The sequence below is a fragment of the Trachypithecus francoisi genome, unplaced genomic scaffold (assembly GCF_009764315.1).
Source record: "Trachypithecus francoisi isolate TF-2019V2 unplaced genomic scaffold, Tfra_2.0 Lachesis_group15, whole genome shotgun sequence".
NCBI classification, from domain to species: domain Eukaryota; kingdom Metazoa; phylum Chordata; class Mammalia; order Primates; family Cercopithecidae; genus Trachypithecus; species Trachypithecus francoisi.
This window is the reverse complement of record NW_022681460.1, coordinates 104,996,651-105,285,008: the sequence shown is the minus strand read 5'-3', so window position 1 is coordinate 105,285,008 and position 288,358 is coordinate 104,996,651. Positions and strand designations below refer to the sequence as shown.

General features: G+C 41.5%; 1 protein-coding gene across 1 annotated transcript; it reads right to left on the bottom strand.

Annotated features, from left to right (window-relative positions):
* Positions 1 to 51,874: 51,874 nt before the first annotated feature.
* Positions 51,875 to 230,216, bottom strand: LOC117097668 (glutamate receptor ionotropic, NMDA 2A). Its single transcript, XM_033235778.1, has 12 exons — positions 229,630 to 230,216; positions 180,927 to 181,041; positions 139,951 to 140,156; positions 131,322 to 131,490; positions 131,030 to 131,183; positions 124,501 to 124,626; positions 119,870 to 120,099; positions 112,710 to 112,870; positions 88,878 to 89,065; positions 60,664 to 60,902; positions 52,813 to 53,989; positions 51,875 to 52,469 (listed from the first exon to the last, which is right to left on the bottom strand). Exons 1-12 carry the CDS (start codon positions 230,163 to 230,165, stop codon positions 52,396 to 52,398), a joined length of 3,375 nt encoding a protein of 1,124 aa, XP_033091669.1. The 5' UTR covers positions 230,166 to 230,216; the 3' UTR covers positions 51,875 to 52,395.
* Between the last annotated feature and the right edge of the window lie 58,142 nt (positions 230,217 to 288,358).

Below are 288,358 nucleotides of genomic sequence, written 5' to 3'. Positions count from 1 at the left end.
CCAACAGTGTAAAAGTGTTCCTCTTTCTCCACATCCTCTCCAACACCTGTTGTTTCCTGACTTTTGAATGACTGCCATTCTAACTGGTGTGTGATGGTATCTCATTGTGGTTTTGATTTGCATTTCTCTGATGGCGAGTGATGATGAGCATTTTTTCATGTGTCTGTTGGCTGTATGAATGTCTTCTTTTGAGAAATGTCTGTTCATATCCTTTGCCCACTTTTGGATGGGGTGGGTTGTTTGTTTCTTGTAAATTTGTTTGAGTTCTTTGTAGACTCTGGATATTAGCCCTTTGTCAGATGAGTAGATTGCAAAAATTTTCTCCCATTCTGTAGGTTGCCTGTTCACTCTGATGGTAGTTTCTTTTGCTAAAGTGCAGAAGCTCTTTAGTTTAATTAGATCCCATTTGTCAATTTTGGCCTTTGCTGCCGTTGCTTTTGGTGTTTTAGACATGAAGTCCTCGCCCATGCCTATGTCCTGAATGGTACTACCTAGGTTTTCTTCTAGGGTTTTTATGGTATTAGGTCTAACATTTAAGTCTCTAATCCATCTTGAATTAATCTTCGTATACGGAGTAAGGAAAGGATCCAGTTCAGCTTTCTACTTATGGCTGGCCAATTTTCCCAGCACCATTTATTAAATAGGGAATCCTTTCCCCATTTCTTGTTTCTCTCAGGTTTGTCAAAGATCAGATGGCTGTAGATGTGTGGTATTATTTCTGAGGACTCTGTTCTGTTCCATTGGTCTATATCTCTGTTTTGGTACCAGTACCATGCTGTTTTGGTACTGTAGCCTTGTAGTATAGTTTGAAGTCAGGTAGCGTGATGCCTCCAGCTTTGTTCTTTTGACTTAGGATTCTCTTGGCAATGCGGGCTCTTTTTGATTCCATATGAACTTTAAAGCCGTTTTTTCCAATTCTGTGAAGAAACTCATTGGTAGCTTGATGGGGATGGCATTGAATCTATAAATAACCTTGGGCAGTATGGCCATTTTCACGATATTGATTCTTCCTATCCATGAGCATGGTATGTTCTTCCATTTGTTTGTGTCCTCTTTGATTTCACTGAGCAGTGGTTTGTAGTTCTCCTTGAAGAAGTCCTTGACATCCCATGTAAGTTCGATTCCTAGGTATTTTATTCTCTTTGAAGCAATTGTGAATGGAAGTTCATTCATGATTTGGCTGTCTGTTTGTCTGTGACTGGTGTATAAGAATGCTTGTGATTTTTGCACATTAATTTTGTATCCTGAGACTTTGCTGAAGTTGCTTATCAGCTTAAGGAGATTTTGGGCTGAGACAATGGGGTTTTCTAAATATACAATCATGTCGTCTGCAAACAGGGACAGTTTGACTTCTTCTTTTCCTAACTGGATACCCTTGATTTCTTTCTCTTGCCTGATTGCCCTAGCCAGAACTTCCAACACTATGTTGAATAGGAGTGGTGAGAGAGGGCATCCCTGTCTTGTGCCAGTTTTCAAAGGGCATTTTTCCAGGTTTGCCTCTTGAGTATGATATTGGCTGTGGTTTTGTAATAAATAGCTCTTATGATTTTGAGGTACGTTCCATCAATAACGAATTCATTGAGCGTTTTTAGCATGAAGGGCTGTTGCATTTTGTCAAAAGCCTTTTCTGCATCTATTGAGATAATCATGTGGTTCTTGTCTTTGGTTCTGTTTATATGCTGGATTACGTTTATTGATTTGTGAATGTTGAACCAGCCTTGCATCCCAGGGATGAAGCCCACTTGATCATGGTGGATAAGCTTTTTGATGTGCTGCTGAATCCGGTTTGCCAGTATTTTATTGAGGATTTTTGCATGGATGTTCATCAGGGATATTGGTCTAAAATTCTCTTTTTTTGTTGTGTCTCTGCCAGGCTTTGGTATCAGGATGATGTTGGCCTCATAAAATGAGTTAGGGAGGATTCCTCTTTTTCAATTGATTGGAATAGTTTCAGAAGGAATGGTACCAGCTCCTCCTTGTACCTGTGGTAGAATTCAGCTGTGAATCCATCTGGTTCTGGACTTTTTTTGGTTGGTAGGCTATTAATTATTGCCTCAATTTCAGAGCCTGCTATTGGTCTATTCAGGGATTCAACTCCTTCCTGGTTTAGTCTTGGAAGAGTGTAAGTGTCCAGGAAATTATCCATTTCTTCTAGATTTTCTAGTTGATTTGTGTAGAGGTGTTTATAGTACTCTCTGATGGTAGTTTGTATTTCTGTGGGGTCGGTGGTGATATCCCCTTTATCATTTTTTATTGCGTCTATTTGATTCTTCTCTCTTTTCTTCTTTATTAGTCTTGCTAGTGGTCTGTCAATTTTGTTGATCTTTTCAAAAAACCTGGATTTATTGATTTTTTGGAGGGTTTTTTGTGTCTCTATCTCCTTCAGTTCTGCTCTGAGTTATTTCTTGCCTTCTGCTAGCTTTTGATTGTGTTTGCTCTTGCTTCTCCAGTTCTTTTAATTGTGATGTCAGAGTGTCAATTTTAGATCTTTCCAGTTTCCTCTTGTGGGCATTTAGTGCTATAAAGTTCCCTCTACACACTGCTTTAAATGTGTCCCAGAGATTCTGGTATGTTGTATCTTTGTTCTGATTGGTTTCAAAGAACATCTTTATTTCTGCCTTCATTTCGTTATGTACCCAGTAGTCATTCAGGAGCAGGTTGTTCAGTTTCCATGTAGTTGAGCGGTTTTGATTGAGTTTCTTAGTCCTGAGTTTCTAGTTTGATTGCACTGTGGTCTGAGAGACAGTTTGTTATAACTTCTGTTCTTTTACATTTGCTGAGCAGTGCTTTAGTTCCAATTATGTGGTCAATTTTGGAATAAGTGCGATGTGGTGCTGAGAAGAATGTATATTCTGTTGATTTGGGGTGGAGAGTTCTATAGATGTCTATTAGGTCCGCTTGGTGCAGAGATGAGTTCAATTCCTGGATATCCTTGTTGACTTTCTGCCTCGTTGATCTGTCTAATGTTGACAGTGGAGTGTTGAAGTCTCCCATTATTATTGTATGGCAGTCTAAGTCTCTTTGTAAGTCTCTAAGGACTTGCTTTATGAATCTGGGTGCTCCTGTATTGGGTGCATATATATTTAGGAGAGTTAGCTCTTCCTGTTGAATTGATCCCTTTACCATTATGTAATGGCCTTGTCTCTTTTGATCTTTGATGGTTTAAAGTCTGTTTTATCAGAGACTAGGATTGCAACCCCTGCTTTTTTTTGTTCTCCATTTGCTTGGTAGATCTTCCTCCATCCTTTATTTTGAGCCTATGTATGTCTCTGCATGTGAGATGGGTCTCCTGAATATAGCAGACTGATGGGTCTTGACTCTTGATCCAGTTTGCCAGTCTGTGTCTTTTAATTGGAGCATTTAGTCCATTTACATTTAAGGTTAATATTGTAATGTGTGAACTTGATCCTGCCATTATGATCCTAACTGGTTATTTTGCTCGTTAGTTGATGCAGTTTCTTCCTAGCCTCAATGGTCTTTACATTTTGGCATGTTTTTGGAATGGCTGGTACCGGTTGTTCCTTTCCATGTTTAGGGTTTCCTTCAGGGTCTCTTGTAAGGCAGGCCTGGTGGTGACAAAATCTCTAAGCATTTGCTTATCTGTAAAGGATTTATTTCTCCTTCACTGATGAAACTTAGTTTGGCTGGATGAAAATTCTGGGTTTAAAATTCTTTTCTTTAAGAATGTTGAATATTGGCCCCCGTCTCTCTGGCTTGTAGAGTTTCTGCCAAGAGGTCTGCTGTTAGTCTGATGGGCTTCCCTTTGTGGGTAACCCGACCTTTCTCTCTGGCTGCCCTTAAGATTCTTTCCTTCATTTCAACTTTGGTGAATCTGGCAATTATGTGTCTAGAAGTTGCTCTTCTCGAGGATTATCTTTGCGGTGTTCTCTGTATTTCCTGAATTAGAATGTTGGCCTGCCCTACTAGGTTGGGGAAGTTCTCCTGGATGATATCCTGAAGAGTGTTTTCCAACTTGGTTCCATTTTCCCCTCACTTTCAGGCACCCCAATCAGACGTAGATTGGGTCTTTTTACATAATCCCATACTTCTTGCAGGCTTTGTTCATTCTCTTTTCTTCTTTTTCTTTTGGTTTCTCTTCTCGCTTCATTTTCATTTGATCCTCAATCGCTGATACTCTTTCTTCCAGTTGATCGAGTTGTTACTGAAGCTTGTGCATTTGTCACATATTTCTCATGTCATGGTTTTCATTTTTATTATTTCATTTATGACCTTCTCTGCATTAATTATTCTAGCTATCAATTCTTCCACTCCTTTTTCAAGATTTTTAGTTTCTTTGCACTGGGTACGTAATTCCTCCTTTAGCTCTGAGAAGTTTGATGGACTGAAGCCTTCTTCTCTCATCTCGTCGAAGTCATTCACTCATCAGCTTTGATCCAATGCTGGCGATGAGCTGCGCTCCTTTGCAGGGGGAGATGCGCTCTTATTTTTTGAATTTCCAGCTTTTCTGCCCTGCTTCTTCCCCATCTTTGTGGTTTTATCTGCCTCTGGTCTTTGATGATGGTGACGTACTGATGAGGTTTTGGTATAGGTATTCTTCCTGTTTGATAGTTTTCCTTCTCATAGTCAGGACCCTCAGCTGTAGGTCTGTTGGAGATTGCTTCAGGTCCACTGCAGACCCTGTTTACCTGGGTATCAGCAGCAGAGGTTGCAGAAGATAGAATATTGCTGAACAGCGAGTGTACCTGTCTGATTCTTACTTTGGAAGCTTCCTCTCAGGGGTGTACTCCACCCTGTGAGGTGTGGGGTGTCAGACTGCCCCTAGTGGGGGATGTCTCCCAGTTAAGCTACTCAGGGGTCAGGGACCCACATGAGCAGGCAGTCTGTCCCTTCTCAGATCTCAGCCTCCGTGTTGGGAGATCCACTGCTCTCTTCAACGCTGTCAGACAGAGTCGTTCGCGTCTGCACAGGCCTCTGCTGCTTCCCCTGTTGTTTCTCTTTCTTGGGTTTTTAGAGCAAGGACGGATTTTTAAATTTTATCTTAAGTCACTGCATTTTATTTCTTTATTTTTTATTGATGCAAGTGTATGGGGGTACATGAGAAAATTCATTACGTGTATATAATGTGCAGTGATCGAGTCAGGGTATTCAGGGCATTCATCACCTAAGTACAATACTCTTCGGCTAAGCATCGTCATCCTATTCTGCTACCAAACCTTGGATTTATTCCTTTTACCTCACTGTATGCTTGTGCCCTTTTTTAAACATTTATTTTAAGTTCAACGGTACAGGGGCTGGTTTGTTACACAGGTAAATATGTGTCATGTGGGTTTGTATTACGGATTATTTCATTACCCAGGTATTAAGTCTTGCACTTGTTAGTTATTTTTCCTGATCCTCTCCCTCTTCCCATGTTCCACCATCTACACAGGCCCCAAAGTGTGTTGTTCCCCTCTACGTGTCCATGTGTTCTCATCATTTAGCTCCCACTATAAGCAAGAACATGCAGTAGTTTGTTTCCTGTGCCTGCGTTTGTTTGCTAAGGAAAATGGCCTCCAGCTCCATCCATGTCCCTGCAGAGGACATGATCTTGTACGTTTTTATGGCTGCATAGTATTCCATGGTGTTAAAAACTCAATAAACTAGGTATTAAAGGAACACACCTCAAAATAATAAGAGCCATATATGATACACCCACAGCGAACATCATATTGAATGGGCAAAAGCTGGAAGCATTCCCTTGAAAACTGGCATAAGACAAGGATGCCCTCTCTTACCACTCCTATTAAATTATAGTATTGGAAGTTCTGGCCGGGGCAATCAGGCAAGAGAAAGAAATAAAGGGCATCCAAATAGGAAGAGAGGAAGTCAAACTATCCCTGTTTGCAGACAACATGATTACATATCTAGAAAACCCCCAGAGTCTCAGCCCAAAAGTTTCTTAAGCTGAGTAAGGATTTTTGACATAATCTGTCAAATCATCAACCAGTACAAGGCAAGGGGTTACAGGATCTCACAGTGGCCCTTCAATTCTGTGGGATGAAGAAGATGGAGAGAGTCAGAGAGGTGGGCAGACCCCAAACCACAAAAAGGGTGATGTGCTTGCCTAAAGACATCTTAATTTTATCCTGAAAGCTTTAAAGAGAACGTCATGGTAGCTGACATGGGTCAGATGAAGTCAGCCAAAAGGCAGGGAGACTTTAAAGTTCCAGGAGCTGAATCAAGGTGACAGGGAGGATGGGGGTGAAGAAAGGGCTAGTACGGGTATGGAAGGGTGCTGGCTGTCTCTCTGAGGTCAGTCTCTCCAACCCACTCACCTTCATGGCTCGGTTCTGAGCCTGCAGTTCATATTGCTTGCTAGTGGTCCTTGGCTGAACCCCAAGAAGTTCACCTTGCTAATGTTTTTTGGTTCTTGTTTTGTTTGTTTGTTTGAGATGGGGTCTTGCTCTGTCACCCAATTGAGGTGCAGTGGAACGATCACGGCTCACTGAAACCTCTTGGGCTCAAGCAATCTTCCCATCTCAACCTCCCCAGTAGCTGGGACTACAGGCATACATCACCATGGCCAGCTAATTTGTGTATTTTTTGTAGAGAAACGATCTCACTATGTTGCCCAGGCTGGTCTCAAACTCTTGGGTTCAAGCAATGCACCTGCTTCAGTCTCTCAAAGTGCTGGGATTATAGGCATGAGCCACCTTGCCCTGCCAACACCTCTCTAATATTATCCTGTGACCTAGGCCCTATCGGTACTAATACAGCTCTACTAACTATTCCGTTCCTCAAAGCACCAAGTTTGTTTCTGCCTCACGGCCTTTGCACATGCTGCTATCTCTGCCTAGAATGCACTTCTACTTCACTCTTCCTCTGCAAATGCTGCCTCATCCTTCAAGGCTCAGTGTATATTGCACGTTTAAAGCAAGTATTCCTGCCCCTACCCCCCCAGCCAAATTAGAGCCTCCCTCTTGTTTTTCTTTTTTTTTTGAGACGGAGTCTCGCTCTGTTGCCCAGGCTGGAGTGCAGTGGCTGGATCTCGGCTCACTGCAAGCTCCACCTCCCGGGTTTACGCCATTCTCCTGCCTCAGCCTCCCAAGTAGCTGGGACCACAGGCGCCCACCACCTTGCCCAGCTAGTTTTTTTGTATTTTTTTAGTAGAGATGGGGTTTCACCATGTTAGCCAGGATGATCTCGATCTGACCTCGTGATCCGCCTGTCTCGGCCTCCCAAAGTGCTGGGATTACTGGCTTGAGCCACCGTGCCCGGCCTCTTGTTTTTCTTAATAGCACATTTGGCAATTTAAAATGAAATAATTCACCCTATGTTTAACAACAGTCCTTGCGCTGGACTCCACAGGGCAGGGGCTGTGTCTGTTTTGGTCCACACTGAATTGCTAGCATTTATCTCAGTGCTTGGCATGGAGTTTGTGTCCAATAAATATTTGTATGAACACTTGAGACCACATATAAGAAATGTCCTCAAAGGATCTCTGGAGTATTAGAACAACTCTATTAGAAAGAAACCCTATTTAGTGAACTTTTGGGTTCCCCAAGACCTTGGTTCAAATTCCAGCCCTACCCCTGAGTGGCTGTGGGGCTCCAGGAATGTTACCTAAGCTATGAACCTCGGGTTTCTCATGCAAATATTTGCTTTATTTATACAGCTTTCCTGAGATTCAAATAAAAACACAGTATATATCCATCTCTAGTATAGTCCCTGACAACTGTTAAGAACTTGGTAGAGGTAAGTTCTCTTCCCAGCCACAAAGCAAAAGCTGTAGTTGCATGGGAGATGGCTTCAACCTATGTAATTGTATTACTCTATTCTTGCATTGCTATAAGAAACTATCTGAAACTGGGTAATTTATGAAGACAAGAGGTTTAACTGACTTACAGTTAACATGGCTGGGGAGGCCTCAGGAAACTTACAATCGTGGTGAAAGGTGAAGGGGAAGCAGACCCATCTTCACATGGTGGAGCAGGAGTGAGAGCAAAGGGGAACGTGCTACACACTTTTAGACAACTAGATCTCGTGAGAACTCACTATCACAAGAACAGCAAGGGGAAGTCCACCCCCATGATTCAATAACCCCCCACCCTTCTCCAACATTGAGGATTACAATTTGACATGAGATTTGTGTGGAGACACAGAGCCAAACTGTATGAGCAATATTGTCCTTGAAGCTTGGAGCCTGTCTGTCTTGGTTTGAAACCCAAATCTGCCACTCACTATCTGAAGGGTGTCAAGAAATTTACTCAGCTTCTCTGAGCCTCAGTTTCCTCAAACACAAAATGTAGATGTTCATGGACCCTCATAAAGCTACTATCGAATGCAGTACATGTATTTATATACCAAGCACTTGAAGCATCTGACACATGACAAATGCTATGTAAGTTTCAGTGATGATTATTAATATGCTTAGAACAATGGCTGGTATATTATAAGTATGTACTCATGTTATCTATGATTGATCAAATTTGCTTGAATCTATTCAATGGGATTCATATGCAATGAGAAGTGTCAGGATGAGGGGGGTCTCTGGCCGCTGGTGTTTGGAATCCTGACAATTCAGCACCCCAGCAGGTGCTGGCAGGGTGCTGTTGCTTTAAGAAGATATCAAAGATGCTTTTCCTTTAAAACCGAAAAACTAGGGAGAACTGGGGCTTGGGATTCAGATTTATACCTTTTACTTGATGTGAGATGTTCTAATCTTGCAAATTGTAAGCACATCTCCTCTTTGTAACATAATTTCACAGATATATTAAGAGTGCTTATCTGGGAGGGTTTTTGTTTGTGAGTCTGTTTTAAGCATTTGAAAATATTTAAGAGTTTGAGGCAGGGTAGCAAAGAACCCTTATTTTCCTTGTGGTATCTTACAGCACAGTATCCCTCTGAGAAATAAAAATGTGAACAGTTTGGTGGCCGATAACAGGGGCAGGGCACCTCAATCTGGCTGGAACTGTTTTCCAGCTTCTAACTAGTAAATTAGCACATGCTCAGACTGCCTGAGACATAATTCTCTTTAATGACTGGTTTCCTTTGCACCTCAGAGCAGCGTGAAGAGAAAAATTGAAAGTGCCAAAGACCACTGACTGCAGTTTGCTGGGTTCTGACTTCTCAGACATGAGAGATTGTACAGGGGTAAAGAGAACTAGGGCTAGGAAAGCCCCTTATCCATGTTACAGAGTGGAAGCTGCAGCCTGGGGATGCCACCAGGCCACATAGTAGGTAAAGCAGCCCAGGCTGGGATTTGCACCCAGGACACTGTGGCCTCTGGGTCCAGGGGTCTTTTCTCTGGGTCTAGGAGTCTTCGTTTATTTAAGAACCATTGTCCAACAGCTCAGGCTTACCTTGGCACACATATGTCAACTGCATGTTCCTCCTTAGACACATTTTTCCTACCCAGAAATAATACAGAAGCAGGGAAGACTTAAGATGAGAAAGCCAAGGTTCTTCCCCAATCACTGAAGGATGTAGAAACTACAGATAGAGGGTTAGGTAATTGACACGAAACCAAACAATTAATGACTAAGGAAAAAAGTCATACACATAAACACATACTTATTCCCAATAGCCAGGGCCTTACACGGCCCATACCCCTGATCATCTCCTGTCTAACCTCATTATCTTGCCTCTACCCCCTTGCTCAGTCTGGCCTTCTTGCGGTTCCTCAGTCACCCCAGCATGCTCCAGTCTCTGGGTCTTTCCCTGCCTGTTCCCTCTACCCAGAATGCTCTCCCTGCAAATATTCCCATAGTTCACTCCCTCACGTTCTTCCTGTCTTTGTTCTGTTGTCTTCTTGGCAAGGTCTTCCATGACTACCCAACTTAAAACTGACACCCAGTCAGTCCCAAGCACACCCACCCCAGACCTTCCAATCCCCCTCTCCCCACTCTGCTTTTTCTTCTTCATTTCACTTACTGCCTTTCATGTAAATACTACATAATTTACTTACTATGCTTATTATATATTATCTGCCTCCTCCCACTAGAATGTAAACTGCACCAGGGCAGGAGTCCTTTTGTTCATTGATGTACCCTGAGAACTCAGGCCATATCCAGTACAAGTAAGATCTCAATAAATATTGGGATGAATGAATGCGGTAGTTTGTTTTACTTCCCCTTTGCCAGGCAATGGGACATCTATCTTTACATATGCTAGTGAGGGCGGGAGTCATGTCTGTTTGTGTTCACCATGGTACCTCCAGTACCCTGGAGCATTGTGTAGCAAATGTTTGCTAACTGACCTAGCTGGTTGACAATCACTGGCCTAAGCCCCTCACGGAAATTCCATTTCTTTTGTTAAAGTGATTGATCTGATAACTTAAGCATGCACATAAATCTGGCCAATGGGCCCTGGAGCTAAGTCAGCTGGGAGTGGACTCTGAGAAAGCTCTTTTCCATTGAGAAAAAGAACATAAGACATTTGCATTCTCTTCTCTTCTCTGACCCTGAGTGTCACGGCCTCTGTGTGATGCCTGGACCTCAAGCAGCAACCTTGAGGCCATGGGGTAAGAAGGAACCCTGTCTGAGGATGGTAGATCAGAAATAGAGAAAGATAACACCCTTATCATCGTGCTTCTTAAGTTTTCAGCCCTGACCTGGAACCATCCTATCTTTGAACGTCATATTATGTGAGATAACAAAAGCGTTTGCTTTTTTAAAATTCACTGTTTTTCTATTACCTACACAGAAACACAAGTAACATAGCAATCATATATATGGCAAGCAGTAACAAGACAAATAACTAATTACAGTAAATTTTAAAAATTGTATTGTCCAAATGATGCCATATCTTTGGATGATAAAATACTGGCCAGACTTCTTCTGCAGGACTTCCAGTAAGACGTGGATAAAAGTTGCAGAAGAAGTGATATATGCAGTGTAGTCTCTCTGCAGTCACCCAAGGAAGGTCTGGCCCATAGTCTACAAGGACAGTGCCCTCCTTGGGGTGGCAACAGCATCTCTGTCTATGCCTGTTTTCTATCTGGAAGAAAAACTTTCCAACAGTATTTCCAGCTTACTTAGCCTCCTGGCTTATTAGTCAGGTTTATGTCACATGCTCAAATCATGGTATCAATCATTTGACCAAAAAAATAAGAGTTTTCATTACTGGATTAGATCAATGGTTCTCAATCCTGGCAGCACAATAGAATTACGAGGTGAGGCTTATAAACCACGGTAGTGCCTGACGCCGCCATCACAAACCAGTTGAATCCAGACATTCGGAAGTGGGGCCTGGCCATTGGTATGTTTTCCAAAGTTCTACTGGAAGCCCACAAATGGATAAGTTAGTCAAGATTCTTATGACTTCATAACCAGAACTGAGGATCTTAAATTACACGGCCTCTCAGAAGAGGTTGATCAAAATTGGGATTCCTCTAGAAAGCAGGAAGACATGGCTAGTTGTTAGATAGGCAACTGATACAGTCGATTTTATAGATCAGGAAATTAAGGTTCAAGTAGTCAAAGGAACTTGCAGAAGGTCACATTGATTATTTCTGAGCAGGAATGGATGCTATCCTGGGCTGTCTGACTCTGGAGACTATGGCCTTTATACCTCTTCTATATCATGTTTTCCCTGTTGTCAGGAGAACTTTCCTTGTCCTATATCTTGTGGCCTTGATTCTGAAAACTTCTCATTTTGGAAGGTCAAGCAATTTCTCAAGTTATGAACCTGACTTTGTGATGCCCTAGATGGCACTTTATAGTCAATCACTTATTTAACAACTCTTCATTGAATATTGAACATCTACAATGGGGAAGAAATTGCTCAGGTCATTGGGGATCTTATTATTTTGGTCATTAGGACAGGGAAAGCCTTGAGCTCATGAAGCTTTATATTTTATCAAAAAGACACCAAAAAATGAACAGATATCTGAAATAATTTCAGATGGTGATAAATGCCGTGGATAAAATAAAACAGAATAATGTGATGGAGATAAACTGAAGCTGAGATGCCAATATATAGAGAGTAATCTAGGAAGTTTGCTTTGGGGCAGGGACACTGCAACTGAGACTTGTATGGCTAGATGGCAGCAAAACTTTCCAGGACATGGGAGCAGCCTTCCTGATTCAAGATGAACTTGGTGTGTTTGAGGAACAGGCAGGAGGCCTGGTGCCTGGAGTTAAAAAGTGATGGGTAAGAAATGGCATCAGAGGTGGGAACTTACTGTCCTAGAATTTGTAGTGAGCTGAGTGATGTTCCCACCATGATATATGTTGACTCAGAACCTGTGAATGTGACCTTATTTGGAAAAGGGTCTTTGCAGAGGATCTCAGGATGAGCTCATTCTGGATTAGACTCCAAATCCAATCGCACGTGTCTTATTATAGGAAAAGAAAAACAGACAAGACACACAAGGGAGAAGATGATATGAAGATGGAGGCGGGGATCGAAATGATGCAGCTACAAAACAAGGAACACCAAGAATTGACAGCAGGCAGCAGAAGCCAGGAGAGATGCGTGAAACAGATTCTTTGAATCCTCCAGAAGGAATCAACCCTGGTGACAACTTGATTTTGGATTTCTGGTTTCCCAGGACTATTAGAAAATAAATTTCCATTGTTTTAGGTCATTATATTTGCTGTAATTTATTACAGGAGCCTCAGGAAACTAATACAGATGTCAAGACTCAGAGTCCTCCATGGTTCTGCTCCAAACTGGTGTTACATGTCAGCACACCATCCCACTCCTGAGGAACAAGGGCAGGCTCTTACAAACTTGTTCCCTCCTGAGAACATCTGCTTCTCCATTCTGAATGTTCTAGGAAATGTACAAGAGACCATCATTTTGTTGTAAGTCAATTCATTTGAATTTGTACCACTTGAAAAAATTATATCTGTATGTTTGAAAATTCAGTTCAATTGTTGAGCAAGCCTTGGCAGCCATCCTTGCACCAAGCTTAAATTATCTCTCTGGTATTATCAAGACTCAACATTAGCACTAATTGTGCTGGGTCCAACTCTAATGGCTTCAAATAATTATTAGCAATTGCTTATTATCTCTTTTGAAAACCCTAAATACACACCTATTTTTTAAGATGCTGGCTCACTGAGACTGGAAAGAATGCAGACTTCCATTCTTGGGACTGATGTGAGTCACATCAGACATGACTCCCACCCTCACTAGCATATGTAAAGATAGATGTCCCATTGCCTTAGCAAAGGGGAAGGACATTGTGCAGGAAAATAAGTGTGTGGGTTGGTGGGTGCCAGTTTGAAATATTGACTGTGTTTCTTGATTGATCGGCTAAGCCCAGCTGGAATATCAAGCCTCAGTTTTCGGATGTGAGACCCAAAATAAAATGTTTCACTTTGTTCTCTAAGCCACTTACTTGTCCCTTAGGGTTGTTTTTCCCCCATTTCTCAGACCCCTACTATCCATACCTTAAAACGTTTCTCCTCTGTTGCATTCAGAAGAACCAGAAGCCTCTCGTCTTGCAGAGAGCCCTTGCCTCTCCAGAGTAAGTGTCTCCTTTCCTCCCTAAATAGCTAGGCTATACTAGAAGTCATCACTCATATTTTGCATAATTTCCACCCATTATTTATCAATGCGTCTATTCATGCTTCCACGAATCCATGCATTCATCCATCTATGCATCCATGCATGTGGGCATGCTTCCAAGAATCCATGCATCCACCCACACATCCATGCATGTAGCCATGCATCTATCTATTCATCCATGCATGTGGCAATGCATCAATGACTCCATGAATCATCTATGCATACATGCATGTAGCCATGCATTCATAAATCCGTGAATCCATCTATACACCCATGCATGTAGCCATGCATCTATCTATTCATCCATGCATGTGGCAATGCATCACCGAATCCATGAATCATCTACGCATACATACATGTAGCCATGCATCCATAAATCCACGAATCCATCTATACACCCATGCATGTAGCCATGCATCCATAAATCCATGAATCCACCTATACACCCATGCATGTAGCCATGCATGCATCCATCAATTCTTTCTTCTCTGTTATTCCTTTTTCAAATAATCCTCCTTTACATTTCCATTTTATTTCCTTCCAAGACTTCTACTACATCTAGCTTCGAAAGCTCTTAACCGGTGACTATCATTCTGTTTATTTATCATCCCCTGATGATGTCAGAGAAACCTTTTTGAGCCAATATTCTGGGTATCTTTACTTTTATTTTTAGCCATCACAGTGATCAACCCATCCACTGAGTTTTTATTTTGGAGTTTGACTAGAAGTTATGATTACAGTTTCCTTGTAAGCTTTACTTGTTTCTCAAGATCCCCACCATAGGAACTATTTTTGGATGAGGTGACGGTAGCTGCTCTCTGTAGGTTACCAGTGCAGATGACTAGCCCACAGGGGTGAACCTGTGTTGGGTGATGCTAACATGCTGAGGTGCTAGCCATTCCACTCACACTCATTACAACTGGCCATGTCCCCTCATGGACAGTTCTACCCTAAAGATACCCTACAGCTTCCAGAAGGTATTCCTGCTTCTTTGCCCTGCAATAGCAACCAGGATGGGTAATTGCCTCTATAGCATGTCAGGAGGAGGAAAGAGCTTAATGAGGACTCTCTCCACCAGCACCATCCATGTCCGTGAGCACTAGCACACTTCTCTTTCAGGCCACCCTTTACCCTACACCAATACTTAACTACATTTTGTTTTTCTATAGGTCTTTTGCATATTGGAGTTTGGGATCTAGAGGTGCTCTGACATTTTTTGTCTTCTTCATGTCTCCCCTGGCACCTGCAATATAGCAAGAGAGCCACCAGCTGTTGTAAGTTCACCACTTACCCATCTGTTCACAATTTGCCCAAGGAAGACCATTCATTTAGACATCGGTGGGAAACTCACAACCTAAGGGCCTCATCCACTCACTCATTCTCTTTAATACTAAGCTAGTTCACCATTTACTCACCTTCTTTCATCACTGACTTTTTCTGAAACATAAAAGCAACACACCTCAAATTTACAGCCTTTCAGCAGATAACATTTCTTAGCTAAATTTTTAACGGCATTGCTTTATTTTTACTGTTATTTTGATGGGGAATATCTTCTACCTATGACATCTGCTACTATAAAAAGTGGTAACAATTTTCCTTTTATAGTAGTATATGAAGTTTAATTTTGAAATGAAAAAATAAGAAAGACAGTAAGTAATAATGACAGAGGAAACACATGCAAAAATCACGAACTGTTATGTGAATGACTGAATTTGAGAAGTATGACTTTAGCTTTTTAAATCCTCATAACACTCCTTTCAGGTGGAGACTAATGTTCTTGTTTATAAGATGAACCAGTTGTAGTGAGGCTGAGAAACTGGCCCAAGCTACACACCTGCTTTTCAGTGTCAGGCCTTAAAGCAAGGTCAGAATGACCCCAGATTACGAACTCAACTTCCTCTCCAACTGTTCTGCCTCTTGAGCTTCCATATGCATAAATGTGTAGATGGATGGATGCATGGATGCATGTCTACATGCATGGATGGACAAATGGAAGAATTTGGGAGTTAGCCAGTTCTTGTCCTAAGTGATCAATCATAAATCTAAACTCTTAAATATAAGCAGGAAGAGAACTAGTGTTCAGGGCATTTTTGTGTGTCATATGCTATTATTATCTCTGCCATGGTCACATTTGTAGCCCCATTTAATCCTCTCAATAATCCTAGGGAGGCACTGACCTGTGTGTTCCATTTCACAGAAAAGGAAACTAAAGTCAGAGAAGACAAGTAACTTTCCCAAGGCCACATAGTAAATGAGTGACCAGAATTGAACCCGGGTCTGTCCCCAAAGCTTAAGGTAGTTCAGCCTCATCATACTGCTCTCCAAAAAAAGATAACTGATCACCCAACAAGTTTTATCATATCTGGCTTTATCCCATCTTTATAAGACAGGGCAGTGTCAAAAAAATGTTTTATAAAAAGTTTCCATCAAAACATACTTAAAAAGTTACAAGGAGCTTAAAGGCTTCAGCTACAGTTTCCAGAAAAGTGAGCTTCCAGCTGCAGTGACTAGAGCTAAGTGATGAACTCTCAGTCTCCTCATGTGTCAACGGGATGGGACTATGGACTGAACTGTGTTTCTCCAAAATGTGTAGGTTGAGGCCCTAGCCCCCAGTGTGGCTCTACTTGGACACAGAACAGTAGGAAGTCATTAAGGTTCAATGAGGCCATATAAGTGAGGCCCTGATCTGATAGGGTTAGTGTCTTTATAAGAAGAGACAACATAGAGCTTTCTCTCCCTCTCTTTCTCTCCTCTCCCTCCCCAAAGGCCATGTGAGGATAAAGCAGCTGTGTGCAAACCAGGAACAGAGATGCCCAGAAGCCAAATCCTGCTGGACCTTGATCTTGGACTTGCCAGCTTTCAGAGCAGTGACAAAATAAATTTCCATTGTTTATATGCTACTCAGTTGATGACATTTTGTTATGGCAGCCCAAGCGGACTAATACAGAATGTCAGATGTGATCAGATTAAAGCTCTATGTAAATGGGCAATAGCATAAGGAATATTATTTATCTGAGGGGCTTTGGGCCCAGGTGAAGCTGGGGATGTAAAATATGTGACTCTATAGGCAGTAAAAAATGAGAACCCAGAACAATCCCAGCAGGACACCCGTGGGTGTAAAGTGGGCTCCTCAGCATTGGAGATCATTTCTAGACAAGGCTCATGGTTGCCTCCTGCTTTGCTTTTTCTCTTCCCAAAGTGGAAATCGCCTTATTTGCTTTTTTTCTGATTATAAAAATAACACATACTCTCTATAAAAATAAGCCAGCAATTTTAAAAGGTAGAAAGAAGGACGTAAAAGCTGACATAGCCCCTCTGCTCGGCATGACTATCTGTACTGTGAAAATGTCACAGCCCACCCTTCCAGACCTAAATTTTTTGTTCATTTCCGTACATACATATATACATAGAGATTGCATATGTGCTTTAAAATAAAAATCAGATTATATTATATCTGCAATTTCAAAACTTGCAATTTACAGTTGGGAAAAACCACCAGTGTAACAAAAATTATCTCTAAATCCAGCCTGCCCGGTTTAAATCCTAGTTCTGCCACTTATTAACTGGATAGCCTTGAGTTCTCTAGACTCAAATTCCTTTTCCAAAAAAATTGATAATAGTAACTCTTATTTCCCATGGTTGTTTTAAAAATTAAATAATCTGATAGGTGAAAAATGTTTAGGACTATGCCTGGCATATAGTACATGCCACTGTAAGAATCTACAGCCATGCACAATGGCTCATGCCTGTAATCCCAGCACTTTGGGAGGCTGAGGCAGATGGATCATAAGATAAGGAGTTCGAGACCAGCCTGGTCAATACGGTGAAACCCTGTCTCTACTAAAAATACAAAAACTAGCCGGGTGTGGTGGTGGGCGCCTGTAGTCCCAGCTACACGGGAGGCTGAGGCAGAATTGCTTGAACCCAGGAGGCAGAGGTTGCAGTGAGCCAAAATCATGCCACTGCATTCTAGCCTGGGGGACAGAGTGAGTCTCTCTCTCAAAAAAAAAAATAATAATAATAAAAAGAAAGAATACACACACACCACACATAGTCAGTCCACTGCTTCAGACAGTAAGTGTTCATTTGGTTCCCACGTCTGCAGCTTGACTGGGCAATTCTGCTCATGTGGGACAGACTTGACTGATCCCTACTGGACATGGACACGCATCTGTGGTCAACTGGCTGGTTGGCCAAGGCTGGCTGACATAGGATGCCTCACTCACATGCCTGGTGGTGGCTGGTTGTTGGCTCGATGGTGGGCGGTGGTGATGATGAGTCCCAAGTCACTCATCATTCAGCAAGCTATCCTGGATTTGTCCAAGAACAACAGCAGAAGCACATAAGACTTCTTGAGACCTTAGCTCAGAACAGGCACATGCTGTTAACCCTGCTCCATGTTATTGACTACATAAAGCAAATCATAAGGCCAGCCCACATTCAAGGGGTGAGACCCAGAATCTGCCTCGATTAGAGAAGCTTCACGGTCACATTGGAAAGGTGTGGATATAGGAAGTGATAAATACTTGGGGACATTTTAAAAATCAATGTAGTATACACATGCTACAGATAAGGGAACTGAGGCTCAAAGAGGCCCAAGGCTCTGGAATTCTAATCCAAGGTGGCTGAGCCCAGAGTTCAAGCTCTAGAATGCCACATCAGACCAACAAGGGTAACAACTTCCCCTTTACCAGACCCCCGGGGCTAGGATCATCTTTGCCTCACTGGTAGAGAGCACACAGAGAAAGCTACTAACTTTTTCTTCCTCTGAATCACTCAGAGTCTGCAAAATATCCTATTCTCTCTTCCTCCTCCTCCTTTTCTTCTTCCCTGGGTTCAATTAGCCACAGCCAGAGCTTCCAGAGTAGAGACATCAGTAGCCTCCAAGCAAACAGCAAAGCATCAATTTATCATTCCTTCCTTTCCAGGTATTTTCTTCTGACTAAGGAGAGGAGTACCTCCCCATACAATGTGAATCTCATATTCCCTCTCATCCTCTTTCTCCAATTCTAAGAGGTTGAAGTCCCATTCTTGTGAGAGATGTACTTCCTGGTCACACTCAGAGTCAGTCCACAGGGAGACAGGGTGGCGGCTGATAGGGTGCGGAACTGAACATACACTCCCTGTTGCTGCTGACTGAGTTCTTTCTCTTCGCATCTGTGTGAAAGGGAATCAGGAAAGAGGCTTAGGTTTGGAGGAGGAGGAGGAGCAAAAGGAGGAGGAGAAAGAGGAAGACGACGAGGTGGAAAAGGAGGAGGAGAAGGAGAAAGAGGAAGAGAAGGAGGAGGAGGAAGGAGGAGAAGGAGGAAGAGAAGGAGGGGAAAAAGGAAGAGGAGGAGAAGGAAGAAGAGAATGAGGAGAAGGGAGAAGAGAAGGAGGAGAAGGGAGAAGAGAAGGAGGAAAAGATGGAGAAAGAGGAAGAGGAGGAGGAGGAAAAGGAGGGTAAGGAGGAAGAGGAGGAGGACAAGGAGAAAGAGGAAGAGAAGAGGAAGAGAAGAAGAAGGGAGAACAGGAGGAGGAGAAGGAAGAGGAGGAGGATATGGAGGAAGAAGAGAAGGAGGAGGACAAAGAGGAGGGAGAAGAGGAGGAGTAAAAGGAATAGGAAGAAGGAGAAGAGGAGGAGAAAGAGAAAGAGGAGGAGGAGGATGACTACTTAACAAAAGAACCAAACTGGATCTTAAGATCTAGGGCATAAAGAGATGCTGTGGTTTCTGCTTACCTAGATGGAAGTCTTGTACTGAGTTCCAGGACTCCGGCTTTTCTTTCGGAATCACTCCTATCACACATTCTATCTTTTGTCCACACTGAGTACTGGAATCTATCCATCTATGTCTGAAACCAAATATTACTGGATTACTTAGGTAAATGAGCCAATACAGTGCCTCGTTTTCTTTCTTTCTCTCTTTCTCTCTCTCTCCCCCTGTGCAAGTTTAAGTTGGATTTCCATCAGTTGAATCCAGCACTCCTACCTAATACAAAAATTCATTCATAGCTCTATCATTCTTTCCTGATCATCCACAATCAGAACTCCTTCTTTCTTTTTATTATTATTGTTATACTTTAAGTACTAGGGTACATGTGCACAACGTGCAGGTTTGTTACATATGTATACATGTGCCATGTTGGTGTGCTGCACCCCTAACTCGTCATTTACATTAGGTATATCTCCTAATGCTATCCCTCCCCACTCCCCTGACCCCACAACAGGCCCTCGTGTGTGATGTTCCTCACCCTGCGTCTAAGTGTTCTCTTTGTTCAATTCCCACCTGTGAGTAAGAACATGCAATGTTTGGTTTTCTGTCCTCGCGACAGTCTGTTCAGAATGAGGGTTTCCAGCTTCATCCATGTCCCTACAAAGGACATGAACTCTTCCTTTTTGATGGCTGCGTAGTATTCCATGGTGTATATGTGCCACATTTTCTTAATCCAGTCTATCATTGATGGACATTTGGGTTGGTTCAAAGTCTTTACTATTGTGAATGGTGCTGCAATAAACACACGTTTACATGTGTCTTTATAGCAGCATGATTTATAATCCTTTGGGTATATACCCAGTAATGGGATGGCTGGGTCCAATGGTATTTCTAGTTCTAGATCCTTGAGGAATTGCCACACTGTCTTCACACAATGGTTGAACTAGTTTACAGTTCCACCAACAGTGTAAAAGTGTTCCTATTTCTCCACATCCTCTCCAGAACCTATTGTTTCCAGACTTTTTAATAATCACCATTCTAACTGGTGTGAGATGGTATCTCATTGTGGTTTTGATTTGTTAAAACCATAAAAACCCTAGAAGAAAACCTAGGCAATACCACTCAGGACATAGGCATGGGCAAGGACTTCATGACTAAAACACCAAAAGCAATGGCAACAAAAGCCAAAACTGACAAATGGGGTATAATTAAGCTAAAGAGCTTCTGCACAGCAAAAGAAACTACCATCAGAGTGAACAGACAATCTACAGAATGGGAGAAAATTTTTACAGTCTACCCATCTGACAAAGGGCTAATATCCAGAATCTACAAAGAACTTAAACAGATTTACAAGAAAAAATCAAACAACCCCATTAAAAAGTGGGCAAAGGATATGAACAGACACTTCTCAAAAGAAGACATTTATGCAACCAACACACACATGAAAAAATGCTCATCAACACTGGCCATCAGAGAAATACAAATCAGAACTCCTTCTTTCTTCCCCAACTACTAAATAAAATTTCCATGCATATTAGTGAATGCAGAATCTAGTGGTAAGAATGGGGGCATGGCATAAGGAAATTGCTACCTGCTCTCGCTCTATGTCTGAGCAGCCGACAGCATCCTACTTCACACACGCACACACACACACACACACACACTCCACACACGCACCTACACATCCTTGAAGTCAAGGTAAGATGAGCTTGGGTGAGCAGTTTCACATTCCATGGAAGTCTAGAGCCCTTCCCAAGTTTTCAGGTTATTAGCTAGGGGACAGGCGGAAAGGAAGTAGCTATGATTTCAAAGTCACCACTGACTTCAGGATCATGATTTTCTCAGGCTGCCCCTGTTTCAGCTTACACTGCAGCAGTGGGAAATTCAGGCCCTTCTCACATACAAAGTCACACACACACATCACACACACACACACGCACACAAAGATACAAAGCACTTATGAATTTAATAAAATTGAATGAATACAAAGACAACTTAAAACGACTTAAAAATGACTTTAAGTAACACGCATCCTTTTTTCCCATTGTATTAATAATCTCCCAAGAAAATTTCCACTGCCCATGGCCTCACATGAACTTGGCAACTCCTCACTCCCCTCCTTTTCATCTCTTTATCCCTCCCTCCCAGGGGTTCTGTACTCATTTCTCTCATTCTTCTACCCAAGGAGTGACTTTCCTCCTCTCTCCCCCACCTCCATCTCTCTCTGAACTACACCAATTTCCCCAGCCTCACCTTCTACAACAATTGCCTCTCCAATGTATTACTTAAGACGCTAAAAGAAAATCAAGTCCAGATTTTAAAATAATATTTTTACCTTAGTATGTCTGTGTAGAAAAATATCAGCTAGGAAATGCCCCCAGCATATTAGCAGTGGCTGGTGGGATTACAGGTAATTTTTCTTTTTTTCTTCAAATAACGATATTTCTAACTAACCTCCAGTAGAAAATATATTACATCTTTGTATAAGAACCCCAGAAGGGAAATGAAGGAGAGTAAAACTTTTGATAGTAAACCCACACAATAAGACTCACTGCTTATTCTTAGATTTGCAGAATTTGAGCTTTTTCTGATAACATATGGGCCCCGGAAGTGACATCTAAGCCATCTGATTCCAGCCTCTCCTTCTGGCAGGACTGAAAGGACACTTTTTTCTACTAAACTAATACTCAGTGATCAGAGAGGCTTAGCAACTTCTCCAAGGTCACCCAGCTGGAAAGAGGTAAAGCCTAGATTCAGAGTCCACAATGTCTGACTCTAAAGACAACAGTCTTTTTATTTTTATTTTTTTAATCATTGCTGGAGATTCAGGCATCCCAGGTTGTGGAGGCGAAACCTATGGAGGCTGAAAAACACTTGGCTAGGTATCACTTGTGGTTTTTCACAATGCTCCCTAACCTCAGTGGTAACTTTTCAGGTAGTGAAATACGTTGCTTCACAATTCACATGCTACGCATCAAGCATGCCTGAGAAAATAGGACTGGAATTCCCGACCACCTCCAGGAATATTTCACCTGTGTGAAATGACGCTGTGAGTGTCCTCAGAACAATTATTTCTATAAAATGATGTAACCGAAACATGGCCTTTTAAAAAGGAATGTGATCAGGCTCAATTTGGATACAGTTATTTGAGACACTGAATCATCCAACTTTTATTAGACCCAGGAGATGGTCGCCATGGTTTTCTGTCTGGGAGTTTATGATCAAGCTTTGGGTTTTTTTCCTCATTCTGAAGCAAAAAAAAGGGGGGGGGGGACAATCTATAAACAATGTGTCTCCATCCGTGTGAATTATGTGTCACATCTAGAAGAGAGAAATCAGTCATGTGCACAGTGGACCCCACACCGGGGAAGGCAGATTCCCCCTCCTCAACTTTCCCTGCAGGTGTCTGGCTCCATTTTATCTTGGAAGGCAATTAACTAAGAATCAAAGCCCAAAGTGACAAGACCCTAATAATAACCATTGGAAAGATAAGGTATTGTGCAGTGGCTAAGAACTTGAATCAGAATGTCTGAATTTATATTTATGTTCATTTTATCATTAATTTAGCAGACACTTCGTATACACCTACTGTGTACCAGGCACGGTTTTGGATGATGCTGGGAATATAGCAGTCACTAAGCTGGGGTCCTTGCTTTTTTTTTTTTTGAGATGGGGTTTTGCTCTTGTTGTCCAGGCTGGAGTGCAATGGTGCCGTCCCGGCTCACTGCAACCTCCACCTCCCGGGTTCAAGTGATTCTCCTGCCTCAGCCTCCCGAGTAGCTGGGATTACAGGCATGCACCACCACACCCAGTTAATTTTGTATTTTTAGTAGAAACGGGGTTTCTCCATGTTGGTCAGGCTGGTCTGGAACTCCCAACCTCAGGTGGTCTGCCCGCCTTGGCCTCCCAAAGTTGTTGGGATTACAGGCGTGAGCCACCGCGTCCGACGGGGTCCCTGCTTTTATAATGTTTCTGGTCGAGTTGACAAAGAAATGCAAAAAGAAGCAAGGACCTAATAGATGGCAGTGAGTGCTGTAGGGGTGACAGAGGGGCTGGAGGCTGCTTTTGTTGGGGTCGGGGGGAGGGTCAGGGAAGTTCCCTCTTTGGAGGTGACTTTGAAGCTAAAACCTGAATGTAGAGAATGAACCAGTCATGGCAATTCGTAGGATGTGAATTTCTGGCAGACACTGTCATTTACTCGTTGTGGCCTTGGGAAATGTCTGAACCTCTCTCGGTTCAGACTCTTGGAAACTGATACTTCCTTCCTATCCGTGGGATGAGCAACGATGCTTTCAATAACCCCAAAGACTTCCTTAGCCACCCCTTGCACTCAATTCCAATTTGCTATTTTTTTTAAAAAAGGCTAAGGAACTTTCTGCAGGTGATGCTGTCACACCTGAGATGGGATGTGTCAGAAGGTCAAGGTAGAAAACTCTAAACCAGTGTTAATTCTCAATGCACACTGAAATCACCCAGGCAGCCTTAAAAACCTGTGACGCCCGGGTCCCGCTTCCAAGGACTCAGATGTGATTGGGCCAAGCACAGGTATTCTTTTAAGTTCCTCAGAAGATTCTATTGTGCAGCAAGATTTGAGAACCAGTGTCCTAAAAAATTTGTACCCAGGAAGCACTCAGCTAGGGCCACAGGGATCAAGGCACAGACAATAAACTGGGAGATAAGGAGTTACTCTCTTCGGTAAACAGGTCAAATACTTTAAAGCTGAACCAGACCAGGACCAACACCCCAGAGCATTAGTTATCATTTTCTCCTCTGAACTCTACCTTAAGAGGTAGCAAAGGACAAAACAGTGTATCCCTTGGTCAGAATGCAGAGAGAAAGCCTATAACCCTGCTCTGTTTTCTGCTTGCCTTGTGGCCTTGGAAGAGGTTCACATTGCAGAACCTCTCGGGGCCTCAGTATACGCAAAAGACAGATAGTAAAACTTGCTGCATGAAGGTATTAGTCTCTCTCTTGCTCTCTCTCTCTCTCATATATATATACACACACACATATATACATACATATATATTATTGTTATATAAAATATATTTAAATTTATATATTTGTATTCATGTTTTATAATATGACTTTATATTTATTACACATGCTATATCATATTCACTATACATTGTATCCGTGTATTACCTACCTTTAGTAAAGTGCCTGTCTTACACACGGTAAGTACTCAAATAATGATTAGTAGTTTTTAAAAGATGCAGCACTAATTGTGAAGTACCCGCCTGTCCAGTCGCTATTGTGGGTGCTCTTGGATATCATTTCACTTCATGCTCCCCATTGTCCTGGAGCTGGGTGTGATCTCCATTTTACAGATGAAAAAACTGAGGCTTTGGGAGGTTAACTGACTGCCACGACCACCTAACTGGTAAAAGATGAACGTGGAGATTGGACTTGGGTATGACTTTCTACTCCACCATGGAGCCTCTCAAAGATTCAACTTGAAATACGCAAACGGAAACGTCTTCCAGAGACTCACCAGGGCTCTATGGACGGGGCAGTGCCCACAGTTAAAGACACTTTTGTTGCCTTACTGGATGCAGTTTCTTGTGCTTTTTAAAGTTTCCAATGAAAAAGGACAAAGCCAGAGGATGTTCCTCATTAAACTCCGCCCCCATCCCCACCAGTGCAGTCCGTCTGCTGTAAACTGATTTAAATACAGAACCTAGTCCTGGCTAGTGAAAGAGGAAATGCACAAGATTAGGGAAAATGTCTGTATTCGTTCGTTCTCACACTGCTATACGGAATTACCTGTGACTAGGTCATTCATGAAGACAAGAGATTTACGTGACTTACAGTTTCACAAGCTTAACAGGAATTATGACTTACAGGCCTCAGGAAACTTACAATCATGACAGAAGGCGAAGGAGAAGCAAGCACGTCTTATCATGGCCGAGCAGGAGAGAGAACGCGAAGGCGACAGCGCTACGCGCTTTCGAACAACCAGATCTCGTGAGAACTCACTCACTGTCACGAGAACGGTCGGGGGAAAGTCCGCCCACGTGATCCAATCGCCTCCTACCGGGCCCTCCCCTGACACATGGAGGTGACAATTCCAGGTGACAACTATATCAACATCTATATTTCATGTTCCTCAGAATCATTTGTGAGCGCCTTCAACAAGCTTTTTTTTTTCCCTTTTGACACGGAGTCTCTCTCTGTCGCCCAGGCTGGAGTGCAGTGGTGCGATCTCGGCTCACTGTAAGCTCCGCCTCCCGGGTTCACGCCATTTTCCTGCCTCAGCCTCCCGAGTAGCTGGGACTACAGGCGCCAGCCACCGCGCCCGGCTGTTTTTTTCTATTTTTAGTAGAGACGGGGTTTCACCGTGGTAGCCAGGATGGTCTCCATCTCCTGACCTCGTGATCCGCCCGCCTCGGCCTCCCAAAGTGCTGAGATTGCAGGCGTGAGCCACCGAGCCCGGCCTCAATAAGCTTTTTAACTCTTCCTTCAAGAAGTTTTTAATAGGAGATTCCATTCAGTATATATAGAAAGGGCCCGGAAATCTTCATTTTAACAGGCACCCCAGATGGTTTGATGCCCATGTTGACGAACGCAGCCCTAAGGGAAATACCAAGCCCCACTCTAAAGTGTATGCATCTTTCACTGCTTCTATAGACATGTACTGGACACCTATTCTATGCCAGGAGATTGAGTAATAGAATGCATCCCATACCCTTGCCATGCCAGGATTCTGTTTGTTTTGTTTGCCTTTAGTGCATGGGTATAAGGCCACAGTGGACTAATTTACCTTGGGTAAGTTACTTAATTTGTTGAGAAATCCTATTGCTCGTCCTCTACTTGCTTGGCACTGCACTGCACAGCACGCTGGTTATGCAGGGGTGGAGACGAGAGACATGGCTTTGCCCTTGAGCAGCATGCATTGAAGTGGAAGAGAGACAGAGCAAGTGCACACAGAATCCACGTGATAACTTAAGAAAGTAAATTGCAGTCATGAAGCGGTGAGTGAACGGGAGTGGGGGTGGCCGGACAGGCTTCATTGGCTTGTCTGCACAGTGAGTCATAACAAACAGTACCTTCATCATCGCTTTTAGTGAGAATTACACTAAGCAATGGACCAAGGGCTGAATTCTGTGCTTGGCCCCTAATACATGCTCAATGACAGTTAGTGCCCCAGGCTCTGTCTGGTGAGAGCTTATTTTGACAGCACTCAGTAAGTTTGGGGCCAAATGAAATTTTTGCCCTGGCTGTGTAGCACATCTTGTTTACATTGCCATATCTCATTGGAAAGTGGACACAGTTCAAAAAACCCCAATTCAGCTGACTTCTTCCAATATATTAATTTTCCTTTCCCCATAGGATGTCTTAGTTGTGTTCGAAGAGCAGGGATAGAAATTCCATATTATTTTCAGGTGATAGAAGTTGACAGGGCTATTTATTCACCACTTTGCATTCAAAGAGGCAATCATTGCCATTGTTATATAATCACCATCACCCCGAGTGTTTTCCAGCATGTTCACTAGAGCAGAAATCTTTTGCACAGCTGTGTACCTGCACTATGAACCAGGATATACATTGAACACTGTTGTGTTTTCCCTTTACACTTTCTTCTTTTCCTTCCTAGAGCTTATCATGTTCCATCCACCCCAGGGCCTTTGCACAGGCTTTTTTCACCATCCAACATGATCTGCCCTGACCCTCTTCATCTGGTTAACTCCTGCTCAGCCTTTATTTCATCATAGATGACTCTCTCAATCTCCTAGTCTGGATCAGACTATTACTATTCTGTCCCATAACTGTGTTCTTTCCTTCAGAAGCCTTACCATCTTTTGCAATCATATGCTGAGTAGTGTGATTGTTTGGCTCTTCTCTGTTAGACTGGGAGATCCATGTGGGCAGGGACAGTGGCTGCTGTCACTCACTATCACTTCCCAAACTTTGGGTGGTGTTTGACTCATAGAAGATGCATAATAAATATCAATGAAGGGAAGAAAGGAAGGGAGGGAAAGAGGAAGGGAGGAAGGAAGGAGGGATAAACAAAAGGAAGGAGGAAAGAAGAGAGGGAGCAGGCTCATGATTCACTGAAATGAAAGCCCTGGGCATTTAAAAATAAGATTCCTCCCTCTTGTTCTTTCACCAGGAATTGTCCTTCAGGTCTTTGCGTCCTGAGATCATTAAACCCGGGATGATGCAAAATGACATCATTTATCTTTAACTGGCTCAACTGGCATCCAGGATTTGGGCACCAGATGAACAGAGAACAGTTTTGTTGTTGTTAGTCAGACATTTTTGGTTGACTGTGCCTCAGGGTCAAGCAGTTTGCCCGTGGGATGCTCTGACCCTCTGTCTCTAGGCAGTTAGCCTATTATTAGAGCACTTACCATATCGTGTAGTAATTGTCTATTTGTTTGTAAGTCTCCCCAACTAGATTTTAAGCACTCTGAGCACAAAGACGTTCATTCAGGGGAAATTTAGCTCCATATTCATCATTTCTATGCAGTAAAGGACTGGGAACTAGATGGCTCTTTCTAAGGCTTGTCAGGGAGCACATTTGTAAAAATAGCAACAATCTCAGAGAAAGAGCTTCAGATAAAGAGGTCAAAATTGTTTAGTAAATAGAGGAGTGGCACTCCCTGGAAGCTCCCATTATCAAAAAGCTGAGAGATTATTTGAAACATTCCATTTGTTTTCACTAGCACAGGAGAGATGAACAAAGCAGAGAACACTGGTAATGTGCACATTCACTTAAGCTGCAACTTACTCAATGAAGGGTAGAAGGAAAAGAGTGAGAACTATATTAGATCAAGCATCTATTGTGCACCCAGCATCAGGCAGGCAGCATGGTGGGAATGCAACATGGTGCCATAAATAAGGGCGTTGGTTCTGAAGTTAGGATGACTTGGGTTCAAGTTCTGGTCCTGTAACTTCTTAGCTCTGTGACCCTAGAAAAGTTGCTCAACTGGTCTATTTTTTAGTTTTCGTATAAACAGAGGAAAATATGCTTACTTCACTGAGTCTTAAGGAAGAGTAATTAATGACTACTCAATGAGCAAAAAGGAATCAATGATTAAAACAGATAACATACAGAGAATTCTTTCCGTTCTATATAGCTCAGTTGGCTTGAGAGGGTCTCTTTGAGAAGCTGACATTTACTTTGAGATCTGGAGAATGAATAGGAGTCAGTGGAGAAAGCAAAAGATGAATCTTAGAAGATTAAATACAGGTTGAATGACTATCACAACATAGAGAAGATTGATATATTCAGAGAGCTGAAGAATGGCCAGAGTGCCTGGCGTGCAGTGAAGAAGAGGGGTACCTAATTCAAGAAGAGCTTAAATCACATTGTACCTTAAAGGTCATTTGAGGAAGTTGGATTTTATTCTAGGGGCTGAGTAAGAAATAGGAAAAGGAAATAAGAAACAGGAAAGAGGAAGGCAATCATTGCAGTGGTGATGGTAGAAATAGAATGCAGTGGGTTGAGAGCGATAGGCAGGATGGAGCTATGGGTTGGGAATGTGTGAGGCCAAGGGAGGAGAAGGTGATCAGAATGACTCCCTGCTCTCCTAGCTCTGGGCTAGGAAGATGGTGGCACCAACCTCTGCAATGGGGAAGGCTGCAAGATGAATAAATGGATGTTGGGACGAGATCAGGATTTTAGTTTTAGGAGTGTTAAGTCTAAGATTGCTGTTAGATATCCAAGTGGAAATGTCAAGTAGGCAAATGAAAATTACAAGTCTGAATCTCACAAGGGAGGTCTAGATCAGAGATATATATTTTCGAGTTGTCAGCCTACAGATTGTATTGAATGCCATGAGACTGAGTGGGGATCTAGAATAAAGGGAGAAAGAATACATTAAGAAAAAGAGATTGAGTCTTATGTGCTCTGTAATTCAACACCTCTCCCCCAACACATATACACACACGGATACGCAATATGGACAATGAGCTGGAGAATACAGCTATTTGAATTCTGCCTCAGCCCTTGACAACCTTTGTAACTTTAACAAGTTACCTCACCTCTCCAAGTGCTGCTTCTATTATCATAAGATAAGAGAATGTTATAGCCCAAGGTTTTATGAGGATTAAAAATGATACGTGTTAATGTGCCAATCACATCATAAGGTCACTGCAAATGAGAGCACGCTTCAGGGCTAGTTTCGCTCCTAGGCCCCTCCCTGGTCCCTCAGTCCGTGTCCTGTCTCTACAGTTCCTTGATTCTTACCACATTCTTTCCTAATCTCATTCCAAACTCCCAGCAGCAAAAGGAAGATCATTGATAACTCTCTGTGGAGTTTCTTTGATTTCAGATATTCCTCCCCTTTCCTGCCTCCAAGTAATATCTGGCTCATCTAAGCAATCTCCAAACTTCTCATGTGGAAAGAAAAAATAGACTATTTGGGATGAGCCACTTTCTAAGCTGCATGCTAATAAGTGGTGCTCTTATTGTTATTATATTTGCTTTCAAATCAGCAAGAATTCTGATTAGATCGTGTAGATGGGGACAATATTAGCCAGTGGCATGGAGAAAATAAAAGCTATTCTTAGAAAATCTCTCTCTTGATTAGTCCCTGGTGCCTATTGGATAGTTGTTGATGTCAGTAGATAATCTTCAGATGATGTCAGTGGGTGTTTTGGGGAAGCTGTAGGAGAGAGAATGAGAATGAATGTGTTTGCGAAGAGTAGCGTATTATGCAAGCATCTCTCATGTGGGCCATTCTCAAAGTCAGCATCTTTCAACCAGTACTTCCAACCCATGACCTGCACCAGACACATCTTAAATACTGTGCGTGAGGCAGAGTGGAAGATGAGTTGAAAGCTCGGGTTCTGGGTCTGAGGTAGGTTGGACAGGATGGTCACAGGCTCCCTTAAAGGAGAACGCACTTGCTAAATAAAGGAAGAGAACAAACCACCCCACAGTGTACAAACCACATCCCAGGCTCATGGTTAGGACACCCTGCAGCAAGGAGGTAGAAGAGCAGGAGAGAGAATCTCCAAATTTGTGCAAATGCAGAAACCCATGATTAGTGTCCTTGGGCTGATTTATGGACATGAAAATATTTAAAAGCACACCCCTGGGTAGAGATTTAAGATGCTAATGAGACACGTAATGTATGTACTAGCATGTACAACCACAGAGCATGCACTGACAGAAAACCACCCATAACATGCTTCCTGACAACAACCCTTCCCATCCCCTTAGGAGTAAATTGAAAGCCTCCCATAAAGACAGTTACCTTAGTGTGAGTCAGAGCTGTCTTGCCTTTGAGCAGCCCACTCTGATCAGCTGTCAGAGTGTACTTTCACTTTGCAATTAACTTTCTTGCATACTTTGACTTTGGACTCACGCTCAAATTATTTTGTGCAGCAAAGTCAAGAACCTAGTCTGGTCCAGGAGCAACAGGTCTACACAGCTTGGGTTCAAACATGGTCTCTCCCTTTCCTGCATGGAGATATTTAATCACTCTAGGCTTACCTGTCTTTTTCTATCGCATGGAGGAAATAGTACTACCTGCCTTAGAGCTTTGTTGTGAGGATTAAATGCGATGGCCCATGTAAAAGATTGAGGAGTTTCGTTGAAACGTGGTGATTGTCCCATAAATGTCAGTAGCCTTTATCTTAATTCACACGACAGCCCTCTAAGGCAGGTGATAATATCACCTCTTCCTCTCTCTCCTCTTTCCCAGCATACTCAAACTGAGGCTCAAAGAGCTTAAAGGACTAATCTGAAGACCCAAACATAGCAAGTGGCTGACCTGGGATTTGAGACTAAGCCTTCCCTACTCGAAGCCAGTGTTTTATCTGCTACATCCATAACCTTGAACAAGTGCCAGAAAATTAATGACCGAGCCATCATGAAGACTTGGAACTGACTGAATGACAGTATTGTAGATATGGGCGTATGGATGAATGGATATGCCAAAGAACCATGATTAACCCGAAGTTGTGCCTGCTGCATTCGGCAGCTTGCATTTACACCTTTAGTGAATACTCCTGGTATTGCCATGACATGGCCCAGACACTGAAGTGAGCAAAAGTGGTAAGACACAACACAAGTCTTTGCCCTCATGAAGCTTACAATTTAGTGGAAGGGACTGAGATAATCCAAATAATGAGCAAATAAATGTACAATGAAAAAATCTAAGGTCCTTGTTAAAAATATATATTAATTTCATTTTTCATTTTTAATTAATTAATTTTTAATTAATTAATTTTAGAGACTCTGTCACCCAGGCTGAAGTGCAGTGGTGTGATCACAGCTCACTGCAGCCTCAACCTCCCCAGCTCAAGCAATCCTCTTGCCTCAGTCTACTGAGAAGCTGGGACTACAGAGATACACTACCATGCCTGGCTAATTTTTTATTTTTAGAGATGAAGTTATGCTGTGTTTCCCAGGCTGGTCTCAAACTCCTGGCCTCAAATAAACCTTCTGCCTCAGCCTCCCCAAATGCTGGGATTATAGGTGTGAGCCACCATGCCCAGCATAAATTTTATTTTATATACGCACCACATATATATAATAGGGACACACACAAACACACCCCTTGAGTCACTAGTCTAGTAAGAGGGTTCAGGGAAGGCTCTCCTAAGTAATTATAATTATTATTATGTAATAATATTATATTATCCTCATAGCAGGTCTGTTATTGCTGCTATTATGCCCATTTTAGAGACAAAGAAACTGAGACGCACAAAGGTTAAGTGTTTTATTTGCCCACGGTCACACAGTTAGCAAATGGCAGAGCTGGGCCAGGAAGCTGGCTGACGAGCCGACACTCCTAATCAAGCTGAGGTCTGAAGGATGTACAGGTGTTCACGAGACAAAGGGCAGGGATAGCATTGCTGCAGGCAGAAGGACAGCAGACACAGATTCCCTCTTGCAGCAGGAAGCACAGAGAGCACTTGGGACCCAATACTGCTGCGTGGAGCTGGAGTTCAGGGAGACAGGGAAAGTGAGGTTAGAGGAGGTACTGAAAGAAAGGCAGAGGTGGACTGTGAAGAGCCCGTGGGCCCTTCACTGGATCAATCATCCCGTGAGCTGTTCACCGAAACTAAGATTCATTCGAAGAGAAGGAAATAGGGAGATCAACAGTTTGTGATCTAAAATGACTTAATAGATGGTAGTTTAACTGGATTAAGTATAAATTCCTGCAATTGGGTCCCAAATGCCCACTCTCCAAAAACATGATAGGGGTGTTACTTCTAATTATAGCATATAGGGGAGAAAGGCTTTGGGGTCTGAATCAGCTGGAAATGCAGTGTGTCTCATCTGCATGGCATGGCCACCAAAAAATGCTTATCTCAGACTGTCTCCCCAGGAGGAGGGAACACATATCATCGTTGTCTCTGAGATTATCAGAAGATGCCTAGAGTGTGACATATGCAATCCTGTGTGTCATACATTCAAAACTTTTACAGAACCCACTCAGTCTCAGTGGTGTTCAGGATGCTGATGAGGAAACATTTAGCATCAAGAGCTTATTTTGTACTAGGCTTTGGCTAGGCTCTTCACACTCACAGCTTTTCCATTTTTCTCTTGGCTTTATAACATGTCAACTCTGATGAGGGGACAGCAGCTCAAATGGTTAAGTGACTTGTTGAAGGTGGTGCAGGAAACAAAAGGGGCATTTCAACTTGGGTTGGCCTGACTCAAAGATTATGCTTTTTCCAGTCTACTACATAGTCTCTCTCAAGACAAAATAGAAAGAGCAGATAAAATGGAAGGATAGTTAGCCTTGAAAGGGAAGACTTGGTGAAACTTGATATTTATCTTCTGGTTCTTGCCTCAGTTTCCTCATCTGTAAAATGGGGGTAATAATAGTACCTACCTCATAGGATTGCTCTAGGGATGAGCAATGTAATTCAGGTAAAGGATTCCGTACTTTTTCTGCAAATAGCCCTTCAGAAAGTTAACTTTTATTTCCATTATTATTATTTCACTTGATGATGATTTTGTTGATGAAAGGGAAGTGAAGTTATTCTAGGTGAGTCCAGAAGATATAATAAAGGCAAATGGCCAGTTTTAGAGAAGTTAATTTCATCTTAATGGAGTTAGGAGAGTCTTTCAAAGACGTATAAATGATCCGTGTTTGAAAGGAACAACCCCCTGTAGAAGGAAGAGCCTCAGGAACTGGTGAGCTCCCAGTCACAGGAGTTTCCCAAATCCAGGCTAGACAACCACTTGTAGAAATATAATAGGAAGGAGGCAGAGAGCTCAGGCCTGTAATTCCAGCACTTTGGGAGGCTGAGGCAGGCGGTGGATCACAAGGTCAGGAGTTCAAGATCAACCTGACCAACATGGTGAAACCCTGTCTCTACTAAAAATACAAAAAGTAGCTGGATGTGGTGGCGTGTGCCTGTAATCCCAGCTACTTGGGAGGCTGAGGCAGAAGAATCGCTTGAACCCAGGAGGCAGAGGTTGCAGTGAGCTGAGATCGCACCACTCCATTCCGGTCTGGGTAACAAAGTGAGACTCTGTTTTGTTTTGTTTTTTGAGACGGAGTCTTGCTCGGTTGCCAAGGCTGGAGTGCACTGGCACAATCTCGGCTTACTGCAACCTCCGCCTCCAGGTTCAAGCAATTCTCTACCTCAGCTTCCCCAGTAGCTGGGATTACAGGGGCCTCCCATCATCATGCCTGGCTAATTTTTATATTTTTAGTAGAGATGGGGTTTCACCATCTTGGCCAGGCTGGTCTTGCACTCCTGACCATGTGATCCACCTGCCTCAGCCTCCCAAAATGCTGGGATTAAAGGCATGAGCCACCGCGCCTGGCTGACTGTCTTTTCATTCTATCTCTTGTTGCACCTCCCTCTTCCTCGGCTCTTGTTTGCATTAGAGGCTCCAAGCAATCATAAGTAATAGGACCCCTGAGTACATACAATGTCACCAGCTCCTGGGATCCCAGTCCCAGAATAGTGACTGGGACTTCTTGTTGACTTTGGAAGAAATGGAAGAGGAGGAGGCTGCTCTTTAGAGGGCAGGCCTGCCTGCAGTACTGCTGAGTTAAGAAGGGCAAGGCTGCTGTTTTTTCCTCAGGCAAGAAGAGAGACAGAGAGAAACGCAAGAGAAAGAAAACTTCTGAGACACTGTAGCATGTCAGTGGGAGGTGGAGAATGGAAGAGAGTTGGACACTTCTTTAAGGGAAAGTAAAGAATTTCAAATAGAAAGTCACAGCATAGTCTGTTCCTGGCTTCTGCCAGCCTGTACGCTGTATGGAAGTTTTCATAAAGCCAGAGTGCAGAAGGTTTTGCACATATGTCCTCAGAACTTTTAGCACCTTGGAGATTCCAGGAGTAAAAAATATGTGCTTCTTTTCTAACTGCTGTCTAAGAGATTGGTAACGAAGGTTTTGCACATACCTCTCTGGAAACTTCAGAACCCACAAAAGCACAGAATTGGAACCTGTGGCCACTTTTCCATCTACTTGAGAGAGAGGCCTGACCTATGACCTCTAATTTATGGAAAATTCTCACCTTTGTGAAAAGACACGGTCCCTAGGATTTCCAGGCACTGGAAGTTGCCCGGAAGGTAACTTCCAGGAAGTAAGTTGTTGTTTCTGTGGACATAACCTGAACACAACTACTACGTTTCGGAACTAAAAAAAATTACAAAAGGAATTATCCTTTGTACTGTATAGTTAATAATCCCTCTGTACAACCTCATGAAGCAGTCAGAAGTGGGGTAAATATCCTCATTTTACAGACATGCATGAGAAGAATTGGAGAAGTCGAGTGACTGGACTAAAGTCACACAGCTAGGATGTGGAGAAGAACCCAGGATTCCTGGCTCTTGTTTCTGCTACTTGTTTATTTTAAAATATGTATTGAGACCTTACAGTATACAAGGGATTAGGGACTCAGGACAGTTTCTGCCTGCACTCTATTGGAATCTAGGTAACAGTGAACATGGCAGTAAAGGTACAAGATGATGGATATAGAGTCCAACTGACATGCGCTCACTTCCCAACCTCAGCTTCACAATGACCACCTGATCCTATTGCCTTAAGGATGTCATTTCGACTCTCCAAGCTTTGATTTCCTCATATGTAACATGGCCGGGCATGGTGGCTCATGCCTGTAATCCCAGCACTTTGGGAGACTGAAGCAGGAGGATCACTTGAGCCCAGGTGTCCAAGATCGGCCTGGGCAATACAGTGAGACCCCGTCTCTACAAGAAACAAGAAAGTAGTCGAGTGCAGTGGCACATGCCTGTAGTCTCAGCTACTCAGGAGGCTGAGGCAGAAGCAGTGCTTAAGCCCAGAGGTTTGAGGCTGCAGTGAACTGTGATTGTGCCACTGCTACCTGGACAACAGAAAGTCCTGGTTTTATTTTTACTCAAAAAAGAAAATAAAATGGGAGTTATAATCCTTGCTGCAAAGGAGTGCTCCAAGGATTTTAAGGGTTCTTTTTAAGGTGGATTAGTTTAATGAACTTTGACAAATTTTGTCAGAACTCTAAGAAAAAAGATAAATGACCCCAAAAACTCTATTACCAGCAGAAGACTACAGGATCTTGCAAGATAAAACTTTCTTTGGCTTTATCCTCGGAATTACTGCAAATTTGACTGGGAAATGAAAGCTTTTCCTTCTCACAGGACCAGAACTGTCTGTTAATTAAATTTGCTCGGCTGTACAGCCATTTGCCTTTAGACAGCAGAATCTTGGGGGACAAAAAAATAATCAAGCCATCCTACATAGCCACATCACTGGCAGAAGTACATGTCCCAAGTCCCAAGTATAAATCACCTCCCAATTAGGAAATAATTATGGCCCCAAATGGGGCTACATGGGTGTTAAGGCATCCCACAAATTGCTGATTAGTTTCATAGTAGCAATAGTATTTAGTGCCACTTCAGTTAATAGCAAAATGTGTTGAAAACAGCCCATCTTCAGCTGCTCCAAAGAAAAAGCTGAGGTTAAGGAGAAGCTCAGAGGACAGGGAATGACACAAGAAAAAAGAAAAGCCTTTGTCCATTTCCTTGAAGGAAGTACTGTGCTGTAAAGAGTTCAAGGGCTGGGCACAGTGGCTCATGCCTATAATCCTAGCACTTTGGGAGGCTGAGGTGGGTGGATTACCTGAGGTCAGAAGTTTGAGACCAGCCTGGCCAACATGGAGAAACCCCCTTCTCTACCACAAACACAAAAATTAGCTGGGTGTGGTGGTGCACGCCTGTAGTCTCAACTACTCGGGAGGTTGAGGTATGAGAATTGCTTGAACCCAGGAAGCGGAGGTTGCAGTGAGCCAGATCGTGCGACTGCACTCTAGTCTGGGTGACAGAGCTAGACTCCATCTCAAAAAAAAAAAGTTTAGGGGGTGGTTTGGGGTATGGAGTCAGACCATCTGGGTTGAGGCCTCCTTTCTCTGCCGCATATCAATTCAGTGATCTGGGCTGGGTCACTTTTATCTCTGAGTCTCAATTTCCTTATCTGTTACATGGAAGTATATAAAAATTGCGATATAACCTGCCTCACAGGGCTCCTTTCTACAGCAACATAGAACAGCACACAAATAGTTGCCATTGTGCTCTTCTGATCTTCATACCTTATAGATTACTTATTTTGGGATCAAATAAGTGTTTTCTTGTGCATGATGACATTTGCTTCATGATATAATTGATCTGTTGGCCCTGTGGTAGACACACAGGTTGTAGTTTGAAGTGCATTGAATCAGGAAAGAGTCTTGAACCTGAGCTTTTGTTTGGTTGGAAGGATTTAATATTATGATGTTTGTGAACCTGGCTTAGACTGGTACATAGTAAGTATTCAAGAAATGTTGATTTTCTTTGCCCATCTCAGCACCTGGTGCCAGATTCAACCATGAAGTCTTGATTGCTAAGATCTGAGTGAGCTAGAATGACATATACCCTTTCTCCCAGCCTCAGTTTCCTCATCTATAGTGAGAAGGGATGAGAGGGGACAGAATTCATTACAGTCTGGGCCAGGCAGAAAAATAAGAAAGGGGGTTCCTGGATACCATGTGTCTTCTCATTATTTCATAACCCTTATAAAACCATCCATTTCTGTGAGAGTCTGAGGCTCCTAAACCTAGAAAGATTTTGAGACCTATGCCTGAGGCACCGTCTACCTTACTCTCTTTAAGGACCACAAACCCTGATTCTTAGGGACCCCCACCTGATTGTTACTCACTTGAGCTCTATCTTCATGATCTTCCAACAAATCAGCATTTCTGGAAGTTACAACTCTGCCCCAGACAAACTTTCCTAGATCAAATCTTCCCATGGGTGAAAGCTATTTGCCACACAATGCAAATGACAATCTATCCCATTCCTGCCTTTACCATGAACACAAGGGCAATGCCCCACTAGAAACTCTCCTCAAGGGTCTTCTCCACTCCATCAGGTTAGGTCAGACTTAGAGAAGGGTCTACTGGGACCTTCAGGGAAGACGGTCTGCCTTGTTGAGGCAGAAGGAAGGCAGTGACTTCTTCACATTAGAGCAGTCGCCATTTCTTCCCAGAAGGCTGTGGGACATGGCAGCCATTTGGGGGCTCCTGAAGAGGAAATCCCCAGCCTTACCCGACTGTGAGGAGGCTGCAATGTAGCCCAGGCCCCAAGAAGAAGAGTCTCTATGCGAAGCCACCATCGTCTTAAAGATTCAGAAGTGACTACTAGACCGTAATCTCCCAAAGAATGGGGCTTTGTACAGAGTAAGTGCACGGTACGTGTGTGGATTTTGACAGAATGAGAGACTTGCTTTTTCCCCTAGTTGCACTGCCTCTCAGAAAACAGAGTGAGTTTTGGTTGCTAGAGCCAGGTATTGCAGTCTTATATGTGACTTTCTGAACTCTGTTACTATTTCAGTGGGGTCCCCATGAACCCTTCTGTATATGTCCTGGGTTCATAGGGGTTGGTATATAAGGCATCCTTCATAAACTGCCCTTTGAATATCCTTGGGAAGGTTAAAGAGATTAGGGGAAAAATGGAGGAGATGTGAAGGATATTTTCAACCCCTCATTGAGAACATACTTTTAGTTATATTTAGTTTTAATTCTGAAGGAAAAAGTGTGCCTTGCCATATGAGAAGTGCCCAAGAGCAAGGTGGGATGAGCTAGGAGGCTAGGAACTACTTGTCCTAATCAATGGCATTCTATTCACCCACCCTTCATGCATTCCTGCTTTCATCTATTTAGCCACATATCCATCTAGTCATGTACTTACCCTTTCCCTCTGTCTGTCCACTCATTCATCCAACCAATTTCTCATCCATCAACTATTACTTATTGATCCATTCATTCATTTGTTCATGCAACATTTACTGGATACCCACCATGTATCAGACACTGCTGGTGCTTGAACAGTGAATGAGATACATCAAGTCACTATTCTTATTCAGTGAAGATGTACAATGAACAAATATACACAAATATATGATAAAATTACAGATAGTGTTAAGTGCTATAAGGACAAAGTATGCTATGGGAATAGAGAGTGATGGGGGAGATTCTATTTAAGATAGTGCCAGATTGGGCACAGTGACTCATACCTGTAATCTCAGCACTTTGGGAGACAGGAGGATCACCTGAGCTCAGGAGTTCGAGACCAGCCTGGGCAACATAGCGAGGCCTCGTCTCTACTAAAATTTAAAAAAAAAAAAGGGTGTGGTGATGCATGCCTGTAGTCCCAGCTACTCAGGAGGCTGAAGTGGGAGGATAGCTTGAGCCCGGGGGTTTGAAGCTGTAGTGAGCTCTGATCATGCCACCGCACTCCAGCCTGGGTGATAGAGTGAGACCCTGTATCAAAAAAAAAAAAAAAAAGTGTAGTCAGACAGTGCCTTCCTGAGATGACATTTAAACAGACCTTTAGGTATAATAAAGGAGGAAAGCACAGAAATATCTAGGGGTAGAGTTACAGGGAGAGGCAGTTGCAGGTACCAAGACCCTGAATTACCTCTGTTTGAAGTGAGAGAAGTTCGGTGTGGCTAGATCTTAATGAGTGTGGTGCAGAACAGTAGTAGACAAGATGGAAGATGAGGCAGACCAATTGGCACCCTGAGGTCATAGGGAAGAATTTGGATTTTATTCTGATTGTGATGGAAAGATACTAAAGGCCTGAGAGCAGATGAATCATATCATCTAATTGATATTTTTAAAAGATTGCCCTGTCTTCTGTCTGGAGAATGGATAAGAAGGAAGCCAGGGGAGAGGCTGGCAGATGGGTTAGAAAGCTGTTGCAGTAGTATAAATCAGAGATGATGGACTGGAGTGACTGGGAAGGAGTGATGAGAAATAGATGGGTCTTGAATGTATTTTAAAGGTCATGAAGGCCAGACTCGGTGCCTCATTCCTGTAATCCCAGCACTTTGGGAGGCCAAGGCAGGTGGATCACTTGGGGTCAGGAGTTTGAGACCAGCCTGAACATGGTGAAACCCTGTCTCTACTAAAAATACAAAAAATTAGCCCAGTATGGTGGTGCATGCCTGTAATCCCAGCTACTCGGGAGGCTGAGACAGGAGAATTGCTTGAACCTGGGACGTGGAGGTTGCAGTGAGCCAAGATCATGCCATTGCACTCCAGCGTGGGTGGCAGAGTGAGACTTTATCTCATAAATAAATAAATAAAATAAAGGTCATAAAGACACATGATTGGATGTGAAGGGGAATAGAGGAGGGAAGAATCACTATATAGACATTTGGCTTGAGATATCAGGTCAATAGCCATGCAGTTTTCCAAAATGAGGAACAATGGCAGAGGACCAGATTTCTGTTGGGAGGATGAGCTGTTCATAGTACTTTTCAAGATATGTTAGGTCTTGGATGTCTTTAAGATCTCTCAATGGAAATATGGATGGGAGTATAGAGCTTATGGAGAAAGTTGAATCCGAATATAAAAATGTGGGAGTAATCAGTGGCATTTAAAGTCACAGGACTGAGTAAAATAAGCTAGGTAGAAGAGTACCATAAGCTGAGAACTGACTCCAAGGCCCTCCATCTACCCACCACCACCAGCCATCCACTCTTTCATCTAGCTATCCTTCTACTCATCCAAAAATGCTTAGTATCACGTGATATACTGGGTGCTAGGATTTAAAGGTGAACAATTTTATGGCCCCTGTTTTGGAAAAGCTCACATTCTAAGGAAAAGTAGCACACCTAAAAATGTAGTAAAGCTTGATGCATTATATTATAGAGATGTGTACATGGGGCTATGGATGGTGGAGAAATCAACTGTCAACTACGCTTCTGGAGGAAGCTTGGAAAGACTAAGAAGAGGCTTATCTTTAAAATAGAACATAAAAAAGAATTAAGCATTGATAAGGAGACCAGCATTCCAGGAAGAAAGAACAGCGCCAGCAAAAACATGGAAGCATGAGAGCTCATGGTGTCCTTGGGGAAGGGCAAAAATATATTTGATTCAGATACAGCATAAGATGCATGGTAGAAAGGGGTACGGCAGGGGTTGGAATGGCTTTGTGCACTATGGCAAGGTATTGGGCTTTCCCTGTGGGCCATGGGGGACCAAGCTGAAGGTTTTAAGTTAAGGAGAGGTGGACATGGAATACTATGCAGCCATCAAAAAGGATGAGTTTGCGTCCTTTGTAGGGACATGGATGCAGCTGGAAACCATCATTCTTAGCAAACTATCACAAGAAGAGAAAACCAAACACCGCATGTTCTCACTCATAGGTGGGAACTGAACAATGAGATCACTTGGACTCGGGAAGGGGAACATCACACACTGGGGCCTATCATGGGGAGGGGGGAGGAGGGAGGGATTGCATTGGGGAGTTATACATGATATAAACGTCATGCACATGTACCCTAGAACTTAAAGTATAATAAAAAAATAAAAATAAAAAAAAAAAATAAAATAAAAAAAAAAAAAGGAGAGGTGGAACTAACATTGTCAGATTTGGGTTGTAGAAATGTCACTTGATCGGAAGATGGGGGTTGTCAAACCAAATTCAAATCTGGGTTTAGTAAAGAGAGACTTTATTCAAAAGGATTATTGCACAGGGAGAAAGGGATTCTTGCAATACAGGAAGAGGGCCTATTGCAATCGGGAGAATGCTCTGAGAATAGATTTGCAAGCATCTCAGGGTTAGACAAAAGGGTTTTTCTTTTACAGGGAGGAGTAAACAAAGCTAGAAAGAACAGGGTACAGGAAAGTGAGATGAACAGGAGAGGCACAATTGGTCAGAAGGTGGATAGATAGGGAATTTAAGACTTGCCTATTCCCAGGAGGAGCTCTTAGGGAGAGGTTTTAGGCTGGCTCGGGCTGAGGTTTGGCCAGAGTTCAAGGACCTGGAGAAGGAGGGAAGCTTAACCATTTGATTAACAAGCATTTTGTTCCAACTGATCAGTAGGGATCAACATTTCAGTTAGTCATTTATGAGGCAAAGAATAGACATTGGGAGGGCGTGTGTCTGGCCTTGGTATGGGTAAACAAGTGGGAGCATCTGTGAGTCTTACCTAAGTCATATAGATAAGACTCCTGTTCTTGCCACTCCTGTTCATCTCACTTTCCTATACCTTGTTCTTTCTAGCTTTATTTGCTTCTCCCTGTAAAAGAAAAACCCTTTCGCCTAACCCTGAGATGCTTGCAGACTTACTGTCAGAGAATTCTCCCTATTGCAATAGTTCCCCTCCCCATATTGCAAGAATCCCCTTTTCCCTCTTGCCATAAGGGTGCTTCTTGGTAAAAGTCAACATTATCAGGGTCAAGGCTACACGCACAGGAACTGCACAGGAAGACAAGATCTAAATGGGACAGTGGCTAAGCTTTTGGTTGAAATCCTGAAGCCAAGCCAAGAATTGTCCTGAATTCCGTGCCTCCCTCTACCCTCTCCCCTTGCCAAAGTAGGGAACTCAAGTTATTTCCCCTTTGTACAAACGTTAAGCCTGGCTGAAACATTAGCAATTGACATGGTTGGGGTATTTGTCCCCTCGAAATCTCATGCTGAAATGTGATCACCACGAGTTGGAGGTGGGGCCTAGTGAGATATGTTTGGGTCATCGGGACGGATCCCTCATGAATGGCTTGGTGTCCACCCTCTGGTAATGAGAAAGTTGTCTATTAGTTCATGAGAGAGCTGGTTGTCTAAAGGAGCCTGGCATTTCTCTCTTTCTCTCTCTCACCATGTGACACACTGGCTCCTCTTCCCTTCCGTCATGACTAAAAGTTTCCCGAGGCCTCACCAGGAGACAAGCAGATGTGGGTACCATGCTTGTACAGCCTGCAGAACAATGAGATAAATAAACCTCTTTTCTTTATAAATTATCCAGCCTCAGGTGTTCCTTTATAGCAATGCAAAAGACTAACACAGTGATGCTTACAACGGTAGCAACAATGACAACAACAAAGACTACAACTCAATTTCTCATTTTCATATCAATTGGCAGAAATTATCTTTATTAGAAAAATGAAATTTTCCTGTATTTACATTTTTACACCATATGACCGGGCACTTCTGTTGCCTCAGGAGTTATGTACATATCAGTTTGCACACACATGTCAATCCCCATTCCTTAAAACAGTTGATAACACATTGAACAAAATTAAAAGACATACTACAAGAAGACAACCATAGTATATACTTCCTCTATCATAGAAAGGTGTTAAGCAAACATGTAATTTTGTAGCTATGCTTGGAAATATTTAATACAGTTATTAGCACTTCCTCATGCAGTGGATTAAAACATGACAGATATAAACTGCTGCAGTTGATCAGTGAACATTAATTCCCAAATGAAGACCATTGCATAGAGCACACAGCTTGCTTTGAGTTCCACCATACAAGAGATCAAGTCAGTTCTGATGTGGGTTTTGGATTCTGTTTGAATGTAGCTGTGAATAGAAACCCTGTGCATATGGAGTTCAATCGTAACCATATTGGATTAAAAATGGACTCAGACATAAACCTGGATAGCTGCTTAATTCAATAACTTTCTTGCAGGCAATGACCAGCTTTTGTATTATGCAACGAGTCTTATTATTAATACATGAGTGAAAACTGAATCATTTATCCTCTTTTTCTGTCTGAGAAGGCCATTATTTATAATTTTTATGATCTAATTCTTATTCAAGCCACCAAGAAACTCACCTTATTCTTTCTGACCATTCAGCTTGAAATATATATGCTCTACATAAACACATACATATAAACATTCTGGGGTAATATAAACTATGGTGAATTCTGCCAATTAATTCAGCAGGTTTATGCTTTTAAATTTGTTTTGGCAGGGGAATGAACAAGATTAAGATTCATAGTTAAAAAACAACTGGTAAAGAAATCTTTGGGGACCCTCAGGTTTGGAAGGCATCTGAGCCACATCTAACTATGCCATTGCTGTGTCAAGCAGTTTTCTGCATTTTCTATGAAAATGTTATTCTTGAACTTATATCTTAAGTAGGCAATTAGCATCCCTTCCCAGTGAAAAATTTGGGGAACATGAATGTTAAAAGTTCCACTTTCATCTTTTCATATTCATCAAAATTTTCCAAAAAGATCACCTGGATTTGGCTCAAATTAGAGGGCTTAATCTTTTGTTTTTAAACTGAAACATTTCTATAAGTGGTCATGACCCCAGAGCTGTGTCTACAAACTTAATAAAGACTTTAAAACATTTTAAAAATATTTAAAAAGTCAGTACTGTTCATTCACTTTAATTAGCTTGACTGAGAATGGAAGTAATTCAATAAGTCTTAGATGGCTAATGTAGAAACTTCGATTGAATCCAAAAGGCTATGATTGCTTTTCATGGAAAAAAAATGACAATGTTTTTGTATTTCTGGACCTTCGCTCTTTGCTCAGTTATCAATAGTCTTTGATTTGAGCCCTTTAAAACTTGAAACAGCAAAATGTCACATCAGTGGGAGGCATTTAAAATGCTAAAGACAAACTCATGTTTGCTGGAGAACAATTAACCTTCTTAATTTCAAAGGCAGCTGTGGTATTGGCTACGTTATGTTAATATCCTATTGAGGGTTCATCTTAAATCTTTCCCAAAGGTATAAAAGAGAATTAACTGGAAGAGGTCATGACCCAGGGCTAATGAAGAATGTTCTAGGACTGCAAAAATGCAAACTCATTGTTTCACTGACACAGTAAGTAAGAGAGAATTATGAGTGATAATCTCAGTTTTGTCTTCCGTGTTTCTGCAGACTGCTGACACCTTATCTGAGGAAGTTAACCTGAGGAATGACTTCATTTTAAGCAATTTAGTTTTGGTTCCCTGGAGAGTTGCATGCTTTGAAATACAACCCCCAGAGAAGAAATGCTATTGGTCAAATTGTTCTTTGGAGTGCTCCATTTCTACATAGTTCAACATTTCAAGGAGAACATTGTCATGCACTTGTAGACCCAACAACAGGATCTCCAAATAACAAATAGTAATCTTTCTGTCTTAAAAAGCTTTTTACTGCCAGCTTGAAAGATGAAACAGCTGAGAAATTTTTTCTCAGAGACTAGCACTTAACTTGCATTAAGTTAGCTAACCCTCCAGAGAATTCATGGAGACTCCCAGAAAGACATTCCTTCAAATCCCCCCTAGTGTCCTCATCCATCAAATGGGCCTAATGCACCCCTCACCTCCCAGTAAACGTAAATGCCAGGAAAGAAATGTGGCTTAGAACATGGAGAGGGGGGAATGCAGGAAAGGCAGTGTGTGCTCAGCGGCATGCCTGCAGAGTACGTTAAATACTAGGCCATTCTGGGTACCTATAAAGCCCGGTGGAAGCATTCCAATTCAACACTCTTCAGTGGGACAGAATAACCATCACTATCCTAAAGCTAAGTGAGCAGCGAATTATCTCTAAGACAATTTGGAAAAGAAAAAAAAAAAAAGAACAGATCAAGAAGGAAAACAACAACTTTTTAATAGCTGGTCCTCAAACATTCTGACTACCAAATCTCTCCATCATTCATGCAGAAACTCTATGTCCTATTCCCTGTCCCACCTCTGAAACTCATTCCGTCTGCCTGGCAAAGATAACCAAACATAGAGATGAAATAAGAGGAACAGTCAACTTGCAAATAATATCACCTCTTTGAACATGGGTCACAATATTTAGGAGGACTTTAATGGAGGGCCACATGGCTGTGTGTGCATACCCACACACATGAGCATGTACTATGTACATATGTTTAATGGAATTAGCCCTGATGTTGAGTGATAAAAAGATGAGACACTAGGAAAGAGATATTTAAGATTAGGCACATGCTAAGTAGAGAAAATAACTCCCCAGGAATTTTTTTAAAATGCTGAGTGCAAGCATATGAAAGGGAGACACAAACAGTGTTCAAGTCTCAGAAGGAACTATGAACAGAGGTGAGATCCCCAGAAGTTCTCAATACACCCACATCAGGCAATGAGGGGTAAGACCCTAACAAACTTCCCTGTCACAAAGGCTGATACTCAAGGGTATAAGCTCAGGAACCTCAAAAGAGCAGACCTCTCTTTCTGACTTCTATTCTGATCTCCCTGAAGGAGACCAGGCACTTTGAGAATATGGCTAACATTAGGGATTTACTAATTCTAGTTACTGATGAGGCTGAGAAAAACCTGAGCCTCAGTTTCCTTATCTGTGAAATGGGAGCAATCATGTTTTTATCTTAAGGTTATTTTGAGGATCACTTTCTAGGGTATGCCTAGAATATTGCCTACACTCAATTTAGATATATTTTGATATTCTCAAATTCAGGTGCAGATCCATGGCAAGTACTTGCGGTAAGCAGAAAATATAACATCCCAAGAATGCACAGAATGGGATGGACAGAGTGATAAAAGCTCCCCCTCCACCTCGCCATCCTTCCTGAAATACACCTATATTCCTTTCCCCATCTCTTTGCCCCATTTTCTCTCTAGGGAACCTGATGCTTTCTCTTTTGTCAGCCACAACAGTAGGCACTTGGAACTCGATAAAGAATTCTCCCTCCACCCTTCCCTGATACCTTCATACCCTGGTCTATCAAAAGGGTTCTTCAAACGTGAAAAACAAAACCAAACAAAAAAGCTTTAGGGAAATGCTTCATCTTTTTACATCATGGTCTATTTTCTAATCCTTTGGGGAATTTTTTCAAACTTTCCTTGAGGCACATGTCGTAACACAAGGCTGGGAGGAGGCAAGATTTGGCAAGGATTGGAGAACTGGCTGGAACCAGACCCAAGCCTTCCTGTGCAAAATTGTAGGAGTGTGAGTGTGTTCACCTGGTTAGCAGCTCCTGGGTCTCCTAAGCACATTATTGGAAGATTAAAATAAATCAAGTGCATTTCCAAGAGCACTAACTCTATTCTCCAGAGTTACTTAAAGGTTTAGGGAGGGACTTAAAAAAAAAAAAAAGTATGCTCATAGAATCAGATTTTTTTTTCCTGGCTACAACTTTAGTTGTCATTTCTAATTTTTGCTGTTTAGTCTCTGTTTGCATTTCACGGGTCCTTGGTTATCATTTGGATTAGAGAACTGAACTTCTAAACCATAAGCTACTTATGGGAAGAGACTATATTTTGTTTATTTTGCATCCCCTCCCCCACAATCCCAAACTGGCTTTCAAAGTAAAGTGGACATTCAGTGAAATCCTACTAGCTGGTCAATGTGCTTGGTTCTTCCTCAGTGCGTGGTACATAGAACTCAATTATTTCAATGGTTACTACCAGCCTTTTATCTTCAGTTTGAGGTTTTAAACAATATTCCTGTTGATTCTTCCTAAGGAGACGGTCTCTGAAAAAAGTTTTCTCTCTTCTAGGAACTTTAAGACAGGGATTGTGAGGGAGTTTAAAGGAAAACAAAATTCAAAGAAGCGTGGGAGCATGGGTAGGTCTTTCTAGGGCAAAAGGTGGAAAAAAAAGAAAAAAAGAAAAAAAAAAAAAAAAAGCCAGGACAGCTTTATGGGGATCTCTGGCTCTTATTCCAGAAGTAGTCAGGAGTGTCCCCTAGAAAGAAACCTAGAAATAAGTCAGCCCGGTCAGAGAACCGAGCCAGAAATTGAACCATGTCTTGGATCTAATCCTCGCTCTGATACTCTAACTTGATGATCTTAAACAGGCAACTGCCCATTTGTAAACTTCATTTTCTCATCTCTCCTCCCCTTCTCCTAACTTTTGGTGTGGTTCTACAAACTCTCTTTTTCTAAGACCCTTCTGGGCAGGCACTTCTAGCTAATACTATACTGAAAGCACTGCTGGGCACAGAAAGAGTGCAGGTGAGGAAAGAGGATAAAGTATTTAAATAGGAAATCTATGCCCTTTGACATGTTTAAGGAAATTCACACACAAGTCCATATCGGCATTGTCTTCAGAAGCAAATGCGAGCAGAATAGATTCTATACCCCTCATCCCAGAGTTTTGTTTTTTAAAGAAGGGGCCAAGAACACCAACACCCAAATTCTACTTAGGCTCTGTCATCCTCCCTATAACTGAGATTAAAAAAATACAGTGCCCTCTCTACAGAAATATCCTCCCATAAAAATAACCAGAATGGGTTTTCCATGTGTTAATACCATCATAACCATTTAATTTTTAACATAAACTTTACAATATGTACAATTTTATTTGGATAATACACTTATGTGTGAATGGTAGAAATCAAGCATGTATATTATATACATGTGTACACAAGCAGTTGTATTCACAGGATAAGTGCATTTGATCATCTCTGATCCGTATCAAGTGGCACGCTGACCCCATCTGATACAATTAGGTATGAACACAGTACAATGTGTAGGGATTGAATGGGAAACAGTAACTGCATATTGGGAGAACTTTTCAAGTATAGACCCCACATCACTTTCAACCCTGTTCACCAAAAAGAGATGGGGTATCTGGAAAGGTCTAATTGTGTCTCCAGTGAAAATAAACAGTACTTTTGGAAGGAAAATTGCCTTTACATAGAACCCTTCACTCATTAAATATCAACCAACACATTTAGCTTCCACCTACTCGAACTTCTTTTTCTTTGAGTCCAATTATGTCTACTATAGCCGTGGTTAATACAAACAGGCTCCATTTCAGAAACAACGCATGTTCCCTTTTCAAGGATTCATGCACGACAGTTATGCACAAAGAAACAGTACAGGAATGTGCATGATGTTAACGAATATATCCAGCTCCTCTGTAAGGTATTTTAGATTTCTCAAATTAGTGTTTATTTAGGTCTTAAACCGCAAGGGATTTCAGTACTACAAGGTACTTATTTATATGACAACTGATTATTAAAGCTGCACTTTTTAGGTTTAAAGGAGATAAATTTTTAATCACCATTTAATTAACATCAACATTTTTTTTTCTTTTTCATTAGCAATTCTATTTGCAAATAATTCAGGGCATTTGTCATTTCCTGAGAAGGATGCAGAATATTAAATACACATCAGTGGTCGACATATCAAATAGAATAAACAATGTGTGACTACATGACAGCCGTGGATCTTTTGACTAATTAACTGGTTTGGCTAGAGTCCCATTTAAGTGAAACTATTTCATTTGTAAACAAGGTGTAATTTTCTTTTTCTTCTCCCCAGAAAATAAGCGTGAAATGATTTGACAGATTTTGCCGCAATGGGTGAATTTTAATGCTTTCACTAGAAAAGCTAAATACGAAGACTTTCTGGCACCCTGCGAATCAGGGAAGAGAAAATCAAGAGTAATCTGTGGATGCCCAGTCATGGTGCTGGGCAGACAGATAAATAATGCACAGAGATTTGCAGAAGACGTAACAGTAATGTGTGGTGAGATTGTAATCCTGCATGTCTCCCTGGCAGAAAGATAGACCTATAAGGACTTGCCAGCTCAGAGCATTGAAACCATAACTGGCCTAAGAACCTGCAGAGGTAAGGATGATGAAACTCATCTTCTAGAAGCAGAAAGGTTTCTCAAGTACAGTTCATGCTCTAGAAAACTCTCTTACCCAGAGTATTTTAAATTGGTTGCATGTGCGTGCTATTACCCTTGGACAGAGACCCAACCATCTGCATTCAAGTGTACCTATCTGAGGACCTGTTGGGTCCTTCTCAAGTGGGAAAAACCAATTAGAATTAACAAAATATCATTATGGATGCCAGTTCTGACTTAAGCCAGCTGAAACTCAGGCATTTGTGTTCAGAGACTTGGGCTCCTTGCCATCCACAAATCTAAGACCTCAGAGCTGGGATATGTTACAGGAATCTTCTGTGATGGATCTATAGTCTAGGGCTTCCTATTTAATTCTTGTTACTTCTCATACTGTGGTTTCCATTCACCACTGGACGTTACATTCCCAATATTCTTTTTGCAAAAACTGAACTTAGATGACCTTTGAATAACTCTACATCTTTTCCTTAGAAATTGACCATCTGATCAGTAGTTGATTTTTTTTTTCTTTTTTTCTTTTTTTGCTTGGGATCATCACATTGAAGAGTCAATGAATTCGTAGAGAAGGGAAACCATAAACTTTGTGTAGCATAAAATTTCTGATTATTTATTTAAAGAAAACACTTTGGGTAGTAAAAAGAATATAGATTTTTTTCGTAACATTACTGTTGATTATTCCAAAGGCCACATTTTCAGTTTCTTTATCCAGAGATGTATGTATGGGGTTAATAGCAGAAATAATGCTGCTATTAGGGGAAGGCTTTTTGACCGAATAAGTCAGTCCAACTATAACTCTCAGTCTCCCTGGAGGTCTCTGTGGCATTTGGCAGCCCTCTGGGTTTAGGGGACACCAGAGGAAGACAGAAAGCCTCTTCGGCTTGACAACAAATCACTCTTCTGTGTTCTGGAGAGATTTTTTAATTCATTCATGTCAAAACATCCCAGAATTGTGAGGAAATGGAGGTGATCCTTGCTGGGGTGGATAAAGGTTTGGAATACAGTGGAAGGGCAGAAGGTAGAAAGGGCTAAAAGGCTACACAGTCATGGAAATTCAGATTTAGGATCAGAAGTTGGGATGACTATTCCAGGCCCTTCGATCCAGGCTTCTCCATGGCTGGGTCTTGGGACAGCAGAGATAGAGCATCCGGGAAATAAAATGTCATTTTCAAGCATATGCATCCCCAAGACCTAGTCAGCCCCCTTCTGCCTTTCAAAATGAAAGGAAGCTCCTCTCACCCACTGCTTCCCTCTGTTCTCTATACCACTGACCCGGAAATTTATTGCAACCACTTTTCATCATTATAGGAACACTGCAGGTCAGGCGTACTTTCCCCAAGATGGAGCTATTCCATGCATCCTTGAGCTTTAAGATAATCATTCCTGGCACTTGCCCACATGCAAGAAAATAATACTTACAAAAGAGAATGCACACCATGAGGAGAAGAAACGGGATAATTTTTCAACCTGCCACTTTCTCCCTTTCTTCAAGAACGTAAAGCAGAATGCAGGAGGAAACCAGGAAATGGTCAGGCGAGTCTACATTAGCTTAGTGTTTCCGTAGCATGGCTCGAAACAGAGTGAGGTCTTCTGCAAACACTGATGGCTAGTTATCCCAAATACATCAAAAATACTCATGTACATGAAATACACTAATTAACAAAGTAGAACTATATAAAAGGTTTAGTTAATACTATTTGCTGGTTTTATGGTATTTAATTTTTGAACTAGAAAATCCTGATCTGATAAAGTGTCATAACATAGCAACTATCTTGTCAGGGGCACTTTTTTTTTTTTTTTTTTTGGTGGCAGGCACTGTGCTAACAGGCTCCCCATGCATAAGTATTCCCCTCTCTGTCTCTAACTTTTAAAAAATGGGTATCATTTCATGTCATATATGCTCAGGTTTGAGTAGAATAAGAATGGGATAATGCAGGTGATTCAGAAATGACAAATGCTATGAGGAATTTTTCCTACATCTCTGTTGGTGCTATGAAGTGGTTTGCCACCAACAGAGAGAATAACTCGGGAGAAATCACTTATCTCACTAAAGTCTATATCCACAGTTTGGAGGATACTCAGGGTAGATCCAAGAGTGTTTCATGTTTTGAAGGCTTTTCATTTGAGGAGGTTGGGAAGTGAGTGTCCAACAGAATTTCTGTATGTGAAGGAAGATAAACCTAAAACCATGCTAGCTTTCGGCAGACAGATGGCATTGTATTTCTTACAGATCACAGTACACATACGGCTGTTGGTGCATGTCACCACATTCATGACTCTGGGACGAGCAATACACAGCTAATTGGACACCACCATGGCTGTTTGGAAACGGAACGAGTTATGGTTACTCTGGGAGGGAAGGGGCAACAGATACTATACAACCCTGAGTCATCACCAGAAGGGAGGAAATGCAAACTTACGTACATAGGCGTCTTCGGGATAAACTACAATGGCCACTGTGTCACAGACAGAAGATCCACACTTAGATCTCGGAGACATAAATGTGTTAGTTTATGCAGCTCTGAACAAGACCATCGAAGCCGAGGGTGAGAGAAACACACATCAACATCCAAAGAGACTCCTGTAGCTCTCTCCACCTGAGGGTCCCTCGGGCCTTTGGCTCCAGATGTGTCTTGGAAATGAACTATAATGAAGGTAGCATAGTCACCATGAACACACTGATTTGCTATTCTTTGGGGGAGCCTGGAGTTCTTGGGGTGAGCCTGGGCTGTGATGGAAGGCATAACGAGAAAGCTGAAACTGTTACGAGCCACACTTCCTAATCTCTTGCACATGTCAATCTCACTACAGTGCAGGTGCATTCTTAACTGTTTTTATTTTCTCTGTGTCAGGTTTACATGCATACCATATTGCTTATTCTGAATTAGAGAAACCATTAGGCATTTCTGATGAGAAAGTTACATGGTGGACTGACCTTAATGGAATTTGGAATATAGGAAATGATAACATCACCACTGGCATCCAATGCATCATTATTGCCATCATACCCAGTAGGCATGTCCCGGAGACTTGCCCTTATGTAGTTAGTTATTTTTGGTTAAGGACTCACCATGCTTAGCACATACCTCACAAGATTCCTTGAGTGGAAGATTATGGCATGAAGCCATGTGCAAAAGAGCCAACAAAAAACAAAAAATACCTCCCTACATCTTCTTCCTCTTAGCAGGGCACTATTGGACGTCCAACATTTACCCTCCAGAACGTTGGCCATTACGTATGTTTTCCTATAGATAAAACATTAATGGAAGATTTTTACACATCAGATTCGATACTAGGCATTTTCTTGTACACGCGTCTATTGCTGCAGGAATTTAAAACCCTGGGGGTAGAGTACATATTATTCTTATTTGCAGCATAAGGCATAACATGCTCCGAAATATACACATCATTGTGGCCCCGACTGTCCCTGGAACAGTACGATGCCGTTGACCTCAAGGACGACCGAAGATAGCTGTCATTCACCGCCTGGGATGGCAACGAGTGTTTGTAAGGGTCCGAGGGGCATCTCCCAATAACCAAGCGTTGGTCATCCCTGTGGGAGTGGAGGAAAGGGTTATCGGAGGTGTGGTCTGGCAAGAGAGACTTGCTCCTCTTGCTGTCCTCCAGACCTTGGGGGAAAAGGGAGCTTTTGTTCCCCGAGAGTTTGCTTGAGGGGACACTAAACAGGCTGCCGTAAAAATTTCCCTCCAGAAGCCGTTCCCTGTCCTTGAGGCTTATGCTCCGGGAGGGCCTGCTAAGGTCTAGCTCCCTAGGTTTGTCGACAATGTTATCGTAGGAATGCTGACGGCTAATCCTTAGCTTGTTCTTTTGTAATTGAAGGGCATTGTTCTGTGCCCAGTCCTGCTGGTAGACCTGCTCCCGGGTGGCTGGGTTACCTGTCTCCTGAAGCATCTGGTCTTCATCGATGTCATAGAGGTTCCCCATCCGCAGGCAGGCATCGCACTTGAAGGGGGACCTCATGGTGAAGTGGCCTGAATAGGTGGGCAGGTTGGAAAGGCAGCTTCTGCAGTGCGTGGAGTTCTGCCGGTATCGCTCGCTGGTCTCGCTGTGTGGGGAACCCTTGTCTTTCAAGGTGAAGTGCTTGGAGTAGAGTTTATACTGCTCGTTGTCGGGAGCCCCCTCTTCATTATGCAAGGGCTTCCGGTTCATTGGCAGCGTGGAGTCCCCCTTGCGGAAGTTTTCACTGTGATCCTGGTAGGGGTCTGGGAAGTCCACGTTCTCAGGCAGGGTCACATTTTCAACAAACTGGGGTGGATCTAAGTGGAAACCAGGCTCCTTCTCACCATCAATAGTGTAGATCTTGTCTCTGGGGGAGCTTGATTTGGTTTTCAGGTAGGTGCGCTCGACCTCGCTACAGTCCTTGGGGTATTTAGAGGCCACTGACCTTTTAAAGTTGTCCTTGGTTTTGTGGTTCTTACTGTTGTCAGGTTCCCTGTGGCACGTGGCCCGATTTGACGTTTCTGAAATGTCAGAATGGGCCATCTCTTCTGGAAGATACCTAGGGCTCTTTAGGGAGTGGGTCCTATTCTCCGCTGTTCCCTCATCCCTCTGGGAGACTGGATTCTGGGATAGTGAATCCTGGCGTATGGAATCCATGGATTTCTTCCAAAGTTGCCGGGGTCTAGAGTTCACTTTGGATTCTGTGCTCACGGCCACCTCCACCGTGTTAGGGTTGGACTCATTGAGAGTAAGAGGATGTTGTCCCTGGAATACGTAGTTATTGAGGTTATCCTTGTGCCGGTTGGCCACAAATGTCTGGAGTTCGTTCATGTTGTCTCCAAAAATGCTCTCTTTCCCCTGAAAGGATCTGTTGTCCGAGTACATCATATTCCCCTTATCTGAAACCATGTCCATGATGAGGGAACCTCTTTGGATGAAGTCAGCAGCTCTTTTGGGTGAGTCCATTCTTGAGGAGTTCATGTTGGACATGTTGGAAATGTTTTTGGCTGACCGGAGGAGTTTTAACATGTTGCTCTGGGATCCCGTCAGATTGAAGTCTGGAGACTTCTTCTTTTCTTCAATGTGCACTCCATGAATGCAGCTGTAGATGCCCTGTAGGGGAGTAACATAAAGCACCATCAGCAGCAGCAGCAGTGAACATGAAACCACTTTGCACTTGAACTTTACCTGCAAAGGTGAGATTTGTACTTCTTGCAGGAGCCCTGGAGAAACAGCGAAATTTGGTCTGAATCCTGATAATGTCTCTTAAAGGTTTGAGACAAGTTGCAAAGCATAGGGTTTACCTTATTGTTCTGGCTCAAGATTAGCTGACACCTTTGCAAAAAGTCACACATGGAGTTTGAGAAAAGGTATCAACCGATGCTCATACAACTGTCAATGCCTCGGTGTCTCCAAAGTGGCATATAAGGACAGATAACTGAGCCTCCCAGCACCCGGGTCACCAATCCAAGCTTTTATTAAAGTTTCCCAGCATGATCTTTGACGTTTAGGCACCAGAGAGTTAACTACTGACAAACACACTCAGCATGAAAGGATCATCCATTGTTAACTCTTTTCTGGAATTACCCCTACTGTTATGCGAAAGCTAACAACCAAATAATGTGTCCTAAGTGGCTAATCAGAAAATCTCTTCTCCATGCACACATTGATTCATGTAAAGGAAGGCATGAAATTCATGTGAGACTCATCATACTCTTTTTGTGGGGATAGATATGGAAGCCTGGATAGAAGGAGTTGCAGTCTTACCATCATGTGGGGCTGTGAGCCTATCAGTGAAGCCATTGTAGTGAAAAGTAGAGCCCAAGGGATAGAGAAAGACATGGTTTGAACCCCAGGAGCCACTCCCTTGAACTTTTTTACTTAATCCACTCAATCTATTCCTTGTATGTTTGTTTGTGTGTGAGTCTATTCAACGTAGCTAGAACTGGGTTTTAGTTACTAGTCATACTGAAGAGTTCTGCTGACACAGTGACACCATCTTTAAATCCATCCAGGGAACTGAATGACTTAGGGGCTCCTGGGCAGTCCAGATACAAGCACCTCCATCTATATGTCTCCTCATTTTCTACTCTTCCTTCCTTTTAGAAAACAATTGTTTACGTTCACTTAAAAGTAGCTGTTTAACTGTTATCAAGGGAAGAGCCCTTGATTCATATCACAGTAACAGGCAAAAGGACATCTGGAACATTTTCATCTGTGGCCTCCCCTGCTTCTCCCTACTCGTACCCCAGATTTCAGCAGCCATACCTACAGGAAACAGATCAAGACTGCAGGATTTGACCTGGTCTTCCCAAGGCTGACAGGGAGCCAAACTACGAAGGGGTTTGTAGGGCAGAATTGGCCGTTGCTGCTGACTTTGGCATAAACTACAGGAAAGTTTCTGTGATTAACTGTGGACTCTGATGATGGTGGCTCCATCGGTCCCCCATGGTGGGGACGAGCTCACCCTGCAGGGATGCTCACGGAACTGTGACAGCCTCAACTCATTTGTACTGCTACATTTTTCTTGTAGTAGACAGTCTTTCCACTCCAGCCTTCAAGGAACCGTAAACACAAAAGCCTACAGTTACAAGTTTGAGCTGCTCTTTCTCTGATCCTCTCCATCCCAGGCTTCATGGTTGGTGAAGGCCCCCTGAGGCCCAGGGCACTGGCATTACACCCTTTCCTGCCTTCCTGCAAACTTATCTGTGATTTTCTTCTATATATAATGTGTGGTTGGCTGTTTGTCCTGCCACAAAATAACATCTGCCCCTGCCCTCATTGCTTCCAGAGCTGCTGGAGCATCCAGACTGTGGATGTGGAAATCTTACAAATGAGTCATGTATTTCACATAGTACAGAGTTGCTTAATCTTTTATGTTAACCTATGTTTTTCTCACCTAACCTTGTAACATAATAATCTTATACTCTGACCCAGAGGGATTCTCCCACTATGGTTGAAAATTAGTGTGACTCTATTTGTCAGAATCAGCCTAGGTCTGTGCCTTTTCTTCCTGTTAGTATCATGAAAACAGAAGTTTTTAAGATTTTTTTCCCCCTAAATTTGTACTTTGATTCCAACACACTCCTTTCTGCCACCTGGAGATTCTAAGAACTGCCCTCTACCCCTCCACCCTCAGAGCAACATGCTCCTGACTGCCAAGATGTGCTGGCTGTCTTTCTGTTTGGAGGAGGCCCACAGAAGTGATCAGGGAGATGAGTTATGTTGCAGGAGATGGGAGGATGGCTGTTGATGGCTCTCTCTCATCCCTGGTTTTCCTGGGACACACGCAACATGGCTAAGGCAGTTCCCAGGTGTTGATCCGCCTGGTGAGACCATGGAAAAAGTCAAAGGGGTGGACCCAGTCTCTACGCCAGATTGCTTGTTTGTTTAGAGATGGGGTCTCACCCTGCTGCCCAGGCTGGACTACAGTGGGACAGTCATGGCTCACTGCAATATCAAACTCCTGGGCTCAAGCAATCCTCCTGCCTCAATGCCCTGAGCAGCCAGGGCTACAGGCACGAACCATCATGCCTAGCTAATTTTTTATTTTTTGTAGAGATGGGGTCTTGCTATATTGCCCATGCTGGTGTACCCCAGGTTTTGGCAACAGCATTCTCCAACTGATTTGACCCATCTTCTGGAAGGGCTGTTGAGAAGAAGGAATGCATATTACAGAATAACACGAAGAGCTAGAAGCCTGGAATCCACTAGATGTGAGTCCTGGCTCCATTATGGATTAGCTCTGTGACCTTGCATAAGCCACGTCTATTTGAGCTTCAGTTACTGCATCTAAAAAATGGGAATTATGCCCTCCTAAGGTGGGTACTAGGGCAACATAAAATAATGCAAACAAAGCCCCTAACACCATAGGTGGTCAGTACATGTGAGCTGGACAAGCTGTCCAGTCATCTCTGACCTTCCCTTCTTTACCATCACCTTGTCCTTTTCCCAGGAGCTTCAGCATGCAGTACCCATATGGTTGAAGCTGAAGGAAATACATGCCACTCTCTACTGCTTAAGATTTGCTCTCGGTAGCCACTCTGACTTTCTGCTTAGACAGGCAGACCAAACCCTACCTTGGGAACCAAGTCAATCCCTGGGCTAGAGTTTCTTTCTTAGTTGCAACAGCTCTGTCTTTAGTTTCTCTTTATTATTTATAGATCCCAGCTACATTTTATGGGTTGTGGAAATAAGATGCCCTCTTGGTCCCACAGTGGGCTCAGAGTCAGGTAAAACCAGTGTTGATGACTCAAGGTGTTGTTCCAGGAAATTTCTGTGCTCTCCTGAAGGGCACCTGACCTCTCAGAATATTATCCGTGGGGCAATGTCCTCCTCAGTCCCTTTGAGCCTGGACCCCATCCCTGAAGCATCTGATTTCCATTGGTCCCAGTTGTGAGTTAGCATGAGGTTTTGTCCGTTCTGCTCCAAGCTTCCCTCATCAGGTCTTGCTGGAAAGGCTGCCCGTTTTCATTCCCCTCATTTTTGGCCTTGCTGTGTCTCTCGTGCCTCACGGAGGCAGCTTTTTTTGCTGATGACAATGAATTATTTTATTCTACATGGGAGGGAAAGCATTTTGGAGATAAAACAAAAGTTAAGAGCATCCCACAGGCAGGAGGATGCATTTCAGTACGTCGTAAAAGCCAAGGGCCACCGCCCTGGGAGAAGCTTGGTTCCAATGTTAAACAAACGCCTTTTTGGAGTGCTGGACTTCTCCCTCTGCAGTGCCAGGCATGCACGTATCTCTAGTGTGTACTTGCACTGCACTGTGCAGAGGCTCCCCTGGGGATGTTGAGCCTGTAAGGAGGGCTATGTAAGTCTGCTGCATGGTAATAGCTCTACATCTATTGATGTTCAACTTGCTGCAAGGAGAATAACTGGTAATAGAGAGATCCAGTTTCTGTGCAGAACCAAACCTGCCTTGGGGAGGGAGCAAATTTCAGAGCATCCAGGATCAGTGTCTTTAAGAAGAAAAAAAAAAAAACTTAAATTCTGGAGTAGACTAAAGCCTGCAACCCAACCCTGCATAAACAGACTAGTTCCCTCTTTCACATCTTTTTCTAGTGTGATAGATGAAGTGAGATGTTTCCTGTTGCTTTAAGGAAACATAAAGTAAAACCATAAAGGTAACCTTTGGGGCCTCAATTTCAGGATGGGTCTGGTCATGTCAACCTCAGAGGGCATTGTGAGGATTAGGAGAAACAAGTCCTCATCCACACATGAGGCATAATTCATTCTGTATCTCGCGCTTGTGGAAAGTAGCTTCTTTGCCTGGGAATTCCCCACCGCAGATTTTGTTAAAGAAAATGATTGTGTGTACATAATGAATTCACTTTTGTTTCCATGTGTGTTCTCCGTGCTGTGTAGGCCAACATGTAATATGACATATGTGAATGTCCACAGAAGACAAGCTTCAGTGGTGGCAGTAGCCCTTGACTGAAAGGAAGGTCATTTTTCTTTTTTCTTTCTTTCTTTTTTTTTTTTAAGAAACGTAGAGTTTTGCTGTGCACCACATCGGGGCTGAGCCTATTTTGAGTACCCCTAATTAATGAGAGAGGCAGGAGAGTATCACTCAGGATGACATCTTCCTATTTAGACACAGCAGGCTGCACTTACTTGAAAAGACAAATATTATCTGGGGAGAAGGAGGGTCCCCACAAGTAGGGCTCCCTGAAACCGCTGAAGCAATGATGGTGTCTGAGAGTTCCCAAGGGAGCACAGAAGTTCCCATAAAAGCACACTGCTCTTGGCCAGGTGCATTGGCTCATGCTTGTAATCCCAGCACTTTGGGTGGCCAAGGTGGGCAGATCACAAGGTCAGGAGTTCAAGACCAGCCTGGCCAATATGGTGAAACCCCGTCTCTACTAAAAATACAAACATTCGCCAGGTGTGGCGGGTGCCTGTAATCCCAGCTACTCGGGAGGCTGAGGCAGGAGAACTGCTTGAACCCAGGAGGTGGAGGCTGCAGTGAGCCGAGATCGCGCCACTGCACTCTAGCCTGGGCAACAGAGGGAGGCTCCATTTAAAAAATTAATACATTAATTAAACAAAATAATAAATAAAAGCACATTGCTCCCTGTAAAATTTGGGGTTCTTCTCCCCTAGGGATGGAATGGCCAAAGTGCAAATTCCAGCTGATCAAGGAACTCCACCAACAATGCCTGCCCTGTGCTGCCCAGTTTGCCTTCCATTCCATCCTTTGGAAAGGAAGATATGGACTTACTTCATTTCTTAAAATGTTGATAAATCAACTTGGCTTCCTTAGTGGTGTTTTAGATAGAGGAAATGCTCTTCCAAAAACAAGCAAGATTTAGAAGTAAACGCAACAGTGTGCATTTGTTTGGTGATAATCCCAGAATCATTTGGATATGAAACGCCTTTGGTAAATGGCTGGGAGAATTAGCTTAAAGTTGGCATAAGACCTAGCTCTATGCACGTACGTTGTTATTTTTAGGCAATCCATGTGTTTAGATGCCATCAAGCTAATGAGGAAATATGTATTTGCACAGAACCCGAGTTTGGAGTGCAACTGAATGAAGAAAATAAATCTTCCTCGCTCAACTAATGTGTACCTTCCAAATCTCCACAGTTCTTGAAACTAGCAAATGCTAAGAATATACAAATTTATTTTGAAGCAATTATTTGGCTTCCTCAGTAAACAATAGCATATAAAATTAGATGTTATTTATTTTTATTATACTTTAAGTTCTAGGGCACATGTGCACAACGTACAGGTTTGTTACATATGTATACATGTGCTGTGTTGGTTTGCTGCAATTAGATGTTTCTAACCAAAAAGTTTTCACCATTTTTTAAATGCTAATCAATGAAGTTCTTCCAAGGCAAAAACAAAACAAAACAAAACAAAACAAAAAACAAAGTGGGCAAATAAGAGAGATGAGTGGATGAACTGATGGATGCATAGATGGCTGAAATTAATGAATGGATATATAGATAAGAAGGCAGATAGATACGTATTCTGTGCTGTTGTTTATGTTGACTTGAAGGTATACTTTGTTTTCTGCTTGATATGTGTGCATTTTCTTCTGTTACTTTACATCTGTGTTTCGTTTCATGTGCTGTTGCATTCCACATGCTCTTTGTGTTTTGTTAGACGTGGATACATATTGCACAGCATTGCAAGTAGATTTTGTTTTGTTGTGCATGTCCTGTTACAATGCATACACAAATTGTAACATCTTGCATAGCAGCATTAGTAGTGTTATACAACATACCTGAGCACTAGTGATGGAAGCCACAGGCTGGCTGTGTCTGGCCCAGTGTTTTTAATTTTTTTTTTAATGGAATTAGTTACTAATATTTAAAAATGGAAAGGTTTCTAGCAAAATCAGATGACATTTTCTCTTTTTAAAAAACTAGAAGACCTGGTAATATTGACCCTACTTTCCCATAAGACAATACTCAGCAGGAGTTGAGGATGGCTGCCCGCTACTGGTAAGGCAAACATTATGCGATTGGCCACAGTCCTCAGTATTCCCTATCGTTCTCTCACTTTGATACTGAGGTTTAGCTGCCGTCTCACGTCATTTGTGCTATTTTTTCTCATGTCCCGCCTGCTGCACCCACTCCCATTTCCCTTCTGCCTTCCATAGTCATCTAGGTTTGCAACTCCTGGCTTATGAATGCACAAAATCTGGATGCTCTTTTGACAAGCCCAAAAAGGGCTGGTAAGGGGAGGAAGTGCAGACCCCACTGAGATGTCAAGAACCCACGCGTTTTTCTAAACCTGCTTGTGGTGCAAGGAAGCAGCCCCCGGGGGTACTGACCCTGCTGATGGAGAAGAGCAACCCAGGCCGGTCGGAGCACACGCCCGTGAAACAGAAGCGCAGCTTCCAGTAGAAGAGGTGCTCCCAGATGAAGGTGATGAGGCTAAGGGCCATGGCCGCGGCCAGCATGTAGAACACGCCCGCCATGTTGTCAATGTCCAGCTGGCTGCTCATCACCTCGTTCTTCTCATTGTGGCAGATCCCTGTGAGCCACAGGGTCTCCAGCTCCTCCATCTCACCTAGACAGGACACAACATTCACAGGCAGTGAGGACCAGAACATGCACTTTGGGGCAGACGCTTCTGGGTTTGGAACAGACGATGTTCAACTCACAGCTATGTAACCACAAGGCAAGTTTCTGGGTTTGCTGTTCTCCATTTGGTCACTTTTTGAGTGAAGATAATAGTGATTACAAAGCCTACCTAATATTGTTGCAGTGATGAAATTTATATATTAAAATAGAGAACATATATATATATATAGCAAACAGAGTACAGCAAGGTTATTCTCTATTAATACATATTTATATATTATATACATACATAATATATATAACTTAGCACAGTTCCTGGTTTTGGTTTTGGTTTTTGGAGTTTTGTCTCTTTATTTTGGTCATTATTATGTTTTTCTGACCTTGCTTTCTCCTACCCCTGCCCCCAACACTCACCCAAGCTTTGAACAAGACATGGGAATAAAAGCGCAGAATGTGACAATAGAAAGACTTCATTGCAATTCTGACTTCATCATCTGCCAGCTGCATGGCCTCAGAGCTACAGTTATCCTGTCTGTGAAATAGGCATAATAATAGAACACACTTCCTCTATAGAGTTGCCATGAGGATCAAATGACATGAGAATGTGTAAAATCCCTAAAGAACCCAGATCATAGTAAGTTTCATAAGTAGTATGTTTGCTACTATTTATTGTTGTGAAGAAAATGCCTACCACAGTGCCTGACCTATGGCAATCCTCAAATATATTTCTTTTTTTTTTCTGTTTAGAACATTCAGGATTACTTAGAAAAGTCACACATGAGCAGTATACTTAGAGCACAAAACTTTACTTGAAATGAGACATCCAGCTGGCTCTGAATGGACCCTTGCAAACTAAAGTATCCCCACCCCCTAACTTCAGTAGGCAATTAAATAATCAGGTGGTTTTTCCAATGGGGGAAGAAAACAGTAGGCATGCTTAGAATTATTCTCTCTCTTTTATGTGCATTTTATCCAGTTGCCATTTAGGAGAAAATCCTCTGATCTAAACATCTACCAATCATATACTAACTGTCTAGCAATTCACTAAACTATGGTACTTAGACTATAATTCAGCCTTTAAAAATGATCTTTCAAGGACAGTAAAAATCAAGGAAGACGCATATGTTAAATGAAAAGTATATTTTATATGTATATGTATATACATGATGTCTAAGATGTAATGGGGACATGCTGAGAAAAATTAAGGAAATACTCTGTTTATGTCAATTCTTTTTGAAGAAGTCAATCATAATGATTAATTTAATATTGGTCTTTAAGTTATGTGAAATTAGCATGTATTGTTTTTGGTTTGTTCTCATTCTTGAACGATGTGGCTGAATATAAAAATCAAAGTTGACAATTATTTTTACGTGACCTTTTGAGGATGTTAAATTTTCTTCTGATCTGGATGGCAGTTGTTGAAAAGTTGGCTAATCATCTTATTGTCTTCTTTTTTTTTTTTTTTTTCTTTTTTTTTTGAGGCGGAGTCTCGCTCTGTCGCCTGGACTGGAGTGCAGTGGCCGGATCTCAGCTCACTGCAAGCTCCGCCTTCCGGGTTTACGCCATTCTCCTGCCTCAGCCTCCCGAGGAGCTGGGACTACAGGCGCCCGCCACCTCCCCCGGCTAGTTTTTGTATTTTTTTTAGTAGAGACGGGGTTTCACCGTGTTAGCCAGGATGGTCTCGATCTCCTGACCTCGTGATCCGCCCGTCTCGGCCTCTAATCATCTTATTGTCGTTACTTTCTATGTAATCTATATTTTCTCTCCAGTTGCTTTTGAGAATTTCACTTTGTCTTTGGTGTGAAGTCTAGGTGTGGTTTGTTTTATTGTTTCAGCTCTGGACTTAGTATGATTTTTCAATTTGAATATTTACAAGTTTAGTTCTGGCAAAAATTCACCTACTGTGGCTTTGAACATTACTTCTCCCCATCATATCTTTTTAAAAAAGTTAATAGATTTTATTTTTGAGTGATTTTATAGTTACAGAAAAACTGAACAGAAAGTACAGAGAGTTCCCATATACTACCTCTCCCCGTTCCCTTCAGTTTTCCCTATTAATATCTTGCATTAGTGTGGTACAGTTTTTACAATTCGTTTGGGTAAATACCTAGGAGCATTATTGCTAGAATATGCAGTAAGTATGTGTTTCAGCTTTGTAGGAAACTGTCAAACTGTCTTCCAAAGTGGCTGTACTATTTTGCACTCCCATCAACAATGAATGAGAGAGCTCCTGTTGCTCCAAGTCCTCACCATCCTTATCGTTGTCAGTGTTCGTGTTAGTATTTGGGGTTTTAGCCACTCTCATAGGGATGTAGTGCTAGCTCATTGTTTCAATTTGCAATTCCCTAATGGCATCTAATAGTCCCATCTTTTTTTTTTTTTCCTGAAAACTTTAAAATACTGTAGACTTTTTCCTTCTCTCCTCTAGGTTACTTACCTTGTTTTAATATTTGCATTCTTTTTTCTCTCTGTGCTGCATTTGGGTGATTTCCAATAGATATATTTTCACATTAATTTATTCTTTTGTTAGTAATGTTTAGGTTTATGTTTTAATTTTATTTTAATTGTGATACTCATTTGGTTTTTTTACAGTTCTGCCTGTTCTTTTTGTCATAATATCCCACCCTTTTATGATTTTCAAAACTTTTATATATTTAATAGTTTTAAACCTCTAGTCTTTCAGATGACTCCCCCACCCCCACCTTAGTTCTTGGCATTCCATCCCTCTGTTTGCTGCGTGTTCTGACTCTCATGATGGGTTACTTCCTTGTGACATCTGTAACTTTTGACCATGAGCTAATCTTCTGCCAAATTATTTTCCCTTTTAGCCCCATGGGACTCCCAAGAACACTAGGCTATAGAAACATCCCTACAGAGAGTTTCTGGGTTTGCTTCTGCCACGGTTCCATGGTTCCAGGAATTTTCAATGGATGAGTTTTGTATGGAAAAATTTTTACTTTGATTATTACACCATTTAAGTAGCATGCATTTCAACTCACATGCTCATTTGGGCTTTACTTTCTTACCGAGAGCTTCCAACAGATGGTAAATCTCGTTGCATTTTCTTCACTTTGATGGACAGAGATTTTCCTAGTTTTCTTTTTACAGACTAAGTGACTCATGAAAGGTCTCGAATGTATTAACCAGAAAAAAGCATACATGCTAATGAGGTTTTTTACAAAATAGGAAATCCATCCCCTTCCAAGTTTCTCACACACAAAAATGGGTACTGGTCAATCAGTCGTGTAGGTAAACGGATGAGAAGAGCATATCTTGATTCAATTCCTTTTCTTCCAACAGCCCCCCATGCTTCCACACAATCACAAAGGTCATGGGAGACTTTGAAATAATACCTCACAGTCCACCAACACTATCTCAAACTCATCCAGATTTCTCTGCCCACCATGTACCTCAGACCTGCATGACTGCTTCCTCTTCTCACAAAAACACCAATGCCATTCCTTTCAAAATACAATGTGCTGTTGACTTCCCCCTCCCTTTGGAGGCATTTTGTCTTGTTTTGTTGAGATGGGGTCTCACTCCAGTTACCCAGGCTGGAGTGCAGTGGTGCGATCATAACTCCTTACCGCAGCAACTTCCTGGGCTCAGGTGATCCTCCCACCTTAGCCTCCGAAGTAGTTGGGACGACAGGCACACACCACCATGCTGTGCTAAGTTTTTATATTTTTAGTGAGATGAGGTTTCACCATCTTGCCCAGGCTGATCTCAAACTCCTGGGCTCAAGCAATCCACCTGGCTCAGCCCCCAAAGTGCTAGGATTACAAGCGTGAGCCACTGTGCTCAGACCCTTTGGAGTCTGTGAAGACACAAAAATGGGTCTTCTTGCTATAACTCATCAGATTCCCAGAACATCTTCGTTTCAGTGTTACCCCAAAGAAAGCCAGGTTTGTAAGCCTGTAAGGAGGGAAGTTTCCTTTCAGGATGTAAATAAAAAGATTTCCTTCTGCCCTTTGCCTAAACAATACCTCTTTTTAGAGGAAGTCAACCTGGTAAAGCAGACTCCAATTTCAAAAAAAAAGAGCAAATGCACATTTCTCATTACCAATTACAGCCTGTTCCAATCATTTTCAAATCAATCATTTCCTGCCTCGTGGCCCTCTTTGACTAGTGTACTGAACTGTAGTTCAAATACTTTCTTATTTCATTTTTAATTTACTCAAGTATATTGTAATCTCCTGGAGGGAGATCAGGGACCAAGTTTTATGGTTTTGATATTTTTCGTGGCCTGCAGCACGTAGTGAGCATTGAATCCATATTTTGTTTCTGTTTCTTTTCTTATATCCCCAGGCTTAAATTGGGCAGCATTGCAGAAGTGTTCAAATCTGTTTAGTGAGTTATTCCGCCATATAAATAGACGGAATACAAAGCAAAGGGGAACTTGCAGTGGGCTTGAGAGTAAAAGGCTGGGAAATGTGCATCCTTTAGGTAGGGTGAAGCGTCAAATGTCATTTTTCCAAGGAGTAGCTCTATGATCTTCATTCTGCTGTCAGTTTCTCCTATTAAAAAGGCTGTGATCTTTGTCAGTGTGATCTTGTGAACCAGAGCTGGTAAATGGGACAATTAAATCTCTTTCCTGAGGCAGACACATTCTTGCTGGGAAGACACAAGCTAAATGCTCTCCTGGGAACATACGGAGCCTGGGAAGTTTTGGGGTTGCAGTCAAACCACACTGCCTGTGTCTCCCCACCGGAGAGGACTGGTCCCCACGTAATGCTCAAAGCCCTCTCCTTTTGTGTTTCCACCTCCTCCAATGACAGTAAGCTCATGCACATTTGCAGAACTTCTTTGTGCCCGTGGGAACTTGCACCTGTTCTTTCTGTATCTGTTTTCAGGGGAGATGTTTCCAGCCACAAGTATCTCTGACAACCACTTAGTTCTGCACCATCCTGAGGAAAGCTATAAGTTCAGTAGAAGGAGCAAGGTGTCAAGGTCACTCTTTTCCTAATGCTTGCAACATTAAAACACAGAGTAATAGAGTTTCAGGTGTCAACCGTCAGAGAGATGCAGAATCTAAAAGGGAACAGGCAAGAATAATTGAGGCAGTGTTGTGTGTGTCTCCAGCTTGCTTCCATTGGCTGCTTGGGTGAGTCTGTAAGAAGGCTGGTTAGACAAAAAGTACAGACAGGATGCAGACAGTGCAGGAATTTATCCCATTACCCATCCACCTACTGGCAAGGAGGAAGCCAGGAGTTTTATATTTGTAAAAAGGAATGAAAGAAAATTCAACTAGATACTGTCCAGCAAATTACAAGAAAGAATGTTTCAGGTAGAAAACACTAGAATGAGGTATAAAAGAAAGCACCTTTCCCTGAAGATTTTGGGAAGCACATCCAATCATCCAGTAAGGTCTAGATAGTAACATGGAGGTATACTACAGTCAATATCTGGGTCAGACGGCCTGCATTAGACTCTTGCCTTCCACATGTACTGGCTCTTTGATCATGGTCCAGCCACTCTACTTAATCTATCCAACTACTCATCCATTCATGTATCTATTTTTCTATTTAACAAAATTATATAAAATAGACTGTCCTTCAGGTACTATACTAGAGTTTTAAAAAATTAACTCATGTAACCTTAATGTGACTGGTCTATTTTACAGACGAGGGCATGCAGGTGCACAGAGGTTAGAATTTGCCAAATCACTCTAAGCTTCAGTTTTAATATCTGGAAAATGGGAGTACAACAGTATTTATCTTACAGGAGTTTTGTTAGAATTAAATGATGTTGCATACACACAGTGCCTGGCATACACTAATTACAAAATAAGTATTTCTGGAGATATTATTATTGTCTAAAATCAGGGAAGCTGGCGGGTGGGATGGACCACATAATGCTCTCTGTGCCCTTCTAACTCTCTCTATGATTCCAAGAATGCAAGTCTGGGGAGCAGGTTCAGCTCCCCATGGAGACTCTGTTATATCCAAAATGAGAGAAATCATTTCTCTATTTGCCCTGACTCATTCTCAGCACTTCCAGAAGAACTGCAGTTTTCGGGAACAGACTTCATAGCAAGCAATGTGACTAGCCTTCAAACTTCCCAAGTACTTCTCCCCTGAGGTCAGTGTGAAAAATCCATTTTGAACCTGTACCCGTTAGGCTTTGTCCAAAATTTGCTGAAACGTATCTTCTAAAATCAGCTTCCACAGGCACACATCTACATATTTTTTTTTCTTGGTTTCTTGCCAAAGCACCTGACCCAAGGCAGTGATGGTATGAAAAGAGAGAGCATGGGGTTCTGAGAAGCTGAGGTCGATGTTCTATTTCATGTCTGGTCAAGGAAGCTGCTGCTTTTTGGTTTTCTGAGGACTTCATTTGTTTTTTCTTTACTCATTCATTCATTCACTGAAAAGAGAATATTTCTAAAGCACTTAACATGTGGCAAGCATCTTTGTATTTTCATATAGAGATGAATTACAGACAGTCTTTGGCCTCTAAGAGCTCATTTCTGTGAGAGAGAGTCATGAAACCAGTAGTTATGGCAAAATGAGATGATTGGATTTACACAGGGCTGGAGGCAGGAAGAAACAGGGAGTGTTGAGATCAGAGAGCAGTTCAGGATTTCTGGGAAAGAAGAAGGGATCAAAGGAGGAGCCTGAGGATTAGAAGCCAGAAAGCTAAGAACTCAATTTTCATGCTAAGAAGTCTGGGGTACCCAGGGAACAGTAAGGCCGTCAGATGTACATCTGTAGTGAACACCCAACTGTCTTCTTAGTGGACCCAAGATTCTTCAGTTGTTGCTCGTGTTTCTCCAGTCATGGTCCCCGATTGGAAATCCAGTGTCTCCTCACATACAATAGAAGGGAAGCTGTGATGAATGTGCAATGTCTCATTCAAACTGCAAATGTGTACAATGGTGCTATCATGTGGAGGAAGGCCACCAGTCAACTCTATCTGGGTGACACAGTCACTATTAGAGTCCTGTCCTGATTTCAGAGTCAGATAGAAGATGCCGCTTAAGCTTTCCTGTTCCGTCCGACGTTATGTAGTGACTGGGAGAAACCCACTTGGAAGAAACTGCTTGCAAGGATTCATTGTAAACTGTCACCAATATCATCATCACCCATTACAGTCTACGCTGGATATACCAGCTGCATGGTATTGTGCTGAAAACTTGGCAATAGCTATCTCTGGCATATAGTTCAGAAGTCTCCACCTCCAGGAAGTCTTCCCTGAATGAACAGGAATGTAAATACGAGGCCATGGTTTCCTCTACCACAACATCCTGGATTTTTTTTTTTTTTATATAGAATTTGTCACACTGGAATGTAATTGTCACTGGCAGGTGGGTTTATTCAGGGCAGGAATTTTGTCTTATTGTCCTTGTACCCCTAATCTGTGGCACTGGTCTTGGCACATATGGTTCATAACATTGCACCAACTGTGGATAACACAAGGCTCAAGTCTCCTTGATTAGTTTGTGATCCACAGATCTGAGGATCAATCAGAGCTCAAGAAAGGAAGAAATTTGAGAAGCCCCAGGCAAAGGGGTGAGGCATAGATTCTGAAACCCAGAAATCAAGGCTGGCTCTTGGGCGAGTATGTTCCAATCAAAGATCCTAGCAATAGGGCCTGGTGGTTTCCCGCAGGGAATAGACTTCCATCTATAGCTGAAAGACGTCAGAAGGTTGTTGCTGCTGATCTCATTAGGGTTTGCTGTGAACACCGAGAGGCTAACTGACCCCATTTCCATCCTGTTTCATGTGTTGCCCAGGGGTTGGGTGCTTTGGGCTTCTCAGAAGCCTGATTGGAATTGGAAATGGCAAAGGAACAACTTTTTTATGGGAAATCTAGGGCACAGATTCATTGGCAGGCTCGTGTTCTCAATGACAACAGACTCGGTCATTGTGAGTTCTGAATGGTGGTCCTGCAATTGAGGATGGCATGGGGGGACACATAATTAGGGCCAAATCCTCTCCTTACCCAGTTGTCCTGTAGATGAAAGGAAGTTGCATATCAGATTTGGGGATGTGGTCTGTGGTCTTGGAGCCGAGTAAGATCAGTTAGACCATCTGAGCTTCAACCTTGAGGGCCTAGCTTCATTAATTCCACCGTCTTGACTCAGAGCCATGTGAGGCAAGTCCACCCTCCCAGATGCAGCAATGAGCAACTCATTCCTTTCTCTCTTCCCCATGGTGACCCAACACCCATTTTTTTTAAAGACAAATTTAAAAACTCTCAAAAGGACAAAACAAAGACCCAATAAATCTGACAAACAAGAAAAAAAAAATGAGCTAGAGAAAAATAAGACCCAAGTAACCTTGGGTTCAGAAATAATATTCTGGAGCCTATAACCTCTGTTCTCATGATCTCAGAGGGTCACTGAACTATTTGCTGAAGCGAAAAAATACTTTTGATGGTGGTGGTGATAGGAAATAGTACAAGATTCTGGACACAAATAGATTGAATTTGGGAGATAAATATTCCTTATTTAAATGTCAGAATATTCCATTTCTGTATAATGCTGAGAAGTCACAAAACCAAAATAAAAATAGGGCTAGGCTTAAATGTATCCAGTTAGAGGCAGGGACAGGCTGTCTTTGGCATAAATGTTTCACCACCACCTTCCAACTGAGGTTTCTGCTCCATGGATGAAACTTGAGTATTGTCAAGTTCATTGCTACTTGTCACATTGCAGGATTTCACAGGCCATGTGATTAGCTGCACAAGTTGGATGGAGTTGGGGGATTTTATGCACACAGGTTCCCAACCATAAAATCCCCCAACTCCGGCCGGGTGCAGTGGCTCACGCCTATAATCCCAGCACTTTGGGAGGCCGAGGCAGGCGGATCACCGGAGGTCAGGAGTTCAAGACCAGCCTGGCCAACATGGTGAAACCCTGCCTTTACTAAAAATACAAAAAATTAGCTGGGCGTGGTGGTGAGTGCCTGTAATTCCAGCTACTCAGGAGGCTGAGGCAGGAGAATTGCTTGAACCTGGGAGGTGGAGGTTGCGGTGAGCCGAGATCGCACCATTGCACTCGAGCCTGGACAATAAGAGTGAAACTCTGTCTCAAAAAAATAAAAACAAAAACCAAAAAACCCAACTACACCTTGTGCAGCTTCCCAACCAGTGTCTCTTTCAGAAGAAAAATTAAAAAGAGCATTGAACAATAGAGGATTGGACAACTCTATCAAACATCAAACAATACACATGGTCACAATTTTCCATTACTGGATGAAGTTGGAGAGATATAATTCTTTGAAGTAGGATGGCAGAAATCTTGTAGGAATCCAGGAAATCTTATTATATACCAAGCTCTTCTGGAATCTGCTTAACCAATTTGCCTCACACAAATAGAGATGGTGAAGCTGACATGGCTTAAAAGGCACATGCATTTGTGAGCACAAATGAATTCATAGTGACTTTTTGCCATTGCATACTTTCTCAATCAAGAGTCCTCAAAACCTGATGACTTATGTGAAGGATATGAGGACTTTTTAATATCACAAAAGGGTTCTTGTGTTTTAAACATATATAGATTTAAGAAAAAAAAAGATAGCAATAACTTCGGATCCCGTGTTGTTTTGACAGCCCCTAGCTAAACTGGGGTTCCAGTACTACAACAGCTAACAACCCTGCCCTAATGGTCAATAACAGGAGGTAAATCTGGGTGTTTACATGTGCCTTTCTCAGGATGCTTCTTTTACCTCATAGACAGTCTCATGCCTAGTTTTCTTATCCATGACCAGGGGATCTCTCCCAGGAGGAACTTGTTTATAACTGAGGATGCTCTTGCAGCTCTTGTCTGACCTATGTTCAGTTTATGTCTGCCTGATCATCACTCTGGCACTGGAAGCCCAACCCTGTAGTCTCCCCAAGGGAAAACCCAGTCTGCAGCAGTTCCTAGTTCTTCAGATGAAAGATGCAAATTCAATACACCACAATATATAAAATAAGCCCAAAGATGTATTACTTGCACATCCTGGGCAGGGAAGGTGCAATGAATCAAGAGGACAGTTTTCTGCTCCTGCGTCACACAAGGCAAGAATGAAGAGTCAACCCGAGAAAGAGAGAATGTGGCAACTAGTAGTACAAGAAAGGAAATAGGGTGCGGGTCACTTTAAGTTTGCAGGCAAATGCCTGAATGATCCGTTTAAAGGAAGTAGTGGGAAAGCATGGAGCTTGGTCTCCCAGCTGGGGGAGCTGCCTCTGAGTTCTTATCTCTGGCCAGGGGCTTGAGCCATTTGGGGTGTGATGCTTCCCTTGTAACGCCAAGGCAACCTGTGCTGTGTTGCTCAGTTCTACACGCCAAGAAATAGCTCCTTCCTTTCAGCAAGTAAAATGATCTCACTGCTTTTCAGGTTCTTTTTTATTGAAGTGTTGTCAACAAGTTCTCTGAAGCTGTAAAATCCAGAAGCAAAATGGATCACTTCCATTTGATCACTATTCCTCATTGCTTAGTATGCACAAGGAGCTTAATGGGCACCGGAGACTTGGTTGTGGAATGAAAAGAGAAGGAGAGAGTAGAAAGGAAAGAAAAGAAGACAGGGAAGAGGAGGAGGAGAAAGAAGAAGGGGAATGGAGAAGGACAGAAAGTGAGAAATAAATCTTATTACAGAAAAGACCCCATATCAGCTGTCAGAACCATCTGTAACTAAAGCAGAAGGAAGACTCTGTTTTTCTTTCCATAGAGGGTCATAGGGGTGGTGTGCAGGGCTGGGGTATGACTTAGGAGAGCTCTCAGCTCTCCCTTTGATGACATCTTCCCCCTCCCCAGGTATGGAGGTGCTCCTCTCACCTCCTCTTCCTTATCCCAAGTCTAAGGCACCAGATGGGGTGAGATCGTGGCCAAGGATGAGCGGAAGAGCACATGGGGGTGGGAGAAAAGCTAGATATCAATTCTAACTCAGGAAAGTAGGTGGGGCAGACTCCACAGTCCTCTGCCCCCATTGTACTGATGCTAAATCGGAGATCAGGCTACATGAACCAAGGTCACAAAATAAGGCAATGTGGATGTTGGGGAAAGAATCTGGATCTCTAAATGATTGGTTATGATCATACAGCAACAGCAGCCAACCACACAGCCACTGATGAAGACACCTAGAGTTCAGTTGCATAAGCCAGCTTTACCTCTCACAGAAGGTAGAAAAGGAGCACTTGGAAATTGGAGAAGTTACATACGTTGCTGGCGGGAATGTAAATTGGTTTACGTCTTCGGAACACTGGTTCAAAGTATCTACTAAAGCTAAGTAGACACGCTCTATTACCCTCAATTTCATTCCTAGGCATATTTCCAAAACAATAAGTTCCTTTGTGCACAAAAAAGGTTTAAAAATATCCAAAGCAGACAAAAACTAAGTGATATATGCCCCATCAACAGCAAAACGGATAAATTTGTACGATAAAATACCACCCAGCAATAAAAAAAAATGAGCTGTGATTACATGTAGTAATATGTATTAATGTCATAAGAGACATCAATGAATACATGTTGTATGATTCCACCATTTATTTGAGGGTCAAAAGAAGGCAAAAAACACCCCATGGTCACGGAGAACAGAATGTTGATTAGTTGTAGGGGGAGTACTGGCTGGTAGGGGCCACAAGGAAGCTTTCTAGGATACTGCTCACATTTTATAGCTCAATCTGGGTGGCAGTTGCACAGCTGTATACAAATTAACTGGACATTGGGATTTGTGTAATATAATGAATGTATGTCATAGTTTATAGAAGGTAACAAATAGAAAAAAACGGTGAGTGGCATAGTACAGGTATAAGTATTCTTTAACTTTGGGGGTTAAGTGAGGTAATAAGGAAAGTTGACGAAAACAGACTTTCCAAACCAGAGAGAAAAATAAATTTTTTTTTAAAGTGTGAAACTTCTTTACAAAAAGAGAAAATTTCTTTAAGGATAAGGGGATATGAGTCATGTTTAGTTAAATTCTTCCAATTGTTGGAATTGTTTCAAAAGAACATGTCACTTTTATTGTTTAAGCCCGAGGTCAGTATTTTTTTTTTTTTTAATGTAAAGGGCCAATTAGTAAATATTTTCAGCACTACAGGCCATACGGTCTGTATCACAACTACTCAACTCTGCCTTTGTAGCACAAAAACAGCCATAGACAATACATAATACAGGAATGAGTGTGGTTGTGTTCCAATAAAACTTTATTTATAAAAAACACACAATGGGTCATAGTTTGCAGAATTCTGATTTAACCAATCAAAACATGAAACTTGAAATAACTTTTTATATTTATATACAAGAGATAGCATGTTGTACCTTCTAAAATAGCAAAAAGAACTGTAAGGCCTAATGCTGCTAGATCGTGGTAACATTGGTATATTGATCCACTATCACTAGTACTTTAGAGGGAACAAAATTTTTTTTTCTTTGAGACAGGGTCTTGTTCTGTCACCCATGCTAGAGTGCAGTGGAAGGAACACTGCTCTCTGCAGCCTCAACCTCCCAGGCTCAAGGGATCCTCCCACCTCAGCCTCCAAAGTAGCTGAGACCACAGTTGCATGCCACTATGCCTAGATAATGTTTTTATTTTTTGTAGAGATGGGGTCTCACCATGTTGCCCAGGCTGATCTTGAACTCCTGGGCTCAAGGAATCCCTCTACCTTGGCCTCCTAAAGTGCTGGGATTACAGATACGAGTCACTGCATCCAGGGAAAACAAACCTTTTAGGCATCAATATGACGCTATATATCAAGACTCCCAGAGATCTTTAGAACTATTAACCCTTTAAATTTGACATCTAAGAGTTTGTTGCAAATAGTTCAAAAAAAAAAAAGAAATAGGCATGAAGATATTTCTTCCATCATTATCTCTACTAGCAAAATACCAAAATGTTTAGCATTTGGAAAATAATGTAATGGTTTCTGGTTTAATAAAGATGATACTTCACGCAAAAAATCAAAATAATTGTGAAAGCAGATAATGTAGTTATATAAGAATGCTTAAAATGTAATAATAAGTGATAAATCATGGAATATAAAAGTGTATATAACCAATAATTATAATTATTTAAAGAAACGTGTCTGCAAGCAACAGGGATCAAGAGATAATATCTAAATTAAAAACAACTATGTTAAAGTTATAGGTTGGGGTGATTATATGTACATTCAGTCCTTTCTGTACTTGTGAATTCAAATGATCATGGATTGAAAATATTTTGGGGAAAAAATGGTGTCTGCACTAAACATATACAGACTTTTTTTTTGTCATTGTTTCCTAAACCATATGGTGTAACAACTATTTAGATAGCATTTATATTGCATTAGGTATTATAAGTACACTAGAGATGATTTAAAGAAGAAAAGATGTGCATGGATTATGTTCAAATGCTACACCATTTTATATGAGGAACTTGATCATCCGCAGATTTTGGTGTCTGTAGGAGGTCCTCAAACCAATCCTTCACCATACTGAGGGACCACTGTATATATAATACATTGCGTTTCCAAATGAAAGCGTTTAAAAAATATAGACTGAGAGGGATTTCGGGCCACTCTTTATCCATCCCATAAATCTTGCACGAGCCTACGTGACATCAATGTCTGACTTACCAACAGGCCATTCATTATGTCTTCTTTCTACTTTGATGGTTCTCTTGACATTTGACTTTCCCTGGTTTGAGCAATTCACTGCTTGTCAGGCATGGGCCTGGCATGCTGACCTTGTACTCATCCTGGTGTTGGACTGATAACAGACACTAAGATTCTGAATCTCAACAGGCCTGTTAGGGAAATCACTGCAAATTTACGCAGATAAAATCCCCTGGAGTTTTAACACTGACGAAGAGTCAATGGCTCTCCAGGATATTTATGGATTTTATCTGTTTCTTAAGTAAGTACTGTTCCATTATTATTCCAAATACGTCTCTAGTTAAAATTAGGAGGGAAATAAACAAGTCTAATTTTTATGGTACCATCTGGTCACAGGCCAATGGAGAAGCAGTTAAGTCCTTTATTGCTAATCTATGCTTAGAACTGACATTTTTCTTCTTTGAAAACGTTGCATTTCTGAATAAATTGTTTGCCCTAGACAGTTTTTAGGTCACAGGAGAATAAAAGTGACTTAGTTGTTGGGGCATCAAAGTGGTTATTAATGATCACCCCCTTCTGACATCTATATCAGTGTATTATTCTTGTGTCTACATGACGTGTACGTGCATGCCAAAGTCATCCATGCACATGGGAGCAATAATGAAATCCATATAAAAAATTAGACTCGATCAATGGTCTTTAGCCGCACTTTCCCCATGGTTTCACATGAGACCCTGTCTACATGTATAAGGAATCAGGAGAGCCATTGTGTCCAAATCTAGTTCCAGATCCGATTTAATTGATAGAAGTGCTGGCTCAGTCTTTGCCCAAATGTGGGGTTTTTAGCTTTGCCTGCTTTATTTTTAACACTGTTATTATAGTCAATAAATGAAAATGAAATCTTTGGAAGCAATAAAGGCTTTCATGTCTATTTCGATCCTTCCTGAATGAGGAAGCTTAACATTAAAGCTTATCTGACTATGTCTTCCATTCATAGCCTACCCTCATATCTCCTATGTTCTTTATTGTGGTTGGCATGTAGACTGATGCTTAGAAGTGCCAAACCATTTATGCCTCTAGTGTTCACAATCACCAAGGTCTCTGTGTAAACTTAATTAGAAACCCTGAGAGAAAAAGAATGAATAAAACACAGGGCAAAGATTCAATATCACGGACCCCAACTGAGTGATTGGACGGACACTGATATTTGTACTCAGCGTCTGTCAATCAGACGATAAAATGTTTCTAAATGGTAAATATTGTTAAAGAGTGATTCTTAAACCTTATGGATGGAGCTGAAGACTATTATTCTTAGTAAATTAACAAAGGAACAGAAAACCAAATACCCCATGTTCCCACTTTCAAGTGGAAACTAAAGAATGAGAACACATGGATATATAGAAGGGAGCTACACACACTGGGGCCTAATGGAGTTTGGAGGATAGGAGGAGGGAGAGGATCAGGAAAAACAAATAATGGGTACTAGGCTTAATACCTGGGTGATGAAATAATCTGTACAACAAACCCCCATGACACAAGTTTACCTATATAGCAAACCTGCACATGTACCCATGAACTTCCAGTTTTTTAAAAAGAATTATATGGGGCCGGGCGCGGTGGTTCAAGCCCGTAATCCCACCACTTTGGGAGGCCGAGACGGGTGGATCACGAGGTCAGGAGTTCGAGACCATCCTGGCTAACACGCTGAAACCCCGTCTCTACTAAAAATACAAAAAACTAGCCAGGCAAGGTGGCAGGCGCCTGTAGTCCCAGCTACTCTGGAGCCTGAGGCAGGAGAATGGCGTAAAACCCGGGAGGCGGAGCTTGCAGTGAGCTGAGATCCGGCCACTGCACTCCAGCCCGGGCGAAAGAGCAAGACTCCGTCTCAAAAAAAAAAAAAAAAAAAAAAAAAAGCATTATATGACTGGGCACGGTGGCTCACACCTGTAATCCTAGCACTTTGGGAAGCCGAGGCAGGCAGATCACCTGAGGTCAGGAGTTCAAGACCAGCCTGGCCAATATGGTGAAACCCTTTGTCCACTAAAAATACAAAAATTAGCTGGGCGTGGTGGTGGGTGCCTGTAATTCCAGCTACTCAGGAGGCTGAGGCAGGAGAATCGCTTGAACCCAGGAAGCGGAGGTTGCAGTAAGCTGAGATCACACCACTGCATTCCAGCCTGGGCAACAAGAGCAAAACTCTGTCTAAAAAAATAAATATATATATATATATGCGCGTGCGCGCAAAGGGAGCAAATGCCTGCTTTAAGAATTTTCACTTACAAGTTATAAAATATTATAAAATTATGTACATGGAGATTCAATTTAGATCACTAGATAAAAAGTATTAAGTTTCAATAAAAAAAAAAACCCTTAATGTGCATTACAATCATCCAGCAAGGATGTAGAAATACCCCACAGGAGGTGAAAGTTAGGTGTGTGCATTTTCATTTGGCTTGCCAAGTGATTCTATTGGATGCAAAAATGTCAAAAGCATCTCCACATGCAAGGGCAACAGAGCAGCAGTGTTTAATCATGTTTATATCCCACCACCTGGAGTTTCAAATCTGCTCAGTTGTTCTTTGTTGAATCAACGACTAGAGGGGAGAATGAATGAACGAATAAATGGGTGAGTAAATGGGAAGGGGGTTGTCAATGGCACCCAGTTCTTCCGAACTTGATTAGAAAGTTAGTAATTTACAGACTAGCCTAGCTCATGCCCAACTGTGATTTCTGCCTTTGAAGTCTCAATTTGATTAAAACACGTTTAGCAAGGAACAATAACTTTCCGAAATTCTGGAGATTATGCAGCTCCAAGAAGCTCTGTGGGGAACAAGCAATTCCAGCAACCAAGACAGGTCTTTGTGAACCTGGAGAGTCTGCTTTGCAAGCCTGTATCGAGGCCAAACATCTGACTTCTCTTAATTACATTCTGTCCTTGTTTCATTCCTTCTCATCTCTTGCTTCTGGGTCCTTAGTTTTCCCCAAACTGGCAGGGTTGAATGATCTCAAAAATTAGGCTGGGCCTGCTCCCATGGTGCTGGGGCCTGAGGCATGGACGAGTCCCCTTCACCATGGAACAACGGAAAAAAAGTGTAGGGCACTTTCTCTCCCACCCTAAACTTCTGTTGCCAAGCGATTTTGCCCAGTACCATCCGCAGGGGAATGATGCTGTTTCATTAGTAAAAGAGGAAGGAGCACTGACTCTGGGGTGTGACCTACCTGTGTTTAAATCACAGCCTTGCCCCTTTCCAGATGAGAAAACCTGTCTTCCAAGATGTCTATGAGGGTTTATAGCAGCTAAAGAAGTAATATCACATAAAGGTTAAAGCAAAGATCCTGGCGCCCTCCTGCGTAGGTACCAGTTGTACCAATCTCAGGTCTCCCACTTAGCTGGATAATCCTGGACACCTTACTTAACTGACCTGTGACTCAGTTTCCTCATATGTAAATAGAAATGAATAATCATAACTCCATGCCATTTAGTCATTGTGAGAAGCAAATGAAATTAATATAAGGACCAAACTCCGACCATTTTCTTCTCTTGCCCAAAGTCCTATCTAAGGGGCCCGAAGAGTCACACCCTACAAACCACCAAGTCTCATCAGAGGAGTTTTATACCATGCTATGTAACATGGCTTAGTTTCCAACTTGACACTGGCAGAACATCACATGACAGATAAAGAAGGAAGTCAAAACATTTTACCCCCAAATATGTTTCTGTGCCATATTTTTAAATGGCCTGCAAAGCCATCCTTGTTGGGGAAAATTGCATCTATATATATTCTCTATTAACATAACAAGATCTTTCCCCACTCCAGGCCCTCCCGATCTTGAAGAGACTGAGAGGCCAGGATCTTTTAGAGGTCTGAACAGAAAACACTGAGGCTTCACGCACCTGAGAACCGTAGTCTCCACAACCCCTTCTCTTAACCCAGAAACTCCTTTCTCTTGATTCCAGGCCTTTCTATAATAATTTAACTCTTTCAACCAATTGCAAATCAGAAAATCTTTGGACTTTGACTCTACCTTTTACTTGTGCCCCACTCCCCCACCCCACACCACGTTACCCTGCCCTATCAGACTGCACCAATGCACACCTCACATGTACTGATTGATGTCTTTTGTCTCCCTAAAACGTGTAAAACCAGGCTGTAGCCCGACCACCTTGGGCACATGTTCTTGTTCTCAGGACCTCCTGGGGGGCTGTGTCATGGGTCATGGCCCTCACATTCGGCTCAGAATAGATCTCTTCGAATATTTTACAGAGTTTGACTCTTTTTGTGGATAAATACATAAAGGAATGAGATGATTTTTGTGACATGTAGTTATCCTTCTCATAAGTGTTACTTATTATGATAAATATCTATAACAATCATGGTAGCTGTTGAACTACTTCCATGTGGAGAAATGGAAAACTGTCCCATCCTCTTAAAGGAGGTTTTCAAATGCTCTGCAATTCCTCTCCTGTCCATTTTTATTTTGCATGTATCTCTTTAATTGGGCTGAGGCTGCTGGTTGTAATGGGTGTTGCTGAGTCATCTGAGGACACAGGGACCTATGTCAGGAAGAACTGCTGGCAGGGAAGCCATCAAAAGACAGATTAGACATCTCCGAGGCAGGAGTGAGTCACCCGGTGGTCTGTGCTTTGTACTAACACACCGGAGCCGAGGAGAAGCAGGGACGGCTCTGAGACATCTTCAGTTTCATCTGCAACGTGGCTAATTCTCAGTTTAATAAAACCAGCTTGCTCTGTGGATGCACAGGCTAAACACTGCCTAAACTACCACTTAGCAAACATCTCTTACCTCTCCCACTCCTTCTTTCTTTGCCTCTCTCTCCCTTTACTCCTTTTTTTTTTTTTTTTTTTTTTTTGCTATCTCTTCCTTTCTCCCCTCTTTCCTTGTTATTTTCTTTTTTTCTTTTCTTTTCTTTTTTTTGAGACAGAGTCTCATTCTGTTGCCCAGGCTAGAGTGCAGTGACACCATCTCAGCTCACTGCAACCTCCGCCTCCTGGGTTCAAGTGATTCTCCTGCCTCAGCCTCCTGAGTAGCTGGGACTACAGGCACCCACCACCACATCTGGCTAATTTTTGTATTTTTTAGTAGAGACGGGGTTTCACCGTATTGAAAAGGCTGGTCTTGAACTCCTGATTCACCTGCCTCAGCCTCCCAAAGTGCTGGGATTACAGGCGTGAGCCACTGCGCCCGGCCTTCTCTGCCTTTCTTATCTCTCTCCAGACAGTCTAGACTAGATGCCATCAAACTTGTTCTGTAAAGGGCCAGATAATAATCATTTTGGCCTTTGCAGGCCTTACAGTTTCTATTGCAATGACTGGGCTTTACATGCGATTGGGTTTCAATAAAACTTTATTTTCAAAACCAGGCAGTAAGTGGGATTTGGGTCATGGGTTTTGATAAATGCTAAAGGAAATACTCTTTCTCTTAGTCACCCTCTTCCTCATAAACCAGCAGAATAAAGCACAGATTTCAGCCTCATGGTCCTAATTTCTGGGTCTCTGAAGTTCCTGGCCACTCTCTCCCAGGTTCTTGATTAAAGATACTGAATCCCATATTGCAGAACCCTCCCTAGATCTGGTGGACATGAAAGAATCATGACTTCTAACTTATGTTGCTGACTACTATGTGGGAACACCTGAATTCCTGTCTGAGGTTAGAGAATTTGGAAAACAAACCTTGGTTGATAAGATATATAAAACACACACACACACACACACACACACACAAATAAATTAAGGAGGACGCTTTTGAGTGTTTAAATTCTTAGGACTGCAGTAGCAAGTTTAGCAAAGAACACAGGAGGACCTCGATCCAGTTTGGCAAAGGGTCTGGCTCAGACAACTGTGCAATTATCACCTCTGGTTTTTGGGGTTTTAGAATTCTCTATTCATGCTAATGACATAATGACATTGCAATGAACAAAACCACATCAGTGAAGTACAGCAAAAATCAAGGGTGGAGCAACACAGTTTTATTTCACAAGCTTCTCCTTTGGGAAGGGATTAGAGCTAGAGTTTGGAAGAGGTTTGCATGGAAGAAAGGGAGAAGCTGTGAACAGGGCTGGTTTGTCAAAGAAGAAATAAACCAAGGGTGTGTGCCCGGGAACATTATGGACATGAAACTTGCCTACTGTTCCCCCATTAGTATGCAGTCTTGCCTGAAATAAACAAAGCATGTGCTTTGGAGTCCACACTGTCTCTCGTATCTCTTGCCTCTATTGTGCTGAAGGGAAGGAGGGGGTCCTGGGAGACAGCAAGGCTCATTCTACTGGAAGCTTTATGATTTGGATAGGGCTGCTGACCAATATGCCTGGAGATACCCCAACTGTCCTCTATGACCCTTACTCCTACTGCAGAAGTCAAGTCTTTCCCAAAGAAACAGAACAAAGGATCATCACTAGTTTTGTGTTCCCTTTATTTTGTTTCTAATATATAATTTGTCTAGGAGGCAGAGAACCTGGGTTTGAGCCTCAACTCTGCACTGCTTCGCTGTGCATCCTTAGGTGAGGTCGTATCCCCTCTCTGGCTTTGGGTTTCCCTATTACTGGACTAAGTAGCAATTTATGATCCAATACAGTTGTAAAAGCCAGGGAATATATAATTCTGTTGGTTATATACATCATATTGCATATATTACACATATGCATAGATATGCCTGATACGCATATTGCATATATTGCATTAAAGAGCTTAATACAGGGATATTTGACTATTATAATATACAAATAAGACAATGGAGGAATTTGCCTCTATCTTGTAGTTAATACAGCGGTAAGATGCTTGGAAAGACTATCAAAAGTTTGGCAGTAATTCAGTGATTACCTCCTTGCATCTCTCTAGAGGTATCTAGTGTCCTTTCTAAAGAAAATATGGTCCCTTTCATTAGAGAAGATATTAAATCGATGACATAAGTCTTGCAAAAGTATATCTGCAGTATTTTCTACTTCATTCATTCATTTTTTCATTCATTAAACAAGTTTTGTTTATGTACCCTCTGTATGCCAAGCTCCACTGAGTCCTGCAGTAAGGGAACAGCAACAAGGATGGATACGGATAGTGTATGCCCTCAAGGAACCTACAATGCAGTGCACTCAAGTGGCCAGGCGACATGGAGAGGTCAACAATGGCATCTAATGTGTGCCAGGCACAGGGCTAGCTTCTTTATGTTTATTTTCATACTTAATTCTTAAAGAATTCTGATTTTAAAATGAGAAAACTGAGACTCTAAGAAATTAATTTGCCCCAGGTCACACCCCTAGGAAACTGCAGAACCTTCATCTTACTTATTTCACCTCTCTTGCTTTGCTAAATGCCACAAACATGGAGATAACGGAGTTCACAGGCAGGGTATCCAGGTTAGAAGTCTTTATGGGAGTCTTCACAGAGGAGCGCAGAGGCTGAAGGATGGATGAGATGTCAAATCAGGAAATGGGGTTAGGAAAAGAAGGAAGGAGGAATTCCATTTTTATAGGGTGTTGCATGCAGCAATCCACACTTATCTAAAAAAAAATTTCAAATGGTGAAATTTTGGATGCTGTAGAAAGTTAAATGGGAAAAATATTCAGGGGTAAGGGGCATTCAAGGATTTCCCCAATCCACACTGCCATACCATTCCTAAGCCAGCCCCAAGAAGACTGGCTGTGAAGGCCTCTCAGGCATATGCCATCCTCAGAATGCACGCATGTGTGGTCATCACTGCCTGAGCTGTGGGACTGTCCAGCTCTACTCTAGACTCGGATGTCAGCCCAAAGATATTAAGCTGGGAAGCTGATCAAGGGCAGTGTTGAGGATATTAGCAACCCATCCAGTGGCCCAGAGCAATTTATGAGAATTCTAATTAGATACAAGGACTTCTGTAACCACACAAACACTCTCTACTCTGCCTGCCAGCATGGGGTCCCCTGCCGTCAAAAGCTATCTTGTATGCTTCAGTGGAAGAGCGACCAACAAAAAAAGGACCCAGGATGCCAACACTGACCCACTCAGAGGGAGAAAGTGAGCTTCTCCATTGACTTCCCTGCCAAGGCTCCCCGACTCCAAGATCTGTGAGCATCATTATGCTGAACGATGATTTTAAAGCTCTAGAGTCCACTGAAGCAAGGCTCCTCATTAACATGAGAGCAGGGTTTTTGGTCCTCTCCAATCCGAATTATTGCTGGCAAAAGTTACAGCACAAAAGGAACAGAGGGAACCTGATGAACTAAAATTGTGTGTGTGTGTGTGTGTGTGTGTGTGTGTATCTGTATCTTTCAAATATTTAACATATGATTATATGTCCAAATATGATATAACTAGGGTCACTCACTAGTTTTAAAACTTGGAGAGTCCGGGCAAAATTGGTTGAATTTGTCACTCTATTCATGTAATTATTTTTGGAGACAAGGTCTCACTCTGTCACCCAGGCTGGAGTGCAGTGGCATGATCATGGCTTACCGCAGCCTCAGACTCCTGAGCTCAAGCAATCCTCCTGCCTCAGTCTCCTGAGTAGGTGGGCCTACAAGCATGTACCACCATGCTCAGCTAATTTTTAAAATTTTTTTGTAGAGATGGGTTTTTGCTATGTTGCCTGGGCTGATCTTGAACCCCTGGATTCACGCAATCCTCCCACCTCAGACTCCTGAGTAGTTAAGATTATAGGCACGAGCCACTGCACCTAGCCTAATATAGTATCAATGCAAGAGATATATGTGCCATATCTTTCAAATATTTCACATATACTATATACATAATCTATTATATACACCTAAATATGATATAGGTGCAATTTAATAGACCATATACATAATTTTAAAAATATATAATATATACATTTAATTTTATGTGTTATATGAACTCAGACTAGATGTCAGGGACGAGTAATGTATACTGGAGTTTAAAAATAAATCCACAACCATTAAAACTGAGCGAAATACAAAGAAGATTAAACGCTTCTCAATGCTAAAAAGTATTACTTATAGCTAAGCTGACCCGGCCGCCTGCAACCCAGGTTTCTCCTTGCAGCTTGGTTTAGTGGAAAAATTATCAGAATTGGACTCAGATGAACTAGAGCCAATTGTTACCTCTACAAAAGTCTGAACAGGGTGTTGTCCATTGGCTGGTAGCATCAGCATCACCTGGGAGCTTGTTAGAAATGCTGGGTCTCAGGCTCCACCCTAGACCCACTGAAACAGAGTCTTGTAGGAAGATCCCCAGGTGATTCTTGCTCATAGTAAAGCTAAAGAAGCTCTGCTGCAGTTCACTTGACCCACTGGAGCCTCATTGTCGTGCTTTGTGCAATGGAGATACTAAGACTTACACCAGAATATTATATAAAGGCTTACTAGGATATTATATGTGATGTGCTTGGCATAGTGCTGAACCACAGATGAGAGGCCCCAAAACAATTTTTTTCCTTCCTTTTTCTCAGCACCATTTGTGTCTGAAGAATAAAATTAGGCATTCTTCTTCTTCTCAGTATCTTTTTTTCTGGTCCGTAGATATCAGAAGGGTTTGACCTTCATGGTCTTTCTTCCGCTTCTTCAAATCCCAGAATCATTTTTTTGAAAATCACAAAATGCATGAGATAGATGGGACCTATGGGATCCTCTGTTCACCTTTACTTCAAAGCCAGGAATGCCATTCTTTAAGTCCAAGGCTCACCCAGTCTTCAGGTTCTCACTCAAGGGTCACCTTTTAGGGATCAAGCAGAATCGAGGTACTCAATAAAGAGTTGCTGGGTGCTGGATGAATAAATGGCAGAGGCTTCTATGAACCCTAGCCCATTCTATTCTTTGTCTAAATCTTGCCACACTTGTTTTCTTTATGAATCATTCTGTCCTTTATTCTTATATTTAAAGATACTAGTTATGTCTCGTATTTCTCCTTGACCACTCTCTTAGCTACCCAACACACCTAAGAAGAATATATATGTATATATATATACATACATAGGAATATATACCACATATATAACACATGTATGTATATATGTATTTATGTCTACATATGTGTATATATACACATGTGATATAAATTTATATATGTGAATTACTAGACACGTTTCAATTTTGGGATTAGATTTTTTGCATTTATACATTTGTCAACCTACTGGACTGTAAGTTCATTGAGGGTAAGAAGAAAAAGACCATGACAACCCCTTCTTGGAACATCAGTGCCTACGAAGGCATCTGTTTCTCAGTAAATGTTGGGTATTGATGCTGATCAATGCTGAATAATGCCAATGAGCACTGCTACTCCAGGACTGAGAGTCAAAGATGCCATGGTGCACTCTATCATTTTAGAAAGATCACAGACAATTAGATGGGAAAAGGAAGGCCACATCTTGCTAGGATCTTGTGTATGCTTCCAGGCAGATAAGCAGTCTTTTTCCTAGGGAAATGCATGGCAGGCTTCACGTAAGAGGTTCCCTCAATAACCAAACACTCCATTCAAAGGTTATATTTACACAGCTCATTAGGAAAATTTTTTATACTTTTGACACTCATTAGACTCATAATCGTCCACTGAAGCTACTGTATAACAAGAGATAAACACTCCATTCTTGATGAATAATTAGGTACTGCTCAGCACTGTGCTCTTTACACGTCTAATTTTAGAGCATAATTAATCCTGCTGAAGCTGCATACGATAAGTGAAATATTTATGCAGCTGTGTTAATTCATGTATTTACTCCTAGAGAGACATTCAGAATTGGTCATGGCTTTCCGGGAAGATCATCTAGAGACACCCACTGGAGCAATGGCATTTCCTCTCCCAAGTCTTTGCCTCCAGATGGCCTCAAGAGATGAAGCTGAAAAGACACACTTCCCAAACCCAACAGTCTGACCAGGAAGGCAATGAGCCAGAACAGAAAATATCTATGAGAACCTAGATGTTCTGTAAGTACATGAACAAATCCCTGGCCCATCTGGATGCTTTTATTGTTTATTTTTTATTTGATGCAAAGAAGACCTTTTCTGTTTAGCACCACAAACATTGTTTCTATGTTACTAACTTGACTATATTATTGCCAGTGCAACACTAAAGAAGTTGTTTGATACTAGAGTTGTGCACAGGTAACTATGGTGATGATGAGAAGGAGAAGGATGAAGAGGAGGAGGAGGGTGGTGGTGACGGCCATGATGATGGTGGTGATGATGGTGGTAATGAGGATGATGGCATTGGTCATGATGATGATGATGATGATGATGATAATGACTGATGGTGATGATTATGGTGATGGTGGTGATGATGATGATAATGATAATAATGATATCAGAGGTGTGTGAACCAGAACAACTCTATCTTAAATAGGAGCCGGGTAAAATGAGGCTGAGACCCACTGGGCTGCATTCCCAAATGGCTTAAGGCATTCCAAGTCACAAGATGAGATAGAAGGTGGTTGCAGTAAAGAAGCCGGCCAAAACCCACCAAAACCAAGCTGGCCATGAGAGGGATCTCCAGTCATCCCCACTGCTACACTCCCACTAGCGCCATGACAGTTTACAAATGCCATGGCAACATCAGGAAGTTACCCTATATGGTCTAAAAAAGGGACACATGAATAATCCACCCCTTGTTTAGCATGTCATCAAGAAATAACCATAAAAATGGGCAACCAGCAGCCCTTGGGTCTGCTCTGTCTATGGAGTAGCCATTCTTTTATTCCTTCATTTTCTTAATAAACTTGCTTTGACTTTACTCCATGGACTCGCCCTGAATTCTTTCTTGCATGAGATCCAAGAACCCTCTCTTGAGGTCTGCCTCAGCACCCCTTTTCTGTAACAACGATGGTGATGGCTAACATTTATTGAACCACTTGTATGTTACAGGGTCTATGCTAAGCTATGCACTTGACATGTATTCTCCCATTTCATCTTCACACCAATCTTATTAGGTAACTATTTCTGTACCCTTTCACAGATGAATAAACTGAGACCAAAAAAGATCACTTCTTTCACAGAAGTATTTGTAAATGCAACAGATTTAGTTCAGATGTGCACTAAATTACTGCTTCCTAAAGGATTTACACATCTCAAGAGTTGAATTAGTCATCTTTGATAGATATCTTAGAGAATTAAATGTAACAACAGTCTTCCCTAATTGGTCCCCTTCCAGAGTAAGGTCCCTGAAGTAGAAGCTTTGCCCCTTACTAGCTAGGGGATTTGCCCTCTGAAATTGAATTTCCTCCTCTGTGAAGTGGGAATAAGCAACATTTAACCTCATAAGGTTACGAGGATTACATTGAGGAACATATGTAATGCATCCAGTATGATGACTGACATATCCAAGTCCCTAAATATGTTAGCTGTTTTATAATAGATGGTTCGAGAGTGATACCAACGGTGGGTGGGGCTAGAGTTAGAACTCACTTATTTGACAAATACCTATCACATTTAAAAGTTTCCTGCCAAATGAAATACATCTTAATATCAACCATTCATCTATACACGTATTTATTCATTCAACCCTTTATTGACCAATTACCTATGATGTTCAGTGTTTTGTTTTAATGCTAGAAACAAGACTCCCGTTTGCTGAGTAGTTCACCCCCTGTAAGGGTGTTTATCCACCCCCGTGACAGGCAAAACATTTGGCCCCAATTCTTCAGTGTACTCTCAGTGTCCACACTTTTGCCATAAAACTTCAAAATCTGTCACATGAAAGGTAAGAGTATACCCACAATCCCTTGACCAGGAACGTGGACACCTGACTTGCTTCGGACAGAAGGATATTAGCAGACATGAACATGACCAAGCAGCGGCTTGAAATGTGCTTGTGCAGCGAGGCATTCCTTTCTGTGCTTCTGCCATAGCCAGGAAAAGAGTCTCCCCAGGTAGCTGCTACCCTTTCAGCCTGAGACACAGCATAAACACGTGTGGAGCAGAGACCACACCGCTGATTCAGGGCTTGTGGCAGGAAGCAGAGGCACTATCCCCACCCCAGGCAGAGCTTTTCCACTCAACCTGCGCTACCATGAGGAAAATAAATGCTTATTGTTGTACGCCTCTAATATCTCACAGCAAAAAGCTGACCAACACAGCCACAAATCATTATTACACAACAGAGAACATGGCCAGTGATCTGAGGAAGGTACAAATGCCCTAAGGGGAATTCAAAGACTCAGATGTTCTTATTTGGGAGTTAAATATAAAACACCTTTCGCATGCTTGATGGCACTGTGAGAATCTAGGATTTAATTCTGTGAATAGAAAGCAGATAAGAAGCCAGAAGTAATTGTGCACTTCATTGAAATTCACACCAACCCTACGCACTAGCTAACCTCTGCCTATTTTGATATTGCATTTCACCGTAGTGGTAACTAGATTTTTCTCTCCCACTTCTAGCCCAGCACAGCACATTCAGTAACCATCTCTGAATATAGTCTCCACCTATTAGAATGGGGCTTCTGCCCTCTGGCCTGAGCCTTTCTATCCCCCTCATACTGAGCTCATTTTTGGTGTTAACCTGCTATCTGAGCTGATTTTGCTTTTTCCATTTCCTCAGTGTTATTAATGAAAAGGAAACCAACCTGCCATTCCAAGCCATGGCCAGTCTCTAGAGGCCATGCCAGGAAACTCTGGGCTACAGTGAGATTACCAGCGATGAAGTAGAAAGGGCAGACAGGAGGAAATTCTTCTGGTGACACAACTGGCCCAAGTGGCTGTATAGTTCTATAAATGCCACAGTCTCATTAGGCTGTAACAGAGATGGAATTTCCTTCATTCCTCCATGGGATAAGAAGATGAGTTGCCATGTTGGTGCAACCTGACCCCACCCTGAGTCATGCCTGGTGAGTCTAGGAAAGAGTCTTTGACCTCAAAGTGCATCAGGAATCCTTTCTCTGGAATGAAATTGGGACTGATTACAGCCTAGTTATGTAATTTTGTACAGCAGGGTCTCTCAACCACAGCCTACCAACATGTGCGGTTGGATAATTCTGTGTTTTTTGATGTAGGGGGCTGTCCTGAACCCTGTAAGGTATTTCCCTGCATCTTCTAGCCCTGGCCTCTACCCATGAGATCAGCAAGCAGACTCCCAGCCGTGATCACTGAATGTGTCTCCAGGCACTGCCACATGTCACCTAGGGGACAAAATTGCCCTTTACCCTCTGAGAACCACTGCCCTAGAGATAAAGCCTATGAATTCCCACTTAAGGCGCCAGCACTGCCCTGTCGCCTGCCTTTTTCTAAACCTATTTAACTCTTTCCTAAATCCCCCGAGAGAGACTGTATCCTTAGAATACTTTTATTTGTTAAATTTAGTTATCTAGAATTGCTTTCCATTATAAGCAATCTAAAGAACCACGGTTTCATGTGACAGGAACTCAGTAAATATTTTTAGGGAGCAAACTCATCATGCAAAGATCTACTGGGAAGCCCAGGAACAAACAGAGCGAGTGCGAGGGTCTCAAGTCCCCCTAAAGAAAGGGGTCACCTGGGGTCTTACCATCACCCACAAACTGAAGCAAGGCCAGGTCGATCTGCCTCTTCCAAGGAGAGCCTTTCTGAAGGGCAATTCCATAACCGGTGGTGGCAAAGATGTACCCACTCCCGATGGTCACCAGCTTGCAGCCTTCATCCCTCCCGGCCTTGTAATTCAAGACGGCGGCATCGTAGATGAAAGCATCCAACTTCCTGAAATGACAAGAAGCCAGGGGGTCAGAGGGATGGCCAGGTACCACCTCGGGGTCTGGCTCCTGAGGCCTGACCCTGAAAGCATCACACACTTTCTTTCATGCTGGTGATGATGACTCATGGCCTCTTCATCCCCTCGTCATAAAAGGATCTATTTTTAATGAGGAGATAAAAGCCAGAACCTTTTCTCTCCAACTTACAAGAGGCAGCTAAATAAAGACATGAAGGATCCATATACCCAAGTGAGTAAACAGTCGAGTTTGCTGGTTTGCTAAGTGTTTGTCCTGAACACTCCCAACAGTGGAGAACACTGGCCTATTTAGAAAGGTTTGCATCAGAACAAAATAAACCACTAAGTGGCAGAAGAATTTGGTGGTAGTGTGAAGGGGAAAGGAACCAAATAGGAATAATATTTTTTCCTCCCAAGAGAAATACGTGTGCTGCTTATTTATCATACAGAAATTATTGCAGAATGTTTAAAAATCCAAATAATATAGAAAAGTATTAAAAATCATTAAAATTAAAACTACCTGTAATTCTATAACTCAAATGCAACCTTTGTTGTTAGTGAACAGCCTTCCAAATTTTTAATGAGTATGCACAAACACGCATACACAGAGATTGGCCAACTTTTTTCTGTAAAGACAAGATAATAAATAGTTGAGGCTTTGTAAGCCATACAGTCTCTGTTGCAGCTATTAAACTCTGCTGTTCTGGGGTGTTATGGGCTGCACTGTGTCCACCCCTAACATTCATACAGGAGTAGGATGAACCCCTAATCCACTGTGGCTGGCATCCTTATAAAAAGGAGAAATCTGAACACAGACATGCATACAGAGAGAACACCATATGAAGATCGGAGTTACGCTGCTGCAAGCCAAGAACTACCAGAAGCCAGGAGAGAGGCCTGGAACAAATCCCTCCCTGGAGCCTTCGGTGGAAGCGTGGTCCTGCACGTGCCCTGATCTTGGACATCTAGCCTCCAGAGCTGCGAGACAGTCATTTCTGTTGTTTAAGCCACTCAGGTTGCATTCCTTTGTTATGGCTGCCCCTGGAAACCAAGACATGGCGCCAAAGCAGCCATAGAGAATGCGTAAACAAACGAACTTTGCTCTGTTCCAATAAAATGTTATTTAGGAAAACAGATGGGTCTATGGGCTGTAGTTTGCCAACCCTTGTTTTAATCCTGAAAATGTTATTATGCCACACAAACTATTTCACAAATTGCTTTTTTCTCTCATTCCATAGTGAATATATTTCCACATCAATAAACATAGCACTTTTAAATTTTTTGATATACTTATTTTTATTGAGGTATAATGTATGTGCAATAAAATGCTTGATGAATTTTTACATATGTATATATCCTCGAAATCACCATGCAGTTCAAAATGTGGAATGTTATCATTTCCTTAGAAATCCTATGCATGCCCCAGAAACAAAGCATCAGGTAATCTCTCCAAGGGCACAATTGTGCCTAAATATTATTATTATTATTATTCAGATGGAGTCTCACTCCGTTGCCCAGGCTGGAGTGCAATGGTACAATCTCAGCTCACAGCAACCTCCACCTCCCGGATTCAAGAGATTCTCGTGCCTCAGCCTCCCAAATAACTGGGATTACAGGTGCCCGCTACCACTCCCAGCTAATTTTTATAGTTTTAGTAGAGACAGGGTTTCACCATGTTGGTCAGGCCGGCCTTGAACTCCTGGCCTCAAGTGATCCACCCACCTTGGCTTCCCAAAGTGCTGGGATTACAGGCCCTAATTATGGTTAGATCCCTATCAGTGGCCTGGATATTGTTTCCAAATGTTAAAGTTATTTAACGAGGCTGAAATGATCACTGTGGAATGCAGGGATGAATGTCTCAACTCTAAAATGGGTAAGAAAACTAAAGTGGAGATGACTCAATTTCATGACACTTTCTCAACCTTATTGCCTTTCTTTCTTTAACAAGAAAACATAAAACAGTGAAGCAAAAAAATAAAAATGAAAATGGCAAAGAGAGGATGTGAAATACTGCATCTTTTCGGAGACAGCTGCCGAAGGACTCCCTATGGGAACAAAACTATTTGGCAGGTTTACAGCCATGTTCTTCATTTTACTTTTTTTGTTTCTATAATGGTTTGAGGTGGCGCAAAACTGTAGGACTTGTCTCATCCATAGAAACACTCTGAAGCTTTGATCTCAAAGTGGGGGAATCAGAGACTTGGTATTAAGCTCTGAGAGTATTTAAAGGGAATCAGATCAAGCAGTAGCAGAAGAGAACTGGGCACTGATTGGCAACAGTGATGGTAACCTAGAACTGTCATTTGTAACCTAGAGCAACCTAGAGCTTGTCTTGATGACAGCAAGTCAAGAGGAACAGCCAGCAATAGTGAGACCTATAGAAATACGGGATGGAGAGTTACACAAGGTCAAAAGTAACTCTTGTATCGTGGGAGTAAGGTGTGTAACAAGAACACTGGAGTAGTAGGTAAAAGGGACCTGAGTTCTAGTCTAGGCTAGGATGATGGTGCAACCTAAGCAAAGTCACTTTCTCCTTTTGGATTTCTGGTTTCTCCTCTGTGAGAGGAGGTGGTCATTGTGGTCTTGCTGAGACACTTGTTCACCTGTGGCATTCTAAGATTCTGTGAGCCAATAGTCATCTTCTGTGGCTATCCATAGGGAAATCGAAACTCTAGATAACACATGTATCCTGAAGACTTAGGGCCATGGAAGGTGTTGGTCTCTTGAAAAAGCTGAGATAGTTGCAACATCAATACTTCCCATATCAAAGTTGCCATGGAGATACAGAACCTTGGTTTTATTTAGACTTTCTAAGTCCCACCCAACACTCATCTCTCCCTTCCTCAAAAAGTAAACATAAACACACAGATGTACACATAGGCACATTCAAACATTAAGGCCCTCTGTTGGAATTCATGGCGTGAAACCTTCTCCCATCCTGCTAAGCCACTGAGCACTGAGGCGCTGCTGGGTTGGAAATCTAAACATGTACCTAGCAACCACATGAGAGTTGTCCAGAAGCAGTTTAAGTTGGTATTTTATGGACAGGCATAGACATCTGCAAATCAGTACCATATTTCATGACAGGTCTTTTTGAGCTGAGCAATAAACAGACATATGAGTACAAGGAAATAAGAAAGTTTTCTTTGGGAACAAACTTTGTAAAAGCACAATGCTGAAAAGTCAGAGGCAGGACAGCTGCAAAAGATGTGGTTGACTCTGACCAATGCAATTACACATTGGCATGACTGGGGTGGGCTGGTAGTCATGCTCTCAGAGGGGTCTGGCCATAGAGGGGCACAAATGGGCCAGCCCTCCATGGCTTGACTGTCATCTTAGGGCCATGTCAGAACCAAAGTAATGACAACACAGAAAGGAAACCGTAAGGCCACACGAACTGGTTTCTAGACTCTAGAAAGCTGGGACCTACACACAAAGGCTACAGATAGCTGCATGTTTAAAAACATTCTGGGGCATACACAGTCCCCTTTAAGGGAGATGGTCATTGTCTGAGACACCATCTCACACCAGTCAGAATGGGCTATTATGAAAAACTCAAAAAATAACAGATGCTAGCAAGGTTATGAAGAAAGAGAAATGATTATACACTGCTGATGGGAGTGTAGATGAGTGAAACCATTGTGGAAAGCAGCGTGGTGATTCCTCAAAGACCTATACTGGGTACATACCCAAAGGAATGTAAATCATTCTATTATAAAGACACATGCACACATATGTTCACTGCAGCACTATTCACAATAGCAAAGACACAGCATCAACCTAAATGTCCACCAGTGATAGACTGGATAAAGAAAATGTGGTACATATACACCATGGAATACTATGCAGCCATAAAAAGAACAAGATCATGTCCTTTGCACAGACATGAATGGAGCTGCAGACCATTATCCTGAGCAAACTGATGCAGGAACAAACTATGAATTAAAATAATAGCCAATGGAATCACTAATAATCGCTTTGAAAAAAAGAGATGGCCATTGTCTGCAAGGTGTTTTATAAAATACTTAGCATTTTACAGACATCATCCCACTGAGGCCTCACAACTATCCAGTAGCAAGATATTATTATTATTATTGCTATTATTTTCCCATTCTGTCTATGAGCAGAAAAGTTTTGGAGAGGCTAAGGCAGCCTGGGGCTCCTGGTGATATGTCCAGACTTTATATTATAAAACCCTCTAGGACAACACTGTCCAATAGAACTTTCTGCAATGCTGGAAATGCTCTGACACGGTCTACTATGAATATTGAGCACTTGAAATATGGTTAGTGCAATTGAGTTGTACATTTCATTTAATTTCATTAATTTACATTTTAATGTAGGGGAGCCCACGTGCCTATGGACTATTGCAGTGGACGGCACAGCCCTAGATGTTCCGTGGCAAGCAAGGAGAAGGCTTAGGGAGCAGGACTCTGGGTCTCCCTTCCTGCTCTGACCCCAAAAGTCTACTTTTGATCTGTTTTCTATCGGAAAAAATAGTTGTTCCTGTTGTTAGAAAAAAAAATCCCCTAAATCTCTGAGATTTGTCATCAGGCACTTTGGGCAAAGCACCTGTATTTCTGAGGCTCAGTTTTCTCTACGAAAAATGGGCCCAACTTGCTGGGCACGGTGGCTCACACCTGTAGTCCCAGCACTTTGGGAGGCCGAGGTGGGTGGATCACCTGAGGTTGGGAGTTTGAGACCAGCCTGACCAACATGGAGAAACCACGTCTCTACTAAAAATACAAAAAAATATCTGGGTGAGGTGGCACGTGCCTGTAATCCCAGCTACTCGGGAGGCTGAGGCAGGAGAATCACTTGAACCTGGGAGGCAGAGGTTCCACTGAGCCGAGATTGTGCCATTGTACTCCAGCCTGGGCAACAAGAGCAAAACTCCATCTCAAAAAAAAAGAAAAAAAAAAAAAAGGAAAGAAAAATAGAGCCAACATTATTTGTCCTTAAAGGGGTATTGGACATAAAGTGATATAAGTAAAGTATGTGTGCGATGCTCAGAACATAACATGCTCAAAACACAAAAATGCATTCGATCAAATTCAGATTTTATGGCAAAGGGGCTCACCAATTTTATGGATCCTATAGGAGAAATCCAGTTCTGCATACTTTATATGCATTTTTTTTATTTGGTCCTTCTCCTTGTGCAGGGATGGGCATACTACTGCTTTCCCTATTGTCAGATGGAGAAACTGAGGCACTGAGCATTAAAGTGACTCAGCACCACCACCCAGCCCGTATGTGTCAAAAGTGGCATTGGAACCTATGCAGTCTGACACCAAAGGCAACTGACATACCCACTGTGACCAAGCCAAGTTATCCATAAGACTTGTGGAGTAAGTGGAGGCAACTCTATTACTTAGGAAATTCAGATTGGGGATTTTAGCTATAAATAAGCCAAATGTTTTGAAAGAAGAGGCAAGGATGGGGCCAGAGCAGCCAGAGTTTCAATAGTTGTGGTGGGTTGTTCCACTTCATCTGTCTCGTTCCCAACAGCCACACAGTCATCTAAGGGGCTGGAGTTACCTTCATAGAAAACTCTTGCCCCTAACATAGTCTACTGCAGTCCATCGGAAGACATTTAGGTGTGGGTGGCCATAGCTTCTTGTTGAAGATGGAGGGTAAGAAAGAGAAAAAAGCCCACCTGAAACGGAAGCCCGCCATATTTCAAGTGCTTAGTTTCCATAGTAGACAGTGTCACAATATTGGTCCAATGTGAACCAACAGCATTTAGAGGGGTTGAGCTGCGACTGCTGGATGCAGAGTGACTTGTTAGGCTGCAGCCTGGTATTGGCAGCACTGGCTTGGAACACCACTGAGGGGCTGGTTCCTTAGAACCAAGAGCAGCCAACTGAAAGTCCAATTAAGAACACACAGCTAAGGGAACCCAGTTACTCTTCTCTGCTTGGTGCATGTTCTCTTCCTTTTTTCAAAAGGAAATTGTCTTTGTGCCACATTCTCAGTTCCTACCAGGTACCAGGGTTGTGTTTCTCCCACTGAGTAGGAGGAAGTTCAGAGGTCAGGTCTGAGAACTGTGGGATGTTGCCCATGATGAGGACAGAGATCCCATCTGACACACTGGGGTCTATGGCACCTTTCTGCCTCCATTCCCTATAGAAGATGTTGTAGAGGAGTGATCACTCTTCTCCAATGTCTGTGACAGACCAAAGACACCTTGGCTTTCCATCATGAGGGCTAGAGCAGTGCTGGAACCCAAATGAATTCCACGCTATGCTGGCTGCATGACAGGCTCACCCCCTGCCAGGCGTCTTAGTGGCTGTGCGGGTACCATTACCTTCTCCATCACCGGCAGTTCCTCAAGGAGCACAGATGATTAGAAATGACAGTAATTCAGAATGAGAGGGGGAAATAAGACCTCCTCTCTGTAAATTAGCAAAGAAGCAAGGTAAGGAGGGATGTCACCTGTGCCCCATGCTACTTTAACCTAGTGGTTTCCTGCCAGATTTATCGACAGCTCTCAAGAGCTGCTACAGCTTTCACAAGTGTGTAGATCTGACCCCATTCCTTTAGTCAGTGGGTCTCTCTTATACCTGCACAATGGCCTTGAAAGTCCAATCCTAGCCCCAAGACTGTTTGTTGGCAAATCTAATTGTCCCTACACCGGGGAGGACCATACTCCACAGTCGAAGCATGGACACGTTAGGGATGGGAATTTGTATTGTCAAGCGACTTGACATTTCCTAATCAAAAGTTTCCGGTTTTAGCTCATCATCTTCTTATGCATGTTTGCAGATGTTCTCTGGGGGTCTCAGCACATTTAAAGGCTAATTATATAGTTAAAGTTAATTATTCATTCATTAACATTCAAGAAGCCTTTAACAAGACACTGCTTGTCTTGATGAATTAATGAAACCAGCGTGTGCGTGTGTATGTGTGTGTGTGTGTGTGTGTGTGTGTGTGTATGTTACTGAAAATTAAAACATCTCTTTGATGATAACTGAATGTATTTTTTTCAGATCAACCCAAACACTTGCCAGGAAGAGAAACACATTAACACGTGAGGTCAGTTGGCATGTATGGGCAACTGTGGAACAGGGAACACAATTCAGATTTACTTTCACCAGCTCCATGAGTGAAGCCTGGTCATGGGACCTCCCTGAGCTTCAGTTTTCTCATCTGCAAGATGGGAAGTACCTTATTACAGGACTGGCTATTGGATGGATTAAAATGGAAGTGAAGGAGTTTTGTTTGTAATTGCAGATGCTGGTGGGATTTAGGAGATTGTCTGGCAATGGTGGTATCACTATGCAGAGAAGCAGTGGAGGTGTGGAACACCACCAGGTACCCATCGAGGAAGGGCATTCATGATCCCCAGAAATGGTACCACTGGGGCATGACAACCTTTGAAATTGTTTACTTGGGCAAGAGACACTCAACCTATACAGAGACTATCTGCCATCAGCACAGGATGGTCTAAAACTGGCTTTGGGAAAATGGCCTAGAATCACATTTTGATTCTGGGTTTGTGAATACAAACTCTAAAGTCAAAGTTATACCAACATTGATGAATTTTCACAAAGGAAGCATTTTTCAAAGCAAACTCCATTAAGCTAATTTAATTCCTTGATTGATGTCTTGCATAGCATAGTTAAATCGTTTCCAATTTTTTTGGAAACATTTTTACTGGGGTCAATTCTTTTGTGTTTAAATTTTATAAATATTTGCTTCATCAATCAGCATTTGGACCACAACAAATTTTACTAATTTATAACTTCTGCCATTTTGAGTTTGCTTTTGTGGTTATTATTTCCACTAAGTCCAATTCTCCTGGGTCAAAATTGTACAGAGAACCAAAATTAGCTAAGAAGATTTGAGTCATCTATGGATTTTTAGTCAATACCAAATTTCACCCTATGTGCTTTCAGCTCTTGTCAGTTTACTTTGTGTGGGTTATTTCTACCAATAATATTCACTGTGAATTGGGCAAAAAAGATGGATGGTTAATAGTTATTTTTTTAGCTGAGAATAAATCCTGAGGGATTTTATAAGACAGAGGTGGTAAGAAGCAGAGAGGAGAGGATAGAAGAGAGGAAGAGAACTAGGCAGGAGGAAGAGATCCAGATGGAAGGAGGTACCAAGCAAAACAGGAAGACAGAGACAGAAAGAGAGAAAGAAGAAAAGACAAGAAAGAGAAAGTGAGAAAGAGAAACAGAGAAGGAGAAAGAGATAGTAGTGAGGTACAGACAGGGAGAGAATAAAAAGTGAGATATATTAGTTGCAAGAAACTAAGAGAAAAAAGGAGGGAAAGAAACAAAGAGAAAGAGGATAGAAGAAGGTGATGAGGAGGAAGTGAGAACGACAGTGATATAGTTTGGCTGTGTCCCCACCCAAATCTCATCTTGAATTGTAGCTTTCATAATTCCCACCTGTTGTGGGAGGGACCTGGTGGGTGATAAGTGAATCATGGGGGCAGTTTCCCCCATACGGTTCTCATGGGAGAGAATAAGTCTCATGAGATATGATTGTTTTAGAAGAGTTTTCCCCCCTTACTTGGTTCTCATTCTCTCTTGCCTGCCACCATGTAAGACGTGCCTTTCACCTTCCACCATGATTGTGAGGCCTCCCTAGCCACATGGAACTGTGAGTCCATTAAACCTCTTTTTCCTTATAAATTACCCAGTCTCGGGTATGTCTTTATCAGCAGTGTGAAAATGGGCTAATAGAGAGAGAGAGAGAGGGAGAGAGAGGGAGAGAGAGGGAGAGGGGGAGAAAGAAAGAGGGAGGGTGGGGACAGAGAGAGACAGACAGAGAGAGAGAGACAGAAAGAATACCCAGGAGATGGAATGTACCCACTTTGTCTATTGACTGCTAATTTCAAAGAGAGGGAAGGACCGAAATGGTTGAGCAAATCCATCTAGCTGTAAGTACTTTGTTTCCGTTAAATTTAATGTTGGACCCAAACTGACTATGCCCAAGGAGTTGACAGAGTATGTAATCCAGTCTCTTCATTTTTCAGATGAGGACTCTGAGTCCCAGTGATCTCTGCTCAGTGTTTCCAGACCGGCCTGTCACTCACCAAAGCAGTGCACCTTCAGGACACCACTGCCGGGCTCCTCCAGTGCAAGGCCTCAGCTGGGACACAGGGTCAGAGAACTGGCTCTGCACACTTTGTGGAAAGTTGGGCAAGTCTAAATATTTCTGTAAGCCTTGATTTCCCCATCTGACAGGAAGGAAAACATAATCTGTCTCCTATGTTGGTGCACCGGTTGAATGAAGTCACAGTCATAAATTTGGTGAATTGCAAAGCACTATGCAATACTGTATTTTCTTCACCACAACTCACGCTCTGACATCGGCACAGTATTTGTTCTTTCTGGAATGTTACTCTTTATGGAGCTTCTTAGAGTGGACTTTTCAAGGGTTGGGATCAGAGCTAATCACTCTGCTGCCGATTTCATGAAGCATAGCATTTTTATAATATTAGAACGATGGCTCAAAAAGGTTTTCTTTGTTCAGACTTTTCTTGAACATTTACTATGTGCTGGACTCTTTGCCTGAATATCTCATTTAATCTTTGCAATGCGCTTCTAAGTGAAGGCAGCACAATTAGTATAATTTTATAAGAGCGGAAAACTGGAGTTTAAGATGTTAATTAATTTGTCCAAGGTCCCAACACTGGATGTTACTGGAGTGAGAATTCGAATCCAGGATGCTTAGCCTTTAAGTACCCCAACATTCTGTTAGTAGTGATGATACCGCAGAACTTGTCACACAGGAGGACTGAAAGACAGGGACTCTCAGGGGCCAGAAAACATGAGAGTGAAAGAGAGATTATGGAAAACATCGAGATTTGTGAAAATGCTATTATGTGTTAGATAGAGTGCAGAGTACTTTCCATAAGTCAACTTAGTTATTTCTCAGAGGAATTCCAGGAAATGGGATTGTACACATGTGGGAATCAGGTTCAGGGAAGTTATTTAATTCGCCAAAGGTCACACAGCTGGTATTAGAGACAGAATGTTAAAGTAGGCATTTCTTACTCCAAAATCCACTCAGAAAATATAAAAATAAGCAAATCAAATAAATTGACTATATAACTTTGAAGGCTTCCAAAAAATATAAATACTTACACCAAGAAATTCTATGTCCTGGTTTCATTCCTAGAAAACCACTTGTAGAGGTACACAGAGGAATCCCCAATGATCCTTAACACAGTCATATGACTGACAGCCCTCATCCCATCCCCCCCAAAAAAATCTAGTAAGAAGAAAATGCTTTAAAAAACCTCTGATGCATGCATATCATAGAATTCTTTCCAGCAGTCAAAGAGAATGAAGGCAAAAAATGGAAAGCTCTCCAAAATATATCGTTCACTGAAAACCAAACTGTGACATACTGCATAGAGTTTGATAGCATTCCACAGAATAAAATTGTATTTTTATGTGCAGACATATTAATATGTACAAATGGAGACTGGGCACGGTGGCTCATCCCTGTAATCCCAGCACTTTGGGAGGCCGAAGTGGGTGGACTACTAAAGGTCAGGAGTTTGAGATCAGCCTGGGCAACATGGTGAAACCCCATCTCTATTAAAAATACAAAAATCAACTGGGCATCATGGCGCACCCCTGTAGTCCCAGCTACTCAGGAGGCTGAGGCAGGAGAATCACTTGAACCTGGAAGGCGGACGTTGCATTGAGCCAAGATCGCACCATTGCACTCCAGCCTGGGCAACAGAGCAAGACTCCGTCATACAAAAACAAAAACACATACAAATGCATATAATAAAAGTCTGGGAGAAATGGAACGTACATCAAACAGACAACAGTTTGGCATTGAGACGCCAAGCCAAAGGAATGATTCCTTATCCGTATTTTCATTTTTTTTTTTTTTTTACAATGAGGATATATTTTTAAATGAGAAGCAATATAGCAAAATGGTTAAGGGCATAACTCCTAGAGCCAGTTCAAATCCCAGCTCTGAAGCTTACCAGCACTGTGCCTGCGTCAAGACTTAACCTGTCTATATAGTGGAGATGCCGAGCATGCCAACCTCACGGAGAAGCTGTGAAGATTAAACGAAGAGTTACAGGTAATGCACTCATAAAAGCTCCTGGAGCCAGGTGCGGTGGCTCATGCTGGTAATCCCAACACTTTGGGAGGCTGATGAGGGTGGATCCCCTGAGGTTGGGAATTTGAGACCAGTCTGGCCAAGATGGTGAAACCCCATCTCTACTAAAAATACAAAAATTAGCTGGGTATGGTGGCGCACACCTGTAATCTCAGCTACTCTGGAGGCTGAGGCAGGAGAATTGCTTGATCCTGGGAGGTGGAGGTTGCAGTGGGCCAAGATCGTGCTGTTGCACTCCACCCTGGGTGAAGGAGCCAGACGCTGTCTCAAAAAGAAAAATACCTCCTGGTGTGGAGTGATGGCTACCTAAACAACCGAGACCAGGAGGCAGGGGATAGGGATGGTACAGGAAATCGGCCAGCACAATTACCACATGATGGTGAGAGTTCACAAGCAAGAATCCACTTTGCATACCTCTCTGCCGTGCATCCCTGTGGAATACAACAGCACTCCTCACAGCATACCCAGATAAAGTACTGGACAGCATCGCCTCTTCCCCTGGTCCCCAAGACAACTGAGGACAGCCTCCTCTGGCAGTGCTGATGTCAGACACCTATCAGGAGGTGATGATGGGAAAACCACACTACAGCCTAGGTGAGTATACCTCCAAATTCATGTCCACCTGGGACGTCAGAGTATGCCCTTACTTGAAAATCATGTCTTTGCATATATAATTATTTAGCGATCTTGAGATAAAGTCATCCTGGATTTAGGGTGGGTCCTAACTCCAACGGCTGGAGTCCTTAGAAGAGGAGACATACCGACGGAAGAAGGTTACCTGCTGATGGAGGCAGAGATTGGAGTGATGCAGCCACAAGCCAAGAGATACCTGGAGGCACCAGAAACTGGAGGAGGCAAGGAATGACCCTCACTTAGAGGGAGCAAGGTCCTGCTGACACCTTGATTCTGGACTTCTGGCCCCCAGAACTGAGATAATAAAATTCTGTTGTTGCAACCCACCACGCTTGTGGTCATTTGTTATAGCCACTCTAGGAAACTACTTCACTGGGGACACCTGAAGGTGCAGTACCTGAGTTCCTATCACTCCTCCACCTGCATTTCTCTACAGGAGAAAGGAGGCAGAGCTTGCTTTGGGAGACGCAGCTGTCTGGGTTTGGCCCCGGGCACTTTCCATGGGGTATAAAGAGTGTCTTCTAACCTGTGCTAGAGGCTTTCGGTGGCCTGAGTGAGCCCAGTGCCAGGAAAACTCACTTCTCCCTGCAGCAAGAGAACACACAGGGCTGATACATTAACACCATGACCTTTTTAGCACCTGGGTCAGTGGAAATGTGTTTATAATTTTACGGTGGCGTGAAAGGAAGCTGAGCTATTCCAAATCTGCGATGCTTCATGGGCAAGAGCAACTTCCCAGCTCCTAACCCCACGACCTTGTAACAGATAGGTACAACCCTTGCCAAGCTGTTCCCTTCTCAGGACAAGCAGAGGGTTAGCACAACATCACGGGTCAGAAAAGATGTTGGGTCTTCAACTGAATGCTGCCACTACTACTTACTAGATGTTAACCTGGCTTCTGCCTGAACTTCAGTGTCCTCCTCTATAAATGGAGAAAATGACTGTCTGGCAGAGTTGAATCAGGAGGAAATGAGATCACATGTTTGAAGTTCCCATGTGAGTTCAGCAAGCAATAGCAAGAGGTGGGCCAGGTGTGTGGTGGCTCACACCTGTAATTCCAGCACTTTGGGAGGCCGAGGCAGGCGGATCACCTGAGGTCAGGAGTTTGACACCAGCCTGGTACAACGTGGCAAAACCCTGTCTCTGCTAAAAGTGCAAAAATTAGGCAGGCCTGGTGGCGCACATCTGTGGTCCCAGTATTTGGGATGCTGAGGTACAAGAATCACTGGAACTCGGCAGGCGGAGGTTGCAGTGAGCTGAGATCTCGTGACTGCTCTCCAGCCCAGGTGAAACTCTGTCTCAAACAGACAAACAAAAACAAACAAGAGGTGATCCCTAAGGATATAGAACCTACCAGGGAGTTCCTGCTTCTTCACAGTTCTTCCCCAGAAGGAATTTTCTGACCATGTGCTTCCTGTGGCTTGGCTGGAATAGAAGAAATTCATTTCCTCCACCCTCTAGCTCCATGCATTCATTTATTTTCCTCATCTCAATGGAAGAAGAAACATTACCCCTTTTGAAACAGTAGTAAAGATTTTAAAGAAAAAAAAGAGATCTTTTGAAGTAAAAATATGAACAAAATTGGTACTAGGTTTTGTATAATGGTGGGCAATTAGAAACGGCCTTAATTGTGAAATATTATGAGAACAGTCATATTTTTTGTTTACATTGGGACTCAAAGCATAGGCTCTGCGGTAAGATTGATCCCAGACACGCTGCTTAATCTCTCAATGCCTGTTTCCTCAAAGGTGGATGAAAATCATGACAGTCACCGTCATATAGGGTTGTCGTGCTGTTTAAGTTAGATAATGGAGGCAAAGCATTTAAAACAGTACCTGGCACTTAGGTAAGCTCCCAATAAATGGTACCTGTTGGTTAGAAATACCTCACGTGAGCCAGGCACGGTAACTCACGCCTGCAATCCCAGCACTTTGGGAGGCCAAGGTGGGAGGATCACCTGAGGCCAGGAGTTCAAGATCAGCCTGGCCAACATGGTGAAACCCCATCTCTCCTAAAAATACAAAAATTAACTGGGTGTAGTGGTGCACCCCTGTAATCCCACTACTTGGGAGGCTGTGGCATGAGAATCACTTAAACCTGGGAGATGGAGATTGCACTGAGCTGAGATAGTATCACTGCACTCCAGCCTGGGCAACAGAGCAAGACTCTGTCTCAAACAAAAACGGAAAAGAAAGAAAGAAAAAAGAAATAAACAAACAATAAAATAAAAACAAACAATTAAAAAAAAAAAACAAAGAATTGCTTTGTGTCCAAAGCAATTCAGGTAGCTCATATTCACTGTAATAGAATAAGGTTTACACGTACGGATAAAGCAATTGGAGTTAAGTAAATTCAGAAGTGGAATAGTAGCTCGGCCTTACGGAAAGTCAGTAAACAGATACTCAGGCCACAGGCTCCACAATTATGAAAAAAGAATCATGCATTAAGCTCTGAATTGTGCGGTAGTCCAAGCAAAAAGAAAACTGTAAGTTGTTACAAGAATTCTGTTGTCCACAAGATCAAAGCATGCCTCAAACAGAACAAAGCAATGCTCTTCATTGTACAGAAGTGTGAGGATGCCACAGGACGACATTCTCCACAAGCTGTCCTGTAATAACCATATCAGCAACCTTTTCAAAAATAACTATTTCTTGTAGTACCTTTCAGCGCTAGTTAAGGCATGATGAAAACACAAAGCAGTAAAAGCTAAATTAATTAATATTCCTCTAGCTCAATGAAACTATCACCTAGTCCTTAAATGTGGAAACTAAACAACAGAACTGTCCACTTTGATTGCGAAAAGCAAAACAAATTTGCATATGCACTGATTCAACTTGTATGAACTGTATACATGTGTCGACAATACAAGAATGAAATGCAGGTAAAACTACAGAATTATAGTCAGGAGAAACTTTTTTCTAGCTATTGCAAGTAATACTGTGTTGCTGAAAATTTGTTAAGTGTAAAAGAATGTAAAGTCCATCATCCCAATCACCTAGCAGCATCTCTGATAACATTTTGATATATTTCTTTTTAGTCTGTCTTTTTACCTTTTTTCCATCTCTGAGTTTAAAGAATTATGATCTCACTTTATTTAACTCCCCCTCAACAATTTTTTCTACTTTAAAAACGGTTTTATTGGTGGCCTTGAAAATCCTTTAATGTTGTTTTAATAGAGCTTACCAGGAAATAATTCCAAGTACCAAAAAAAAAAAAAAAAAAAAAAAAAAAAGATGTCTGTGTTTATTTTAGTTTTTATTCGGGAAAATACTTCTTTTTTTTTTTTTTTTTTTTTTTTTTTGAGACGGAGTCTCGCTCTGCCGCCCAGGCTGGAGTGCAGTGGCCGGATCTCGGCTCACTGCAAGCTCCGCCTCCCGGGTTCACGCCATTCTCCTGCCTCAGCCTCCCGAGTAGCTGGGACTACAGGCGCCCGCCACGTCGCCCGGGTAGTTTGGGAAAAAACTTCTTAACTCTATGATGTGGAAGCAATTTTTTTGAGCTTTGTTTGCAGTGTGGGGGTAGATCTCAGAAACCAGGTCATTGTTGATCTGATTTTCTCTGGAGATGATGCTATCCCATTTAGAACAGCTCACTGAACCCTGATGTCTACTGTCGCTTTCGAATTCAGCAGCTGGAAATGAACCATTTGTGTTTGATTCTGTTTGGCTGATAAAATACAGCAAATAAAATCCACTCAAATGGCATCTTTGAAAAAATTTGCTCTGCTGAGCAACTGAACTTCAGTGAAGATCCTTATACTCTTCTGGTTCACCTTTGCCTTGGGAATGCCAATATCCCAGAACCAGTTTCTTTTGAGGACAGAAATAATGCTGTGATTTCATCAATTCTCAGATCATCAATTAATATGATATGTACTCTATCATGTATGCACATATGTAATATCTAACTTTAGTTTTCAGTTCTCCCCTGAACCATAATCCCACATTTCCAACTGCTTAGGTGGCATTTCCAAGTGGGGAAGTAAGCCTAACTTCCATACTTACTAATTCTGCAATGTAGTTACTTAGCTAAATAGCCTATTGGGTAATTAGGTTAACAGTCTTGAGCTTCAGATTCTTCATCTCTTAAAAGGAATATTAATGGTATCCAGATCGTAGGGGTGTTGTGAGGATTAATTGGGATTAGGCATGTGAAGTGCTCAGGGCTGCAGCTCACTAATTGTAAGGTCGCATTAAGTGCAAAGATGCCTGGAGATATGATGATGGTGTCCCAAAGGCACTTCCAACTTAATATGCCTAAACCTAAACTCACATTTTGCCACATCTCCACCCATCCTGCAACCTCCTCCTGAAATATCCTTCCTCTTCCTTGTCCTGTTTAGTCACTACAGAACTCCATCTCTCAACAGTCAACTAGCCAACCTCTCAAAGACATGGACTACCTACATCTGAATCACTAGAAGCGATAATAAAAATGGACATTCCTGGCCAGGTGCGGTGGCTCACGCCTGTAGTTCCAGCAATTTGGGAGGCCAAGGCAGGTGGATCACCTGAGATTGGGAGTTTGAGTCCAGCCTGACAAACATGGAGAAACCCTGTCTCTACTAAAAAAATACAAAATTTTTTTATATTTTTGGGAGGACAAGGCATGGTGGTGCATGCCTGTAATCCCAGCTACTCGGGAAGGCTGAGGCAGGAGAATCGCTTGAACCCGGAAGGCAAGGGTTGCGGTGAGCCGAGATCGTGCCATTGCACTCCAGCCTGGGCAACAAGAGTGAAACTCCATTTCAAAAAAAAAAAAAAGGTACATTCCTAAATCCCACAGGCTTTGCAAACCTGTGCTCTAGGATAGGAGTTCAATGCTTATTTGTTTTTCAACGCAAAACTTTCTATGAAGACATTTCAAACATGTGCAGGGAGATAGGACTACACTGTTCTTTTGTTTTTACAGACAAGTCACTGAGGACAACAGAAGCCCTTTTAGAAAAATATTTATTGGTCAAAACACAATACTCCCTAATATTTTTTTAAATGTGCATCAAAAGACACTATCAGTGTAATAGCTACAACATAAAAAGGTAACCCACAGAATAGGAAAAAATATTTGCAAATTGTGTATCTGATAAGGGATTGATATCCAGAATATATACAGAACTCCTAAAACCTAAGAACAACAACAACCACAGCAACAACAAAAAGAAAACCCAAACAACCCAAATGTAAAATGGCCAAAAGACATGCATATCCACTTCTCAAAAGAAGAAATACAATTGGCCAATAAGCAGGTAAAAAGTGCTCAATACCACTAATCATTACAGAAATGCAAATCAAAACTGCAGTGAGATACCACCTCATACCCAGTAGGATGGCTACTACTAGAAAAACAAAACAAGTATTGGTGAGGATGTGGAGAACTTGGAACCCTTGTGCCCTGTTGGTGGGAATGCAAATGGGACTGCGGAAAACAGTATGGTTGTTTCTCAATAATTAAAAATAGAATTGACATATGATCCAATTATGTCACTTCTGCATATATGCCCAAAAAAAACCAAAGTCTCAAAAATATATTCACACATCTATGTTCACAGAAGCATGATTCAAAACAGTCAAAATGCTGAGACAACTCAAGTGTCCACTGAAAGATGAATGGATGAGCAAAATGTGGTACCTGAATACAATGGAATAAATATTCCTTAAAAAAGAATACAATTTTGACACATGCTAAAACATGGATAGATATTATGCTAAGGGAAATAAGCTAGTCACAAAAAGACAAATACTGTATGATTCCACTTAGATGAGGTATTTAGAGTAGTCAAAATCATAAAGACGAAATGTAGAATGGTGGTTGCCAGGGGCTGGGGAAAAGGCGGATGAAGGGTTTTTGTTTAGTGGGTAGAGAGTTGCAGTTTTACAAACGAGCTTCGGAGACACATGGTGGTAATGGCTGTATCACGTGATGAATGCATTTAATACCACTGAACCATACACTTAAAAATGTGAAGATGGCAAATTTTATGCTATGTATATTTTATCACAATAAGGAGAAAAGACAATCCCGTCTTCCAATTCTTCTAACATGTAAAACGAAACCAGCAGAGACCTGCCTGTTTTTCAACACTGTAGTGCTGAGAATGAAATCACACAGGGGACTGGGGATCCTGACAGCTGAAAACTGAGGCTTCTATTCTAAGGAAATTGGACTTTTCCATAAATGTATACACTCAGAATTGTACATGAAAATCAATTAAAATAAAAACACAAACTATCCCACTGTGTCTTGAAATATTAGGCTCTTTGGAGTTCTAGGGACGTTGTTTAATTTAAATCTGGCATAAGTGCGACGCTTGCAGTTTTGCCCCCATGCCAAAACGGCTTGGAGGACATCAGCTTCTGATGACTGAGCATGTGTAAATCTAAATCTGTCTCCACTCATTTCAGCTTCAGCTCCCTCTTCTAGGGCGGACGTTCTTAAAATTTGATTAGGGCATATCAGAGTCACCTGAAGAGCTTGTTAAACCACGCAGATCTTCAGACCCCTCCTTACAGAGATTCTGATTCAGCTGGCTCAGTGGGGCTCAGCAAGCTACATTTTTATTAGCACCTATTCTGATTCAGACTCAGGCTACCTTGAGAAGCATTCGTCTAGAATCCTGGGGTCACTGACGCTCATCCACCTTTGGTTCACCGGAGTCCCACAAGGCACAACAGATCTGTGCCTGAAAAATCCCATCTCTGTTGATGTTTACACGTCAAACTCTCTTTTCTGATTTGTCTGGTAATTTATCTCCATTTACTATGAATTTCAATAAACAGTAAAACTTAGCTTTCAAGTTTTTCTCTGCCTATGCCTTTCTTCAAAAAATTATGGATTCCAAAGGCAAGCATTTGGTCTGTCTACTCTGTATATGCCTATCCCAATAAAACATGTTTCTTGAACTCCTTTAAAAGAGTTCTCAGCTCTGTTGCACAATGAATAGTGTGTTGGACTTCTGAAACAGTAGTTCTCAAATATTTATGTGTCTCAAAATCACGTCGTGTGGCGTGGTTGGAGGAATGATGCTTATTATAAAGAAGATTCACAGGCTCCATAGCTAGAGAGAAAGCCTTGTGCTGGGTCCAGGAATCTGCATTTTGACAGGTAATCATGTGATTCAGGTACAGCTGGTCCATTGGCCAGGCTTGGAGGCACCCAATTTGGGGGCATGATTCTAAATCCTTTCTGCAAAACTGACAGTTGTTTGTATGTGTGGTTTATCTGAGTTTTCTTAAGTGTTTGACACAAATAAAAGAATCTCAGAACTAGTTCCGAGATCAAAGAATTCAACCGTTTCACTTCTTAGATGGGGAAACTAGAAAGTGACTTGGAGAGGTGACATGACTCGTCCCAGGACACAGCTAGCTAATGCTTGAGCCCAGACTCAAACCCAGCTGGGACTGTCATTTGACCATAATCCAAAGCCCGTCTGGTGTTCAAGACTCTCCCAGAAAATTACAACCCATAATTTCACTGACCCTGGTGTGCATGCACGTGGCTTTGCTAGGCAGCAGATGTTACTGAAACGTGTGGGTGGAGCAGTGAGACCCAGCAGCTGAGCCACGTGCTCTGGATGTTCTAAGTCAAGGCCTGCTGGATTCTAGGGTGTTGGGGGAATGTTCTAAAGCTGAGCAATTCAGGAGCAGATGAGGTTACCTTCCTCAACTTTCCAGAGGGATGGAATCTTCTACAGATGCTGGATGTGGTGAAGGACGAGAATGACTTTTTTTTTAAAAGGCTCGGTGGTAGGTACATGAAGATTTCATTGTATTATTATTATTCCTTAAAGAGCAATATATTTCATAATGAAAAATTTAAAAAGGAAACAAGAGATGTGAAAAGGAAGGAAAAGCCCTATGAGTGTGGTGACGTGGACACTTGAAAGACCGCAGTCTTGTGGTGGGGTGTTGAGGAGACACAACCAACACAAAGTTGATCAGATCTTGGTGTAGTTCTGTGGTGGTAATTCTCATATTTTGGTTTTCATAATCATCTGAGGAGTTGAAGTCGTGTCTCATACCATCCACCAAGAAAAATTCCAAATACTAACAAACGCAACCAAAATAGAAAACACAAGATAATTATCTTGTAATACCAGAATGATGAAAGACTTTTGAATTACGTCTCACAATTCAAAAGCCATAAGAAAATGGGTGATGTATTTCACTACAAAAAAGATAAAATCTGCATGGAAAAAAAAAAGCATCATGAGCAAGTTCAAAAGACAACAAAAGAAATAGGGAAAATATTTGTAACCACATCACAAAAGGCTCATCTGTCCAATATACAAATGAATAAGAAAAAGACCAACAAACCAACAGAAATATTAATAAAAGTAAAAAGAATTGATGATGGCTTGTAAGTATATAAATATGGCCAAAATTTACCGAAAATAAGTGCAAATTTATATCTCAGAATACTTTTTACCTATTATCTTAGCAAAATTTTGAAAGATTAATTACACATTATATTGCCAAAACTTTGGAGAAATCAGCTCTCTCATGCACTGATGGGTAAGTACAAATTTCTTTTGGAGGGAGATTTGGCGATATCTGTCAAAATTGCAACTATGACCCACTCTTTCAAGAAATTTATTCTACATTGAATGTGACGCAATCCAAAGATATTCACTGCAGCTTTGTTTGCAATAGCAAAAGACTGGAAACAACCTAAATGTCCAACAGTAGAAGCCTGACCAAATAAAATATGGTATATTTGCATAATGAAAGATGATGACTCTATAAAAATAACTTGATGGCTCTTTATGCATTAATATAGAAAGATTCAGAAGAACATATTGGAGGGATACACAGAGCAAATGTGGTTACCATGGAAGGGTACAAGATGAGGAATAGTGTGGAGGGAAAACTTTTCACTGTTTTTCTTTTTCTGTACCTTTTTATTTTTGAAGTATATAAATATCTTATCTATTCAAAATTTAATTTAGGCCGGGTATAGTGACTCACTCCTGTAATCCCAGCACTTTGAGAGGCTGAGGCAGGAGAATGGCTTGAGCCTTCTGAATTTGAAATCAACCTGGGTAACACGACAAAACCTCGTCTCTACACAAAACACAACAATTAGCCAGGTGTGGTGGGACACGCCTATAGTCACAGCTACTCAGGAGGCTGAGGAGCGATGATCACCTGAGCCCACGGAAGTCCAGGCTGCAGTAAGCTATGATTACACTGCTGTACTCCAACCTGGGTGTCAGAGTGAGACCCTGTCTGAAAAAACAACAAACAAACAAACAAACAAACAAACAAAAAACCCAATTACTTAAATAATTAATCAAGGAGCCTGTTAAACATGTATGTGGTTTCCCCAAATATTAACTCTAATGAAATTAAATCTCCAGGAATGAGAACTACTATGCTCTCATCCCTAAGGGTATATTGAGTTATTTCTTTAAAAATGACTTGTGGCTGGGTGCAGTGGCTCATGCCTGTAATCCCAGCACTTTGGAAGGCCGAAGCAGGAGGATCACCTGAGCTCAGAAGTTAAAAATGTGCCTGTTCAACATGGTGAGACCCCATCTCTACAAAAACACAAAAATTAGCTGGGCGTGTTGGTGTGCGCCTGTAATCCCAGCTACTCAGGAGGCTGAGGCAGGAGAATTGCTTGAACCTGGAGGTGGAGGTTGCAGTGGGGCGAGACTGCGCCATTGCACTCCAGCATGAGCAACAAGAGTGAAACTCCAGCTCCAAAAAAAAAAAAAAAAAAAAAAAAAAAAAATACTTGTACTCCTTCAGCTCTAGTTTCTGAGTTTAAAGTAACAATGCAAAGCATCCCCCACATAGGAGATTGAGTATAGAGTGAATCTGCCATCTGCCCAAGTTTTCTAAGATGGATGTTACAATTATTATATGGCTTCCAGAAAACAATTTGTACAATTTATGGTCACGAATGGTTTCCATTTTTCTCTTTTTTTTTTTTCGCTATTATATTTAAAAAAAGATTGAAAAAGAAAGAAAACAACGCATTTTGTACTCTGGTTAATAAATAGAGGGAGAGAAAGTCAGCTAGGCATCAGCCATTGTCTCCAACCATTATCATCTGCATTTGCGCTCATGGTCTGTCCAAAACAACAGTATATGTTGATTAAAAGACTTCGATGGAAACAAACAAACAAAAATCCCAACCCCATGGCTAAACTGTAAAGTCATTAACAACGGATCTTTTCCGGTATCTATGAAAGTGGAAGACACAAATATTCTATGGCTCAGCAGCTGCAGTCTTCGGTGTATACCAAGAGAAATTCACTCATTCATTAATGAAAGAAGCGTTATTCATAGTAGCCCCAAAACGGGACATTACCCAAATGTCCACCAAGATTAGGAGAGAGACATCCATGTGTGGTGTGTTCCAACAATGAGAATGAAAGCACTGAAATTACATGCAACAATCTTGCAAACACAATGTTGAGCCAAAGAAGACAAAAAAGAAAAGAGTGTGGCTTTATTTCTATGTTAAAATAGCAGGCACCAAGAATCTACAGCTTTAGAAGTGCAGGAGGCGGGTGGAAGATATTGACTGAAAGAGGGTGTGGGGTGGGGTTCCAGGGATTGATGACCTGGATGATCGGTTTGTACAAAGCCATAATGCAGCATATTTAATATTTGTGAATTTTCTGCATTTTTGTTACACTTCAAAAGTTTAAAGAAATCATTCCAAGCCAGAATGAGCACTGGGGGAATGAGTTTTTCAGAAATCATAGACTCGGCTTCTAAATAAATGCTCTCCCAGCCCCTGCTGAGATGCCAAAGAGATTCCAAAGGCACAGACTGAAAGCGCAGAATGCTCACAGCCAAAATGACCAGGATTTCTATGCAGAAATCTGGGCTTTGATGCCTCAGAGGGGCCTCTGTCTCCCCCTACCAGACACAAAGCCAGCAGCAAGGCCTTCACAATGGGCTTGCACAATAGCCGGAGAGGAGGTTATTTATGAAGCTGCAAGGAGAATACACCTACAGTCACGTTTCCATGCAGGAATCTGTGACAACTGAAATGCCCCATATGAGCTAATTTTCTGGATAATCAAAATCCCCTCATTAAACAACTCTGTTATTGAAAATAAAATCATTTTTATTGAATTTAATCCTTTCTAAAATGGATTTCATGCATTCCCGACTTTTCGGAAGAGTCCACGGAATAGAATTTAATCTTTACAATAAATAACAACACTCACATCTAGATACTGTCTATTTCCCATCCAAAATGCTTTCCATCAGATTTTCTCTCTTAGGTCCTATTATTATTCCCATCTTAGGTATGAGGCTACGAAGTATGAGAAACTCTCTCTCCGAAGTCTAAACTCCTAACCCCTGAGCTATCTTTTCTTTACAGCTTCAGCTATGGAGTCTGTGTTACACTCCACAATGCCAACAGACAGACAGGAATGCTAGCTGTAACTTGAATGATTTGAGTTCTCATTGCTTTTCTCCCATCTTTCCTTTCTCTTTCATCAACATTATACAGTTAGTTTTTTCATAAAGCTCCTACTAGCAAGCTACTGCTCACCACTCCCAGAAAACCTCCTACCTAAAATCAGATAAAAATCTTTGTTTTCACTACTTTCAACTCTCAGCCTTCTTGGATCTTTCTATTTGGTTAAAATATCCTATGGAGGTGGACAAACTTCTTGATCAGTCTAAGAAACCCCTCTGTTTCTGTGCATTTCAAAGCATCCTGGATTTGCTTTTTTTTAACCCAACTCAGAAGGAAACCTGGGAAGCTCATTAGATTAACAAAAGCAGCCCTCAACTGGGGCCCATCTGGACCACAGTCACTCTCCAGAAATACAACAATGGGAGCAGATAAGAACTGAGGCATGCCAAGAGTCAGTTTCTCCAAGGTTTATCACCCGCAGACATGTGTAGAAAAGGAAACTGCCATCCTTACCCCGTTTTCAGGCTGACCAAGGCATCCTCTACTCCCTTCTGATTAAATTTGGTCATGTACTGATGCATGTAGGGATAGTTATTCCGAATGTTTCTCTCCGTGCTTCCATTAGGCACTGTCCCAAATCGAAAAGGTGGGGAATAGTCATGAGGCCTCTGAAACTGGAGAGGGAACGAGAAAGGAAGAGAGAGAGCAGGAAAAGAAGGGAGGAGGGGGAGGAGAGAACAAATAAGAAATCACTGATCATTTCGTCTGGTGTTAGGAGTTAAACACATGCATTAGGGCAGGATGACAATAAAATGTTACTTTTTGGTCTTTCTTTCTACTTAATCACATCTTCAGTCGGTCTGTGAGCTCCAGGAGGGTGGACCCAGCATCTGTTTTCTTCTGTACTATTGCTCAGGTCCTAGCACACGACCTGGCTGGGTGCTCCATAGATACTTGTTGAGTTGAACTTTTCAGTGCCATTATAGAGACTAGCACAGTGTTAGGCACACAGTCAGTGCTTAGAAATGCTGAATGAGCTGAACTTAAGGTGATACCTTAGTCCAGCCCATTTATCCGCTTCATGATGAAATTTTCTGTGATCTCCACCAATCACTCCCTTCTCTAAATTTCATTTATAATTACCTTCACCTCACCCAGAAAATGACTATATATTACCACTCATTCATTCTCCACTTACTCAGTCATTCATTCACTCCTGCAGGCACTATTTATCTAGTGCCTAACATTCCGCAGGCATAATTGCCAGTGCATGGCAGGTTCCATGAATACTTGTTGAGCCAGAGTCTCTGTTGATCTTTAGCTTTCAGGGATGGCCAGCACTCGGCTCTCAAGCCCCCCATAAAGGCCTGTAGTCCATGCATCACCAGTCTTCCCTGATGGACTGGATGATTCTGTCTGTCTACCACTTCAATGTTTCAGGTGACTCAATGAGAGTCGAAGTCAAGAAAACTGGATCTGAGTTCCAGAAATACAGCTAAACACTAGAGATGGCACCGGGCTGTGGTTATAAGTGGGAGCTTGAACTGGCTGGTTGGAAAATCAGATTCTATCACATACAAGCTGCAGAACCCTAGATAACACATTCACTTCATGCTGCCTCCATTTCTTTTCCATCTGTAGAGTGGGGGGCCACCAGGAAGATCTCAATATACGTTTGTCAAGTAACTGGAATAGTGCCTGGACCACAGGAAGCATTCAAAAATAAATTTATGATTACCTTTTGTTATTGTCATTATGAGTGAAAAAGGAACCTGAACCTCACTTTTCTATGAAATATTGAATTCTGGAACTAGAAAGTAATAACAACAATGACTAACAGTTTTTGGGAACCTCGTCGGGTCCGGCACTATGCCAAGAACTTTACAAACATCAGGTCATTTAATCCTTACAAAACCATGCCAGGTAGTTAATCTTAGAGGTTCCTTCTTGCAGATGAGAAAACTGAGGCTCAGAGAGGTTGTGTGACCGATTTAAGATTATGTAACTACCAAGCAGTGGCCCAGAATTCAAACCTGGATGCGTCTGACCGCAGGCGGAGGTCTTAACTCTATCGTTCCTCAGAGATCATTGCTAGTGACTCTCTCCTCATCTAGACATAAAGATTTAAAGACCCCAGGAGGGGAAGAACACCCAGAAAATCAGTGTCAGAACCAGGACCACAATGCAGCAGTCAGTCTCTCTAACTTCCAGACCAGTGTCTCTTCCATGGAACCAAGAACTGCCAGGGTAAGCATCCAGATTTACCCAACAGTCAGACCAGCTAGAAACATTATTCTTTTTTCCAGATTCACACCTCATTTCACCGTTAATTAAAATTTTCAGTTGAAAATCGTTTTCCCTAAATTAGGCATGCCGCTACCTAATAAGCAGTCATAACTGGATTTGGGAGAAGTGGCCATTCATTGGACAAATGAGATCCTCCTGCCAGGGCGTGCCTTGCCCTGGGAGTATGTGCGTCCATGTGTGCATGTGTGTGTAGGTGAACAGGAAAATGCTTTTGGCAGTCACTCTGCCAAACAGTGCCTTAACTCATCACCAAAAGCTTAAAAGGCCAAGTCTAGGCTCATCGTCATGGCAGCCGCCTGCTTGGGAGGAGAGAGGAAATAGTGCTGTTCATAAATCTCGTTGTAGCAGCCGTTCCCAATCTCCAGAGACATCCGGAGATGGCCTATTTGACTAAATGCCTTCCACTTCACTCCCCATCTGTTGCAGAGGAGCTGCATAGGTCTTTAAAAATTCACTTTCTTCCCTGCCTCTGGGTTGCGCAGTGAGAGAGACAGATATTCAGTCTCTGTGATGGTTTCCGCGCTTCTCTGGCCTGGATAGTACCATCACCCACACAAAATTCAGCCTGACACCAAGCTCCAGAAATCTTTTCCACTAGACTAAAGACTGTCAAACTTTTTAAAGCATGACTCACAATACGTTTCCCATCACCACTCCATACACACGCACAAAATTTCACAGAACTCATTCTTTCTGTGATATACTCTGAGGTTATCCATTATGTTCTATTTTTTAAAAAATGTCTGCAATCCTTAGACTAATTTCATGGCTCACTAAAGAGTCATGACCTACAGCATGAAAAACAGTGAGGGGGCAAGGATGGCTCAACTCTTAAGTCCCAGGGTCAACATCCAGGACACACTCCATGCTTCCTATGAGAATGATTCCTAGCAAGACTTTCTCCCAGAGAGTTCCACGTGCAAGCAGAAAGAAACCAATATGGGCTTTAGCAAAGGAAGAGGAAGGACAGAGGTCTCCATCGTCAGCAAGACCACAGAACAATGTAATCACAATATCCGGGGTCAAGAGGAACTCCCCTGGCTTCTCTGCAGGGTTCCCTTGCTGTGTAGGTTAACTGGTTTCACCTGGCTTTGGACTTAGAGGAGACAAGTTCAGGTTCTCATCTGCTGCTTAGAAACTGCACCATTTGGAGCAACCATTTAAGCTCCTGAGCCTCAATTTCTCTATCTGTAAATTGGAGATTGCTTTTGCAACAAATCTTAAAGTGCCTGAAAGAACACCTGGCATCCTCTAATGCTTGGGATAGATCACCTGTTGTTACCCACGCATCATTTCAGCCAAACAATGAAGCCAGGCTCCTCACAGTTTGGAGAACAGAGGATTATTTTCTAATTTTTTTTCCATCCAATATGGAGGCATGTCTGAAGGTCATCCGAGTGACTAAAACATGGCAAGCATTTGATGATGGAGGAGGTAGAGAGGCAACACTTGGAGATAAAATTTCCAGAAAAATGCAGCAATTAACCAAGACATTTTTTCTTTTTTTTATGAACCAAAAGCTACACATTTATTAAAAATATCTATCTGTCTTCTGTGCCTGTAAATAAGGGACATCTGGCAACTGGAGCCCCTATTTCTAGTACAGTCTTCTGTTGGTGAAGTCCCACGTGCTTCTTGATGTGAGCAGCAAGCAGGTGTGTCCTTGAGCAGAGAGAGGATGAGCTGGGAGGAGGCCTGGCTGCCTGGACTGGGGCCACTTAGTAGCAGCAGCACAGTGCCCAGAGACAGCACGGCTCCTTGAGAACACATTCCTGGGCTCATCCACTGAGAGAAGTTCCCTCAATTCCCTCCATTGGTTGTCACAAAAGACCAACTCAGTGCAATAACATTTCAGGCCCCAGAAGCCAAGAATGGTTCGAGTCAGGCGATGAAGATGATGGAAGGAGTAGGAGGAGAAGGGAGGCAAAGAGAAAGGAGAGGGGGAGGAATGAGAGGGGGTAGTGGAAAGGAGGAGGGTAGAAGAAGGAAATAACACATTACAGGATCGTCTACCGTGTGCCAGGCATGGTGTGAGGATTATTTCTAATCCTCCTATCAACCTTGCCAGAAAGGAGATAATGTCTTCTCTTTTACAGGAAATTAAGCCTAGGGGGATATTGACATACAGAAGGCCAATCATATGGCAAGGCCAGGATTTGAACCCAGGTCCATTTGACCCCAAACATGATGTTACTCTTTCCACAACATAAATCTGCCTCCCAGAGATGGATTTCCTCTATCAGAGTGATTCCCAACATTTTGGAAAGCATCCCTATCAACATTGCAATTTTCTCTTAATAATTCCTAGGGAAGCATCTTACCCATGATTTCACCTATTTATAATTTAAGTCCCAGCTCATCTGAGCACACCATGGGCTCTAATATGATTCTTCACAGCAAGGACTAATGGCTTAAAAGCATTGTAAACCTGAGTTGTTACACAGGTATTCATGATAAACAAAAAACAAAAAACCAACCACAGTGTACAATAAATTGATTCCATATAGATTTTTTATTTTGCAGACTTTCTTGGTGTATTTTCTATTAATCTTCTGGGAGCATTTAGCTTATTTACTCCAGGAATTTTGCTGTTTATCTCATTGTATCAAACGTTTAATTAAAAGAGCTATCAACTTGCCTCTAATACTTTGAGAGCATGGAAACTGAGCTGTGTCTCTTGAGGATATGGTGTCTGTTACCGGGTGTTTCCAAGTCAGTGAAGGCCAGTCAAATTATTAGTGGTTTTAATTAGTTTTCCCACAAGTGGTCATATTATTTAGACCCAAAACTATGTAGTAAGGATTTTCCCCATCTTGCCTTTGAAAATAGCAACAAAAAGCAAAATATGCTGCCAATCACTTTCTTGAAAAATCCTCTCTTCCAGGACATGGCTTCCCGCTGCTTCCACTATACCTCCAATCACTTCTAGGAATTGCACTTTTGATCCCATAAGGTGACGGAGTTGCATAATAGCACTTTGCGTCTGCAGAGGGATTAATATGCTACAAGGCACATTTACATATGTGACTTTCTTTCATCCTCACTGCAACTGTGACTCCCAAATGTATAGAGCAGACAAAGCAGGCACCGTGAGGCAACACGGCTTTAAAAGCATTATATGGCTGGCGAGTGGCAGAGAGGAAACAGGCAGAGAGGAAACGCAACTTTTCTGACTCTAAACGCAGTGCGTTATCTGCTGCCTCTGAGATACCACCCGCTTTAAGCGGGGATCTTACAGTAGCTGACCCCAAGTGAAGGATTTGGGGGTGAGCATGATTTACTAGTGAAGGGTTCCAGGAGAAGTCAGCAGGGGAGCAGGATAGTTAGGAAAGACTGGAGAACGGGGAGAAACCGAAGGTCTGATTTAAGGTCAAGTCTCCATCTTAGTCCAGTTCTGCAGGGAGTTCCAGAGGGTGTGATTCATACCTTAAAGTTTCTCCTGCTTCAAAGCGAGGGAGCAGCTGGGCCTTTGTATTCTCACACCGATTAGTCTTTGGTTACAGGTGACCACAAAGACTGAGGGAACTTAAATTGCCAGGCATTTACCATTCCAGTGCCCCAAGGCAAAAGTCGGCTGAGGATCCCTGAAGTGAGGCTTTGTCAGCAAAGCATGGAAAGGTAGGGCTGGGCACACAGGGCTGCAAAAGGGATCCCGGGAGATCCAGGTGGGGTATGCACAGTGTCCAGTATACCATTCACCCAGCAAGTATTCATTCACCCAGCAAGAATGTCCTGAGCACCTCCTGAGTACAAAACAACTCTGTCAAACTACATTCCTGAGATTCTCTTCCCCCAGACAATTTTAGTCTCATCAGCTGTATCTACTTTATAATACTTATTTCTGCCCCAAATTTCCAAATTTGTTTCTTCCCTGATGTTTACTTGTGTACTGTTTATTTTTTCCTACTAGAATGTACGTTTCTTGGGAACCTGAGCTCATTCTGCCAAGTTTATTACAGTGCCAAGAAAGAGTTCCCTGAGGAGGTCATGTCTTCCCTAAGGCCTGAAATTCCAGGAGGAGCCAACCATGAGAAGATTGGGGAAGAACATTCTAGGTAGAGGGCATAAGAGGCACAAGGACACTGAGCTGAAAATCAACTTAGTGACAGGGATGGAGCAAGAGGAAGGCAATGTGGGCGCAGGCGAGATAACACAGGGCTTTGTGTGCCATGGTCAGTAGAGCGACCCTTACTCAAGCCTCAATCAGACAGCATCAGAGAGAGGCGAGCCACTCTCATGCCTCTGTGGAAATGATTCCATCTTCAACCCCAACCCCTCATCAGCTCTCTTGACAAGATTCTTTCAATCACAGTGTGTACCATGGATAAGCTGTAAAAGCTTTCCATGGATTGATTTTTCTATTCAGCAGTTTGTTGATGAATGCCAAAAGGATATATGTAGACTTATGTCAACCAGATATGTTAGTGAGGTTTTATAATGAGAGACAAATTATCCCCCCACACACAGAACAGAAAATCTTTGCGGTGCTGCAATCTCAACACTTGCTGAGCTTAGCAAGTCAGGATGTTTCCCGAACTAAAGTCTCAATAGCAAGTCAGGATGTTTCCTGAACTAAAGTTTCAATAGGAGGATGCACCCAGTTTACCTCTTTTCTTCCTCAATGTGCATTTCTGAATAGCTACTCAAACCCTGCAACCCTTGTTACATTTCATTTCAGTGGAGAATGAGAGAGCAGGTGTTTTTACTCCTGTCTTACTGCTGTGGGAAGTATAGCCCCATGAGGGAAGATTAGCGATATATCTGAGTAGAAGGAACCAGTGGGAAATTAAAAATAAAAAAAAAAACCTCTCTGCTCCTTTTGTGTGCCTTGAAGACATTTCAGGTGAGTCAGAAGCGCTGACGCTGAGACTGATTTGGCTGTATGGAAAAGAGGAGCTGTCAGACAACTTTATCTCTGGGTAGGGCTTAGAGATGACTTTTTTTCATGTCATAGATGAGGTACTCACAGCCTACAGTGCTCCTTCACCCCAATTTCTTCTCATCCAGGCAAATGGGCCTTTCTCAACATCACACTTTCGAAAGGATGAATTTTAACCTAAGCACTTGAGTCACAGGCCATTCACAAGCATCATCAGAAAGATCATATAAACAGGAAACATGACCACTCGGGGAAGCCATGCTTCCAAATTAGATCTGGAATCTTTTAGCTCTAGGAAAGCTAAGCTTAAGGTTGTGTTTCAAAAACTATAAGAAAGATGCCAATTTGAGTTAAAGGGAAAAAAACCTTCTGGTTTTTGTGTATTACAGTTGATGGATCTCAATGAGAGGCACCAGGATCTCTTCCTCCTGAAAGGAGAGCAGTTAAGACCAACCCTCAGATAGAGATGAAAGCAAGGTGGCCTTACCTTTTTGTCACTGAGGCCAGTCACTTGGTCCACAAATTCCTCCTGGATCATGAAAGCAGCCAGATTGGCTGTGTAGCTGGCCAGGAATATAACAGCAAAGAAGGCCCATACGGATACCATGATCTTGCTGGTGGTCCCTTTAGGATTCTGCACAGGCACGGAGTTATTGAACACCAGGCCCCAAAGAAGCCATATAGCTTTTCCAATTGTAAAAGAAGGCCCATGGGGTGCTGCAGATGACAAAAAGGACATTCTCAGCATTTTCTGAAAAAAACATCTATTTGTATGTGTATGAGAACCATGCAGCAGCCACCAGCAACACTGAAGGTTGCCGGAAGATGGAATTATATCATAGCTGTGTCCTGTGATTGCCCTAGAACCACAATAACTTATTTTTTCTTTAAAAATTAGCATTCTTCTCACATTTCTATCCAACTGGATTTTTGCCACATTTCTTTAAAAAAAGAAAGGAAACGAAAATGCTTATGCAAAATGGGGGTTTGAATAAGAAGTAGTGTTATGACCTGTTTTAAATTTGGATTTGATTCCCATGTGAGGAAACCAACCTTCTTAATAAGCATAAAGAGAGCCTGACAAAAATGTGTGCATGAGGACTGCTTCCAAATTTATCGGACGTGCTATCGTATAGGAACCATGCAATTTAGCAGGACTGATGTTTGGTATTCTAATCCGATTGTCCCTAGCAATTGCTCCTGTTCAAACTCAGATGTAAAGTGTGCACAACATAAGAATTAAACCAAACTAAAACCCTCTCCAAATGGAGGCATTAAGGAATGGAACAATAGATCTTAATTCTTCCAACACTTCACAGATGGAAGACATTTCATTGCAGGGGCATCGAAAATGAACACTGATGTCATATCACAGCACTTTTTCCAGTATATCCTCGTAATAGCTATGCAGCCCTTTTAAGATTCTTAAATGTTCCTTGCAACAGACTTAACTAAAGAGACAGAACAACATGCCAAAATTCATGGAGATGGGGCATATGCAGGCTGCAAAACACACATATTAGGGTTTTCAAGTCTTTGTTTTGCATGAGGAAAAAAAATCAATTTATGCCCTCATTTCATAGGGAAGAAGGTTTTCCTTTAACAGGAGGTTAACTTTTGTGTCATTTAAGTAAATGAAGGTATGAAAAAATGATCTACTCAGATGTCACCTGGCAATGCAAGCAGAGTGGGCAATAAATAAAGTGGCAGAAGCAAATTCACATTAATGGAAGTTACAAAGTGCTGGGCAGGAAGCCTAGGAAAAGCAAGCTCTCTGCACGTTGGAGGCCAAACCCAGGCTACAGCAGTACTTATAATATCCACGACACAACTCATTAAAGAGAAGGTAGTTAATTCTCATATTCTCAATCTCTCCTCTTTCTATTTGGCTAGTTTTATGATCTTCTGGGCTTATTCTCAAGAGGCAGGAAATTTCTTGGGGGAAACTTAGAGTTAATCCGGTCAACTTTATGAACTGCTTAATTTTTTTAGGGATGCACGTTGATCAGAAATGACAGCTACTTGGGAATCAGATGTAGGCAGTTCAGATAGATCGGTCCAAGACTTCTAGGAATTCTTGATTCATGAATACTATTACTGGGCCATATAACTTTTCCCATAAAGTGCAGTGAAATGTAACAGAAAACCATTTTGTACAAAAAAACAAGAAACTGTCATTTCCCAAGAGCTGCCACAGCAGATGAGCTGGGAACAGAGCCTGGAGGGAATGGAAGGGCTGAGGAGTTTGCACAACTGATGCCGTCCTTTACAATAGTCTTTCGGGCATGCTTCAGTCAAAGGAGAACGTATTGCACAGGATGGGCTGTGGGTCGTTTTCACCTTCCAAAGTGCAACTCAGATTTACCTGCTTATCTGTATTTTCATTGTTCTTGACCAGTTCCAAGTCACTGCAATCCTTTCTCTTGGAAAAAGTGACACTTTCTTAACTGTCCTCCCCGTCCCTGCTTCCAACTGTCGTCCCCACACACTATCTGGATAGAGTAGCCCCAGTGGCTTTTTTTGCTCTGTACATGTATGTCACCTCTCTCCCCACCTTTTTTTTTTTTTCTTTTTTTTTTGAGATGGAGACTTGCTCTGTCACTCAGGCTGCAGTGCAGTGGCACAATCTCGGCTCACTGCAGCCTCCACTTCCCGGGTTCAAGGGATTCTCCTGTGTCAGCCTCCCGAGCAGCTGGGACTACAGGAGCATACCACCACGCCCAGCTAATTTTTGTATTTTTAGTAGAGATGTGGTTTTGCCATATTGGCCAGGCTGGTCTCGAACTTCTTACCTCAAGTGATCTGCCCACCTCAGCCTCCCAAAGTGCTGGGATTCCAGGCATGAGCTACTGTGCCTGGCCTCCTCCATTGTATTTTGAAGAAAGTCTGACATGCTTACCATGGTCAATTGCCTATCTCTCTGATTTCGTCTTATACTACTGTCTCCCTCATTCACTGATATCTTTTTATTTTATTTTTTAAGAGAGACAGGGTCTTGCTCTGCTGAGTAGGCTAGAGTGCAGTGGTGTGATCATAGCTCACTGCAACCTCAATCTTCTGAGCTCAAGTAATTCTCCTACTTCTGCCTTCTGAGTAGCTGGGACTACAGGCACATATCATCATGCCTGGCTTACTTATTGATTCATTGATTGATTGTAGAAATGAGGTCTTGCTATGTTAGCCAGGCTGGTCTCAAACTCCTGACCTCAGGCAATCCTCCTGCCTTGGCCTCAAAAAGCCTTGAGATAACAAGCATGAGCCTCGGCCTTTTGCTGTTTCTTGAACATCTCAAGATTAATTTCAGCCTTTCTGCTTGCTGTTCCTTTTACATGAAATGATTGTAACCGTTTTTCACAGATACAATCGTATGTCACCCTTCAGGTCCTAGTTCAATGAACATCCTTTCCCACTGACCATCTTATCTAACGTAGTGTCTGCACCCCATCACTATCATGTTACTATGTTTTCTTCTTCTTCTTCTTGGTATTTATTATAATCTGTGATTATTAATTTGTGTGCCTACATGTTATTTTCACAACTAAATTCTAAACTCCCTGAAAGAAAATCTCTATTTGATTTACCACATTATCTCTGGCAGCAGTATAGTGCCTCCTGGCACATAGTACCCATTTGATAAATATTCATCAGATAAATGTGTAAATTCACAACAGCACAAGCCCTGATTATGCAAATGTAAAGGACTACTGTATCACAGTAAAGTCACTCACAGAAACGTCTCAGATTCCACCCTGTTGGAAATCTTCTTAGTGGTTAAGTTACCCTTTAAATGAAGGCTTGCACTCTCCCATTAAACACAGCAACATTATTTATAGCATTGTTTAGTATTTGGTTGATTGAAGATGGTTTATGTGGTAATCACCACTCTTCAATGGTGAGGAAGAAGTCGAAAGATTTCAATAAAACCAGGTTCCTAATAGATTCCCATGCCCTGTTGACTGTTTCCAACATTAAAACATCCAAGTAAAAAGAATATGTATCAATCACATTAAAGTGCTCTGCTTCTGGGGGGATATGAGACTTCAAGTTCCATCCTCTACCATATCAAGTCGTTTTTTGGGAAAGAGATTTCGTCCTGACAGTTTTCTGATAACACCCACTTAGAAGGTAGTGCCCATTGAGGAAAGCCCACTCAAAATGACATAATGTGTATGACATAAACCCTGGCAAGAGTGGGATCCTTTTAATGAGTTATAGCCAACGAACGCCTCCCAATTTTATTTCCTATCTACTGATTGTCCCTTTATCAACTACAGTGCACTAAGATCAATGCACTTGGTCTTAGCACACTTAATTTCCTCTTGGCACCACCGAGAGGAAAATATAACTCTAGGGGGAAAGATATCACTTCATAGTTATATTTATTGTCAAACTAATGTAAATTGATTCGGTAGTTTGAGGAATGCTCTTAAACTAGATTTTATAAAGTCATTTTCTTTGCATAGACTGAAGTTGAAACCCATGACAATTTTAGCATTTCTTTTGACATGCATCTTTTAAATTAATTGCCAGAAAAGCTTCTTCAAATCTGCTTTCCCAACAAATTGAACATCAGTGGTTTCCACCTAACAACTATCGACTTCAGGTGATAACAAGATTAAAATATTTCATTCTGTTTTATCCTTCAGTCGAAGGACATAAACCATACTTTTCTGGCATTACAAGTAATATCAGTGACCAAACAGCATTCATACAATGGTACACCAATGCAGTATATTCTTTTGTGTGTGTGTGTGATGGAGTCTAGCTCTGTCACTCAGGCTGGAGTGCAGTGGCACAATCTCAACTCACTGCAACCTCTGCCTCCTGGTTTCAAGCGATTCTCCTGCCTCAGTCTCCCGAGTAGCTAGTATTACAGGTGTGTGCCACCATGCCCAGCAAATTTTTGTATTTTTAGTAGAGATGGGTTTCATCATATTGGTCAGGCTGGTTCTGAACTTCTGACCTCGTGATCCACCCACCTCGGCCTCCCAAAGTGCTGGGATTACAGGCGTCAGCCACCACGCCTGGTCTAGAGTAATGTATTCTAAACCTGAAATGTTCATTAAAGGTAAATGAAATTGCATCAACATTGAATCATGCTCATGAAGGTATCCTTACCTTTCCCTTTGGCTAAGTTTCTGTTGTATCCAACAGGGCTGAAGTATTCAAAGACAAAAACAGCTATGGCAGAAACAATGAGCAGCATCACAAACATCATCACCCAGACAGAGGCGCTGAATGGTTCTGCAAATAAACAGATGGAGGAATGGAAAAGTGGTCAATTATCTCTTCCTCACTTCCAGCAGGAAGCGTAGACATCCATTTGCAGGCTCACCAAAAATATTTTCTCTATTTGAATCCGATCCTTCAAAAGAAGCTAATCATTTTTTAATTTTATTTTTATTTTTTAGATGTAGTTTCACTCACTGTGTCACACAGGCTGGAGTGCAGTGGCACAATTTCAGCTCGCTGCAACCTCTACCCCCAAATTCAAGCAATTCTCCTGCCTCAGCCTTCCGAGTAGCTGGGACTACAGGCATATGCCACCACACCTGGCTAATTTTTGTATTTTTAGTTGAGATGGGGTTTTGCCATGTTGCCCAGGCTGGTCTTGAACTCCTGATCTCAGGTGATCCGCCCACCTCGGCCTCCCAAAGTGCTGGGATTATAGGCATGAGCCACTGCTCCTGGCCAGCCAGTCATTTTTTATTCATCAATTTAAATCATTTTTTATTCTACAAAATATTTGAGGTATAAGATTGCATATAATATAATAAAAATAGACAAGAGCATAGGACATTTTACAAATTAGGTCAAAGATAATCAGAAGAAAAAAGAGTGATAAGAAAGAGGGAGCAAGTTAGAATGCAGATAGACTGACCATAGGTTCCTTTGCAATTATAGAACCATCCAGGGGGCTAAAGCTAGGAAGAAAAAAAGAAGACTAGGCCCTAATAGTTAACCATAGGCGCCTGCAAATTGTTGTGGTTTTTATTTTTATTTTTGTTTTTATTTTTTCATGCTAGAAAGATGATATGCAGGGAATTCTGAAAATAAAGGGGAGAATTATAACCTGTTGGAAAAGAATCATAAAATCATGGCTGACAGAAATATTGGAAAGTTATAATCTACCACACTCTCCATTTCGCCTTCTGCCTCAGACAGATGAGATTGCTATGCTTTATTAATCTTGTTGATGTTGGTAGCAGCCTTAAATGCAATTGAAAGTCAATTGAGAATATTATCTTCACATGATAATTCAATAAAAAAAGCATCACTTAAAGGGTAGAGGCAATAAAATAGTAGATGGATAGATGGTTATTTCCACTAAAAGTAGTTTTCATCACCTCATTTGCATGTAACTTAAGCAGTAGGTGGATGCGTCAGAAGGGCAGGCCAAGTCATAAGGCTCTAAGTCTTATAACACTCTAGAAAGGTAAGAAATATTATGTAAAATAAGATTTCTATTCAACTTTATTGAGGATATGAAAATTAGCTGACTGAAGCCATTTTATTTATGGTATAGATTTGCTACAAAATCAAGAGAAAATAAATTTTTAAAATGAATACATTTCCATCTGAATGTATCATGGGGAAGAAACTGCCTATAGACACCAATGAACTTAAAACCCTTTTCCTCATAAGCAAATATTTTCTGAGGGTTAAAATAAGTCCGATAATACCTCTTGAATAGTAAACATATTATTTAAAATTGTTTTCCGAATGAAGCTACTTATAATAATAAAGAACTAGGTTGATAGCAGGCCACTTTCTTATTAGAGTATGACTACTTAACACGGTTAGAAGTCATCACAAAATCCAATTTAATGAGCTTAATGTATAACAAGAAACTAATATGTCTGAACTTAACTTTGGCTATATTGGATCATTTAAAAGCTGTAAGGAATGCTTTCTAATGCAGTTTGATAGTGCAAATATATTAAAAAGCAACAGGCAACACAACTTAAGTAACACAAGATGTGCTCCAAGAAATCAATGAGACTGCAAATGAAATTTATTTTAAATTTAGCTTGAGTAATAAACAATATTATGTCCCTAAAATAACAGCACTTTAATACTGAGTTGTATCCAAAAAGGAAATTAGATAAATAAATGATTAGGAGATTTAAAAGTACTTAATATTCAAGAATAGAGATAAAATAATTCTCCGAGTTGCATAGTGTGTCTTATCGGAGGAAGATCATTGTGACGAGTAAATGGGTATATACATGAAAGTGTTTGTTCGTGTGTGAGGCACACAATACACGACAATATATTGAGTGGAATAGTTGTTTGATTCCAGGATTAAAGCCAGAAATACTGGGGCAACAATACGCTGTCCATGGTTCTGAAAAGGGCATGATGGTTTTTGAAAAAGCACATTTATTAATCTGGTAACTTCTATTTCTCTGCAGGCTGTGAAAACATTATTTTTAAACATTAGAAGGGACCATAACTGAATTATCCTATGTGCATGCAAGAAACTGTAAACCTGCAGTGAACTTTTTTTGGCAGGTGCATACGTGTCACTAACACACCAGTCAGAAAATCAGGCGGAAACTGATGAAGCAACTGATCCCAGATGTCTCGCCACTTGGAACTGACCACATCTGTTCCTTAACTTATAAGCACAGCACAGATATGCTGCAGTACTATGGTTTTAGTAAAGTAAGTATGTATGACTGCCCCGAAATGTTGCTATTCAAAGATACCACACACGTGAATGCATGCGTGCAGACACACGCCCCAAAACAAAGAAAAACATTTAGAACATCGTTAAAGCCATGCCTACAGTGTCTAAGGAGTGACCCAGAAATAGTTTAAATAACTCTCTATTACATCCTCTAATGGCTTAAAACAGATTCAGCATTTGTCCATGAAGGAACTGCAATCGAGGAGATACCAGGTCAGCGTTTCTTTGGATCAAAGAATCCAACTTGTTTGGAAAGTCTTCAGAATTAGCTAGATAGAAATATTACAGGAGATGCCATCTCTGTCCTTGAAGAGCCACTGGTTACATTTTTACACAAAAAGCTTAGAGGCATTACCTGCAAGTGCTTCTGATGTGAGCTAATGGAGTTTGGGGAGGAGAGAGAATAGGAAATAATGAAAAGCAATACAATCAGATTTTGAATGTTTTGGCTCTTTCAGATGACTGAGCCAGTGAATGGAAAAATGTAGCTTAGCATGGTTCATTATGACTTTCAAAATCTGTAGATAATGACCGTAAATAAGGGGGTGCACAGTCAATCAAATAAGGATGTAATTTAGTGACTAGGAAAAATATTAAGCCTACTGTGTAAAAACAGCTTTGAAAATAGTTTCCTCTGGTTACAATTTATTTTACTTTACAAAATGCAGCAGGAAAAGTGTGGGGAAAGAGAGGTTTTGCTAAATTTAGCAAAATACTTGACTTTTTTATGGAAATGTTTTACAAATGCAAGTAAGATAAAAATCTAGAGAAACTGGGTTGAGGCCAGATTCAATATTAGCGACCCATTTTCATGACACAAGCCAATTGATATTTTTTTCTCTCTGACTGAATTGGAAAAAGAATTCTCTCTAGCTCACTAAAGAAATACAATATTTTTTTTTCTAAAAAAAGAAACAATTTCTTTCCATTTTGATCAATGAACTCACTTCCTCTAACCCTTTCTTAACCTCCAGGGCAAAGGATTCCTGCCAAAGAGTCTGAAAGGGAACGAGGGGAAACATGACTAGGAGTGACTAAAGAGTCCACCTAAATTCTTAGGTGGACTTAGCGAATGTCCACCTAAGAATTATTAACATTCTGCATGTGTTGTCAGTATCAGCTGGTTGCATTGTTCCTGGCATAGTGAGGCTCTCTTATTAAGATATGAGTATCTGAATCCATGTCAGACAGAGGGACAAAAGGAACATAATGAGGTATTTGTCAGGGTCCACATTACTCCAACAAAGGTTACAAAAATTGAAGCAACTAGTACACAATCAAATCCAGAGAGTGGCAAGGATTTTAACAGCTTAAATGGATTATCGAAAATGAAAACAGTAAATCCATAGAGCTCTGAATGTAAGGCAGTGTCCAAAATCCTGTTAGTCAATATTTCACTGAAGATAATGAAACACAGAAGTTTCACTGGATGCTAACATTACATATAAATGAAGACAGTGGAAGAATAAGACAATGTGCTTGGAGTTGGTGTCCATAATTTGGTTTGAGTTTACAATTTGCTTTAAGAGATAAAGTTATTTTTGTCTCTGGAAAAATATAAGAAAGTTAGTTGACCTTAATATAACTGTTTTCCCAGGGTGGAGATTTCTCAAAGAACTAAAAGTAGATCTACCATTTGATCCAGCAATGTCACTACTGGGTATCTACCCAAAGGAAAAGAAGTCATTATATCAAAAAGACACTTGCATACATATGTTTATCAGAGCACAACTCACAATTGCAAAGATATGGAATCAACCTATGTGTCCATCAGCTGATGACTGCATAAAGAAAATGTGGCACATATACATTGTGGAATACTATTCAGCCATAAAAAAGCATGATGCAATGTCTTTTGCAGCAACTTGAATGAAACTGGAGGCCATCATCCTAAATATTTGCTAGTCATCTAAATAAATGACTGTTGTTCTTTGTGAGATGGAGGATGGGTATGTAGATGCTGAATAAAGGTTTATGGGCTGATTTAAATTAACTGTGGACCGACAGGTTTATTTTTAAAATGTTTTCAAGACTCTAAGCAATATAGCTATTAATTTACATTCTACAGAGTCAAGACCAGTATCTATTTATGTGATCTTATTTTTTTAGCAGCTTTTTCTAAGTTTGAGATAAATGAAAGATGTGAACTAGGGGATGGGTTTTTCAGGAATGGAAAATCTAATACTCCATGTTCTCATTTCTAAATGAAAGCTAAGCTATGGGTATGAAAAAGCACACAAATGGTATAATGGACACTGGAGACTCAAAAAGGGAGAGGATGGGAGGGAGATGAGTGATGAAAAATTACTTACAATGTACACTATTTAGGTGACAGGTACACTAAATGCCCAGACCTCACCACTATATAATTCGTCCATATAACCTAAAACCACTTGTACCCCTGAGCTACTGAAATTTTTAAAAAATTAAATATATAATATTTTGCCCCTCTCAGTTTTCCTCCAGAGATTCAGGTTTGTCTTAACCTTCCCTAATTTGGGACAACCCCACTTATATGGAAGTGCCAAGGGGGAATTAGTGATCTGAATTTCATGATATTCAACAAGATAGTTATGGTCAAAAGTCATTTATGATAACCAAACAGTTAATACAACACTTTCCTTTAAAGACAAAAATAATGCTTTACTATGTTCCATGAAGTTTCAACTACTCTAGCCAGGCTACCCAATACAGTCCGACTGCTAGAGAAAAGCAGATGATAGAAAATATAGCTCTTTCTTGATTTAAAAAAAAAAAAACTTTTATGTGAAAACATAAATTTATGAAACGGTTAAAAAAATCAAAAGAATGTCCTTCTTTACAAACTATTTGGCTTAATGGGTAGTCACAATTAAAATATGATTTGATTAATTTTAAATCAGCATATACTTTTCAGACTACTTCTGTTAGCAGAATACTGGCATAAATCATTGTACAGTCATCATTATTTTCACTCTTACATCGAGCAAATAAATGACTGCCGTTCTTTGTGGGATGGAGGATGGATATGTAGATGCTGAATAAAGGTTTATGAGCTGGTTTAAATTAACTGTGGACAGACAGGTTTATTTTTTAAATGTTTTCAAGATTCTAAGCAATATATCTATTAATTTACATTCTACAGAGTCACGACCAGTATCTGAATATGTGATCATATTTTTTTCAGCAGCTTTTTCCAAGTTTAAGACAAATGAATGATGTGAACTGGGGATGGAGGGGAGTGAATTAGGATGTATTAGTCTACTCTCATGCTGCTATAAAGAACTACCTGAGAATCACTTGAGGTCAGGAGTTTGAGATCAGTCTGGCCAACATGGTGAAACCCCATCTCTACACAAAAATTAGCCAGGCATGGTGGTGGGCACCTGTAATCCCAGCTACTGGGGAGGTTGAGGTGGGAGAATCGCTTGAAGCCAGGAGGCAGAGGCTGCAGTAAGCTGAGATCACACCACTGCACTCAAGTCTGGGCAACAGAGCTAGACTCCATCTAAAAAAAAACTGTCTGAGATTGGGTAATTTATAAAGGAAAGGGGTTTAATTGACTCACAGTTCCACATGGCTGGGGAGTCCCCAGCAAACTAACAATCATGGCAAAAGAGGAAGCAGGCACGTCTTACATGGTGGCATGTGAGAGAAGTGAAGCGAAGGGGGAAAAGCCCCTTATTAAGCCATCAGATCTCATGAGAACTCACTCACTATCACAAGAACAGAATGAGAGAAACGTTCCCCATGATCCTGTCACCTCCCATCAGGTCTCTCCCCCAACAGCTGGGGATTACAATTCTAGATGAGATTTGGGTAGGGACACAAAGCCTAACCCTCTCATAGGATAATTCAAATGCTGCCATGGCCAAACGGAACTGAACAAGTTCCTTTCCGGTACCATCCTCTGAGCAAACAAGATTTCCTACAATTCCTTATAGGAAAGCAATAGTCATTATGAAATTCACACACCTAGAAAAGCAGAAGGTGAGACGGTGCCATTACTTCTTGAAACCATGACACTGATTCCCGTTTCCACAAAGGGCACAGAGAAGTCCACCACTTCAGAACGTTCCTCATTGATGGTGAGAGAACCAACCGCCATGACTGCCCGTTGATAGACCACCTGGACGCAAGGCAAAAAAAAAAAAAAAGAAAAAGAAAAGAAGAAGAAGAACAGTACCTTTACTTTTCCTGCCAACATTCCTGAGGACTGCAGGCACTTTGTCTGAATAAGAGTCCAGGGGATGAAAAGATAACTTACTTCACCGATCATTCCATTCCACACATTGTTAACTTTCTTGCCGTGCTTCCCATTGGTCACCAGGTAGAGGTCGTAAGTAAACTTCACAGTTCTGGAAAGCTTCTTCAGAATATCAATGCAGAACCCCTTGCAGCATTTCTTCACATTCATCCCCTCATTGGTTGAATTGCTGTAAAGAAAAATCCCAGGACCACAGAATGTTAGCACTGGAAGGTTTGTTCACAATCATTAGCTGTACTCTTCTCCTGTTTTTCAGATGAGTAAACTGAAGTTTAAAAAGGGGAAGTGGCTTTCCCAAGGACCCACAGTGAGTATATGACAGCAAAAGCAGAAAGTGTCCTTAATTATAGCAGTTATCATGACAAGAGCTAACACATACTGAGTAATTACTATTTGCTAGGCACTATCCTAAAGGCTTTATACTAATTGTTGAATTAATCTCCATGACATTTTCTGAATTAGGTGATATTTGTATACCCATTAAACAGGTAAAAATTACCAACTCTTAAATTTTTAAGAGTTTATAACATATACGATTTTAGATTAGAGTTTAGTCATCCGATCTAAACTAAGTCATAAAAACTTATTAGAGAATGGAAGAGAGGAGGATGTGAAATTCTCAGAGAAAGCAGGGTTTTGCTTCATTTTATAATTACAGAGGCTTGAAACCAAAGGGGAGAAGTGAAGGTACCCAGAGAACACCTCAACCAAGAATCAGGAGATCAGGGTTCTATTCCATGCCTGAGTTTGTGGACCGAACTTCTCTTGATAGAGCCAAATGTTACATGAGGGCTCATTAATAATGTCTTCCCTATCTACATATGCGACACGTAGTATAAAAGGAAACACCTCTAAAAACAAAGTCCTTGATCAGGTAAAAGCCCTGTTAAAATTTAAGCTATCTTAAAGGCTTAAATACTCTACCAAGGCTATACTTATTGTTTTGAACCAGCCACCTTGCTGTATTCACCCGAACAAGACATATTCAAAGGACACCCTTGCAAACCAGAAAAATACCTTCAAAAAGAAAGGAGGCTGGGTATGGTGGCTTACGCCTATAATCCCAGCACTTTGGGAGGCCGAGGCGGGTGGATCACCTGAGGTCAGGAGTTCAAGACCAGCCTGGCTGACATGGCGAAACCCTGTCTCTACTAAAAATATAAAAATTAGCCAGGCATGGTGGCAGGCGCTTGTAGTTCCAGATACTCAGGAGGCTGAGGCATGAGAATGACTTGAACCCACGAGGCGGAGGCTGCAGTGAGCCAAGATCATGCCATTGCACTCAAGCCTGGGTGACAAGAGTGAGAAAGAAAGAAAAGAAAAGAGAAAAGAAAGAAAGAAAGAAAGAAAAGAAAGAAAGAAAGAAGAAAGAAAAGAAAAGAAAGAAGAAAGGAAGGAAGGAAGGAAGGAAGGAAGGAAGGAAGAAGGAAAGAAAAGAAAGAAGGAAGGAAAGAAAAGAAAGAGAGAGAGATAGAAAGAAGGAAAGAAAGAGAAAAGAAGAAAGGAAGGAAGGAGGAAGAAAGGAAGGAAGGAGGGAGGGAGGGAGGGAGGAAGGAAGGAAGGAAGGAAGGAAAAGGAAGGAAGGAAGGAAGGATAGAGAGAAAAGAAAGGAAATACCGGTCTATCCAACTGATAGCAAAAAGTACTTACACAACTCACATAAGATCAAGGCCTTTCTGGGCAATATGCTAGATTAATGGACATCTCATTAACTCAACCCTGTCTTTGAGTCATGCATTTCATGAATATGTTCTCTGTTTGAATATCCCAGTTTTGGCACATCCACACACTGGAGTGTTACCTAAGCACTAAAGTGATGTCTATGGAAATCCAACATCATCACAGGAAAATTCTTATGTTTCCATGTCATATGAAAGAAGTAGGTTACACAGTAGTACAAACAGAATAATCACAGCTATATAAAAGCAGATGAGCTTATGAAATAACTGTATGGAAAAACAACGAAATATGAAGCATAGGACAGGCACGGTGGCTCTTTCCTGTAATCTTAGCACTTTGGGAAGCCAAGTTGGGGGGATCCCCTGAGGTTGGGAGTTTGAGACCAGCCTGGCCAACATGGAGAAACTGTATTTTTACTAAAAATACAAAAATGAGCTGGGCATGGTGGCATGCACCTGTAATCCCAGCTATGTAGGAGGCATAAAAATAGCTTCAACCTGGGAGGTAGAGGTTGTAGTGAGCCAAGATCACACCACTGCACTCCAGCCTAGGTGACGGAGTGAGACTCTATCGAAAGAAAGGAAAGGAAAGGAGAGGGGAGAGGAGAGGAGGAAAGGGGAGGGGAGGGAAGGGAAGAAAGTAAAGAGAGAGAGAGAGAGAAAGAAGAAAAGAAAAAAAGGAAAAGAAAGGAAGAAAAGAAAGAAAGGGAGAGAAAGAGGGAGACAGAAAAAGAAGGAGGGAGGAAGGCAGGGAGGGAGGGAGAGAAGGAACGAAGGAAGGAAGGAAGGAAGGAAAGAAGGAAGGAAGGAAAGAAAAGAGAAAAAGGAAAAGAAAGAAGGAAAGAAAGAGAGAGAGAGAAAGAGGGAGGGAGGGAAAAGAAGGAAGGGAGGAAAAAAGAAAGAAAAAGAAAGAGAAAGAGAGAGAAAGGAAGGAAGGAAGAAGCAAGCATAGCTATTTTGGAATGGTGAAAAACATGTTTTCTTTTTTATATTTTTAGGGTTTTTCCCCCAAATTATCTAGTAAGTACATACTACTTATGTAATTGACAACACACACACATCAAACAACATTGATTTATATGATATGCATCATCTCTATATCCATGAAGGTAGGCAGACTTGACAGAAGAATTTTTTTAAGAGACACACTCTTGCTCTGTTGCCCAGACTGGGTTGCAGTGATGCGATCATGGCTCACTGCAGCCTGGACCTCCTGGCCTCGTGATACTCCCCCTTTGGCCTTTCAAAGTGCTGGGATTACAGGTGTGAGCCACCATACTCAAGTGGGAAAACATAATTTTGAGTAACAGAAGTGGGTTGTAAATGACACCTGCTTATCAATGCTTTCCTTTATCTCAGGATCAAAGACCGCCTGTTTTGAATCACTCTCTTCACCATTGCACCCCACCCCTACATCCTGTCAGTGACTTGTACTCAACCACTCTGTTTCTGTCAGCCCAGGCCACCATAGAGACTTTACTCTCTTGCCTAGAGGCTGGATGACCTGCTGTGATCCAGCATCCTTAGCTTGGGGGTAGTAGGAGGCCACATCTGTGTATATTTACATGTGATGATTAGTGACCTCAACACTGTACAGTCATGGGGTATGTGCCAGCTCCATCTCCACCAAGTACCCAGAATGGAGGGGGTTGGCCTAGAGTTCAAACTGCCACAAATATGATAGAAATGTGTCCTAATTACGCTAAAGTTGATGGAATGTCCAGATACTACTTCCTTCTCGGTATACATGGCTCTGAAAAACGTGTCAAAATCGAATTCTCTCTTTTTCTTTCTGGTCGCTGTTGGCCATGCACTGATACTCTTTTCCCACCTCTGTTCATTTTTATCACCTTCATTCTATGTTCCTTCCCTTCTTCCCCTGTCAGAGGCTCTTCCTTCACCTGGTCAAGATTTCTGGGAGATTAGACAGAAGTTTTAGATACTCCAGGTTTAAGATTAAGGGTCACGGGCATATAGTGGCATTCTTTGGTCTCCCTGGAAACCTCAGCCAGTTTATGAGTTATCTCACCCATATCCCTGAACACCAGGTGTATTTCTAAATACAAATGATCATTCATGCATTTTCACCCAACAAGCACCCACTAAGTGTCTACTGTGCACAAGACATGGAACTGGGCCCTGGGGACACAGGATGAAAAAGGCACGCAGCAAATTCAATAGTTGAATTTATCACAGTAATTATGGAATTGCAGACCAGCTTGTAATTGGGAACGTCTGTTGGTTCCTATTACAGCCCTTGTGTGGGCGTGCAGGGGATGTGACTTAACTACACAGACTGAGAAATGGTCCCCATGTGATCTCTCTCAGTGCTCCACCACCACCCAAGAGAGGGAATGACTCATAAAAACAAATATGGGGAAAGGGATCCAATAAATTGTCCAGTTTACCAGCTCTACAATTTCCCAGTATAGCCAGTGGATACGAGCACAGCCATGCGAGACAGAGCTGTGTCCAGGTCCTGGGTTGGCTCCTGTCCACCATGGAGACTCAGACAAATCTCATCCAGCACTTAAAAATAAATTTCCTTCTTCCCACCAACGATTTGACAGTTTGGGAGCTTAATTGACAGTATGGCCATTTCTCGCTACACATCAGGCCAAATGATTTTTCCAATTTTCTCTGCATGTCTTTATCACCCAACTAACAGAGCAGAGAGAAAGATTTCTCAGCTCATTTCTTGTTACCTGGTATTCTTAGAAGATCCCACCATTTATCGAAAGTGAGAAACAAAAAGGTTTCATACAATCATGTTGTCTAACAGGAATCCTTTTTGCAACTGATCAGCCTGTCTCAAAGACGTTCCCTGTAGGAAATGCAATTGATCTAATCTTCTTTAATGTTGGGATTAGTGGATCCTAGCAATTCTCTATTGCTCTCACATGAGTCAAAGACTTTCATTTCATCTAGACACACAGTAAACTCCTCATATCCCCAAGTGGAAGAAGGAAAGCTGCAAGCTACTGTCTCCTCACAGAAACCAAAAACATGAATTTGAACCTGTTAAGCTGTTGCTAGTCTTCAGTAGAAAAGTCAATTCTTTTAAAGACAGCAATTTATTTTGATTTCTCTTCTTCATATAAATGTGACTCAGTACTTGGGGATCTACTTGTTTTCAGCTCCAGGGCTTTGGATTTTAAAGATTCTAAACTCCTATTATTGATTCTGGAACACAAGGGGCCTCATTTGATTGCCCTATTGAAACACAGAGGGTATTGTTATCATAGAGGAGGTGTCCCACTGAGGTTAGACTCTGCTTTGTGCCAGCCACTTTGCTTTCTTCATCGGGCCAAGTTCTGCTCAAAGAACACCCACCCAAATTAGAACATCCTCTGACAACGTTCCCACATCATCTCCTCTGTCCTCCTTGTAATTCATCACTCTCTAGCATTGCACTGGGTTTCCTTCTGTTTCCCAAACTCCCAAGCTCCTTTCCTCCCCTTTGCACCTGCCATTGTCTCTACCTAGAAGGCTTCCCCCAGATCTTCACATGTCTGGCTCCTTCTCATCCTGTATATATCAACTTAAACCTTACCTGTGTGAGCTAAAGTAACCCCACATACCCTGATTTCCTCTCTTCTCACACCACTCTCTTTCTATTCATTACAAGGTTTATTACAACATGGGGTTGCCCACTTCTTCCTGGTTGAATTGTTTTCTAACCACATATGTTCCATGATGGAAAGGTCCTAGGCTTTTGCTCTTCCTGTTCATCATTGTATCCCCTGTGCCCAGCAATGTGCCTAACATGTAAACTGTGCTTAATGCACATTCATTCAATCTGTATTATAACAATGTCGCTGTTATTTCACTGTAAAGGAATTCAGCAAAAATCATTAAAACATTCATGACCCCAAAACATGGTCTGTTTCACACAATTATGAATCATGATGAATCATGAATCATGAATCATGGGATGTACACTTGCCCTTCCTTGGTGGCCCCCACCTCTTCCTCATCTCCAGGAGAGTGGAGGCTGGGGGACTGCATATCAAAAAAAAAGCTTCATCCCAGGGAGCCACAGTGGGGACACTGGAGAAAGGAAAGGCCTTTTTAGGAGGGGCATATTTATTTATTCCATGATGTATTCAGGATTTCAACTTCAAAGAGGCTGACATTTGTGACCTCACTGATAAAACTTTCTCCAAACCAAAATAGGCCTTCATAGTACATTTAGCAATTACATATTATATCTTTAAAACCCTGATCTAAAGGACTGAGATCTAGGGACTTGCACCTTGTGTGATAATGGCTGAGACTGGAGTTTGAAACGAGGAAGTAAAAATATCTCTTCCTAGTCATGAAACAAACATTGGTGTGTCATGCTGTGCCCTTGTAACTGAGTGTGCAAATATTAGTCACATTCCCTATATGTAGGTGGCTCAGAAGCCAGGGAGAAGACAGATACACTATACACTGTACAGACAGGTGATGAGGGTAGAGAGAGACAGACTCGGGTACTGTGGAAGTAGGAAGAGCTAACCCAGCTTGGGATGCAGGAGCTACACTTAAAGGATGAGTAAGAAGTAGGTAAAAGAAACAGATCAGAAAAGACTCAGAAAAAAAAGTTTCCATCCAACAGCAGGCCTTTTTCTTCTGTGAGTCACCTATGAGGTGGTGTTTTTGCTTATGTTTGAATTAGGAAATACCAGGATCAGGGCCTCGGAGTTGGCCATGGAGGTTTCTGTGTCCCCAGAGGGTTTGTAGATTAAGGGGGACCTCATAATAGACAATGCTAGCTCTTTCTTCGATCATAACAAAAGGAGAAATGACACAGATGCAGTGCCTGCTAGCTGTTGCTGAGCTGAGAAGTGGCCAGAAGTTCCATTTGCACCTGGATTGTATCAGAAAGTAACATGCAAGGTGTGTGTTCACTCCCAAATAGAGAGATGTTTTTAACGTTTTTGAGAAGCATGAATCTGGGATCTATAAAGGAGATGGAAGGAAGAAGAATGTGCGGGCGAAAGCGAAGGGACAGCCAGAAAAGTGGAAATGAGATAATTATTTTTAAAAAGACTAAAGGAAACTGGACACAGTGGTTCACATCTGTAATCCCAGTGACTCAGGAGGCCAAGGCACGAGGATCACTTAAGGTCAGGAGCTTGAGACCAGCCTTAGTAACACAGCAAGACTCCTGTCTCTAAAAAAAATTAATTAAAAAATGATTCAGACTTGGTGGCACAGGCCTGTAGTCTCAGTTATTCAGGAGGCTGGGGTGAGAGGATCACTTGAGCCTAGGAGTTCAAGAATGCAGTGAGCCGTGATCACACTACTGCACTCCGTCCTGCGGGACAGAGCAAGATCCTGTCATTATATATAAAAAAAAAAGTTTCACATATTTTTGACATACAAAAATATATAATGTTTTATACATTTTCAACATAAAAAATGTTTTATATATTTTAACATATAAAAATATGTTTTATACATTTTAACATATAAAAATATGTTTTATACATTTTAATATATAAAAATATGTTTTATACATTTTAATATATAAAAATATGTTTTATACATTTTTAACATACAAAAATATGTTTCATACATTTTTAACATAAAAATGTTTTATATATTTTAACATAAAAATGTTTTATATTTTAACATAAAAATATTTTATATATTTTAACATATAAACTATGTATTTTACATATAAACTATGTATTTTATATATAAAATATATTGGTTTCCGTATTTTTAATATATGAAAATATGTTTTATATTTTAACATATAAACTATGTATTTTACATATAAACTATGTATTTTATATATAAAATAGTTTATATATAAAATAAATAAAATAATATAAATAAAATAGTTTATATATAAAATACATAATTTATATATAAAAATATAAAAATGTTTTATATATTTCAAAATATAAAAATGTATAATGTTTTATATATTTCTATTTTCATTTCTTTATTTTTGAGTCAGAGTCTTGCTCTGTCTCCTAGGCTGGAGTGTAGTGGCTCGATCTCAACTTATCGCAACCTCCACCTCCCAGATTCAAGTGATTCTCATGCTTCAGCTTCCTGAGTAGCTGGGATCACAGGTGCCTACCACCATACCTGGCTAGTCAGGGTTTGGTCATGTTGCCTAGGCTGGCTTCAACTCCTGACCTCAAGTAATCTGCCCAAGGCCTCCCAAAGTGCTGAGATTATAGATGTGCATCACTGTGTCCAGCCATATATATTTTTAATATATAAAAAATACAATGTACTATATCTTTTAATGTATAAAATATGTTTTACATATATTTGAAGTAAAAAAAGTTATATTTTAAATATATAAAAATGTTTTATATATTTTAATACATAAAATATGTTTTATATTTTAATACATAAAAATATGTTTTATATTTTAATACATAAAAATACATGATGTTTTATATATTTTAAATATATAAAATATATAATTTCATATATTTAATATATAAACATGTTTTCTATTTTAATACATAAAAAATGTTTTCTATAATAAAAATATATTTTTGAATATGTTTGTTCAAAAATAAATAAATGAATACATTAAATGAAACTAGAAATACTGAAGGGGAGGATCGATTCAACATAAAGGTTAAAAACATGTCTGTGGAGTCAGTTGGACCACTGTTTGAGTCCTACCTCTTCCATTTTCTAGCTAGATGGCTTTGAACACGTTTCATAATTTTCCCATAAGTTGGTTTTATCATATTTACAACGGGCAAAACTACCCACCTCATATTGCTGGTGGAATTAAATGAATGCAAGTTTGGCACATCTCCAGGAATTTATCTAAGTCTTTTTAAAATTGATTATTGTATTATACCTACTATAATGGAGTGTATTTTCTATGACATTTTATGATTCAAGTACAGATATTGTTACTATCGATGATCCAAGCTAGTTCAAAAGGTTGGGCACATTCAGGCGACAGCATCCCTGCCACTCACTTGATTTTGACGAACTTCCGACACGGCACAGTGTTCCTCACACACGTCTCGGTCAGGGGGTCTATGTCTTCCACGATGACGAAAGGGGCCTCCTCCAGGGTGACGATGCTGAGATGGTTGTCATCCGGCTCACAGTCGGAGAAGGACTTGTACCTGGGCCACACGGCGTGCCTCAGGCTTAGCGTCTGGTTCTCCCACTTGCCCACCTGCAGCACAAACACAAAGACACAGCTGTGCTTTCTTCCGCCGCTGATTTCTGGAGAGGCAAATCCTTTCCCTGCCAGAGACATCCATCCGTCTCAAGGGTCTTTCTGCCACATACCTCAAAATATGCATCTACTTCTGTGCTAAGACAAACGGGCATAAAGACCAAACAGAATATGAGGCAGTTCTCCATTCCAGCCCCACTCATCCTCAGAGGAATCAAACTGCATCTCGGGAGGTGGTACCCAGGCACTGATACCTTTAGAGCCCGGCAGGTGGTTGTAACGTTCTGCCAGAGTTCAGGACCACGGATGGCAAGGAAACAGCACAGACTTTTAGAATCAGAGAGGTCTGGGTTTGATTCTCCAACTGTACCACTTACTAGCTGTACAACTCTAGGCAAGCTCTTAATCCTAAGATCTTCTGTTTTCTCATCTGTATAACAAACACGACTCCCCCTACTTCTTAAGGATGCCATGGGAATCCAATCTGGCAATGCATGAAAGGCAAAAAAAGCACAGTGCTTGGCACATCATAGGGATGCCATATTGTTTTTAAGAATAAAGAAAAGAAAGTGAAAAGGAGAAAGAAATAAAAAAGGTACTAAGATGAAGGAAAAGAGAAAAAGGGAGAGGAAGATGAAGCTGGAGAGTGAAAAGAAGAGGAGGGGGACTGAAATAACACACGGGAGAGATGGCGCAGGTGGGGAAATTAAAAGCATCATTTTGACCCCAGATACGGTTCTATTTAAGTTGCAAATTAAGGTGAACTTTTATTAATCCTGCACAGAGGGGAGACTGTTACTGCTTAGCGTACATCAAGACCTGTCAAAATAGAATCGATTGTATTCCCTCAGAGCAGCAGTCGGCATCTTAGTGCAATCAAATTGAAGGCTGTATATTTTGAACCTTAATTTTATTTGACAGCTTATTGGCACTATTCACATACATGCCGGGAGGAAGCTGCCCCCGCGCTGCTCTTTCTCCCTTCTCCTCCTGCTCCCACACGCGATTGCTTGACACCACAGGTCACCGCTTTATGTGTAATACCAGCCTCGAGGAAAACACCTCGTCTGAAAAGCTAAGTGCCAAATCCAGGCTTGTCTGTGTCGACATGACCCACTCACCTCTCCTCCTGTAACGTTTAAGTGTCACCAGAAATGAATCTCAACCCCTTAAAGAGAATTCAAACACGCCGGACACCAGGAGAGGTGACAGGGTGGGAGGAGAGAAGAGAATCAGTGCTCTCTAAGATTACCTCATCATACGGGCTGGAAAATGTTTGCTGGCTGTGAAGAAGCATTTCCTGTGGCTAATTACAAAATTGTCCAGCATTGCTGATACATTTCTTTGTAAGATAGGATGGCGAGTACAGCAATTTGGTTAAACACATACACATTGTTCCTTTATTCATGCTATGATGTGTAACAGGCTGGGGAGAATGTTAAACCCATCAAATTCTTCATTCATTCGACATAGATTTATTGAAGACCTACTATGTCCCAGTGCCAGCCTGGGAATAGTGATGGCTAAAACAGAATGGCTTTTGCCTTCTTGGAACTGTCAGTCAGTTGTACGACATAGATCAAACCAAAAATACTAAAATATGCAAATAGACAAAGAAATATACAAGTTTTCCCTTTTGGAATATATTATATCAATCCCTTTTCTTTCCATTTGCCTTGGAAGTCTCAAACACAACCTTCAAGAGAGGTTGGAGAGTTCAGTGGGTAAGAGAATGGCTTTTGAAGTCGAACAGAACTAGGTGTAAATCCTGGCTTCATCCACTAGCTGAGTAGCCTTGGGAAAGTCATTCAACCTCTCTGAGCTTTACTTTCTCCCTTTGTAAAATGAAAAGAGCAACAGGGTATGACCTTAAGGACTGCAGTAAGGTTTGAATGAGCCAAAAAGTACCAAAAATACAGAGCATAGAACCTGACATGGCATGTAACACACATGGTGGCTATTATTTTACTATTGCTATTGTCGTTAGCATTTAAGATATAGCTGAACTATCACCTTATCTGTAAAATCATTCCTGCTTCCTTAGTAATATAGAACTTTGCACATACCTCCACCATAGCATTTTAATATTATAATTTTAATGACATAACTTTTTAGCACTTCTGTATAGTCAGGAAATGTGCCAATATCACCACTTAGTTTAATTCCTACAAATTCTACATGGTAAGCATTATTATTCCAACTTCATAGCTCAGGAAACTGAAATACAGAGAGGTTATGTGACTTGCACAAACTCACACAACAAGTAAGTGGTGGAACCAGAGTTATATCATGGGGCTTCTTTCTGAACCCAAAGGTGCTTTCTCACTATGTACATAGTGCTTCTGTGAATTGAGCTGCAGGAACCACGTTATAGCTCCAACACTCTTCCTTCCTTGCAGACATGTTTCCTAAAGTCCCAAGACAATGTAAATTAAGGCAAAGACTAGCAGAATCTTTGGTGATGTCATTGACCACATCACAACCCCCACACCATGGGAGTCATGCAAATGTTTCAGTCTAACGTTGACTCAAGGAAAGGTGAAAAGGTTTATGAGCGCCAAGAGTGCAATAACTTCCTAAATCTTCTACAAGTTCTACTCCCCATTCCTGACACATCCAAGTAAAGTACCCATGGGCCAGCCAAGGAGGTTGAAGGTGAGTGGTAGGTGGAGAGAACTTGATCAGGAGCTGAAACTGCTGTGTCAATGTTGCCTTAGATTCTAAGAGCTCTTATCTTCTTCTCTGATCTGATAGGCTCCTCAGCACCCCACTGCAAACACCAAAAATCTCAACTACTAAATTGTATATACCAGATAAAGGAGAACAGACATTCTTCACTTTCCCTGCCCGTATGCCTATTTACAAGGGACTATAACTGAGTCCAGTGTTTGTAGACAGGTTTAGCAGAGTCATTCATTCCATAAATATGTGTTGAGTGGTTACTAGGTTCCAAGCACTGAGCTAGACACTGAGAATACTGTAACTTAAGTGACAAAATGTTTGCTTGCATGAAATTTTTGTGCTAATTGAGAAGACACATGAGTCAAATGATTACACAAAAACATATGTTCATATAAACTGGGAGGAAGAAATGAAACACGGGTCTAAGAAAGCATATAGGAGAAAAGATATCAGAGACATCTTCCCTGAGGAGGTGACACTTAAGCTGAAACTGGAAATTCAGGATGAATTGGACCATGGCAGTTGTGGGAAGGAATTGTGGAGGAGCAGAGAAAGAAAGAGCACTTCAGATAGGTGGAGACCAGAAGATGCAAAGCCTTGTAGGCTGTATTAAGAAGTTGGGATTTGCCTTAAGGGTTTGCTATAGACTGAATGTTTGTGTTCCTCCAAAATTCACAGGGTGAAATCCTAACCCCTAATGTGGTGGTGTTAGGAGGAGGGGTCTCTGGGAGGTGATTAGGTCATGAAGGTAGAGCCCTCATGAATGGTATTAGTGCTTTTATGAAGGCCCCAGAGAGACCATGTGAGGATGCAACAAGACTACTGCTATCTATGAACCAGGACGCAGCTCTCACCAGACGCTAAATCTGCCGGCACCTTGATTTGGACTTCCCAGTCTCCAGAAGCATGAGAAACAAGTTTCTGTGGGTTATGAGCCACTCAGTCTATGGTATTCTGTTATAGCAACCCAAATGGACTAAGAGTCAATCTAGTTCAATGGTCAGAATGGAAAAAGATTTATAGAAGTTACCATGGATATATGTCCATATATAACCTGCCTGAAAGTGGAAGCTTCTTTGCCTACTCCAATTTTTTTTATTATGGAAATGTTTAAATGTATACAAGAGTAAAATCATATAATGAACCTCCATATTCCCAATATCCAGCTTCAATAATTAGTACTCAAGACCAATCTTGTTTCATTTATACTCCCACTCACTCCTTCCATATTACAGCAAAGAAACCCACACCATATAATTTACTCATAAATCCTTGATTTGATTTAAATATCTAAACCTCATTTGCTTCACAATGTTATACCTCAATAATCTACAACAATCTATGTGTTTATGTATATGTTTTACTTATGAGACGATGATTTCCCAGCCTAGCAGGAATTTTACATGCATAATGATTGGTTTCTATGTCCACAGCTTCTAACTCAGGGCGTGCCACATGGAGGGACTTAATGCGTAGTTTTTGGTGGAGTGAATAAACACACAGCCTGTATTTTTTAAATGTGTATGACTCAGAAAATGTTAGAATGATTAATGTGTCCATATGTGCCTCAGCTTTGGAATCCTGTACCGTAGGCAAAATATGGAAGTATCAAGGACCTGTATTCTCTCCCCTGCTCTTACTGCAACTTCAGCCCCCCAGACCTAGAGCCATTGAGGGCAGCTGTCTGAATAGCCTCTGAGTATTAAATTTCCCCAGAGAAAGCAAATATCATCATCCTAACACCATTTAAAAAGGGACTCCAGTCACTCTGATGTATTCAGGGAGAAAGTAACAACCAATGGGTTAAATCCTGAAGACCTCAGTTTCAATTGTCATATTGTCTCTGCTTGTCTCCATTTCACAGTGGCATGGAGTATGTATGCTCCAAGTGCCTTTTTTAGAAGTTATATCCAAAACGGAAGAACCCTGTGCACTCTGAAGATGGCAGCCAACAATTTCTCTGCTCCCACCTTGGAACGGATGGTGACTCTTTTGCTATTCTCTAAACTAGACCTTTTTCCTGTTCCCAATCCCCTCCATAAAAGTGAACACCACAGTCAGCTGAGTCTGTAACTTTAGATCAGCAGTCCTGACCCACATAAGCTATTCTGAAGAGTGAGCCAGGGTTGCACATTTCCTCCAGCAGTGCTTCCAGGAGTAAGGTTTCAATCCATTTCCTCCAACAGTGCTTCCAGGAGTAAGGTTTCAATGCATCAGAGCAAGTGAAATCATACAGTCATTGTCAATCACGTGCTCCTATTTTTGGAGCTTGGAGGGAAAATGAAGTTCCAGGACACCTTGCCAAACTTCTGGTTAGATTTATACACAACCAGGATAGGCAAGCACAGTTGTGTGTGTGTGTGTTGTAAACAAGTACATGTATATGCACATATGGATCCCATTGACTTTTCAGGAATCAACTTCATTGCTACAGAACCCCTCTCTTCTCTCCTTTACGTGGCAGAGGATAAGAGGGTTCAGAATAATTAATACCACAGGCTTAGAGATCAGACAGATGAACAGGTTCAAACCTTGTCATTGCTTTAGCCATGTGACCTTGAACAAGCCACATAATGCTTTTGAACCTCAGTTCACTCGATCAGCAAATAAAAACCACACTTCCATTTCATATGCTGTTGTGAGGCTTACTTGTAATATAATGACAACAAACATCTCTGAAGCGCAGCTCCTGGCACACAGGAAGTTCTCCATACGTGGCAGTATTATCATTAATTCAATATTTGTTAAACTTATCTTCAGGAAAATGAGCTTCCATAGCAGAAGAACTAAGTGACAAAAGAGATCTGAGTTTCTTCTATGGCATTCCCTTGACTTTTGACCTCACTGATTGTATCTCATTCTCCTCACTGTAACAGAAATGAGGGGAGTGGGTTTGAATTAGATAATCTCTAAAGTCTTTCAGGTCTAGCACTCTATGTAAAATGCAAGGATAAGCTGCCCTCCCAAATCCTTCCTGATTTGAGATCAGGGTAATGAGTACATAATTAGAAGAGGGGCAAAGGTAACACTCCTCGCTTGATGTTTAATTCTGTATGGCAACCATATATTAGGGCAGTCTTGCACCCAGGGTGAAAGGACAGCAGAAAACAGCCAAATGGCAAGCTATCTCTACAAAAAAGTGGCAGGATGGTTCTGAGAACCAGTTAGAAGACTGAGGAAAGAGAAACATGGTCAACAGAGCCCTCTTGGAAAACAAACAAACAAACAAACAAACAAAAACAGTGGTACTCAAATCTGAGCTTTTCTCAAAGTTGGCTCTTCCTCATTCTCTGAAGAAGGGCATGAGTTCAAATCCTGACTTGTCCATTCCTAGCTGGGGCACAGTGGACAATAATGACAAAAGTCCTTTGTTAACATTGATTAGGGCTTTACTATGTGTTTCCAGGAGCACTGCTAAGGGTTTTTCATTCATTATATGACTCAATCCTCAAGGCAACTGTATGATTGCATGACGAGGAAACTGGGACTTAAAAATATTATGTTTCTTGCTCAGGTCAGATCATAAGGGTCACAGTAAGAATTTAAACTCATTCAGTGAAAACCTCTAGAGCGCTGCTTAATAACTACCTCCCTTTTTGAAATTTAGTTTCTTCATCTTTTAAAGGTTACAACAAGGTCACAGAGTTGTTATAAAGATTACATGAGATGATAAAAATAAGTCTTTCTGTTTCAACTATTCTGAAAGCTTTAATAATTGCTGTAATCCTAAAAGTAGACCCATGAATAAAATGCTACTTTTATTATCTCCATTTCATAGATGAGGAAACTGAGGCCTGGGGTTTAAGCAATTGTCCAATTCATATGCTTTGAGAGTGGTAGAACCAGGATTAGAACCCAGGACTCATTTTTAAGTCAGTGAAGAAATGCAACTAGAATTTTCTGCTGAACAAAAAAAAAAGACTAACTTTACAATGCAGAAATGTGACAGATACCATGATTTCAGCCCGATGGTCAAAGCCAATGTTGACAATGATAAACCATAGCATGGTGGTCTACCTGTGTGGTCTTATAACCTCAGTGTAATTATAAGAAAACTATCAGAAAAATTCCAGTGTAGGGGTATTCTAGAAGATATCTGACCAGTACTCCTCCCAATTGTCAAGGTCATTGAAAAACAAGAAGGTCTAAGAAAGCATACTAGACAAGAGCAGCCTAAGACAATATTACGATTACATGTCATATAGGATCCTGGATCCACTATCACGATGGAACAGAAAAAGAAGATTAGATGAAAACTAAGGAAATCTGATTAAAGCATGGGTTTCAGTTAACAGTAATACATGAATTGACTCATTGTGATAAACATACCATACTGTCAGGTGTTAATGATCAGAGAAACTAGGCATTAGGTATGTGAGAAGTCACTTGACTATCTTTGCAAGTTTTCCGTATATATAAAACTAGTCTAACCTAAAAAGTTTATTCAAAAACTGTTTTTGAATTCAAAATGGAGAGTTTTTAAAAAACAGCAAATATGTTCTCAGACACAGAGTAGCAAATTTGCCAGGAGTTTAAACTTTGGAGCCGGCTACTCTGGCTTCAAATCCCAGCTGTACCACCTGTGAGCTGTGCCACTTGGGCAAACTGCTTAATATCTATTTGCCTCAGTTTCATCATCTGAAAAGTGGGATGATATTAATAGCATAATTCACAGGATTGCTGAAAGAACTAAATTAGTGAATGTATGTAAAGCCCACAGAGAAATGCCCAACACTATGTGCTATGTATCACTATTTTGTCATTGTTTAAATCAATGGAGAAACAATTTTAGAGTGGAATTTAGATTATTTCGTATTTTAACTTCGTAAGAGCTGTTCTTGATAGTAACTTTAGTTTACTTTAGACACAGTTTTTACCATGTCAGTAGTTTTAGCCATAAATCACACTTTTCTCCACATTTCCCCCAAGGGTTCCGCAATAGCCTTATGCTATTTTGCCTATTCGTCATTCATTTATCAGATTTTTGGTTACAGCATATTGATTTTCCCTTGGAGAGATGCTGCCCCAATTTCACGAATAGGCATGTGTCCTTTATTTGGCAAATCAGTACACTGATTGGCTCAGGAATGTGCATGTGACCTAAGCTAAGCCAATGAGAGTTTTGCCTGGGACTTTTGCTGGAACTATTAGAACAGTGCAGTCATGAGAGAACAACTTATCAGAAAATGAATACTAAGCTAAGAAATTGAGAGAAGATAGCAATAAAGTGGGGATGGCATTGCTTGAGTTCATATAATAACAGTAAAAATTGACATTCACTAGGCACTTATTATGTATCAGGCACCATTCTTAGCGCTATCTGAATTCTAGTAAACTCCCTATACAGAAGAGGAAGTTAGGAAATACTTTTTATCTCTATTATGAATTTTTTTGGTACTTAAAAACAGTTCTCAATTCAACAAAATAGGTTGTATGGGAGGAGAAAAAAAAATCTTTACCTTTAAAATAAACTGAATTTTGGTGATAAGTCTTTGAGTGTTTTCAGAAATATACTGACGTTGTGAAGTCAAAAAATATTGACCTCTGATGGAGAAAAGTGATTTTGCTAAAAGAAATATAGAAAGGGTAGATTAACTTTGTAATGATTTTTTATTCTTATTAATAAAATTTAAATACAGTGCTTTTAGGAAGCTAATTGCTCTTCAGCTCCTAGAAAGAGTTTTTTTTAAAGGACAGTGATTACTTATCAAAATGTTCAGCCAATATGTTCTCAGAGCAGAGATAATTTCATCTCCAGAAATTGTATGTCTCAAGTTAATATACACCTCTTATGTCCGGATAAATTCAGAGGGATGTTGCCGAGGCTGAAAAAGGCTGGAAGAAATTAGGTTAATAGATGTGCGTGGCTCTTTCAAAGAGATCTGAGCATTTGATCTTATTTGATCTATTTATGAAATGCTTACAAGAGACAATTAAAATAACCTCATCACAGGTCTCCTGGTCTCTGAAGCCACCCCCTAAAAACAAATATCTAAACACCAAAATCATAGATCTACTCTGTGCTCAAGGCCCTCCATGTCTCATGCTGCCCACGAAACCAAACCCAGACTGCCCTGTAAAGTAAAAACTCCTCTATAATAGAGGTCCAATCAACCTCACTATTCTCTATTTCTCACTTTCTCTCTCATTCTCTCACACACACATCATCACACTAAAACACACACACATCTGCCTTTGCACACACACTTATACCTACACATATTCACAATTAAACATGGAAAAATTCATAATAGAGATAAAAAGTATTTCCCTCACTTCCTCTTGTGTATAGGGAGTTTATTCGAATTAAAATAGCACGAAATATGGTGCATACATAAGCGTCTGATACATAAGTGTCCAGTGAATGTCAATTTTTACTATTATAAGAACTCAAGCAATACCATCACCACATCTACACATGTATGTATACATATTCCTATACATCTATACATAAACCTCTACATAAAAGCACACTTATATACAGGTACACTCATGCCTACCTACACTCACATTATACACATATACACTCACACCCATACGTACAACTACAAATACATACCTAACACAAACACATACACTCAAACCTTTACGTACATACACACACACACACACAGAATATGAAGCTACAATGATGCACACACTTTTCACAAAACACACCCTGAACGACACCCACTTTCCTGCCTATGCCTACACTATTTCTTCTGCCTGGAATTCTTCTCCTTATTATCTCCCCTTACTGAAATCCTACCCACTCTTTTCAGGCCTAGCTCAAATGCCAATACTCCCATGGAACCTAATTCTCCATCTGGAATTCATTTTCACATTTTCGTTGCCTTTAGAACACACTTTCCCCTCACTTGTGTATTCATAAGCCCACATGCCTTCAGTGCTTTCCATTGTGCAGGGCACTGCTGGAAGCCCTGGGGCTACAGTGGTGAACAGTCCTCAGAGAGGACTATCCTATCCCTAGAGTTTCCAGTCTGGATGGAGATGTCAAAGCTCAATAGCAAAGAAGTGAGAAAAATGCTATGCCGGCAGCAAGCACAGGATGCTGTTGAAGAATACAGCTTCCTAATCTGGAAGGGAATCAAAAAAATGCTTCTAACAGGAAGTGGCTTCCAAATATGAAACAGGCCAGTCGTGGTGGCTCATGCCTGTAATCCCAGCACTTTGGGAAGCGGAGGGCAGCGGATCCCTCGAGGTCAGGAGTCCCATCTGTACTAAAAATACAAAAATTAGCCAGGCGTGGGTCTGTAATCCCAGCTACTTGGGAGGCTGGGACATGAGAATCACTTGAACCCAGGAGGCAGAGGTTGCAGTGAGCCAAGATTGCACCACTGCACTCCAGCCTGGATGACAGAGCAAGAGTCTCTCAAAAAAAAAAAAAGGACCAAGGGAATTAGTGGGTTGCCTATTATGGGGTTTTATCTTTATCCTATGGGCAAGTGAGATATGTAAGGGATGGGGATGAGGATTTGTTGAAGACCTGTTGAAATCATTCCCCAAATCAGAAGTGGATTAAACACTTCTTCTCAATGTAGTGCAGAGACAGCGTTTCTAGCTAGAAGATTCAGAAGGCAGAGTGACGAGCTGGGAGGTGGCTGCAGGAATCTGGATGACACAGATAACCATCACCATGGTGGTCAGGCTGGTGTGAACTCAAAGTGTAGAATCAACAGAACTGAGATGGGCTGTAGGGGTGGGGAATAAGGGCCCAGTTGGCCTTGAATCATGGTTCTGTAGAGTGTCAAGGCTGGCCAGTCTTCCTCAACCATGTGATCCATGTTCGATATAGTATAGTGCTCACCCACAATGCAGTTCAAGAAATATCCGCTGAAATGAATTCTATTCTGACTGTAGCATATCATCGATTTTTACTTCGAATTCAGAGTTTAAAAAGGGAAGTTGCCTGTTTACTCATCTTCTCTCCTTGGAGACAGACAATAGGAATTGCAAAATTAAAAATCAGAGAGGAGATTTATTAAAACCAACAACAGAAGCAGAGTTCAGGTTGCCTGTGCTGTAGTCTGGCTGGGCCCAGTTAATTCATTGGGTGGTTTCAAAACCATGGGGAAACAGGCTTTAAAACAAACACTTCAAGCTTGCAAACCTTCAGAGTACATTTCACCCCAGAAAATAAGCAGTGATTTACTCCCAAGCTGGAGAAAACATGAGTAATTAACTCTTCAGGAAGATGACGTTAAGGAGGAAGAACAAAGCAAACAGGAGACCAATTTCTCCCCACCTGAAATATAAAGTCTGCCAAAGGACATGAGATAAATGGCCGTGAAGGAAATTTAAAATGATTTACTGTCCATATTTAGCATAAGTAACAACATCGATTAGCATCACTTCCATGCCTCTGCATGCACATCTGACACACAAACAAACTGATCGTAGGTTAAGACGTAAGTAATTTTCTGTCTTGGGTTGCTGCTTGAAACCAAAAGCAGATCTAAATGTAATTGATCCAGAAACAACAATAAAGATACTGGAGCCACTACTGTGGCTTGATATTAGGTTGACATATGCTGTATCTGGAGGACTTTGCAGTTGAGTTCAGTGATTTTTTTAAAATCAATACCTGATCTAAAGAGTATCCATGAAAACTAGTCTGCTGAAATCAACCGTCACTTTGGGACCCAATTTTTCCCTGTGTGGTATGCACAAACAAGTTTCTATGAAGAAATTGCTAAAGAGCAGGTGTGGGTCAAACCTGCTCTGTCTTCACTGCCATGAGCCTTGGATGGCTACTGGCAGAGTGAAACCAAGAACTGCTTTTCAGATACTGAGGTAAACTGCCTGTTTCCTCTGAATGCACTGTTTTAAATGCAACGATTGGAGGTGGTGGGATTATGAAGCTTTGGCATGAATAAGAACCTTTCCTGGAAGCGGATTGAGAATGCAACCTCCCAGATCTCTGGAGTGTTGGAATCAGTAGATCTGGGATAAGGTATGGGATCCTGACTTTTCAACCAGCGTTCTAGGTCATTCTGCTCTGAGTGGTCTAAGGACCCCATTTTAAGGAGCACAAGGAGGAGAAGACCTAGGACTAACAAACAGGATTAAATACAGCATAAGAACAAGATAGAAATCTTTCTTCTTGGGTTACTTATGTAACCAGTGGCAATTGCCAACAGATCTAAATGAGTTTAATCAGCTATTAGAGCCTTAATTAAATTCCTCTCAGTTGAAATTTCAGAATTGCCTAATTGTTACACAGCTCGCATTGGAGCAGTAGATTTTTTTTCCTCCCATAACTGCTCTCAAGATAATCTAGTATCTTTATGGATAACAGCATCAACCGTCTTAGAACCCAGTACTGATCTGGTAATTCACAGAAACGTGTTTTGATTGTTATTTCCATGAACAACCCGCATCTCTGCTTCCATTCTACTCTTGAGGCTCAGCCAACAAGGGAAGAGCTGAATGCTTGTTCAACCTCAAATTTAAAAGCGGAAAAATCTTTGGAACAAAGAGCCATCATTTTCTTCAGGAGTTCATGTATAATCTTCAGTCCTCCAGAGTTTCTTTGTTGCCAGATCCCTGGGGATAGATAGGAGTCCTATTTCTTTGGATTACTTTTAATTCTTTGTGTGCTCTTAAAAGTGATGGGTTCTTGTAATTAGCTAAAAAGTTAATAGTGTTTTCTCTCTCTCTCTTGGTTCTACCTTGGAGTAATATAATGCCAGAGACTTGAAAAATCAGCAAAAATAAAAAAGGAGCTCTTTCATAATCGTAGATTAATTTTTTGAACTTGCTCTTGGGAGTCCTTCATTGTGCAAGTTCCGTATCAGTCCGTCTTCCATAGGCTGCAATGATAATTATTAAATAATTAACAAGTATAATTGTTGGCATTTACTGAGGTACTGTGATTACCCCAATGGGCATTTTCTATTTTACCCTCATAATCCTATGATAAAAATGCCATTATTAGCCTCATTTTATAAATTGGGAAACAGGGAAGGTAAGTGACTTGCGCAAGATCAAACAGCGAGTGAGAAGACCTGGAATTTGAGCTTGGACTTCAGGGCAAGAGCTGTTACCACTGCCTGATATTTCCAAGGCTGCCATTCTATTTGCTTTGGGAAATACTAAGGCAAACATGAGCAGTTTGCTTTCTTGAGGGAATATTTCATGGATCAGTTGGGAAGAGAGCATTAATAATTAGCACCATGCAGCACAGTGATGTCCTGAGAACCGGAGAAGCCGGGTTCTGGCCCCAATACACACAATCTTCCACTTTGGGAAGGGGCAACATTTTCTTTCCATACGGAGCACAGGAGGTGGGGAGAAAGCAGCCAGAGGTGGTCTTGCAGTTTGCTTTTATGCATGACAGTTTTACTTCCTCCATTTGCCCATGAATTGACTCTTCTGAGGACCTTGAATTCCACCACAGAAAATGCCTCTAACAGCAGAGTTGCAGTGAGCCCTACTTTGCAGGCTTGATGCTGAATTTCACCGCTACTAACACGGACATCCAAAAAGCAATTAGAATAGCACATCAGGGAGAGAAAATCAACTGTTCAAATGTGAACCGTGTGACAATTAGGTAATCTGGGGGTTTCAACTAAGAGGAATGTCATTAAGGCTCTAGCAGCTGATTGGACTTCTTCCTTGCCTCTGTGGTCATCTCCATCCATTACATAAGCAGCCTTAGAAGGGAGGATTTCATCTTCCTTCTGTATCATATTATATTTGAGATATTGTTGGCCAAGACAACACAATTCTGTTTCTATATCTGCATCTGTTATTATCAAAACCCAAACATAAACTTGGTTGGACTTCTTAAGAGGATGTTTCTTGGAGGAGAAAACTAGAATGCATATAGGTCTGCAAAAAAAGTTTAGGAGGAGATGTGAAGGCAACTGGGACAATCACAGAAACAGGAATTGGGACTGGGGAAGGTTAAACACATAACATTGCATGAGAACTTGACCTGAGGCCAATCCTTTATTACAATAACAGTGATAACTATTATTATTTTTTAACACCTGCATAAAGACAATTTAGAAATATGATAAAGGTTTTTGTTTGACCTTCTAATGTACTTTTTCTGGGTAAATTTCAAAGATCAGCATAGCATCCAATTGTAAAATAAATGAAATGCCATTTGCAATCTGGCAGAGTAAAGAGCTCTTTTGGGGAGTATTTACCTGAATGATATTAAGCAACTCTTGTTCCCTCAGCAAACTTGCCAATAAGAGTTAGAAAGTGGCCAAGAGAGTTAGACTCTGATCCTGGGCTGACAGCTGAGACAGCCTTTTATTTATTGGGATAATCAATTCATTCTTACCAGCCTGAAAATTATGACTGAACATGACTATAGATACAACTTCTCTTACTCTATAGCAAGTTTTTTTTTTTTAATGAAAACCTTGAAAAGTGGCAAAAATTTGGAGCTGAGTGTGTAACAGTTTATAAAAGGAGATAGGTTCCAGGTAATTAAACTGCAGGCTAAGGAAGCACGAGGCTTCAATGCATCAAACCTGACTTGAAGGATCTAACAAGTCAAAAGCTGATGGATTTCCTCACTCAGCATTATGTAAAAAGCCAATTCCATTTGGATCTCAGCCCTGAACATTCAAAGTTAACCTCATTGACTGTGTCTGCAGAGTTTTTGCAATAAGGTTACAGAATCTGGAGGTATCAATCAGTGGAACAGCATTTCACCCCCCATGCCGATGAAAAATTATTGGGTTGTGAGAGTTGAAATGTCTGGAACTTGGTGGCAGGTCTCTGATGGGCATTTGTTCTTCTGTATCTGGGGCAAAATAATAAATTTAAGTTTTTGAGATGGACATTTCCCTTCTTCCAAATGAAAGGGGTTGGTGCCTGAGGCCCTGCTAGTTATTACAAGGATGCTAACCAAAGCCCTTGTGCATGGGTGAAATCCATCGTTATGATGAAATGCACACTGATGAGAATTTCAATTTCCCTTAGATGAGATGGTATTTTGACAATCATTTTTCTTTGCTCATCTCTGGCCCAAAACTACACTGCTCCAGGCTTGTCTGGGATCTAAAGTATTCCAACAAGAGGATCATTTGAAATACTAAAGCCAACAGAAGATTCAATAGTGAGAAAACAGTAATAAGCTTAATGACAGCTTTGCCCGGTTAAAAACGTGATTATTCTAAGGCAGTGGGGGAAGAGGAGGTTTCCCTTGGGATGGGACAGATAAGACTTGCTATTTTTGAAAACTAAGCCTAAGTGACCTATTACTGTCAATCCAATTTCGCCCAAACCAATTATCCCCATCTCAGACAGTAATCAACAATTTGAGAGCCCTATGGAGCCACTGGGAGAAATGAGAATCATGGTGACCAGGCAGCCTCTCAGCATTGCTTTTCCCACTGAATTATTAATATACTGCCAAACACAGCAGTTTAAAATAACCATATATTTGGAGTTCGAAGACCCAAGTTCAAGTTCAACTCTGATACTTATGAGCTATGTCACATCAAAACCTTTCGAGCTCACACAAATTGTAGCCAAAAGCAGAATCTCAAGATTCCTGATTACTACAAGTGTTACAACCAATAAACAGCACTATTCTGTAGGTTTTCAGTTTCTTAGGGTTGGATCACATGCATTCATCTGGTTCATTCATTCATGGAGTGCCTACTATGTGCCATAAACTGTTCTCACACTGGTGACACAGCAGTGAATAGACTCTAAACCTGGGGTCAGCATACCACAGCCCAAGGGCAAGCTGTTTCTGCACAGCCCACCAGCTAAGAATGGGTTTTCCATTTTTAAATTGTTGAAAAAAATGAAAAGAGTAATATTTGGTGACACAATTATAAAATTACATAAGATTTGAATATGAGTATCCATAAATAAAGTTTGATTGGAACACAGCCATGCTTATTTCTGTACATAGCCTCAACACTTGCCTTTGCACTAAAAAAGGAGAGTTGAGTGCTTGCCATAGAAAGAGTATGGCCCACAAAGCCTAAAATATTTACTAGCCAGCCCTTTATATAGTTAGTGGTTATGCCAACCCCTGCTCTAAGTCCTTATCTGTAAAGGATCCACCCACCAGTGACGAAGATAAAATACAATGCCCCCTGAATTAATTGTACAAGAAAACAGAAAATGCTAAGAGGCAAAGGGGGAAAGGTGCAAGAAATGCAGAGAGCTTCAGATGTGAGAGGCAGATCTGACGATGGAAGGAAGAAATCACGAAGGAGTGCAATGGAGGGGAGTTCTGCAGTTTGCAAAGGACCTGAAAAGTCAGAGTGGAAAGAAGGGACGTGTAGGATCAGAGAACAGCACGTGCAAAAGCTTAGAAGCTGAGTTTAAGTGACGTGTTTGTGAACTAGGAAGTTGTCCAAACAGGAAGAAACACAAATATATAAAGGAGAAAAGAGGGAAAGAGGAATAAAGGGATACCATGGGACAAGATTGAAGAAGCCCTTGGATATTGGGCTACAATCCCTTTGTGCACCAAACTGGAATTTGGTTGCATTTAAGTTCAAATTGGAAATTGGCCTTGGGAATCCCTCTGACTCAACACCTGGGGATAATATTGATGATTTTATCCACATGTGGCTAGGACTTAGCATTCTTCACATATTTTGAAATTGTCCTATTTGCAAGTAATTGATGTCATGTCCTTCATAAACACATCCATACTTGTCAGAGCATTTGGATAAAACTGAAGGCCAGTTTTTTTGACCATCTCTCCACTGACTACCTCCAGTCCACTGTAGCCACCCATTCCTATGGGTGAAATTTCACTTAGAACTGCTTGACTTGAGTGACTCTAAATTTAGAACCTCCAGTCCACTGTAGCCACCCATTCCCATGAAGGAAATTCACTTAGACTCGCTTGACTCAAAAGACTCTAAATACAGCTCTCATTCAACTATTCTTATGTCTCCTCTCCAGCATCATCCCTGGTCTCTATCTTCTCTCAGTTGGTCTATTCATTCATGCCTTCACTTCTTCCCCATTCCAACTTAGATCTCTTTATCGTAACATCAACAGATTTCTTGTCATACCCACAATTTTCCTGCCCCCACTCTGTCTTCCTATCACACCCACCTGATACCACCATCCCCAACTCTGAGTTGATCCCACCACTTCCACACCTGTAAAGCAGCAAGTACAGGTGGAGAATATCATATAACCACATAGATTAATGTCATTTCAAATTTAAGGACTCCCTCTCTGGCTAAAAATCTTTCTCTTTTTCCTAATTGCATCTCTCCCATTCCCTAGAAACTATTTCAAACCTTCACACCTGCCCACAAGACTGCAAAGCTGCCAGCTCCAGCCCCACTCCCAGCTGATGAATCTGCCTCTTATTTTCAGACTCTATGGACAACCCACATCACCCACAAACTCACCTGCCTCTGCACACATGTCTTTCTTCTCCCCTCTTTCAGTAATAAAGGAGACATCTCTCCTCTAGGCTAACACGCATCCCAGTCCTTGGGCTCTAGACACATTCCCTTCTGTACTCTCCTTGCCTCTCAAACTGACCTAAGATCTCCAGTGGTTTTCACTGAATTCAATAGGTGCGCTGCACATAAGCCCCTCCTCTGCATTTGACAATGGGACTCCTCCCATCTTTCTTGAGTCTCTCTGCCCTAGACTGTCATGACACTACCATTACCCGACTATTTCCCACCTCGTTGGCTGATTCATCTCTGCCAAAATGCAAGTTTCCCTTTCTCTGAACACATCTGACTTGTCTTTCCTCTCCCTCTTGCCCCCAGACATCCAGGTTCAGGCCTCTTCTGCTCCACAGTCTCCAGTTATCACCTCTTTTGATAGGCCCTGATCTGTTGCCTTTCCCCCATTCTTCTCTACTGCCTCCAAGAAACCTCAAACTCAGTAGGCTTAGGGAAGAACTCAGCCTCTTATCTTCCATCATAAAAAATAGTTGCTCTCCCCTCTGCCATATATGAGTTCTTGAAATCCCAACCATGGAAATATCCCCTAATTCATCTCTCTTCTGCCACCCCCATATATATTAAATCAGTCACCAATCCTTGATAGTTCTGATATTTGAACATTTTTTACTTCTTTCCTAATTCACAGCCACCACCCTCATCCAGGTCTTCACCTCTCTCACTGATTTATGCCTCAGCTTCTTACCTGGCCTTCTTGCTTCTGGTAGATTGCTCTTCAGCCCATCTTCCAAGCAGCAGCCCAAACCATCACTTTATTTTTTCTTTATTTTTTTGAGACAGGGTCTTATTCTGTCTCCCAGGCTGGAATGCAGTGGCACTATCTCAGTTCAGTGCTACCTCCACCTCCCTGGTTCAAGCGATTCTTATGCCTCAGCCTGCTGAGTAGTTGGGATTATAGGTGCACACTACCACACTCGGCTAATTTCTGTATTTTTAGTAGAGATGGGGTTTTGCCATGTTAGCCACGCTGGCCTCAAACACCTGACCTCAGGTGATCTGCCCGCCTCAACCTCCCAAAGTGGTGGGATTACAGGCATAAGCCACCGTGCCTAACCCAAACCATCACTGTGTATCTCTGTGTATCTGGCCCTTCTACTCCCCAGCTTATGGCCTTTTAATGGTTCCCCACTGCAGCTGGAATCAAGTGAAAATGCCTGACCATGGTCTAAGTGACCTGGCCTCTTCCCCAGGTCTTCCTATCCCTCTGCAATCATGACAGCCTCATTTTAACAACCAACTCCTGGTTCCAGCCTTGCCCCACATCAGTTCATGAATCACACAGAACTAATGACAGGCTTCTGAGTACATCGAGCTTTTTTCTCAGTGCCAGTTTTCAACATGCTACTCACCCTTCCTAGAAAACCCCTTCCCACTCTCTGCCTGGCACTCTCCTATGTGTCCTTCAGAACTCAACACAGAGGGCAGCTGTTCTGGGAAGCAGCCTCCAATCCCATAAAACTGGGCAGGTGGCCTCTCCTTTCCCTACCTCACCAGGTATTGTGAGACCCGCACACTCATCTGTCTGTGCTAGCGGACTCGTTGAGGGTGGGACTGTGTTCTGTTTGCCTTTGTGTCTCTTGCACCCAGCCCAGGGCTGCTTACACAAATACCTATTAAATGAACAAGTTAGCCAGGAGCGGTGGCTCACATATGTAATCTCAGCACTTTGAAGGCGAGGCAGGAGGATCACTTGAGGCCAGGAGTTTGAGACCAGCCTGGGCAACATGGCAAAACTCTGTCTCTACTAAAAATATAAAAATTAGCTTAGTGTGATGGTACATGCCTGCAATCTCAGTTCCTCGGGAGGCTGAGGCATGAGAATCGCTTGAACCCAGGAGGCAGAGGTTGCAATGAGCCCAGATCACATCAATGCACTCTAGCCTGGGCATCAGAGCAAGACTCTGTCTCTAAATAAATAAATAAAACAGACAAGTTAACACACAGAGGTACCAATATGACCACCATAACTATGATCTTCCTGCAGTCAATTATCAACTTTAATGACCTCTTCTGGTAATAGGCCCTGAAAATGATGTGGATTTTGAAGTCAGCCACATCTGGACCTGAATTCCCAGCTCTTCTGCTTACCAGCTATGTGAACTTGACTAACTTTACTTCTTGGACACCAGTTTCCTCATATGTAATGTGGGCATAATAGGCGTAATCACATGATATTATTCTCATGGAAATAAATAAAGTTGTAACTGCAAGGCACTTGTTGAACTATCTGTCACGTAGTCCCTATTCAACCAGGAGTAGGTGTTTTATTATACACGGGGATCTTAGAAAGATGACATTAACTCATGTTTGTGAACCAGCAGTCAGATGTCTGGCCCAGCGAAGGTATTTAGTCAAGGTTCCTTCCCACCTACGATGTGCATGTTCTTGTAAGTTGAATGGAGGACACTGGCACAACTCCAGAACAGGCAAGAGCAAGGCATTGCTTTTACCAAAATTCCAGGCCCAGGGCTTGTATGCCAAAATGACACTATGGAAATATATTTGGATTTTCTTCCCCTGCTCTAAGAGGAGACAGATCTGCTTTTCACTTACTGCTCCCTATTTTGGATAGAAATAATATCATCTGTTAATATAATTCTGTGCACAGAGAAGAAGGCCCTGCCAAAAGCCACTGGGTGTTATTTTCACTCTACCAATAAATCCAAGGGCCTGGCAATTATTTTTAATTCCATTTGCTAGTTTGAGGTTCTGCATGATTAACGCATACCATTAATTTCATAACTATAAATGTAACCCAAGCTTTCTTGGATCCTTGTGTCAAACGGTGTGACCTTATGCATACACTTGCTAGTGTTCACCTGGCTAAGAAGCTGTATTGGGGAAAAAAAAGAAAAGAAATAGAAAAAAAAAGATGGAAATTTCAGATAATAGACACACTGGAAAACACATCCTAGCCAGAAAGCTGTGTGTCCATTATGTGGATAATAATACAAAAGTCCAGAGTTAATACAGCTCTTTATGGGCTACAAGTTGCTGGTTATTTTCTCATTTCACTTGACCATCACAACAGAGCCACATACAGATGAAAGATATATTATTACAATTTTGCAGAGTGGTAAACTGATGTTCCTTCAAATAACTATTTTTTTTTTTTTTTGTAGAGATGGAGTCTCGCTCTGTTCCCCAGGCTGGAGTGCAGTGGTGTGATCTCAACTCACTGCAACCTCCACTTCCTGGGTTCAAGCGATTCTCCTGCCTTAGCCTCCCGAGTAGCTGGGACTACAGGTGCACACTGCCATGCCTGGCTAATTTTTTGTATTTTAGTAGCGATAAGGTTTCACCGTGTTGCCCAGGTTGGTCTCAAACTCTTGAGCTCAGGCAATTCACCCACCTCGGCCTCCCAAAGTGCTAGGATTACAGGCGTGAGCCACTGCGCCCGGCTCAAGTAACTTTCAAATTTAAGGACTATTCTCATGTCTCTTTTCCAATGTCATTTTGACCTCTGGGCTCTGGACTCCTCTATTTTCTTCCAATCAATCTGCTCATTTGTGACTCGCCATTTCTTCCCTATTACAGCCCAGATCTCTTTATCACGGCAACAGATTTCGTGCCCACAATTTTCCTGCTCCCATTTTGTCCTCCTGTCACACCCACCTGGCCCCACCCTTCCCCAAACTCTGAGTCAATCCACCACTTCCTCACCTGTCAACCACCAAGCCTCATTCATAAATTGCAGCAAATATGTGAAAGAACCAGAAACAGTTTTCTGGCTTCTGGACGAGGACTTGCTTAACTGTATGTGTTGCAATATATTCATACATATGCAGGACTTAAAGAACTCCTTGAAGAGGCTTGTCTCTAAAACTTTGGACCCAGGTCCTTTGAGAAAAGAGAATGCTGTCAATAGACTTTTAGAAATCCACTGAGAATGAGAAGAAAAAAAAAAAAAAAAAAAGATAAAACAACCCTAATAGTGCCATTTAAAAGTCTAGAAGTCTACAGTCTAGATTGCACTTTGTATATGCATAATAGTTTCTGTTTATTAAGGTCTTTCTAGCCATGTTCCAGGCCTCATGCTAGATACTTGGCATGTATATCATTTATGATGCCTCTGAGCTATGAAGTGGCTGGGTGACCATGTTCCAATTAATTCACTTCTCTGGTCCTCATTTTTCTCATCTATAAAATAATACATACCATTTGGGGTTGTAGTGAACATAAAATGTGGTAATGTACATAATGTGGTTGGCTCAGGACCTGTGATGGAGTCAGAGTTTAAAAACTATTAGGCTTTTTTTTTTTTTTTTGGAATGATATAGGAAAACTAAGCTCCATTTGTTTCCCACTTAAATTCTCCATCTCCCACAACATGGCATGATTTCACCTGCATTGTAGAATTTGATTGAAGAAAGTAGCAGAAGTTAGCAGTCAAAGCATGGGCTTCGGAGTCAGACAATGGGGTTCAGAATACGGTTCAGGTTAGCAGAAATTAACTTGTTTTCTGTTCCTTAGATTTCTCATTTATAAAATAGGGGCAATAATAGTACCAATATCATCAGGATTTTGTGTGAGTTAAGAGAGATCATGCATCTAAAGTTCTGACTTACAAAATGCATTTAATAAATGGTGGCTTTAATATCCTCACAGGAACCCCAAGGGGTGGGTATTAACATTAGCTCCATTTTGCTGTTGGAAACAAAGAATGATGGATTTCCAGAGTTAGCCTGAGTCTCACAACTCTTATCCTTGGCCAGACTCAACAGCGTAAATGTTGATCAAACTCACTCTCTACCCCAAGATAGCTCAGCTCCCCTAACCGGTGCCATGCTCAGTGAAACAGGGGAGGAAGGCACCAGCCCATTTCTCCTGACCACGATGCTGTTCTCTCTTTGTCTGCATAGACCAGTCACTTTATCTCTTGGCATTGACTTTGTATTTTGGGCTTCTGATCAGACCATGTGTTTCCAGCTTCTGTCCCCACTGATTTACAGTATGACTTGATAGATGTCCCATCTGTGATTTTTGAATCCTCATCCGTTTTCAATGAGGTGACAATGCCTCAATGCAAATCCTCCAAGTCATTATGGTAAGAAAACTCAAATCTCTGGATAAAGAAAATGTGGTATATATACACAATGGAATACTATTTAGCCATAAAAAAGAATCCAGTCACGTCTTTTGCAGCAACATGGATGGAACTGGAGACCACAATCACAGGTGAAGCAACTCAGACACAGAAAGACAAATACTAGGCCAGACTAGCTCATGCTTTTAATCCCAGCACTCAAAGAGGCCAAGTAGAGGGGTGCGGGAATCACTTGAGCTCAGGAGTTTGAGACCAGCCTGAGTAACATGGCAAAACTCTATCTCTACAAAAACAAAACAAAACAAAAACAGAAAAACTAGCCAGGCGTGGTGGCACGTGCCTATAGTCCCAGCTGCTTGTGGGGCTGAGGTGGGAAGATCACTTGAGCCCAAGAGTTTGAGGCTGCAGTGAGCCGTGATTGCACCACTATGCTCCAGCCTGGGCAACAAAGCAAGACCCTGTGTCAGGGGTTAAAAAAAAGAATGAATGAAAGAAAAAGAAATAAGGACAAATACTGCATGCTCTCACTTGTAAGTGGGAGCTAAATAATGCATACACTTAGATGCAGAATGTGTAATGATAGACAATGGAGACTCAGAAAGGCAAGTGGGTGTGAGGGAGGAGGCTGAGGGAAGAGGCTGATGAAAGGCTACTTAATGGATACAATGTATGTTATTTGTGAGATGGATACTCAGAAAGCCCTGACATCACCACTACACAATCTATGCATGTAACAAAATTACACTTGTACCCCATACGTTTAAACAAAACAAAACAAACAAACAAACAAAAACATCCAAATCTTGCTGTGTTGATTCAAGTTACCAACTTGAATGCCAAAAGTGGAGTGAGACTGGGTGCAGTGGCTCATATCTGTAATCCCAGCACTTTGGGAGGCTGAGGCAGGAGAATCCCTTGAGCTTGGGAGTTTGAGACCAGCCTGAGAAACAAAGTGAGACCCCCTCATCTCTAAACAACAATAACAACAACAACAACAACAAACAAACAGAAAAGAAACATCTGTGGAATCTTTCTTGGTCTTAGAGAAAACAAAGCAAAACCAAAAAGTGGAGTGAGACGTTTACAATTCTTGCAGAAGAAGGTTGAACAAGTCTCTTCTCTGAATCTCAGTCTCTTTACCTGGTAAAAGCAGCTAAATGTTTCTGCTTTCCCTGTATACAGCATGCATGCCAGGATCTGATACCCAAAACTAATTGTTGCCCCCCTTTGCTATGTTAGATGGGCCTGTCCTAGTTTCTTCAAACACACTTTAATTGTGGAAGGAAAAAATATGCCATCAGCTATAATCTGCTAGATCACATAGAGGCCAGCAGGGTGGGAATCAATAGGAATTAGGGTTCTTTTGATTCAAATTTGTTTGTTTCAATTTTAAAGTTAAAAACAACATAAGTGAGAGGCCATTGGTTTCTTTGAGTCATTCTACAACTCCCTTCAAGGGGTTAAGAGTTGATTCCCTTGTTTTTCCCCAACTTTAGATTTTTTCTCATGGGCATTTCTGACAGAGTCTTTCTTCACATCCAGGGAGATCAAGATGGCTCAGCCTCTACTCTTCCCATCTCAAACAGGCCCACTCAGTCTTTCTAATTTGCAGAATTATAATTTAAATGGAAGGAATATAGACTCCAGGAATATGATTTTGATGAGTTTTAAAGCACGTTTTCAAAAGACAATGGCTAGATAACTAACCATACGGTGGAGTAATAAGGAATAAAGGAACAGTTTACTGCAGGGGTGGGGACTGATTTACATCTTCAGGTGTGCAGAGGAATGCTGATTCGTTTTGCACAAAGATGCAAGAGACTGATTAGGAGGCAGATTTGCATACAACTCAGCGGGATGCTCTGAGCCGAGCTCAGAAAGAGACATGTGGTTCAGTGGGGAATCTTGTACCTATAATAGTCCTTCTTGCCAACACTGGGGGCACATCAACTGTGCAGGGATGGGGGGACCCCCAACAGGAGTTTTCATAATTAAAGCACTGACAGCCTTCACTACTGATATACAAACAACACCCATCTCTACCATAAGGTACTGTAGAAACAAAATGGACTTTGCAGTCTGGCAGACTTAAGCTAGAATCTAGACTTTGCCATATACTTGTTTTGTAAACTTGGGCAAATCAGCAATCATCTTCGAGCCTCACTGTCTTCATATGTAACTGGAGGGAGGGGGAAGGAGTGATCATACTCATCTTGAATGTCTGTTAAAAGAGGATCAAGGCTGGGCGCGGTAGCTCACGCCTGTAATCCCAGCACTTCAGGAGGCCAAGGCAGGCAGATTGCCTGGGCTCAGGAGTTTGAGACCAGTCTAGGCAATCTGACGAAACCATGTCTCTACAAAATAAACAAAAAAAATTAGGGAGGTGTGGTGGCACACACCTGTAGTCCCAGCTACTTGAGGGGCAGAGGCCAGATAATTGCTCAAGCCAAGGAAGTCAAGGCCTGCAGTGAGCCACTCCAGGGAGTGCAGTGGCATGAACATGGCTCACTGCAGCCTTGACCTACTGGGCTCAAGCAATTATCTGGCCTCAGCCCCCACAAGTAGCTGGGACTACAGGTAGCTCCTCACTGCAGCCTCCCATCTCTTACAAAGGTGTTTGTGGGGGAATCAAATTAGTGAATCTATAGCCCGTAGGCCACAATCATCATCATCATTTTTTTAATAAAATATGGATAATTATCTCAAGGTACAAGGTCTTAAGAGTCTAGAAAGCACATTAAATCCTCCACAGCTTAGAGATCAATGCTGAGAATATGCAACCTCTTTTTATCTCTATTTCTCCCCCTGTTCCAAGCCAGGTTCCAATGCCAAGAAAAACAGGGTGGTGGAATGGGAAGCTTCTGCTGCCAATGGCACAGATAAGGAAACCAAACCTTAGCTACAGAGGCAGCCTGACAGAGCTACTTGTAGCCAGAAGCAGACTGCTGGGGGCAGCACCTCCCTGTTCTGTCCCTTTTCTTAGGGACAGATGTCCTTCTTGTCTGTTCCATCAGCAGGCAAATGGGGAAACAATAGAACAGAGACAATGGAAAGAAAATGAGAAAACAGGTCCAGACAGCAGCCACGGAGCTCTGGTAATTGTGGGTGGGGTAGGGGAAAAAAAATCTAGCTGCTGCTATCAGATGCAATGCGAAATAAAGAAAAATAATGTTTGTGGTTCAGTTACTAGAATGGATCAGATGACTGTCACCCTTTGGATAACTCTTCTTTATCCTTTAGGAGTTGGGTCCTAGCTTAGGTCTTTCAGGAAGTCTTTTCACCTCCCCAGTGCCCAGGCTGAAGTAGTTGTCACAGTGTGCCATGTGCACCTCTCCTGTTCCCGCTCACTTCACAATGCTGTAACTAGCAGTGCATTTCCCTGTCTCTCCCACGACGTCATAAATTCCCTGTTGGTAGAAGAGCTGAGGCAGGACTAGCTTGTCTGTCACAATGTAAAAGAGTCTTGGAACATGTCCTGGGGCCAGGGTCTAAATCCCCTCGTGGCCTTTGGAACACCAAGCTCTGTGCCAAAGGGTGGAAGGCTGCCCTGCTGCACCACAATCTAAGCCCAGGGCATAAAACCCCTCGTGGCTTGGACACAATCCGAGACTCAGGGCATAAAATCCCTCAGGGCCTCTGGAATGTGCACAGACTTGCTGGCTCCTTGCTTCTTACTCTCCCAGGCTCATAAATATGTTCTCCATTACTTCAGGTAGCAGAGCATATTACATATGCATCAAAGAAAATGCTAAACTGTCACAGCTACGCTTGATGCACCGCTACCTTTCTACCCCTACATCCTCACGTCCTCACCTGTTTACCCCCACATCTGCACGTCCTCACCACCTGCTTCTTTGTTTGATCACCAATAAATACTGTCGGCTTCCAGAGCTCAGGGTCTTCACAGCCTCCATACTAGCATTGGCTCCCTGGACCCACCTTATGTACTCTTAACCTGTCTTTTCTCATTCCTTTGACTCCGCTGGACTTCGTAGCCCCCATGGCCTGGTGTTGGGTCTGATCCCCCAACATTCCCTAAAATCCCAGGGATATTTTGTTAGTCATCTCTGCTTCATCTGTACCTACCACAGGCCTGGCACTGAGTCAGTAATCAGTGAATTCTTGGTAAACAGATCAATAGTGGGTAAGTGGGTGGGTTCAAGAGTGAATGGATGACCATATGGCTGGATGAATTACAGTTGGTCTGATGGGTTGATGAATGGATGGATGGTTTATTAGATGATTGATTTTTGGATGACTAGCTGGGTGGATGGGTGGATAAATGGATGGGAAAATGGTTTAATCCCATCAGAGACAGTCATAGTTTATAGTTACTTTGTCCTAAAGAATAAGAGTTAAGTCCACACAAAAGCCTAGGTATCATCATGCCCCCAACTTCCACTCAACCTCCAAGGCAGATACTATCCCTACAAATCTCCAGATCCTATATGAAAATTTCCATCATTCATCCTAGGAACTGTGCAAAGTACTGGAATAAGCACCAAACTTGGAGACTCACAAGACCTAAATTTGAATCCTTTCTCAGTTATTAATTTTTTAAAAATCATAGAATATCTGTAAGTTTGCATGACTCAAAGATGAAATCAGAGACTCACTTCATAGGGTAATTATGTGGCTAAAGTGAAATAATAAGTACAAAAGGGCATACTGTAAGTTTTGGTATCGAATAGGTGCTCAACAAATGCTTACTATCTATTTACGTCATATTCAGACAATTACTAAAGTGGATCCCCTTCCTCTACTTGCTTTCAAACTTGTTTTAGAGATATTTTATTTCCCCTCAAATGGAAGCTCACTTTGAACCTCAACATATCAATCAGATGAAGCTTTGCCATCTCCAGCTGAAACTGGGTCTTAACCTCATAAGCCCCCCACCCACCCAGAGATCCTGGTGGCACTCAAGGTTCTGAAAGGAATCAGCATGCCAGGGAATATAGTTAGAAAAGAAAATTTGCCTTAAAGTTCACTGTTTCTTTGTTCTCTCACTCTCCCTCATCTCCTCTTCCCCCTTCTCTCTCCCCCTTCCTCTCCCCAATTCCATCTTCCTCTCTCCCTCTCTCTCTCGGTCTCTCCCCTTCTCCCGCTCTCTCTTCCCCCTCTCCAACCCCTCTCTATTTATTCCCTTCCCTTTCCCACCTCTCTGCCTCTCCCTCCCTTCCTCTCCCTCTCCCCTCTTTTCTCCCCCTCCCTCTCTCATTCTCCCCCTTACTCTTTCCTCCTCTTTCCCTCTCCCCCATTCCCCCTCCCTGTCCTGCTATCCCTCCCTACCCCTCTCCCTGCCTCCCTCCCCCCCCCACTCCTCCCCACTCTCTCTGTCCCACTTTCCTTGCTTCCTCAGGGCTTTGTGTTCCTCTACAACACAGATGAGCAGATGACCCTGTCAGAAAATCAAAATGGTTTTTGTCAGTCTATTCAGGAGTTTCTAGAAATATTTCTGAGAGGCTCTTTGAATACTTTACTCATCTGAGATCATTTAAATAATCTATTCACTCATTTTCATAATTGATGGCAATGGAAAACTAGCAAGGGTGCAGCTTTTGTCTTATATTTATACCACCTGTCAGCTTAATCATGCTCCCATCACCCTCAGACAGATCCTTAACAATTTGGGGTTGTGACTGGGGTGAAGATGGATATTCTGTATGACCGAATGTTTGACTCTGGCTCTACTGAAATATTGCTTGAGCTGAAGTCCTGCCTTTATCACTGTATGACCTTGGACAAGTCATTCAATCCATGTTGCTTCCAATTTCTCTCCTATAACATGAGGATAGAAATAATTATACTTGGAACTGGCATCTAAGTGTCAGTGTTCTAAGCACCTGATATATTACCTTGTTTAATTATCCTAACAACCTAGGAAGTAAGTACCATTATTGCCTCCCTTTTAGATATGAGAAAATGCAGAGAATGTTGGGAGACTGATTATGAGACAAGATTACGCATTGAAAACACTCTGCATGGTGTCTGACACATAGTGGGAGCTCAACTAATGGTAGCTGCTGCCCTCATGGTCATCCCATCCATCAAGAACATCACCATCATCACCATCATCAATCATCAACACCATCATCATTAATCATCTTTATCATTAGTATCCCTGTCAACGTATGTTCCCGTAGAGATGTCTTTTCTATGACCTGCATTTTTTTTGTTGTTGTAACTTCTCAAATCTGAAAAACTTTCAGCAGAATGTTGCTCTGCAGGAGAGCGCCTGTTCAACTGCTGTTCTTTTTGGAGTTGGGTTGATGTTACAACTGAAACAACAACAACAAAAGAACCAGTGCAAGTCAGACACACACACACACACGCACACACACACACACACACACACACACACGCACACATGCTTTAGGAGATGGCATCACTTATTTCAGTTGAATGTGTTAATTTGCTAGAGATCTACTATATTTTCCTCACTGTGACCTAACATATTGTACTGTGTAAGTATTTAAAACAGTCACTATGCGTGACTCTAGGGAAGTCAGATGATTATTTTATTTATATTCACCTTTGCTAAGTCCTGATGCACAGATAATTTTAAATGTTTTATAATGGCTCAATTTTCCCTCTCTGTGGCTCACATTATTTAAGAAACTTAATGATCATTATATAAGGAAACAAATTAAATTCCACACAGACTCTGCTAAGCTTGATATTACCAAATCCATTTTATAAAAAGGAACTTGCCTTTAAATATGGATTTGGGAGAAGAAAGGAAAGGAAGGAGGATGACAGCAAAGGGTGAGAGATGAACAAAGTTATTTACAGGCATAGCAAAGCTCTTCTAGAAATATCTAATCTGAATATACCTAATTAGAGACTTACACCTAAAAAAATTTTTTTAAAATCTATCTAATTCCCCTCTGTCATGTATCTCCTAGAGAATCAGTGCAGCCAATGCCATGACTTTCAGTTCTGTTTCTGAAATTTCTCTCAGATTCCGTGGCCACTATTCCTCCCCACATCTCTATTCCCTCTAACCCAAGCCACTTAAATAGGCCCTTAGAAAATTTCCCAGATTCTTGACAATCACTATTTTCCTTTTAAAGAGGCAGTGCAGTTCATGTTTAAGAGTGCAGATGATTGGGTTCCAAATCCTGGCTTTGAAAGTTACTAGCTCTGTGACTCTGAGTGAGATACTGAATTTCTCCGATCTTCATTCCCTCCATTTGCAAAAGAGAGTAATAGTTGTATCTATATTACAGTCCTGATATGAGGAGTAGATGTATGCTTAGCACCTAATAAATGTTAAACAAATGTGAGTGATTATTATTTTTTTATGTTGTTCTCTCATCTCACGCTCTTCAAAAGTGCCCTGAAGATTACTGAATCAAGTGCCATAACCTATCATTCAAATTCTAGCATAGTCCTTTACCCCCATAAAGTTTCCTTCAAAAGATTTGTACTAGTCTTCTATTGTTGTGTAGCAAATTGCCTCAAACTTAGCCATTTGAAACAACACCTATTTATGATCTCACAGTTCTGCAGGTCAGAAGTCCTAGTGGGCTCAGCTGGGTTTTGGCTCCGGGTGTCACAAGGCCAAAATCATGGCCCTACCCAGGCTGGGCTCATATCTGGAGGATCTGGGAAGAATCCACTTCCAAGCTCACTCAGATTGTTGGGCAAGCTCAGCTCCTTGGGGTTATATGTCTGAGGTCAGCTAGGGACTGATCTCAGTGCCCAGAGGCTCCTGCATTCCTTATCATGGAGCCCCCTCCATCCTCAATTGTAGAAATCAGACTAAGCCTTCTCACACTCCAAATTTCTTTACGCAACTATTAGGCTTGAGCAAGTGTAACTGCAGTTTTCACTATTTTTTTTTAAATGGCAAAACCCACGATTACTTTTGCACCAACCTAATAGCTGCACAAAACATTCTACTTTTAAAGGGCTCATGTGATTGGGTGAGGCCCGCCCCAATAATCTCCCTTTTGAGTAACTCAAAGTCAACTGAGAAGTCCTTTCTGCCATGTGGCCTAATAAAACCACAGGAGTGACAGCTCATCATATCACATACTCCCAGAGGACAGGCTTAGAAAAGGCCGAGTGTCATTGGAGACCATTCTTAGAATTCTGCATACCACCCAGCTATGTTTCAATCACATTGAACTCTTCTCCAGATGGGCCTTGGGCACTCTTGCCTCTGAACCTGACTTTCAGTCTTCCCACGTATGTGTGAGAAGACATGGAATGGCCTTCTCACACATATTCAGAAATCCAAATCTTGCTTATTCTCTGAGACCTTGTTCAAACGAGAAGTCCTCCGTACAAACGCCCTTGATTCTTCTGCCTCCCTATAACATCTCTCTTCTCTAAATACCCTGGAGTTTCCAAAACATCTTTATGGCACCTCACATGTTCTCCTGCAGTTATGAGCATCTCTTAGTGCCCTGTTAGACTCTAAAACCAGATGTTTTATCTGCTTTGCAACCCCCAGATATGACTTGCACATAGTGGGTGCTTGGAAATTTTCTTTGATCAAATAAGTGTTTGAATAAATATGGATTATATAGCAACCTAAGTTCTATTATCTCTGTTGATGGGACAAAATGTTAACAAAAAATCATTTAATAGCTTAATATTTATTGAGAAAAATCTAGATAACAGGTACTAAGCTACATCTATAAACAGTGTTTTATTTTGCCTTGTTATTCTCTCATTTACCAGAAATTATTCAAGATGCAATAAGACTCCAAATTCCTTCTTTCTTTTCCCGCTATAGTTTCTCCTAAGCATTGCTACTGAGCTGTGTATTCCAAAGGAATAAAGACGCACAAAAGCTAAGAAGCAAGAATCTTGATAACAGGATGACCTAGATAAAAGCATTTCAGGGTTACACAGAGTAAGTCCATGCCCTAAAGCAGTAGCTTTACATCTTTAATGGGCATGAGAATCACTAGGGAGGCTTAAAAAAACATGCAGATTCAGAATCAGAAATGCTGATTCCATAGATTTGAGGCAGGGCTAAGGCCTTTACATTTTTCCCAAGGTGATTCTAATCTAGGTAGCCCAAGGAACCACAGGTATAAAATGACCATACTGAAAGATGCTCCTCATTTGGGGAAGTTAACGGGGAAAAAGGCCTTTCCATTCATTCTACAAATACTTATTGAGCCTCTGCTACTGACAGAGATATAATAGTAAAGGAGAAACTGAAAACACACCATGAGCTCTCAGTGCTAGCCGTGGTCAGAATTCATGGCTTTACCAATGGGTTGCTATTGTCTTTCTAAGCCAAGTGAGTCGTAATATGTTTCTGCCTGCTGGTAGAATGTGTCACAATGCACTTCAGTGTTAGCAATCCACATAATCATTCTAACAATTGTCATTTACAGGGTGTCCTCACAACTACAATTTTTCTTCACGATTTCTTTTACATACTCTTCACTGGAATGTGTGCATAGAAGTCAAGAACCATGTTTGCAAAAATACTTCCATCCTTTGGCTGGATGAACTTTTTTGAAGACTACTGATATCTCATACACACACACAAACATGGGGGCAAACTCACACTAACAATCTGAATGTTTTATTGAGATCTTGACACTCACTGGTCCCTTCTAGGCTCAATGTGGTAGTAGTGATGGGAAAGTTAAAATATAATAATTTAGATAGGAGGGAGCTATGGCACTCTATAATTAAAAATCACATCATGTAATAATTGCACTCCATGCATCACTATGCCTCACTAGACCTGATAGCACATTGATACGCCACAGTCAGAACCACAGGCTCAAGAGAGTAATCATAGCTTTTGTAAGATCTCCTTTATCATATCTGTGCTAGGAATCCTATAACTGGAATCTACTTTATTTCACACAAGACACAACATACAGGGTGCATCCCCCACCCCCCCCCCCCCCTTAATGAGACAGGTTGGAAGATGAAACTACTGTAGACCAAAAAATAGAAGGGGCCGGGTGTGGTGCCTCATGCCTGTAATCCCAGCACTCTGGGAGGTCAAGATGGGAGGATTGTTTGAGGTTAGGAGATTGAGACCAACCTCCTAGCAAGACCTTGTGTCTGCAAAAAAAATAAAAATTAGCCAGGCAAGGTGGTGTGTACTTCTGTCCCCAGCTACTTGGGAGGGTGAGGCAGGAAGACCCCTTAAGCCCAGGAATTTGAGGCTGTAGTGAGGTATGATTGTGCCTGCACTCCAGTCTGGTAACAGAGTGAGACCATGTCTCTAAAAAAAATTGAAAATTACAAGGTCTGGGAGATGCAATAAATGCCTATACCCTGAGTTCTCATTAGCTGGGTTCAGGCCAAATCTACTGCCTCCAGTGAGAGGAAAGGAGGCAGACACCTTTCTAAGGCTAGGAGGCACTCCCTACATATCTCCTCTAGAATACCTCCTCCCCACTGCCAGTTGTTCCACATGATGTAGTGGTGACGAACACAGCCTTTGGGGTCAGGCAGACCTCCACTTACATCCTTCTACCACCACACACCAGCTGGGGGATCTGAAGCTGGTCACTAGCTTCTCTGAACCAGAATTTCTATCTCTGAAGCAGGGAGAAGAATACCTACTTTAGAAGAGCCATTAAATGAATACCTACTTAGATGACTAAATGAGATCATGAATGTAAAATTCTCAGCATAGTTATTGATACAGAGTAGCTGTTAATAAATGGCGGCTGAAGTCATCGATACCAACAGATCAGAGAGGGGCCCATTTGTGCACTAGGCCCAAACCCTTGTGGTGAAGCTGAAAAAACGCAGATGAAAGGAACAGACCTTCCCCTGTTGGGGCTTCTAGTCTAAGCGAAGATGAATAGGCAAACAAACAATGCCAAAGCAAGCCGTTAACACTCTTATGAGTTAGTATACAGGTCTGCAGAAATGAAGTGCAAAAGGGCAGACTTTCAGCTACCCAGATATAGAATCAATGGAAAGGGTGTCCTTGACAAAGAGGAAAAATGTTTGAAGGGGCAGGAACATCACGAGCAGGTGACAGCTGAATACTAGGGCTTGGGGAATAAGAAGAAAGCTTTCTGAGTTGGGGCACGGGCGAATAAGCATATTCGTGGAAGGAAGATGATGAGTTTGGCTTCGGACAAGATGATTGGGTGTCTGTGGGTCAGCCACATGGGGTGCTGTAGGCAAGTCTGGAGGTCATGAGACAGATCTGGGCTGGAGGGAGAGATCTGGTCATATTTCTGTGCAAAATGCACCTGAAACCAAATGTAAACAGAGTGATGAAAACAAAAAGAAAAACAGACCCATCAGAGAGAGAACGCGACATTTCCTTCAGGAAGACACAAGGAAGGGTCTCCCTTATGTCTTCTTGAACATCAGTATCATCTTTAATTAGATCTTCTCTGGGGAATAAAATGTTTGTTTTACTTTAATATTTATGTGTTTTGTCCTATTTATATTTGAAGTCAAAACTTCAAAAATATTTATGTATCTCTTTCGCAATATATATCTCTTTTAAAGTTAGTCTGGGATACACTAATTAGTTCAATCTAGCTTTTCCACAGTGTACAAATATATCAAAACATCATGTGCAGTAAAATTATATACAATTTTTATTTGTTAACTTAAACATATTTTTAAAAACTAGCCTGTATGTGCATACAGGTGTACGCATAAATACACATATATTTTCATTTTAAAGCTATTGTAAGGCTGGGCGCAGTGGCTCATGCCTGTAATCCCAGCACTTTGGGAAGCCAAAGTGGATCATCTGAGGTCAGGGGTTCAAGACCAGTCTGGCCAACATGGTGAAACCTCGTCTCTACTAAAAACACAAAAGTTAGCCAGGAGTCGTTACACATGTCTGTAACTCTAGCTATTCAGGAGGCTGAGACAGGAGAATTTCTTGAACCCAGGAAGCGGAGGTTGCAGTGAGCCGAGATCATGCCACTGTACTCCAGCCTGGGTGACAGGATGAGATTCTCTCTCTAAATAAATAAATAAATAATAAAATAAAATAAAGCTACTGTAACCCTAAAATGGTAAATAGAATTATTCTCAAATCATTTTTTTTCAGGTAGAATAAGTAGTTCAGCCTAGAGAAATCTAATTTATTACTCAAGGCCCAACTCCAATGCCTCTAGCTTTAAAAAGAATTTCTCTAAGTGAGAAATTCTCACTTAAAAATTTTTTTATTTTATTTTATTTTTTTTTTGAGACGGAGTCTTGCTCTGTCACCCAGGTTGGAGGGCAGTGGTGCGATCTCCGCTCACTGTAAGCTCCGCCTCCTGTGTTCACGCCATTCTCCCGCCTCAGCCTCCCGAGTAGCTGGGACTACAGGCGCCCGCCACCTCGCCCAGCTAATTTGTGTGTGTGTGTGTATTTTCAGTAGAGACGGGGTTTCATCATGTTAGCCAGGATGGTCTCCATCTCCTGACCTCATGAGCTGCCTGCCTCGGTCTCCCAAAGTGCTGGCATTACAGGTGTGAACCACTATACCTGGCTAGAGAATTTCCTGACTGGGCCAAGTTGACCCTTCTTTCCCCTATGTGCTAGGGATGGTCCTATGGCCAGTAGCACTTATATCCAGTTGTCCCAGGGCTGGCTTAATTCTCTATTATGAGCTACTTGAGAAGAGGGATGGTTTCCTATGCATCCTTGTAGCATCCCTGCTTCCTAATGAACTGCTGGCCACAGAGCTGACATACACAGGGCGTTGGTTGTACTGGCCTAGACTGCTAATTGGCAGGAAGACCCCTTATGCCTAGGAATTTGACGCTGTAGGGTCTTCTGAGGCTGAGGCTGAGGCATCTAGAGTTTTGTTTTTGAGCATCTCTGAGAAGCCTTGGACTCATCAAACTCCAAGGCAGACCAAAATCACTGAAGAAAAAGGGAGAGAGAAAAGGCATGAAAGTCCCGATTTGTAGGAGAAAGCTTGCTCCATCCTGAGTTCTGTGTCTGCAGCATACAGGCAGGCCTGGTGCTCGGCATCTATATAATCCACACCAGCCACATACAAAGGCCCAGCAAAAAGCAAGCACCCCTCTAAGGGCTTGTCGTGTTTTCCCAGACACCCTCATTACACGCTGCTGCTTCCAGTGACGCCACCGGGTGACCTGAGAGATGAAAAGAAATTGCCTCCGAGTCCCAAATAACAGCTCCCTCCTCGGCAGTCCTCCCCCTCTGTTGACCTGCTGTACCAGCGTGTAGTGCTGGGGGGCAGCTTTAAGGATAACATGACTGGTATTTACCTGCTCCACTGGCTTTCTCTTTCTTCGAGACAGAAGCACACAGAGTTATTTCTGAAGCACTAGATCCCCTGAGTGCCAAGAGAATAGAACAACTACAGGCAGCATTTGTGCATTCTAAGCTCAACTCTGCAGCAATTCCCCAAGCTGCCTTTTATGGGAAATTGCTATGTTTCAACAGGAATTTGAAGAAGGGCCCACAAAATATTAAAAGGCATTTTCTGTATTTGGAAATGGAGTGTATCAAGGGCAGCTGTCACCTGCACTGCAGTGGCCTCCTTGTGTACCGGCTCCCTGGAAGATGAGTCAGATTCTAAGGTAGCACAGAAAATTCACAGGTGTGAGCCAAGCCTACCCCAGGACTGGTTAAAACCAACCAAAGGGAATGACGTGGCGGCTCCAAAAGTGAATCGCAGATTGTGTAACATCAAAAGGTTGAAAACCCCAAAACCCAACAACATAAGGCAGAAAGGCTCCAATTCTCTACCTCCAATTTCTCTACCTATAGAAAAAAACGTGAATTGCATTTTGGCTTTACATGTGTAAGAGAAAAGAAAATCAGGATTTGAAATATGGATAAAAGAAAGTAATGATATAATAAAACATTATAGGCAACAACAATAACAAAAGCATATTCGAAGTCCCGAATGCATGAAGGAACCCGGTATATACATTCATAGAGTTGCAAATCACTTGCATGATGGGCTACAGGGTATATAAGAGGGAAGAAAGGAGGTTAAAACCAAGGACAGTGAACTACATGCTAACACTTTCCTTAAGCATGACAGAAGTCCATAGAATCCCAGCCTACTCCATCTCCTCCATATACACACTAGAATCTAAGTTTCTTGAGTACAGAAAATATTTTTTCTCTTGTTTATGATGGACTCCAAGCATCAAGAATAGCGCCTGGTACAAAGCAGGCACTTAATAACTATTTGTTGAATGAAAAAATGAATAGACAAACCATGAAGTCAGGGCTTCGGTGGATCAACTGAAGGATCAATAGAAGAGGTGATCAATAAGCAATGCATACTGTTATTATAATTGGTATTCATGTCAGGGGGTTAAATATGAATGCTCAGTGAAAACTGTTAGCTAATTGTGCTGGGTATCCCAATTTGAAGGATTTAAGGTTTTGTTTTGAGACAAAGTCTTGCTCTGTCACCCAGGGTGAAGTGCAATGGTGCGATCTCAGCTTACTGCAACCTCCACCTCCCAGGTTCAAGTGATTCTCCTGCCTCAGCCTCCTGAGTAGCTGGGATTATAGGCACCATCACCATGCCTGGCTAATTTTTGTATTTTAGTAGATACCTGGTTTCATCATGTTGCCCAGGTTGGTCTTGAACTCCTGAGCTCAGGCAATCTGACTGCCTTGGCCTCCCAAAATGCTAGGATTAGAGATGTGACTCACCATACCCAGAACAAATTTAGTTTGTTTGTTTTTTTTAAATTAAGCACAATGACATACAACAAAATGAATGGATCTTGTGTCATAATTTAACGCCTTTTGACAAATGTTCAAGATAGGAAATAACCGCCATCACTCCAGAAAATTCCCTGTGCCCTGTCCTGTCAACTGCACTCAACCACAGAAGACACCACTATTCTGGTATCTAACACTGTAGGGAAGGTTTGCCTCTCCTTGAACTTTATGTAAACGGAACCACACAATATAATCTTTCATGTCTTTCTTTGGTTCCATATGTTTTTTCAATTCATCCATGTTGCACATATTACCAGGACATTCTATTTTATTAATATACCATAATTTGTTCATCCATTTCCTTGTTGATGGACATTTGAATTATTTCTGATGTTTTGCTATAATGAATAAAGTTGCAATGAACATTCTTGTACAAGTATTACTTTTTGGATATATGTTTATCTTTCTTTGGGATAAATAAGTAGGAGTAAAATTGCTGGATAAGATTTGTGTATGTCTACACATACACAACACAGTTTCTGGCCAGGAACGTGACTCACACCTGTGATCTCAGCAGTTTGGGAGGCCAAGGCAGGTGGATCACTTGTCAAGAGTCTGAGACCAGCCTGGCCAACATGGTGAAACTCTATCTCTACCAAAAATATAAAAAATTAGCCGGTGTGGTGGCACACACCTGTAATCCCAGCTACTCGGGGGACTGAGGTGGAGTCTCATTCTGTTGCCCAGGCTGGAGTGCAGTAGCTCAATCTTGGCTCACTGGAACCTCCATCTCCTAGATTCAAGTGATTCTTGTGCATCAGCATCCCAATTAGCTGGGACCACTGGTGCACACCACCATGCCCATCTAATTTTTGTATTTTTAGTAGAGACAGGTTTTCACCATATTGGTCAGGCTGGTCTCAAACTCCTGACCTCAGGTGGTCCACCTGCCTTGGCCTCCCAAACTGCTGGAATTATAAGCGTGAGCCACCATGCCCAGCCCTCTTTTTTATTTTTTAACAATGTCTTTAGATGAGCAAAAGTTTTTAATTGTGATGAAGTACAGTTTATCTACTACTGAATGCTTTTTCATATTTGGTTTAAGAAATCTGAGGCTCACAGATCACAAAAATATTCTCCTATATTTTCTTCTAGAAAGTTTATAGTTTTATCTTTTACATTTAAGCCTGCAATATACTTCAAGTAATTATTTGTGCATAACGTGAGCAATGGGTCAAGGTTTTTTTTTTATTCCATGTAGATTGCCCATTAATCCAATACCATTTATTAAAAAGACTTTCCTTTTCCCTGTTGTCATAATCATTCATCAAAAATCATTTGAATGTCCCTATGTGGATCTATTTTCATTATTTCATCATTAAATAAGATATAAGCTTATTTAATATATATTTTTTATGCACAGTACCATAACTTAGAATAGAAAAACTTAAAAATTGTCAAATAATCTCATGATATGCATATGTGCATCTAATACATATTATATGCATAATATATAAAAATAGATATATAATATATATTATAGGTTTTTCATAGATACCCTTTATCAGATTGAGGAATTTACCATCTTTATCATAACTGGATATTGAATTTTGTCAAATGTTTTTTCTGCATCTATTGAAATGACCATATTTCCCCCTTTACTCTGTTAATATGGTAAATTAATTTAATTTTTAAATGTTAAACGAATCTTGCATTCCTAAGATAGCTCCCACTTATCCATTATGTATTATCCTTTTTAAAAAACATTATTAGATTATGATTAGTAACATATTGAAAAACTTTGTATAGAGTGCTGTTATTTCTTTTAAATGTTTTTTTTTTTTTTTTGTATTTTTTTTTAGTAGAGACGGGGTTTCACCGTGTTAGCCAGGATGGTCTCGATCTCCTGACCTCGTGATCCGCCCGTCTCGGCCTCCCAAAGTGCTGGGATTACAGGCTTGAGCCACCGCGCCCGGCCTCTTTTAAATGTTTGTTATAGTACAAAGCGACACCATCTGGGCCGGGAGTTTCTCTTTTGTCTTTTTAAAATGGGAAAGTTTTTAGGTATATTTTCAGTTTTTCAGCAAATATGAGCTATTTAGATTGTCAATTCCTTTATGTCAGTTGTAGAAAATTGTGTTTCTTCAGAATTTGCCCATTTTATCTATATTGAGCTACTTAGATTGTCAATTCCTTTATGTCAGTTGTAGAAAATTGTGTTTCTTCAGAATTTGCCCATTTTATCTATATTGTCAAATTTGTTATCATAAATTTTTCATAATATTATTTTCATCTTTGTAATGCCTGTAGGATCTGTAGTGTGTGTAAGTGATAGTCCGTCTTGCATTTTTAATATTGGCTTATTTGTGTTTTCTCTCTTTTGTGTGATCATGATTGCTAGGGATTATGAATTTTATTAGTCATTTCAAAGAACTAGCTTTTGGCTTTGTTGATTTTTTTTCTATAGCTTGTGTTCCACCTTGTTGATTTTTACTCCTATATTTATTATTTTCTTCTCCTACTTCATTTGTTTACTTTGCTCTTTTCTAACTTCTAAATTTATAAGCTTAAATCATTGACACTGAATTCACACTTTCCTTTTATATTATAAGCAGTTAAAGCTATGAATTTCTTAGTATGTCTTCAATCTTATTCTTCAAATTTTGATATTTTGTGTTTTCATTATCATTACAGCCAAAGTATTTTCTAATGTCTTTCTGATTTCTTCTTTGACCTATAGGTGGTTTAGAAGTGTGTTGCCATTTCCAAACATTTGGGGATTTTCTAGATATATTTTTGTTGCTAATTTTTATTTTAATGCTGTTATGATCGAAGAATGCATCCTCCATCATTTCAGCTCTTCTAAACACACTGAGACTTCTGTTTTATGCTCCAGAATGTAGTCTACTTTGGTGGATTTCCCATGTGCACTTGTAAGGCTGTGCATTTTATAGCTGTTGGGTGTAGCATGCAAAACCTTCCTAAGCTTCCTCCTCACTGTTCTTTTCTAGGAATCTGTCATTGTCTCCCCAAAGTCAATGCTTTTATTTGTATAGTATTTCCCCCTGATTTCAGTCAATTACATTATATCTCTCACAGCATATCCTATATCTTTCTTCCCTCTAGGGTCACTCAGGCCTCCATTTGATGTACTAAGTGAAGATAAATTTCAAGATGCTAAAGTAGTTCAGAGGTCGTGCATTGCTTGTCAAAAAACAAAAAAATAAGATAACAACATAGAGTTTCTGATCTCTTCTAGTCTTTATATGAAATTGTAGCGACTAACTTAAGCATTTAATTATGGAGGAGGAGGGAGGGCAGCTGGACCAGATATTGTCATTGTATGTATGAGATCATCTGTAAATTCCCTGTGACGTCTCTCCTCTCTGACCCAGGTCATGACGTGTATGGTACATAAGATGATGATTTTTCTCTTTGCACACTGATTTTTTTGTATTTTTCAACAGCGAATATACATGTAGTTGAAAATATGCTTTATAAGAAAAATAACCTCCCTCTCTAACTCATGATTTACAGAAGTGATACATTGAAGTTTTTAAAATGAGTTTATTTAAAGCTAAAGACTAAGTACATGAAAATACAGAGGGTTCATTCATATGGCAATGACTATGGTACCCAACTAGGAAGTGTAGGCAAACTTGTGTGATCATTGCTATACAGTCAACACTTACTAGTGTAATGCTGCAACCCAAACTTCACTGTCTTTAAATTATCCTAAGTTCAGACCTTTCCTACTGGGATTTGAGAACAGACATAGAGAGCATCACACAATTACTACAGGTCACCCAGGGAAAGCATTCCAATTGCACCTTAAACATTTAGTCGGCCTTGTTGCAAGAAAGACGTGCTCTCGGCTGTGAGATGGGATCTAGAGCAGCTCAACAGGAAATGCGTGGGAGAAAGAAGCACTGTGAATCCCTTTATTGCCCATGCTTTCTTCCCTCCCCTGCATTCAGCACACAGAAGGATGCTCACCTTTTCCCATTCCCGGTCTTTGTTCAGCACAATCACCACCAGCCTGGGATGCACCTGGTAGCCTTCCTCAGTGAAGGATAAGTCTTTGCCATCCCATGTAACATTGACCATAAATCTAGAAAGGGGAAGAGAGAAAGACAAAATTTTAGGAAATAATTAGAGCAATCGAACAAATAAGTGGATGCCACCATTAATGGAATACTGAAAATTTTTAAACTTACAATGCTATATTCATCACAAGAAGCCTCTCTGTAGAAGTATTGATATCTGCGCAACCATTGCTAGTTGACCATGCTTTAGTAATTGACTGTAATTAACAAGTGGAATGTAAGTTTTTTGTGCTGCCAGATCCATAGACCTATATTCAAATGATCTTCTTACAGGAAGATCCTCTAACAAGCTTCCCTGAAGGAAGCTGCTTGCTCATAAACCACATGGCATTCAATGTTGAAAAAATGACATTCCATTATTCATTATTTATTCAACTAATATATATTAAGCATTTGCTACATGCCAGGACTCAGCTAGTTGGTTCAGGGTAAATAAGAAAATGAACATGATTCCTACCCTCATGAAGTTTAGAGTCTAAGGGGGAGGAGAGACATTAATTGATTAATCACAGATTTATGACAAATGCTACAAGGGAGAGGAGAGTATGCTATAAGAAAGTGAAATAGGGGTGAGGCAAGGCTGAGGAAGTGCAGCTTGATCTGAAGGATGAGTTGGCATTCACTAGGCAAGAGAAGACACAAACAGGCAAAAGAGACAACACATGCAAAGACTCCGTGGTGTGCATACAAGGAATTGAATGCAGACCAGTGAGGCTGAAGCAGAGAAAGACAAGAAAATGTGAGATCAGGCGAGGCTGAGAAGATAAATACAAACAGAAAGTGCAGGATTTTAGAGACCATGTTAAATGTCTGTCTTAAAACCATGGGAAGGTGCAGGCATGGTGGCTCCCATCTGTAATCCCAGCACTTTGGGAGGTTGAGGTAGGGGAATCACCTGAGGTCGGGAGTTCGAGACCAGCCTGGCCAACATGGAGAAATCCCATCTCTACTAAATATACAAAAAAATTAGCTGGGCATAGTGGTGCACAACTGTATTCCCAGTTACTCAGGAGGCCGAGGCAGGAGAATCGCTTGAACCCGGCAGGCGGAGGTCACAGTGAGCTGAGATTGTGCCATTGCACTCCAGCCTGGGCAACAAGTGCGAAACTCCGTTTCAAAACAAACAAACAAACAAACAAACAAAAACTATGGGAAGACATAGAAGCAAGGGTGACATCAAAGAGGTAACAGATCATGTTAGTTTAAGACTGTGCAGTGAATAGATTGGAGGGGAACCAGAGCAGGTACAGCGGGACTACTTATGCTATTCTTATAATCCAGGTCAAAGATAATGGTGGCTTTGACTCTGGTTGTGGCCAAAGAAGAGAAGAAGGAAGAGAAAAAGTGACAGCAAACAAGACTGAGTGGAGAGATACTTAGGAGGTATTTAGTGAAAGATTAGATGAGGGGAGGGGAGAAAGAGGCATCAAGGATGACTCCTAGAATGTACCTTATGTAACATGTATAAACTTAACTTTTGGTCTAGGTGTTTTCATTGCAGGTAATGTCTGTCTCCTTACAACATTTATACCCTCATCACTCCTCAAAGCCACTTTGGCCTGTACTCAGGCTGAACTTAGGGAGCCAAGGCAGACTTCATCTCCCAGATTTCAGGTGAGAGGTTCCCCAAGGGTTCCATTCTCCTTGCAGCTTGAGAAAAATGTGATGTCATTAAAGACATCTGAGCCAACATGGTGGTGGCCACTTAGCAGACACAAGATAAATACAATATGGTGGATTGAAGCATTCAAAGACTTCCCCAGAAAGATACTGTGTCTCTTGCTTCATATTCCATAAAAAAAAAAAAAGACAAAGAAGAAGAAGAAGAAGAAGAAGAAGAAGAAGAAGAAGAAGAAGAAGAAGAAGAAGAAGAAGAAGGTGAAGAAGGTGAAGAAGAAGAAGAAAAGGATGAGGAGAAGGGAGGAGGAGGAAGGAGGAGGAAGAAGGAGGAAGAAGCAAGAAAGAAGAAGAAGAAGAGAACTAGGCTACAAGAAATTTCAAAAAGAGACACTGGCCTAATGGGTCACACGTACATCCCTGGACCAGCATGGTGCAGAAGAGACTGACGGTGGTGTTGTATGGGGGAGAATCTGGTTTCCAAGGACAAAGTGAAGAAATCGGGGAAAAGGAAAAGAGCAAATATTGTGTATTTATTCAATAGACTATCTGGGTCATTGAAAATCATGTTTTTGAAGACAAATTGATGATACAGAGAAAATGCTTACTACTTAATGTTAAAGAAGCAGAAAAGAGGATAAAAACAGCTTGTCTATGTCTAAAAGGGTTACAGGTATTTTTCATTTTCTTTTGTGTATCTTTGTATTCTTCAAGTTCTCTGCAATGAAATAATTTAACAAACAGAAAACTAAAACACTGCTATTCTAGAAGGAACAAAGTATAATCACTATTCTATTTGGTTTATTTGGGGTATCTCTTATCACTTCCTAGAAAGGTTTTTGTTGTTGTTGTTTCTTTTTGTTTTGTTTTGTTTTGAGATGGAGTCTCACTCTGTAGTCCAGACTGTAGTGCACTGGCACAATCTCTGCTCACTGCAACCTCCACCTCCCAGGTTGAAGTGATTCTCCTGCCTCAGCCTCCCGAGTAGCTGGGGTTACAGGTGCCCACCACCACACCCAGCTAATTTTTGTATTTTTAGTAGAGACAGGGTTGCACCATGTTGGCCAGGCTGGTTCTGAATTCCTGACCTCAGATAATCTGCCTGCCTCTGGCTCCCAAAGTGCTGGGATTACAGGCATGAGCCACCACGCCTGCCTGAAAGGTATTTTCTTGATTTAACAACTATTTACTGTATGCCTGGTATATGGGTCAGGGCTTATAGTAAGTCTTCCAGATACAGAAATAAAAAACACAGTGTTTGTCTTCTCTCTTACCCACATTCTTATAATTCAATGGCATAGACACATAAACAATGACAGCACCTATAATGCCACTTATTCACTGATGGAGAGTAAATATAAGAAGATGAAAGAACACGGACAAAAGGGTCCCTAACTCAACCTGGGGAATCTGGGGAAGGCTTCCCAGGGAATCTTAATGGGTGAAGGGGTTGAGGCAGGAGAAAGCATTCTGTGCAGAGGGATCATCTTAAGTAAAGAGTCAGCAAAGGTAGTAACACAGGCTAGAGGAAGTAGGAAACGGCTTAGTAAAGCTAATGATTATATTACGTGCAGTGGGATGAGTCTGCAGAGGATCCCTGAAGCCAGATCATAATGGACACACTGATGGGTTTGGATTTGTTCAGAAGGACACGGAGAGCCAGGAAAGACTTTAAGTAGAGGAGCGATACACTCAGATTTGCAGCCAACAGGGGCAGAAGTGAAAATGCTTCTCTGCACTTGAGGGGACTTGAACATTTTTGTTCATGGCTTAAAAACCATTCATTATCTAGACAATTGAAACTTTTTATTCTCTCTTCCTTCTTCCCTTTGATGTTTCCTGGCCGGAGTTTGATGAACTAAAAGAACATGGTCCAGATACACACAACTAGGGGTGCTCCACCTCACACTCCTTATTGAGACTCTAAAGAAGATATTTGCATGGACTAAGTGTTTACTGGAAAACTGGAGTCAAATTCCTCATTATCAGCAGGCTTTCAAAGTAACTAATTGAGCCTAAGTTAAGCTGTTTTTATTTTTTAAGCTGACATTTTGGTTCTGTTTCCCATGGTTATTTTTAGCTCTGTCACATTGTCTGGCATACTGTGGGGGCTCAGTTAATGTCTGGCAACTGAGTATGTTGACAGATCATTACCAAAGGGACATCCACTGATCCATACATTCAACCATCTATATATCTATCCTTCCATCCATCTGTCAATGCAGTCATTCATCTATCCATCCATCCATCAATACATTTACCTGTCCATTCATCTATCCATCCATCTATCAATACATTCACCCATCCACTCATTAATCCATCCATTCATCTATCTATCCATCAATACATTCATTAATATATTCATCTATTCTTCCATCCATTAGGCATGTATGAGTACCTGCTATATATCACACCCTATAGCAGAACTATGCTAGGAAAATGATACCAAAATGACCAAAAATACTTCATTTTTCAAGGTTGGGAAGAGGGACACACAAAATAAATGTAACAAAGAATAGTAAGTGTAAAAATAGAGATTTCGACTAAGTTGTTGGAAAGCATAAGAGAAGGAGTGGCTAATTCTATGGTGATTCCATGACTGGAATAAGGAAACAAAGTGGAAGGGATTTGGGTTGTGCTGAGAAGGAAGAGGAAGGAAAAGATGAGCAGCTCTTGCTCATGCACATGGAGAAAATGCAAAGTCCAAGGCAGAGAATCCTGAAACATCATGACGTGTTCAATGAGCTGTAGTCAGTTCAGAATGGCAGGGAAGTGGGGGGCAAGTGGGAAAGTAACTTGGGAGAGGAAGCTAGAGACAGATGCAGGAGTCAGGTACGTAAGTACTATATAGACTGTACTATGGAGTTTAGACTTCATCCTAGACATATTTATTATTCACTATTTCCCTTTAGACTTTAATTGCAAGTTTGTAAGATGCAGATGGGCGAACAGATGAGGCTTTGTAGTAACCCAAGCAAGGAACAGAGACAACGGTCAAAGAAAGCAATAGTTGGCATGAAGAGATTGGACAGATAGGCAGGCAACTGCAATGGAATTTCAATACAAAAACAACTGACAAGGACCACCAGTGGCCTTGACCTCAGCTAGCAGAAGATAAGTTACCAGTCACTCTGTACCTGCTGCCCTAAGTTCATAATTAGGGTGACCAACTCACTGAGGTGTTTCTTATTGAGTACAATGAGATCTTAAGCCAGGTTTCAATCATCCAACACTTTGGGATGAATGTAGTTCAGGCTGAGTCTACCTAGTGTCCCAAATGTGGGAAAACTGAAAAATTTAGGAAATTATCAAGAAATTTGGAAATATCCAGTTTATTGTCTGTTTGGAAATGCTGGATTAGGGAACAAATGTTTTGGTTTCGATATAGACACTTGGTCCTGGGGAGAGCCATTCACAAGGTTACATAACATGAACTGAATGTCACAGCAACTTTTTTGGGGGTTTTTTGTTTGTTTTTGCTTTTTGAAACAGGGTCTCACTCTGTCACCCAGGCTGGACGCAGCAGTGCAATCTCAGCTCACTGCAACCTCCGCCTCCCAGGTTCAAGCAATTCTCCTGCTTCAGCCTCCCAAGTAGCTGGGATTACAGGTACCTGCCACCACTCCCGGCTAATTCTTGTATTTTTAGTAGAGACAGGGTTGCACCATGTTGGCCAGGCTGGTCTCGAACTCCTGACCTCAAATGATCCACCTGCTTCAGCCTCACAAAGTGCTGCGATTACAGGTGTGAGCCACCACACCCAGCCAACACAGTGATTGTTTTAATCAAGAAGGTAGCAGATGCAGTTGAGCACCTTTCTTTGGATTTGCCGTTGAATTTACTTAAAATCTCCTTCTTTAATTTCCCTTCTCCATGTTCTCCACTTGTTCCCTTTTCTTCCATTTTGTAGTAAAATCAGATGGAATTAGCAGAGGGATTATTGAGATGCAAACACTCTTCTTCAGATTATATGAAAATAACTATGCAGAAATCCTCATGCTTCAGATTTTTCTGTATTCCTTTAAGATTCAATATTCTGGGCAAATGACTCCATATACTTATACTTAACGTTAATACTGTCTTTCTTTTTCTATTAAAAGTCTTCAGTCCCTTGGGAGGGGGGGAAAAACAACCTCTAATAGAAATTTCTGCTGAACAGTAATTTCATTATGAAGTTGGCAGGGAGCAAGTACCTATTACCTTCAATTCCCCCATCCAATTTCTAGAAAGGACAATCCATGTTTCCATGGGCTTTCTTCCCATTTAAACTTGCTCCAGAGCAGAGTTATTTACCTAGGGAAATACCATTTTACACCACATTGGTCAGTTCCCATTAACACCTGCTGAGCACTTGTACTAAACAGTAAAATCTTATCATTGTTTTGCTTATCTCTACAAAATTGATCATAAAGCTTTAGTGGTCAGATAAAATGTCAGAAATTCTGACTGCTTCTAAGCCTCAAATTACAGCTTCAATATCTCCGTCAGGAGCAATAAGTACATAGAAGCATGCTGGCAAATAGAGAAGGGGAAGACTCTAGTGATTTGCCAAGACCACTTCTGTGTTGTCAGTCACTGGTGGTAAAGTGCTAAGTTGTTTTTTATTGTCAATGATACTCACAACACGAAATATATATATAATATATATATGTTTACATATTACATATATAAAATACATAAAATATGTACATATATATACACATTTCCTCTGGTATTTACAGTGTTAAGTGTATGAAGTTGAAGTCCAGGTGAAATAAACATTTATCTTCCCCTTGTGTTTTGTGCTCTATGAACGGTGATGCATGGTGATCAGAGATAACACTGAAAAATAGGCAGGCAATATTTCGTATATTATGATTGAAAAGAAATGGGGCCAGAATTGTCCAATTCTCTCTAGGCCTGCTATCACATTAGATAGCCACCAACCACATGTAGCTATTGAGCATTTGAAATGTAGTTAGTCTGAACTGAAATGTGTCATCCATGTAAAACCACAAACAGAATTTTGAAGACTGTATTTTTCAAAAGAGTAAAAGATCTCATAGATAATTTTAGGTTGATTTCATGTTCATTTAGACATGTTGGGTTAAATAAAATATATTATTAAAATTAATTTCATCTGCTTCTCTTCACTTTTTTAATGGGTTACCAAAAAATTTAAGTTGCATGTGACTCGCATTTTATTCCTAACGGACAGCTGTTCTAGACTCTTTTTGTGCCTTTGCTTTTGTTTTTAACTGGTAGACTGTAATCATGGAAGCAGGGACCTCATCTGCCTTGTTTAGTATTATACTTCTAGTGCTAAACAGGGTGTGTGGCACAAAGCTGGTGCTGAACACGTGCAGAATGAATAAAAGAATAACTTGCTGCTTCTGTGTTGTCGAGGTTTCATGACATCAAGGAAGGAGAATAGGCTTTACAGTGAGACAGTACCTGGCACCTTGGGCAGTATATTTAAAATCTACTGAGCCTCCATTTCCTTTATTTTGCAAAAATGGATTAAGTTAAACCATATAAACTAGCCATGACAGTTTCATATGCTTTAACCTAACTTCATAGCTCACATAAAATGCCTAGCACAATGCCTGGCATACAGCTATTAATAAACAGTAGTTACATTGATGCAAATTTTCCATGTAGTTTTCACTCTTTTTCCACCCTGTCATATATTCTAACACCCTACTACAAATGCAATGCTTTTTAAAACCATGCTTCCCCTTGCCATTTAGTATACTCATTTCCAGAGTCCCTCTGTCCTTGTGTGAACAGCCAACCATAATGGGCTGCATAAGTTTCTTTAACTATGACTTAAAATATCTCATTCCTCCAGATTTCTATTTTATCTCTTTTGCCTCATAGTCATAAGTCTCCTTTAACTTCCAAAATTGAATTATTTGAGATGTTCTCTAGATGTATTTATTATTCACTATTTTCCCTTAGACTTTAATTCTCTTACTGATTCACAAATGCCACCATAACCCATTCAGTGTTTCTCAATTTTTGGTTAATTTTCCATCTGCTTTGCCATTTCTGAAGTTCTCAGGGACATTTCCTGAATCACAGTGTCCCTTAAATGCCTCCTTGAACTGCTTGAGGTGTCACAGTTTCTTAGCCTTGTCATTTAATTTACATGTTTTTGAAAACACAGTTGCCGTTTTCTTTAACCTCTTTTCAATTCTCAAGACATGTTCATTTTTAGAGGCTTTTTTTTTTTCTCTTACAAGCATTCTCCTGGTGTTTGCAAATCCCTTCAACTTTGATGTCTGTCTTAGTGCTTTCTCATCTTCCACTAACTACTCCCTCATGGGCACAAATGAATCCTCATCCCTCTTTAGTACAACTTCACTCTACTTTTGCCAGTTTTCAATTCCCAACTCATTCACTTCCTCATTCTCTTCTTCCTCTGAACATCCTTGTGCTGTCTTTCGATGGCAGCACCTTTCTCTTTGCCCTGGTGCTCAATTTCATATACAGTACTCATTGGTGGTTTCCAGTTCCCCAAGAACAATTAAAAAGGCTTGACAGCAGAGCCAAGACTTAAATGTCAAGGCAGAGAAGACCAGGTGCAGTGGCTCACTCCTGTAATCCCAGCACTTTGGGAGGCCAAGGTAGGTGGATGACCTGAGGTCAGGAGTTTGAGACCAGCCTGGCCAACATGGTGAAACTCCGTCTCTATTAAAAATACCAAAAATTAGCCGGGCATAGTGGTGGGCACCTATAATCCCCGCTACTCACGTAGCTGAGACAGGAAAATCGCTTGAACCCAGGAGGCGGAGGTTGTGGTGAGCAGAGATCGCGCCATTGCACTCCAGCCTGGGCAACCAGAGCGAAACTCTGTCTCAAAAAAAAAAAAAAGGCGAGGCAGAAAAATAATAACTCCAACACAGAGATGCACTAAATGGGCTCAGAAACCACAGCATAAAGAAATAGAAAAAAGAAAGGGATTTTTATAAGGAGAAAAGTATTGTTTACTCTTTAACACAAATTCTATTGTGGCCAATTAAAAAAATAATGTTAGTTGTCTTAGCTGAGCAATACTGAATTTTAATGAATTTATTCGATTCCGGTGCAACAATTGCCAAGAGGCAATATTGCAAGAATTGGATAGCCTGAGTTAGAATTCAGTTTTGTGGCTTTCAACCTCAGGCAAGTAACCTCAGTTCTGAGAGTCAGATTTCTTTCCTTTTCTGTAAAAGTGAGGTCATAACAGCCATGTCACTGGGTAATTATAGGGATCACATTAAATGATGTCTAATGAGATACAGAACATGATAACGGCCAGCAGAGAGCTTGGCACATTATGTGTGTCTGCTAAACAATGGTAGGGGTAGCAGTAGTTGTCATGGTTTCATATAATTGTCGTCTTCCTCCTAAAATTTTGGGTCAAAAACTTTCTTTTAAATGCTGGAGAATCATTTTGGCTGCTAATTCCAGTCCTGCAAGGGAGGCAATGAGAGCTCATCTAGGCCCCCTACCCCAAGGAGAGAGAAGGAGCTCATCTGATTGTTCAGAGCTCACAGCATCCCCTGGACTGGGCTTACTGGTGGGTGAAGCTTCTATGGTACAAAGGCTGTAATCCATGTGCCAGCCTGGGCTTCCAACTCTATTCAGGGAGCACACCCTGAGTCAAGGGTGACTCTTTAAGTACAGGACCCTATATGCTGTCTTTTGTAATACAACCTCTATGTCTAAAACTTGAGGTAAGTTAGGACAAAGCTCTTTCCTGTAAATATGGCTCTCCTCCTCCCAACTCCAGACAACATACCTGAACCTTTGATACAGCTGGCCAAAGATTTCAATTAGAAGCAGGGCGTATAGAGTAGGGTCTAAGATGTATGTCCTAATTCCACTTTATTGGGAGTTATTGGAAATCTGACCGCTAATAAAGTGGTTCTTCAAATCCCAGGCTGCTCTTTTTCCCTCTATTTGGAGTTTTTTCAGGAACCTAGGATGAGGAATCTGGAAATTCTGGGTAGTATTTATACTACCAGAACCGTTAAAATAGCACCAAAGATGTCATCATTAACCGCTCATGACTATGGCTCACCTAACCACTTTGAACTGGCTGGCACAAGAGGCAGTGGAACCAGCTCACATAATGAGCTTCTAATCCAAAACAGCAGAAAAAAATGTATGTAGCATGGCCAGCATTTCCAAGCTCACTCAATCACCTGTGCCTATGCTGCCAAATTATTCAAGATCTCAAAGGGGCAGATGTGCATGCATGTTGTTCTTCCTACCAAAAACTATAGAATGAGATGAGATGGATCAATTGACATTCAATTCCAGGTGTGATTTTTATTCTAGAATTTCTGAATATTTGCATACTGGAATACAGAACTCCTAAAAGCACGGATTTTGCCTGGTTTTTCTTTCCCCTGCTTTTTCTCCCTTGAAGAACCTAGAATAGTACCTGGTATAGAGTAGATGCTCAATGCAAATTCGTGGAACGAACAAAAGTCTCGGCCCTCTTTGTTTTCTTTTGTTTTTGCTTTTGATGATGAGCCCTACTTTGTCTCTCTGTCCAGTGGGTGTCTACCTGTGCTTTGTGAATTACTACTAAACATCCAGTGAGGTAACTCAAAGGCAGAGAGGAAAGGTTGGGGGTGATATGCCAATGGGATTCTAACACTCCTAACTCCACTTACATCATTAATATGTTGTTCTTTTTTATATGTATTATTTGGCGAAAAAATATCTTTCATTTATTTATTTTTGAGACAGAGTCTTGTCTTCACCCCGGCTGGAGTGCAATGGTGCCGACCTCAGCTCACTGCAACCTCTGCATCCCAGGTTCAAGTGATTCTCATGCCTCAGCCTCCCGAGTCGCTGAGATTACAAGTGTGCACCACCACGCCTGGCTAAATTTTCATATTTTTAGTACAGAAGGGGTTGGTCAGGCTGGTCTCAAACTCCAGACCTCAAATGCTCCATCTGCCTCAGCCTCCCAAAGTGCTGGGATTACAGGCATGAGCCACCACATCCCATGCCTGACCAGGGAAAATATCTTTATATTAATCAATTAAACAAATAAACTAGAAAACAATTAAGATATTTGCTCATCCATGCTATTACAAAAGAAGAACTCTGGTTTTCAAATCAGGAGACCTAGAATCTTGTCCTATCTCCCTGAATATGTGAGTAAGAGCGATCACTTAAGGATAAGCGACTAAAATGTATTTAGCCTCTAATATGTGTTGAATGTGTTGAATGGTGTGCCAGATACTTCCCATATGTTACCTGAATTCTCACCCTAAGAACTAAGTGCAGATTTTCTCATTTTACAGAGAGAAAACAGAGGTGGGTTTTATAATGGTGTGAAAAGCTATATGGGGTGTCAAGAGACTTCTGGTTGTTCATCAATATCCTCTCTTTTCTTCTGCCTTAGTAACAGAAATTCTATTTTTAGAGGGGCACAGAACATCCAATAATAAAGCTTACATTTCCAGCTTCCCTAGCAGCTAGGCATGACCCTATGACAATGTTCTGGACAATAGGAAGAGAGAAGATATGATATGTATAACTTATAAGAAGTACTGTAAAAGGAGGAGGTGAGCCCTTCTTTGCTCCTTCCTCCTTCCTTCTAGTTGCATTGCAGATATGATGGCTGGAGCAGTAGCAGCCATCTTGAATTATGATGTGGAAGCCACTGGCTGAGGGTGGCAGAGCCACAAGGTAGAAGGAGCCTGGGTCCCTGATACTGTGGAATACCATACCAGCCCTAGATAAACTTTGCACAAGAAAGAATTCAGTGCCTATCTTCTTTAAGCTACTTTTATGTTTTAGAATTTCTGTCATTAAAAAAATAATAATTTTAGTTGGTTTAAGCAGTCAACTGGTTATTTGAACCAAAATCTTTCGGATTTCAAAGCCTTTGAATTAAGGTGCACCAGCACTCATTTAACCTCCCTACACCTCGGTTCCCTTCTCTGATAAATGGGGCAGTGGTACCACACACTTCCTTATTTTTCCAACTCTACAATATTTAATTTTATCTCCTCATCATCCCCCACCCCTGTGAATACACAATGCATTTGGTCCTAACCCCATCTCTTAGTATATGCTGTTCCTCCCACCCAGAATGCCTTTCTGCCTCATCTTCTTCAGTCTAAACCCAGTATTTGTTTTTAAGAAGGCTGATTTCAAGCTGTTTCTTCATTGTGGGGTTTCCTAATAATCTTTCCTTCTCTTGGTTCTGTTTTTTGTTTGTTTGTTTGTTTGTTTTGTTTTGTTTTGGCGGGGGTGGGGGCGGGGTGGGAGCGGGGACGGGCGATGGAGTCTCACTCTGTTGCCCAGGCTGGAGTGCAGTGGTGCGATCTGAGCTCACTGCAATCTCCGCCTCCTGGATTCAAGCAATTCTCCTGCCTCAGCCTCCCCCAGTAGCTGGGACTACAGTCGTGTGCCACCACGCCCAGCTGATTTTTTGTATTTTTAGTAGAGACCGGGCTTCACTGTGTTAGCCGGGATGGTCTCAATCTCCTGACCTCATGATCTGCCCACCTTGGCCTCCCAAAGGGCTGGGATTACAGGCATGAGCCACCGTGCCCAGCCTCTTGGTTTTTAAAATCCATTCCTCATGCAACAGCACTTAGCAATACATTGTCTCCTGCTAGTCTCTGAGGATTCCACATTCACACATTTGGTCCCACCAGGAGCAAAGGTCAGATCTTCCCTTATTTATGTTTATCCAGCAGAACTGCCATTGAGCACAGCATGTTCACCATTTATTGACTTGATTCAAAAACGGATACCTTAATCTCCACCTCGGGACCACCTTTTTCCCTACTTGATACTAAACACAAGGAAGGCTGAGGAAGGACAATAAGCCAGGCCACAAATCTTTGTCCATATTATTTTTCTGCAGCTATAATTCCTGTTCATTCCCTGCATCAGGCTTACTGGCCACCCCTCATGATCATCGCAAATAATACCTCCTCCACAAAGTATTACCTGACTCCTTCAAGTCAGATGCATCCTCTTCCACTCTCAACCCCTGTTCTTCATGTGGCACACACCTCTTAGAGGGCACCTTCTTTATTTATGTTAGTCCCAACCACTCAGGACTAATTTTAAAAAGACACCTCTTTCTGAAGACCCTTTACTACCATTTGCCAGAACAACTGTCAAAATAAAACACAAATCTTTGATGAAGCAGGTATGCAGGGTGCCCCGGGACTTGTGCAATTCATAGACTGAACAACGTTATCACCTCTCCCAGACTGTCAACTCCCTGAGGATAAGACTTCATAGCCAAGTACCTTGAACTCTGGGAACACTGTGAATTGCAGAGAAGAGTGGATTTAGAGACAGGCAAACTGAAGTTGAGTTTTAAATCCACAATTGTTGGTGTTTATACCCTTAAGAAATCAAGTTATTTGAGACTCAGCTCACTTCTGTGTCAGTGGGGGTAAGGCCACTGTTTTCACCAGTTCAGGCTGCTATAACAAACTACCATAGTGTGGGTGGCTTAACTAACAAATATTTGCATCTCACAGTTCTGGAGGCTGGAAAGTTCAAGATCAAGGCACCGGCAGATTTGGTGAAAGCCCTCTTGCCTATTTATAGACGACTGTCTTCCTAAAGTGTACTCACATGGTGGAGAGAGATCTATCTCATGTCTCTTCCTCTTTTTCGTTTTCTTTTCTTTTCTTTTTGAGACAGAGTCATGCTCTGTCACCTAGGCTGGAGTGCAGCAATGTAATCTCAGCTTACTGCAACCTCCACCTCCTGGGTTCAAGAGTTTCTCATGTCTCAGCCTCCCCACTAGCTGGGATTACCAGTGTGCATCACCAAGCCCAGCTAATTTTTTGCATTATTAATGAAGACAGGGTTTTGCTATGTTGGGCAGGCTCTTCTCAGTCTCCTGGCCTCAAGTGATCTGTCCATCTCGGCCTCCCAAAGTGCTGGGATTACAGGGGTGAGCCACTGTACCTGGCTCTTCCTCTTTTTATAAGGGCACTATTTCCATTGCAACGGACCCACCCTCATGACATCATCTAACCCTAATTACCTCCCCAAGGCCCCACCTCCAGATACTATCGCATTGAGGATTAGGGTTTCAACATAAACTTTCAGTCCATAACAACTACACAGCATTGTTGCGAAGTTTCATGGTGGCATCATGACAGTTAGAAGGGGGCCTATGATAAGCACATTGTTTTTGATTGACATCCAGTAGCAGTGTGACCAACCATCCCAGTTGTCCCAGCACTGAGGTGTTTCCTGTGGCATGAAAATTTCAGTGCGAAAACCAAAACCATAAATTATGGACCACAAATTAAGAGTTTGATCCACTAAGAAATATACCAAAAGGACATCTATAGAAAGGTTTCAAATCTCAGTAAACACATCAATTCAATAAACATTAATTGAACATCTACTTTATGCTAGCAAAGAATAGGAAATAAAATGGTAAGTAAAAATTGTGTTTCCTTTCTCTGCAATCATTTAGAATTTAAGGGAAAGGCAGATCCTATGCAAATAATTAAAATAAACTGCAATACATCTGCAGCTAACATTCCTCTTGCTGTAAGAACATTAGGAGGGGAACCTGGCCCATCAGAATACTGGTTAATCTTCCATTACTCCATTTCTGCTTGCTTTTTTCAGGGCAAACACCAAGTTGATTTATCAGAAAGAATACAAATCTCTCATGCTTTTCAGGACTGGGCAGATAACATCAATGAGTAAAATGAGCCAGGTGCAAGATGATAACAGTGGTGAAAATCTTAGCTAAAGGCATTCAAATTCATTTAAATGTAAATGAAATAAAACTGATCTACTGGCTGCTCATTGGGACTGTCTGTTCTAAATGAACTGAAAAATATTCATATTCCTTCCTCTAGCAAAAACCTAGGCTTCCTTCTATACTAGTACAGTTCACAGGACAACATCCCTTCTGGGGTGGAGGGATGTGCCTATGGACATACAATAAGCCCCAATCTTTGAAAAGTCCTCCCTTATGTGTACCTGAACACTTATTTGTTTCCCTGGTCATAAAAATACATACAAGGGGGAGAGGTGCACCTGTCCCATGGTGGATCAATCAGATTCTCTCTCCTAGGAATTTGAAACTTGATAGGTAAGACACAAAGACCACAAATTGTTGACTCGAAACCAATGTAATAGTGACTCCCCTTCATCAAGAATGTTGCCTCATTATGACCTTTCCAAAGATTAGTTGCTCAACTTATACTTTGATTTTTAAAAAGCCTAATAAAGCCCCAAGCAATATTTTCTATTGTTTCTCCTTCATTACCTCCTTTTAATTAAATTAAGCTAATCAGGGTTTATTTCTGTTGCTTGCTACCAAAATGTCTTTCACTTTCCTCCTACCTGGCCTATAACATCTGTACTGCTATCCAGATTCCTACATTTCGTCCTCCACAGTCATATCAAGCCCACTTGCCAGATGAATGTTCCCACACCTCAGCTCTGATCATGTGCCACCCTTCTCAAAACCCTTAAATGGATCCCCATTGTCCAAAAATAAAATCCACGCTCCTCGGCCAACTTTAATTTTTCCAACCTTCTATCCTAAAACTGTTCTTAACAGTATCCTGCACTGGAGCAAACCCAAACCACTCATGGTATCCCAGTAAAGTCTTGTGATTTTCCACTTCTTAGCTTTTGTTCCTACACCTTCCTCCACTGGAAATGCAGTCAGAGCTGTTGTTTCTGGTTACTTTCATTTTCTGATAATAGATCTTCCTCCACAAAACCTTAAGGGCATCTCTGGCCACAGAGATTGGTTCAGGGATTGGCACATGACTCAATCTCATTCAATCACATTTCTTCTCCGGGAATTTTTTATTGCAACTAGAAGAGATCACTGTCTTTCTGGACTTAAAAAGATATAGTGCTAAAAGTATGTGAGTCAATACTTAGTTTACATGAGTTCATTCCCTATCTTCCAGAGGCAAACAACACACCTTAACAGGGAGAAATACGGGAAGCAGAGGGAGACCTGAAGACACCATTTGAGCCCAGATCTAGACACGCAAGATAACAAGTTCATCCTTTCTAGATGAATGAACCAATAAATCATTTTGCACTTTTTTGTGTGCCTAAGTTAGTAAGAATTTTTTTTTCTCAGTGAAAATCACAAAGTTTTATTTTTCTTTCTTTCTTTCTTTCTTTTTCAAGATAGGGTCTTGCTGTGTTGCCTGGGCTGCAGTGCAGTGGCACAATCACAGCTCACTGCAGCTGCAGCCTCCGTGGCTCAAGTGATCCTCCCATCTCAGCCTCCTTAGTAGCTGGGTAATTTCTGTATTTCTTGTAGAGGGGGTTTCACCACATTGCTCAGGCTGGTCATGAACTCTTGGATTCAAGCAATCTGCCTACCTTGGCCTCCCAAAGTGCTGGGATTACAGGCATGACTCACCATGCCCGACCACAAAAGTCTTGTTTTTCTATTCAGCCACTGAAGGACATTTAGGTGTTTTACAGTTTGGGGCAATTATGAAAAGAGGTTGTGAACATTCGTGCACAGGTTTTTGTGTGACCATCGGTTAAATACCTAAGAGTGAGATCACTGTATGGATATACAATGAAATACAATGTGGGAATACAAACAATGAATTACAGAAACACAGAACAGCTTGAATGAATTGCAGAGGCATTTTACTGATTGACAGCAGTGACCCTCAGAAGATTACGCACTGTGTGATTCTCTTATATGACATTCTCCGAAAGCCAAAACTATAGACACAGAGAGTGATTGTGTGGCTAGAGCAGACAGTGTGGCTGTAAGTACATACGTAAGGGATTTTGGGGGTTGGGGTGATGGAACGGCTCTGAATCCTGATTGTGGTCATGATTTATATGAATCTGTCTGTGTGCTAAGAATCATACAGTCATTCCTCCACCAGTCAATTTTACTAGATATTATTTTTTAAAATAAAATTTTAAATTTTCATTAAAAAATAAAAAAGCAAAATCACAAGTGTCAATTAAATACAAAGATCTGTCTCACCTAAACATTCACATGTTCAAATCCTCCAAAACTGAGCAGAGAGTCCACCTTTTCCCAAAAGGCTCACTGAGCTTCCAGCCTCCACTCCCTCCTCAAAACTCCCATCACTTCCTCTGCATCTCCATTTCCACCTTAGAATTTTTCAAACACATACATTGTCTTCTTTGATGGAGGGGAAGCTCCCGGGGAACAGGGATCGTGTCGGAGCCCTCACTGCATGCCCTCACCCCTGCACAGTGTCTGGCATATGGTAGGCGGTCAGTGACCATTTGCAGAACGAACAGGAGCAGATTTTCCTCTGGCCAGAGCTGGAGTCCTGAGCAGCGTGGAGAATGTCCTGGTGTGCTGGATGACACGTGAGAACCATCAGGAAAGAGCTAACTGTATTCTGGCCTAAATAGAGGTCTGAATGCAACTGGGTCTCATAACGAAACTTGACAGCACTGTGTACATTAGCAGTCACAACGTTTCACACTCCAACGTGGATTTCTGGTGTGGAAATGTGTCCCCTAAAAGACTAAGCTCTGCAAGCCCCAATCGCTGCCCTGATATTCATATCTTCATCCATAATTGCAAGGTCACCCTCTTGGTGGGAGAAGAGAATGATGTATTTACCACTTAAAGAGCAAAAGAAGAACTGCTAGGTGGAGGAGAAGTTTTTGTTTTGTTTTGTTTTGTTTTGACTATAGTCCTTCTTCCAGTTTGTTTTCCAAGTAGCTATAAAGGGTTAATTTTACAACTACAGAGAAATAATTGTGGGGAGAGTAGGAGGAAGAGAAAGAGGGAACAAAGGAGGGGAAAGAGGAAAAGAAGTTAAAGAGAAGAAAACCCCAGGGGAAGAAGAAGAAGAAAGACCAACAGGGGAGTAAAGGGAGAACCGTGGGAAAAGGAAAAGGGCTGTTTTCTTATACTTGATAATGAAACAAAATGGAGCTTGAAGCCCAGCAGAGCCCTTCAGGAAAGCTGGCCAGGGCTGTGTGGGAGGAGATCCTCACGTCAGTATGATCAGAGCAAGAGAGAGTGGCAAGATGGATTGCGTCCAGAGCTGGGCAAGCAGCAAACAGGAAGGGAGCAGTGAGGGGAGGCACCACACAGTGGCCTGGCACCAGGCCCTCCCTGGTGACACTGGGAAAGTAGGTCAGTTTCAGAGCTGGCTGGGGGATGAATGGTCAGCCAGCAGCAAGTGGTGGGAATTAAGGATGCTGAGTGAGAGGCTGACTTGAGCATGGGATCTGGGAGATGGGGAGTGTTCTTAGTCTGTTTTTCACACTGCCGATAAAGACATACCTGAAACTGGGAAGAAAAAGAGGTTTAATGGACTTACAGTTCCATATGGCTGGGGAGGCCTCACAGTCATGGTGGACGGCAAGGAGGACCAAGTCACGTCTGACATGGAAGGCAGCAGGCAAAAAGAGAGCTTGTGCAGGAAAACACCCCCTTTTTAAAACCATCAGCTCTCATGAGACTTATTCACTATCACAAGAAAAGCATGGGAAAGACCCGCCCCCATGATTCAATTACCTCCCATCAGGTCCTTCCCACAACACGTGGGAATTAAAGATGAGATATGGGTGGGGACAACGCCAAACTGTATCAGCGAGCTTCCCTAGCACAACAGAAAGAATGAAAGCCAACCCTAGGTCATACTGTCCAGCAGATCTTTCTAGCACAATGGCAATATGTCTGTCACATCCAGTATGATAGCCACTAGTTACCTGTTACTACTGAGCGACTGAAATGTGGATAGTGTGACTGAGGATATGAATTTTCCGTTTTATTTAATTTTACTTAATTTCCATTTAAATAGCCACATATGGCTAGTGGCTGGTTGTCATATCAGATAGCTTAAGTACAGAGAAAACAGCTGTGTGGATCACATTCAAGGAGAAATTGATTGCCAAGAAGAACCCAAAAGGCTGTTTTCTGAAATGTCTGAAGTGTATTTGAGCTGGTACACAAATGCATTTAGATGGCACATGGGCGAACTTTATTCTTAGAATTAGATTTTATTATATTCATGTATATTGGAAAAATGGAACTAGCATCTCAAACCCACTGTTTCATAGATACCATTGCTTAAGAAGAGGCTATGGTGGAATTTTATGTCTCTAAAAGATTAGGTCAATGTAGGTAAAAAGTACTATGTTAACAATATCACAGAGGGTTTACAGATACAACAAAAAGTAATAAACATATTTCATGTAAATGGAATCATACACTATGTGGCCTTCTGTGCCTGGCCTCTTTCACATAGCCTAATGTTTTCAAGATTCATCAGTGTTGGAAAATGTATTTCATTCCAATATGGTTCATATTCTATAGTATGGATAAACCACATTAAGTTCATCCATCAAATGTCTGCTGATGGACATCTAGGTTTACACTTTGGGTTAATGTGTATAATGCTTCTAGGAACATTCAAGTACAAGTTTTTGTTTGAATATCTATTTTTAATTTGGGGAGGTATCTAACTAGAAGTGGAATCCTTTGGGGGTAGGGTAATGAGGTGGTTCTGGAACTAGATAGTGGTGATGGTTGTAGAACACTGTGAACGCACTTAATGCCACTGAATTATACAGTTTAAAATTGTTAAAATGCCAAAATTTTTGTTATGTGTATTTTCCACAACAAAGAATCATTTTAAATGAAAGTAACAAAGAAACTAAGTAGATGGCTGAATAGAATTGAGCTAATTCGGAGGATACAATAAGTAGTTTAAAAGTAGTCATATCTGAGATATGAGATTTAAACTCATATTTGAGTCTCACATGAGGTCTCAGAGTTTTTTGTTTTTTGTTTTTTTTTTTTGAGATGGGGTCATCCTGTTGCCCAGGCTGGAGTGCAGTGGTGTGATCTCGGCTCACTGCAACCTCTGCCTCCCAGGTTCAAGCGATTCTCCTGCCTCAGCCTCCCGAGTAACTGGGACAACAGGTGCCCACCACCACACCCAGCTAATTTTTGTATTTTTAGTAGAAACGGGGCTTCAGCTAGTTGGCCAGGCTGGCCTAGGTCTCCTGACCTCAGACGATCTGCCTGCCTTGGTCTCCCAAAGTGCTAGGATTACAGGCATGAGCCACCGCACCCAGCTTCAGAGTTCTTTTGATTCAGTCTTCTGCCCCTGAATCATTTCTACAGTACCTCTTGCAGATAGGTGGGCCTATAGTTCTGCTTGTCTGTTTCCATGCAGTAAAGACCTCAGTACCTCTCCAAAACAACCAATATCATTGCTGTACAGATACACATTTTAGAAAGGTCTTCTTCACTTTAACTAAAAAAAAAATTCATCTGTACTTTTCACAGTTTATCCTACAGTCCCCAGAGTTATCCAAAATAATGTATTCCTACTATGTGCCTGGCTAACTGCATGGGAGTTAACAACAGCCTTAACAGAGGAGTGACACCAAAGAGTTAGTGGAGGTCAGCCATGTAGAGAAGATTCCAAAATGACCAAAAGCTGGGTGTGGTGGCCCACACCTGTAATCACAGCATTCTGGGAGGCCCAGGTGGGAGAACCACTTGAGGCCAGGGGTTTGAGACCAGCTTGGGTAACATAGAGAGACCCTCATCTCTAAAATAAACAAACAAAATGGTCAAAAAATGAATGAAAGGAACACTGAAACACAGTGACGATGTGCACTAGCTCTGGAGTCAGAAAACTTTACGTTTATATGCTAACTCAGCTAATTCCTAGTGTTAGCGATCTTGGGCAAATTATTTAACTACCCCTAGCCTGTTTCTTGATCAGTAAAATGGGCATAATCATAGCAGCCATACCAGAGGTTTGTCATGATTATAAAATGAGAATTCATCGAGAGTCCTGAGCACCATCCCAATGCCTGTATTTCTTAGGTGCTTAAATATGCCACTGGCTCTCATTAATATTAGCCCATGAATGTTAACAATGCCCTCCAACTCAGGAACAAGGAAGCGCATTTGGAAAAACATAGCTCTACAAAGGTCTCCTAACCTGTGATGGCCATTTACCCATCATGTAACAGGGAGAAGCACATCATTATAATGTCTAGACAATTTTAAATAATTCTACGGAATAAGACCTGAGTATAAAGGTTGAGTGAACACTTTTACACTTTTGGGAAGTGTCTATGACTTACTCAAGTGATGATTCCCACCCTCAGTCAAGCTGAAAATCAGCCCCTAAAGGGTGAGAGGCATTAGGTATTGTGCTTAACAGCATGACTGGGCAAGCTATTCTCTCTGCATCTTAGTTTAAGATCTTGTAAAATGGGGTTAGTAACCCTACCTCATAGTGTTGGTGGGAGGATTAAATGAGTTAGTACCTATAATGTGCTGACATACTGTGAGCCCAAAATACATTAACTATGATGAGGATGATGGTGATGGTGATGATGATGGTGATGGTGATGGTGATGGTGATGATGAGGATGATGGTGATGGTGATGAGGGTGATGGTGATGATGAGGATGATGGTGATGGTGATGATGATGGTGATAATGAGGATGATGGTGATGGTGATGATGAGGATGGTGATGGTGATGATGAGGATGATAGTGATGGTGATGATGATGGTGATGATGAGGATGATGGTGATGGTGATGATGATGGTGATAATGAGGATGATGGTGATGATGAGGATGGTGATGGTGATGATGAGGATGATAGTGATGGTGATGATGATGGTGATGAGGAGGATGATGGTGATGATGGTGATGATGAGGATGATGGTGATGAGGAGGATGATGGTGATGGTGATGATGAGGATGATGGTGATGGTGATGATGAGGATGATGGTGATCATGATGGTGATGGTGATGATGATGCTGATGGTGGTGATGAGGATGATGGTGATGGTGATGATGAGGATGATCGTGATGGTGATGATGAGGATGATGGTGATCGTGATGATAATGGTGATGGTGATGGTGATGATGATGGTGATAGTGATGGTGGTGATGATGATGGTAATGATGATCATAATAGAAAAGGAGAAGGAAGAGGAAGAATAGGGGAAAAAGAGAAAGAAGTGGTAGATGTTGGTAATGATGATAGATAATGACGTTGGTGATGGTGTGATGTTGATAGAAATGGTGATACTAATAGTGATGATGAAGATGATGCTATAAATGGTGATGGCGATTATGTGATGTTGATGATGATGGTGATGATGATACCAATGTTGGCATCATTTCGTCTCTGCCCTTTCCAGAACCATGGTTCCAGAAACACCATTTCCAGAACTCAGTCCCTGATGAATTGCATATGAAAGTTTTATCAAGCTGCAAAAGGAATAATGAGAAGACAAAGCACTCTTCTCACAAATCAGAGTAACCCAGGGTGGGGGGTAGTACAAAGAAGTGGTTAAGAACAGAAGCTTTGGATTTAGAGTCCTTGCTTTGTATCTCAGTATTGCTAGTTATGAGTCTGCCTCTTCGAGTTAATTGTGCCACCTGTCTGAGATTCATGTTTAAAATCTGCATAATGGGGATAATAAAAATACTCACATGGAGTATCTCTGATTATTAAAAGGGCAATATGCACAAAACACTTTGTGCAGAGCCTGGAACACAGTAACTGAAGAATAAACATTAGTTATCACTGCTATTATCGGGCACAATCAAAGGTGAAATGATCTGAGCCAAGGAACAAATGCTATTGAATTTCATATCTAAAAGGCAGTAATAGCTGTGCTGTTCAGCAAAAGTGGATGGGAGGATTCCAAGGCAGAGAGTTCAGTTGGACCCAAACAGTCTCCACATAGAAGAGTTTTAAGGTTATCTATCTAAACTGGGACAGAACTGCTCCCTCCACCTTTGGCCTTGCTATACATTGCAGAAACTCTTCCCAGTCTTCCTGCCAGAAGATTCCAGTGTCCGCATGATTTCTCTCCATTTCTTCGGAGGGTCCCTTCCACTCATAGCTCAAAGTGTCTGCAAGGGCTTCCTTTCACTGAGCCACAGTTATTCCCTTGAAGCTTCAACCCGCTAGCTCTAGTTCTCTACTGTAAGCCAAGGAGACTAATTCTACTACAATTTCCAGATGGCAGTCTGTTAAAACTCTGAAGCCAGTTCTTGGGTCACTCCTTATGAGTCTCCTCTGGGGAACCATTCCTCATAAGACACTTAGTAGATATGGGTGCTCTATTTCATTCAAAAATACATATATAGAGTCTTCACTCTTTTTCTCCAAACAGGATCTCGAATTTGCAGAATGAGATTCCATCCCAGGGACCTTTATGTAAAGATTTATAGATATTTGCTACAATGCATTGTGCAACCTTATATTTTAGGTCAAATAAGTAATGGAAACAAGTTTCTTTATGTTTCCCCTCTATATAGGAATAATTAATGATAATATTAAATTGAGGGCCCAACATGAGCTAGGCAGTGGCTGGGTGTTTAATATAAGTTATCACATTTTATACTTCAGCAGCTCTGAAACTAAGCAGCTAATGCATTCAACTGAGAGAGTGTTTGCATGTTTTGTAAACTGGACCTCGTATCCTGGAAAAGAGCTATATTCTCCGCTTCATTTACACTTCACTCATCAAAACACTCTTTGGTAAGAGCTATTTGATGTTCTAGGTCCCTTTTTTTTAGCTTTTGCCTTTAAGAGGTCACATTTTGCATTCTCTGACTCAATCCTCAAAGGCTCTGAGCCTGCTTTACATGTAGAAGGCAGATAACGTTCGTATGGGCTTGAAGTTTGGAATAACATTTTTTTTCCATTTCTCCTTTGGGAGGGATATTGTATTTCACCCACAGGGGTTCTTTTTACTTGTTGCTGATTTTCAAAAGAAAAAAAGAAAAGAACAAAATTACAAAAATCCATTATGTGAAGGCATTAGAACTGAGTGTGAAAAACAATTTAGAATAGAGGCTCCCAAGAATGTATGATTTGGAGAGAACTAGAAAATCATTCTTGGTTTTAAAAAAATGATGCAGTTCCAGTATTAGAATAAAATCAGAGACTAATTTCTTCCAGCTAAAGTAGAGTCAAGAGTCAAAATGCCAAGTCATCATTTAAAAAATAGCAAATCTTAGTATTTGTCTCCTGGACAAAAACACCTAGGAAAACAATAAAACTTCATAGAACTGCCAGTTTTCAACGTGCTGGCAGCAAAACCCAGCAGATGCACCAACAAGAAAGGCAGACCTAAACCAGCCTAGCAGGGGCACCATTTGGCAAAGGGACAGCCTGCCACCATACTGGTTTCTATTTCAGATAACAAAATTGTCCAATAGTGTCTAATAGACTTAACTCAACCAGCTGTGTGGCTGACAGGCCTGCACCTGCTTTCAATATCAGATCTGGCTTCTGAACAGCCCAGGCTATTCCAGTTCTTCTCACCGTATTAAACCACAGTAGAAAATTTCCCAATGCATAAGTTCTGAAACTATCTTCAACGCATACGCATTTGTTTTGCTGTGGCTCAGAAGTTAGGCTTATTGAAGATGGAAAGATGGTCCCAGAGTGAACAAAGTGGGAACCTAAGGGGCTCCCAGACCCAAAGCTGAGGAAGAAGTCAGTGAATTGAAACTTGCCATTAAGGCTATAACAGCTCAATCACCTGGATATGATAGCAGCAGTTAGACAAGCCACGAAAAAGAAGAGGCTCAATTGAAAGCTGAAGCATCGTGCTACAAGACAGCTAAGGGTCAGAAGAGCCAACAGCAACATTCCCCACATGTGGGAAGGTGCATATGTTTCCATTTATTTGCATCCTATTGACTATGCAGAATTCTTAATAAGGCAAGCAGAAGAAGCTGAAGCTAACGGCAATTTACAAGGCAGGGAAATAAGAATCGACTGGTTAAGGAACATATCAAAACTGGGAGGACTTGAACCAAGTCCACTACCCTTAATAATAGCCACCTTCCTTAAGAAGAACAGCATAGACCTACACAACTATCCAAATGTTCTAACGAAGGGAGAAAATACATACAAACAAGTGTTTTTCTGTGATAGCAGCTTTATAGTAAGATTATTTATCCAGGCCATTGCCCCAAATTACTTGTTTCTACTTAGTTATTTGAACACAGACAGTATGATGGAATTCTGCTCCTAAAACTTGGATTTTTTTTTAACCAATGGTAAGAGATGGGACTCAACTCACAGTGCCTCTGTCCAATGAATTGATGTAATTGGTGTCATTGTTACTAATATTAGAAGTACACCATCAATAGAGGTAGTTTAGGTGGTGGTGACAAGCACTGACTCTGGAGTTAAATTATGAGGGTTTGTGAACTGTCTCTGCCACTTGCTAGTTATATAAACTGCCATAAGTTGTTATTTCACCTCTTCGAGCCTCTGTTTCTTCATCTGTTAAATGGAGATAATAATGGCACCTACATGACAGGGTGGTTGTGAGAATTAGATTGATTAATAGAATTTAGCACAGTACGTCACATTCTAGGCACTTGATAAATGGTAATTATTATAGACAGGCTAATACCTTTGGTTGTTGTTAATTAATCAACATATTTACTTCCTTCCTGGGATTATTAAGAGTGGTGCAACAGTTTCTCATCTGCCAATTCTTTGCCAACTTTGTCTTCTGGAGTTGGAGGCATAAGAGTTGGGTCAATCTCTTTGTGTAATCTGGGTTATATGATGTCACCTCTGTGAACATTATCTGTAAAATTGGAATCATCCCATGCAACTCATAGGATTGCTATGAGGATTAAAGATTTTATAGATGACCCTAAAATCCTATATAATATTCTTGTAATAATTATTAATTATATCTAATTAGGGAGGGTAATGAAGGAAAATGATGATCCCATGACCCCACAGATCCTCCTAAAAGTCAAAAGCTTCATGACATGAGTCCTTGGAAAAAAGAAGAGAAGTTTGCATTAAAGCATCACCCAACTTCTCAAGAGAATCAGCAATTGGATGCACCCTGAATCTGCTGGCACATATAAATCAAGGTCTTCTCATTCTTCCCTTATTTTCAATACCTCTTGCTGGGAAGGAAGGCACTGAGATTAAAAACAATTTGGAACCAAATGGCACAACTTTCAGAGCCACGGCGATACAGTGACAAGCGAAATGGGCTTTCTAATAGTATCCTGCTGTGGATTAACAGACATCTGGTGTTCCACCTCGGAGGTGGCCGGTGATGCAGCCTTCTTGACTAGGAGGTTGGCCTGAGTCAACGGTCCACTCCTAGCTCTTCTTCCACCATCCTCCCTTTTCCAGCTTTTCAAGGCATGACCTCTTTTCCACCAGTTCCCCTCCCCTACTCACATCCCATATATTAACAGAAGCCCTTCAAATATCTCCTCCAGCTTTTACAGGGCAGGGATAAAGTTGGTCACTTAACGTACAAAAGGAATTTTCTTCTGGGAAGTTAAGTAAGTGATGTGAGGAAGTGATGAACATCCCTTTGACAGGCACTGCTCCATGGTGTCTCTTGGCCTTCAAACACCCAACTTGTCCTTTTGCAGAGGTAGTGTTGCCTAGTGGTTCAGAGCACAGTCTGAAGTTAGAAAGACCTGAAACTGAGTCTACCATGCGAGTATGTGTTATTATTACCTTATAAACACTAAAATCTTTCCCACCTCAGGGACTTTGCACACTCTACTCCCTTTGCCTGGAATGACTTTTCTCTAGCTCTTTTCACGTCTGACTCTTCACCCTTCAGCTTTCCGTGGAAACATCACTTCTGCAAAGAGGCAAGAGATGCGCTCCTTCCATCCTTCGTGTTTTCCATCTCAGTACCCCATATCTGCCCTTCACAGGAGCCGTAATATGGTGCAATTATTTTATGTATTTGACTCGTTACTCATTTTTGTTTAAATTCTCTATGACATTATAACCCCAGGGGTCATGCTCTGTTGTTTTCACTGGTGTATCCCCTGTGGGGTTTGGCACTGAACACTAGCGAAATTCTTCAGATGAATGGATGAACACGATTGTGACTGCCGTCCACTAACAATGTGACCTCGAAAAAGGCACTTGACTTTCCTTAAGCCTCGATTTTCTTCCATCTCAAAGGAGGATAATATTGTCTACCACACAGCTGGTTGGAAAACTGGACGTGGAATGCACCACCATTGTACAGCATCAGTTCTAAAATGCACATCTTTTGCACCTTAACTCTTGAAATAAAGATCATCTTATAATAGCTGGAATCTTCAAATAAAATATGTTAACATCTCACTCTTATACAGGACCCAAGTTCTTCTAACTTAAAAAAAAAAACAAAAAAACTTCCATTGGAAAGACATGATTGTATGGCTCAATGTGTGTATTTACTGTTTAAGGACCAAGTTTACACCAGTGCTCATGCATTCTGCTCCACAATTTCAACATATCCTCCCTCTCACTTCCTGCCTAGTGACCGCCCCTTCCCCACTCTCTCAATGAGACTGTCCTTGTACATGTTTAAAAACTTTATTTCCAAAAGCTCCAGGGAGTTGGAATAATGAAACATACTTAATTAAGCTATGCAAAGCAATCCTGCCATCCAGGTGGCATTTTTTATTCTATTTTTCTTGGTTATTCTGAGAATTATATTATGTAAGTGCCAACATTCATAGATCACTTACTGTGGGCCAGGTACTGAGCTAAATGTTTTACATGCTTTATTTAATTCTCACAAACTCCCCACTGTGAGTGGGGACCAGCATTATTTCTATTTTACTGATGACAAAAATGAAGCTCAGATATATTTTGTTACTTGCTCAAAGTCTCACAGCTAATAAGTGGCAGAAAAAGCTGAAATTTGATTCCAAATCCTGTGGATGTACTGCAGTATCCCCCTATCCACAGGGAATATGTTCCAAGATCCCCAGTGGATGCCTGAAACTGCAGATAGTACAGAACTGTGTATGTATTATGCTTCTTCTTATACCGACATACATACACCTATGATAAAGTTTATGAATTAGACACTGTAGGAAATTAACAATAATTAATAAAATAGAACAATTATAACAATATGCTAGCATAAATGATATATAAATGTGGTCTCTCTCTTAAAATATTGTATTGTATATAATATTTTCAGACTATGGGTAACTGGAACCACAGAAAGAAAAGCCACGGATAAGAGGGGACTACTGCATAGGTTTGAATCGTTCAAAAGCGACTAATATATGAAGCACAAATTATGTCCATTGAGAAGTTTTCTGTCTGAAATTAAAGTTCAAAGTATCTTGTGCAAAACAATGTTTCTAAAATTCTTACTTATAATATCACTTTGTTAACATTCAGCTTTGTTAAATGTAACCATGTAAATTAAAGGGCATAATACATCAATTAATTAACATAATACTATACATTCACTGTAAATTATACAACCAAAGGAACTTTGGTTGCAATGCAAAAAAACTAACTTAAACAAAATTAAACCACTATGGACGTTTAGTGGTTAATATCTGAAAACGGAGGGGCGTGGTGGCTCATGCCTGTAATCCCAGAACTTTGAGAGGCCAAAATGGGCAGATCACTTGTGGTCAGGACTTTAAAACTATCCTGACCAACATGGTGAAGTCTGGTCTCTACTGAAAATACAAAAATTAGCCAGCCGTGGCGGTGTGTGCCTGTAATCCCAGCTCCTCAGGAGGCTGAGGCGGGAGAATTGTTTGAACCCAAGAGGCGGAGGTTGCAGTGAGCCGAGATCATGCCGCTGCACTCCAGCCTGGGCAACAGAGCGAGACTCCATCCCCCCCACCAAAAAAATACATATATATCTCTGAAAAGATCAGTGATAGGGTAGATTTCAGATAAAGTCAGATCTTGGCTCTCACTCATTCTTCATACCATGCTTCTCTTAGTTCTTCCCCATGTGTATATTGCCTTTATTATCAGCCTGGTTTATTTCATGGTGGAAAAATGGCAGCAGAAATTCCAAGTCTCACATTTACACACTTGCCATATATCAAATAGCTCAGAAGTTTTTAATATTAGACCAAATTAGATAGTGTGTCCGTTTCTGAACCAATCGCTGTAGTGACATCCATGGGATTATTCTGATTAGCTGTGGCCAAATAGGACCCACCAAGGCCTGCGTGATGAGAAGAAAAATGGAATCTGGAAAGGCAAGTACATTTTGTATCACACTAGGAAAATCTTGTGTCTAATAGGAGACCAAATGTCCCAGGGAAAAGAAAAACTGAATGAGGCTCCAGAAACAACTTGTGCAAGTTCAGAGGTCACGGCAGTACCTTACTTCCCCCCTAAAACTCTCCAATGGCTTTTCATAACACTTGAAACAAAATTCCAAACTCCCACCGTGGTCTCTGAGGACCTACAGAACTTGGATCATCTCTCCAAATGCATGCTTCTCTTGCTCCTGCCGTTCTAACCATCATGCTGCTCCTCAGACCCTCCAAGCAATTTCCCAGTTCCAGGCCTTTGCATTTGGCAGCCCCCAATCCAAATCGCTCTTTCCTCAGATCGTCATATTACTTTCTTATTCACTTCATTCAGGTATCTGCCAAAATTCACCTTCCAAACCATTCTGTCTAAAATAACCATCCTTCAGTTTCTATCCCCTTACCCTCTGCTCTGTTTCTCTTCCCATCCTGTATCAATAGCAAATTGACGTTGTGTGTATTCATTTATTTTTGCCCTTCCCACTAGAATAGGAGCTTTGAGCAGCATGCTTTTTTCTGTTTTGTGCATCACTGTGTGTGTCTCATGCTTACTATAAGGTCTCACCCATAGCGAGTGCACAAAAGCTGACTATTGAGGGTAAACGAATACATGAAAGGGTAAATGAATGAAAACGGGTGAATGAATGAATGAATAAATGAATGAATTCCAGGAAACTGCTAGGTTAACATGGGTAACAGATGCCAGGGGACTGTTCTTATTCTATGCGTTTTGTTTTGTTTTGCTTTCACTTCGTCAGCTGAAGACAAACACCCTCTCCCAGTCCTGCATCCAGAGCTCTGAGTCTAAGAAGTGCTCTCTTTTGAAAGAGTTATTAAACTCGAGATCAAGTTTAAACTCAAGTAAATAGCTACGAAATATGATGGATCCTTCCTCCCTGCTGTTGTCTTTTACAATGAATGGAAAATATTTACCAGTGTCTTGGCCTCCCTGCATATATGTGAATAGAATACTCTTTTTTTTTTTTTTTTTAGATGGAGTCTTGCTCTGTTACCAAGCTGGAGTGCAGTGACACGATCTCGGCTCACTGCAACCTCGCCTCCCAGGTTCAAGCGATTCCCCTGCCTCAGCCTCCCAAGTAGCTGGGACTACAGGCACCCGCCACCACTCCTGGCTAATTTTTTGTATTTTAGTAGACCGGGTTTCACCACATTGGCCAGAAAGCTCTCAATCCACTGACCTCGTGATCCCTTCGCCTTGGCCTCCCAAACTTTTAAAATCCAGGCAGACAAGCCCATTATAGACTGGTTTGCACAATTAAATCTTGGTTTCCTTCTTTCTACCTTTTATTTCCTTCCTTCTGCCTAGTCAGAATTACTACGATTGCCTTGCTGGGGATTTTGCTCAGTCCTCTGTAGAGTTAACATTTATGGGTCCTCCTCAGGGGTGCACAATGTGTCAAGGGACTCATTCCAGAACTAATTTAAAGGGATGGTTCTGCAGTTTAGCTTTTGATGATTCTCGTAAACATTGTCCGAGGAAAGACCAGCTTCTCCCCTTTCTTCTTCTGCCTGTTTTATTATTGGCAACGCCAAACATAGATCCCTGTGATCATGACAATAATAATAATAATGAGTAGTACTGGTGACAACATTAACACTTTCAGAAAGGTTTTGTAGTTTGTAAGATGAATTTCCATCAATCACACTTTCATGATGAATTAAGTCTAAAGACAAGCAAATGTCTCCTACCCACCAGGGAGAGATCTTTGTACCAGCTTCGCAACATTGGAAGACATCCTAGGACCTCATGAAAACACAGCTGAAGCCTTTTCTTTCCCCTGAGAAGCCAGAGAATCAGAAAATCGGGTGCTAAAGCCAGAGAGGTCATCTTGATACTGATCCTACCACTAACTGAGCCTGGGAAAGTCATTCTTCTCTCTGAAATCTTTTTCTCACGTGAAAATAGAAATAACACTACTACTTATTTCACAGAGATGTGAGAATAATGTAAGATGGTGCATGTAAAAATCCTTAACATAGCACCTAGATCAGAACAAGTGCTGTGGTAGCAATTATCATTATCGACTTATTCAACATATATTTATTAAGTGCCTACACTATGCCAGGTTCTGGTGCACAAAAGCAAAATGGACAAGGTTCCTGGAGTTCATCATCATCATCTTCATCAATCATCATCGTCTTATTATTAATAACCACAAAGAACCTAGAAGGTGTAGTGGAAGCAATGCACCTAGGTCTGGGAAAAAGAAAAATTGTGCTTTTATCACGCCTTTGCCATGAGCCAGACAGCAAAACATTAACCCTGTCTCTTTGCGGCCTCAATTTCCTCATCTATAATATAACACAGATAAGTAATTTATTTTGATTTTGTAAAACCAGTTGAAAATAAGTTGTTACAACTAATAATATATTTCATAATTTTGATGCAAATTTTATACATTATTTATTAAAAACATAAAAAAGATAAATTAGACTTTGATCTAATTTAAAGCAGACTAACTATCATCACTCATTTGCCCTTTAATCTTTCTTAGGTGGAAGAAAAGGGTTGCCGCTCCCACTTACACCTTAGGAAGTGTGAGGATATGCAAAAGCACCCACAAGACTACTTATGTACAAAGGAGAAAAATAATTAAAGGCTAATGGCCTCAATGATCTCCAGCATCCCTTCCTGCTCTGACATCATGAAATACAATTCCAGGTTATTGTAACCAACACCATCAATCTACAGATTTTTTAAAAAAAGAGAACCAGAAAAGTTAAGACTCTTTGAACAAAGATTACAACCATACACAGGAGCAAGCTAGGATTAAAACCCAATGTCTTAAATCTTAGTTTGGGTCCTATTTCCACCATCACATTAAAAACTCAGATGAAGGCAGGGAATGTGGCTTGCCTGAGAATTACATCCGCACCCATCTGGACCCAGTTTTCTATTATTTTTGTTGGGAAACACATTCTTCATGCCCTCATACCCACAAACCTCTCTGTGGACATCAATTCCTGACTGTTCTGAGCAGCAACTAAGCAAAGAGCCAAATGTCCCTGTGACTTGGTTAATTGAAGATGGACCACATGCCTGAGTGAAGAACAGTTTCCCAAAGAGGCCTGGATTTCTGCCAAGGGACAACTTGAGTAAAGAGTCATTTTTACTTATTCTTTTACCCATAGGTTTAGAAGTATGTTATTTAGTGTGTAAACATTCAGGCAATTTCTAGAGATCTTTCGGTTATTAGATTCTAATTAATTTCATAGTAGTCACAGAAATACTTTGTGTGAGTGCATCCTTTGAAATATACTAAAACTTGTTTTATGGCCTAGAATATGATATATCCTTATAAAATTTCTATTTACATTTGAAAAATGTTTGTTCTGTTGCTGGGTGGAATTTTCTACAAGCAAATATTAGGTCAATTTGGTTGTGACATTGTTAAAATCGTCTATCTTTACTAACTTTGCTTATTGTATCAATTATTAAGAGTATTGAAATCTCCTACTATAATTATGATTTTATTTCTCCTTGCAGTTATATCAGTTTTGCTTTATTATTTTGAAGCTATATTAGATGCATAGTTTGAAGTCTTTTTGATGAATTGACTCATTTATCATTATGAAATGACAATATTTAGCAAAAAAAACTTCATGATCTGAAAATCTACCTACTATGTTAATATAGCAAGTCCAGTTTTTAAAAATTAGTGTTAGTGTGTACATATTTTTCCATTTCAACTTGCAACCTATTTATGCTTTTATATTTAAAGTGGGTTTCTTATGGGGACCTTAGAGTTGGTTCTTGCTTTGTGACTCAATTTGATAATCTCTGCCTTTTAACTGAGATGTTTATACTGTTTACATGTAATGTGATTATTAATAGAGTAGGTTTAAACCTATCACCTTGCTATTTGTTCTATCTGTTCTTTGTTCTCTTTTTCCTTTCTACTTACATTCTTTTGATAAATTGAATATTTTTTATCATTCTGTTTTATTTCCTTTGTGGCTTATTAGCCAGAGCATTGGGGCTTTATTTCATGCTAGTGGTTTGTTTAGGGTTTATAGTATATATTTAAAATTTCTTACGGTTATCTTCAAGTGATGTTATACCACTATACTATGTAAGTATACCATAGGACCTTCAAAAATAGTATACTTTGATTTCCCTGCTAACCTTTGTGCTATTGTTGTCATACTTATTTTAAATTTACTTTTAACGAGCTGTAAACCTCATGCTACATTGTTAGTATTTTTGTTTTAAAAGTAATTTATCTTTTAAAATGATTTCATTGTTTAAAACTCCTTATGTGAGGCTGGGCATGGTGGGTCACACCTGTAATCCCAGCACTTTGGGAGGCCAAGGTGGGTGGATCACTTGAGGCCAGGAGTTCGAGACCAGCCTGGCCAACATGGTGAAACCCCATCTCTACTAAAAATACAAAAATTAGCTGGGCTTGGTGGCATGTGCCTGTAATCCCAGCTACTCAGGAGGCTGAGGCAGGTGAAGGTGGAGGTTGTAGTGAGCCGAGATCGCGCCACTGCACTCCAGCCTGGGCAACAGAGTGAGGCTTGGTCTCAAAAAAAAAAAAAAAAAAAAAAAAATCCTCATGTGTTTAACAATGTAGTTTTCATTTAATTGCTTTTCATTCTTTTGTGATGATCCATATTCTGTTTGGTATTACTTTTTTTCTCCCTTAAGAACTTCCTTTAATTTTTTTTGTAATGCAGATCTGCTGCTAATTCTTTCAGCTATTCTATGTCTAAAAAGTCTTTATTTCATTTTCACTTTGGAAAGATATTGTTACTGTACAAAGAATTCTAGGTTTACATTGTTTTCTTTCAGTACAAAATATTTTTCTGCACTCTTTTCTAACCTGTATTGTTTCTCATGAGAAGTTTGCTGATATCTTTTTTCCTCTGACAGCTTCCAACTCTGGTATATCTTTCTAGCTGATATATCTTTAAAACTGATTTTGAGAAATTTGATTATGCTATGTCTTCATATATCTCATTCTCAGGATTTAAGTTTTTTGAACTGAGGGTTTACATAGTTTTCATTAAATTTGAAAATTTTTCATTCCATTATTTTTCAAATATTCTTCATGTCCCCTTTTACTTTAGGGATTCAAATTAAACATATATTAATATCCTCAGTCATGCTCAGTTCATAGTTCAAATTGTGTTTTCTCTATGAGTTTCATTTGGGGAAATTACTTTGTCTTCAAGTTCACTAACTTTTTCTTCTTCAATGTCAAACGTGCCATTAATCCATCCAGTGTACTTTTTATCTCATGCACTGTAGATTTTATATCTAGAAGTTTGATGTGGCTCTTTAAAAAACATTCTCTATGTCTCCACTTGAACATTTGAACCTATGAAGTTGAGAGTTAGAGTTACTCTCTATAGTAATAGACCCATCTGCCAATTCCAACATCCATTTAAATCTGGGTAAGTTGTTACATGATATTTTTTCATTATGGATTATATTTCCCTGCTGCTTTGCATGCCTGGTAACTTTTGATTGGATGGAAGAAATTATAAATTTTAACTTTTTTTGTGCTGATATTTTTGTATTCCTATAAATATCACTGAGCTCTGTTCTAGAATGACTAAGTTACTTGGAAGCAGTTTGATCTTTTCAGATTTTGCTTTTGATATTTGTTAGGCGGAGTCAGAGCAATTCATAGTCTACAGCTAATTATTTCTCTATTATTGAGACAACCACCTTCTGTGTACTCAACTCAGTGCCCATGAATAACGGGGTTTTCTAGACTGACTAGTGGCTAATCCTCACTCCATGTGAGCCCTGGGCTCTGTTATTTTCGATCTTTCGGAGGCTTCTTTCTTTGGCTTTAGGTGGTGTCCTTGCCCTTATATTGAGCAGTACTCAGCTCAACACTAAGGTGGGCCTTAGGCAGATCTCCAGGGTTCTCCATTTATGCAGATCACTTTTCTCAGGTACTCTGTCCTGTGAAATCCAGCTGCCTTTGTTTTCTTAGATTTGTCTCTGTCTCTTCCATTCAGGGAGTATGCCAGACTTGAGTCCCCTATCCTTAAGTTGCAGCTTGGAAACTCTCTCAAGGTGGTGAGTGGAGCCATACATAAACTCACTTATTTTATTTTCTATCTTCTTTACTCCAATATTCAGGGTCTTAAAAATCATCACTTCAAATTTTTTGTCCATTTTGGTTGTTTCAGTCAGTAGGGGATATTACAGTCCATCTTGGTCTGAAGTAGAAGTCAATAGAATGGAATTCAATGAAGGTAAAGAAGACCATTAAACCTGTCAAACATATCCTTAGCAGTTAGAATTGACAAACCCCAAATTTATTTTTAAAGCAAATATTGAAACCCCCAGTATGACTAAGAAAATGAAAGTAGATTGGAGCCAAATAGTTTGCTGGGTTAAATGACAAACTGGAAATTTTCAGCACAATTTCTTAAACAAGTAATATGGGTTCCATTAGGCTCCATCATTTGCCATTCACTTGACAAATGTCATAATGCCACTGCACACCCCAGCAAAGCAAATATTTTCTTCCAGCCTTAAAATAATATCTACAAATTAATTTAATCTGTCAAGGGGGAACTCTCCTTGGGTAAGTCAGGAAGTTTTTGCCTTTGGGTAAGGCACTCTAGGCACAAACAACTCAACTTCTCACCTGTAAGTTGAACCAAGAAGGAGGTTTATGATCTACAGCTACATGAAATGATCACTTAGTCGCAGATGACTATGTCCCAGACATGCCCAGCTGTAATTTTGAAAGCCAAGTTCATTTTATTTTCTTCTGAGAAAATGTGGGCAAAAGATTAGAGGCACCTCTCCAATCTTGGGAAGCCTCTAATCATAGAAAATCATACACCCGCAGTGCTTTCTATGATTTCACCTGCAGCTTTAAGTAAGAATGTTTGACCAGTAATGCTGTAAGCACATAGGATACGAGAGACCTATGTTGTACATGGTTCCAGTTGCACTAACTCAGGTATGAAGATCTCTGGAGGTGAACTATCAAAACTCCCTGTTATTGCTCATTCTAATATCTGCCAATCTTAATAATCATCAAGTTCTTGTTTTGGAAATAAATATACAGAATGATGATTATGAGAAAAATAATAAAAATGAGTACAAGACAACCTGGAATAAAATACTTAAAGAAGCCCTGGAGGTAACATGGAGAAATGAAACATCCCAGATGGGGACTAAGGTGCTCTGCGCAGAGATGACAGTCACTTCCAACTTCCAGTTGATCATTATCAGGTCAGGATATGGGATTACTATCACTGACTCCATCTTTTTCATGGTAAACAACAATATAATTTTTGTGAAATCTGATGATAATGTTTAAACATTGGGGCTTACTTGACTTTTGGAAACAGGAAAAACACTCTAAGTTTAAAAAAAAAAACATGCACACAACGCAGGTCAATTTGCAGCCTCTGAAAGTTGTAATGTGGGGTTTGGAACCAAAGGAAACTGGATGTAACTTCTGGTTCCATTTTACATGACCTGTGTGGCTCTTTTCAAGTTCTGTAACTTCTCTAGTCCTATTTATACTTATCTGTAATATGAATTATGATTTATAATTGACCTGCTGATACTCTATCTAGCATTCCTTTATCTCTTTCTCATTCTTTTTTTTTTTTTTTGGAGACAGAGTCTCGCTCTGTCACCCAGGCTGGAGTGCAGTGACGCGATCTCCGCTCATTGCAAGCTCCGCCACCTCCCGGGTTCACGCCATTCCCCTGCCTCAGCCTCCCTAGAAGCTGGGACTACAGGTGCCCGCTACCATGCCTGGCTAATTTTTTTGTATTTTTAGTAGAGACGCGGTTTCACCGTGTTCACCAGGATGGTCTCGATCTCCTGACCTCGTGATCCGCCCACCTCGGCCTCCCAAAGTGCTGGGATTACAGGCGTGAGCCACCGCGCCCGGCCTTCTCTTTCTCATTCTTAACAGAACTCAAATGTTATTGAGACTTCATGCCTCCTATAAGAATCTATGGAACTCAAGGGAAGTTTTCTCCATTCCCAGCTCCAGGAGTAGGTCCGCTTTGATTTAACCTATTTGCTTTCTCTGTGACTGGGTCAGGAGTTTGAAGTTAAGCCAGTCAGTACCTGGTATTTTCAAAATCACCATTATTGGCCCAAGATGAGTACATGACCTAATTTGGCCACAAAGAAGTCTTCCCAGGTGTTGCTAACAGTAAACTTGAGGTAATGAGGAAGCCAGTTAGAGAAAGAGAAAAAAAAAATCACACTGCCCAAAAAGCAGTCAAGAGATCATAGAGAAAAGAACTAGAAGCTTGATTATATTGCACCTGAAATCCAAACAACTTCTGGAATTTTTGTTATGGGAAATAATTCAATCACATAACTTTGAGTTAATTTGATTGCTACCTGCAGTAAAAACATCGTAACTCACATCTAACGATGAAAGATAATGTATTTAAACTGATTGACACACAGGAGGCAGTCAATAAATAGTCTTATCCTTAGAATACTTTCACATTTCCAATACTTCACATTTAAAAATACATATGCTTAGATAATGTAACCTATGAAACTTGAAGTTTCCCCACTCACCCCCACATACATAATGATGCATTAATTAAATTAAAAATTTAAAACCTCCCTTTATTAATAGTGATGGAAATGAAAAGGAAATGAGCATATTTCTCAGGAGAGCTATTTTCTATCACGTGGAAAACTAGGCAGTGTGGATTTATTCTTTGTGTTTGGCCAAGACTTAACCAAATGAAGCAGATCCTCAGGAAGCTGACTGTGGGGATTTGGACAACGGTACACCAGACACCAACAGATCTGCCAGTTCATTTACCCGACTTTGAGGCCTGTGTAGAAATGTGGCTGGCCTCCCATGCCCACGCAGAACACAGCTAGCACCATCACGCTGGACCGTGACTCCTCCATCCCTGAGGTTCATGCCAGGATTTGAGGCACCAGGAACCTGGACGGGGGCTCAGTCACACCTGCAGGCAGGCAGCATCCACACGGAAGCAAGAGGTGACAGAAGCAAAGAAGCAAGGAGACAAAGGCAGAGAACAGGTGGAGAGGCCTGTTCTGGCTCTCTTGCTCCCACCTGGAAGGGATGAGCAGGAGAGCTTTTGGCCTATATATAGAAGGAAGTGCATAGACAGATACTCTTTCAGGAAAGCAAACCAAGGACAGCTCATAAGTTAATCGGTCGTGAGCACCTACCCCTTTATACTTTGCCGTATGCTTCTCCCTTTTGGTACAAAGGATTTTTAACTTTGTCTTTTGTACAATATCAGATGTTGCCCAAATCATGTCCAGAATGTAACAAAGACAGAGATTTGCCCCCTGCCTGAACTATCACTCCCTCATCTCTCCAGACCCCAAAAGCTCCATCGCCTCCTCATCTCTCCAGATCCAAAGTTCCATCACTCATCATTTACTCATCTGTCCAGACCAAAGCTCTATCACCTCCTCATCTCTCCAGACTCAAAGCTCCATCACCTCCTCACCTGTCCAGACCTAAAGCTCCATCACCTCCTCACCTGTCCAGACCTAAAGTTCCATCATCTCTTCATCTGTCCAGACTCAAAGCCCCATCATCTCATCTGTCCAGACCTCAAGTTCCATCATCTCTTCATCTATCCAGACTCAAAGCCCCATCATCTCATCTGTCCAGACCTCAAGTTCCATTACCTTCTTATCTCTCCAGACCCAATGTTCCACCAACCATCACCTCCTCATCCATCCAGACCCAAAGCTTCATCACTTCCCTGTCTCTCCAGAACCAAAACTTGACTTGCCATTTGAGTCATGTCTCAAGCCCAGTATAATATTCATTTCTTAAAACTCAAAGGGCTCACTGCTGGAATGATTTGCCAGGCAATTCATCGTGTAATCAATTTTACTTTTCGCTGGGTGCGGTGGCTCACTCCTGTAATCCCAGCACGCTGGGAGGCTGAGGCGGGCGGATCACCTGAGGTCAGGAGATTAGGACCTGGCCAACATGGTGAAACTCCGTCTCTACAAAAATACAAAAATTAGCCAGGTGTGGTGGTGGGTGGCTGTAATCCCAGCTACTCGGGAGGATGAGGTGGGAGAATCACTTGAACCCGGGAGGCAGAGATTGCAGTGAGCCAAGATAGCAGCATTGCACTCCAGCCTGGGTGACAGAGTGAGACTCCATCTAAAAAAAAAAAAAAAAAAAAAAATATATATATATATATATATATACTTTCTCAATGTACTGATTAAATAAAACTGCTGGTATGATTAACTCTGCAAGGATGCACCAAACCCAGATATATTCGCCATAGCCATAGATGACACACTTTTGGAAGGCTTACAGGACCTGCTATGATATCTATCATGGAGCAAACACTGTGCAGATGCCCATCAGGCATCAAAACAAAATCAACATTGGGAACAGAGTTTCCATGTGGGAAGAGCACCTGGAATTTACAGCCTAACTCTTTCTCTCCAACATTCTCCTTCCCTTTGGAGGATTATTTACCAATTAATGTTAAAGTTCCTCATGGTTTAAACCCAGGCCCTCCTGAGTCATCATTCTCCCCTGCAAGACCTTGCCCAGTCATAGGGCTTTGACTGCCATCAATAAGCTCAAATCCTGTGTATTGCATTTTCGGTCTGTACTCACTCTTCTGATTGCCCACTTGAGATTTCCACTTGAATATCTCAAAAGTATGTCTAATTTAACATGTCTAAAATTGGATGTCCCTGACTCTGTTCCCCAACATTTCTTTCCTCATTTCTTCTGTTTAGTAAAAGACACAACCATCTACTTGGCTATACAAGAGAAAAATTATTATTATAGCTCTTTTAATATCTCATATTCGTCTGTCAAGTCTTGTCAATTTTATATCCCAAATATGCATTAAGCCTTCCCATTTCTCTCTGAATCCACAGCTATTACTGTAATCCAAGTCACCACTTCCTCTTTCCTAGACCTATGCCATGGTCTCCCAACCAGCCTAGGTTTCTACACATTAAAGCCTCCCAGCCCCAACATACACTCTGTCAGAAGGCACCAGAGAAATAGGGATGGGGCTTTAATTTGCTTTGTTTTTTCACAAAAGAGAGTTGCAGCAAATAATTAGCACATGTCACCAAATTACCAAATTTCAAAATGAAAACTTCTCTAGTATTCAACTCTGGAGGAAATAGATCAATGTGTCTTTTTGTTGGTTCCAAAATCCTAAGACTTACATCTGGCCTAAGGCAAATTTGAACAATATTTGTGCTTTATGTGTGACCCCAAAGCAACCCAAACCACCTTTCCCTCAAGGTAAAGGCACGGCCAACTTCTGGTCCTCCCAAGCTGCCAGCATCAGGTTTCCACCATTTGTCGAGCTATTCATCGGATGCCAACTGGAAATGATTGACTTGCATTGCAGGACTGGCATACGGTTCTTTTGACTTCCAGCCATAAAAGGGAGGGCTGTGTTCCAGGCGAGATGCCACAAACAGAGATGATGCTGAAGAGAGGCTGCTGACTTAGCGCTCAGGCTGAACCCCCAGCAAGCTCAGCCCACTCTCATGGGTCCATCAGGACCAGATCAAGCTGTGCCTCTAGTCCAGGGAAGGAGGAGAATTAACACCTGTAGAGTGCCAACTATATCCTAGATGCTTAACTAAGTATAAGACCTATATTTTGTGTCATCATCCTCCCTATTCTTGGATTTTTCTCTATTTACAATCAAGGAAATGGAGGCTCAAAGAAGTTAAGGAACTGTCCCAGAATAACCCAGATAATAAGAGGGTTTGAACACAGCACTGTCTAAATCCACATTCCACAAAGTCACATAGCCTTGAGAAATGTGCTTTGTGTTCCTCTGGATTCTCTCAACTCATATCTCCTGTTGATTTACTTTGAACTCGGCTGTTTTTCACAATTCTGAGTTCAGAGTCCCAATCAGATGCACAGCAAAGGCCCATAGGACAGCTCGGCCTCTGAGGTGCCTGATCTCACTGCAAGAAGTGTTTGTTGAGCATATGGTGATCCCACAGATAAATATTTGCAAAGAGTTAATCACATTCACCTAGGGAAGTTTTAACTCTGGTCAAGCTCAGAGAATTAACTGAGCAGGCACTTTTATTGGCATTACAAAAAACCAACAGTGATCATTCTAATTATTAAATAAAAATACGTCGACCAGGTTTAGCACAGTCTCTTAATGGGTCATTAAACCAAGAATTTTTTCCTATGTTATTTTAGAAATGAAGATTTAGGCCGGGCGCGGTGGCTCAAGCCTGTAATCCCAGCACTTTGGGAGGCCGAGACGGGCGGATCACGAGGTCAGGAGATCAAGACCATCCTGGCTAACACAGTGAAACCCCGTCTCTACTAAAAAAATACAAAAAAACTAGCCGGGCGAGATGGCGGGCGCCTGTAGTCCCAGCTACTCGGGAGGCTGAGGCAGGAGAATGGCGTGAACCCGGGAGGCGGAGCTTGCAGTGAGCAGAGATCCGGCCACTGCACTCCAGCCTGGGCGGCAGAGCAAGACTCCGTCTCAAAAAAAAAAAAAAAAAAAAAAAAAAAAAAAAAAGAAATGAAGATTTAAAGTAGTATCAATATAACTTAGACATGAATAAAACGCTTTCTCACGTATATATCTTCCTTCTATTTCCCTTCCTGTGGGGGTAATAATTTATAATGCTGTTGGTTTTTAAAGCCGAAGCCTGACTTCATAAATCAGGAAGTCAATTCAAAACACATAAATGGTCAAGCCAGGTGTTATCAATGGAGGCCAAATAACTTCCCTTTAATACTAATTCATAATTCTCCTGGGATAAGACTTTTTTTGCTCCCTCATTTGTGCTATAGATCTACTCGAGCTCTGCTACTTGATTTCCAATGCAGTGACTTATCCATCTCCTACTTCCCTAACTTAAATGGGAACCACAGAACATACAGTTGTAATTCAGTAATTAAAAACGAGAAATGAAATGCACTTCCATTGCTTGCTTTCCTAGCTTATGCAGAGCTTGCAGCGTAACAAGTATAAAGTTATAATAATAATGATGATGATGACCACAATAAGAAAAAGAAAATTATAATAATGACCTGTTATTTGTAAAATGCCTACTCCATGCCTGGCACTATGCTAAATGTATATACTTTAAGATGCTACAATAAGAAGAGATGTCTATCTTACTTTAGGAAAACTCCTGGGTTCAGAGTTGTTAATAACTTATACCTGGTAAATATGTGGTAAATTCATAGTCAAGTCTGTCATACTACCTAGCCCGTGAACTTTTCTTGATGTCACACTGCCTTCTTCCCAATGGCCATATTTCTCCCATGGTAATCCTTTGATAAGAGGGTTTTGGTCTGAAAAACATCCACCCTCTCCCTTCTATGATCTCCTCTTCAATAAGTATAAAATGTGTCCCCTCCTTTGTGGAAGAAGAAACACATATACACATGCAGAGAGAAAGACACACACATACACCAAAAATGCTTGTAAACATGTGCACACGTGTGTATATACATACACATGCACATATATGTGTGCAAAAACACTTGTAGACATACACAAACACAGCACTCACAGCACAAACTTAAAGCTTTGCATTTCATAAAACCACAGGCTAAAATGTGATATGAATTTCACCTGGGTCTTCATGCTTGAACCAAGCCCCAAATAGGCATTAATGACTAGAGCTTTAAGCACCAGAGGAAATAAATAAAAGCCACCAAAAAGAAGCTTGGAAAATAATCACAGAGCATTGAGTCATTCAGATCCTACTCCTCTTATTAGGTGCTATGCTTTAGCATAAGGACATTTTTCTTTCTTACCTCGAACTTGGGAGGCTGGGCCTCTACTATGGAATATTCCACTGGCCCCTAAACCTCAGAGCAAACAATAGACGAATGACAGCCCTGCCCTGCCTGATAATCACATGATGATCTTTTTGTGTCTCCAACTACAAATAATTGGTGCCTAGCATATAGAAGACATCAAATACATTTTTGAATGAACGAATGGAAATATCATGGGTTGTGGCATGAAGAGACACTTGCTTCACTCATAACTTTATTTATTTATTTATTTTTTTGAGAGACTGAGTCTTGCTCTGTCACCCAGGCTGGAATGCAGTGACGTGATCTCGGCTCACTGCAACCTCCACCTCCCAGGTTCAAGCGATTCTTCTACCTCAGCTTCCCAAGTAGCTGGGACTACAGGTGTGCACCACGTTCAGATAATGTTTGTATTTTTTTTTTAGTAGAGACAGGGTTTCATACCATGTGTTGGCCAGACTGGTCTCCAACTCCTGACCTCAAGTGATCTGCCTGCCTCAGCCTCCCAAAGTGCTGGGATTACAGGTGTGAGCTACCATGCCTGGCCTAATAACTTTAGATCTACAAGTTTCATCCACAGTAGTAACCATTTACAGACTGCTTTTGCATGCACCATAGACTGGTCTGAGATGCAAATGCTTTTCTTATCCCCATATTACACCTGAGGGAGCAGACGTGGAGGAGTTCAGTGACTCACCCAAAGTCCTAAGTCTAAAAAAGTACAGATCAGGTTCGAACCCACGCAGCCTGGCCCCAGTGCTCATGCTCTTAACCGTGATGCCACACTGCCTCCCAGGGAGCCCTGGCCACTCATGAACTGGACAGATTCTTGTGATGGAACTGGACACAACAGCTGGGATTCCACCAGCCAAACAGGTCATGGTTTACCTTCACAATTTTGGGAGTTACCTGTGACATGCTCTGTGCTTGGTGAAGGAACAGATGTTTAATAACTTTGCAGTAGCAAGGAGGAGGTTATATAACATGGCTGAGCTATTTTTGAACTTTGGAAAATGCTGACTGCTCTTTTCAAAGTGTCTTCTGTAAAATCAGGAATATTAAACATGAAGAAAATGTCCCCCTTTCCTGTACTTTTTTTTTTTTTCCTGAAACTCTATGTACAGAAACAGGTTGGTGGTAAGGTCGTGAACATACCTTCCCTTGCAAGCAGCCCCTGGTACCACGCTCAGCCCATGAGCAATAAATCAATGTTTCAATATCCTAACTGCACCAGCTCTTTGCATGAGATTATAAATAAAGTCCATGACGACCACCAAGTGGCATGTCTAGCTGGCCCCATGACTTTGTTCTCAACCAGTCAAAGCTGGATCCCAGATCCCCTCAGTAAGTCACCACAAAAACATGAGGTATGACCTCATCTGAACTTCTTCTGGAGCTATTTGCAACCTCCCTACTACGTAGGAGGAATAGTGAGAGCTATTTGTTTACCAGATGCTTTGCAGAGTAAGACCTTAATCCAGCTGCAAATGTAACTTTTAAGCTTGAAGTGAAGAACTCCTAACTCGAGAGTCCTGGGCTTCTACTGAACAAGCTAATAGATCTGACTCAGGCTACAGATAGGTCTGTTCTCTGCTTTCAGCTATCCAGACTGAAAAATATCTTACTATAAAAAAACCTGGCCAGGCGTGGTGGCTCAAGCCTGTAATCCCAGCACTTTGGGAGGCCGAGACGGGCGGATCACGAGGTCAGGAGATCGAGACCATCCTGGCTAACGTGGTGAAACCCCGTCTCTACTAAAAAAAAAAAAAATACAAAAAACTAGCCGGGCGAGGTGGCAGATGCCTGTAGTCCCAACTACTCGGGAGGCTGAGGCAGGAGAATGGCGTAAACCCAGGAGGCGGAGCTTGCAGTAAGCTGAGATCCGGCCACTGCACTCCAGCCTGGGCGACAGAGCGAGACTCCGTCTCAAAAAAAAAAAAAAAAAAAAAAACCTAAATGTCCATCAAAGAGGAATTATTAAAGATGAAACATTTATACAACAATATCATCAATAAAATAAATGCAATTAATTATCTTCATAGAAGGATTTTGAAAACATAAGGTTGAGGTAAAGGAAGTTCTAATACATTAGACACCATCTGTGTACATTAGACAGAAGTATGCATTGGGAATGTGGTTACACATATATGTGCATTGAAAGTACGAAAACATGATGATGAATTTGGTTTACATCCAAATCCATGTACATGTTTTCCCTTCTATGGAGAGAGGAGGAGAAAACTGGGACAGGGAAACACATAATCAGAACTTCTACATTATCATTAGTGTTTTATTTCTTTTAAAATGTTGAAACAAACATTAACCTTTGGCATCCTTAACTTTGTTCTCTATGATGAATATTGAGTTGGGTATTTTATCAGATTCTGTAGTTTTCTGTACTATTCTTTTTTCAATATTAAAAAAAGAATTCTTATTACCAAGTCTGTCTTTAGACAAATTTAGACAAATTGATCAGACTGTATTATGTTTGAGGAGAGAAATTATATCTTAATTCATCTATGTATCCCAGGGGTTAGCGCAGAGTCTGTTGGTTGGAAGCAATGATAGATAGTGAATAGAAGAATATAGTGCCTTGGCCGGGCGCAGTGGCTCATGCCTGTAATTCCAGCACTTTGGGAGGCCAAGGCGGGTGGATCACCTCAGGTCACAAGTTTGAGACCAGCCTGGCCAACATGGTGAAACGTCGTCTCTACTAAAAATACAAAAATTAGCCAGATGTGGTTGTGTGCACTTGTAGTCCCAGCTACTTAGGAGGCGGGGTGGGAGAATTGCTTAATCCAGGAGGAGGTTGTAGTGAGCCGAGATCACGCCACTGCACTCCATTCTGGGAGACAGAGTGAGACTCTGTCTCAAAAACAAAACAAAAACAAACAAATATATACACACACACACACACACACACACACACACACACACATATCCCTTAATCCTTTTTTTTTAAATGCCTTCTTTGGGCTTTCTCCAGCTCCCTGTCAAGGGCAGCCTGGCAGGTTTCCACTGTTCCCTGGGGTGGGCAACAGGGACTGCAGGAGAGTGTGGGAAGGAGAGACTGCTTATGCATTATCCAAACTTACACACTGGGTGGACACCACCAGCCTGCATGGACGGAGAGATGTTTCATTAAACACCAAGCAGTGGATGGCAACTTACCACACTTGATGCATTGCTTCTCTGGGGCGGAAATACCATTTACAAAATTGCTGCATTTAAAGGCATAACTTCGGGAAATAGCGCAACAGCATTTCACAGCAGCAGAAAATTCTATTCTTTTAAAAAAAGAATAGAATCCAGGGTAGTCACTGGAAAGGGATCTAAATGTCTTGCCAATTATCCTTCTAGAATTCCTTTTCCTGTATATATTATATTTCAATTGCCATAAAATTGAGTTATGTTTCCACCAAAATTATACATTTCTGAATATTCCAGCTGTAGGGCACATCTTATTATGGGAGTGAGAATTCATTAGCCTCGCTTATGTCTTTGGGCTGGCAGCAATCCTACCTCTGTAAGAGACTCCCATGTCTCACGCTGATTTATCTGAGTTCCTTCCTGATATCTGGACAATTATTTTAAATGCTGAAAGTGGTAGTGTAGAAACAGGATTACTAAAGAGAGTAAAAGGACAGAGGATGGAGAAATGTCAAAGGAGTGTGATTTCTCAATTCAAGGTTCATTTTTCAGATTTATGTTCATTGTAAAGAAGTATATTCTGTCTACTTCAACACACACACCCCTCCAGCCACAGTTCAGAGATAGCCTCTGAACTGTAGCAGATTCAAAGTCCTAAAACCTTCCAGAAACATTTCAGAGTGACATAGTACCCTGCTGGCAATAAACCAACATAGTTTGTTGACTGTAATTCCTTTTTTTAATTATTTTTTTTTGAGATGGAGTCTCATTCTGTCACCCAGGCTGAAGTGCAGTGGCACGATCTCAGCTCACTGTAACCTCTGCCTCTCCCTTTTGGGTTCAAGTGATTCTCCTGCCTCAGCCTCCTGAGTAGCTGGGATCACAGGCATGCTCCACCAACATCTGGCTAACATTTGTATTTTTAGTATAGACAGGGTTTCACCATGTTGGCCAGGCTGGTCTTGAACTCCTGGCCTCCAGTGATCTATCCACCTTGGCTTCCCAAAGTGCTAGGATTACAGGCATGAGCTACCACACCTAGCCTGCTGACTACAATTTCTGATGACCAAAAACTTCACTGATCACTCTGGAAGTTATTTAATATTACTAGGTGGTAAATACTGTGCTAAACAGTACTTTTCACGCAGCACCTCAATGAATACGACAATCTCTAGAACATTGGCTCTCAAAGCACAGTCCCTAGACCACAAACATCAGCATCACCCCAAAACTTGAAAGAAATTGCAAATTATTGGGGCTCACCCCACATTTTCTATTACATTAGAAACTCTGAGATTGAGGTCCAGTAATTTGTGTCTTAACAAGTCCTCCCAGAGATTCTGATGCCTGCTGAGGCCTGAGAACAGCTACCCAGATATTAGATGCTATTATCATCACTTTGCAATAAACACCCGAGGCCCAGAAAAGTAAAATGATTGTGCAAGTGATATAGAAAGTGGATGAGACAAGCTTTGAACCCAGACAAGTCTAACTCCAGAGTTGAGGCCCTTAATCAGAGTTCTACACTGCTCATTATCTAAGGAATAAAGCATGAATTAAATCCGTGAACATCACGCAGAACCATGCAAAATGGGGATAGGAGGGATCATTCTAAATCTCAACAGCTTAACCATAATGATGGGCCACAAGGAACAATGACACTTCTCAGAAACCTAAAATTTAACTTAAATGTTCGCCAAGATGGGAGTAAATAAATTATGATACATTCATATAATGGAATAGAATGCAGTTCTGCGAGTAATGTTTGCCAAGATTTCCAATGACCTACAAAAACACTTAGAATATAAGAAGGGAAAAAAATCAAATGCAAAATCAAACAGAGACCAGGAGCACTAGTGTGGGAAGTTTCCCCAAAGCATAACATGTTGGTGAGGACGTGGGAAACTGGGTGGTTTCACAAACTGTTGGTGTGACTATAAATTGGTGTTGTTACTTTGCAGGACAATTTGGCAATAGATGCTTCCATTTAAAAATGCACATGAATTAGGACCCAAAAATCCTGTATCTTAGAATCAACCCTAGAAAAAAACTTGCACATGTGCATAGACATGTATAAAGATGATCACTGTTGTTTAGCTTCTAATAGGAAAATAATCTGACAAAATCCCTAAATTAAATGTTTATAACACAAATGATGAATTCTTGAGGTGATGAAAACCCCATTTACCCTCATGTGATTATCAAACATTGTATGCCTCTACCAAAATACTTCACTTATCCTATAAATAAACACATTTTTGTATTGGGGGTTGGGGCGGGAAGTGGGGATGACTAATAGGGTAAAAAAAAAAAATAGAAAGAATGAATAAGACCTACTATATGATAGCATAATTGGGTGAGTATAGTCAATAATAAATTACTTGTATATTTTAACGTAACTTAAAGAATATAATTGAATTGTTTGTAACTGAAAGGATAAATGCTTAGGGGATGGACACCCCATTCTCCATGATGTGCTTATTTCACATTGCACGCCTGTGGCAAAACATCTCATGTACCCTATAAATATATACACCTACTATGTACCCACAAAATTTTTTTTAATAAAAGAAAAATAACTCCTAAATTTCTATCATTATGCAGATTGGATAACTAAATCATGACACCATGATACCATATTGAAGAATGTGATGTGGGCTCTGAAGTTAGACTTGTCTGGGTTCAAATGTTTGAGTTACAAAAATTACAGATACACTTGAGATATACCTATAGACAGATCGATCGATCCCAGATGTAGGTTTCCAAGATATATTGTTGAGTAGAAAAAGAAGGTAAGTTGTAGGAAACAAAGTTTGATGTGACTTATCTTACAAAGGAGATGAGAGAAAGAGAGGAGAGCAAAATAAAAATCCCATAAGTAAACACACAACGTCGTACATTTTCAGTGCATATTTCCAGCACTGAGTATGTAAGCTAGCAAACAAACTCTCATCCCTCTTTGGGAGACAACAAGCCCTTTCTTACGGGTGCAAGGTGTGCATCGGGATCTCTGGCCTCTCCATCTGCCCGTAGCAGCTGGTCTTGGCCTCAGGGATGTAGGAGAACTTCTCCAGCATAGAAGACGCAGCAGTGGTTAGGATGCCAATGCCGTCCCTCACTCTCGCCTCCAGGGTGTAGTCCCAGTCATCGTAGGAGACGGAAATGAGTCCCGATGGAAACTCTTTGGGGATGAGCTCCGTGTTCCCAGAAACCAAGCTGGGGACAATCCAGAAGAAATCATACCCGGTGAGGCCAAGGGAGCGGGCCTCACTCAGAATGAGGACAGCCTCGTCTTTGGAACAGTAGAGCAAGATGACAGAAGAGTGGATCTTCTTCAACTGGACTTGTGTCTTCGCATCCTCAAAGGAAGTGTCCAGTGTGATCACATTCTGCATGTCCCAGCCCACAAAGCTGTTGTCCACCGTGGTCTTGACGAAGCTGATGAAGTCCCTGTAGCCAGGGAAGATGGTGGTCACCAGGGAGAAGACATGCCAGTCATAATCCTGCATGATCTTCAGCATGACCGTGGCTTGCTGCTGGATGGATGCTCCAAACTGGAAGAAGGTAGACGTCGGATCCTGTCAGTGAAAAGAAAGTAAAACAGAGGATAAGGCAGGAGGCGGTTTATATAGAGGCACAAAACTGCATCCTAGAAGTAAGGAAAGTAAATCACACATCAATCATTTGCAGACATTCCTGAGCATCTACTATATGCCAGACTCCAGAACAGATCCTGCAAATACAGAGGAGAGAAGCCCCTGAACTCAGGAGCTCACAGCCAGGTCCCGGAAGGATGTCTGTTATTATTGCTTGTTTATCAGCTATTCTTCTCATTTTCCTCTAGTTCATCCTGCCCCCTCCTCCTTTGAGTCTATATGGTTCTAACAGAACAAACTCTATCTGACCCCCACCCCGGCTCATGACTGGAAAAATCAAGCCACAGATACAAAACAGCATCAGCAAAGACAGACTGTTTTCTAAAGATATATTTGGAGCCCCTAGAGTCTGCGAAGTCTGAAGTCATTTCTCCCGGATCCCTTTGTTATAGAAACCAGTAAGTTTCTATGTTCATGTAAGCAGTTTGAGTAGGGTTTCTGTCACTTGAACGTACGGCTCCCACATAATAGAGTATCATAAATACCATGTGGACCTTTTCAATCAATAAATATTCATCAGACATCTTATTAAGCATTCTTAATAAGAATTAAGTGGAAGACAACTTCCATGAACTAAGGGCTAAAAGATGCATATGAAGTGCTGAAGGAGCATCCACATGAGGAAGAGGAGAAGTGCATGGATGTTACAGTCACAGGAATCCCGAGGATGCACTGCAACTATTTCAGAAGCTGTAGATGAATATATCATGGTGCCCAAAGGAGGCGTACGATATGATGTTGAAGAGCTTGGCAGAAACCCCAGCACACAGGGCCTGAGGAGCTATGTCCAGAGAGTTAGACTCTATTCAGAGCATAAGGGAGAGTTGCTGAATGTTCCCACCCTAGAAAGTGGCATTGTAACTTATGTTATGTTAAAGGGCCTGTATTAGCCCTAACATCTCCACCAATCTACGATCATGAGAACAAATTTCCATTTAGAAAAGGCAGGTGATGCATACAGTGGTACAATATACAAACTGCCTTCATACCCCCTAACTCGTCAAATCCCCACAGTGATCCTACAAAGCTGGTATTGTTGGCAGGGAAAATGAGGCTCAAAACAGTCACACAGCAAGTAGGCATCCGTACCTCGGTGCCATGACTCTACGTCCTGCCCCCTTTCTGACACTCAACCACAGCCTTCCTGGGATCACTGAAGATCTGTATGGAACAGATGCTTAAATCACGTTGTTGACTTGTGGACATGGTGCAAAAATACCGACTAAACAGAACAGAAAGTATGCCTTCGTGTTGGAGCAAAACAGGATTTGACAAGTGCTGAGATGCATTTCCTTCAGGTAATTGAAAAAATTATCAAAAGGTCCTCATCATATTACAGCCATGTTTTTATTTTGCATTCTGTATTTACCATGTGTATTGAACACAACCTCAACAGGGTAACTTATGGGGATTCCACTGCAAGAGTGTGTGTGTGTGTGTGTGTGTGTGTGTGTGTGTGTGTGAAGGGTGGATGGTCCATTCATGTTTTTCAGAACAATACTTTGTAGCTGTGCATGTTAATTCTTTCAAGAAGCTTACATCGCTTTCCCTGTGGGTGCTCACTAAAAGTTTTATCAGAACGGGCCAAAAGCTATAGTTCTTCGAAATACTGCTCTTTTCTGAAATGCATGGGTTTGCGGGATAATTTGAGTGAAGCATGGCCTGAAGGCAGAGAAAAGAAACAAGAATAAATGCCTTCTGGGCCCCTTCCAACATTACAGTTCTATGAATTTTACCTAATTAAATCAATTAAAGTGGGTAATAGATTTAAAGACTTTGGATAATTATTGTTTTCCCTACAGTGGCTTTTGCAGAAATCTAATATTCTTGAATTGATTAACCATTTTAAATCACATCTCAACAAGACTGTGAGCTCCTCAAGGGCAGAGATTTTTGTCGTTTTCATCTTTATGTCCCCAGAACCTGGCAGAAGTCTTGGCACAACCATAAATGGATGACAAGGGAATGAATATGTGAATGAAGCCTAAGAGGAATGTCCTTGGTTAAGACCAGAAATGGAAAGAAGGAGAATTCAGTATCTGAGATTGTATTTTGTGTGGATTCTGAATATTGTGACCAAAACAAAATGAAACTTTCAACATCATCACCTACACCTTCTTACCCTGAGGAATTACCCAACCATCCAATACTCACCTATATCTCAATGTGTCATTTGTTGATAAAGAGGAGAATATAGAAGACCTATAAACCTCAGCAGTTGTCCAGAGAACTTCATTAAATGCCAAAATAGGGCAACAATATAAAGAAACCACCAACAGAAGGCAACACGTAAGTAGAGTCTAAAGGCAATTATATTTGTCAACCTCACACACTGTGAGATGCCTCTTGGGATGGGGCGAAAATGTTCTAAATTACCAAAGAAATGTGATAACTCCCATGGAAATGATGCCTCAAAGGAAGCCAGTCACCAGAGCTACCTCCTGACTGCAAAAGGCGGTGGATTGGCATCTTGCACTGAGTACACAAGGAATAAAGAAAGCTCTTAACAGGACACACCCTAAAGGCACCACTGGAACCCAATAAAAAGGGTCTAGGAGACAATTCCTTGGGAAGACTGGTATTGGTGGAGAGGTGAAGGTCAGACATGCCAGATGGTGATGGAATGTGGGATCCTCCAACACCCTTGCTCTATGTACTCTGAGCTAGACATGACCAGGGTATCCATGCAAAGGTTTGTGCACAGAGTAGAGCTGTAAGCACACCCATCTTATCTGGTTCTCCACATGTAGAGGAGGGCATGGCTGCACTGTGAACTTCCTCAGGAGAAAGATAATTATAGGGACAGCAGTTAATCGGCCCAGAGCCAGCTCAGCACAGGCCATCTGTGAAAGAGTATGTGCAAAAACCCTTGCTTTGTGCTGTACCCACTCCCTATCATGCCAAATTTCAGCCCAAGCTGAATCTCTCCCATTACCCACTATGCTGATCCCCATTCGCAGCCTCTCCCCGGAATGGAGAATACTAGAACCTCTGGGGTTGGACTATCCAGCTCCAATCCTCATTATGTGGCTTTGGGTTGGGGGGAAAAAACCACTCAGCCTTTCTAAGTCTCAGTTTTCTCAACTATAAAATGGGTGTGGCTATGGTAATAATGATCATACTAAAACATGCTAGAAATACTTACTCTATGACAGTCACATTGCTCCTTACTTTCTAGGTACTATCTCATTTAAAGCCACCCCAACCATCTTACTAAGTTGGCACTAGTAGCATGCCCATTTTACAAATGAAGAAAAGACCCAGAAATAGGCTGATTTTTCAGGTAGAAAATCATACAGGTAGAAATCAGGTTTGCCTGCCCTCAGGGTCTCCAGCTTTTTATCTCTGCACTCTACTGTTGCCAATAATGCTGCTTTCTCATTGAGTTGTAGGGATTAAATGATTCCCTTGTAGCAAAGTACCCAGTGTAGTGCCCATCAAGTATGAAGTATTCAGCAAATATTTCACATCAGGAGATTATGCTATCTTTTCCAAGAGGTAATCCACACTTTGGACTTAGAGTATCTCAACAACTCAACCTGTTCAGAGCTGCCTCGTTGAAACTCTTAAAGCATCCCTTTAACCATGCCACTGCCCTGCTCTGTAGTCACCGATAGCTCCCATAGGCCTGCCATGTTAAGTTCAGACTCCCTAGCCTACCCATCCATGTGCATCAGCTTTATAGTTGAAATATCATGAACTCTAGGGTCGATTGAACCTGAGTTCAATTCCTGCCTTTAAGGGACTGTGGCTAACCTAGCCAGCCCTGTGGCTTTGGGAAAGTGCTTAATCTTTCTGGGTCTGAGTCTCTTTCCCTATAAGACAGGAATAATGACCCTTCCATCGCTTGGGGCTGCTGTGAGAATGGGATGAAATGGCAGAAGTGGGAGACTCATCTGTCCATGCCTGACTTTGACAGTTTGGGTACTTGTCTCCACATCCTTGGTCCTACAGATCACACAGACATCGTCAGAAACCTAAGAGGGTCCTCATCCTATTTCAGGAACTGGTCTCTCCAGGTCCACTGACATGCTAGTTTCAAATCCCCACCGCCCGATGCAAACCAGCTCATTCATTCTGAGCCCAAGGAGCCTGCATAATGCAAAGAAAAAACTGCCTTTCCATACAGCAATGAATCCATGCCTTGGAGAGAAACCATCCCTAATGTTCTTCCTGCGCACCATGCAGTTACCCGGTACCACTTTCATTTCTACTGGCATTTTAAACTTCAACCCAAAAACCACCATGGACCAAAAGCATCATCTACCCCTTGGAGGGACAGAAGCAAGGGCCTATTTGCAAAATATAATGGCATAGCAAAACAATGAAGAGGCTCACATTTAGCTTTGGGATTTTCTAAGGTGATTTTACGGACTGGCAGGACATGATGGGGAATCTGGCCACACTCCCAGGGCCTGGCGTCCAATACGCCAAATGGCCTGAAGCCCCTGAACATCCTTTCCACTCCCTGCCTTGATGGTAGAGGCCACCTCTCCTGCACTTACCTCCTCCTGCCACGGCTCAGCCTGTACTTTTCGGATTCTACATATCAGCCTCTGACCACCTCTGGCACTCGGCTTCCTTAGAATGTGCAGCCGGGGGAGAGGAACAGATTTCATACACCCACTTTGATTTTGAAGCAAAAGCACTTCTCTCCCCATGCTCACTGCTCTGCGGAAGACAGAACAAACTGTTTTAAACACAGAGCGAGGGAGGCAGAAGGGTGTGGGATTCTGGGTGTCTGCTCTAAACTCTGTGTTTTAGTCCCATCATAACTGAGGTCTCATTCAATCAGGTCTGGAGCATTCAATCCTGTTCCAGAATGTTCCAGAGCTTGCTGGGTCCCCAGGGTGACACCTGACTCCATGGGTACTAACGCCTGGTGTTTCCTAGAGCCTAATAGCAACTTACATTCCATTTACCCATTCATAAAGGTTACAAAGCCCACCCACACCCAGTATCTCTTTGATCCCAACTAATCAAGAGATAAGGTAAACGGCATAACACTCATGGATGGCGTTTCTCCTAAAGACACACGATGAGAGGTTAAGTGACTTCCCTGAGATCCGCATGGCCCCATGGTGATGGCAGTCATCATGAGATGCGTCCAGTTTTCCCTTGCTCACCTCAGTGGCTCTCATTCCTGGCTGCACATCTGAATCCCTTGGAGAGTTATCAAAGAATAACCTATGCATTGTGCCCCATGCCAGTTTGATTGAAATGGAATCTCTGTGGCCTGAGTATCTGAACTTTAAAGCTGATTTATTAGTTTTTCCTCTGTCTCTTCTCCACAGCAGTATGGTTGAGAAGTAGGTATTCAAGTTAGTATCTTTAAAGCCTAGTATAATGTCTGACACACAGTAGGGGCCTGATAAGTACTTGGGGAAGGATGAGAGGGGCAGGAGGCTTACCCCCAAGTAGCATGAGAAAATTGGTCAGTATTCGCGGTGGCTCAAGCCTGTAATCCCAGCACTTTGGGAGGCCGAGACGGGCGGATCACAAGGTCAGGAGATCGAGACCATCCTGGCTAACACGGTGAAACCCCGTCTCTACTAAAAATACAAAAAAAAAAACTAGCCGGGCGAGGTGGCGGCGCCTGTAGTCCCAGCTACTCAGGAGGCTGAGGCAGGAGAATGGCGGGAACCCGGGAGGCGGAGCTTGCAGTGAGCTGAGATCCGCCAACTGCACTCCAGCCTGGGTGACAGAGCGAGACTCCGTCTCAAAAAAAAAAAAAAAAAGAAAATTGGTCAGTATTGTCAACCCCACACCCATTTCCACAACTTGTTTTCCTGTTGTCTGCCAAAATAATGCAGGTAACCCAGCAACAGTCCAGAGAGACTCCTGAGGAATTTGCATTCTCCTGTTGAGGATTGCCCTTGTGAGCCTTGGTAAGCCTTGATGTGCTTTCTTTTACTCTCATAGTGTATCAACGGAACATTTCAACATATTTTATTTCAATTTCCAGGGGTGAGAGAAAAATTAAAAGCATCAAATAAGCCTTGTAAGCCTGAGGACTGAGATGGATAGCATTCTCAAGTGCACATAAGCTGAATCAGTCCCATTGGAGAATAACTACTCCACGACTACCCACCTCCCTCTGCCTTCCTCTGTCATCATCATCCTCCATCATCATCACATCCATCCTCCTTCTCACCATCATCATCATGACCATCATCATAGCCAATATCTCTCTTGGGCATACCCAATATGTAGCTCTATATAGCATACAGTGAGATGTATTATTATTATGCCTGCATTGAAGATTTTAATCTGGATCGTATGTGGTTGCCTAGTTGTGGAGAGGGTGAATCTCGCATGTCCTTCAGACTGAGAATTCTTGAGGGTAGGGCACCATGCCCTCCTGAGTCCCGCTCAGCACCTTGCAGACCACTGGGCCACTTTTTTGGGAAGGAAACTGGCACAAGCATCCCCCTAGAGTGCAAGACTGCCCGTAGGCAGGAAAGGATCCCATGGCTCTATGTACTTAAAGAGACTTGCCAGACCTACCACTCTAGAAAGAGACACTCATCTGTGGATTGTCTTTCATCCATTCAACAAATTTAACAAACTCCAGCTCTCTGCCAGGCTTTGTTCCAGGAAAGTGAACCTAGGGAAGGAGGTTACCAAAGTGAAGGCCCCCGATTCCATGAATTTTACGTTCTTGGGGGAGGAGACAAAGAAGGACATCAATAAGTAGAACAATTGCCGGGTATGGTGGCTCACGCCTGTAATCCCAGTACTTTGGGAGGCCAAGGAAGGAGGATTGCTTGAGGCCAGGAGTTCAAAACCAGTCTGGCCAACTCCAGAGTAAGACTCATCTCAAATTTTTAAAATTTGAATTAAAAAAACAAATAGAATAATTTCAAGGAAATCAGATGATGTCATAGTTCAGGAGTAGGGTTGAGAGAGGAGCCCCACTCTAGGTCATCTGATCTGCTACATTGGAGCTAATAAAAAGTATATGAAGAAGGATTCATCCAGGCAAAGATTAGGGGTGAGATGAGAGTAGGGAGAGCCATTCCAGCAGAAGATGACACATATGCCAAGGTAAGTGAGGGCTCATCAAGTTCAGGGAACAGAAGGAAAGTCAGAATAGCTGAAGTTTAAGGAGCAAGAGAGAGAGGGGTGAGAAATAAGTTAGAATGGGAAGCAGAGGCCACATCACACAATGAGCGCCCTGTAGCTCAGGATAAGGCATCGGTATCTAATTCCTAGGTCAACTGTATTGCAAACAACTCCTCTGCTAAAGGCATCTTTATCTAATTCCTAGGTCAACTGTATTGCAAACTCCTCCTCTGCTAAATGTGCCACCAGTGTCTCCCAACAGGGAACCTCAGAGAAACCTGGAATTTGGGGGATTTTGTGTAAGATAACCCTGTTCTTCCCTTTAGAATTCTGATCTGTGCCAATAGGTAAGCCTACACTGACTTACGTAGAGGGGCTGTCATACATAGAGGGGTTGCTGCTGAACTGAAGTGAAGGAAGCAGCTTTATTTCTGGAATAAAAAGGAGTGTTTCAGGCTTTCCCATAACACTTGCTGGGTTATGACTTGAAAGATGCAGCCAGCATCTTTTGTTTGCTATATCATTTAGTCAACTGGTACTCTAACTTCAAATATTGTGGCTAGAACTTCCATATTTTCCTCGGAATTTCAGACCTTGTCCCAGTTTACCACCCAGAGCCAAGTTTCCCACTACCAAGTCTGCAATGCCAGAGGAAAGAACACATAAATACATGGAGAAATGTATTTCTTGATTCTCGTTGCAGCTAATTTAGGACAGCACAACATACTGTACATCAACTAGGACCACACAATGATCATTGCTCTTGAACTCAGTCCTGCTTTGCAGACCATTAGCAGGGCTGGCCAAAAGGAGGCCCTGCTGAGATTTAGACCCTTATGGTTATGCAAGGGCACAGCAAAGGCCCAAGCTGGCTTCACTGGTGCTCTGTCAACCTGCAGGTGAGCATCTGACTCCAGGCTTCCAAACAGGGTCATTAGCAATTATAGATTGTCTGGGGCTAGGTCCAGCTATTCTCACACAGAAAGCAAGCCTGATTCCCACCAAAGACAGAGGGAAATCCTACCGGACCAGAGGCCCCGGGGTCAGGTGTCTGAGGAGCTGATAAACTTAAGCACAAGGAAACATCTTTATTTTGCAAGTCCCAACTGTGACTGAGCCACCGGCCTTCTCTGTGCCCCTGAAGCTATTTTCTTCAGATTCCTTTATTTTCATGAAGCATGGGTCTCCTTGAGCCACGTGGTGGATGTTTTTTATTCTAACCACTGAGCATCTCTTCTTCCTTTACTGGTAATAGTGAATTTCCCCTGAGAACTGTCATTTTCCTCTCTCTCAGTCAAGCCAATTGGCCCATAGTGCCAGTAATTAATTCGGGGGTAGGAACAGGTCCTAACCTGATCTAATCAGAGTGACTTCCTGGATTTATGAAGAAAGGGACTAGGAAAAGACAGCTACTTTTACTGTTAGACTTGAGCTTAGATGGATGTTCAGCCAGAATTTCTGGCAGCCACCCAACTACTATGTACCATCCTAATAAGAAAACTATCAGACTCACAGTTTAAGCTATAAGATGGAGAGTTACCAAGTTCTGATGTCCATGTTGAACACCTTGTTCAAGCCACACCTGAAGACAAATTACCTTGTTGTCAATTGCATGTCCCAATTAATTATCTCAAAATTTTGCTTAAGCCAGTTTGAGTAGCTTTTCTATCACTTGCAATCAAAGATTACTGATGCCGCTTTGGCTAGGAAAAAAAAATAATGTAACATGTTTAACTCATGTTCCTGAACTTGGATCAGAATAATTCAGACTACAGGGTAGTGCATCTCTCTTCATCATCTTTCCCTTTTCTTACCATTCTTCTCTTTTTCTTCACCATTCTTCTCTTTTTCCTGGGACACCCATCTCTCTTCACAAATCTCACTTTTCCCTGCATGAGCTCTTCATCTTTCCTCATTGTTTTTTGTTTTTCTCGAATATGTGCTGAGATTGGTTTCTTCTCAAAGACTCTGACAGCGACAACTGCCAAGATCCAGACTTAAGACATGACAAGTTGCCACCAATAATAATCGCTTGTCATTAAGCTGTTCCAGCAAAGAGAAAAAGCAAACCAGTCCCGTTCATTAAGTTTTCGTCTCCGGCTGTCATACATAGAGGCGCTGCTGCTGAACTGAAGGAAGCAGCTTTACTTCTGGAATGAAAAGGAGTGTCTCGGGCTTTCCCATAACACTTGCTAGGGGCAGTCCCTGGTGGTAAACATTATAGTCGAAATGTCCGTTTCAAAAATATCCCACTTTTCTCAAAGAAGTGTCTACAAACAGCTCTGAATGCTCAAGTTTCAGAAGAAATCGCTTCTTCTCCCTTTGGGAGTCTGTATGTTCCTGTTATTAAAGGCACAGACACTGGTGCCAAATAGAGGGTTCAAATCTCAGCTCTTTCTCTTACTGGTGTCTGGGCCTTGGACAAAATCCTTACTCGCTCTGAGATTCCATTTTCTCATTGTTTTTAAATGGAGGGAATTTTATTCCCTACTTTAAAGAGGTTGTTGTGAATGGGATAATGCATGTATTACTCTGAGCACATACCGAGAGCTCCATTAATGAGAGCTGTGATTATGGTGGCTGTTGTAATCAAGAAAGAATCAACCACAATGACGGCAACAAAACCCAAAACACTACAACCCACCAGCATAGCACTAATGCAAATACAAACAGTTTCCCTGTGGCTTTTTTCCACGTCTCCTAAATGTCACAACTTTGCAGCACCATGGCAAAGGAGCTCTTACTGCATGCCAAGCACTGAGGTGAAAGCAGGTTGACAACCCATCCCAACTTTAAACCTGGATGTTCCATTTTTCAGGAATCCTTTCAGTCCTGGGCAAATCAGGACAATCAGTCGATCACACAGAGATCTTCAAGTGCATTTATTTAATCTTCACACTAATGTTTCAGGGAAGGTATTCCTATTCCCATTCTACATTTAAGGAAATTGAGGCTTAGAAAGAGGCACTTCTCAAACTCTAATGAACATAAGAATCACCTTGGATCTTGTTAAAACACAGTGGGTGGGGGCTGGGGCATTGCAAGCAAGCTCCCAAGTGGCATCAGTTGTTGCTAGTCCATGGACCAAGCTTTCAGTAGCAAAGTTGTAGAGGTCAAGTCACAAGTCATGTCCAACATCACGCAGCAAGCATCTCTCAGAGTGGTGGTTCTGACCCAGGGGTCCTGGTGCCAGGTGACCTCTGTCCATCCCAGGGAGGACTAGGCAATGACATAAGATAGTGTCTGATGTCTGACATTCTCACCACTGTGTGTTTCCTTCAAGCATGTCACAGGTATGTCACCCCTGTCAGTCCCCATCATCTTATCCAGCAAAGCACTTTCAGCTTTGAGTCAGAATGCACTGCGTGGGAGTGAAGGAAGAGGGGCCACCCTGGGGTGAACTGCCTCACTCCTGGGAGAGAACTGAAGCCACCCAAGAATGAGGAGAGCAGAGAGAGAGAGAAGGAAGCACCAGTCCTACGATGCCCATGGCCATCTGCCAAGCAAAGAAAATGACCCCAGGGTGTTCCCTGTGCAGGGAAGCCTGCATGCCAGCGCTGCAGCTCACAAACATATGTAAGTGGCTGAGTCTTCCTGAGCCTCCATTTTTTCATCTATAAAATGGACCTGGCGGTTTTCTAATTACCTGGAGGGGAGCTGGGGCATCCATAACAGAGTGATGAGCAAGAGTTCCCTAAACTGAAAGGTAGGGGACTAATGTGGGAGCTCACTGGGGAAATAGGAAACAGCTGCTGCCTCCTCTCTCCCCTCCACCCCCACGGTGCTCCCAGAACACACTGTCCAGGTCTCTATTGTCAATCGTCACCAGGTATTTTAGGTGTCTATTTAAATAGCTGTCTCCATGCAACCAGATTAATGCTAATTCATCTGTACAGTAATAGCACCCAGCCCAGCTCCCACTACATGGGGAGCTCAGAACACATTTCATGAAGATATAAGTAAGCAGGTGAATGGATGGACAGACAGATGGATGGACAGATTGGATGGATGAATGGATGGATGGATGGACGGATGGATGGGATGGGAGGATGGACAAATTGGACAAATGGATAGACAGGTGGATGGATGGGTGGGTGGATTAATGAATGGGTGAGTGAATGAATGGATGGATGGGCAGATGGACAGATGAGTGGATAGATGGATAGGGTAGATGGATGGATGACGGAACAGCAAAATGAACAGATGGATGGATGGATGGATGGATAGATGGGTGGATGGATGGATGGATGGGTGGATGGATGGACAGATGGATGGACGGGTAGATGGATGGACAGATGGATGGAGAGGTGGGTGGGTGAGTGGATGGATGGATGGATGGACAGAGGAACAGATGAACAGATGGACGGATGGACGGACGGATGGATGGATGGATGTGACATGAGTTGTGGGTATAAGAGATTGAAGAAATAAATGAACATCCAGTGAGAAAGGGAGTGGCTGAGTTAGTAGCACAGTGATGGATTAGAGAGGGCAGGGTATAAATGAGAGCTCCATAAATGGGGGATGTGAGATGAGGGGGCTCAGAGGTAGAAATGAGTGTCTGAAGTGTGAGAATCCATTGCTACCCAAACTCTCACAATCTGAAGGCAGAAAAGTAATACACAATTCTGAGGTGGGTTGGGCTGCCATTCTTCACTGTCTGAACCCTTGCTACTTGTTCTCTAGGACTCGGGAACCAAACAGGTTCAGGCAAAGTGGACTCCCTATCTATCCAAACCCAGGAAAGGAATTGATTCCAAAAAGAGCCCATGTCCTTGCTGCTGTCAGAGCTGACTCAGGGCTCTCGTGAGCACAGGGACAGACTGTTTCCCTCCCCGAATCTCTAGCCCACTCCCAAGCCCCTTTATGTGTTCTCCTCTCCCAGCTACATATCCTCAGCAAAGGCTTTTCTTAGGTACCTTTAGTCTTGCAGGTGATGTGAGGGGGTCCCCCAGGGAGCCCTTGGACCTCATGGTTACTTGAGGCCCTGGCGAAGATAGAAAAAGAAACTGCCAAGGGTCTAGGAGGAAGGAGGTCACCACCCATCAACTGGTACCTGGAGACCCACATCTTATTGCTCCTCCTAGGTATCCAAAGCTCCCAGGAAGCTCTGCAACCATCATTTTCACCCCTCTCACTTTGCAGAATAGGCTATAATGAAAGCCTTCTCTAACGAGGCTACTAAGCAGGTACCAAACAGGACAGCTATAACTGTTTTGCAGGAGCAGAGTCCCAGTCAAATCATGGGAGGTGGCTTAGTGCAGAAGACACAGAGATTCTGGAATAAGACACATCTAAGTCCAAACCTCAGTTCTTCCACATGCTACCCATGTGGCCTTGAGAAACTGACTCAACCCCTTTAAGCCTCCATGTCCTAGGCTGTAAAACGGGAAAAACAATTTCCACCAACCTCATAGATCAGAGGAGCCCATGTAGAGTAGCTGTTTACTGATTATTTATTGTATTCCAGTCATTTCTTCCATATTATCTCATTTAATATTTAATGAAATCCCGTGAAGGTGTTATTAATATCCAATGTCAAAACTAATCAATTTAAATTTTACTGGATTCCAAAACCCATGCTCTTCACCACTGGCAACATATGCCTCCTCCTTATCAGTGCTTAACCTGTGAGCTCCCTTTCCTTTACCCAGTCATTTTCCCATATATTCAGATACCACCTGAAAATCAACCCTTCCCCAATGCAGTGTTTCTTCCATCACCAGCTTCTTCCTCTGGAAGCAATGCATCCACAGCAGAAGAATGCACCCTGAACTAATGCCAGGAGATTGAGCAACCTAATCTGCACTGTTTTCCTGGAGCATAATATTCTGCTTGCAAATCACTCCCTCCGCTGAAGCTAACAATACAGAGCATCCTATAACTTATGTAACTAAGCATCTTATGGGCATCCGATTTATTCATCTCTCACAGCTTTGGAGAGCAGTAGACCAAACACAGAATATCATCCGCCCCTTTAACGGAGCAACACTAAATTCTCAAGGGCACATTTGTGTTTGTGTTTGTGTATGTGCGCACAGGCGTGCATGTCAAAAAGCTAATATCTTTTTGTTCTCTCCAGCAAGTACTAAGCCGGGCAGCCTGTCCAAGACCCACCTGCAGCTCAAAAGAAGAAGATGAACTAAATGTGACCAGAGTTCAACCATTACAATTAAACTCTGAGCACAAAAGGAATTAGGAGCATAAACAAGGGGTGGAAAAGGGAGAGATTTTAACAGGAAAAAAAATGATGGTTTGTTTTTTTTCTCTGAAGTGACACAGAAAAAGAAATTGAATGTCAGCCTCTGAAAAGGATTCCAAATTACCATTTGAAAGGAGAAAAACATAATCGAATGAGGTCCATTTGTGTTCATGCTGAGCCCCAGGTCTTCCTGGCTCCCGTTACACTCAGAGCAGGCTGCAGGCGAGAGCCCGAGTCAGCCCATGTGTTCTTCAACCTCAGGTAAGTTTGTCTTCTTCAGTGTTGTTGAACTCAGAAGGGATTCCTTCCTCAGGGCTCACAGGACAGGGAAGCCCTGACACTCACTGCCCAGTGACCTCCCAGCCCCCAACGATACCGCTCACCCTTGGCTATTTCATATTTGCTGAAAACTTTGTGGCAACCACGAGAAACAAACAGAATGCTCTCCTTCTTCCCACTTTGTACCTGAAAAATTTAAGGTCGAAAGTGGGGAGGGTTCAATGGCCTCCACAACTCACCCAGAGAAAAAGTCATGGAGCCACAGAGCTCAGCCCACCCTCAGCATGCTCCAGTAGTGAGAGTTGTAGCCAAAGAAAACTCAGAGCACCAAGGGAATGCAGAGGAAGGGGACCCACCCAACCCAGCAAGAGAGTGAATGGGTTCCCAGCGACCCCTGAGCTCCTTGTGAATGGAGGGCAACCTGGCACAGGCTGGAAAGTTCTGGAGAGGGAGTACAGAGAGGACAGTGTGCAAAGACAATGTACAGAGAGACAGAGATTGAAGAACATGGCGCCCACTGGGAATGTCAGCAGCTTGGTGCTGCAGAAACATATGAAGACAAAAAGAAAAAAGAGCCAGAGAAGTGTGCGGCTAGGGGAAGAGGCAGGGCCCAAGGGTAGGTCCTTGTCTGTCTGGTTCACAATGAGAAACACCTTTGGATCTGGCTCCATAGTATCTGTTGCCTTTACATTCCATATAACTCATATGATTCACTTACAAAGCTTATTCACGTTTTCTGTCTGTTCAATGTCCTATTTGATAGAATATAAGCTCCATGAAATCAGGGATATTCTGTTTGTCTATTTGTTTGTTTGTTCATTGATCCCAAGTACATGTGACAGAGCCTGCCAAAGAGAGGAACTCAATGTTTATATTTATGGGATTGGATTAAAGACATTCAAATAATTATTGAATGAAAGGGAGAAAGTCAGGCAAGAAGAAAGTGAGAGAAAAAGGGAAAAAGGAAGAAAAAGAGGGAGGAAGAAAGAGCATGGAAAGGAAGGATGGAGAGACACAGCAAGGGAGTGAAAAAAGAGATGAGGAGTTAATGCTTTCTGGGGTTGATGAGAAGAACCAATGAGATCATTTTTTAGCAACGGTGTGACATGAGCAGGTTTTTATCTTCTGGAAGGACCACTTGAGCTTGAGTATGAAGGAGGACTTGGAGGACGGAATGAATGAAGGCAGGAAAGCAGGCCCAGAGCAATCTCACTGAAGCAAATCCAGAAAAGAGAGAAAGACCTGAACTAGGATTGCTGCAATACAGATACAGAAAGGAGAGGTTCAAGAGATGTTTAGAAGCCACACTCAATTGGTCTTGGCAACTCATGGATCAGATTGGCAGAGGTATGGGGGTGTAAAGGAGGATTGCCAGGTGAATGGTGATGTCACTTACAAAAGTGAAGAACAGGTTAGGGAACCTGCTTTCTTCCTCACAACTGTGGCTCCAGCAGATAGCCTTGTACCTGACATACAGTAGCCACTCTGTAAATGTTGAATGAATGAGTGAGCAAGGGTGGAAGTGGGTATAGGTAGGGGGACAGAGAAATGCACATGAAATTCAGGTTTGGGTTAGCTGCTTTTGAGACCTCCCTGCAGGGAGTCCAGCAAGAAGCTGGATATGCAGGTCTGAAGACGAGAAAGGGGTCAGGGCTGAGGCTTTAGATTTAGAAGTTGTCCATCTGCTGGGGGTGGTGGTTGTTGACAGCTGTGGATGGCATCACCTAATATATATGGAGTTAGAAGAACCTTAGAAAGCATGGACTAGAAGAAGGAAAGTATGTGTAGAAAGGAGGCAGAGGAATGTAGGAGAGGTACAAGGAAAAAGCTGGGGAATGTAATAACTTACAAGCCACCAGAATAGAGAGCTTGAAGACAAAGGCAGGGGTGAAAGGTGTCTAGTATCCAGGAAGACAAAGGCTGAAAGGCACTGCTGCATGGTGCAGTGAGACATTCACCTGGGGCTTTAAGGCAAGTGGAGTAGGTAGAAGCACAATCTCAGAGTGGTCCGGAGGAGTGAAGGAGGCACAAGAAGTAAAGGGGACAGTGGAGGAGGCCCCAACACTTTCCAACTGCCCCATGCTTCTCAAACACAACAGTATTTTAGAGATATGGAGAAGAATTTCTCTGAATACTGGGATTCAAACTGGGGTCAGGGGGCTCTTCCTCCTGCCTTCCTGTTTCCCCATTCACCAGGTCCTCTACATCAATCCTTCTGCCTGGACAGAGAAACTTGTGCCAGAAAACACAGGATATCCTAAAATAACTCCCTACATGCTGCTAAAGGAAAATGAAGTGAACATTTTTCCTTTTTAATTCCAAAATCATGCTTGCAATATACCTTCCATGTTGAAGAACAAGATTCCTTAGTTTTTCACCCAGGACATCACTTTTTCTTTACAGAAAAAACATAAAACCTAAGTGTGTCTTGTTCCCCAGAGAACAGAAAGGAAGCAAAAATTAGATGTGCACGTGGTCGGCAGATTGAGATAGACAGCTTCCTAGACACTCTCTGGAGTTAAGACGGCTGCTCTTTCCAGCTCACACACATTGCATCATCTTTCTGTTGATGCCTCCTCAAGGACTTGTTCCAACACTCTCTGATTTGAAAAGGACTGAGAACAGAGCTTATTAAAAACCCAAGACACTATATCTGATGGGGGAGCATCAAGGGGCATTAAACACTCACCTCATTAATAGCCTGCAGAATGAGTCCTTTTCTAAAGCTCACACAAGTTGGTGATTAGACAATCCTGGCATACGAACCTATTTCTCCATTTTTCAATCCCTTACCAAGCAAAATTTTCAGGCCACAAATTAGAGGTACCCCTGGCTTAAAACAAACCAAACAACAACAAAAAAAAGGTTGGGATTTTAATGAGCCTTCTGCCTCTAAATGAATCTCTCTACCCGGCACTTAAGTCCTCTCTAGACTTAAATGAAATGCATCGACAAAGCAAGTCATGCAGTGGGATGAATCCAGAATTCAATATGAGTCAAAGTCTTTTCTCCAGGCCAGCGTCCTTTCTGTTCATTGTGTTGAGTGATAAGTTTGTAGCAAGCAGCGTTACGTTTACTCTACAGTTATTATGCACATAGTGACTGTGACGATGTCGTTTCCCATTACCTGGGATCAGACTGTACTTATTCTGCAGAAGTTGGGGATGAGTTTGGTGTCATGCCCATGGGTAGTCAATAAATCCTTGCAGCCAATTGCCCGAGTTAAGGCGAGGGTTTCACTCTCTCAACAGCCTGAGCTTACCACTACTCCAGTGCTGACCATTCAGTGTCAAATGGCACTGAGGACAAATACCACAAATCATCACATGGCCTGCAGATAACAGCAGGGTATGTAGTCTTGTCACAGACCACAGCCTCTCCACCTTGCTTTCTCCTCTCCAGATGCAACGACCTCTCGGCCACCTTGTGTCCACCACAGAGACCTTGCTTGTCTTGTTCCAGCTTCCTTGAACTGTTCTTACCTTCTCAGTCTGACTCCTGTTCTTCCTTCATTCATTTCTAGATCATCATTTCCTAAGGGATGGCTTCCATACCCTCACTGATTAGGCAAATTTCCTCTCTTCTATGCTCTTTCTTGTATTAGGTTGGTGCAAAAGTAATTGCTGTTACTGCCACCACTTTTAATGGCAAAAACAGCAATTACTTTTGCAACAACCTAATATTTTCATAGCACTTAATGTGGCTGTTAATCAACATTGATTTATAGACTTCTTTCATGAATGTGTGTGTCCCCCACTTACATAAATGGTCCAGAAAGGCAGGGGCTATGTGTGCTGTTTTATTTTGTTTTACTAATCACTGTATCTCCAGCACCGTAGGAGCCTAATTCCATTTTTGGTTTTGTTTTGGTTTACTGGCTTGTTTTGAATGAGGTTAGGCAGCTTGCCTAAGTGCATCAAGGTGAATGAGCTCCCTGTGTCACACAGTACCAAGCAAGTCATTTCTTCCAAACTCTTTCTCACCGCCAGTTTCAACAAACTAGGAGACCCCATCAGGCTGTGTCACCTTTGGGCAGAAATTCCCAGGGGCTTGGGCATCACACTGGCAAAGTCTCTGCCAGGTGTTAGGTGCGGGTTCCTATCATTGGTTCCATCACCCCTTAAAGCAGCTTGCATCATCCTTGTAAAGTTCTGTTGTTCAGACTCATGATCAGACACAAAACAATTCCCAGGGGCTTGAATCAGCCCCTCCTAGCTGCTACGGGGTGAACACTGTGATTTGTGACAGGCAATTTAAATGCAACATGTAGACTTTCTTCAAATGTAGCTGCCACTGAAGTGAGATGTTTGGAAAGAATCCACTGTCCTGTGGGCTTTCTTGTCTGCCTTCTGTTTTTGTTTCTGTTACTGTCATGTTTTAACTTTAAAGATTTTAAACCTCTACCTATAAGCTACATAATACCCATACTTAAAGCAAAAATAAAAATTCAGATTCTCAGGGGTTCTATGAAAGTCCTGGTTTATCACGTATGAGCCGTGTGTCTTGGGAAACTCACTTCATTTCACTGATCTTCAGAGCTTCAGTCTCTTCACGGGAATGACAAATAGTATAAGTCTTACCAACTTCTAGAACTGCACAGTGAGCCAGATGTCAATTATCACTTAACTGTGTCTTTCTTTAATTAATTCATTCATTTAACCTACTATTTATTCATCTCTGGACCAGGTACCGTGCTGAAGGCTGAGAATCCAGTAGTGAACAAGAACATCCATGAAACCTGCATTCACAGAGCTTATGATCCAGATGGGAAAGACAAATATTAATTAAACAACCACACACGCAAAATTGCTATTGAAATTCACATTTTGTAAGAAAAACTTATAGCGCGTTAAGAATGCACAATGGGGGAAACAACAATTTAGATGATCAAAGACTTCTCCAAACAGGAGATGCTGGAGTAGGGGTTAGGCAAAGAGGAGAGGAAAGAATGCCTCTTGCAAAGAAGGTGCTTCACATGCAAAAGTGTCCAGATAGGAGGCAAATGTAAGGGTCTTTAAGAAAGTCATTTGGGGTAAGGATGAAAGAGACTGATTCTCTGCTAATAAAATGTATTTGTATTTGTATTCCTTTGTATCTAAAGAAGAGGCTATTACCTTCCTCTCACCTCTCAGTTGCCCAAGAATGTTTTTACAGTTTCCATCTAATCCCTTTCAATAATTCCCTGGCTGCTAATCAGAGAAAAGGCGTTAATTCCCTTATTAGCATACCTCTGCCTCTCTATGATCACAAAATGCTCCCAACTTCCTCCTCCCTGGGAATGCCCTTGGCTTTCACTCTGGTCCTGTGTGCTATCTGCCTAGGGCTTGTTCTCAGCCAGTCGGACCAGCATTTACCTGGTGCCAGCCCCAAATTTTACTCAGAGAAAATTATTTAAGGGAGCTGTCCATGTTCAGGACACACACCACGGATCTGGGATTGAGTTCCAAACCCAGGGCTTGCTCTCACCGTGGGACACAGCCACTCCCTATCGCATGAACCACCAAAGGAGGGACAAGCTCTGTCACTTCTGTGAGCACTCCTCAGCATTTGGGTCCTGATACTGTGGTTTCCTTTAATCAACCTTTTTCATGCCTTCCCACGTGAAACCCCAATTCACTTTGAAAGACATTATCATTAACGATACCACAACCCAGGTGTTCTCTGCATGCACTGGGTGGCCAGAGTAGTGGAATGGAAATAAAGCAAATATAAAACCTGAGAGGCAGTTATTCAATAGGAAGGGAGATTATCCAAATGATGTCATCGCATCATAATTAGCAATAGGACCAGAATTCCCAACCACAGCAAAGCACATCAAAATGGGGCTATCTCAACTCTTCTTTAATTGGGAAATTTAACAACCGAAAGATGACCCTTGATGACTCTGAAGGGCTTGGTTTCTCATATTTCCTGGACCTCTTTGAACCTCACCTGAGAACTCTTCTATAGACTTGGGCAACCACACTCTTAGGGTTGTCACACTGGTTGCCCCCATGAGCAACACTTGGCCACTGATATGAAGGTCTTCCCCAAAAGAACAGGTTGGCTTGTTTTCCATGTTGATTGTGCATGCTTCTCTAGTCTTTCCTCTCAGTTATACCAGGAAAGAGAGATAGTGATAAACTGCTTTAGAATCACAGCTCTGCTATCTCCAAGCTGGGTGACTTTGAGCTAGTTGCTTAGCTTCTCTGTGCCTGCCTTTCTCCTCCATAAATGAAGATAACTACCACTTCTGCATAAGCGACTGTGAGAATTAAAAGTGGCAATGAATGTAAAGGCACCTGGCACGCAATTAACTCCTAATACAGTTAGTTGTTATCATAATTGCCATTAATAACATCCAGCCTGATCTGAACTTACTACCAAATCCATCCTCCTTGAATGTTGACTTGCCATGAAGCCATGGCTCCCTGTTGCTGATCTGGGCAATGTTGGTTTTGTAAGACCATCTTTCTTGGCAAAGCAGACTGTTAACTGCCAAATTTACTACTACTAATACCCATCAATGACCACACAGACACATGCACACACATACACAGGTTCAACCCCACTTCCATGTCTTTAGCAATGGTCTCCTGGGGCTCTGTTCCCATAGATTTTATCTGGCACAGTATGTCTGAGGTGTGGCCCAGAAATCTGTATTTTTAAGTAGATTCTGAAGCAAATGGTCAGCAAATTGGTCCTAGGACAGACCCTGTGGAATGGAAGCACTTTGCCAAAGTGAACTATCAAGAATTACAGAGACCTGGGGAAAGAATGCTTGCTGCGTATTAGGTTTCAGTTGCATATATTCGTTTGCATACCAGATTGCAAGCTACTGAGGGCAGAAATTAGAACCTGAATAGCTTCATACCTCCACCTCTCTCCAAGCCACATATAGTAGGTGCTAAACAAACACTAAAGCATAAACTGCCTCAACAGACTAGAAAATTCATATAAGCATGGGCTTGTTCACTGATATTTCCCTTGTGCTGGCTGTACAGAAGGTGTTCAGTGAATATTTGCTAGATAAATGAATTAATGAATAAATATAGAGGAGTTGGTAGGGAAAAGGCACAAAATGAGCAGAATTGGTGCTAATTTATGTTGAATCAGACAAATGTTCAGCTTATGCCCCAAAGTTTTACAACCATCTTCCTTTCAAGTCAATGAACAACTGCTAGAAGCCTCTGAGCCACGCTACCCCAGAATACCCCAGAACACTCATTCCTATTCAAATGTTTGGTTTTCAGTGTCACAAGGACAGGTATTTATCTGGACCACAGAAATAGGCTGGATTTGCACTCATCTGTCACAGTGCCCTGAAATCAGCCTCAAATGATTCACAGCCCTCTTGAAAATATCTCCAATCTCCTAAGAGATAAAAAGCCTCACTCATTTTCCCGCCCCAACCCACCAATCAGCTTCTATCCCTGAACCTAGAGCGAAATTATGATGTTCTGTCTCCTCCTCCTATTTCAATTCCTCGTGCCCTGCATGTCTCCCCATAGGAGCTCATAATAGGCTTGTATTATCAAGTTATGTATCAAGTTATGGCACCGAGGGTTTGGAATCACTTCAATCTATTTGCAGAGTGAGCCTGGTTAGTACTTAAATATGCTGCCCAAGCTACCGATGTGCAACGTCTGAACTCTTCACCTGGGATGATTTATTCCAGGAGTCGCCGTTCTGACTTGCCACACAGGCTTTCCACTGTGCTAAACAAGGAGCCCAAAGAACCAGAGGGCTTGCCAATGGTTTTCTTGTGGTTTTTTTCTTTTATTAAGTAAAAACATTGGCCAGGCATGGTGGCTCACGCCTATAATCCTAGCACTTTGGGAGGCTGAGGTGGGTAGATCACCTGAGGTCAGGAGTTCAAGACCAGCCTGGCCAACATGGTGAAACCCCATCTCTACTAAAAATACAAAAATTAGCTGGGCGTGGTGGTGCATGCCTGTCATCCCAGCTACTGGGAGGGTGAAGCAAGAGAATTGCTTGAACCCGGGAGGCAGAGGCCGCAGTGAGCCAAAATCGGGCCACTGCACTCCAGCCTCGGTGACAGAGTGAGACTCCATCTCAAAAAACAAACAAAAACCATAGTACATACCAGCAAACCTAGAAACTCACTGAAACCACATAATTGAGCAACATTAAAGGCAGAGATGATGTGGCTTCCTGGTTGAGACCCAACCATCTGGCCCAGGTAACAGATAGTAGAGCCTAGTAGTAAAAAAGGAAAAACCGTGAGCTTTCCACATAGGAGGGGCTCAATCAACAATGTCCCATAGTAGGCAATTCATAAGTATCAGTTGAATAAATATTGAATGAACTAGATTGCAGACACTGAGTTTATAACAACCTGAGAAGAAATTACATGAAAAAAATGGACATAATTTTGCATGTATACTGTTATCATAACCTTATTAAACAGATAAAAAACTATACACAGATGACAATGCAGAAAGATAATACACCCCAAAACACTAAGAGTGACTGTCTTTGGATTGTAGCATATGGATGCCTTTATATTTTCTTGCTTCTGCTTTTCTGTATTTTTCAAATTTTCTGTAATTAGCCTGTTTCTTTTATAAATGAAAAATTAATTTGAAAACGAGGCAGCCTAGGTAGGTAGGGAGAGCATATGCTGTGAAGACAAACAGACTATCTTTTATTAATTGTATCACTTGTTCCTAACGTGTAATTTTTCTTTTTTTATATACTTTATTTTTATTTATGTATTTACTTGGGACAGGGTCTGACTCTGTCACAAAAGCTGGAGCGCAATGGCATGATCTCAGCTCACCGCAGTCTCTGCCTCCTGGGCTCAAACCACCCTCCCATCTCAACCTCCCAAGTTCAGGGACTACAGGTGTGTTCCACCACACCTGAATAATTTTTGTATTTTTGGCAGAGATGAGGTTTTGCCGACTTGTCCAGGCTGGTCTCAAACTCCTGGACTCAAGTGATCCTCCTGCCTCAGCCTCCCAAAGTTCTGGGATTACAGGCGAGAGCCACTGCCCTCAGCTATAATTTTCTTAGTCTCAATTTCCTGAGTTATAGACTAGAGCTAATAACATTTACCATTCAAGTGAGTTTGTTATTGTTGTTTTCACTTACGTGCAGTTTAATGGATGTAAAACACTCAGCACTATACTGCTTGCTATACAGCAAGCATTCAATATATGTATGACTTTAGCACCCAATAGATTGTTAGAGAAGTACAGTACTGGAGCAAGATGGCCGAATAGGAACAGCTCCAGTCTCCAACTCCCAGAGCGAGCGACACAAAAGACCGGTGATTTCTGCATTTTCAACTGAGGTACTGGGGTCATCTCTCTAGGGAGTGCCGGACAATCGGTGCGGGTCAGCTGCTGCAGCCTGACCAGCGTGAGCTGAAGCAGGGCGAGGCATCGCCTCACCTGGAAGCGCAAGGGGGAAGGAAATCCCTTTTCCTAGCCAGGGGAACTGAGACACACAACACCTGGAAAATCGGGTAACTCCCACCCCAATACTGCGCTTTAAGGAAACAGGCACACCAGGAGAATATATCCCACACCTGGCTGGGAGGGTCCCACGCCCACGGAGCCTCCCTCACTGCTAACAGCCGTCTGCAGCGATCTATCCGCAAGGCAGCAGCGAGGCTGGGGGAGGGGCGCCCGCCATTGCTGAGGCTTAAGTAGGTAAACAAAGCCGCTGGGAAGCTCCAACTGGGTGGAGCTCACAGCAGCTCAAGGAAGCCTGCCTGTCTCTGTAGACTCTACCTCTGCGGACAGCGCACAGCTGCAGTCCATTAGGGGAAAGAGCGGGGCCGCTGCAGACCCGAACGACTCTGTCTGACAGCTTTGGGGAGAGCCGTGGATCTCCTAACGCGGAGGTTGAGATCTGAGAACGGACAGACTGCCTGCTCAGGTGGGTCCCTGACCCCTGAGTAGCCTAGCTGGGAGACATCCCCCACTAGGGGCAGTCTGATACCCCACACCTCACAGGGTGGCGTCACCCCTGAGAGGAAACTTCCAAAGAAAGAATCAGACAGGTACACTCGCTGTTCAGCAATATTCTATCTTCGGCAACCTCTGCTGCTGATACCCAGGCAAACAGGGTCTGGAGTGGACCTCAAGCAATCTCTAACAGACCAACAGACAGTCCTTCTGACTATCAGACGGAAAACTATCAAACAGGAAGGACACCTATACCAAAACCCCATCAGTACGTCACCATCATCAAAGTCCAGAGACAGATAAAACCACAAAGATGGGGAAGAAGCAGGGCAGAAAAGCTGGAAATTCAAAAAATAAGAGCGCATCTCCCCCTGCAAAGGAGCGCAGCCCATCGCCAGCAACGGATCAAAGCTGGTCAGAGAATGACTTTGACGAGATGAGAGAAGAAGGCTTCAGTCCATCAAACCTCTCAGAGCTAAAGGAGGAATTACGTACCCAGCGCAAAGAAACTAAAAATCTTGAAAAAAAAGTGGAAGAATTGACAGCTACACTAATTAATGCAGAGAAGATCATAAACAAAATGACAGAGATGAAAACCATGACACGAGAAATACGTGACAAATGCACAAGCTTCAGTAACCGACTCGATCAACTGGAAGAAAGAGTATCAGCGATTGAGGATCAAATGAATGAAATGAAGTGAGAAGAGAAACCAAAAGAAAAAAGAAGAAAAAGAAATGAACAAAGCCTGCAAGAAGTATGGGATTATGTAAAAAGACCAAATCTACGTCTGATTGGGGTGCCTGAAAGTGAGGGGGAAAATGGAACCAAGTTGGAAAACACTCTTCAGGATATCATCCAGGAGAACTTCCCCAACCTAGTAGGGCAGGCCAACATTCAAATTCAGGAAATACAGAGAACGCCACAAAGATACTCCTCCAGAAGAGCAACTCCAAGACACATAATTGCCAGATTCACCAAAGTTGAAATGAAGGAAAAAATCTTAAGGGCAGCCAGAGAGAAAGGTCGGGTTACCCACAAAGGGAAGCCCATCAGAATAACAGCAGACCTCTCGGCAGAAACTCTACAAGCCAGAAGAGAGTGGGGGCCAATATTCAACGTTCTTAAAGAAAAGAATTTTCAACCGAGAATTTCATATCCAGCCAAACTAAGCTTCATCAGTGAAGGAGAAATAAAATTCTTTACAGATAAGCAAATGCTTAGAGATTTTGTCACCACCAGGCCTGCCTTACAAGAGACCCTGAAGGAAGCCCTAAACATGGAAAGGAACAACCGGTACCAGCCATTGCAAAAACATGCCAAAATGTAAAGACCATTGAGGCTAGGAAGAAACTGCATCAACTAACGAGCAAAATAACCAGTTAATATCATAATGACAGGATCAAGTTCACACATAACAATATTAACCTTAAATGTCAATGGACTAAATGCTCCAATGAAAAGACACAGACTGGCAAACTGGATCAAGAGTCAAGACCCATCAGTCTGCTGTATTCAGGAGACCCATCTCACATGCAGAGACATACATAGGCTCAAAATAAAGGGATGGAGGAAGATCTACCAAGCAAATGGAGAACAAAAAAAAGCAGGGGTTGCAATCCTAGTCTCTGATAAAACAGACTTTAAACCATCAAAGATCAAAAGAGACAAAGAAGGCCATTACATAATGGTAAAGGGATCAATTCAACAGGAAGAGCTAACTCTCCTAAATATCTATGCACCCAATACAGGAGCACCCAGATTCATAAAGCAAGTCCTTAGAGACCTACAAAGAGACTTAGACTCCCATACAATAATAATGGGAGACTTCAACACTCCACTGTCAACATTAGACAGATCAACGAGACAGAAAGTTAACAAGGATATCCAGGAATTGAACTCATCTCTGCACCAAGCGGACCTAATAGACATCTATAGAACTCTCCACCCCAAATCAACAGAATATACATTCTTCTCAGCACCACATCGCACTTATTCCAAAATTGACCACATAATTGGAAGTAAAGCACTCCTCAGCAAATGTACAAGAACTGAAATTATAACAAACTGTCTCTCAGACCACAGTGCAATCAAACTAGAACTCAGGACTAAGAAACTCAATCAAAACCGCTCAACTACATGGAAACTGAACAACCTGCTCCTGAATGACTACTGGGTACATAACGAAATGAAAGCAGAAATAAAGATGTTCTTTGAAACCAATGAGAACAAAGATACAACATACCAGAATCTCTGGGACACATTTAAAGCAGTGTGTAGAGGGAAATTTATAGCACTAAATGCTCACAAGAGAAAGCAGGAGAGATCTAAAATTGACACTCTAACATCACAATTAAAAGAACTAGAGAGGCAAGAGCAAACACATTCAAAAGCTAGCAGAAGGCAAGAAATAACTAAGATCAGAGCAGAACTGAAGGAGATAGAGACACAAAAAACCCTCCAAAAAATCAATGAATCCAGGAGTTGTTTTTTGAAAAGATAAACAAAATTGACAGACCGCTAGCTAGACTAATAAAGAAGAAAAGAGAGAAGAATCAAATAGACGCAATAAAAAATGATAAAGGGGATATCACCACCGACCCCACAGAAATACAAACAACCATCAGAGAATACTATAAATGCCTCTACGCAAATCAACTAGAAAATCTAGAAGAAATGGATAATTTCCTGGACACTTACACTCTCCCAAGACTAAACCAGGAAGAAGTTGAATCCCTGAATAGACCAATAGCAGGCTCTGAAATTGAGGCAACAATTAATAGCCTACCCACCAAAAAAAGTCCAGGACCAGATGGATTCACAGCTGAATTCTACCAGAGGTACAAGGAGGAGCTGGTACCATTCCTTCTGAAACTATTCAATCAATAGAAAAAGAGGGAATCCTCCCTAACTCTTTTTATGAGGCCAACATCATCCTGATACCAAAGCCTGGCAGAGACACAACAAAAAAAGAGAATTTTAGGCCAATATCCCTGATGAACATCGATGCAAAAATCTCAATAAAATACTGGCAAACCGGATTCAGCAGCACATCAAAAAGCTTATCCACCATGATCAAGTGGGCTTCATCCCTGGGATGCAAGGCTGGTTCAACATTCGCAAATCAATAAACGTAATCCAGCATATAAACAGAACCAAAGACAAGAACCACATGATTATCTCAATAGATGCAGAAAAGGGTTTTGACAAAATTCAACAGCCCTTTATGCTAAAAACGCTCAATAAATTCGGTATTGATGGAACGTACCTCAAAATAATAAGAGCTATTTATGACAAACCCACAGCTAATATCATACTGAATGGGCAAAAAGTGGAAAAATTCCCTTTGAAAACTGGCACAAGACAGGGATGCCCTCTCTCACCACTCCTATTCAACATCGTGTTGGAAGTTCTGGCTAGGGCAATCAGGCAAGAGAAAGAAATCAAGGGTATCCAGTTAGGAAAAGAAGAAGTCAAATTGTCCCTGTTTGCAGATGACATGATTGTATATTTAGAAAACCCCATCGTCTCAGCCCAAAATCTCCTTAAGCTGATAAGCAACTTCAGCAAAGTCTCAGGATACAAAATTAATGTGCAAAAATCACAAGCATTCTTATACACCAGTAACAGACAAGCAGAGAGCCAAATCAGGAATGAACTTCCATTCACAATTGCTTCAAAGAGAATAAAATACCTAGGAATCCAACTTACAAGGGATGTAAAGGACCTCTTCAAGGAGAACTACAAACCACTGCTCAGTGAAATCAAAGAGGACACAAACAAATGGAAGAACATACCATGCTCATGGATAGGAAGAATCAATATCGTGAAAATGGCCATACTGCCCAAGGTGATTTATAGATTCAATGCCATCCCCATCAAGCTACCAATGACTTTCTTCACAGAATTGGAAAAAACTGCTTTAAAGTTCATATGGAACCAAAAAAGAGCCCGCATTGCCAAGACAATCCTAAGTCAAAAGGACAAAGCTGGAGGCGTCACGCTACCTGACTTCAAACTATACTACAAGGCTACAGTAACCAAAACAGCATGGTACTGGTACCACAACAGAGATATAGACCAATGGAACAGAACAGAGTCCTCAGAAATAATACCACACATCTACAGCCATCTGATCTTTGACAAACCTGAGAGAAACAAGAAATGGGGAAAGGATTCCCTATTTAATAAATGGTGCTGGGAAAATTGGCTAGCCATAAGTAGAAAGCTGAAACTGGATCCTTTCCTTACCCCTTATACGAAAATTAATTCAAGATGGATTAGAGACTTAAACGTTAGACCTAATACCATAAAAACCCTAGAAGAAAATCTAGGTAGTACCATTCAGGACATAGGCATGGGCAAGGACTTCATGTCTAAAACACCAAAAGCAATGGCAGCAAAAGCAAAATTGACACATGGGATCTAATTAAACTAAGAGCTTTTGCACAGCTAAAGAAACTACCATCAGAGTGAACAGGCAACCTACAGAATGGGAAAAAATTTTTGCAACCTACTCATCTGACAAAGGGCTAATATCCAGAATCTACAAAGAACTCAAACAAATATACAAGAAAAAAACAAACAACCCCATCAAAAAGTGGGGAAAGGATATGAACAGACATTTCTCAAAAGAAGACATCCATACAGCCAACAGACACATGAAAAAATGCTCATCATCACTCGCCATCAGAGAAATGCAAATCAAAACCACAATGAGATACCATCTCACACCAGTTAGAATGGCAATCATTAAGAAGTCAGGAAACAACAGGTGTTGGAGAGGATGTGGAGAAATAGGAACACTTTTACACTGTTGGTGGGATTGTAAACTAGTTCAACCATTATGGAAAACAGTATGGCGATTCCTCAAGGATCTAGAACTAGATGTACCATATGACCCAGCCATCCCACTACTGGTATATACCCAAAGGATTATAAATTACTCTACTACAAAGACACATGCACACGTATGTTTATTGCGGCACTATTCACAATAGCAAAGACTTGGAATCAACCCAAATGTCCATCTGTGACAGACTGGATTAAGAAAATGTGGCACATATACACCATGGAATACTATGCAGCCATCAAAAAGGATGAGTTTGCGTCCTTTGTAGGGACATGGATGCAGCTGGAAACCATCATTCTTAGCAAACTATCACAAGAAGAGAAACCAAACACCGCATGTTCTCACTCATAGGTGGGAACTGAACAATGAGATCACTTGGACTCGGGAAGGGGAACATCACACACTGGGGCCTATCATGGGGAGGGGGGAGGAGGGAGGGATTGCATTGGGGAGTTATACATGATATAAACGTCATGCACATGTACCCTAGAACTTAAAGTATAATAAAAAAAAAAAAAAAAATTCCTAAAAAAAAAAAAAAAAAAAAAAAAAAAGAGAAGTACAGTACTTATTCATGTACTCATTTACTTAATGGCCCTTTATTAAGCCTCAACCATGTATCAAGAACTACTATCTCACTGAAGCTGAGGTCCAGGAGGAAGACATTCCAAGTCTGAATCTCTGGTACCACTCTGATGGAAATACGCAACTATAATCCAATAGAAGGTCACATGCTCCAGACAGGGAACTCATCTAATAATATGGGGTGTGGGGGTGGGAGATCACTAGGAGAGGGTAGGAGGAGTAAAGAGCTTACTACACTCAACCCAGTGAATGAACCACAAAAGCATCATGCTGAAGCAAAAGAAGCCAGCCACAAAGGCATGCTATGCAAGCCCATTTATAACAGAACAGAATGGAAATTTTATAGAAGTGCAAGAACAGGCAAAACTAATCTATGATGACTGAATTCAGAAGAGTGGTTATCTTGGGGTTGGTGAGAAGGGAGCAAACAAGAACTTTATAGGGAACTAGAAATGTTCTATATCTTTGCAATATATCTATGTAATAGAACTGTACTTGTACCGATTAAACAAAAATTTTGAGATTTTTAGAAATTTTACTCTAAGTACCAGCATACATGCGCAGAACGGGCAGGTTTGTTACATAGCTATACATGTGCCACGGTGGTTTGCTGCACCCATCAACCTGTCATCTACGTTTTAAGCCCCACATGCATTAGGTATTTGTCCTAATGCTCTCCCTCCTCTTGTCCCCCACCTTCTGACAGGCCCCAGTGGGTGATGTTCCTCTCCCTGTGTTCATATGTTCTCATTGTTCAACTCCCACTTATAAGTGAGAACATGTGTTAAACAATTTTTTAAAAATGTTCTGGCCGGGTGCGGTGGCTCAAGCCTGTAATCCCAGCACTTTGGGAGGCTGAGACGGGCGGATCACGAGGTCAGGAGATCGAGACCATCCTGGCTGACACGGTGAAACCCCGTTTCTACTAAAAAAAAAAAATACAAAAAAACTAGCTGGGCGAGGTGGCGGGCGCCTGTAATCCCAGCTACTCGGGAGGCTGAGGCAGGAGAATGGCATAAACCTGGGAGGCGGAGCTTGCAGTGAGCTGAGATCCGGCCACTGCACTCCAGCCTGGGCGACAGAGCCAGACTCCGTCTCAAAAAAATAAATAAATAAATAAATAAAAATGTTCTGCATCTTGATCTGTGTGGTCACAATTGTATATAGGTGTAAAAATTCATTGGGCTTTATTTACACTGAAGATTCATGCATTATACTATATGTAAACGATATCTCCATAAAGTACTACTGAAACAAACAAAAGGCTTTTAGATAATTACTACAGGTTTATTAACCTTCAGCCTCTGTATATTCATTGAGAATCTGCTATTTGATAATTCAGCCATTCAACAGATATTTACTGTACTGCTACTCTGTGCCAGGTACTATTCTAGGCCCTGGAGTATAGCAATGATGAACAAAACTCCCTGCCCTCATGAGGCGTGCATTTTAGAACTATGTGCCAGACATAGTGCCATGTCCTGGTGGAGAAGAGGAAGAGCGTGTGGTGCAGGAATGGAAGAACTCACAGTCCAGTGGACAGACAGACACAAAGTCACACCGCACCGTGCGGTGCTGTGATAGGGCATGTGGTGTCTTGATGCACAGCAGGAAGGGGCCATGTGGGCTGACTGCAAATTTGGAGAGGGTTCCCAAGAAAACAAACACAGTCTGAGGATGAAGCAGCAGAGATGGCAGGTGACTCTTTGGAGGAGGCAAGAGCATCCTCGAAGGTGTGTGTGCAAAGGCACGGCTGCATGGACTTGGAGGGAATCCTCAAATATCCACATGGAGTTTCATACCATGGAGCTTACGTGAATTTACAGTACAAGTGTGGCCCTGGAACCAATGACCCAATCCTGCATCTACCACTTGATAAATACGGGACCTTGCACAATTACTCAGCCTCAAATTCTTCTTCCCGAAAATGTGACCAGCGTTAGTGCTTAATTGAGATTTTTGCGAGGATTTAATGGGATCAATCATGGTGTGTTCATTTTCTATTGCTGCTATAACAAATTACCATCAACTATAACAAATTATCATCAACTTGGCGGTGGCTTAAATAATCCTCATTTACTCTCTTACACTTCTGTGGTTCTGAAGTGTGAAATGGGTCTCGCTGGACTAAAATCAAGGTGTCAGCAGGGTTGCTTTCCTTTCTGGAGATCCTAGGGGAAAATCCACTTCCTTGTCTTTTCCATCTTTCAGAGGCTGCCCACATTCCTCGGCTTGTGACTCCTTCATCTTCAAGCCAGCACCACTGCATCTCTCTGACTCTTCCATCTTCACATCTTTCTCTGTCCACATCATGGAAAAGCTCTTCACTTTTGAGGATTCACAGGACTAAGTTAGTCCCACCTTGCTAATCCAGGATCATCTGCATCTCAAGGTGCTACACCCTGAATCTCACAGCTGCAAAGTCCCCTTTGCACTATAAGCAACATATTCACACACTCTGGAGATGAGGGCATGGACATCTTAGGGAAGCCATTATTCTTCCTATCACACATGAAATTATTTAGCACAATGTCTGGCTTACAGCATGTGCTTAATAATTGTTAGGCACTATGTTACTATTATTAAATATGATTCAAGAGTATGAGAAGGAAACACCAAATCCTCTGGACCAATAAGCATGCAAATATAAATCAACTTAGGTGTAAATCCTGGGAACACTCAGGTCTTAGGGAACTACTCCAAACGATGCACAAACCTAGTTTCCATTTAGACAAAAGTTTCTAATAAAGTAAGACTTCTTCACTAAATCCTACCAGGAGCATACTCACATGCTGGCAGAACAAAGACCGCAGGGTGTTTCAGCATCTCCATACCAACAGCTAGAACAGATTCCTCTCCTAACCCTCTGTGCCGTATCAACCAGCTGGTCTGGTCTGACTCACAAATGGCTATGGCCTGGTGGTAAAGGGAACTTGGTCAACCATTTGCAAAGAATTCCAGGCAACTGGGGAGATGGAGCAAAAATGCACCCCCCCCCCAAAAGCTGCCTCAACATCATTAAAAGTTGGGCAGTGTGGAAGCCAGGAAATAGAACACAAAGCATGTTGGGCTGAGCTATGGAATAAAAGACTTTTGTGATAGCGAATAAACTCTACCTCCCCCATTTTAAGCAGAAATCACCAACAATTTTGATCCCACTTAATAATTTCCCCACACTTGATGAGATGGCGGGCTCCATGAGAGCAAGGATCTTGCCAGGAAGCCAACAGTCAATGTCTGATGTCCAGTCCATGTCTGGCACACAGCTGAGACCCAACAAAATAAGACGTGTGGAATTAAAGAATAAATGAATGCATAGGAAATCACCCAGGACCACAGTCAAGGGTAATATTTAGATTCTAAAGCAGGGGTTAACAGTCTATGGCTTGTGGACCAAATCCTCTCCACAGCCTCTTTTATACAGCCCAAAAGCAGAGCCAAGCCCTTTCCTGAATGTATTGTCTGTAGCTGCCTTTGTACTACAGCAGCAGAATATGTGGCCTCTCAGTTTGCCAAGCCTAAAATATTTACTATCTGGCCTTTTATATAAAACACTTGCCAATCGCTGCTTTATAATGCATTCTGGTAGCTTATCAAAATAATCTTGGGATCTTTTAAATATGCAGCAGCTTAAGCCCAGAACCTGAATTTTAACTAGTTTCCCAATCCTTGCACTGAAAGAGAAGTGATCTGATTTCACAACAGCAGGGTTCTAAACTTTTCTCTTTTTTTACTTTTAAGTTCAGGGATACACGTGCAGGTCTGTTACACAGGTAAACTTGTGCCGTCGGGGATTGTTGTACAGATTATTTCATCACCCAGGTATTAAGCCTAGTACCTATTACTTTCCTGACTGTCCTCTTCCTCCTCCCACCCTCCACCCTCTGAAAGGCCCCATTGTGTGTTTTTCCTCTATATGTGTCCATGTATTCTCATCATTTAGTTCCCCACTTACAAGTATTAATATATGATATTTGGTTTTCTGTTCCTGTGTTAGTTTGCTAAGGATAATGGCCTCGAGCTCCATCCACGTCCCTCTAAAGGACATGATCTCATTCTTTTTTTATGACTGCATAATATTCTGTGAAGTATATGTACCACATTCTCTTGATCCAGTCTATTGCTGATGGGCAAATATTTAGGTTGATTCCTTGTCTTTGCTATTGTGAATAGTCCTGCAGGAACATACATATGCATGTGTCCTTATAATAGAATGATTTATATTCCTTTGGGTATATACCGGGAAATGGGATTGCTGGGTCAAGTGGTATTTCTGTCTGTAGGTCTTTGAGAAATTGCCACACTGTCTTCCACAACAGCAGCACTAATCTACACTCCCACCAACAGTGTATAAGCCTTGATCAGAATCACCCAAAAGGCTTGTTAAAACAGATTGACAAGCCCTGCCCCTCACTTGCTGATTCAGAAGGATGCATATGGGCCTGAGAATGTGCATATTTTGGCCCTAACTCAAGTGATACTCAAGTGATGATGCTGGTACAGGAACCACAGTGCAAAGGTTACCCAGTGCCCATTGTTGTTTAATAGTGACTCATTTTCCACACTTTAGCAGCAGTGGAACTTGAGTCACTATTAAGGTCTCACGATTAAATTCTCACTATTAGTTTAGCACTATTAAGTGACTCATGTTCCACACTTCAGCGGTAGATCCTGTGTTCAGCAGGTCCCACATTTTGAAATTTGGGGTGAATTCTTCCTGAGACTCTGTGGCAATAAAGAATATGAATTATGCTCACAATTGCAAAGATGTGGAACCAACCTAAGAGCCCATCAGCCAATGAGTGGATAAAGAAAACGTGGTAGATATACACCATGGAACACTACTCAGCCATAAAAAAGAACAAAATGATGTCTTGCAGCAACTTAGAGGAAGCTGTAAGCCATGATTCAAAGCGAAGTAACTCGGGAATGGAAAACCAAATATCGTTATGTTCTCAGTTATAAGTGGGAACTAAGCTATGAGGATGCAAAGACACAAGAATGATATAATGGGCCAGGTGCAGTGACTCATGCCTGTAATCCCAGCACTTTGGAAGGCCAAGGCAGGTGGATCACTTGAGGTCAGGAGTTCGAGACCAGCCTGGCTAACGTGGCAAAATCCCGTGTCAACTAAAAATACAAAAATTAGCCGTGCATGCTGGCATGGGCCTGTAGTCTCAGCTACTTGGGGAGGCTGAGGCAGTAGGATCTCTTGAATCTGGGAGGTGGAGGTTTCAGTGAGCCAAGATTGCAACATTGCACTCCAGCCTGGGCGACAGAGTGAGACTCCATCTCAAAAAAAAAATGACATAATGGACTTTGGGGATTTAGGGGTGGGAAAAGTTCGGGAGGGGGTGAGGGATAAAAGACTACATAGTGAGTAGTCTTGGGTGACGGGTGCACCAAAATCTCAGAAATCACCACTGAACAACTTATCCTTGTAGCCAAAATCTGCCTATACCCCAAAAACTATTGAAATCAAAATAAATTTTTAAAAAAAGAATATGAATTATGAACGCATTAGGAGGCAAACAGTGAAATGTCAAAAAGAAAGACACTTATGACTGTGGCTGGAATTTTTTCATACAATGCTTCATTATTTCCAAAGTTAGTCCCCCCATCTATTATCTCATGTAAACCTCTAGACAAACCTCCAGACAACCCAGTGGATAGGCGTTATTACTGCAACGTGATTCTTACTCCCATTTTGCAGGAAAAAAGGAAGAGGCTCAAAGGGGTTGAAAATAGATACAAGTTAATCTCCCTGACACTCCCCTTACCCATTCAATAACAACCTCTCTAAGCTTTGTATTGCTTCCTTCTTTCTTCTCTCCCCCGTATCTATTTCTTTGCCTCTATTGACTTGTATGTGTGTATGTACGTATGTATGTATGTAATTAGAGATGGAGTTTCACTCTTGTTGCCCAGGCTGGAGTGCAATAGCATGATCTTGGCTCACTGCAACCTCCGCCTCCTGGGTTCAAGCAATTCTCCTGCCTCAGCTTCCCAAGTAGCTGGGATTACATGCATGTGCCACCACACCGGCTAATTTTGTATTTTTAGTAGAGACGGGGTTTCACCATGTTGGTCAGGCTAGTCTCGAACTCCTGACCTCAGGTGATCCACCCACCTCAGCCTCCCAAAGTGCTGGAATTACAGGCATGTGCCACTGTACCTAGCCGTATTTATTTTTTTTTTGACAGAGTTTTGCTCTTGTTACCCAGGCTGGAGTGCCATGGCATGAACTTGGCTCACTGCAACCGACTCCCAGGTTCAAGAGATTCTCCTGCTTCAGTCTCCCAAGTAACTGGGATTACAGGTGGGTGCCACCACACCCGGCTAATTTTGTATTTTTAGTAGACACGGGGTTTCTCCATGTTGGTCAGCCTGGTCTCGAACTCCCAACCTCAGGTGATCTGCCCGCCTCGGCCTTCCGAAGTGGTGGGATTACAGGTGTGAGCCACTGCACCCTGCCCTCAAACCACATATGTTAAAGTAAAAAGAAAAAGTTGAAATTAATATTAATAATGTATCTTACTCAACTCACTATATTATCATTTTAACGTGCAATCAATATAAAAAATTATTAATGAGATACTTCACATTCTTTTTTTTTTCCACAGCAAGTCTGAAATCCAGAGTGAATTTAACACTTATAGCACATTTCAGCTCACACTAGCCACACTTCAAATGCTCAGTAGACACAGGGATTCAGTGGCCATCCTGTTGCACAAAACAGGTCTCTGTGGTCAAGGTGATCTCCTGGTCTCATGGTCCTTTTTTGAACTTGGTGTTATTGAATCTTTCTTCTACTGACATCACCTCCCTTTTCTCCTTGACACACTCTCCTCCAATGTTGCCTGAAACATCTTTTTCTCCTTGTCCTTCTCTTATGTCCCCCTGATCATTCCTTCTTATGTGCACACTTTCTTCATTCGCTTCTTAATGAGTTAGCGTTCCCCAAGGCTCTGTGTTGCATCCATTGTTCCTCAATGGGTACATCATTTACTTGGACATTTTATCCATCCTTTATGGTTTTAAATATATGCCAGTGGCTTCCAAATCCAGATAATTCCACTGGACTTTGGTATTTAAATAACTGGATATTCATGGTGCCCCATAAGCCAGCTAAGGTCAACAAACTCTAAAACTCACCTTGTCATCCACCACCCAAACTTAGCGATACCTCAATCCACAGCCATCCAGAAACCCTAGAGCAGTGGTTCTCAACATGCAATGACTGTGCTCCACCAGGGAATATTTGGCTATGCCTGGAGATGCATTTAGCTGTCACAGCTAGGGGGCAGGGTATAACTTGCACCCAGTGGGTAAACACCACGGATGCTGCTAAACATCCTACAAAGTACAAGAAAGCTCCCTATAACAAAGAATTATCCAGCCCAAAATGTCAAGAATTCCACTGTTGAGCAACTCTGCCTTAAAGCCTTAACTGTATCAGCAGCTCACAGGAGACTCACAGACACATCTACTCTCGCACCCCATCTCAGACCTACTGAATTAGAATTCTCTGAAGTGAGGCCCGGGATTGGTGTTTTAACACACTCTCCAAGTGAATCTTATACACACTACAGTTCAAGAATCACCACTCTAGGTAGAGCCAACCTTGACGTCAAAGAAATCCACTGAGTTCTTGTTCCGCACCAAGCACCGGGATCGCTGATAAAGAAAAAAGCAGCTAAAATTCAATGTTTGAGTAAGCACTTGACTTCAGCCTTCAGAATACAACCTCCTAGGCCTCCAGGTGAATCATTTAACTCTGTTTTCTCTTTATTAGCACTATTCCAGAAAAAATTGACCTGTAAGGTTCATGGTCCAAAGCAACAAGCCTTTAATGTACAATCCTTTTCTTAGCCCTGGAGCTTGGAGCTTATTTCTTCAAGTTTAAAGCTGGGAAATAGACCAGTGTTTTGGTGCATTGCCCACTAGAGAGACTGGAGTAGAGACCAATGCAGGAAAATCCTCAAACCTTTCCATCTTATTAAGCTCAGTTTATATTTTAAAACATATGAAAGAAAGTGCTTTTGAGATATGGGGATAAAGATATGATAGATCTGCTAAGGAAAAGAGGCCTTGAGGATTGTTTAGACTCACTTGGCTGCTGGAGGGCCCTAGAAAGAATTAACTTGGAGGGGAAATAAATCTGGAATCCAGTTCTTGCTCTGCCTTAACTGACAATGTGAATTTTTTTAAAAAAACCATTTTGGTTCAAGAAATATGTATTAAGGATCTCTGATGAGCTAGACACAAAGTCAGGTACTGAAGATAAAATAAATAAAGCAGGCAAAGTCTCTTACCTTAAGAAAATTACAGGCTGGTAAACTCTCAACAGGAGAAATATTGGATTTACCAAATATAGTTTCTTCCCCTGAGAAACTCAGACTGGTTGGTGAGAAAGACAAATATATTTTATAATTTCAAAACAATGTAGTAAATGTTAAAGTATTACAGAATGCTACAGAATAATGTAGAGATGAAAGGATCATTCACCCTGGGAATAAAGGAAAGCTTTCTGGAGAAGACACAGTTGTATAGATAGCCATTTGAGAGGCAAGACTGGAGGGAAGGGGACAGACTAGAAGGCTATTTCAGAAATTCTATAAAGAGATGATCAAGGCACGAACAAAGGCCATGGGTGATAAATAAGAGCAGACAGTATGAAGAGGGGTGAATTAAGGATGTCCACACTGTTTTCTGTTATCCTTCCCATTGACAGGTAGATTGCTTTATCCTCCTCTTGAATCTGACCAGCACAATGACTGTGTGACCAACAGAAAAGCCTAACTTTTAAGTAAAAGAGAAGCTTCCACTTCTTCCTTCATATAACACTTGCCCTTGGGTATGTCAACTCAAAACACAACTGTCATGCTTTGTGAAATCCAAGCCACATAGAACGATTACATTAGGCAGTGAGCTAAGCCCCCAAGCCAGTGGCCAGCTCCACCCACTTAGCTATATCATGAGCCATCTCATACATTCCTGCCCAACTGTGCTCTCAGGGAACTGCAGCCCCAGCTATTATTACATGGAGCAGAAGAACCACTTAGCAGAGCCCAGTCAACCCACAGAACTGTGACTGACAATAAAACGATTCTTGTTTCTAGCTCCTATATCTTGTAGCAACAGTATATAAGAATGTAAAACTGCCAATGTCAGGTAAGAAAATGAGATGGCTGAAGATGATAACATGTCAGTCTAAATTCACCATAAAAATTATCTGATCTAGTTTATCTGCAAAGATAGTTCCAGCAGTGTAGAAGTGTAAGAGAATAACAGAAGATAGCCGGAGTTCTGCTTCTGGTATGGCAGGAAATCTCTTAACAGATTCCCTCCCACACCCAAACAGGTAAACACTTAAAGCTAGAAGGAAAAAAGATACCTGAAGGCTCTGTAGAATAAAAACAGTCAGTAGATTTCACAGGGACATTGAAACATGGAAGAAGGGCTCATCATAGAGTGAGTTCTACATTTTTGCCACCTAGGTCTGACAGCATGCTGCCATCCCAAAATGGCACTGGGTGGCTCAACATCTAATGGAAGAGCCACCGTCTTTCTTGCCTGAAAAGGTGGAAGTTAGAGACCTGGAAGTCCATGGCCAGCAGAATATAAAAACCCCAGATGAAGAGACTTAGAAAAGGGAATTCTTGGCATGTATATGTAAACTCTGCCCAAGTCTCTGGTCAGTCCTTGAACAAAGGGTGAATAGACAAGGCTCAAAGTAGTTTGCATCTAAACCTAACAGGACTGAGAACTGAGCCTCCATCCAAGAGACAGGGATGGAAATTTAAGTATAACCAGGTTAATTACCTGCTAAGACACAAATATGAATACTCTTTAAAGAAATATATTGTAACCCACAATATAGCATACACAAAGTGCTAGTACAATTCAAAATTACTTTACATATAAGAAATAGGGAAACCTGACCCATTCTCAAGGAAAAAAGACAATCAACAGAGGTCAATCCCAATATTAAGTATATTGTTAGAATAGTTAAAGCTGCCATTCTAACAATATACTTAATGAGGTAAAGGAAAATATGCTCATCACAAAGAAAAAGGTAGGAATTCTCAGAAGAGGAAAATTTTTAAAAAATAAAATTTAGAACTGAAAAATAAAATATCTGAAATAAAGAATTTACTGGATAGAACTAATATGAGAATGAAGATGACAGAGGCAGGAGTCAGAGAGCTTGAAGATAGATCAATAGAAATGACGTAAGCAGAGGGGCTTTTATAAATTAACAGAGCGAGGTCTAACATACATGTGATTTAAAGTGTAACAACCCAAGATCACCTTGCCACTGCCTAGACAGAGCCAGTTTATCAAGACAGGGGAATTGCAACAGAGAAAGAGTAATTCACACAGAACCAGCTGTGCAGGAGACCAAAGTTTTATTATGACTCAAATCAGTCTCCCCAAGAATTCAGGGATCAGAGTTTTTAAGGATAATTCGGTGGGTAGAGGGCCAGTGAGTTGGGAGTTCTGACTGGCTGGCTGGAGATGAAATCACAGGGAGTTAAAACTGTCCTCCTGCTGTGAGTCAGTTCCTAGGTGGGGACACAAGGCCAGATGAGCCAGTTTATCAATCTGGGTGGTGCTAACAGATCCATCAGATGCAGGGTCTGCAAAATATCTCAAGTACTGATCTTAGGTTTTACAATAGTGATGTTATCCCCAGGAGCAATTTGGGGAGGTTTAGAGTCTTGCAGCCTTCAGCTTCATGATTCCTAAATCATAATTTCTCATCCTGTGGCTTTAGGCAGTCTGGTCCCCAGGCAGAAAGGGTGTTTGTTTTGAGAAAGGGCTAATATCTCTTTGTTTCAAAGTTAAACTATAAACTAAGTTTCTCTGAAGGTTATTTTGGCCTACACCTACGCCCAGGAAAAACAGGGACAACTTGGAGGTTAGAAGCAAGATGAAGTCACTTGAGTCAGATCTCTTTCACTGCCATAATTTCTCAGTTACAATTTTTGCAAAGGTGGTTTCAAAAGTTTCTACAAGAAAGAGAATGGAGAAGGGGAAAAAATATTGAAGAATAATGGCCAAAAAGAAGAAAGACATAAATTTTCAAATTCAAGAAACTCAAAGAACCCCAAATAGGACAAATGTGGAGAAAACCATGCTAGGCACATCATAGTCAAACTGATGAAAATCAAAAGAAAGAAAATCTCAAAATTAGCAAGAGAAAAATAGCACATTATATATAGAGAACAATGATTCAAATTTTTCACAGACTTAAGATTAGAAACTACAGAGTCCAGAAGACAGTGGAATAATGTCTTTATAAGTGCTAGGGGGAAAAAAACACACCAAATTCTATTTTTAGTGAAAATGTCCTTCAAGAATGAAAAAGAATTAAAGACTTTTCAGATAAAAGAAAACTAAGAGAATTGATTTCCAGCAGACCAGCTCTTCAAGAAATGCTAAAGGAAGTTATTCAAGCTGACATCAGAGGAAAATAACACCAGAAAACTCTAATTCCTTCAGGAATTAATGAAGAGCATTAGAAGCATAAATATCTGGGTAAGCATAAAAGATTATTTATTCTTTTAATTTTTTAAAAAATACAAATGCATATGACTATTTAAAGCACAAATCCTTACATTGCCTCTTGGGTATTAATGTACAGATGCAATGCTTATAACACTATAGCATACAGGATGGTAAGGGGAATGAGTGGCCCTTATACTGAAAAGTTTCTACATTGTATGTGAAGCAATGCAATACTAACCCTAAGTAGCGTGTGAAAAGTTAAAGATGTTTCATGTGATCCCTAGAGCAATCACTTTAAAAATGCAAATAGAGATAATTTTACTTCTTCCTTTCCAATTTGGATGCCTTTTATTTCTTTTTCTGGCCTAATTGCTGTGGCTAGGACTTCCAGTACTATGATGAATAGAAGTGGTGAGATTGAACATCTTTGTCTTGTTCCTGATCATAGACGAAAAGCTCTCAATTTTCACCAATGAGTATGGTGTTTGTTGTGGGCTTGTTGTACTTGATCTTTATCAGATATACTTTTATCGGGAAAACACTCAGCAAACTGGTTATAGAAGGAATTAATTTAAGTTTTATAGGAATAAAAGTATTAAAATTTTCAAATACTTTTTCTGCATCTATTAAGATAATTCTGCATCTATTGAGATGAGAAGTATTGATTAAAAGTCAATAATTAAGTTAAAACAAAGTGTGTAAATACTCTAAAAATCCAAAAGAAGGCAGATATAATGAGCAAAATAAATCCCCCAAAGATTTTCACCTTTAACCCTAGAATCTCTGAATGTGTTATGTGAAAAAAGTGATTATGGACCTAAAAACAGAGAGGTTATCCTGGTTTATTCCATGGAGACTACTTACGTGTCACCTGAAAAACAGAGAACTTTCTCCAGCTGGAGTCAGAGAAGTAGCAGAGAAGAAGTCAGAGAGACTCAAAGTGTCAGAGGATCTTCACTCACCATTGCTGGAGGGCTCATGGAAAGCATGAGAAAGAATTCTCTAGGAGCAAAGACCAGCCCGCCATCCATAGACTGCAAATAAATGGGAACCTCAGTTCCACAACTCTTCGATTTGCGAATCATTCGTCACAGCAGCAACAGAAAACTAACAGAGCAGGAAAGGGAGGAGAGACACATGAAAAATAGAGGGGAAATATAGAAACAACAATAAACAATAAACAACAAAAACTCAAACACATCGATAATTGCATTAAATGACTGTGGACTAAAAGTTGAAGATTCTCAGAATGGATCAGACAAAAAGAAGACCAACTATTCTCTGTCTATGAGAGATGTACTTTCAATGTAAAGACACAGACAGACTGAAGTAAATTAATGGAAAAAGATATACCACACAACCAGAAAGTGTTAGAAGATGGGACCGTCTTTATTAGCATCAGATAAAACAGACTTTAAAACAAGGACTATTCCGAGAGGGGCATTTCATAATGAGAAAAGGGTCAATTCATCAGAAAGATATAATAACCATAAATGTGGATGAACTTAATAACAGAACCCCAAAAATATAGAATGGAACTAAAAGGAAAAATAGACAACTCCACAATCACAGTTCCTCTTCAACTTCAGTCACAGATATTTCCCATTATTTATTATTAGTCTACAAACCGACTCACTTTTTGAAACGTAATTAAGCTATTCTAAGGGAAATTTAATAGCTTACATAAATGGGAAGCCTCGTGTCACTTACATAATCACCATGAACATATAGCAAACCATATCATTAAATCCTAGCCAGACATCATGGCATGACTACTATGTGAGTCTGTGTTCTTTAACTGGTGCTGTGTACCACCTAAAGCCATCTCCTTTACCCGAGGTGATATGCAGCTCCATATTCTGGGAAACACTTATGTAACCTAACTTTCTCACATGTCCAAAGGAGAACAGGACACTAACTGGTCTCCTGTAACCAAACGAGTTGCTGCCAGATCCCGGTGTTCCGATCCTTTGTTCAACGTTCCTTCCTCTGTTCTGTGAGTCTTTTATTAGCAGTAAGAGTGGAACCCAAGCCTCCTCTTTAAAGTTGGCATTTGAAACCCAACAGAAAACTGCAAGCTCCAGGACCCTGAACCAACTCAGAGTCAGAAGTGCTGGTGGCATTCAGCATCCAAAAACACTTAGAGCCAAGTTTGTTTTGTCTTGTTAACACGACTAATATCATCAGTGGAATTAGAGAAAAATGAAAGTCGGCACTCTAATTGCAGTAATGAAATCACAGGCGCGCAGCTCCCACCTTTAGGAGCCTCACAAATGATGCATGTCCTCTGAAGCCATTCAGCTGGTGTGACTTGTAGATTTATCCCTCCGAGAGAAGCCACTGTCTATCGGGTGGCCAGCCTGACACCACATCGGGTGACAAATGAGATTGGAGAACCAAGCCTTACCAGGCAAAGGCTGCCACATGAGTGGAATACAAAATAGTTTTCCTGTGTGTGTCCAGTTCACTGCTGTAAATGAGATTCATCGCAAACCTGAAACAGGAGGGCCCAAAATAATTTTGGTTCTGATTCCAACAACAAAGCAAGAGTTGACTCTCCCCCTTCTCTAACTGATTGTAGCGATTAATCTCTCACCAGCCAGTTTATTACATAGTCCTACTCAATCTAAAGCTGATATGCAAGACACCATTTTCAAAAATTAAACAAGCCAGGTGTGGGAGCACATGCCTGTAATCCCAGCTACTTGGGAGGCTGAAACAGGAGGATCGCTTGAGCCCAGGAATCCATGGCTGCAGGGAGCCATGACTGTGCCACTGCACTCCAGCCTGGGCAACAGAGCAATACCCTCGGAGGGAGGGAGAGAGGGAGGGAGAACTGACCAGAGTTTGAATCCTGGGTTTATTATTTGCTAACTGAGTGATTTTAGGAAGTTATTTAACCCTTGAAGTCTCCATTTCCTAATCTGTAAAACTGAAAATATAGTATTACCTCACCCTAAATGAGATAATTATAATTAAAGTTAAATTCATTGCATGCCATCTGCCAGATACTATGTTAAGCTCTTTATGTGTAGAAATGAAAGGAGAGTTCTGTGCGCACGCTAGGTGCTCTGTATACAGCGTACCACCCACTCCAAAGCTGAGAGTGGAAGGCAGAGCTCAAGCAATCATTAACCACAGCACACGTTCAGGCAGCTTTGTCACTAAATTTTAACCAGTACATATATAAAAGTGCCCCACCCCCCTCCTCATACTCCATATGCACACGTGCACATCCATGTGTGCATGCACTCACATGCGCGCACACACACATACACACACACTTCAATTCAGTCGCTTTTTCCTGGAGGAGTAGACTTTGGTGAGTAAGTACCTCTCTTAGCCTCAATCTCAGCTCCAAGCAATCTCTAATTCACAAAAATAAAAATAAAATAAAAATAAAATTTTTAAAAAAACTGTTTTTAATTAGGTCAACCCGCAGCTTAACAACAAAGATGAAGAAAAAGATCTTGGGCAAGAACAAGACAGCTGTGGTTTGAGAAGAGGGCACTAGACTTGGAGTTAGAACTTGGATGCTGCCTGTGCCATGTATTCACTGGATGATTTTGGACACATTCTTCGCCTTTTTGAGCCTTTTCCTCCATGCAAAATGAGGCACTTGGATGTTATAAAACACGACAATGCTACAGCATAACTAAAGCACCAACTGATAAAGAAAAAGCAATGGGTTGTCAGCTCCCAATGCAAGTTAAGGGTTGTGTGTGATTTGATCTAGAAAGCAAGGGTCACTCTTCAAAGCATCCATGGAGAAGCTACGTGATTCAGGGAAATGGAGTTACAGGGACCTGGCTCAGCCTCCTCTTATCTGTGTGAACTTGGGCAAGTCTCTTCACCTTGCTTAGCCTCAGTTTGCTCATTTCCAGAAAGGTGATAATGCCCAGCCTTGTTGGTTTATTGTGATGATTAACATGAGTATGGAAGGTGGTTAGTACTTTGTCTGCTCCTTAGTCCTTCCCTTCCTCCTCCCCCATCCCCTTCCTCCTCTCACTCTCCCCTTCTTCCCCATCCTCCTCTTTCTCCTCCTCCCCTTCCTCTCCATCCTCCTCTTCTTCCTCCTCAATAAAGCAAGATCTTCCCTCTGTAAGAACATCAAATTTCTTCCACCCTGTGACCTGGCTCAAGTTCACTATGAAGATAATCACTGCCAGTAGGAAAATTCCTCCAGAAGGATTTTTATTACATTTCCCTTTGAAGAGGAGCAAAGAATCAACAATTGGGATCCCTCGGAAGATGAAAGCAAGTTGCTATGTATTCGGAACTGATGTTCCTCTGGAATCAGACTAATGTCTTAATGGACCCTGATGACATAACATGGTGCAAGCTCCTCATCTCAAATGGCAGGTTACTCAGCAAGACAGAGGGAGAGAAGCAGATGGATGTGACAGTAAATTCTGCTATGTACCCACAGACACGTCTAAGACATTAAAAAGTGGTGCCCACATTTCCGACTCCCACAGTGAAACCTGCCAAGAAATCCTGACATTGATTTCAGGAGCATGTGGTATCCTGCCTCTCTTACAATGCAAGTCCCTCACTCTGGTCATGCCAAGCACAGCTTAAACTGATCTCTCTGGTTGTGACAAAGTAAGCCAAGAGGAGACTAAGATTCTAACAGGTTTATTTTATCTACTCGAAAGGAATACTAGATCTGGAGTCTGGTGAAGAGGATTCAAGCTCTCATTCTGTGACTTACTAGCAATGACACAGAAGGTTGCCTCAGTTGTCCTATCTGTGAAATGGAAGAAACGAGGAAGGCAGTGCCACATGGTTATTCCGAAGACAAGATCAGCTCCTATCCCTTAGGCCGCTCTCCATCTTTCTCATTTTACTCTATGATAGGCCTTGACAGTTTCCTGTCACCAGCTTTTTCCCTCCTCATTGTCTTTGCACTGTCTGTTCCCTATACCTGGAATGCTTTTCCCTCTGCTCTTCCCATCATCAGGACCTCCTTCTCATCCTTCAGATTTCAGCTTAAACGTCTCATGCTCTGAGAGGCCTTTTCTTGCTAGAGCAGGGTCTTTGTCCGTCAGTCTTAATCACAGCTCTGCTTATTACCTCCCCCACAGCACTTTCCAAAATCTGAAATTACGTTTTTCACTTGTGTATTGATGTCTCCCTATACTAGAATGTACTTAGAATCTGGACATGAAAAGACTGTATCCTCATTCTCTAGTATAATGCCAGACATTTAAGCATTTAATATTCACTGAATGAATGACTGTACTAGAAAACACTTGGGGGCTGTACAGTCCTATACATACATAAGGGACTATGGGACTATGTGTATATGTGTGTGTGTGTGTGTGTGTGTGTGTATATGACTTATGTGTGTGTGTATATACGTGTGAGATAAAAGTACATATACCCAAGATATTTATATTATATTGAAAGTGAAACCATAGACTCTGGTGATACTGGAAAATTCTCCTATATAACTAGAGAACAGTCCAGACATGGTAGCTCAGTCCTGTAATTCCAGCATTTTGGGAGGCCAAGGCAGGCGGAAAACTTGATGCTAGGAGTTCAAGACCAGCCTGGCCAACATGGCGAAACCCCCATCTCTACTAAAGAAAAAAAGAAAAGGAAAATTAGGTGGGTGTGGTGATGCACACCTGCAGTCCCAGCTACTCAGGAGGCTGAGGCATGAGAATTGCTTGAACCCAAGAGGCAGAGGTTGCAGTGAGCCGAGATCACACCACTGCACTCCAGCCTGGACAACAGACAGATACTCTGTCTCAATAAAGAAAAGGAGAGAGAGAGAGAGAGAGAGAATAGTTTCACCCTGCAAAGTCCTTAGAGGAGGGGAAAAAAAGCAGGCCTGGGCTGCAGGGTTAAAAGCTACCAGTCACAGTAGCTGTCCAGCATCCGCAAGGTGCTGAAAGAACTACAAGACAGGAAATGCACAAATTAGCATTAGAATAAAAACTGAAAATGCCATCCACGCTGTCTGTTGTTCACTTCCTGACTGGGAGGATTCCTTCTATGATCTCAAGGCAGCACTGCCATGCTGCTCAGCGCCTCCAACAATGTCTCAAGGTAATTGGACTGGTAGACGTTTACCTATCTGCAAAGCTTAGTTATGATCCCACTAGGTCATTTCCAGAAAGGTTCATATAAACTTGGGTCCCTTTATATTCTTTTTAAACTTGTTATTATGGTAAATGTCAAAGATACAAAAGGAAAAAAATAGTATAATGAACCCCCATGTATCCACCACTCAATTTCAACTATTTTCAATTCATGACTGATCTTGTTTTGTCTCTATTCTTACCAATGTCCTCCTTTCAATGTATTATTTTAAAGTGAACTCCAGACATCATATCATTCATCTGTAAATACTTCAGTATGCATCTCTAAAAGTCAAGGACTCCTTTTTACAAATATCATCACAATACCATCATCACACTCAAAATTTACCTTAATCCTTAATATTATCAAGTGTCTGATCTGTGTTCATATTTCCCTGATTGTTCTATATACTATTAGAAAAATCTTATTCTTCTGACTTTGTATACACACCAGGTCTATATGATTAATATGGTATTTATTTATGTGTTTATTTTTGAGACAGAGTCTTGCTGTATTGCCCAGGCTGGAGTGCAGTGGTCTGATCTCTGTTCACTGCAACCTCTGCCTCCTAGGCTCAAACACTTCTCCTACCTCAGCCTCCCAAGTAGCTGGGATTACAGACATGTGCAACCACGCCCAGCTAATTTTTACATTTTTAGTAGAGACGGGGGTTTCGCCATGTTGTCCAGGCTGGTCTGGAACTTCTGGCCTCAAGTGGTCTGCCCACCTCAGCCTCCCAAAGTGCTGGTATTACAGGTGTAAGCCACTGCAGCCAGTCTAATTAATATGACTCTTGAGACTCTTTTTACTTCATTCCATTTTTGGTTTTAAAAACTGGGTCTTTTGTTGCAGTTTCCAATAGTCTGGATTTTGCCGATGACATGCCCATGATGTCATCTAACACACTTATGCCCCCTCCCATATTTGCTGGCAGTTCAGGCCAGAGGCAGATGCAGATCTCATTTATTTTGCCAAGAATACTTCGTAAGTGATGTGTGTACTTTCTTTAAAAAATAAATGTTCTGGTTGTCTTTTCTAACATTCGCAGGCATTGACAATTATTGCCTGAATCCATTAGTTCATTAAAGTTTGCAGTGTAGGGATATTCCAATTCTACTATTCCTTCTTCATTTATTACCTGGAACTATGCCAAAAAGAGAAATCTTCCTTTGTCAGCTATTTGGTTGGCCTAAGGGAGAGCTGATATAAGAAGGGCAGAATATAGTAAACGCGTGCTTCTTCCCCCATGTATGTTTTCAGAACAATGAATTGGTTCCCTAGCATCCTCCAAGGGTTACCAATTAGTTATCTTTTATAATATATTATTACAAACTCATGGATGTATTATTATAAAACTCATGGATTTTATGTATTTCAATCCCTTGCAATGAGTACCTTCATTGATGCCCAAACTGCTTCATCTTTGGCCAGCTGATACTTTTCAGATTGGCTTCTGAGTCCCTTTGACCTATAGTCTTTGGTAACTGCTTTGCTCATTGCAGTGACAAGGCATTCTAGGAAAGTTTATCTTGTTCATTTCCACCCTACACCTTGAATCACCCACTTTCCCAGTGGTCCCCCTCAGTGGAAAATAGTTTAAAAACCAAACTCTGAGTGGATGGGTACTTACTTTTACTAGGTTGGTTACTGTTCTAGGATATATGTATTTTAAGTAAAAATACATCATAAGTTCATACTGATACTTTATTTTTTAATTGACATTATTGTATATTAATATTTATGGGGTACGGTGTGATATTTCAATAGATGTATACAATGTGTAATGATCAAAGCAAGGTAATTAGCTTATCCATCACCTTAAACTTGTCATTTCTTGTGCTTAGAACATTAAAAGGTCTGCTTTTCTAGCTATTTAAAAATACACAATATATTTTTAACTATGGTCATCCTACAGAGTGATAGAATACCAGAACCTATTCTTCCTCTCTAGTGTAATTTTGTATCCTTTAACCAACCTGTGGCTACACCCTTCTTGACCTCTAGTAACCACTAATCTACTTTCTGCTTCCATGAGATCAACGTTCTGAGCTTCCACATGAATGAAAACATGTGATATTTGGTTTTTTGTGCCTGGCTTATTTAACATAGTGTCCTCCAAGCTCATCTATGTTGCCATGAATAACAAGATGTTGTTGTTTTAATGGCTGAATAGTATTCCATTGTGTTTACATACCACATTTTCATCTGTTAATTCAATGGTTGATTCAATGTCTTGGCCCCTGTGAATAGCGCTGCACTGGGTAAAGAATATTTCAACATACTGATTTCCTTTCCTCTTAAAATTTACCTAGTAGTGGGGTTGCTGGATCATTACAGGAGTTCTACTTTTAGTATGAGGAATCTCCATACCGGTTTTCATCATGCCTGTTCTAAATTCCCACCAGCAATGTGTAAGAGTTCTCTTTCTCTGCATCCTTGCCAGTATTTTTGTATTTTTGATAATATCTTTTCTGAGCTGAGATTATATCACATTGTGGTTTCGATTTGCATTTTTCTCATTGTTGAGTATTTTTTCCATAAACTTGTCCATTGGCATGTCTTTAAGAGATGTTTATTTAACTCATTTGCCCATTTTTTAATCCGATTATATTTTTTTGCTGTTGAGTTCCTTGTATATTCTGCATATTAATCCCTTGTCAGATGAGTAGTTTGCAAATATTTTCTCTCATTCTGCAGGTTGTCTCTTCAAAAGCAGCAGAAGCTTTTATATTTGTCTATTTTTGCTTGTGTTATCTGTACTTTTGAGGTCTTCTCTATAAAAATCTTTTCCCAGACCATTGCCCTGGAGTTTACCCTGTTTTCTTCTAGTAGTTTCATAGTTTTAGGTTTTACATTGAAGTCTTTAACCCATTTTGAGTGTATGTTGTATATGGTGAGAGATAGAGGCCTAGTTTCATTATTCTGCATATGAATATCCACTTTTCCAAGCACCATTTCTGCTGTAGCTATTGTCCTCAGAATGGTCTCCCTCATTTTCCAGTAGTACCTGATGATGATCTTGAACTTCCCAAACTCTCAGAGGCATCACAAGTAACTCGGTCTTTACTTTCTCACACGCAGTTTCTAATACCACATGGGATTTGTAGTTGTGATTTTTATCTACATGCTTATTTTTAGAATTCATGGGGACATCCTGTTTCATAATTTTTTGTAGCTATTACCCATGAGTTTTTGGTTTTTTATTACTTTTGTTTGTTTTTTGAGGTTCAAAGATAATCAAAAGCTCTGCTGCTATCTTCCAGATTTCCCTAATAAAAGTATCCGTGATATGACACTCCTTCAGCTACACACACACACACACACCAGTATGTTCTCCTTCTCTCAGACACACTCACAGGTGGACACACACTCATGCATGCACGCATGCACACACACACACAGAGTAACTTGTGTTACACAAACACAGAGTAACTCTCCATGAGACTCTGCCAGAAACCAGACTATTGACAAAAGTTTCCTGATGTGCCCAACTCTCTAGGTGTGCTTCTCAGTTAGGTTGGACCCAAACCTAAAGATGTTAACTTCCTTGTCATCAGTAAGAACAAACCTAATGATGTTATTACAACATCCAGATATGGGGCCAATTATTTATATGTTCATTTTATATGGTCCTGCATTTAGAATAGAATGAAATTTTAGTTTATTCTTTTGGTTTCTATCTGCCTTATCATTAGGAAGTGATGTTTATTAGTCAGTGAATTAAGAGGAAAATATCAAGGCCCTCCCATGTTTGTTGCAGCACTATTCACAATAGCCAAGATTTGGAGTCAACCTATATGTCTGTCAACAGACAAATGGATAAAGAAAATGTGGTACATATGCACAAAAGAGTAGTATAGAGCCAGGAAAAAGAATGAGATCCTGTCATTTGCAACAATACGGATGGAACTGGAGGTTAGTATGTTAGGTGAAATAAGCCAGGCACAGAAAGCCAAGCTTCATATTCCCACTTATTTGTGAGAGCTAAAAAAATTTAAAACAATTGAATTCATGGAGGTAGAGAGTAGAGTGATGGTTACCAGAGGCTGGGAAGGGTAGTTGGGGGTGGTATGAGGTAGGGATGGTTAATAAGTACAAAAAGATAGTTAGATAGAATGAATAAGATCTAATATTTAATAGCACAACAGGGTGACTACAGTCAACAACAATTTGTTGTACATTAAAAAGTAACAGTATAATTGGATTATAACACAAAGAAAGGATAAATGCTTGAGGTGATGGATACCCCATCTACTCTGATGTGATTATTATGCATTGTATACTTGTATCAAAATAATTCATGTACCCCAGAAACACATATACCTACTTTATTTTTAATTGATATTTTATAATTACATACATTTATAGGTACACTATGTTTATATATACGTATACAACAGAATGATCACACAACTTTAAAGGAAAAGAAAATTACCCAATCTCCTTTGGAAACAGAAACCATCAACAGCATTGTTCCTTCTGCCTGGGTACCAAGACATACTGATAAGAAAGGAAATTTGTAGAAAATCCTACAACTAAGGGAAAGGAATATGCTATCACCAAGAAAAAGTGCTTATGGAGAAGTTGTCATAACATGATCAACTGAAATTAAGATGTTAGGTGAATAATAAAAGTGAAACCAAAATGTATACACAAGCCAATCATAAAAATATTTGTTTTAAAAAAAACAAGATTGAAAAATTCCACCAAAGAGTTACAGCTGTGGTGAAATTACAAGTGATCTTTGTCAATTTTATTTTATAGTGTATTTCTGTTTTAACAATGTACATATGTTATTACAATAACCAAAAGGCTCTTTTAAAGAAATAAAATGGGCCGGGTGTAGTGGCTCACACCTGTAATCCCAGCACCTTGGGAGGCCAAGGCGGGCAGATTATGAGGTCAGGAGTTCGAGACCAGTCTGGTCAACATAGTAAAACCCCATCTCTACTAAAAAATACAAAAAATTAGCCAGGCGTGGTGGTAGGCACCTGTAATCCCAGCTATTTGGGAGGCTGAGGCAGGAGAATCACTTAATCTCAGGAGACAGAGGTTGCAATGAGCTGAGATCACACCAGCCCAGGCAATAGTACAAGACTCCATCTCAAAAAAAAAAAAAAAAGTTTATATTGTCAGTGTTTTATCTTTCAAGATCTAGATATCACCTTTTCCCTCTTCCATAAATACTACAACCTCACATAGGTACTTTCTGTCCTCCAATTGTGTAGACTGCTAGTAATTCAATAACTTAGCATCAAAATCACCCTCATGATCTTTTTAATATGCATATACCCAAGTTTCCTTCCAGCACCATGGAATCAGAATCTCTGGATATGGTCCCCAGGAATCTACATTCTGAACCAGCATACTTGGCATCATTGATGCAGGAGGTCCATAGACTCCACATTGAGACACTGTATTAGGGACTCCACTTTTCACTGGGCACATAATTTGATACTCACTGGTATGGCTGTTTGTTATTGCAGAGCATGTCTGGTTCCCACAACCAGATTACTAATTATGAAAAAACAGAGCCTAACCCTAACCCTAACTTGGCCCAGACCTCTCTAAAGGATTCTAGGCATTAGGCCAATAAAGATGGCCTAAAGACTTTATATTTCTTCCTTTTGTAAAACATTAATATTGTAGGTGCATATGAAAGCCAACTCACTCCCATTTTTAACTCGGAAACTATGGGAGGAAAAAAATGCAGCTAGAATAATGCTGTTTTCTTTGTATGCTGTTAGGCACGGAAGTGAAATTCCACCTATTCACTAAGAATAGTAGTTACCTGATAACATCCAGTTATCCAAATGCAGTAAAATAAATGAGGGCATAAGAAAGCAAACAAAAATGCCAAAACATGTTTCAAGAGCAGCATACAAAAAATATCTAGTCACCTCTCCCTTAAGCAAAGAAAATTAAACCAATGACCCCAATAGAAGAAAATTATTAGACATTCAAATTCTGTATATTTGGCTTAAATAAAAACAAAGAAAGATGGAGAAGTTCTCATTCATGTGAAATCTGTTTACTCTGCAGAGTCCATGTCAGAAGCAATGGTCTTAAATAGTTTTAGGAGGATCTAGGTTGAACTCAGTTCTAAACCGGATAGAAACACCCATTCTAAATGGAGAAAATTCCCAAGCATGGAGTCAATTCAATACATTTCAAGAGTTTACTCTACAAAAGCTGACATCTTTCCAGACTTGGGGCAGGAAGTTCTCTCTACCCAGGAGATAAATCCAAAGACTGTACAGCTAATACTTGGACGTGTCTAGCATCATGCTCAGTGGTTTACCTGAATCATCTCTAATTCTCACAGCAACCATTTTGTGGACAAGAAATCTGCAGCTTGTGAAAAATAAGCCCGAGATGCAAACCCTGGTTTTTCTGCCTCCAAAGCCCATATGGCTCCCACAACACCAACCTACCACTTAGAGGCAATAGAAGAATACCAGATCTCAAGAGAATTAAGAGCCTACATCACTGATGTCAGGGGCAGGAATCAAGAGTGACTAAAAGGAGATGCCAAGATGTCTGGGGAGTGTGTCTCTCCTGAACACTGAAGGAAAGAGATCCATAGGGGTATGTGTGTGAGAGAGAGGTCTTACAAACACACATTTTAAAACTTTTAATACATAAAAACAGTTGACAAATTATAGTATACCACTCAATTTTCTACCATTTGAACACATCGATACAACCATTTTCCAAATCAAGCTTCAAGATACAGAACACCAGAAACCTTCCTCCAGCTCCCGCAAGTCTGTATCAATTCCCCACCACAGTCATCCAGCCATCTCTTTCCTTCTCTGTGTGTACCAACTCATCTCTCTCTAACACACACACACACATTTTTAGCAAGGACAGTGAATATTCAAAGAGCATCTTCCATATGCCAGGCTGAGTGACAGGTGCCTTAAACAATATCATATTCACTACAACCCTCTCAAGAAGCCATTATTATCTCCATTATGAAGAACAGGGAATTTAAGTAACTTCCCCAGGTTGAGATGGTTAGAACTACGCCAAAATATGATTAATCTCAAATAAGACTGACTATCCACCTAGGTTCTTTCCACAATACTGCAAGTCCCTCCATGCTTTGACGGAATGTAGCCCAAGATGCCCCAGAACAGAACCATGATAACCAGAGAGGAGGGTCCTACAACTAACTCTCATTTTCTCTTCAAGCCAATATTGAAGACTTGATATCTTGGTCCATTATTCTGCCTCAATAAGGAAAAAAACAATGTTGAATCTTGATATGTGACCTGGTAAGGCTTTAGTGCTCTCTGAACATCGATCTTCTTTTGTCCCCAAATAAAAAATATAGGGTTGATAAATGGGCAAGGCTATCCTAAGCAAAAAGAATAAAGTCAAAGCCATCACATTACCTAACTTCAAACTATACTACAAGGCTACAGCAACCAAAACAGCATGGTACTTGTAAAAGACACATAGACCAGTGAAACAGAATACAGACCCCATAAAATAAAGCTGCACACTTACGACCAACTGATGTTTGACAAAGTCAACAAAAACAAACAATGAGGAAAGGATCCCCATCCAATAAATGGTGCTGGGAAAACTGGCTATCCATATGCAAAGGGCTAAATCTGGACCCCTCTTTTACTATATACAAAAATTAACCCAAGATGGATTAAAGACTTAAATGTAAGACCTCAAACTATAAAAAATCCTAGAAGAAACCTAGGAAATACCGTTCCAGACATTAGCCTAGGCAAGTAATTTATGATTAAGTCCTCAAAAGCAAATGCAACAAAAACAAAAATTGACAATCAGAACCCAATTAAACTAAAGATCTTCTGCACTGCAAAAGAAACTATCAATACGCTAAACAGACAACTTACAGAATGGGGAAACATATTTGCAAAGTAAGTATCCAACAAAGGGCTAATATTCAGAAGCTATAAGGAACTTAAATTAAGAAAAAAAAAATAACTCCATTAAAGTCAGGCAAAGGACATGAGCAGACACTTCTCAAAAGAAGACATACAAGTGGTCAGCAAACATGAAAAATGCTCAGCGTCATTAATCACAAGAGAAAAGCAAATCAAAACTACAATGAGATGCCAGTCAGAATGGCTGTTACTAAAGAGTCAGAAATGATAGATGTTGGCAAGGTTGCAGAGAAAAGGGACATTTATACACTGCTGGTGGGAATGTAAATTAGTTCAGCCCCTGTGGAAAGTAGTTTGGAGATTTCTCAAAGAACTAAAAATACAATTACCATTCGACTCAGCGATCCCATTACTGGGTATATGCCCAAAGGAAAATAAATGGTTCTACCAAAAAAACACCTGCACTCGTATGTTTATCACAGCAATATTCACGACAGCAAAGACATAGAATCAGCCCACATGCCCAACAACAATGGATTGGATAAAGAAAATGTGCTATAGATACACTATGGAATACTATGCAGCCATAAAAAGGGCGAAATCATGTCCTTTGCAGCAGCATGGATGCAGCTGAAGGCCATTATCCTAACTGAGTTAACACAGAAACAGAAATCCAAGTAACACATGTTCTCGCTAATAAGTAGGAGCTAAAATTGGGTGCTCACAGGCATAAAGATGGGAACAGGAGACACTGGGGATCACAAAAGGGAGAAGGTAGGGAGGGGGGCAAGGGTTGAAAAACTACCTAGCAGGTAGTACATTTACTACATGGGCAAGAGGAACATAAGAAGCTCAAACTTCAGCATTACATAATATGCCTATGTAATGAACCTGCATATGCACCCCTTGAATCTCTCTCTCTCTACACACACACACACAACACACACACACACACACACACACACACACACAGTTGGCAGAAAATGAATGCTGCCTCTACATACTGACTCAAAATAGTCTCAACTATATTCCTATATTGGCATTTTTTTCACCTGTTTCCTTCTCAAAAGGTCAAGTGCAGGAGAAATTTTGGCTAATAGAGTTTGTAAGGTAGGTTTTGGTTAATACTATTTTCTTATTTTAAGAAATAACTTGGGCTGGGTGCGGTGGCTTATGCCTGTAATCCTAGCACTTTGGGAGGCCGAGGCGGGTGGATCACCTGAGGTCAGGAGTTCGAGACCAGCCTAGCCAACATGGTGAAACCTCCTCTCTACTAAAAATACAAAAGTTAGCCAGGTGCAGTTGTAGGCGCTTGTAATCCCAGCTACTCAGGAGGCCAACGCAGGAGAATGGCTTGAGCCTGGGAGGCAGAGGTTGCAGTGAGCCAAGATCACGCCACTACACTCCAGCCTGGGTGACAGAGTAAGACTCTGTCTCAAAAAAAAAAAAAAAAAAAAGAAAGAAAAAGAAATAAAGAAATAACTTGATAAATCTAAGATGCCAATGTCCTCATTAAAAAGAAAATGGAAAAAGGCAAATGCCTGGTATTTCTTAATGAGACACTACACTCAGCATATTATAGGAGTTATCAGATTTAATGCTTCCAACAACTTAATACCAGGTAGTATTATTACTCCATTTGCAAAGAAGGGATCCAAGTCCTAGAGAGAGAAAATGGCATTCCCCAAGGTGGAGAAACAGTTGAATCTTGGTCCTCTGCCTCCAGGGTTCAGCTCTGAATTAGTAAGTGGTCCAACTGGTAAAATAAATGATATGATTTCAAGTTGCAATCATGGTTCTTTTAAAAATAGATTTAGGGGATACAACTGTATTTTTGTTATATGGATATATTGTGTAGTGGTGAAGTCTCAGCTTTTAGTGTAACCTCACTCAAAAGTGTCCATTGTACCCATTAAATAACTTCTCATTCTTCACCTCCTCCCATTCCCCTCACCTTTAAGGCTCCAGTGTCTATTATGCCACCCTCTGTGTCCATGTGTATACATTATTTAGGTCCCACTTATAAGTGAGGGCATGCCATGTTTGACTGTTTGGGAGCTGTTGCACTTAAGGGCCTCAACACATATACACAATGGAATACTATGCAGCCATAAAAAAGAATGAGTTTATGTCCTTCGAGGGACATGGATGAAGCTGAAAACCATCATTCTCAGCAAACTAACACAAGAACAGAAAGCCAAACACCACATGTTCTTACTCACAAGTGGGAGTTGAACAATGAGAACACATGGACACAATGAGGGGAAGATCACATACCAGGACCTGTTGGGGGGTGGGGAAACAAGGGGAGGGAGAGCATTAGGACAAATGCCTAATGCATGCAGGGCTTAAAACCTAGATGATGGGTTGATAGGTACAGCAAACCACCATGGCACATGTATACCTATGTACCTGCATGTTCTGCACATATATCTAAGAACTTAAAGTATAATAACAAAAAAATAAAGATAAGGGCCTCAAGTTCCATCCATGTTGCTTCAAAAGACATGATGTCATTACCTTTTACAGCTCAGTAATATTCCATGGTATGTTTATATCATTTTCTTTATCCAATGATCTGTTCATGGACACTTGGGTCGATTCCCTATCTTTTCAAGTTGCAATCCTGGTTCTTAATACAAAGCCCTCTCAGCGGATAGGCTAGTTTATAGAGGAAGCTGGATGAGGGAAAGAGGAAGGTTTATATGTGTAGTGTCTCTCAAGCTGATGTTCCCATGTGAAGATGGAACAGGGAAGACAGATTCTATTTGCTCAGCAGAAAAGGCCAGCTTCACTCCCAGCCAGTTGTTCACAAACAGCAAACTGTTTGTGTCCCAGATAGGAAAGAGGCCAATATATTTCTCAGTTCCCAAAGTTAAGGAGAGGGTGTCCATGATGAAGTGAACCTGCCGTTTCAGCTTCTTCCACCAGAAGCAAGGAACAGGACCAACAAACACATTTTCTGCGACTAATGCTCTGGATATTTGCTGATAAGGCAGGTTATATAAATTGTTCTTGATTTTATGCAGAGGTTCCCTTTGCATCAACCAGGGCTAATAAATCAGGATGAAGAGAAATCATCAGCTGTGCAACATACAGTTCACAACATACAGTTCACAGCTGTGCAAGCAGCTGTGCAACATACAGTTCACAGCAAAGTGTAGACAGTGGACAAATCTGACGCAGAGAGATGATACTCAGCTATATGATTCAATCAGTGCATAACATAAAGCGCAGTGTGCATACTACGTGGGACTGAAATTATCTCCTTCTCAGTCTCGCTTCCAACACTATCTGTTCCTGCCATAATAAGGATAAACTCTCATATCTAAAAAATAAAATAAGTAAAAAACAAGGTTGGTGGCGGTGGCTCACGTCTGTAATCCCAACACTTTGGGAGGCCAAGGTGGGTGGATCACTTGAGGTCAGGAGTTTGAGACCAACCTGGCAAACATGGCAAAACCTCATCTCTACCAAAAATACAAAAATAATTAGCCAGGTATGGTGGTGCACGTCTGTAGTCCCAGCTACTCAGGAGGCTAAAGCCCAAGAATCATTGAACCCTGGAGGCAGAGGTTGCAGTGAGCCAAGATCTCTCCACTGCACTCCAGCCTGGGCTACAGAGCAAGACTCTATCTCATAGATAGATAGATAGATAGATAGATAGATAGATAGATAAATAAATA

What these genes read in the sequence shown, in the direction of transcription:
- LOC117097668 (XM_033235778.1), bottom strand. Translation starts at nt 230,165, where the DNA reads ATGCTGAAGATCATGCAGGATTATGACTGGCATGTCTTCTCCCTGGTG. An exon ending in AAACTTAGCCAAAGGGAAAG is followed by an intron (nt 120,100 to 124,500) that starts GTAAGGATACCT and finishes TGTCATCTGCAG; the next exon opens with CACCCCATGGGCCTTCTTTT. An exon ending in CCAGATGCTTCAGGAGACAG is followed by an intron (nt 52,470 to 52,812) that starts GTAACCCAGCCA and finishes CCACTCCCACAG; the next exon opens with GGATGACCAACGCTTGGTTA.